Source organism: Erinaceus europaeus, chromosome X (assembly GCF_950295315.1).
Source record: "Erinaceus europaeus chromosome X, mEriEur2.1, whole genome shotgun sequence".
NCBI lineage: Eukaryota > Metazoa > Chordata > Mammalia > Eulipotyphla > Erinaceidae > Erinaceus > Erinaceus europaeus.
This window is the reverse complement of record NC_080185.1, coordinates 118,733,227-119,008,726: the sequence shown is the minus strand read 5'-3', so window position 1 is coordinate 119,008,726 and position 275,500 is coordinate 118,733,227. Positions and strand designations below refer to the sequence as shown.

Genomic DNA, 275,500 nt, shown 5'->3' with positions numbered 1-275,500 from the left:
GCTGGAGTTGAGGCAAAGGAAGGGAAAGAAGAGTGGGTTTGCGCCAGGAAACCCAGCAGAATGGTTCTGCAAAAAGATTTTCATGCGTGAGGCTCCGACGTTCCAGGTTCAAGTCCCAGTGCCACCGTTAGTCAGAGCTGAGCAGTGCTCTGGTCTCACTCTTTCTTCCTGTGTCTCTTATTTAAATAATAATAAAAGAGATGCATTTGGAACCAGGAGTCAACAAATTAGCTTAAACTTGGAGGATGGAGAAGAAGGAAGCTTGACAAGGAACCGGTACACTTGGAATTACCAGTAGGAAGCACTGATTGCCAGTAGGAAGCACCAACCCAAGCTGGAGAGGGCAGTACAGTGAGGCGGTAGAGCATAGTACTCACATCAAAGAAGATCCAGGTTCTGTCCTTGGCACCACCAGGAGCCAGAGCTGAGTCAAGCTCTATACTAAACGAAAATAGAGGAAGGATGGGGGACAAAGCTGGGGAGACCCATAATGGTTCTGCAAATATCTTTCTTGCCTGAGTCTCTGAAGTCCCAGGTTCAATCCCGACCACCCTCATAAATCAGCGCTAAGCAGTGCTCTGGTAAAGAAAGAAAGAAAGACAGAGAGAGAGAGAGAGAGAGAGAGAGAGAGAGAAAGAAAGAAAGAAAGAAAGAAAGAAAGAAAGAAAGAAAGAAAAAGGGAGAGAGAGAGAGAGAATGGAAAAAAATAGAACTGGGGCCGAGTGGTAGTACACATGGTTGAGCGCACATGTTACAGTAAGCAAGGACCCAGGCCCAAGGCCCCCGTCCCTACCTGCAGGGGGGAAGCTTTGCAAGTAGAGAAGCAGGGCTGCAGGTGTCTCCCTGTCTCTCTCCCTTTCTATCTCCCCCCTTCCCTCTCGATTTCTGTCTCTATCCAATAAGTAAATAAAGATAATACAAAACAATTTTTTTAATTAAAAGGAAATGGAAAGAGGTTGTCAGAGCTATATGGATGTTGTCCTTTTCAGTTTTTTTATGTCAGCAATTGAACCCTGGGCCTTACATACTCAAGGCATGTACTCTACTGCTGAAGTGTACCCCAGCCCTTTCGTACATTTTTGAAGTGAAATGGATCTGCAGTTGTAGCACTGGATATAACAGCCGCCCATGAAAGATGAGATTCTGACTGCGGACAGCAGAGGGGCTGGGGTGTCGGAAGGCCCTCTGTTTGTATCTAGGTGTAAACATAGGCAAGAATGAACCAAGGGGAGCTGGTGATGGTGCAGCCAGTAGAGCACACATGTTACTATGTGCAAGGACATAGGTTCGAGCCCCCATTCCCTGTCTGCAAGGGGGAAGCTTCACAAGTGGTGAAACACGTCTCCAGGTGTCTGTCTTTCTCTCTCCCTCTCAATTTCCCTCTACCCTCTCAAATTCCCTCTGTCCTATCAAATTAAAAAAAAAAAACAATAAACAGAAAAGAGAGGGAATAGTTGCCAGGAGCGGTGGATTCATAGTGCTGGCACCGAGCCTCTGCAATAACCCTCATGGCAATAAAAAATAAAAAATTAAAAGAATGAAAAAAATTAAAAAGAATGAACCAAGTTGTGCATTTAAGACTTCAAATAGCATTTGTTTCAAAAAATAAGAAGATAATTACACACACACATACACACACACACCTACCTCTGGCTTGAACCCAGGTCTTTGTGCACTGTAGCGTGCGCTCAACCAGGTGTACTACCACCACCACCACCACCCCTCTCCCTCCTGTCTCTTTTTCATCTGAACAAGATTGGCTCAGAACAGTGAAGTCCTGGAGATAATTGGAAAAAAAAAAAAAAAAAACTTCACAAAAGCCTCGAGGAAAATCTGACAAGATTGCAAGAACGGGATGAACAAGTAAGAAGATGATTAAGCAGATAAGTAAGAGAAATCAAGAAGCTGGGGCCAGGCGGTGCAAACCTGGTTGAGCGCTCACAATACAGTGCACAAGGTCCCAGCGTCAAGCCCCCGGTCCCCACCTGCAGGAGGGAAGCTTCACGAGTGGTGAAGCAGGGCTGCAGGTGTCTCTGTTTCTCTCCCTCTTTATCTCCCTCTCTCCTCTCAATTTCTCTCTGTCTCTATCCAATAATAAATAAATAAATAAATTTTAAAAAGAAATCAAGAAGCCATCAAGGTCACCAAGTCTCATTTTGCTGCTTTTGCCCTGAGAGCGTTCAGAGAATCCATCCCTAAACTAAGTTTCAAAAATACTTTGGGTTTGCAAACTCATGAGAAGGTCGTGGCTTCATTAAACTAGGATGAGTGGGAGGGACAGGGCTCAGCAGGGAGAGCGCAGGACGTGTGTGTGTGTCACCCTTGATCTAACAACAAATTATCAGCCAGGAGCAGTGGAACTATGCAGGCACAATGCTCTAGCAATAACCCTGGTGGTGAAGGAAGAAGGAAGAGAAGGGAGGAAAGGAAGGAGGAAGAGAGAGAAGAAGGGAAGGGGGAGAGAGAAAGATTGGGAGGGCGGTGGCGCATGGGATAAGTGCACACAGTACAAAGCACAGGCGGTGAAGCAGGTTTGCAGGTGTCTATCTTTCTCTCCCCCTCTCTATCTTGCCCTCCTCTTGCAATTTCTCTCTGAAAAAAGAAAGAAAGAAAGAAAGAAAGAAAGAAAGAAAGAAAGAAAGAAAGAAAGAAAGACTGCTAAAGATTGTTCCACCAGCTGTCTCTCCAAACCCCAATCTAGGAGAACGGTTACTTCCACACTCCCAGAAGGCCCCACCCCCATCCATGTGCACCTCAGGCTGACTGAAAGCAAATCCTCACAGGGGCCAGTTGCCTTCACCTGAGACCATGAGGAAGTCAGCACACTGTCCTGGGCAATGGCCAGTGGGCAGGCAAACTGATCAAGCAGACATGGAAGCAGGGCCCAGGAACAAGAACAGAAGGCACTGACTCTGCTGTGGTTGCCTGGCTTATATGATACTTGTTTTTGTTTTGCCTTGTTTTGTTTCTAAAGTTGTACTCATTTTCTTTAACCAAGTAAAAAATAAGTTCATGGGGCCAGGTGGTGGTGTACCTGGTTAAGCGTACACATAACAGTGTGCAAGGGCCCGGGTTTAAGCCTCTGGTCCCCACCTATAGGCAGAAAGCTTCCCGAGTGGTGAAACACGGCTGCAGGTGTCTGTGCTCTTTCACTCTCTACCTTCCCCTTCCTCCCTGCTCTATTTCTCTCTGTCTCTATCCAATAATAAGTAAATAAATTTTAAAAATTAAAAAATATAAGTTCACAATGATTTCTGAGAACAGGGAAATCATTGTCTTATGATTGCAACAGTGTATAGCACTAGGAAGTGTCATGGATCGAGCGTCACACTTCTGAAAGCACATAAGACACACTGGACCACCAGCAAGGTTCTCAGGTCCTCTTATGATCAGAAAGACCCCTTCTGGAGCCGGAAGGATAGCTCACCTGTAAGGGTGCCTGCTTTGATGCCATTGGTGTGTGTGGTGTGTGTGTGTGTGTGTGTGTGTGTGTGTGTGTGTGTGTGTGTGTGTGTGTCTGAACAAGTCACTGGAGTGGTGAGGCCCCCTCCCTATCCATTTCTCCCACCCCCTTCCCTTTTACCAGAGACACTTATTTTTTATGACACAGAAGACTATTAAACAATATCTAAAATGGGGGGCAGGCCCTAGCGCACCAAGTTAAGCACACATGGCGCAAAGCGCAAGGACTGGCATAAGAATCTGAGTTCGAGCCCCTGGCTCCCCACCTGCAGGGGGTGTCACTTCACAAGCGGTGAAGCAGGTCTGCAGGTGTCTATCTTTCTCTCCCCATCTCTGTCTTCCCCTCCTCTCTCTGTTTCTCTCTGTCCTCTCCAACAACAATAGCAGTAACAAGGGCAACAAAATGGAAAAAATGGCCTCCAGGAGCAGTGGATTCATAGTGCAGGCACAGAGCCCCAGCAATAACCCTGGAGGCAAAAAAAAAAAAAAAAAGAAAAAAGAAAAGAAAAAGAAAAAAAGAATCTCTAAAATGAAAAGTATAGTAACTAAGATTTAAAAGCTCAGGGGCTAGGCTATGATGCACTTGGTAGAGCAGAGATGTTACCATGCACAAGGACCCAGGTTCAAGCCTCTGTTCTCTACCTCCAGGAAGGAAAGCTTCGCAAATGGTGAAAAAGTGTTGCAAGTATCTCTCTCTCTCTCTCTCTCTCTCTTTCCATCTCTAGCTCCCTCCCCCCTCTCAGATTTCTCTCTGTCTTTATCTAGAAATAAATTTTTAAAAAATTATTTATCTATCTAGAAAAAAAATTTTTTTGAATAAATATTTTTTGAAATATTTATTTTCCCTTTTGTTGCCCTTGTTTTTCATTGTTGTTGTAGTTATTATTGTTGTTGTTATTGATGTCATCGTCATTGTTGGATAGGACAGAGAGAAATGGAGAGAGGAGGGGAAAACAGACGGGGAGAGAAAGATAGACACCTGCAAACCTGCTTCACTGCCTGTGAAGTGACTCCCCTGCAGGTGGGGATCCGGGGGCTCGAACCGGGATCCTTATGCCGGTCTTTGCACTTTGCACCACGTGTGCTTAAAAATAAATAATTTTTTTAAAATGTTCAAACTGGAGAATGATCGGACAGAGCAAAAGAAAGATTTATGAGACCAGAACAGGGGTTCTCAAACTCAGGCCTGCAAGCCAAACTCAGACCCTGCATTTCCTGTAAATACTATTTCATTGGGACGCAGCCATGCCCATCAGTTTATTTACAATCTGTGGCTGTGGCTGCCTTTGTCCTAGAGCAGGAGAATCGAGAAGTTATGAGAGATACTGTATGGACCATAAAACCTAAAATATTTACTATATCACCTTCTACCAAAAACAAAAAAAACTTTCTAACTCCTAAGTTATGATAAACATAAGAAAAATTTCCCCAGAATCTAACACAGAGACACAAAAGGGTGGAAAAATGGAAGGGAGTGTAAGAGAGGTGGAGGGCAGAGAAAGACAACTCAACAGATATCTAGTGATAGCTGTAGAAGGAAAGGAGAGAGAATGACACAAGAGTGTTTAGATAGTGGCTGAAAATCTTCCAGACCCGTTGAAAGATAACAATCCACATATTCCAAAAGCTCAGTGAATGCTAAGCAGGATAAATGAAAAGAAATGCAAAACAGTCGCATTACAGGAAAAAAAAATTTTTTTTTAAACTCCAGAAGACCAAAGGCAAAGAGGAAATCAGAAAAGTAGCTAAAGAGAAGATGGTGGCAGAACTGACAGATGGCATTTCAGCAAACAGAAACCTGGAAGGCAGGCAGGCAGCCAAAAAATGTTATACCCACTGAAAAGCTTCTTCAAGACTGAAGACAGACAGCAGCTGAGAGGAGTTCCCTGGAGATCTTCCTCAGAGTTCAGTATTAACTGATACTCAAGTGAGTCTTTTAGGCAGAAGGAAAGTGATACCAAAGGAAAGACTAGAAATGCAAAAGGACTGAAGCTGGAGACAAGGTAAATACATGGGAAAATTCTAAGTGAACCTTGACTGCTCAAGATACTGGAAGAGGGCCTTGGGGGAGCTTGCTTTGCAGCCTGTACGCTGTCAAGACAAGCTTCTCAGCTTGAGTTGGTTTTCAAGTCAACAAACCTGCTCTTTAATATCAAAGACAATACTAACGTCTTACAGGATATATTTATTTATATATCTGTCTTAGTCAGCTCAAGCTCCCATGGCAAGATCCCATCATCTTGGTAGGTAAAGTGAGAGAGAGTTTAAAAAAAAAAAAAAATGATGTGTTTCTCCCAGCTGTGGAGGCCGGAAGCCCTAGATCAGGGTACCAGCATAGTGGGCTCCAGGGCGAGCCGTCATCTGGTCTGCAGTGGCTGTCTTGTCATTGTACCCTCACACAGAACGGACATTGTGGGAAGGCTGTCTCTTATCCCTCTCTAATGTCCTAATCCTAGCATCAGATTCCAGCCATCACATGGACTGTCATGTATGAATTTTTTTTTTTTTTTGCCTCCAGGGTTATTACTGGTGCTCGGTGCCTGCACTATGAATCCACTGCTCCTGTAGGTTATTTTTTCCCTTTTGTTGCCCTTGTTGTTTAACGTTGTTGTTATTATTGTTGTGGTGGTGGTTATTGCTGTCATTGTTGTTAGATAGAACAGAGAGAAATTGAGAGAGGAGGGGAAGACAGAGAGGGGGAGAGAAAGATAGACACCTGCAGACCTGCTTCACCACTTGTGAAATGACCCCCCCTGCAGGTGGGGAGTGGAGGTGGGCGGGGGCTCGAACAGGGATCTTTATGCCGCTGGTTCTTGTGCTTGGCGCCATGTGCACTCAACCCGCTGCGCTACTGCTTGGCCCCCCATGTATGAATTTTGAAAGGACATAAGCATTCACTATATCTACCTCTCCACATCTGTTTATCTGTCTGCACATATAGGAAGAGAGACAGAGGGTGGGGATAAATAGCATAATGGTTATGCAAAGAGATTCTCATGCCTGAGGTTCCAAAGTCCCAGGTTCAATCCCCTGTACCACCATAAGCCAGAGATGATCAGAGCTCTGGTAAGAAAGAAAGAAAGAAAGAAAGAAAGAAAGAAAGAAAGAAAGAAAGAAAGAAAGAAAGAAAGAAAGAAAGAAAGAAAGAGAGAGGAGAGAGAAGGGAGGTAGGAAGGAAGGGAGGAAGGAAGGAAGGAAGGAGAGAAAGAGAGACAGACATATACAGAGAATAATAATCTATAGAGCGGTAGCACAGCGGGTTAAGCGCACATGGGGCAAAGCACAAAGCCTAAGGATCCCAGTTTGAACCCCCGGCTCCCCACCTGCGGGGAGGGGGGTCACTTCACAAGAGGTGAAGCAGGTCTGCAAGTGTCTATCTTTCTCTCCCACTCTCTGTCCTCCCCTCCTCTATTGATTTCTCTCTGTCCTATCCAACAACAACATCAGTAGCAACAGTAACAATAACAACAACAAGGGCAACACAATGGGAAAAATGGCCTCCAGGAGCAGTGGATTCATAGTGCAAGCACCGAGCCCCAGCAATATCCCTGGAGGCACACACACACAAAATCTACAGAGCATGGTCTGGGAGAAGGCACAGTGGATAAAGCATTGGATTTTCAAGCATGAGTTTTCAAGTTCCAAGCCCAGCAGTGCGTGTACAGAGCGATCCTCTGGCTTTTTTTGTCTTTCTCCTCTCTCTCTCTCTCAGTAATAAAAAAATAACTTTAAAAAATCTATGATGCATCATATATTTCCTTTTTTTTTCCTAGATCACTGCTCAACTCTGGTTTATAGTGGTGCGGGGGATTGAACCTGGGCCTCTGGAACCTCAGGCATGAAAGTCTCTTTGCATAACCATTATGCTATCTACCCCTGCCCATAAATATATTTCTTTATGTACAATTCAGGGCATTTTGGGAAGTGGGAGGCAGACCCAGAGACAGTAGAAAGAAACCAGAACTTTGCCAACCAAACTGGGGTATTTAATCCCCCTGAACAGAAATGGGAGCCAGGCAAGTGGAATGAAGGTCCTCTAAGGTCTATATATACTTCCTAGGAAAAAGGAAAAAGGCTGTCATATTTCTGTTGGTACTGCAAATGCTGTACTGACTGAAATTTCACGTGCTGTTTTGTTTTCTAATATGAAGATATCAAACCATCATTAGCCTCATTAGCAATCAGGGAAATGCAAATCAAGGCCTCAGTGGGGTACCACTACAAACCCAGCAGATTGGCAAAAAAAAAAAAAATTAATTAGCAGCCTTTTAAAGGATGCCAACTACAGAGCAATCAAAAGGTGTGAAAGAAAAGACTGAAGGCAGCAAGTTTTGAAAGGAAGATAGAGAGCAGGAACTCTCAAATGCTAATGGTGGAAAACCAAGTCAGGACAACTGCTTTGAAATCTGCTTGGCATGATGGGTTAAAGTTGAAGCAAAACAGCCTAGCGCGCCCCCCCCCTCCCCCCCGCAGTCGTCTTTCTATACAAATAGTCAGGAAAGACTATAGGAATAAAGTAGACAGGGTCAACATGTAAGAATGTTCATGGCCACATAACCTGTGATCGGCCCCAAAATGAATAGCTCCATGCCATCAGGACTGTCAAGGGAAATTTTAATTTTGTGGCATGCATAAGCTACCACAATAAAAAAAAATGCACAGCTGCACACTAGGACCTGGAGGAAATGCCAAAAACACTAAGTACAAGAAGAAAGAGAGCATAGCGGTTATGCAAAATGACTCTCATGCCTGAAGCTCCAAAGTCCCAGGTTCAATCCCCCACACCACCATAAAAATAAATAAATAAATAAATAAAACCCAAAGGTATGATTTTACTTGGACAGTACTCAAATCCAGATGCATACCTAGGGCTCCAACAGAAGTGAAGACACTTCAAAAGCAAGAACTGAAGTCAGCTCTGGGAAAGAGGCTTGGGTGACCGCTGCATGCTATTTGTTCTTATTTGGGACTTTAAAATCAAAAGTACAGATATCTGATATACATTTTTTACCTGTGCGCTATGTTTTGCAATTTTTTTTTAAAAAGTAAGCATGGGAAAGCACAAAAACAGGGATAGCATCGGGAGTCCAGAGGTAGCGCAGCAGGTTAAGCGCACATGGCGCAGAGCGCAAGGGCCAGCTTAAGGATCCCAGTTCCAGGCGCCCGGCTCCCCACCTGCAGGGGAATCGCTTCGCGAGCGGTGAAGCCGGTCTGCAGGTGTCTATCTTTCTCTCCCCCTCTCTGCCTTTCCCTCCTCTCTCCATTTCTCTCTGTTCTATCCAACAACAACAGCTATGACAACAATAACAACTACAGCAAGCACAACAACAAGGGCAACAGAATGGGAAAAATAGCCTTCAGAAGCAATGGATTTGTAGTGCAGGTACTGAGCCCCAGCAATAACCCTGGAGGCAAATAATAATAATAATAATAATAAATTTTTTAAAAAGAGGAATAGCATTGATAATCCTCCACTGGAGAATAGGCACAGTTCACATTTGAAAGGATTTCCTGCCTGTTCTGTTTCTCTTGGGTTAATAAGAATATCCTTTTGGTTTGATGGGTTTTTGTTGTTGTTGTTGTTGTTGATTTTTTTTTGAGACTGTACTACAAAGCATATAAAAATCCACTTACTATTTTGCCTTGATTCTTGCCAGGGTTATTATTACTGAGACTCAGGGCTTGTTCCCTGCACAACCCCACCACTCCTGGAGGCCAATTCCCCCCCCCTTTTTTCCCCTTTCTTTCAAATAAAGATAAAGAAATAGAGAAGGACAGGCAGATAGAGAGAGAGACAGACAGACAGACAGACAAGCAGCACTGCTCCGCCACCCATAAAGCATCCCTCCTACCGGGGTCTCATGGATGGTAATGTATGTGCTCAACCAGGTGCACCACCCCCCAGCCCCTTTTGCTCTGATCTTACTGGAATTCTTCAGGACACCAATGTCGTATATTAGTGAAGGCAGAAGACTTCACATGACAGGCTGTCTAGATGATATTCAAGGTATTGGAGAAGTCAGTCTGCTTTGCTCTTTCTTTCTTTCTTTCTTTTTGAAAGATTTTATTTATTTACTTATTAATGAGAAAGATAAGAGGAGAGAGAGAAAGAACCAGACATCACTCTGGTACATGTGCTGCCCAGGATTGAACTCAGGACCTCATGCTTGAGAGTCTAGTGCCTTAGCCACTGTGCCACTTACTGGACCACTGCTTTGCTCTTTCAAGAAATGTAGATATGCGGTGGTGATAGACATGGCTCAGTGGGTAGGTTCCTTGCCTTGCCAGCACATGACCCAAGCCTAAGCTCTAGTACATGGAACTGGGAGAAACTCATGCTATCTATCTATCTAAATGAAAAGGTAGCACAAAAAGGGTGAAACAGTGCAGGTCCAAAGCCCTAGCGCCACATGAATCAAAAAGAAAGAAAGAGAGAAAGAGAGAGAGAGAGAGAGAGAGAGAAAGAAAGAAAGAAAGAAAGAAAGAAAAAGAAAGAAAAAGCCTGTGCAGCCCTCAGTGCTTGCTCACCACTCTGCAGCTCTACTAGGGGTGCAGCAGCCATGTCGGGTCAATGACTGAGCCTGTGCACAGAATCCAACTCAGCCCACGTCCACCTGTTAAGTGCTCCTCCCCTGCCAATGCTAACCTGTGTCTGCTTCTCCTCTTTTTCTTTTCTGTTCTTTCCTTCCTTCCTCCCTTCCTTCCTTCCTTCCTTCCTTCCTTCCTTCCTTCCTTCCTTCCTTTCTTTCTGTTTGATGTGGAGCTAGGGCCTTGGACCTGCACTGTTTCACCTTTTCTGTCAATAACAACAACAATAATAACTACAACAATAAAACAACAAGGGCAACAAAAAGGAAAAATAAATAAATATATACAAAAATTTAGGGGAGTCGGGCGGTAGCGCAGCTGGTTGAGCACACGTGGTGCAAAGCACAAGGACCGGTGTAAGGATCCCGGTTTGAGCCCCGGCTCCCCACCTGCAGGGGGTCGCTTCACAGGAGGTGAAGCAGGTCTGCAGGTGTCTTTCTCTCCCAATCTCTGTCTTCTCCTTCTCTCTCCATTTCTCTCTGTCCTAACAACAACGACATCAATAACAACAATAACTACAAAAACAACAAGGGTAACAAAAGGGAAAATAAATAAATAACATAAAATTTTAAAAAAATTTAGGGAGTCGGGCGGTAGTGCAGCAAGTTAAGTGCATGTGGCACCAAGCGCAAGGACCGGCTTAAGGATCCTGGTTCAAGCCCTTGGCTCCCCACCTGCAGGGGGGGGGTCGCTTCACAAGCAGCGAAGCAGATCCGCAATTGTCTATCTTTCTCTCCCCCTCTCTGTCTTCCTCTCCTCTCTCCATTTCTCTCTTATCCAACAACAATGATAACAACAACAAGAATAAACAACAAGGGCAACAAAAAAGGGGAAAAAATAGCCTCCAGGAGCAGTGAATTTGTAGTGCAGGCACCAAGCCCCAGCAATAACTTTGGAGGCAAAAAAAAAGAAAGAAAAAGAAAAGAAAAGAAACCCTGAGAATATGAATTACGTGGAAATTATCCACACCAAGTTCCCAAGCAGGAGATAAATGATTTTGGAACGTCCACGCATTCACCTGCACTAGTTCCAGAATTGACTAATAATCAGGAAAACCTTTGGGTGCCGCTTTCTCTCTCTGTACGACTTGGAAAACTTTGTGCTTGAACGTTGCAGAGACACAGCTCATCCCAAAGCATCATTTTTGTATGTATTTTAGAGTGCCCATTAAAAAAAAAATCAGGCTTGTTTTTCAGATTAAAATAAATACTTGTGTCTAGAGCAGGAATTAAAGAAAATACAGAGTCAGAGGTTTAAAAGTAGTTGGCAAGCGGATGATCTCACTCATATGTGGGATTTAAGAAACAAAGCAAGGGAAATGACAGGGTGAAAAGCAAATAAACTCTTGGTCTATTTCAGTTGGTCTGAGGATGCCCACGGGAGGTGAGCTTGGAGGGGGTGGGGGACCCCGTATAATATAGAGGGAGATAGTACTTTGCAGATACACTTTGCATCACACAGTTAAGGGGTGATGTGAAGTTGTATCCCTGAGCCAACAAGTCTTCTACAAGTCTTATAAAACAAGCGTTCCTCGGTCAAATAAATTTAAAATGTTAGGAAGAAAGGGAAGACACAGAGAAAAACTTTGATTGGGTGTGTGGTATTGCACAGAAGCAAAGGACTCTGGGGAAGGAGTGCAGGAAGGAAGTGGAAAGGGCATTGGGGTCCTGGCACATGATGGTAGAGGGGGACCTAGGCTGGGAGTGAGGGTGTTGTGCAGACACCTATCAAAGGGAGATGAGAAACTGCACCCATGTGTCAGTTGTATTATAAGCATTAACCCCCAATAAAGTGATTTGGAAAATAAGAAAAGTAGAAAGAAAGGACTTTACTTTTTGAGCTATTCTTTTAACAAATGTGGCTGGGTGGTGGCGCACCTGGTTGAGCGCACATGTCGCAGCGCATAAGGACCCAGGTTCGAGCCCCTGGTCCTCACCTGCAAGGGGAAAACTTTGTGAGTGGTGAAGCAGGGCTGTAGGTGTCTCTCTATGTCTCTTCCTCTCTATCACCTCTTCCCTCTCGATTTCTAACTGTTTCTATCCAATAATGAAATAAAGCTAATTAAAAAAATATATATGGCTGGGTGGAGGGTTTGGGGAGGTGGGCTGTTGAATGAACCCAGAATTTCATACATGACCCTACCCCTGGATCACATCCTCAGCCTTTTTATTTTTCTTTTCTTTTTTTTTAATATTTATTTATTCCCTTTTGTTGCCCTTGTTGCTTTATTGTTGTAGTTATTATTATTGTTGTTATTGCTGTCATCGTTGTTGGATAGGACAGAGAGGAATGGAGAGAGGAGGGGAAGACAGAGAGGGGGAGAGACAGACACCTGCAGACCTGCTTCACCGCCTGTGAAGTGACTCCCCTGCAGGTGGGGAGCCGGGGGCTCGAACCAGGATCCTTAAGCCGGTCCTTGCGTTTTGCGCCACGTGCGCTTAACATGCTGCGCTACCACCCGACTCCCTTTTATTTTCTTTTTTTAATATTTATTTATTTATTCATTCCCTTTTGTTGGTTTTGTTTTATTGTTGTTGTTATTGATGTCATGTCATCGTTGTTAGGACAGAGAGAAATGGAGAGAGGAGAGAAAGACAGAGAGGGGAGAGAAAGACAGACACCTGCAGACCTGCTTCACCGCCTGTGAAGCGACTCCCCTGCAGGTGGGGAGCCGGGGGGCTCGAACTGGGATCTTTAAGCAGGTCCTTGCGCTTGGTGCCACGTGCGCTTAACCCGCTGCACTACCGCCGACTCCCTTATTTTTATTTTCTACCAAAGCACTGTTCAGCTCTGGCTTATGCGGGTGAGGAGGCTGAACCTGGGACGTCAGAGCTTCAGTTGTGAAAGTCTTTCGTGAGACCATTATGCTACTTTCCCTGATATCCAGTCTCTCTTTTTTATATTTTAATAACTTTATTTTTTATTTTCTTCATTTATTTATTTTATTATCTTCATTCATTTTATTATCTTCATTTATTTATAGAGACAGCCAGAAATCCAGAGGGAAGGTAGAGATAGAGAGGGAGAGAGACAGAGACACACCTGCAGCACTGCTCCACCACTCCTGAAGCTTTCCTCCTGCAGGTGGGGACCAGGGGCTTGAACCTGGGTCCTTGTGCACTATAACAAGTGTGCTCAACTACATGCACGGCCACCTGGCACCCCAACCTCTTTTAATAAAGGTTAGATTGTACAATATTTACATTCAAGAATGATGGCTTAGAAGTGGTTTAAGAATGGTCTTTTTGGGAGTCGGGCTGTAGCGCAGTGGGTTAAGCGCAGGTGGCACAAAGCACAAGGACCGGCATAAGGATCCCGGTTCGAACCCTGGCTCCCCACCTGCAGGGGAGTCGCTTCACAGGCGGTGAAGCAGGTCCGCAGGTGTCTATCTTTCTCTCCCCCTCTCTGTCTTCCCCTCCTCTCTCCATTTCTCTCTGTCCTATCCAACAACGACAACAACAATAATAACTACAACAATAAAACAACAAGGGCAACAAAAGGGAATAAATAAATAAAATAAATATTAAAAAAAGATTATTGGAATCTAATTTAAAAAAAAAAAAGAATGGTCTTTTTTTTTTTTTTGGCTTTTCCCTCACTCAAAAAAGTTTTCAAAGCTTCACATTAGCCTGCTGTTTGCTTTTAATTTGTCTTTGTAGTTTAATTCTATTAACTCTCTGGAGAATAAAAGATTGTAGACGGGAGTCGGGCGGTAGCGCAGCGGGTTAAGCGCACGTGGTGCAAAGCACAAGGACCGGATAAGGATCCCAGTTCGAGCCCCCGGCTCCCCACCTGCAGGGGAGTCACTTCACAGGCGGTGAAGCAGGTCTGCAGGTGTCTGTCTTTCTCTCCCCTTCTCTGTCTTCCCCTCCTCTCTCCATTTCCCTCTGTCGTATTTAACAATGACAACAATAACTACAACAATAAAACAAGGGCAACTAAAGGGAATAAATAAATAAATAAATTTTTAAAAAGATTGTAGACAACAAGCATAAAGGGGTATGTAAACCATCTGTCAGAAAACCCAGAGGCAGTGCTGATTCTCTTGTTAATGAAGTGATCTGACTACTCCTGGGTAAGGGGGGGCCGGTGGATGAGGGCAGAAGGGACTCTGTCTGTCCATCAAATGATATTTGAAGGTTTAAAAGAAAGAGAGAGAGAGAGAGAGAGAGAAACCAGGGAAGCCTCCTGAACAATTTTAAGTCAGAAGACTGATGACTAGTCACAGATGTTAAATGCTGTTAAAATAACTAACAGAGCCAAGATAGGGTGGGGGTGACAATATAGTGGTTATGCAAAAAGGCTTTCATGCCTGAGGCTCTGAAAGTCCCAAGTTAACTCCCCCTGCCCCCATACCCTGCACTATGCTCACAACCCAGAGCTGAGCAGTGCTCTGGTCTCTGTGTATCTTTCTCATTGAAATAAAATAGATTTTAAAAAAATTTTAATCCAGAGACTTCTTCAAAATAAAACAAAATAGCCGATATGGAAAGGATATATTACTCTGTGAACCCTCTCTATATACAGTTTTTCTCACTGATCCTATTTTGTTCTGATCACTAAACTTTTTTTATTTTAATTTAATTTTTTTATTATTTATTTTCCTTTTGTTGCCCTTGTTGTTTTATTGTTGTTATTGTTGTTGTTGTTGGATAGGACAGAGAGAAATGGAGAGAGGAGGGGAAGACAGAGGGGGAGAGAAAGATAGACACCTGCAGACCTGCTTCACTACCTGTGAAGGGACTCCCCTGCAGGTAGGGAGCCGGGGACTCAAACCGGGATCCTTACGCTGGTCCTTGTGCTTCACACCATGTTAGGTTGAACTATAAAAAGAAAATAATAATCAATTGAAAAAAATTGGGGCTCAGTGCTGGCACTACAAATCCACCACTCTCAGTGGCCTTTTTCTTTTTTACTTCCTTTCTATTTTTATTTGATAGGACAGAGAGAAAATGGGAGGGGAGAGGAGGAGAGAGAGGGAGAGAGAGAGATACCTGCAGACCTGCTTTACTACTCCTGAAACTTTCCCCCTGAAGGTGGGGAGCAAGGGCTCCAACCCAGGTCCTTGAGCATGGTTACACTGAATCCTCATTAATTACTTCATAATCATAATAGATCACTTTCTGCTCTAGAAACAAAGTATAATCACTGAAAAATCCGGAGTCGATTAATGCAAAGCTAAGGACTACTATATCATCAAGAAGAGAAAGGTAAGGACCTTTCACTGTTTAGTGTCCTTTCCTTTCATTCCATTCACTGAGCACAGCTCTCTCTCATGGAAGAAGACTGCCAGGGACCTTTACACAGATAAGAGCAGGTCTGCTAGGAGGAAGTTGGCTCGCTCTGGCTGGGCAGAGAGAAAACAAAATCTTGTTTGTTTGTTTGTTTGTTTTTATTTTTTTAATTATCTTTATTTATTAATTGAATAGAGACAGTCAGATATCGAGAGGGAAGGGAGAGATAGAGAAGGTGAGAGACAGAGAGACACCTGCAGCACTGCTTCTCCACTTGTGAAGCTTTCCCCCTGCAGTGGGGACTGGGGCTTGAACCTGGGTCCTTGCGCACTGTAACATGTGCATTCAACCAGTTGCGCCACCACCTGGTCTCAGAAAACAGAATCTTGACTGCAGAATGGAGCTTTACTGGAGGAAGACAAAGAAGTTCCAATAGCCCAGATAAATGTGGACTGGAGGGGCAAGAAAGAGGACACATATACAAATGCATTGTAGGGTTTTGTGAAGGACAGCTAGGTGAGTTGGTCAGGCATCCAATAAACATGCAAATGTTTGTCTCATTAGTATGTAAATGAGCACTTTCTTCTTTCATTTTGGTAAAAGAAGTGACATCCAATCAGTTTCAAAACTCTGTACATGTGGCAGACTGCAGGCTTGAAGCAGTTCTGACCAAGCCTATTTTTATGACCAGTTTGCTTCGCATTTTTCTTTTCTTTTTCTTTTTCTTTCTTTTTTTTTTTCTTGCCTCCAGGGTTATCACTGGGGAGGGTACCTGCACTATGAATCCACTCCTCCTGGAGGCCAGCTTTTTTTCCTCACATTGTTGTAGTTATTGTTGTTGGATAAGACAGAGAGAAATGGAGAGAGGAGGGGAAGACAGAGAGGGAGAGAGACAGACAGACACCTGCAGACCTGCTTCACCGCTTGTGAAGCGACCCCCCTGCAGGTGGGGAGCCAGAGGCTCAAACCGGGATCGGTACCTTGATCCTTGTGCTTCGTGCCATGTGCGCTTAACCCACTGCACTACAGCCCGGCCCCCCGCATTTTTTCTTTACCTGAAATAGCCACATTTTAAAAGCTCCTTATAATACTTCCAATGGTAAGGGTTTTGATGAAAGGTAAATACTTAAAATAACCACATCTTGAACAGACTAGGTATCATGTAGATATTGTCATGTCCAGAGGTATTCTATGAATATAACTTTTTCTAGTGTAACAAACAAAAAAAGTAAGAAGCAAGTCATAGGAGCCAAGCCACTCCCCTTGTCCTAGCTACAAAGTTAGCTTCACTGAAAGATGTCACTCAGACAGACAACTTAAGGCTCTGGGGACACTGACAAATAGCTTTTGTTGTTGCTGAAGCTTCATTGCTCCAAGTCAACTTTTTCAGCTAGAGAGACAGGAGACCGGAGATAGCATAAAGGTTATGCCCAGTAACTTTAATTCCTGAGGCTCCAAGATCCCAGGTACAGTGCCCTGTACCACCAGCTGAGCAGTGCTCTGGTTAAAAGAAAAAGAGGGGGTTAAGTTAAGTGCACGTATTACCAAAAGCAAGGACTGGGATTCGAGCCACTACTTCCCACTTGCGGAGGGTCTGCTTCAAGCAGTAAAACAGGTCTGCAGGTGTCTATCTGTCTCTCCCTCTCTCCATCTCTCTCAATTTCTCTCTGTCCTAATAAAAATTAGGGGGAAAAATTGTAAGTGGCCATAGGAGCCATGGACTCGAACTGGGTTCAAGCCCTCCCTCAGTATTCACTTGAAGCAAGGGGTAAGCTTCACAAGTGGCAAAGCAGGTCTGCAGGTCTCTTTGTCTCTCTCCCCTCCTCTCTCAATTTCTCTCTGTCCTATCAAATTTTGTAAAAAAAAAAAAAAAAAAAAAAAAAAAAGAAGAAAAAAAAAAAAGGAAGAGAGGTCCCCTGGGAACAGTGGATTTGTTGTGTGCAGGCACCAGGCTCCAGCAATAACCCTGGAGACAATAAAAAAGAGAAAGAAAAAAGAAAAGAAGGGGGGGATCAGATCAGCCTGTGTTAAGGATAATTCTGTTTCAGTATTGCTGAGCAATCCTAGCTGATGTGAGGTCAGGGGAAGAGTGTGTATATATTTTTCCAGACACTCATGCATGTACAACATCACCATCCCTGAGCCAATGTTTCACTTAAAGAGACAAAGAGAGGGAGAGCAATCACAGTACTGGAGCTTCTCCATGTGGTGCCAGGTCTCAGACCTATGCCATGAGCATGACAAGGCACCCACCCTACTCACTGAACTGGTTCTCCCTCTTTCTCTCTCTCTCTACTCTCCGCACCCCAGTGGAAAAAGTTCTTTACAGAAGACTCCCAACTAATAAGCACAAGAGGGATGGTGAGATCATAAAATCACCCCTTTCAACACTCCAGATGAAATAATAGAATAAGCCAAAAGGGATGCTAAAGCCATTAGAAGAAGGACAACCGGAGAACTCATTATTGGGGCACCAAGGGACCACCCCATTGATTACTTTGCTTGTAACAGACAAATGTCTTGGCACTGGGCACTGTCATCAGCCACTAGACTGCTGTCCTCCAAACCCAGCAGTCAGTCTTAAAGGGGATAGCAGGCCTTATGGCAAAAGCAGCACCAGATGTGATGTGGTGCTTCCGTGGAGCTGAGAGCCACTAAGCCTTTAACTCAAGGAAGCATGGGGCGCGAGGACCAGGTTAGCCTGTGTCACGTGCAAGCATCCAGACTAATTCAGAAGGTGGGAAGTCCCATAAGACCACAGACCCAGGGAAAAAATCATGACATCAAGTGAGCTTTCCTTCAACACTGAGTCAAACCCATTTTTGACTGAGGGTGTTTTTCAGATCATTGGGGAAGTCAAATAGGGGGCAGTGTGATGATGGCTGTGTTATTTATTCAATATGCAGACTGAAGGTTTGGGAGGTTAAATAGCAGAGAGTCTGGAATTGTTTCCCAAATTTCCATTTTGGAAAGAAAGAAAACACAAAAACATTTGGGTGGCTGTGAATTGGGGCGGGGGTGTGACTCTTATACTGATTCTCTTTATGTTTGAGTATGCTGACATTTTCTTTGTATTTAAAAAGGGTTTCGGGGCCAGGTGGTGGTGCACCTGGTTAAGTGCTCACACTACAGTGTGCAAGAACCCGGGTTCAAGCCCCTGGTACCCACCTGTAGGGGGAAGGCTTCACAAATGGTGAAGCAGGGCTGCAGGTGTCTCTCTGTCTCTCTCCATCTCTATCTCCTCCTCCCCTCAATTTCTCACTCTGTCTCTATCCAATAATAAATAAATAAATAAAAATTTTTAAAAGGGGTTTATTGTTGTTTTTGTTGTTGTTGTTGTTGTTTTTCTCCCAGTGGTCAGGGGTGGGGATAGTTCAGTGAGTTGAATATAGGACTTGTGAGGCCCTGGGTTCTATGTCTGCCACTGCATATGTCAGACGTGAGAAGCATTCTGGTCTCTCTTTCTCCCTCTCTCTCTGAATACATAAATTCTTTAAAGTTTTTTGTTTGGTTGGTTGATTTTTGTTGTTGTTTGTTTGTTTGTTTCAAGACCCTAGAGGTGCTAAAAAAATGTGGATAAGGTATTGAACTCGCAAGCAGGAGGTTCCAAGTTCTATACATAGCGTTGCATGTGCCAGAGTGATGTTCTGATTCTCTCTCACACATAAATAAATGAGTGAATGAGTTAATAAATCTTGTGTTAAAGGTTGTTTTTTTTTTAATATGTGAAAAGTTCATGCCTGTTTCCTCAAATTCCCTATCCAGAAAACTCCATGGCAGCCCACTGTCCTCAAATAAAGATGAAAGCCCCAGACTGTGCCTCACTTGCTCCTCCATGAACTGAGCCCTCCCGCCCCCTCCAGAGTCAGTTCCCTCTAAAAGAAGCCTTGCTTTGGAGATATTCAAAAGTGAGGGCAGTATTTGGTAGGGCAGCAAGGGCTCCATTTTGTAAGGCAGCCCTACGAGAATGCATTGAGTGTTCTGCAGCTGCATGCCTTCATCTCAGCAATTTTGGCAGAGCCTATACACGGTGCCACACCAACGTGGCCAAGTCAGAGGTGTCGCAAGGCCCGTATTTTCACTCACAAGAACTGAGCTGCAAATTCAATTTTTGAAAGATGGTACCAAGACATATCTTAAAAATCCCTCTTTGGAAGTTTCCATTGCCATCTGCCACTGGCCTGATCTAGGTCATTGCTGTCTCTTCCCTGGCCTACAGAGACAGCCTCCCAGCTGGTCTCTCAACCTCCGGTTCCCTTCCTGGCGATCCCTTTTCCATATGGCAGCCCGGGTGGATTTCCACGGTGCAAATGTAATCATGCCGCTGCTCGCTTAAGGGGACTTGCAGAGCCCCCTTCAAGGCTCCCTTCTCTTCCTCCAATCTCGTCTTTCTCCGCCTCCCCTCCCTCCCACCCCTCCCATTCAGAGGCTCTGGAGAGACTGAACTTTGTAATTCTTCAAAGAAGTTGTCCTACCCTTTCACTCCTAAGGCTTTCTCGTTGTTGTTTTAAGTATATATTTCTTTTTTTAATATTTATTTATTCCCTTTTGCTGCCCTTGTTGTTTTTTATTATTGTAGTTATTATTGATGCTATCGTTGTTGGATAGGAAAGACAGAAATGGAGAGAGGAGGGGAAGACAGAGAGGGGGAAAGAAAGACACCTGCAGACCTGCTTCATCGCTTGTGAAGCGACTCCCCTGCAGGTGGAGAGGCAGGGGCTCGAACCAGGATCCTTACTCCGGTCCTTGCACTTTGCACCACCTGTGCTTAACCCGCTGCACTACCGCCCGACTCCCCTTAAGTATATATTTTTATATCTCTTTCTGTTGTTTGATGTGCTATTGGTTTTTAAGAGTATGTGAGTCTTAGGAGTACAGTCAGCATCTCTGTAAATGCATGTTCCACACTACTTCGGCCACCCTTCCTGTTTTGTTTTGTTTTGTTTTGTTTTAACCAGAGCACCAGTCAGTTCTGATGGTGCCAGGGATCGAACCTGGGACCTCTCGCATGCAGGGCCTGTGTGTCACCACTGTGCTAGCCCCCTGGCACTTACCTCTGAGCCTTTGAACACACTCTTCATCCTGCCCAGATGGCTCTTCCCACCACTTCCACGGGATGACTCCTAGCTCAGCACTCGGTTGTCAGCTTGTGCGTGGCCTTCTCTCTGTGTCCCTGTGGCCTGGCTGTGTGGTGCCCTCCGATCGCCAGTTCTCACTTGGTTACTGAAGCTTCAAGAAGGCAGGGGCCATCTTGCTGGAGAAGAGTAACAACTGGTGAGAATGTGCCCGATGAGAACAGCCTCCAACTTAGCAGACCTGACCCTACCTTCTTTTCTTGCTAGACTTCTTCATCTAAAACGCCACTGCCATTGGACAGGAAAATATTTTGCCCTGTGAGTGCCCCAGATTCGAGCCTCGCTCCCACTGCATTGAAGAAGGCATCAGTGCTGTGGTGTCTTTCCTCTCTGTCTGCCTCTCTCTGCTTCTATCTGAAAAGCTGGCCCAGAACACTAATGCTCCAGCAACTACTAAAAAAAAAAAAAAAAGATATATAGCATCTATAATTGGACTAGTAACACATGGTTCAGGAAACCAATTTTAGCAAGCAGATAGAAAATGATGCCATTGGCATGCTGATGTAGTGCTTATTATATTTAGCAAACCGAGGGTTTGCTTGTCGTCTATAAATGGTTGCCTCGGAAGAAATTGAAAACAACTGCTCTGCTCAACGGTCTTGTCAACACAATTAATTGAACAGACTTTCATTATCGAAACACAAAGATATGCGTCAGCTCCACCACAAAGTCAACGTTATTGGCATAGTCATTAAGTCACTGATGAACATTTGAGAAATATACATGTCACTGTAACTGACAATCTGTTTCCTTGTGTGGCTTCAAAGTTTCCTAGTGAATAATAGGTGACATGAAAGAATCCGTGCCCCATCTCTTAGGTAGACAGTGGGACTTAACGGAAGGGTCTGGATGGCCTTAAGGGCCTCCATTAACCCTACGGACCAACTCACAATGAGTCTGTGACATTAAGTAATTGTCTTGAAATGGAATTTTATTTTCAGTTTAGAAGAGTCAGTCACTCAGGAGGAATGCATACACTTGCCCACAGAGACAATTAAGCCTCCGTGTCCAACAGGAAAGGGCAGCTGAACTCAGCTCAGCCACGGGGCAAGCTAGAAGACAGCTCAGTGGGTAGAGCACATTCTCTATGATGCGCCAGGCCTTGGCTTCCATGCCCAGCACCACATGGGAGTCCTATGGGTGGTGGAGCCACGCTGTGGTGTCTCTCCCTCTCGTCTCTCCCACCTTCTCTCTCCTTTCACTGTCTTTGTCTCTAAAGATATAGAATGGGAGAAAAATTGAGATGTTCCCAACACAAACAATGCCAGTGTCCATTTGATGTTTGAAAAGATGGCACACAGGACTGGGTGTTGGTGCACCTGGCTGAGTGCACATGCTACAATGCACAAGGCCCCAGGTTCAAGTCCCCAGTCCCCACTTGCAGGGGGAAAGCTTTGCGAGTGGTGAAGCAGGGCTGCCGGTGTCTCTCTATCTCCTCCTTCCCTCTTGATTTCTGGTTGTTTCTATCCAGCAAATAAAAATAATTTTTAAATTATTAGAATATGAGGTGGCTAAAGATGCTATAAAGAAAAAAAAATTAATGATGTATAAAAAAAGAAAAAAAAACGAAAAGTTGGCTCACTCAAGCCTTGGTCTGAACCCCTAGTACACATTGGACATATGAGTGCAGATTCTCTCTCTGCCTGCTGCCACTCTGCTAGGCCTGGGCCTCTCACAGCCTCCTCCTTTGTCACTGTCACCACACAGTCGTGACAATCCCAAAGAAGCTCGGTGACTGAAATCTGCATTTTTGAAGCTCTGGCAGTTCTGACATTTGCTCCATCATTATGTTGTTAGCAGGAAACCAGGGAAGAAGAGGTAGAGTCTGCAGCTACTTCTGGTAGGCGCGCACACACACACGCACGCACACACACACACACACACACACACACACACACACACACACTGTGTAGTCAGTGAGGAGCAAGAGCTCTTGTCTCTCTGGCTGAACCATCTGTTTGGACTGTCTTCCCCCCCCCCCCCAGCATCTGCGTCGTATAGTTTGAACATACTTTGCCCCAGCATCCAGGAGAGGGGGGTTGGAAGGTGCCCTGGGGGAAGCCACAGAGCCCCCCAGTAATGGGGAGGTGTGACAGTTTTTGGAAATGGCATCCAGAATACATAGTTTTGTGGGGTTTTTTTTGAAATTTGGAACTAAGGCATTTTCTTTTTCTTTTTTTTTAAAAAAAGACTATTAGTGATTTAATATTGATTTACAAAATGATAAGGTAACAGGGGTATAATCCCACACCTTTCCCACCACCAGACTTCTGTCCCTATTCCCTCCACTGGAAACAGCAGTAGTTTTCCCAAGATCACAGATACAGGTTGACTATTATACCTATAAATATATAGATAGAGATAGATAGATATAAATAGTCATTTTTTCTTTTTTAAAAGGTTTTTTTAAATGTTTATTTATTCCCTTTTGTTGCCCTTATAGTTTTATCATTGTTGTAGCTATTACTGTTGTTGTTATTGATGTTGCTGTTGGATAGGACAGAGAGAAATGGAAAGAGGGAGGGAAGACAGAGAGGGGGAGAGAAAGATAGACACCTGCAGATCTGTTTCACTGCTTGTGAAGTGACCCCCCTGCAGGTGGGTAGCTGAGGGCTCGAACCTGGATCCTTATGCCAGTCCTTGCACTTGGTGCCACGTGAGCTTAACCCGCTGCACTACCACCCGACTCCCTGTCTTTCTAAGTCATGCCTACTACTTCTTCTTTCTTAAAGATTTTATTTATTTATTTTAATATTTATTTATTCCCTTTTGTTGCCCTTATTGTTATACTGTTGTAGTTATTATTGCTGTTGTTGTTATTGGATAGGACAGAGAGAAATGGAGATAGGAGGGGAAGACAGAGGGAGAGGAAGACAGACATCTGGAGACCTGTTTCACTGCTTGTGAAGCAAACCCCCCTCCTGCAGGTGGGGAGCCGGGGGCTCGAACCAGGATCCTTACTCCAGTCCTTGTGCTTTGTGCCACCTGTGCTTAACCCACTGTGTTACCACCTGACACCCTTGCCTACTACTTCTGAATGCCCTCCGTCCCCCCTTCTCTCTCTCTCTCTGAAAATATATCAGTAACCTAAAAAGGAGGAGGAGAAGGAGATCAAGGACAGGGGACTTAGCACAGTGGTTACTCAAGAGTACTTACATGTGAGAAGTCCCGGGCTCGATCCTCAGCGTCCCCAGTAACCAGAGTGTCCCCAGTAACCAGAGCAGCGTCCCCAGTAAGCAGAGCAGAGTTTTTGAACTCTGTTCAAAAAAGAAAAGAAGAATTTCAAAAGCATAAGGGGAGGAGGACCACAAAGGAGGAATTTCAATTAGAAGAAACTTGTGATTAATGGATAATTGAAATGGAATCTACAAAAGAGATTGGCCAACGGAGATTAGATCCTGTGAGAATTCAAGCTGCCGTCTCGATTGTAATTACATTCCCGAAATAGAAGCCTGCAAACAGGCTTTGGATTGACGGTTTAGATAAGTCTTTGCTCCAGTGACAAATTTTACCCGCAATTTTCTCAGACAGCCAAAATTTGCAGATGATTACAAGCTGGTAAAAAAAAAAAAAAAAGTAATTCTGAAAAGGATTGTTGGCAAAGAGAGCCCAAAGCAGTGCAGGAATGCAAGTCAGAGTAGGGGTTTTTTAAGTGCAGATGTTACAGAAATGTATGCCGTGGGCAGTCAGGAAGATTGAAGGAACATTTTCATTTTTTTTTCCCCTCTTGATAATTTTTGGGTCAATTTTTCTCCCAACTTCTTCTCATCTCTGGTTTGCCAAGTAGAAGTGAATAGCTGCATTTATATCATATGGGATATTTTGGTATATTTTGCAGGAAATACCAGGAGCAGTGCAGAAGTCTAATTCCTTTCTCTATCACCCTGGTTTCCACGTAGTGCCTGCTGTGAACTGGATGGCTGCAGGTGACTGTTTAGATAACATTACTCTGAGTAGCATAGTGGTTATGCTAAAAGACTTTCATGGCTTGGGAGTCTGGCAGTAGCACAGTGGGTTAAGTGCATGTGGCGCAAAGCGCAAGGACCGGAGTAAGGATCCTGGTTCGAGCCCTGGCTCCCCACCTGCAGGGGAGTCGCTTCACAGGCAGTGAAGCACATCTGCAGGTGTCTGTCTTTCTCTCCCCCTCTCTGTCTTCCCCTCTTCTCTCCATTTCTCTCTGTCCTATCCAACGACGACATTAATAACAACAACAACAATAACTACAACAATGAAAAGAAAAAAGACTTTCATGGCTGAGGTTCCAAAGTCTTGGGTTCAATTCCCTGCATCATCATAAACCAGAGCTGAGTGGTGCCCTAGTTAAAATAAATAGATAAATGAATTTTTAAAAATAAATAAGTAAATAAACAACACTACCCAGTTAGATTTCTTAGGGTTATAGTGACAAATCACCACAAAGTTGATCATGTGAAAAAACAGATATTCTTTATTCTTTTTTTTTAAGATCTTATTTATTTATGAGAAATATAGGAGGAGAGAGAGAACCAGACATCACTCTGGCACATGTGCTGCCGGGGATCGAACTTGGGACCTCATGTTTGAGAGTCCAAAGCTTTATCACTGCTCCACCTCCCGGACCACGATATTCTTTATTCTTTTACAGTTTGGGAAGCTAAGGCATCTTTTTGTTTCAATAACTTTTATTGTTATTAATAGTATGTTACAAGATCATAAGATTACGTTGTATAGTTCCACAACACACCCACCACCAAAATTCTGTATCCCCACCCTGGGAAGGGTAAGGCATTGGAAATCAGTCTCCTGGGCTGAAATCAAGAGCTCAGCAGGATGGTGCTAGCATCCTGAGACCCTTTCCTTGCCTCTTCTACTCTCTGGTGACCACTGGCATGCCTTGGCTTATGGCAGCACCTCTCCCCCTTTCTGTCCCTGTGACCACACTGCCTCCTCCTCTCCTCTCTGTGTGTAATCTCTTTCTGTCGCCCTTGTGATTGCATCTAGGACCAACCCAGAAAGCCCAGGAAAATCTACCCATCTCGGGTTCCCTATTTTAATTCTCTCAGCAAATATCTAAGGGGCATTCATTAGTTCACTGCAGATATAACACCAGCAGCAACACTCATTGGGGTTCATCACATGAGAAGTATTGGGATAAGCATAAACGTTTATTTAATCCTCATCATACACACACACACACACACACACACACACACACACAAGAGGTGGATACAACTGTTACTCCATTTAATAGATGAGGAGGCTTAGCTGGGTGGCCCTGGCTCAGGTCAGCTCAGGCAGTGCTACAATCAACTGAAGGCTTGACTGGGTCTGGAGGCTCTGCGCCCAGGTTCACTCAGCTGGCTGCTGGCAGAAGGCCACTGGCCTCACTCCCCACCAAGGGAGCCTCTTCCTGGGATGTGTACCCCGCTCTTGCCAGAGGGCATGAGCCAAGAGGAAGACCAAGCAGAAGCTGTGGGGCCTTTCATGGCCTGACTCCAAAGTCACCTACCCTCACATCTACCTCATTCTAGTGTCACACAGACCGGCCTGTTGCAGCCAGTGTCATTTCAATGAACTGAGGAGGGGCCAGTGAAATAGCTCACTTGGACAGTGCACTTCTTTGCCATGTGCATGACCAAGGTTCAAGCCTGGCTCCCAGCACACTGAAGGAAGCTTTGATGCTGTGGTCTTTAATGAATGAATAAATAAGTAAAGGGGGGGGGGCCTCAATCTTCAGTCTTTCATTTCCACACTCAGCTTTCATGCTGACTGTTCCTTGCAGAGCACTTCCTGCCAGCTGACAGTGACTACCTTTGTCTAGGTCCACCCACCCATCCACGTCAAGCCACTGTGTCCCGCTAGGGCTACGTCAGGGAGCCTTGTCTCTAAGGGGCCAAGGTGTCAAGACCTCCATCTCCAGCCCTGGTGCCCCACTGCGAGCCCCAACCTACAGAGCTCTCCTGACATGCTTCAGAAATACTGATGGGGAGAATGTTTTAATGAAGAGCAGAATATACTGCTGCCCCTAAATATACCTCTGTGGAATAAAGATTATTTGGGGCTGGCTCTTCTCTCTCTCTCTCTCTCTCTCTCTCTCTGTCTCTCTCTCTCTCTCTCTCTCTCTTGCCACCAGGGTTATCAACTAGGGCTAAGTGTCTAACACAATTCCACTGTCCCTGGTTACCATTTCTTTTTTATGGTGGTAGTGATAGAGAAATATGACTAAAGTCATTCAATGGGGAAAAGAAGGCCTCTTCAATAAATGGTGCTGGAACAACTGGACAGCCACATGGAGAAACAAAACTAGATCATCATCTAACACCATTCACCAAAATAATATCAAAATGGATCAAAAATCTAGACATTACACCAAAAACTCTAAAATGTACAGAAGAAAATACTGGTGAAACATTGCAGGATCTTAACATTAAGGACACAGTTGGAGACTCGAGTCCATGGACACGTGAAACGAAAAAGTGATTATGCTTAGTGAAATAAGTAAAGAGATGTAGGACAACTACCGGCTGGTTTCCCTCATATGTGGAGTCTAGGCAACTAATACATAGGAACTGCAAAAAAAAAACAAACAAACAAAAAAAAAAAAAGTAAAAGCAAGCAAGAAATAGTTCTGCGACTGGTGAGAACTCTGGTGGTTACCTTTGGGAAGTGAGAGGGTGGGGTCACAGACTTTGGTGCTGAGTGATTCTAATCCTACAATCTTGTAACCTAATTTGTGTTTTAATTAAAAAAAAAAAAAGTGACTTGCAGGTACCTGCCAGCTTTAGGCAGTAGATGGCACTGTGGGACAGCTAGAAGCCCTTGTTTTCCACGCGTCTGAAGGAAGTCAAGGAGACACAAAATCCAACACTGAGAGCTGGTGCTCCACCCAGACCTTTCTAAAATCAACCTCACCGAGGAGGGCTGTCTAGTAGAGTCTCCCCTGAGGGTGCCGGTGTCACTCTGGTTTGTCGTTTCGCTATTAGACGTGGTCCCCTGAGAACTTACCAGAATTGCATCATCGCAAACCCAGACCCCACCTGGGCCACAGTCCGCCATTCTGCAGCGTCTTCCCAGCCTACCTCACGCGACTGAAACGTTCTTGGCTACGTAGAAGCGCAGGCAGGCGTTCACGTTACAAAGCAAAGCTAAGTGAGGCAAGAAATCGTGTTTGTTCCCTTTAAGGGGGGTGGGGGGAGCCGCTCTTGTTAAAAAAAAAAAAAAAAAAAAAAAAAACTAAAGAAAACACTGAATGAGCTTGCAGGGCCACTTGCAGACAGCAGATGGCACTGTGGGATAACGATAAAGGGACTTTTTCCTGAAGCTGCGGGGAAGCCGCAGAAAATACACAGGATCCCCACCAGCTCTTTTCTGTGGCATTGGACCAGTTTTAAAAATCTCTGTCTCCGTGGTCCGGGAGGTGGCACAGTGATAAAGCTTTGGACTCTCAAGATTGAGGTACTGAGTTTGATCCCTGGCAGCACATGTGCCAGAGTGATGTCTGGTTCTTTCTCCTTCTGTCTTTCTTATTAATAAATAAATAAAATCTTTAAAAAAAAAAAAAAAACCTCTGTCTCCAAGGTCAGATGATGGGCCACTCTTCTGGGCAGTGGCAAATGAGTTTGTGGAAGTAGTTTCAAACGGAAGAAAAGACTTGCCTCTGGCAGGGGCCTTCTGTGTGTGTGTGTGTGTGTGTGTGTGTGTGTGTGTGTGTGTGTGTGTGTGTGTGTTAAGAATGGGGGGTGGGGAAGACAATCTAATAATGATGCAAAAAACTTTCATGCCTGAGGCTGTAAATCCCAGGTTCAACCCCCAGCACCACCATAAACCAGAGCTGAGAAGTGCTCTGGGAAAAAAAAGAGAAAAAAAGTATTAGTAAGGCTCTCTGAAATGTTTTTCCTAAAACCCCTTTAGTTAGTATCCAGCTCCTTGGGGGTACTTCTTAACACCCAAAAGCTCCTGGGAGGCAGCAGTTTCCTGAGGAGAAAGCCTTCCTGGCATCATCTTGCTGTGTAATTGAAGTCACTCCTTGGCAGCAAATTTACCCAGGAGGGAAGACTTGCCAGGGAGAAGCTTACTCAGGATGCTTGGCGCTGTGAGTCTGGGTGGGACCCCAGCCTCTCTTTTCTGGGTCCTGGGCTCTGGGGAAGGGACTCTGGAAAGGAAGGGGACTAACCTCCAAATGTGACAGCCTGCCACGCCCACCTGTTCAGAGGCATTTATTTGCTGGTGGAGGGGGTCAGGGAGCAAGTGAGCTCAGACACCCAGGCTCAGTCGCTTGGGACACAGTCTTCCTATGTCATCTCACCCTTTTTCTACTTTGTCAAGATGAGGACATGACCTCTCCCCACCCCAAGTCCTGTTAAAGGAGTAGCTAATGTCTGAAACGTGCAGCCCACTCATCACATGTAACTTTTAGAACCAAAGTCACATCAGAGACCTTCTTTTAGGAAATCCCACTTGTGGGCTCTCCCAGGCAGAACTACCAGATTTAACTAATGGAACAGGGCTTCTGGTTACATCTGACTGTTGGGTGTACAATGACTGAGGTTTCTAGCAGAAATATGCCTCGTACAATATTTGGGACACACTGTCTTAAAAAAAATTACTTGTGTGGTCCGAGAGGTGGTGCAGTAGAAAAAGCATTGGAGTCTCAACCATGAGGTCCTGAGTTCGATCCCCGGCAGCACATGTACCAGAGTGATGTCTGGTTCTTTCTCTCCACCTACCTTTCACATGAATAAATAAATAAATTCTATTTTTTAAAATTACTTGGTGCTTCCGTGAAATACAGCCAGTTGGGCAAACCTGCCGTAGCAGAATTACTCCCACTTGGGTAAGGACTTGCCCAAAGAGGCTCTGCTACTTGAAGGATATATGCTGAGGCCTGACCCCCTACTCTCATGAGAAGAGGGAAGAACTTATCTTGCTGAAACAGACTGGAGGTGATGTACTGAGAATAAGCAGACCCCTCACCCACACAGGAAGATTGATTTACCCCTGCCTGTACCAGACATCTCCAACCAGAAATGGATCATAAATCCTTTGACCCAGGCCATGACCCTTCCCATGCCAGACAAAGTAATAGGACTCTATATAAGGACTAACAGCAGGTCTCACTTCGGGCTTTCCATCCCAACTGGGGCTCCCTTGCCCCCTGCTTTGGCTGTTACATTAAACTTTCCTTTGTCTGCACTCCTGACTGTACTTGATTTACTTTGAGCCTCAAAATTCTAATATTTTGGTGCTAAAACCTGATAGGGGCTAAGAATCTAGCCTCTCCCTTTGGGCCTTTAATGGCACACTATCCTAACATTACATAATAAAGAGACGCTGAAGCTTCCCCAGCCAGACCAGAGCCTGTTAGGGAGGGAGAGGCTGAGGGATGGCGGGCCTCTCTCAGGGTCCCCAAGGGAGCCCAGCTGACAGCCAGAGGGCAAGAGGGCCTGGAGGAGAGTCTTCAGAGGCCAGCCCCCTGCTATGCTGGCTTCCAGCTCCCCAGGAAACTGGCAGTGGGAATGTTTACACTACAAGAAGCAGGAGGCAGGCACTAGGAACCTGGGTCACCCAACTCCCCCAGTACCTCAGTGTGGGTTCCCCAGGCATAGCAGGAAGAAGGGTAGAGGGGAAATGGAGGCAACCCAGCACAACTCCATTGTGTGACAACCCCTTTTCCCAGCAGCACCAGTGACCGTGCCCTCCCTGGGCCCTGTGTGTCAGCCTGGAACCAAGCAGGAGTCCCAGCAGAGACAGTTTAATATCTTGAAGGGATTGGCTAGTGGAAAGTGTGTGTGTGTGTGTGTGTGTGTGTGTGTAGAGGGGAGAGATAGCTCGACAGGTAGGCTGAGTGTCTTGCCATGAGCACAATGCAGGTTCAAGCCCTGGCATCACATCTGAGGTGCTATGGCAACAGAGGACGCTTCAGTGCTGTGGTGCCTCTCTCTGTGTGTCTTTCTCTCTGAATTAAAAAAAAAAAAAAAACAATCGACATCAATAACAACAACAATAATAACTACAATAAAACAACAAGGGCAACAAAAGGGAATAAATAAATAAATTTTTTTTTAAAAAGTCTAATGGAGCCGGGTGGTAGCACACTGGGTTAAGCGCACATACTGCAAACCACAAGGATCCTGGTTCGAGCCCCGGGCTCCCCACCTGCAGGGGGCGTCGCTTCACAAGCAGGTCTGCAGGTGTCTATCTTTCTCTCCCCCTCTCTGTCTTCCCCTCCTCTTTCAATTTCTCTCTGTCCTACCCAATAGCAACAGCAACAACAACAACGGGAAAAAGGATGGCCACCAGGAGCAGTGGGTTCATAGCGCAGGCACCGAGCCCCAGTGATAACTCTAGAGGCAAAAAAAAAAAAAAAGTAGTCCAACGTGGTGAAAAGGCACATGCTTGAAGCCTCTAGTTGCACCAAAAAGAAAGGAAGAGAGAGAGAGAGAAAAAACAAAAACTCTGGAAATTATAGGAATAGCCTATATGGAGGGCACTCTTGCCCCCTTGGCTACCTGACAGCATCTGAGGAAGAGCCTTCCCTCTACCCTTCCATCTCCGAGAGGGCATGTAACAGAAGTGGTAACTGTGCTGCTACACTGTGCAAATTACTGGAAATCCGGGCTGTGGAACTTGCTGGTAATCATCTCCTCAGGGTTTTCTCAGAAATGTGCCTCACCAGCCCGGAGTCCCCACAGAGCCTGGGCCGTTCTTGGTAGAGTGTGGGCAGGCCTGGCCTGGCCTTCCCAGACAAGCTGTGGCAGGATCCAGGTTGTGCTTCAGGCCAATTGGCCTGTCAGCTCTGCACAGGCCAGACTGGAGTGGGCGAGAGACTCAGAGACAGAGAGAGTGTTCAGAAGGTCAAAGTCATTGGCAAAAGACAGGTGGAGGTAAAGGTCTGAACTAGGATCAGGGCCCCTGGGATGAAGCTAGAGAAGAAATGAAAAGAAATTGAGAAATCCTTAGAGGTAGGTAAATAAATACACCATTCATATGCATGTTGTGCCTGAAGTGATATTTAAGTGGACAGTCTCTGTAATAGGCCACTTGAGACTGGGGGACAGAAGGGGGCTCAGAGGCAAATCACAGTGGCAGATTCAGATCCAGGTGTTAACTTAGAAGCCACGGGATGCTCCATGCCTTTTGAGATGAGTTATTGAGAAGGAAAAGGGTCACAAGAGACCTGTCTTGGAAAATAGAGAGTGGGAGGTAGAGCAAGTGTCTTCCAGGTTTGAGGTCCTGGGTTCAACCCCTAATACCACATAAGAGCACCAAGGACAAAAGATGGAAGGAATTCCATGGAGGATGGAACAGTCCTCTGTTCTCTCTTTCTCCCAAAAAAATCAATAGGGAATCGGGCGGTAGTGCAGCAGATCAAGTACACTTGGCGCAAAGCGCAAGGACCAGCGTAAGGATCCCGGTTTGAGCCCCTGGCTCCCCACCTGCAGGGGAGTCACTTCACAAGCGGTGAAGCAGATCTACAGGTGTCTGTCTTTCTCTCCCCCTCTCTGTCTTCCTCTCCTCTCTCCATTTCTCTCTGTCCTGTCCAACAACAACAATAATAACTCCAACAATAAAACAAGGGCAACAAGAGGGAATAAATATTTTTTTAAAAAAAATCAATAACTTGGTCTGTGGAGGAGTTCAGGGGTGTTCATGAGTTCCTAAGGTCCTGGGTTCAATCCCTGGCACCAAAGTAAAGAAAAATGGGGGTGGAGTGGGAGATAGCTTATTAGATAGAAGCTGAGCTTTGCTAAGCCCCCAGGCCCTGGGTTTGAACCCTGGCACCACATGAGAGTGTCATGGATGACGGAGCACTGCAGTGGGGCCTGTCTCCTCTGTCTTCTCCACCCTTCCTATTCTAAAATAAAAAGAATGGGGTAGAGGTGGGGGAAAATGTCCCAGGGAAACAGTTTTGCTCATGTGTGAGATCCCAATTCTGCATTATTAAACAAAAAAAAAAAAAAAAAGGAGGGGGCTGGGAAGGCAGCATAATGGTTCTGCAAAAGACTCTCATGACTGAAGCAGCAAGGGTCCCAGGTTCAATCCCTAGCACCACCACAAGCCAGAGCTGAGCAGTGCCCTCCTTTATCTCTCTCCCTCTCTCTTTCTCTCTCTATCTAATCTATCTATCTCTGTATCTGTCTATCTATCTATTTGTCTATCTATCTGTCTGTCTCTTTACCTATCTCTATATCCTTTTCATTTGAAAATAGATGGAAGGTTGGGCAGTGGCACACCTGGTTAAGCACACACATTACTTTGCCCAAGGAACTGCATTCAAGCCCCCAGTCCCCACCTGCAGGGGGCAAGCTTCATGAGCAATAAAACAGGTCAGCAGGTATCTTTCTCTTTCCCTCTCTATTTCCCCCTTCCAATTTCTCTCTATGCTATTAAATAAATAAATAGTTAAAAATAAATAAACAAATGAAAATGCAAGGAGGCAGGGACAGATGGAGGAAAAATTGCCTCAGTGACCAAGGAAATGGTGCCAAGTGCGGCCCGAAGGCCATGCTGTGGGCTTTGACAGCGGCTGGACCACCAGGCATCCTTGGGCAGAACAAGACCAAGTTCAAAAGCGTCTCCAATCACAAGCATTTCTGATGGGCTGCCACTTCCTCTCCCCACCAATAGCCAGAGCTGAGCCATCAGGGCTCCATTGATCACTATCAACACCCCTGAGCCTGTCTGCCTGTCTGACTGGGGTGGGGGGGCTAACCCAGTGGCTAAGGCTGTTCGCACTTACTGAGGTGGATCGGACTGCGCTAAGCCAGGGGCTGCACGGTCACTCTGGCTTGGTGTCCCGGCTTTCGTTCAGTCCACACCATGCTGTTGTCAGCTGGAAAGCAGGGATTGCTGGCCGGGTGTGGGGAGAACCATAGAGGAGCGGTGGTAGGAAGACAGGGCAATAAACGACTTTTCCTGGAAGAAATTGAGGCAGCTTCCAGAGGCGAAAGGGTAAGAAAGCACCTTGGGCAGATGGAAAGGCTTTAAATCCTGAGCTCCAAGAGAAACACTTTGCCTTTAGTTTTTCTAAAAAATAAATAATTAATTAAATAAATAATAGTCAGGGAGGTGGTGCAGTGATAAAGCTTTGGACTCTCAGGCATGAGGTCCTGAGGTCGATCCCCGGAAGCACATGTGCCATAGTCATGTCTGGTTGTTTCTCTCTTTCCTCCTATCTTCTCATTAATAAATAAATAAAATCTTTAAAAATCAATCAATCAATCAATAATATATGCAAGTGATAAAAATCTTAGATAACAATCAACAGTGATAGCCAAGAAAGCCAGTACTATTTTTTCCACTTTTCTATTAGTAATTTAATAGTGATTTACAAAATTTTATGATAATAGGGATATAATCCCACACCATTCCCACCGCCAGAGTTCTGTGTCCCCAGCCTCTTCCAATGGAAACTGCATTAGTTCTCCCAGGATCACAGACAAGGGTTGACTTTATATCTGTCTCTCTATGTTCTATATCTGTATATTTGCCCATTTTTTCCCTATGGTCCTGCCTTTAGTTCCTTTGTAAATCACACCTGCACCTGTCCCTACTTCCCCATGTCCACCCCTTTTCCTCTCTTCTCTCAGATAAATGAAACGGTGCCTGACTTACTCTGGTGTTTTCCAGATTTACTTCATTTTTAGTGATGGTATAAAAACAAAGATTTCTGGTGACAAACATTTCTGGTCCTGGTGGAATTGGAGTCTAGAACCCTCTGGTCATCTTCCTCTATTGTTTCCCCTCCTTGGGGAGTATGGACGAAGATTCTTTTTGGGGTGCAGAAGGAAGGAGTTCTGGCTTCAGCAATTGCTTCTCTGCTGGGCAAGGACACTGGCATGTCAATCCATCTGCCTAGCCTGTTTCCATCTTTCCCTAGTGGGGTAGGGCTCTGGAGAGGCCATCACCATATGTTATTACTTAAATGGATCCTTCACTGAATCCGTGAAGTTTGCATGCATGTGCTGATAAGGGAGTATTGAATCCTGTGTCCAAGCGGGACTTAACAAAAGCATTCAGCCTGAGGGATTCTGTCTGAAAAGTCTATTCAAGTGACTTGGGGGTGGGGGTGGGGATGGGGGAACAGAAGGGGTGGCCCAGTGGTAGAGCGCAGGACCCGCATGCTTGAGGTGCCAGGTTTGATCACCTGCAGCAGAGCAGTGCTCTGGTCTCCTTGAAAGGAGTTGGCATCTTGAGCCACATGAGAAGTGGTTCAGGCTCCAGGGCAGCCAGTGTGTCACCCTTGTTGAAGGACTGTGGTGGCACCTTGATGGTGGGGAAGTGGGGGTTTCCAATGCTGTGGTCACATGCCTATTGCTCTCACCAGTGCCCGCCTGTCCATCTTTATTTACCTGAGCCTTTGTCACAATATCAGCTGACACTTGGCTCAGGCACTGCTCTAAATCCTTCACAGGTGCTCATTCGCTTAATCCTCTCACCACCACCCCAGAGCTAAGTAGGATTAGTATGCTCTGATATTTCTTTTCTGCCATGCTGGGGATCGAACCTAGGACTTCACACACGTGTGATGCCAGTCATCCCTCCCAACTCAAATTTTAATTTTGTACTTGAAAGGGGAGAGGGGGTGCTGGGCTGTGGCACACTCGGTTAATCGCACATAGTACTATGTGCAAGGACCCACACAAGAACCTGCATTCAAGCCCCGGCTCCCCACCAGCGGTGGCGAAACAGGTCTGCTTCTCTCTCCCTCCCTATCTCCACCTCCCCTCTCAATTTCTCTCTGTCCTATCAAAGAAAAGGAAAGGAAAGGAAAAGGAAGGTAAGGGAAGAAAAGGAAAGGAAAGGAAAGGAAAGGAAAGGAAAGGAAAGGAAAGGAAAGGAAAGGAAAGGAAAGGAAAGGAAAGGAAAGGAAAGGAAAAGAAAGGAAAGGGGAGAGAGAATGGGTGAGGAAGAGAGATACTGCTCCATCACCCATGGAATTCCACCCATTTCTGTCCATGGTACTCTTGTGTGGTGTCAGAGGTCTAGCCCAGGGCTTCACACATGGAAGGAATGTACACACATTACCTGAAACTCAAATTTTCTGAAAATTGTAAGGGCTGTGACCTTCAATTAATACCTGATATGGATGCATGTGTGTAGGAAAGGAAGACAAGGTTGGGGAGAAGAGATAGAGAAGGAGGGAGAAAAAAGGGAGGGTGGGGGAGGACAAAGAGAGGTTGCAACTTACAAAAAAGGTTTGGTTCCAAAAGTGTATTTTCCAATCAATGGCTTTGTTTTTCCAGACTCAGGGTTAGGAAGCTTGATTAAGGGCTCAGGTTAATCAAGAAAAGTAAATTCAACCACTGGCCCAGGAGCAGAGTGACTACACAGAGCTCAGATAATGGCTTTTGTTTTGCCACCTGGGTTATTCCTGGGGCTCTGTGCCAGCACTACAAATCCACTGCTCCTGGAGGCTATTTTTTTCTCTTTTGTTGCCCTTGTTGTTTATCGTCGTTGTTATGATTACTGCTGTTGGATAGGACAGAGAGAAATGGAGAGAGGAGGGGAAGACAGAGAGGGAGAGAGAAAGATACACATCTCAGACCTGCTTCACCGCTTATGATGCAACCCCCCTGCAGGCGGTGAGCCGGGGGCTCGAACCTGGCTCCTTAAGCTGATCCTTGTGCTCCACGCCATGTGCACTTAACCTACTGCACTACCGCCCGACTCCCCCTTTTTAAAAAAGATTTTATGTATTTATTAATGAGAAACATAAGAGGAGACAGAAAGAGCCAGACATCACTCTGGTACATGGCTGCCAGGGATTGAACTCAGGACCTCATGTTTGAGAGTCCAGTGCTTTATCCACTGCGCCACCTACTGGACCCCTCCCTCTTTTTTTTTTTTTTTTTTTTTAACAGAAGGTGCAGGAAGTTTTTTTTCCATTTGCAGATTCCTGAGAGAGGTGATACTTTAGATATTATCTTTGTGCCAGCTGCCTGGTAAAAATGGAGCTTTTGTAGCTAATGGAAAAGTTAGCTCCCTCTCCTGCTACTTTGCTAAATTTTAAAATGCCCTTCCGTTCCTCCTCCCCTCCAATAATGTTCCATTTTCTCTACCTAATATGAGATGAATTTGAAATGTCCAAAAAAATCTTAAAATTGAAACTTGTCTCAGTCCGACTTCCCTGGGAAATAGACTCAGATGGACTCAGGGCGTAGGGGTGGAGGGTAGTTTGTCAGTCCCTGGGGTCTGGAGGAGCAGGCAGCAGAGCTAGACAGAGGGAGGAGTCTGTTCGTCCTGGAGGCCCTTCTGGAGATGGCTAGGGCCGCATAACCTCCGCATCAGGTCACTGGATGCAGGCCTCCTGGGCAGGTGGTTCTCTGCAGCTGAAGCATCTCCTTAAATGACAGATGGCTTGACATGCTCCACCCCACCAGGACTTCTGGCTGTGGGGACAACCAGCCCTTCCTTGAAGGGGACTTCCTGTGGTATGCTGAGGTGTCTCTTGCAGTACTCAGAAGAAAAGTGGGGCCTGGGAGGCAGCTCACTCAGTAAAGTACAAACATAACCATGAGCAAGGCCCTGGTGTGAAACCCAGTTCCACATGGCAGGACCATGGGTGGCACTGAGGAAGCACCATGGATAATGGAGCAGTATTTGGGGTATCTCCATCCCTTTCTAAAAATAAGAAGAATGTGGGACCAGAGGAATAGCTCATTGGGCAGGGTGTGTGCTAGGCCATGCTAGCAGTCCAAGTTTGACCCCCAGCACACTAAGAGGAAGCTCTGATGATGTGATCTCTCTCTATGAGTGAAAAAACTCTTTGTGGGAACAGTAAAATCATATATGCACAGTGCTCCAGTTTAGCAAATAAGATAATAATAATACAAAAATGTTTAAAAGAAAAATAAATGAACTTTTAAAAGAAAAAGAATGGGGGTGAGGAGATAGCATATGGTTTTGCAAAAAACTTTTATGTCTGAGGTTCTGAGGTCCAAGGTTCAAGCTCCAGCACCACCAGAAGCCAGAGCTGAACAGTGCTCTGGTCTTGGTCTCTCTCTCTCATTAAAAAATTAATAAAGATCAGAGGCCGAGTGGTAGTGCACCTGGGTAAGCATACATGGCTCGAAGTGCAAAGACTGACTTAAGGATCCTGGTTCAAGCCCCTGGCTCCCCACCTGCAGGGGGGTCGCTTCACAAGCGGCGAAGCAGGTCTGCAGGTGTCTATCTTTCTCTCCCCTTCTGTCTTCTCCTCCTCTCTTGATTTCTTTCTGTCCTATCCAACAACAACAACAACAAAATAGAAAGAGTGGCTGCCAGGAGCAGTGGATTTGTGGTACAGGCACCAAGCCCCAGCACTAACCCTAGAGGCAAAATAACAATAATAATAATAATAATAATAATAATAATAATAATAATAATAATAAATATCGTAAACAACTTAGATATATAAGAAGATTCAAAAGCTTGGCCACAGTGGTGGTATTGTGCATGTATGAGACTCTGACATTGCATAAAATTATTTTTTAAATTAAAAAATAGCTATCTGGGAGTGGATTCTGATGGAGCTTTGACCATGCACAGAGGGCAGAACTGCTCAGGTCTTATGCCACCTACAGCATTCACCGGGTGGCAGGCACAGCAGACTGCCATCCCCAGAGAAGGGCCAAGACCAGACTGTTCCGTTTCTTCAACCCAAGTGTCCACTTCACGGCACTCAGGAGAGAGAATCCCCTGTCTTCTGCACTGGTTTCAAAGATAGATGATACATTCATGTGTTCATTTATTCTGACCAGAAAGCAATTCATGCTTATGGGAGGTCACAGAAAGATGGAAGAGCAGGAGGAAAAACACCAGCCAGAAGCCCGCCCACCAGATTTCTCTCCACTCTAGTTGAGCTCATATTGAATTTATCGATGACAATAGTATATTGTGAATAAGGACATGAACTGTGAAGGTAGAAAAACCTGGTTTGAATTCTGTCTCTGCCACTAACTTTCATTCATTCATTCATTCATTCATTCATTCATTCATTCATTCATTCAAAGGGAATTATTGGGGCCCAGGTGGTGGTGCACCAGGTTAAGCACACATAGTGCGAAGTGCAAGGTTCAAGCCCCCGGCTCCCCACCTACAGGGGAGTTGCTTCACAAGTGGTGAAGCAGATCTACAGGTGTCTATCTTTCTCCCCCCCTCTCTATCTTCCCCTCCTCTCTCAATTTCCTTTTTTTTAAAAACTTTTTAAAATTACTTTTATATTGGATAGAGACAAAGAGAAATCAAGAGGGGGAGATAAAGAGGGAGAGAGACAGAGAGACACCCGCAGCCCTGCTTCACCACTTATGAAGCTTCCCCCCTTACAGGTGGGGAAAAAGGGCTTGAACCTGGGTCCTTACACTCTGTAACGTGAGCACTTAACCAGGTGTGCCACCCCCAGCCCCTCTCTCTCAATTTCTTTCTGTCCTATCCAACAACAACAGTAAAAGTGGCTGCCAGGAGCAGTGGATTTGTAGCGCAGGCACTAAGCCTCAGCAATAACCCTGGGGCAAAAAAACAACAACAAAAAAAACAACTATTAAGAAGACTGGAAAGTGGCAGGTGGAAGAATAAAGGTCTTGAAGGCATGAGCTTCCCAGTCCAAGTTCCAGCACCACATATACCAGTGATGTTTTGGCTCTCTATTTCTCTCACAAATAAGTATTTTTTAAAAAATGACTATTAAGTCGCCCTAGTGGAAAAGAGGCAAGGGTTGGGAGGTGGCTTAGTGGCTACATGAGGCCCCGGAGTGGTCCCCTGCAGACAACCTGGTTCAGATATAATTCCAGATCCATCCATTTCACCCACCTCAGATGTTTATCTCAATAGTGTTTAGTATATCACCCCAAGAAGAAATCTAACCATTACCAACCACTCCCATGTCCCTCCAGCATCATCACCCCCAATCCTAGGCAATTACTGGAATGCTTTCTGTCTTGGCAGCTTTGCCTATTCTGGACACCTCCTATCAGTAGGGTCGCACACCATGTCACCTTTTGAATCAGGAGTCTTCAATGTCTCAGTGCTGTGTTCCTCTTTGTGGCCTAGTAATATTCCATTGTATGGATGTACCACATTTTGTTTATCCACACACCAGTTACCAGACAATTGGGCTGTTTCCGTTGTGTGACTCTTACGAACAGTGGTGGCAGTCTCACTGAACCTTGGATTTTTTTTCTTTTTTTTTTCTCTTTCTTTTTTTGCCTCCAGGGTTATTGCTGGGGCTCTGTGCCTGCACTACGAATCCACTGCTCCTGGAGGGTATTTTTTTTCCCTTTTGTTGCCCTTGTTGTTTATTGTTGTTATTATTGCTGTCGTTGTTGTTGGATAGAACAGAGAGAAATCGAGAGAGGAGAGGAAGATAGAGATGGGGAGAGAGAGAGAGACACCTGCAGACCTGCTTCACTGCCTGTGAAGCGACCCCCCTGCAAGTGGGGAGCCGGGGGCTTGAACCAGGATCCTTACACAGGGCCTTGCTCTTTGTGCCAAGTGCGCTTAACTCGCTGTGCTACCTCCCAGCCCCTGGACCTTGGACTTTTATAGGGAGAGATTTTGAATCTATATGATTGATTAGTTAACTGATTATGCCACCATAAAATTAAACTGCCAGGAAAGGTTGTAAATATTTAGCAGTCATGTATAGGTTGGTTTTAATGAATTTAAGGTGTTACTCTCAGAGTGCTGGGGAAACAGCATAATGGTTCTGCAAAAGACTTTCATGCCTGAGGCTATGAAGTCCCAGGTTCAATCCCCAGCACCACCATAAGGCAGAGCTGAGCAGTGCTCTGGTCTTTCTCCCTCTCTGTATCCTTCTCTCCGCATGTCTCTCTCATTGAAATAAAGTGAATACAAGATCTAAAAAAGGGAGTCGGGCAGTAGCACAATGGGTTAAGTGCACGTGGCACAAAGCACAAGGACCTTGTAAGGATCCCGGTTCGAACCCCCGGCTCCCCACCTGCAGGGGTGATCACTTCACAAGCGGTGAAGCAGGTCTGCAGGTGTCTCTCTCTCTCTCCCCCTCTCTGTCTTCCCCTCCTCTCTCCATTTCTCGCTGTCCTATCCAACAACAACTACCGCAATAACAACAACAATGATAATAACTACAACAATGATAAACAACAAGGGCAACAAAAGGGAAAAATAGCCTCCAGGAGCAGTGGATTCGTAGTACAGGCACCGAGCCTGAGCACTACCCTGGAGGCAAAACAAACAAACAAACAAACAAATAAATAAATAAATAGTGTTATTCACATTCAAATTACTTTCTCACAAGGGAGAGAATGAAAGAGCTCCAGGAGGCATTAAATCTGAGATGTTATGGAGACCGGAAAAGGAGCAGAAATGCATGCGATGGTTGGGGCCCCTCCAATGGATACGATTTCTTGATCTTGTTCTGTGTAAATGCATTCATCCTGGAGGAAGTTTCCAAAGGAGATTACTATTACAGCCATGTGATTGTTAAGTCTAGTTAGATACTCCTTTGCTCAGAAATTGGCAAATAGACAAGACACTGAAATCTACCCACAGAGTCTTGACATTCTATCTTTTACACTGGTGAAGCTGATTAGTGAGGAAATTAACTTCAGTTTTGTTTTTATTTGCTTCATCTGCAGTGTTTCCAGGAGTTGATTGCCTTATTTATGAATCAGTAAAGTAAGAGCCTTTTCATTTATTTTTTTTTCCCCATGATTACTTTATGTCCGTGTTTATTAGCAGTTTGGAGAAGAAATAATAAGGAAAATATAGCTTATGGTGATTGGTTGCTCCATTTCTGCTTGTCCCCACTGTGATAAGTACAGGGTTTTCCATATCCTAGACTCTCATTAATCTTTGTAGGGTGGATGAACTCAAGCCAACCTGGCCACTTGCTAGTAACTCACATCTAAAAAAATAAAAATTAAAAGGTTACACATATGAGACCTAGCACAATCGGTCTAAGTGAAAGAGGTAGGTTATTGATGGGTGTCAACTGGTTGCAAGATGGCGGTCTCTAAGTAGAAGAGTGAGATAACTGGTCTCTTGGTTGTGGGAGCTGGCGTGTGTATATTCATGCTGTTTGGTCTTAGGTGTTGTGTCGGTTTAGCTGTCTATTGCTCGGTAATAAATGGTCTCTACACACTTCAGCTTCCAATGACTCACTCTGATGGTGAATCTCAGTTTGAGCAGGCATTGGTGTGGACTGGCTGTCTCTACTCCAAGCAGAGTCAGCTGTGGTGGTAGCTCTTCTTTTTTTAAAAAAATATTTATTTATTTATTCCCTTTTTGTTGCCCTTGTTTTTATTGTAGTTATTATTGTTGTTATTGCTGGCGATGTTGCTGGATAGGACAGAGAGAAATGAAGAGAGATGGGGAAGACAGAGAGGAAGAGAGAAAGATAGACACCTGCACACCTGCCTCACTGCTTGTGAAGTGACTCCCCTGCAGGTGGGGACCCGGGGGCTCAAACCAGGATCCTTATGCCGGCCCTTGCGCTTTGGCATGTGAACTTAAGCCGCTGCACTACTGCCTGACTCCCTCTTTTTTTTTTTAAACATGCATATTCTCCAGATAATTGCTTGGATCCTCAGATGTCTGTCCTCCATTGTTTATCAACATGATGTGGGTGCTCACCAGTCAGCTTATTGATTGGCTGATTCATTCCTTAAAAGTTCTTTAAAGGGCGGGGGAGACAGCATAATGGTTATGCAAACAGACTCTCATACCTGAGGCTCCTAAATCCCAGATTCGATCCCCCGCACCACCATAAGCCAGAACTGAGCAGTGCTCTGGTGTTTCTTTCTCTCTCTGTGTGTGTCTCTCTCTACATCTCTTTCAAAAAATAAAATAAATAAAAATTTTTTTGAAGTTTTTTAAGCAGCAGCTATATAGTTCGCCACTAGGGAAACAAAAATGAGTAAGACATGATATTTACTTTTCTAAATATATTTTTTAGTTTTTATTTATTTTATTTTTGAGAGAGATGAAGAGAGAGAGAAACACACACAGAGAGAAACACCAGAGCACTGCTCAGCTCTGGCTTATGGTGGTGCGGGGGATTGAACCTGGGACTTGGGAGCCTCAGGCATGAGAGTCTGTTTGCATAACCATTATGCTGTGTCCCCCCTCCTGATATTTACTTTTAATGCAAAGCAACTACTATTACCACTCATCAATATCGCCAACAGAACTGGAAATGTGAGGCCCATCAGAAGACTTCACCTTTCCAGTGACAGCCACTATTGCTCGTAACTTAGCTTAGCCACGGCTCTGTGTAGTATAGATAGCAAGTAGAAGGAGACACGGAAGACCAGTGTTATGCTAATGACTCACTTTTAGGATATTTATAAAAGAGGATGGGTGGTGGCATGCCTGGTCAAGTACACACATCACAGTCCAAGAGGACCAGAGTTCAAGCCCTTGGTCCCCACCTGTAGGGCGGTAACTTCATGAGCTGTGAAACGATATTGCAGGTCTCTCTCTCTCTGGATTTTATTTATCAGTGAGAGGGACATAGGTGGATTGAAAGAAAGAACCAGACATCACTCTGGTACATACAGGTACTGCTGGGGATTGAACTCAGAACCTCATGCTTGAGAGTCTAATGCTTTATCTACTGTGCCACCTCACCCCCCCCATCACCCCTTCTTTCTCAATTTCTCTCTGTTTCTATCCAAAGCAAATAAAAATATAAAAATATAGAAATAAAAAGTAAATAAATAAAAATATTAAAATAGGTATAAGGTTGGGCTAGGGAGACAATTCAGCTCATTCGAATATTTTAAAAGAGCGAGATTGCCTTATGCATCCGAGAAGAAGCAAGGTCAAGGAGTTCTCCACTGTGTGTGTATGTGTGTGTGTGTGTGTGTGTGTGTGTGTGTGTGTGTGTGTGTTTCACTTAACCACCTCAAAATTCCAAAGTGCCTTGAAAACAGTCGGTAAAACCACATTGAATTAGATCTGATATTAAAGCTAGAAAATGAAAGACCCAGCCATTTTATTACATTTCAGTAGTTAGGCTCTATGAACTCATTTGTTTTCTTTACAAATTAAATGCTGTACATGTGGCTTTTTTTTTCTAATTTTCCCACTTTTAATTAAAATAGTTAGATAAGATAACATATATTCTGCTACATCTCAGCCTATATCCAAGGGAAAGGTATCATTTGGGCCCATTTTAACATTACAAAACCCTTTGAAGGAGGGGTGTTATTATGATGCTTATCAAGTCGCTTCAAGCTTGAGCTAAGCAAACAGGCAAAGGACAGAAATGAAATGGACAACAGAGCATAACTTCCTGTGCATAACTTCCTGTGCCTCATTATCGTCTGATTCCCATAAGAAGATAGTAACTTTGCTTTGATGCCTCGGGAAGGCAGGGAGAAAAATCTTCAGAGCTGTTGTGGGGGTGGAAGACAGCGTAAGAAGAGTTCCTGGTACATAGTCCCATTACATAAATGGCTTGTGCGGAAAGGGCACAGTTTAGTGGGTAAGGATTGGGTTCCTGGAGTCAGTCCACCCGGCTAGCCACAGCTTGCTGTCTGGGTCAGTTACTAAGAACACGTCTTCTGTCCTGTCCAGGTAAATGGCTCTAAGGCTTGCAGCACTGCTTCACCACTTATGAAGCTTTCCCCCTGCAAGTGGGGACCGGGGGCTCTAACCTGGGTCCTTGTACACTGTAATATGTGCACTCCTATCAACCAGGTGTGCCACCCTCCACCCCCCCAAAGAATCTTTATAAAGAAATAAAACATTATGTAAAGTGGAGATTAGGGGGCCAGGTGGTGGCTCTTCAGGGTAAGCAAGGACCTGCACAAGGAATCCAGGTTCGGGCCCACAGCTCCCCACCTGCAGGGAGGTTGCTTCACAAATGGTGAAGCATGTCTGCGGGTGTGTCTCTGTCTCTCTCCCTCGCTATCTCCCACTCCCTTCTCAATTTATCTCTGTCCTGTCCAAAGAAGCCACAGGAGCAGTGGATTGTAGTGCAGGCACCTAGCCCCAGCAACAACCCTGGAGGCAAAAAATAGAATAGAATAGAATAGAATAGAATAGAATAGAATAGAATAGAATAGAATAGAATAGAATAGAATAGAATAGAATAGAATAGAGATTAGATTAACTTGTCTTATTTATCCACTGCTGCATAATAAAATGCCCCTAACTTACCTCCGAGTTGGGGGGGATCAGGCATTCAAGAGGTAGGTGATTCTGACTCAGAAATTTTCCTTTTTCTGTATTTATTATTGGATAGAGTCAGAGAGTAATTGAGAAGGTGGGGAAGATAGAAAGGAAGGGAGACAGAGAGACACCTGCAGCCCTGCTTCACAACTCATGAAGCTTTCCCCCTGCAGGTGGAGGCCAGGGGCTTGAACCTGTGTCCTTGTGCACTGTAATGTGTCCACTTAACCAGATGTGCCACTGTCTGGCCCCTCTGGCTCAGCAACTTTAATGAGGTTGCATTCAGGATGTCAGCCAGGGCTGTGGTCAGGTGAAAACTCAACTGGGGCTGTAGGATCTGTTTCCAAGGTGGCACCCTCACGTAGCTGTTGGCAGTTCTTTGATGGCAGTTGATGGGAGGCTTTGGTTGCTTATCTCAAACTCTCTCCATAGTAATTTTTCCCCCATTTTGTTGCACTTGTTGTAGTTGTTATTGTTGCCATAGCTGTTGTTGTTGTTTGATAGGACAGAGAGAAATCAAGAGAGGAGGGGAAGACAGACAGGAGGAGAGAAAGACACCTGAAGACCTGCTTCACCGCTTGCGAAGCAACCCCCCTGCTGGTGGGGAGCTGGGGGCTCAAACCCGGATCCTTACTCCAACCCTTGCGCATTGCGCCATGTGAACTTAACCTACTGTGCTACCGCCCAGCTCCCTAGGGTAGTAATTTTAAGTGTCCTCATGACACATAACTGGCTTCCCCCATAGTGAGTGCACCGAGAGAGAATGTAAGGAGGCAGTTACAACACCTTTTATGAGTGTCTATCACCATCATCACTCTTGTCACTGTGTATTCATTGGAAAGGAGTCCTTAAGTGGACTCAAGAGGGAGGGAATTCAATTCTACCTCTTGAAAGGAGACATAGGGAGGAAAGTTTGTAGGGCAACTGGAAAAATCACGGCACGACTTCACAGGAGCACGGCAAAGATCAGAGGATACACTCCACACAACATGTTCAGCACATCTCCTGGCACACAATAAGCTCTCCCCAAGTGTCACTTAATATGTATCACCCTTAAAGAAAGATCAGAGGGAGTCGGGCAGTAGCTCAGCGGGTAAAGCGCACGTGGCACAGAGTACAAGGATCAGCATAAGGATTCCAGTTCGAGCCCCCGGCTCCCCACCTGCAGGGGAAATCGCTTCACAGGTGGTGAAGCAGGTCTGTAGGTGTCTGTCTTTCTCTCTCCCTCTCTGTCTTTCCCTCCTCTCTCCATTTCTCTCTGTCCTATCTAACAATGAGAACATCAATAACAACAACAGTAATAACTACAACAATAAAACAAGGGCAACAAAAGGGAAAATAAATGAATAGTTTTTTTTTAAAAAAAAGAAAGATCAGGGAGTCGGACAGTAGCACAGCGAGTTAAGCGCAGGTGGCACAAAGTGCAAGGACAGGCACAAGGATCCTGGTTCGAGCCCCCGGCTCCCCACATGCAGAGGAGTCGTTTCACAAGTGGAGAAGCAGGTCTGCAGGTATCTGTCTTTCTCTCCCCCTCTCTGTCCTTCCCTCCTCTCTACTTCTCCTGTCCTATCAAACAAAGGGAATATGTGTGTGTGTGTGTGTGTGTGTGTGTGTGTGATCAATAACAGCTTTGGAGGCAGGGACATTTGGTTTCACCCACATGAGGATATCAACATATGAAAAATTCCCTTGCGGATATTTAAAATTTCCATGCAGAGGAAGCATGTATCTGAGGCAGCAAGTATCTCTGACACACTTCTCTCTTCCATAAGTGTCTTCCATAATTGACTGTGCCCTGTGTGGGGGAGCAAGGTGAACTGGATGATGAGGACTGCTTCTATACCTAGAATCAGCAGGTCAGGGATGGCCAGAACTCTTCCATTATTTAGGCCAGATGGAATGATGCTAGCATTACTCTCCACTGTGTGCCCCAGTTCTCACTGTTATTTTCCTGCTGCTGTCTACAAAATTAGCAGGCTTGCTTCCTACAGAGCCAGCCAGTACATCCCCACTATCTCATTAGACATTCCTCTTGAAATAAAAAGCTCTCTACTGCAGCAATGTCATCTCTCAGCACTGTCACATTCCAGCTCTCCGGTGGATGGCAGATGAGGTGGGCACACTAGACCAAGGCAGACTAGGGAATCCACACTCAGCCAAGGGGATTGAAAACGGGACCATGAGGCCCGGGAGGTGGCACAGTGGGTAGAGAGCTAAACTTGCAAGCAGGAGGTCCTGAGTTCACGCCCCAGCACTGCAAATGCCAGAATGATGCTCTGGTTCTTTCTTTCTCTCATTAATCAATCAATAAATCTTTGTTTTATTTTTATTTATTTTTTAAAGAGTAAATAAATCTTTAAAAGCAAACACATGTGGAGTTCATATGATTCTCTGCTGTTTTTTTTTTTTTTTTGTTTTGTTTTTTTGCCAGCCTATGGTTGGAGGACATTTTCCCACAGCTGCAGTTCTTTTCTTTTCTTAAATATTGTGTGTATTTATTAATGAAAAACAGAAGAGAGAGAGAGAGAGAGAGAACCAAAGCATTACTCTGGCACATGGGATGCTGGGGATCAAACTTGGGACCTCATGCCTCAGAATCCAACACTTTATCCTCTGCACCACTTCTCAAGTCAGGGCTACAGTTCTAATAAGATGGGCACAGCAGCATTCTTGGTTTGGGTACTTATGACCACCCCACCCACTGTCTTCATAGCACTCCATCCAGGCTTCTTTTGTAGGCTGTGAGAGCACACTGCACCAGAGAAAAACTGGGAATGCTGGGGAGGCAAAACCCAGAAGGCCTTTCAATATGGTGGAGGTACACCCCAGCTTCCTCCCCTGCTGGAAGGAAGAAGGTTCTGCATCATCTCCCAGCGCTCCAGTCGCCCACAGCAATAACTGACTTGATAACACACCTATTATTGGCTCCCTTCTCTTCCCTGTCTCACTCACCCACTCATCTTCTGGTGTTTCTTGGGATCAACTCTCAAATAAGACTCCTAAAGCTTGAATCCTTGTCTCAGAAACTACTTTGGGGCACACCCAGACAGAGCCATCACTCACAGGCTCGGCATGCGTATTAGGAGAGGATGTTTGCACAATGCCTGGCAAACGATAACAAAGGCTGGTTTTTGTCGATCAGTTTCTTTGTGCTGGCACTGCCTGAAACATCTGATGTGAAATCACTGTGTTACTCTCAGAGCCTGCTAGCATTCCCCTTCCAGAAACCAGGAGACTGAGACACACAGAGTATAACTTGCCCAAGACCCCACACTGTTCGAACCACAGAAGCCATTATTCTGACCCCTGCAGTTAGTGTTGGAAACAGTTTCTCAGGATGTTGGTTCTTTGAGTTAGTGGTGCTCTCACATATCGACTTGACCTTGGAGACTCTGGCTTGTTTTCGGTGTGTTGTTAACACACGAGGAACAGCACTGGTAGTCTCTCACTTCAGAGGATAGCTTCTGTTGGGGAAATGACTCTAGAGGCTAGAGACTGTAGGTGGGGACTCTGATAGGCATTTGTTATTCTGATGCCCTCTATACAGAGGTCAACTAGTCAAGACAGGAGTGGGGGTGAGAGAAGTGGCTGGGGATAGGGTGAAGGAGCCACTCATGGACTCCTGTGGCCAGAGGAGTCAGGTGTGGAGAAAGATCTAACTAAGCACCCAGCCAGCCCCCGGAAGGAACTAAAAAGGAAGTGACGGGAGTCAGGCGGTGGCACAGCAGGTTAAGTGCACGTGGCACAAAGCACAAGGAATGGCTTAAGGAAACCGGTTTGAGCCCCAGGCTCCCCACCTGCAGGGGGGGTCACTTCACAAGCAGTGAAGCAGGTCTGCAGGTGTCTGTCTTTCTCCCCCCTCTGACTTCCCCTCCTCTCTCCATTTCTCTCTGTCCTATCCAACAACAACGACATCAATAACAACAACAATAATAACCACAACAATGTTAAATAACAAGGGCAACAAAAGGGGAAAAAAAAAGGAAGTGACAGCCCACCACAGCCCCTGGTCTTGAACCACAAGCTGGGCAGATGATGATGGTGGGAAGAGAGGACGGGCCACAGGATTAAAATCAAACACAGCACTCAAGGGTTTAAAGTGACTCGCTTTTCCGTTGAATTGTGTTGGCTTACAAACTCGTATGTGTCGTAGGGGTACGATTTCACACCTCTTCAAAACATGCGATGCCTCACCATACTCACCCCCAAAATGCCAGTCTCCCTCTACCACCAGGCACTGGGGCCCTTCCCCCTTTGGAGACCCCAGCTCTGCAGTCAGAGTCTAAGGGTGTGTTTCTCTTTGTCCTCTTGCTTTGTTCCTGCATCCACACAGGAGTAAAAGCATCTGGTCTTCATCCTTCTCTTTCCTGCTGACTTCATTAAGCTCACGCTCCTCCAGCACCACCTGTCCGAACAAGAGGCAAGAGCTCCTCTGTTCCTCTAGTGGAGTAGTGTGCACAGAGAGACCACACCACCAACAACGTCGCTGTTCGTTAGCCCCTCGCCTGTGCCTGTGCTAGACCACCGGGGTTGTTTCCAGATCTTGGCTACTGTGAGCAGCACTGCAGTGGGGATACAGATATCTTTTCAAATTAGTTAAACTGGACTGATTTTGTTTTCCACCAGGGTTTTCTATCACTGGAGCTCAGTGGCTGCACAGAATACACTCCTTCCAGCAGCCATTCTTCTCTTTTCTTTTCTCTTCTCTCCTTTCCTACTCCTTTTTAAAAATTTATATATATATATATATATATGTGTGTGTGTGTGTGTGTGTGTGTGTGTGTGTGTGTGTGTGTGTATGTAGTTATTTATTTTCCCTTTTGCGGCCTTTGTTTTTTTTTAATTGTTGTTGTAGTTATTATTGTTAGATAGGACAGAGAGAAATGGAGAGAGGAGGGGAAGACTGAGAGGGGGAGAGAAAGATAGACACCTGCAGACCTGCTTCACTGCCTGTGAAGTGACTCTCCTGCAGGTGAGGAGCTAGCAGCTCGAACCGAGATCCTTATGCCAGTCCTTGCACTTTGTGTCACCTACGCTTAACCCCCTGTGCTATTGCCCGCCACCCCCCTTCTTTTCTTTAAATATTTATTTATTTATTTATTCCCTTTTGTTGCTCTTGTTTTATTGTTGTTGATATCGTCATTGTTGGATAGGACAGAGAGAAATGGAGAGAGGAGAGGAAGACAGAGAGGGGGAGAGAAAGATAGACACCTGCAGACCTGCTTCACCACCTGTGAAGCAACTCCCTTGCAGGTGGGGAGCCGTCTCCTTCTTCTTTTAATATGAAAGGACAGAGAGAAATTGAGGGGGGATAGAGAGGAAGAGAGAATAGAGCCTGCAGCACTACTTCACTGCTCATGAAGCTTCCACCCCTGCAGGCAGGGAGTGTGGGCTTGCACCTGGGTCCTTGTCCATGGTGATGTGTACCCTCACCCCACTACAACACTTCCCAGGCCTTTGGATTGATTATAAATAAATGTAAAAGACAGAGAAACTTTCCATTGAGTGAAGGAACAGGAAAAGCAAAATGGCCATAAAATATGGTTCCAAGTAGTGATTAGAGATAAATTAGCTACTTCTAGTTATTTCATGGACTTGAACCTGCTCAACAACACTGAATTCTTTTTTAGTTAACTAATTTGTGTATTATTGGATAGAAACAGAGAGAAATTAAGAGAGAAGGGGAGAAAGAGGGAGAGAGACAGAGAGACACCTGGAGTACTACTTCACCACTTCTGAAGCTTCCTGCCTGCATGTGGGGACCAGGGACTAGAGCCTGGGTCCTTGTGCTCTGTAATGAGTGCACTTAACCAGGTGTGCCGCCACCCGACCGACCCCCACTGAATTCCTAAAATGCCTTACCATGGTGATAGCTCATCTAGTAAAGCACACATTTTACTAACAGGCCAAGGCCTAGGTCTGAACCTGTGGCCACCACACGGGAGCACTATGCAAAGGGGAAGCTTCACGAGCCGTGGAGCAGTGTTGTGGTATCTCTCTTCCCACTATCTCTGTTTCCTTTTCTATCTCTTACCCACTACTAAGAAGAAGAAAAAGAAGAAAAGTCAGAGGCAGGGAGAAAACAGTGGGTGTGCAAAAAGACTGTCATGCCTGAGGCTCCAGGGTATAAGATTCCATCAGGCTTCGATTCTTCTCATGGTGCTCCTGGTTAAACTTGGCACTTTCACGGGAGGGGTAGAGGTTTCGTGCTCACCAGCTCCTACGAACTTGGCCACTTCACAGCGTGGACTGGCTTCTTCAGCTCTTCTCCCAGCTCCTGACTCCATTAGGAGCTACAGGCCTAGATGGGAATCTCACAAATGCTTCTTCTTTTTTTTTTTCCAGATATTTTAAACTTTGTTTTTAAAAATGTCTTTACTGGGAGATTAATGTTTTACAGTCAGCAGTAAATACAATAGTTTGTACATGCATAACATTTTCCAGTTTTCCACATAACAATACAACCCCCACTAAGCCCTCTGCCATCATGTTCCAGAACCTGAACCCCCACGCCACCTCAGAGTCTTTTATTTTGGTGCGATATCACAAATGCTTTTTTGTGTGTGTGCCTCTAGGGTTATTGCTGCACTGCAAATCCACTGTTTCTGGAGGCCATTTTTCCCATTTTGTTGCCTTTGTTGTTGTCATTGCTGTTATTGTTGAATAGGACAGAGAGGAATCTAGAGAGGAGGGGAGACAGAGAGGGGGAGAGAAAGATAAGACACCTGCAGACCTGATTCACTGCCCGTGAAGCAACCTTCCTGCAGGTGGGGAACCGGGGTGCTTGAATGGGGGGGGGGAGCTCGAACCGGAATCCTTACTGGTCCTTGCACTTTGCACCATGTGCGCTTAACCTATTGCAGTACCACCTGACCCACCTGACCCTTAACAAATGCTTTTTGACAATGATTAGAAGGCTTCTTGAGTCTTAAGGACTTGTCCCACATGTAGTCAGGATTTAAAATCTTACATCTTTTTTTTTTAAAAAAAGGTTTATTTATATTTTATTTGATAGTGGGAAAGTGAGAGGGAAGGGAAGATAGAGAGGGAGAGAGACACCTGCAGCCCTGCTTAGCCTTTTGTGAAACTTCGCCCATGCTAGAGGGGTGGGCACCACCCAGTTACTTCTTATGTTTGGCACCCATAATGAGTAGTGTCCACGGGCACTGACATCTCTAGCAGAATGCTTCCTAAGCATCAGATAGAAACTTCAACTCCAAGTGTTTTAAATGCAAGGACAAGTCAGCATTTGCTAAGTAAAGCCACTCTACTTTTATTCTTGCTTTCTACTTTCTGACTCTGCCTTATTTATTGTACAGGCTTGGCCCAGCGACTACTTGTTTTCCTCCTAGTCACAAAAAGGCCACCAGTGACAACAAGTGTACTTGTTTCATTGTTTATCCAACAAGTGTGAGAGAGAACACTTCTCTTTCAAACCATGACACATTTGGTATCTTCCTTTAGCCTAATTGGGCAACACTCGGAGTGACTAAAACTAATGGGCACACACCAGCTTGGGAGTATGGATGGGGTGGGGAGTGGGACGTAGTTGAGATTTCTGTTTGTTTTTATGGGTGGGGGATCAAACCATTTTATTGAAGAGATTTGGGGGTTGGAAGGACAAGATTCATTGTTCTTTATTGAGCAGGGATCTTCCCAGTTTTACAGTCCAAGAAGTCACAGCTAGGCTTCTGTTAGGAGGAGGAAAGGAGACAGAGAGAGAGAGAGAGAGAGAGAGCGAGAGAGAGAGAGAGAAAGAGAGAGAGAGAGAGACTGTTATTTCATCTGGAAAATGTTGACCTAACAGAGAACCACACTAATATTGAAATTTAATTTGTACTTAAAACACCAAATAATTAAAAATCCATTTATTTATTTATTTGATAGAAACAGAGAAATTGAGAGGGGAGGGGAAGATAGAGAGGGAGAAAGACACCTGCAGATCAACTTCACTGTTTGTGAAGTGACCTCCCTGCAGGTGGGGAGCCGGGGACTCCTTGCGCAGGTCCTTGAGCTTCATGCTAGGTGTGCTTAACCAGGTGCAACACCATCCAGCCCCCAGTGATCTGGTTTTTAAGTTTTTCTCCCAGATGCTGATTGTCCTGAGATCTGAGTCCAGAGGAACATTTCAAAGATTTTTTTCTTTAGTTTTTGAGAATAACCAACTTATTAAGTCTTCTATCCTTGTCCCCAGGTAAAAAGACATACTTCCAAAAGATGATTTGTTTATCTGAAATTCAAATGTAACTGGCCTCCGATATTCTCTCTGGCAACTCTAGCGGTATGGAAGGTTGTTGGCACAGAGCAGGCATTCACTCAGTGGCATTAGTGTTCTTTCTGCACAAGACAAGAGCTCAATTAAATGGAGGCAAGGTACTTTCTTTCTTTTTTCTTTCTTTCCTTCTTTCTTTCTTTCTTTCTTTCTTTCTCTCTCTCTCTTTTTTACCTCTTACTAACCTTCTAGAAAATACATGCTTTTGGTCAGAATCTCAATGAACTGAACAGGTTCCAAGAAACCCTTCTGCACTACTCAGAGCCAGGTCAAAGCAAACATCCCCAAATGGAAGGCCATATTTGTATATATGCATGATGTTACATTATAAAGCATCTACCATCACAACTTTAACTGCCATCAGACCCATCTATATCATGGGATAGTCAGTTATCAGTTTCCCTTCTATAGCTCTGAATCAACACAGATGAACTGTTCTTCCCTTGCTTCAAAGACAAGGCTGCTGCAATTCCTGGGACAAAGGCACTGACACACAGGGATAAAAATGGAGCGATTGCCCTAGGAATTCGGGCTCCACGTGGGTGAATCCCGAGTTCACAGCACAGTCACTTTGCATTGGAGGAGGCAGGGGACTCTGCAAAGCTTTCTGCTGTCGCCTCTGACTCCATTTTCCCCTCACTGCTCCAGAGCTGGAAAAATTTCTCACATGCTCTCTGAAAAGCTGATGGAGAATGTGGGCACCTTCAGTTCCTCAGCAAATACTCACCACGGGCTGAGAAAGAAAACCCCACTGGTTTGGCACCTGGTGGCCAAAGCCAGCTTATTGCTACATATTGTCACCACATTCCCCGACAGGAATAGGCGATGTGGATTTTATCCAAGAAATCTATTTCCCACTACAGTCCTGCACATTTCTAATTTGGTGGATGCTATGACCTCATACACAGTCTATTTTATGTGCTTTTCCTAAAATCTGGGGCCCGGGGGGGGGGACCCAAACCCACTCTTCCTCTTTACTTCATCCCCTCCACCCAGTGGAAGTTATTATTGATTTACATAGATTGGTCCACGATGGCTTTTCACGCGATCTTTATTCTTAATTCTCAGGAAAGAAAAAGTAGTACTGGAAACATAACGTCTTCCATTCCATTACCTTTCCATCCTCCACGGAAACCTGCATCGGTGGTGGGTATTAAGATCTTTACATTTCTACTGGTTGGGGATGACTTCATTGCTTGCATGCCAGCTGGGGAATCTGGTGTGGCAGAGCATCGGACCAAAGCCGAGCTGTGGGTAGCTGCGACCGCTGCTCTCTGCATGGCTCCAGCTGCTGTGTAAGGAATCCTTGGGCTACTAGTCCACCCAAGGGATCAGGCTGACGGATGAGTGAGTGTACGTGTGTGTGTGTGTGTTCACACTCAGCTGCAACAGTTGGGGCAGCCGCCGCCGCAGCAGTGAACTTGGATATTATTTTTACCAACCAGCGCTAAACCGTCGCCCTTCATCCTTTTATTTCCAAGCAGTACCTGGGCTCCCGCCCCAAATGTGCTCTCCCTCATTTTCCCAACACCTCCCTGCTACCTCCCCCCTGCACGTGTCCCTCCGGAGGGAGGCCAGGATTGCTGTGCAGCAGGCAGGAATCCCCCCTTTTTTTCCGCAGTGACAGGCGGATTCCCGGGCCTCCACGGGCCCCCACCCCGGCAGCCTCCCCTTTCCCAGTCACGATCTCCCCACCCCCTGCTCTCCCCCGACAGCTAGAGTCGCGGCCCCGCCCCTCCCAGCCACCCAGCCCAGGTCGCCGGGGCCTGGCGGGGCAACCAAACGTGGAGCGCGAGGAGGCGCGGAGCGCGTGCGCGCGCCGGCGAGCTTACACAAGGGACCGGGGGTTTTTGATTTCGGGGACCCGCGCACGAGCGGCGCGGGCGGGGCGCGCGAGCCCGGGCCCGAGCACGAGCGCTCTCTCCTCATTGGCTCCTCCCCGGAGTGGGGTGAAGGCGGGACCCTGCGGAGTCTGAGGAGCATCTTCATTGGCCCGGGCGGGCCGGCCGGGGCGGGACAGTTAGCAAATTAGGCTGCGCGTTTGCCCCAGTGAGAGGGCGGGGCCGGAGCTTTCGATTAGTTGTCGCCGCCGCTGGGGAAGGGACGGCGGTAACGGCGGTGGCTTCGGGAGCTGTGGGGTCCCCGGCTGGAGGTGGGGGACTCGGCGGGGTGAGTAGTCGCGCCGCCACCTTCCCTCCCTCCAGACTCACTTGCCCTCGCGTTGGTCCCGTGCCACCCGACTTCTCTTTCTTTGAAGAGGGGACCCACCTGGTCCCCCCAGGCAGAGAAGGGGCTGCGGCGCCCGTCCCCCAGAACGACGGGGCGTAGCGGCTAGGGCGCCCCACCCCGGAGTGGCCCTTCTCAGCTCCCCATCGCGCCTCTGGCAAGACTCCCTAGAGAAGGGCTGGTGCTGCATTTAGGGAGTGGGAGACTGGTGGGTGCAAGGAGGGGCGGCGGAGCGGGGCCGCCCCGCGGGGCTCCCCTAATGCTGGGGGCTGCGGCGTTCCCGCCCCGCCGCCCCCGCCGCCCCCGCCGCCCCCGCCGCGCGAGCTCCCCAGAGCGTGCGGCAGAGGGAAGCCCCTGGCCGCCGGCGCTGCGGAGGAGCCTGCGCGAGCAAGCCCCCAGCCCGAGTTCCAGGGGTGCCCGGGACCCCGGCACCCGCCGCGGGCTGCGAGCCGCGGCCCCGGCCCGGCTGACCTTGGCTGCCCACGAGGGTGGGCGAGCGACTAGCGCCCACCCGGCGCCACCTCCAGCCTCCCCCAAACAAGTTTTAGGCGTGGTGATGAAGTTGACGACCGCATCAGTGGGGAGCAGCGGAAATTGGCCCCTCCCCGGCCCCTCATACCCTTTGGGTCCTCTTAGGACATTCCGGGCTTCGGCACCGTCTCCCAGAACGAACAGGTCCCGCTCCCTGGCACACGGCTTGAGCCCACGTTGGGGGGAAAAATAAACCTGCACATGTTTCTGTGTGAAGGCAGACAGATCTTCCTGGAGGGGGTTTTCTGCTTCGCTTGAGTGTTAAAAAGAACGGATGCCCCTATCGGAGAAGCCTGACTGACCCGAGTCCCTCCGCGGTGAGATTACACGGGTGCTGTGATAGTTAAGTAGTTGCAGATCAGTGTTCTGTTAACACAATCGATTTTAATGGGCTGAAATTTAAACTGATTTGTAGGAAGTATTACTGACACCGACTCGTCTCTCGTCGCGCATCTGAATTAGGATCATTTGGACGTAATGGCTATGTAGTTAAATGTGAAAGATTACACGAATTAATATTGCCAGAGAGCCTCGGACTGAAACCGGAGACAGGCATTTGTAAGAGAATAGGATTATTGTTTTAGGTAACATCTGCTGGAACATTGCCAGCTAGTTGCTGTGGGGCTACAGAAAAGACATCTTTCTTTACCGAGGCGATTCGGAATTTCATGTGAGTGCCGTTTACATGTAAATTTGTTTTGAATTCCTTTAAGTATTTAAACATGTTTTATTCATAAAATGCTAAGAGACCTATGCTTACTTGCCTCTGTGTGTTTACTGTTGAATGGGGGGTTGTTTTAGTGTGATCTTGCGTTTTAGTGGCCCCATTAGGGTTCACTAATACAGCATTTTCTCAGAAAGGTGTGCCTCTTTTTGAGAATGCGATAGTTGAGTCCCTTAGCAAGCCCTTTTCATTGTTTTTATTAAAGGTCCTATTTTAGGTTTGAGCATTTTTGGCGTTGACAGTGGAACAGGAGTAAGGGAGCCTGCAGCAGTATTACCAGTTTGACACCACCAGTGGGTGTTTCTGTTGACAAATGCAGAGAAGGGAACATTTGGGAAGGAAATCTCCCCCCCTCCCTTGGGGCGAGGGGGGTGGGTGAAGGTGGGGGGAAGGAGCCAGAAGAAAGAAGTGTAGAACTAAAGCTTCCAGCACAGTGTATACTGAGCATTTCACAAGTACACTGAAACCTAATTAGGAAAACAAAAATCACTTTGGCTGCATTAGATGATAGAGCTCCAAAAGGGCCAGGCTAAATAAAGTTATTCCTTCCAGGATTGTTCAATAATCTTAACATTTCAGAGCAACTGGAAGGTCTTCAGTTGGAGAATATGTCAAGTCCCTTTGAATTGTCTTGGGCTTTTTTTTTTTTTTTTAACACAATCACCACATTGATTAGTTTGATGCAGTGCAAATTTGTAAAGACAGTTTTGTATTCAGATGTTATTTGACATATTTTCAAAGCCTGCTTTAAAAAAAAATCAACTTGATATCTTAAGAAATAGTTAAGCATTATTTCTCCAGAGAGTATTTTTTTTTGGGGGGGGTTTGCCCAGATATATAATTTATTCATGATTTAAATGGCCTGTGGTAGAGATGTTTTGACTCTGTCTGATTTTTCACTTATGCAAGTTCCCTGGATGAAATCTGCCATTATTTTCACTGTAATTTCCATGGAGTCATTTAAATCAGAGCGTGGCATCTACAGCATTCCCTGGGGTTTTAAGACGAAAAGGCTCCCATTGAGGGAAATTGCAGGGCCATCTCGAACAGATGAGTAATAGGAGGTTGACTGATTGCGAATTAGATGGATTCTGTTCCAAACATGCTGCATGGGCTTAAGGCTCTCATTTAACCAGATCCAGATTCTTCACGCTGTTTCTTCCTTGAAGGTGCAATATTGAGACATTCTAAGCTGAGATACAGAGATGGAGAGATTCCTTTAAGCGTGCTCCCCTCCTCCCCATCTCCTTGCTTTTGCCCACTGCATCCATGAATCTGAGAGACTCAACAGTAGTTGCATTGTTGGAAATGACAGTGGCTCCCGCTGCAGAATTTTGACCTTTCAGTACGATTTGCGTTTCATTTTACTTTGTGAAAGAACATTCAGCTGGTATCTGAGGATGTGGCTGGAGGAGATTCATCAGGAAGTGAGCAGGGAAAAATAAGCTGCCTTCAGCCTGTCACAGTCCACCTTTTCCACTTGGGTGATTGTCTGTCTCTTTGATTTCTTCTCTACTAGATATATGAAGGTATGTTAAAACAAGTAGTGCTTTATGTTGGGCAGTTTAATGTGTGAGGATGTGACTTTTTCATGTCACAAGTCAGTGACATTAAAATAGCAGAAGGCATGTAAGAAAAACAAATCCCAGGCATGTAAGGGAAATCCTCTAGGTAACCTGTAACTCCATACATGGAAAGCAGAATTTGAAGTGTTAATCTAAGTAGAAAAGGGCATGAATGTATGTGTGTGCATGACCATGTACATCTCGGTGAGCTTTAGAATTTGATAATTTTAGATCCCAAAGTTTTAGTTTTGGGCAACGTCAAATTCCCTGCTAGAGGAGGAAATAAGGTCTCTAAGGTTCTTCTGCATCTGTGGTGATGTCAGCTGGATGACGTATTTCAATGTATGGAAATAATGCCACTGTAAAAGACTACATTTAAACTTTCTGCTTGGGAGGCTTTTTCAGTTTGCTGTCCGTCTTGTACTCAATGTCTAGTCTTTTGTTGCTGATATATGACGTTAGTGTTTGGAATGAAATTTTTGATAGTTTCTAGAATGTTTCCTGCATTTATTTATTTATTTGTTTGTTTGTTTATTTTACCAGAGCACTGCTCAGCTCTGGCTTATTATGGTGGTGCTGGGGATTGATCCTGGGACTTTTGATGCCTCAGACATGAAAATCATTTTGTTATCTCCCCAGCCCAAACATTTCCTTTATAACATCTCCTTTATATAGAACAGCTTATGGATAGCTGGATTACTCAGAGACCTTGCCCCTCATTTCTCATGTGTTTGCATACTTGCTTTTTCTTACTAAGATATGAACTTGAGTGCGGTTCTGTCAGTGAGAGGTCCTTCTGTCTAATAGCCTGGTGGCACTTAGATAATTCAGGTTTGAGAATGGGCAGATAACTATTTGCTAGGTTACAAGGACCTCTTAACTCTTGAGGTCCTTGAAATTGCGCTGCCAATACATTTATTTATTTTTTTTTGCCTCCAGTTAACTCTGGGGCTTGGTGCCTGCACTATGAATCCACTGCTCCTGTGGCCATTTAAAAATTTTTTTTGATAAGACAGAGAGAAATTGAGAGGGGAGGGGAGATAGAAAGGGAGAGAGAAAGATAGACACCTGCAGACCTGCTTCACTGCTTGTGAAGTGACGACCCCCCCCCCCCCCCGCAGGTGGGGAGCCAGGGGCTTGAACCAGGATCCTTGCATGGGTCCTTGCACTTTGTACTATATGCCACTGCCTGACCCCCCAATACACTTTGCATTACACTTTTTACCTTGGAGCATTTGTGTTTGTGCTAGTTCCAATTAGGTTCACATTTTGGGTTTGATCTCTTTTAGGGGCAGTCATATTTAGGACAATTAAAACAGAATTTTTGATTTTTAAAAAAATATTTATTCATTTATTTATTACCTTTTTGTTGCCCTTGTTTTAGAGTTGTAATTATTATTGTTGTCGTCATTGTTGGATAGGGCAGAAAGAAATGGAGAGAGGAAGGAAGGACAGAGAGGGGGAGAGAAAGATAGACACCTGCAGACCTGCTTCACCGCTCGTGAAGTGACTCCCCTGCAGGTGAGGGGCCGGGGCTCGAACTGGGATCCTTACGCCGGTCCTTGCGCAGAAATTTTGATTTATTGAGCCATACCATGGCAATAATTTATTCACATGGATATATGTGTATACATGTGTTCTCACATGTCTGTGAGGGAGTTGTTTATTTTTTCATAGTCTTTTTAAAAATTTTATTTATTTATTTTCCCTTTTGTTGCCCTTGTTTTTCATTGTTGTTACAGTTATTATTGTTGTTGTTATCGATGTTGTCGTTGTTAGATAGGACAGAGAGAAATGGAGAGAAGAGGGGAAGACAGAGAGGGGGAGAGAAAGAAAGACACCTGTAGACCTACTTCACCGCTTATGAAGCAACTCCCCTGCAGGTGGGGAGCCGGGGGCTCGAACCGGGATCCTTAAACCTGTCCTTTCACTGCCACTTCCGCTTAACCCACTGCGCTACCACATGACTCCCAAGGGAGGTGGCTTTTAAAATCGTTTTTCAGATGCACTTGACCAGATGGGCTGGAGAGAGAAAATAGTTTGCCCAGCAGTGTCTGTGGGGGCAGACTTCCATCCAAACCGGTCTGACTTGAACCTGTGCTCTCGGAGAAGCATTCTTTCTGCTTCTCTTTAGGAACCTGATTCCCAAGCATATTTTGAGCTCCTATTGTGCTTCACTCCCGGGTGGTATTAGTAGGCCAAGGGAGCCCCCGGGAGTCCCTGGGCTCTGTTGGCAAGGCCACCGGGTCTTCAGGCCTGTGGGGGGCTGGACTCAGACCCATCTGCACTGCTGGGTAGGACAGCTGGCAGGCAGCACAGATGCTCCTACCAGGGTCATTAGTTCGGTTTCTTCATAAATAAAGGTTGTACATAATTATTAGCACCCAAAAGGCGGTAGCTGTCTCTAATTAACCAGTGGGTATTTCATGTCCCTGCATGTTCCATTATAACTTTTGACTGACTTTGATTAGATTCGCTACACTACTAAAGGCTGTGAAGACACTCCTTGAATTCGATTTAGTGGTCTAGATACACTCCTGGAGTCAAGTGACAGCCAGTGCAGTTTGCAAACAGGTCTGTTATCTGTAATAGCAACGATGCCTGTGAAACTAAATCAATAAAAAAATTTGGCCTACGGTGAAAAAAAAGAAAAAGGTCTTGAGTCTGGGAGATAGCTCAGCCTGCTAGAGCACAGAACTTGCATGCCCCAGAGCTGAGGAGGTTCAGCTCCATATGCCAGAACTGAGCTGTGCTCTGGTCTCTCCCTCTCTCTCTCTCTCTCTCTCTCTCTCTCTCTCGTAAATAAATAAATAAACAAATACATACATAAATAAATAAACTTAAAAAATGTGCTTCTGGGGGCCGGGCAGTAGTGCAGCGAGTTAAGCGCACATGGCTGAAAGGCAAGGGCTGGCATAAGGATTCCGGTTCGATCCCCCCCCCCCCCCCCCGCTCCCCACCTGTTCCCCACCTGCAGGGGGGTCGCTTCAAAGGCAGTGAAGCAGGTCTGCAGGTGTCTGTCTTTCTCTCCCCCTCCCTGTCTTCCCCTCCTCTCTCCATTTCTCTCTGTCTTATCCAACAACGACATCAATAAGAACAATAATAATAACCACAACAACGATAAAACAAGGGCAACAAAAGGGGAAAAAAAATAGCTTCCAGGAGCAGTGGATTTGTGGTGCAGGCACTGGGCCCCACCAATAACCCTGGAGGCAAAAAAATGTGCTTCTTTGGGGCTGGGTGTTGGCGCACCTGGTTGAGTACACATGATACAGTGCACAAGCACCCAAAGCCAAGTCCCTGGTCCCCACCTGCAGTGGAAAGTTTCATGAGTGGTGAAGCAGGCTGCGGCTCGCTCCCCCCCCTTCACCCTATCCCTCTCTCCCTCTCTCTCTCTGTCCCCTCCTTGTCTACCCTTCCCTCTAGATTTCTGTCTCCAATTCAATAAATAATTTAAAAGGTTCTTCTAGAAAGTGTCTTGTGATTGTTTGTGTATGTGTAAACAAGACCCATCACTAAGCAAGCTTAGTGCAGAGGAATACTCAGGCCCATGTTGGAGAGGAAAAGGACTGAACCTTTTAGCCTGTGGTTGGTGAGAAACACCTGTCACTCGCTAAAGGGAGAAAAGGTTGATGGTTGTTAGAGACTGTCAGGACCAGAAGTCATCTTGGCCAAAGCAGGATGGTTCTACATAGATGGGGGCCTATGTACAGGTGCTTTCTGTTTTTTTTTTCCCCCCAGTACCAACTTTGAATATACATGTTTAACAGTTTTATTGAGATGTACTTTGCAGACCATAAAAATACACCAGTTTTAAGCATGCCGCCCAGTGATTCCTGGGTAAATTTATGGAGTTGTGTAACCATCACTACAGTCCAATTTTAGAACATCTTTATCACCTCCAAAAGATCCTTCCTGTCGGTATGCATTTTTTCTTCATATTTATTTGCTTCCACCTAGATCTCTTTAGCATCAGACATTGATAAATGAAATCACATACATCTCAAGGAGATATTGGCAAAATATTGTGCATATTGCAACTTTTGAGTGCTTTTCGTATTTGCAAGCTTTTTGCCTTCACTAAACTAAAGCACAGTAGCGTATAAGGGCCAGCGCTGCAGATGGTATAAATTACCATCTTTGTGGTCTTGATTTGATTCTGCTTTGAGCCGTTTTAAACCAACACCTACAATAGACTGCTCTTAGTTTTATGTTGGAAAAGCAGGAGAAAGAAATCATGCTTAAAGCAATATCATTATTGGACAAGAGGAAAATTAACCTGCAGATGCAGGACCATGGGCAAGATCATTGGCTTTCTGGATTTTTAAGCCAATAACTTGGTGCGTTTTCTTTGAGCCCTAATCCCTCTGGGGAGATTCATGTCTCCCGAGCATGCCACCGAGCAGGCTTCATTAAATTCAGGTATTGTCTGCTTTCTGCTTTGCTTCAGACTGGACTGTCGTGGGATTTCCAAAACAGCTTAACCTTCAAAGGTGCGGGAGCTGCTTTTTTTCCTGCATGCATCATTTTCTTTGCTGTTACCCTCCAGGATGGGGAGGAGGTGAAGCCAACTGGAACCTTGTGCCCCATAGGCTGATCTCCCTCAAGTTCAAAGGGACTCCTGCACAGTGTGTGGATGGACTCTGCTGGGCGGGCCACATTAGTGTGTTAGTTTGGGGGTTCAAATCATAGAGCGTGACACTGGTTTGGCTCTGGACACTGTGCCTACCTTTGTTTTTAGATGGGCATTTCTCTATGGCAAGTGACCCTTGACAAGTACCGGGTGGGTAAATCAGTAACTCCTAGGGGCTGGATTTTTAATACCAGATAGGCTTTCTACAGCCCTGCTCTGATAATAAAGTTCACTGTAAATTCAGTTATAACCAGTTCAGAACTGGTCCTTTCTTTCTTTCTTTCTTTCTTTCTTTCTTTCTTTCTTTCTTTCCTTCTGTTAAATAACCACGGGCATGATTCTGTTGACATTTTGCATCCTTCCTAAGAGAAAGGCTAACACAAGTTGTAGCATTACTGGCTGCTGACAAGGGGGGCTTTTTTCTTGACTGAGAGGGAAAGAGTGGTTTTGGAAGTGACAACTTGGGTTTCTGGGAGTAAACCAAACATATGGATGAGTACATTATGTTGTTTTAAATCTTTCAAGACTGCCTGAGATTATTTTAGGCGAATTACAATTTTAGATCCCAGCCTTTAAGATTTTTATCTTATGCTGAAAGACTGGGTTCTTGGCAGTGTGAAGTTACATTATAATACTCAGATTAAGAGCACACACACTATTGTGTATGGAAGACATGCAGATAAAACATGGGGAAGAGTCATCATTGAAAGACATCCTGCCCAGTCACTCTGATAGAGACCAAGAGTGGAGACTAGTTTTTTGATGACAGGAACCCCAGAGACAGCCGGCACTGGCAGCTCAGGTGTGCTGTGGCCCAGGATTCACTCCCAGACCCACTCACTAACCCCACCCAGGCTTGCCAGCCTCTCATGCTTTAATTGCTAGTCATTTTTTAAAAAAAATTTTTAATATTTATTTTCCCTTTTGTTGCCCTTGTTGTTTAACATTGTTGTGGTAATTGATGTCGTTGTTGGATAGGACAGAGAGAAATGGAGAGAGGAGGGGAAGACAGGGGGAGAGAAAGACAGACACCTGCAGACCTGCTTCACCGCCTGTGAAGCGACTCCCCTGCAGGTGGGGAACTGGGGGCTCGAACTGGGATCCTTCTGCTGGTCCTTGCGCTTTGCGCCATGTGTGCTTAACCCACTGCGCCACCGCCCAACTCCCAAATTGCTAGCCATTATGACTGGTGATATTGTCACTAATGTTTAAGATAAGTGGTGTACACAGAAAGGTTTTAGTCTTAATTAAAAAAAAATATATCCATTTTATTTTATTTTTATTGCCACCAGGATTGTTGCTGGGGTTCAGTGCTAGCACTATGAATCTACCACTCCCAGGGGCATTTTTCCTACCCCCCCTTTCCCCTTTTTATTTTACTTGAAAGAACAGAGAGAAATCGAGGAGGGGGGAATTAGAGAGGGAGAAAGACACCTGCAGACCTGCCTCACTGCCTGTGAAGCATCCCCCCTGTAGGTGGGGAGTAGGAACTTGAACCTGGGTGGGTCCTTGTGCATGGTAATGTGTGCACTTAATTGGGTGAGCACCACCCAACCCCCATATTTTTACTATTTAATTGTTAATAATTGTGAATACTTGAGATAAAACCATGTGAACTAATTTTGTGCAGATTGGTGATTAAAAAATTATTGGTTTAGCTCACATGTTACACTGTGTTAAGGACTGCAAGGAGAAAGCGTCACAGCAGTGAAACAGTGCTGCGGGTGTCTCTCCTCTTGATCTTCCTTCCATATCATTATCTCTGTCTCTAGCCAAAAAGAAAGACTCCTTAAATAAGTAATAATTTATTTTATTTTATTTATTTATTTTTAGTATTTTTCTTTTCTTTTTTTTTTCCCTCCAGGCTTATTGCTGGGGCTTGGTGCCTGCACTATGAATCCACTGCGCCTGGAGGTTATTTATTCCCCTTTTGTTGCCCTTGTTTTGTTTTTTTTTAATTTTTTATTTATAAAAAGGAAACATTGACTAAACCATAGGATAAGAGGGGTACAAATCCACACAATTCCCACCACCAGAACTCTGTATCTCATCCCTCCCCTGATAGCTTTCTTATTCTTTAACCCTCTGGGAGTATGGACCCAAGGTCATTGTGGGATGCAGAAGGTGGAAGGTCTGGCTTCTATAATTACTTCCCTGCTGAACATGGGCATTGACAGGTTGATCCATACTCCCAGTCTGCCTCTCTCTTTCCCTAGTGGGGAAGGGCTATGGGGAAGCAGAACTCCAGGACACATTGGTGGGGTTGTCTGTCCAGGGAAGTCTGGTCGGCATCATGCTAGCATCTGGAACCTGGTGGTTGAAAAGAGAGTTAACATACAAAGCCAAACAAATTGTTGGACCTAAAGGCTGGAATAGTGCAGATGAAGGGGGTGTGTGTGTGTGTGTCTCCATTTTGTAGATAGCTAGTAGGCATATTTTAGTTATATTCCAAAGGTCGTGTGGCTATACTAGTTTTTTTTTTTTCTTTTTTCCCCTGAGCCTGAAATCTGATACGCAGGTAGATCCAAGTTATTTTCTGGGGAGATGATGTCATGGCTGGCAGAAGGACCAGAAAGCTGCATCCGGGCAGAGATTCACTCCCTAATATGGGAAAGGGGTAAATATTGTTGACTGTAAACCCTATCGATTTGATATGATCTGGGGCCCATATTCAGCTTAGGAGCCTATGTAACCTCTGCATCCCTGTAGATCTGAGCTCACATTCTGTGGTCATGAGAAGGAACATTCCAAGATGCCCCAATATCGACCCATCTTCCTCAGGTGTAGCATAGAGTATGTTACCCAGCCTCCCTTCGTAGGATGGAACATTCTCTACTGTTGTTGATCCAAGTTGAAGGCAAGGTCCTATGGGAGGCCTTTGTTGTTTTATTGTTGTTATTATTATTGTTGTTACTGATGTCGTCATTGTTGGATAGGACAGAGAGAAATGGAGAGAGGAGATAGAAAGACACTTGCAGACCTGCTTCACCACTCATGAAACGACCCCCTCTGCAGGTGGGAAGCCTGGGGCTCGAACCAGGATCCTTAGGCCGGTCCTTGCGCTTTGCGTCATCTGCACTTAATCCGCTGCACTACTGCCCGACTGCCAAAAGTAAGAATTTTTTAACCGAAGGAGAAGGAGAGGGAGGGAGAGGGAGAGGGAGAGAGAGAGAGAACCAAAGCATTGCACTGCCATATGTGGTGCTGGGGATCAAACTCAGGACCCTATGTTTGCAAGCCCTGTGCTTTGCCACTGAGCCACCTCCTGGACTGCTATAAATAATTTCTTTGTGAAATAACCTGTTGGTATGCTTCTAAAAACCCCTTCTGTTTCATTAGTTTAATCCCCCCTGCTTAACACTATTCTATTTACATAAGCACTTCATTCTATTTACATAACCGCTGTTAACAAGCACCACCCTCCCTCCAGGGCATTGGTGGTTCAGTGGTAGAATTCTCACCTGCTCTGCCCCCTCTCCTTGTCATACCCTGATTTTCACCAGTCACTTTTCTCTCCACCCTCTCTGCGTTGCATCCTGTTCCCACCCTACTGGGCTAGTATATTTATAAAGACAAGATTGTTTGTAGTTAGCTAGTTTAGTTTAGCTTAGCTTGGTATAGATTGCGCTGCGTCCTGCATGAATAAAGAGATACTGCGTACAACCCAGCCATGAGTCCCGGGTCATCTGTTACCCGCCGGTGAAGCCAGCCCGGGAAAACAACATAGCCTGGTGAAAACAATAATAACCTGCTCTGTATCCTGAGGGGCTGCTCTTCACTTAGCACATACTGGCTACCTCCCAGTGGGTGCTGGAGGCTGGGTGAGTGCTAATGAAAGGGAAGTGGCCTTGCCCTCCCAGAGGGCAGAGGGCATAGGGCATAGGGCATAGGGCAGGTACAGGCCTGGAAGAGTTCCTATCTAGATGGGGAGAGGAAAGCTTAGCCTGGAGAGGACAGAACATCAGAAGGACCTGCTTTTGTCGGACAAACCAAGCTCCCCTGGAGAAGGTTCACATGCGTTCAGGCAAGGTGAGGGAGCTGGAGCTAGAGGCAGTTGAAAAGCTGAAGGTTTGAAGAACAGAAAGAAATCCAAATGGTTGGAGAAATGGGTGATGAAGCCAAAATAGGCAGGGCCCAGGTCTTGAAAAGGCTTGGAAAGCCAGCTGCTGGGTTTTTGAACTTGTCCTGAGGCTTTAACCGAGGGGCGGGGTGGGGGCGATGACATGAAATGAAATGCTACCCCCAAACAAGAGTTTATCTCAATGTAAGGAGAAGGTTACAGTCCGCCATTAGCATTTTTGCCACCACCTCCTGCCTCCTTGATTGATTGTCATCTCTGGAACTCTTCTCCCCCCTACCCCCCAGCTTTTTTTCCCCTTTTGTTGCCCTTGTTGTTTTATCGTAGTGGTTATTATTATTGTTGTTATTGATGTTGTTGTTGGATAGGACAGAGAGAAATGGAGAGAGGAGGGGAAGACAGAGAGGGGGGAGAGAAAGACACCTGCACACCTGCTTCACCACCTGTGAAGCGACTCCCCCGCAGGTGGGGAGCCGTGGGCTTGAACTGGGATCCTTGTGCCTGTTTTTGCGCTTTGCGCCTTGTACATTTAACCTGCTGCGCTACCGCCCAGCCCCCCCCAGCTTTTAGAGAAGTTGCCTTTATTTTTCTGAAGACTCCTTCTTTCCTTTTATCCTTCACCACTCTGTTAACCTTATATAGGAATGCCATTGCTATTTATAACTGAGTCAAAAAAAAATTTTTTTTTCTGATATTTTTCCTTCTCCTCTGTATTTTAACTTAAAACCCTTTGCTGTCAGCCACCCCCCACCGCCACCGTGTTTAATCTGCTCTGGGCATTTAATGTTGGAATGAAACCTTGCATAAAATGTAAACATTCAGTCTGCCTCATTATCTCTCCCCCAGCACCCCCACCCCAATCCAATGCCCCTCAGTCTAGCTTAATAGTTTTCATCATTTAATGCCATTTCCTACTTTGTGAAATCCCATCTGAGCACCTGTAATGTTTTTAGGGAAGTATGGTAATACGATCCAGGAGTCTTTCAGAGTTGGTTCACATTCTGTGACCTTATCATCTCTTACAGTAACCTGGTTGCTGTCAACTTTTCGTGTTGAAGTGGGCCTGTGTATGCCCGAGCGCTGTAGCGGTGTTAGGCCATAGATGCTGATTTGTTTCTTCCTCCTGCACACTCATTTCTTTTTTGTAACTCTCCAGCCAGGCCGCTGTCTTTTTCACCTGCCTCAGTGTTTGTGCATTAATTTAGGCTTTGCGTCTGGACAAGACATGGTTGCTGCGTTTTCTTTGCTCTGAGCATGGAGGCATGCGCATAACAAGGCTGAGTCTACCTTGACTTCTTGGGCGTTTCTGAGCCCTTCGTTGCCTGTTCGGTCTTCTTTCCTCATTGTTTTCATCAGTTTCTCCCTCCCTGGGGCTGGTAAGCTAGAGTTTACAATGGGTTGTGCCATCACTGTTGACATTTCTTTTTTCTTTTCTTTTTAAATGTTTATTTATTTATTATAATAGAGATAGAGAGAAACTGAGATAAAGGGAGGGAGAGACACCTACAGACCTGCTTCACCACTTGTGAAGCTTCCTCCCTACAGGTAAGGACTGGGGGCTTGAACCCGGGTCCTTGTGTATGATAACATGTGCTCTTTACCAGGTGTGCCACCACTGAGCCCTCCCCCCCCCCGACATTTCTACAGGCGTCAGTCAGCTCGTTTCAGATTTTGGGGCTTGAAACTGCTCACTTTGCCTCCAGCACCTTAAGCTTTCAGCTGTGCCTTCGCTCCGTGCATTGCTGGCCTTCCTCTGGCTGCCCTTCTGCTACGGTCATTATTTGGGTGTCCTGGTGGCATTGTTGTTCCAGCTGAAAGGGAGTCGGCCTCATGGTAAGTGATGGAGCTACAAGCCAAGCTGTGCCCTCGCGAAGTGGTGATTAATGTCCAGGGCGAGCCGTGCCTTCAGATGCAAGTGAGGGCCAGTGGAGGCGCACTGAAGCCTGCCGGCGGGCCATACGGAAACACGGGAAGGGAAAGGCCGTGATTCCTGAGTGTTTCAGAAGAGTCTTGAAGGTTTCCTTCCTTCCTTCCTTCCTTCCTTCCTTCCTTCCTTCCTTCCTTCCTTCCTTCCCTCCTTCCTTCCTTTCTCTCCCTCCCTCCCTTTCTCTCTCTTCCCTTCCTTCCCCTTTCTTTCTTTCTTTATTTCTTTCTTTCTTTCTTTCTTTCTTTCTTTCTTTCTTTCTTTCTTTCTTTCTTTCTTTCTCCTTCCTTCCCCCTCTCCCTTCCTTCCATTCTCTTCTTCCCTCCCCTTCCTTTCCTTCCTTCCTTCCTTCCTTCTTCTTCCTCCCTCTTCCTTCTTTTCTCTCTCTCTCTCTGGCAGTTTATTCAGAGACATAGATCTAAGAATGGGCATTTCCAGCTGGGTGTCTGCATCACCGGGCTTTCTGTCTGCTTCGACTCCAAGGCTGCCAGGGTCTTGATTTTTCTCTTTTATGGCTACCACTGGCTGTTTTTGGTCCTCCCCCCCCCCCCCCCCCGTCCACTGTCATGTTTGCCTGTGAGTGTGTGAAGCAAGTCCTACAAGGAGGGGTCTTAGTTGGGGTGGGCCTTTGGGGGGGGTAGATAAGCAGGTGTACCTGTCATCTACCCTGAGCTTCCTGGGGCATGGCCTATGCCCGCGCTGACTGCTGGTGCCTCAGCTCTGGTGTGATGTTTGGCACATGGTAAATGCTCAACAAGTCAGTCAGGATTTCTTCTGAAAGGTGTCCCTTGGGCTGGCAAAATAGCTCACCTGGATAGTGCCCTGCTTTGGCATTAGATAACCCAGATTTGAGTTCAGCCCCATTGCATTGAAAGGAGCTTTGGTCTCTTTCACTTCCTTCTCACTCTTGCTCTGTTGCTTGCCTGCCTGCCTGCTTGCCTGCTTGCCTGCCTGCCTTCCTTCCTTCCTTCCTTCCTTCCATCTACCCAGCCAGCCAGCCTGCCTTCCTTCCTTCCTTCCTTCCTTTCCACCAGAGTTATTGCTCGGGCTCATTAACTCTGTGATGAATCCACGGCTCCTGGTTGCCTTTTTTTTTTTTTTTAATTTGATAGGATAGAGAGAAATTGAGAGCTGAAGGGGAGATAGAGAGGGAAAGAAAGAGACACCTGCAGACCTGCTTCACTGCTCGTGAAACTTCCCCACCCTATATGGGGAGCAGGGGGTTGAACCCAAGACCTTGTGCATGATAACGTGTGTTCAACCAGGCGCACCACCACCAAGCCCCATTCTCTTGCCTTTCTGTCTCTACTTAAAACAAAAAAACAAAAAAACGGACAAACAGTCAAACAAACAAAAATGTGCCTCCTTTCTGTGCTGTTCAGTCCCTTCTCTTCTTTTTTCAAGTATTTCTTTATTCCCTTTTGTTGCCTTTGTTTTTTATTGTTGTAGTTATTGTTATTGATGTCGTCGTTGTTGGACAGGACAGAGAGAAATGGAGAGAGGAGGGGAAGACAGAGAGGGGGAGAGAAAGATAGACACCTGCAGACCTGCTTCACCACCTGTGAAGTGATGCCCCTGCAGGTGGGGAGCCAGGGGTTCCAAACCGGATTCTTACGCCGGTCTGTGCGCTTTGTGCCACGTGCGTTTAACCTGCTGCGCCACCACCTGACTCCCAGTCCCTTCTCTTCTATGTCAGGTTCCCATCAAGAGGCCTTAGGGACATGCTTGTCCTGTGTTTAGTCACCTGTGTTGGACATAGCTGTGCTTTAACTAGACCCACACCTATGTGTGACTGATGGTGGGTGCTGATGGCCCCTCTGGAACTCCCAAAGCTTCTTTGCCAGAGTTTGCAGATTGGCAGATGGAGAGGCCAAAGCTGGCAGACTTCATTCCCTCCTCCCAGATTTCTGCCTCTGTCCCTGAGATCAGGCAGCTGGTTTTAAATGTATATTATGTCTGTGTTAATGTGTTAAATGTAAACTGTATTTTACCACACTGAGGTGAAATATTTGCCTTCCAAAAAGACTCTCAGCTGGGCGGTGGTGCACCTGGTTAAGCACACACATTACCAAAAAGACTCTCTGGGGATGCCAGAGGACCTACCTTTTATTAGCTGGCTAGTTAGTGGGGAGGGTTTTCATTTTAGCAAACTGTAGTAGACTTTTAAGTTAAATCCTTAACATTTTGGTAATTGCTCATATAATGGCCCACACGTGTCCAGAAAACTCACGCTGTCTCTTATAGGTAGGTTTGACAGTTGCTTCTGGAGAGAGCCTTGCTGCTGAGGTGAGCCCTTTGAAATTGTGTCATGTATCCTCGATGATCTGGATTTTTCCCATTTTTCTGTTGCCCTTGTTATTATTGTTACTGTTGTTGCTGTTGTTGGATAGGACAGAGAGATATCGAGAGAGGATGGGAAGACAGAGTGGGGGAGAGATAGACACCTGCAGACCTGCTTTACTGCCTGTGAAGCGACCCCCCTGCAGGTGGGGAGCCGGGGGCTCGAACCTGGAACCGGGATCTTAATGCTGCTCCTTGTGTTTTGTGCCATGTGCGCTTAACCCGCTGCGCTACTGCCTGGCCCCCTAGCTCTAGGTTTTAAGGAGAAGCCTGCAATGTTTTTTGGAATTCCATTCTGAGTGCTGTCGGGGCTCAGTGGCAGCAAGTCATTTCATTTTTGTAATGCTTATCTTCTTTCCTATTCATTAGCACCTGGGATTTGTGGTTAGATACGGGGTGGCAAGAAACCATCCTGTCCCCGACTCCCTTGTTCAGAGGCTGCACAAACAAGCAAGTGAGCGTGAGGCAGACAGATCAAGTGAGAAGTGAAGAGAAACTGACTAAGGGTACGTCCACCTCTTATACACATGGTAAGATGCAGAGTTTCTGAGTCACTCTCTGCGTAATCTTAGACAGTTTAGCTACTGCAGAGGACTTGGGGAAAAAAAAAAAAAGAAAGGCCAGGAAGGCACGGAGGCACAAGGGGAGGGTGTTAGGTCCCCCAAAAAAAGTAAAGAAGAGAAAAGAAAAGGAAGGAAAAGAAAAGAAAAGAAAAAGGCATGGTGGAGAGCAAAGGCATATAGGTGAAGTTCTGCCCTCCCACGGAGCAGACCCTTCGTAGGAGAAGCCATTCTCCCAAAGCTAGTCTTCATTCCGTCTCCAGTGCCCTCCCGGGAAATTAACCTTTTGCCAAAGACATATTGGGGATGGCAGACTTGTGTAACCCCAACTGTGTCTTATATTAATTTTGAAATATTTTCAGACTTACCTCTCTTATTTTTCTGTGATTCCAGTTACCGGTATATTAGAACCTTTGATATTGTCCCATAGTTGAATTTTTTCCCCCACTATTTTTTTTTTCTCAGTGTATGTCTGGAGTGATTTCTATTGTCCTATCTTCACGTTCACAGATTCTTTCCTTGGCCAAGCTGAGTTTACGCATAAAAGGCATTCTTCATCATTCTTCATTTCTCTTCACTGTTTTCTTCATTTTTTGATATTTTCACTTTCTTCTTCTTCTTCTTCTTCTTTTTTTTTTTTTTATAGTTTCCATCTTCTTGTTGAATTATCCATCTGGTTTTGCATGCATTCTCATTTTCAGTTAAAACTCTCAACATGTAACTCAGTATTTGAAGATTCATCCTGGGTATTTGGATATTTCTAGCATCTTGCTCATGATCTGTTTTTTCGGTACTAGATCCTCATGTTTGCGTAGTCCCAGTGCTCCTCAGCCAACTTTTCCCGCCTCAGATAGAGAGTGGCAGGGAGAGGGAGAGGGAGAGCTAGGGAGAGATGCTCCCCCACCTATGTGGAACTTGACCTTGGGGCCTTGCACGTAGTAGCACATGTGTTCTGCCATGCGTTCTGTCGCCCAGCCCCTGACTTTTAAAAATTCATTTTTGGGAGTTGGGCGGTAGCGCAGCGGGTTAAGCGCATGTGGCACAAAGCGCAAGGACTGGAGTAAGGATCCCGGTTTGAGCCCCCGGCTCCCCACCTGCAGGGGAGTCGCTTCACAGGCGGTGAAGCAGGTCTGCAGGTGTCTATCTTCCTCTCCCCCTCTCTGTCTTCCTCTCCTCTCTCCATTTCTCTCTGTCCTATCCAACAGTGATGACATCAATAACTACAATAATAAAACAACAAGGGCAACAAAAGGGAACAGATAAATAAATGGATATTTTTTAAAAAATTCATTTTTATGGGAGTCGGGCGGTAGCACAGCAGGTTAAGTGCAGGTGGCGCGAGGACCAGCTTAAGGATCCTGGTTCAAGCCCCCGGCTCTCCACTTGCAGGGGAGTCACTTCACAGGCAGTGAAGTAGGTCTGCAGGTGTCTCTCTTTGTCTTCCTCTCCTCTCTCCATTTCTCTCTGTCCTATCCAACAATGACGACATCAATAATAACTACAACAATAACACAACAAGGGCAACAAAAGGGAATAAATAAATATTTTAAAAAATTCATTTTTACTTTTCTGAGTGTGATTTTTTCCTTTGCCTTTTATACTGTGTGTATGTGTGTGTGTTTTAAAGATTTTATTTATTTATTTATTAGTGAGAAAGAGGAGGAGAGAGAGAGAGAAAGAACTAGACATCACTCTGGTACATGTGCTGCCGGGGATCGAATTCAGGACCTCATACTTGAGATTCCATTGCTTTATCCACTGCGCCACTTCCCGGACGTGTGTGTGTGTGTGTGTGTTTAATGGAAACTTGATTACTTTGTAGAACAATAGAGACTGAAGTAGGTTTTTTTATGTGTAAATGTTTTTCCTTGTGCTATGCCTTGAGTGCAGGGAGCAGAATTAATCTATCTCGAAAATCTACTGGGTCCCAGTTTGACCATGGTTGTAGTACTCCTCAGTGTTCCTCAGACTTCAGAGGCTTATAGAGATACTATGCAGTTGGGCTGGGAGTTGCTGACTTTGTGTTGTGTTTCAGGATGTCCTTTTGAACTGTGGCTTTCAGAAAGTCTCTGTAGTCATTCTTCTGTCTCCCATTAGTCTGTTTACTGGTGGTGGGGAGTGTAAGTGACTAAGCTTGGTTTAGGCCTGCATGGGTGTCCAAGGTTGTGTCCTTTCCTGGCTCTTGTGTGGAATTCTGCCCCTTACTGAGAAAAGGATGCCTACCCCCTTCCCTCAGCCTCAATGAGCTTTCACCTGTGCTGTAAAGGGTACAAGTGCTTACTGTTCTCTCTGTCACAGACGAAGGCTTTGATTCTGCTGTAGAGAGGTAAGAAGACAAAGATCTGGTGTGTTTCTTGCCCCAGAGGCAGAGTTGCAGTGTTCTTTCCCCATTCTGTCACTTTGGGCACCATTCAGAGCTCTCTCTCATGCTCTCTCTCTCTTTGCATCCAGGGTTATCTCTGGGGCTTGGTTCTTGCATTATGAATCCTCTGCTCCTGGAGGCCACCCCCCCCCCCCCAGTTGGATAGGACAGAGAAATTGAGAGAGGAGAAGACAGAGAGGGGAAGAGAAAGAGAGACACCTGCAGACCTGTTTCACTGCCTGTGAAGCGACCCCTGCAGGTGGGGAGCCGGGGGCTCGAACCAGGATCTTCCTGTGGGTCCTTGTGCTTTGCACTATGTGTGCTTAACCTGGTACACCACAGCCCTGCCCCCTAGAGCTCTCTACCTCTCAGTGCCCAGTGGTCTCAGGACTGTAGATCTTTACACTTCTTGGTTCCTGACTTTATCTACTTTCTTCTAGAACAAAGCCAAAGATTACAGGTGGTCTTAACCATTTTTCAGTGTTTCAGAAGGGCAAGGCCAGGAGGAAGCATATGGGTCTCTGGTGCTTTCCTTTTATTTTCCAAATTCAGTTTTGACATACTAACTGCTATAGAGTGCTGATAAAGGTTAACTTAATTATCAGTTTCACACACCTCCCTCCCCAAAGCCATATCGCACAGCCCTATCCTTTTGGGGCCTAGGTTTCAATCACATTTAACTAAGTCTAAAGGTACTTACTCCTTTTCTCTTGAACAAGACAAAGATTTCAGAATGATTTACTTTTGATCCCTCCACCCCAGTTCTGTGTTGTTTTTCTTAGTTTTGTCCTTTTTAAGACATCTTAAGCCTATAAATGTAGTATATTTTAATCAACATTTTTTAAAAAGGTTTTTTTAAAGTTATTTATTTATTTATTTATTCATGAGAAATGATAGGAGAAAGGGAAAGAACCAGACATCACTCTGGTTCATGTGCTGCCGGGGATTGAACTTGGCACCTCATGCTTGAGAGTCCAAAGCCTTATCTACTGTGCCACTTCCCGGATCACTTTAATCAACATTTTTGAAATTTCCTTCCCCACTAGTCTTTATTTAAAAAACAACAACAACTTTTTTTTTTTTCTTTATTCCAAGAGTGGGTGAAGGGGGAATGGTGGATGGAGCGCCACTGGCATGTGTGGTACTGAGGTTTGATTTCGGGTCCCAGGCAAGCAAGTCCTGTGTTCTCCCTCCCTGCTGAGGTTTCTTCCTGACTACATTCACCATTCTCTATTCACTCCATTTCTTCATTAGTAAAGCAGGGGTTTATTGGCTAGAAAACTACTTAAGATGGGAAGTGTGTTCCCATAGCAGAGGCTAAAGAACAGGTTTCAAAAGGAGGAGGTGGGAGTCTAGCTTTGTGCTAAGTAGAGTTAGAATAATATAGTGATCTGTACAGATTGAGGAGTTTTCCAGTGAAATCACACATATTTATGAGGGGAAAGGTGAGCACACACAGTTGGAGATCAGACATGATGTGTGTGGAAGATGGAAGAGAAGTGCATGGGGGTGTTTTTCAGTGTAGTAACCAGGATTAAGGAGACTGACTAGGTGAAGGACTTCACTGAACAGCCGGTCCAGTTCTGATCAGTCCATGTCTGGGCTCCATCGCAGTTCAAAAGTATTTGTAAAACTCTTTCTCACCCAGTCAGAGTCATAGAGAATAGTAATGGCTGCTTCCAGAGAGGAGTTGTCACTTCCTCCAACCATAAGCCTCAGGCCAGTTTGCTTTAACCTTTTTTTTTTTTTTTTTTTTTTAAGTTTTTGGCTTCCTTTATTTTTTATTTATTTATTTTTTTGAGAGAGGAGGGAAGACAGAGAGGGGGAGAGAAGGATGGACACCTGCAGACCTGCTTCACCGCTTGTGAAGTGACTCCCCTGCAGGTGGGGAGCCGGGGTCTTGAACCGGGATCCTTGTGCTTCTTGCCATGTGCAGTTAACCCACTGTGCTACCGCCCGGCCCCTGCTTTAACCTTCTTTTTTTTTACTTATTTTTTAAATTTTTTTCCCCCCTTTTGTTGCCCTTGTTGTAGCTTCGTTGTGGTTATTATTATTGCCCTTGTTGACGCAATTCGTTGTTGGATAGGACAGAGAGAAATGGAGAGAGGAGGGGAAGACAGAGATAGGGGAGAGAAAGATAGACACCTGCAGACCTGCTTCACCGCCTGTGAAGCGACTCCCCTGCAGGTGGGGAGCTGGGGGCTCGAACCGGGATCCTTATGCCGGTCCCTGCGCTTTGTGCCACATGCGCTTAACCCACTGCGCCACCGCCCGACCCCCTGCTTTAACCTTCTTAAACCTCAGAGTCCATTTAAGTTTTGTTGGATAAAAGAAGGGACACAGAGTTGCAAAAATTTTTGATTATTTGATTACGTACACACCCCATTTCTTCCTTTTGGGTTTAGTTTTCTTCTTATAAAAAATGTTCTTAAGTAGTTCTTTCACTATAGACCTGTTAGTCATCTTGGTCTCAGCATTTCTCAACATATCTTCATTTCACTTTTGTTGTGAAATGTTTGCTGAGCGGGGTATAGAATTTTGTTTTTCTTTATTGGGGGGATTAGTTGTTTACTGTCAACAGTAAAATACAGCAGTTGGTACATGTGTAACATTTCTCAGTCGTCCACAGAACACTAACCCTCCCACCTAGGTCCTCCTCTGCCATTATGTTCCAGAACCTGAACACTCTCCCCTGCCCCGGAGTCCTTTACTTTGGTGCAATGCATCAAATGCAATTCAAGTTTTGCTTTGCGTTTTCCCTTCTGTTCTTATTTTTCAATTTCTGTCTATGAGTGAGGTAGAGTATAAATTTTTATGTTGACAGTTATTTTCCCTCAGCACTTTGATAATGTTAGTCTCTTATGCATTTATTTATTTATTTAACCAGAGCACCGCTCAGTTCTGGCTTATGGTGGTATTGGGGGTTAAAGCTGGAACCCCAGAGGTTCTTAGGCATGAAAGTCTATTGTATAACCATTATGATATCTCCCCTGCTCAGTTATAATTTCTTTGTAGGTAAGATCTTAAAGATCTTTTCCGTACTTTTGATCTGCAGTTTCTCTGTGATCACTCTCTAGATATAGATTGTTTATTCTACTTTTTATTTGGTTTACTCTCTTGGTGTGAAGACTCAGTTCCTTCAGTTATGGCAAAAGACTTAACCATTATCTTTTTTTAAAAAAATTTAAAAAATATATTTATTTTCCCTTTTGTTGCCCTTGTTGTTTTATATTGTTGTAGTTGTTATTGTTGTTATTGATATTGTTGTTGTTAGATAGGACAGAGAGAAATGGAAAGAGGAGGGGAAGACAGAGTGGGGAGAGAAAGATAGACACCTACAGACCTGCTCCACTGCCTGTGAAGCGACTCCCCTGCAGGTGGGGAGCCGTTAACCATTACCTTTTAAGATAGTCTTCCTGGGAGTCGGGCTGTAGCATAGTGGGTTAAGCGCAGGTGGCGCAAAGCACAAGGACCGGCATAAGGATCCCGGTTCGAACCCCGGCTCCCCACCTGCAGGGGAGTCGCTTCACAGGCGGTGAAGCAGGTCTGCAGGTGTCTATCTTTCTTTCCCCCTCTCTGTCTTCCCCTCCTCTCTCCGTTTCTCTCTGTCCTATCCAACAACGACGACAACAACAATAATAACTACAACAATAAAACAACAAGGGCAACAAAAGGGAATAAATAAATAAAATAAAATATTAAAAAAATTAAAAAAAAAGATAGTCTTCCTATTTTCTGTTCTGGAATTGTTTATATATATTGGTGTTTTTTATTGTATCCTCCATATTACATTAATGTTGATAGTTCCATTTTCACTTTTGGGTGATTTCCCGACACTAGTCTTAACAATTCACTAATTTTCTCTTTGTTATGTCTGATCTGCTGGCTAATCCATTTATTTACTAGTCACATTTGACTATATTAGAGAGCTAGAGCATTGCTCTAGAACATGCAGTGCTGTGGATTGAATTGGGGGGGGGGCCTTGCTTATGCAAGTCCTGTACTCTATCTACTGTGCCACCTCCCCCTGGTACACTGACTATATTTTAAAACATAAAAAAAATTTGCTTTTTCTTTCAGATATGCTTTGTAATTTTCTTTTTTTTTTAAAGAAAATTTTTATTTATCCCCTTTTATTGCCCTTGCTGTTTTATTGTTGTAGTTATTGTTGTTATTGATGTCGCCGTTGTTGGATAGGACAGAGAGAAATGGAGAGAGGAGGGGAAGACAGAGAGGGGAGAGAAAAACACCTGCAGACCTGCCTCACTGCCTGTGAAGTGACCCCTTGCAGGTGGGGAGCCGGGGGCTCGAACTGGGATCTTTGTGCTGGTTTTTGCGCTTTGCGCCACGTGCGCTTAATCCGCTGCGCTACCACCCGACTCCCTTGTAATTTTCATAATGGCATTTTCTTGGCCTTTTCTATGAAAATTGGTTGTCTCTTCTGGATTAATTTCTTAGCTGTAGGTCTTGAATAAGGCCTTCTGCTTGTCTTCCCATTTCTCCTCCCTCCAGGTTTCATTTTGTTCCTTGCGTGGTTTGCGATATTTGACAATCTGGGAACTTTTGCTCTGTGCCTGGATTGTGGGATGCTTCTTGGGATGATTTTGCATTTGTCTCTGAGCGACCCTTTGGGTTCACTTGTTTCTGGAAAGTTTTTTAAAAAATATTTATTTATTTAGTTTCTCTTTTGTTGCCATTGTTGTAGTTGTTATTGATGTCATCATTGTTAGATAGAACAGAGAGAAATGAAGAGAGGAGGGGAAGACAGAGAGGGGAGAGAAAAACACCTGCAGACCTGCCTCACTGCCTGTGAAGCGACTCTCCTGCAGGTGGCTGGAACCAGGATCCTTACGCGGGTCCTTGCGCTTTGCGCCACCTGAGCTTAACCCGCTGCGCTACCACCCGACTCCCTCTGGAAAGTTTTTAATCTTTTCTTAGTGGGTTACTGAAATCCAGAACGTGGTGTGAATTTGGACTCTGTATTTGTGTTAGAGAAAAGATTTGGCTTTCCCCTTTGCTTTGTCACTCATTCTGTGCATGGCCTGGGCTGCTATGAATAGCTTTTTCGTTTTCCTTGTTCACCTAAAGAGAACCCAACATGTCTTGGTTCTTTTCAGTGTAAGGATTCAAGGCAGCATCACTCCACTGTAATTTGAGTTTGCTGCCCTTGTTGAAAGGACAGGAGTGAGCAGGTTATTGTCACACCCAGACTCTCATTTAATGTTTCTTGTCTTTGCATTCACTCCTTTTCCATTCTAGTCTTCCTGACTGTTGGTCAGGAAATAGTTTACCCAGTTAAGTACTAGAATGGTGCATCATGTAATTTGAACAGACTGCTCACCAAAAGTTCATTGAGGCATTGCTAATGGAGAGCACAATTCCTGTTAACTGACAGGAACTATCTCATTAGAAAAGTCTCAGTTTCCCAGGTAACCCTTGGGGATCATTTTTTCCCATGATGCATTGGAATTTATGTAAATTCATGAGTGTTTTGAATCTGTAGTCACTATGCAGAGGTGAATCTTCTTCCCCTTTTTCCCTCTCTTCCCCCTTCCTCCTCCTCTTTTTTTTTGGCTAGAGACAGAGAGAGTGAAAGACCACGGTGCCAAACCTTCCTTCAATATAGTGGGAACCACCCTTGACCCTAGGCCATCCACATGACAAAGCAGCTCACTAAGTAAGCTATTTCTTTGGCCCACTGGAGTGACTTTTTTTTTCCTTTTTAATATTTACTTATTTATTTCATTTGTTGCCCTCTTTTTTTAAATTGTTGTAGTTATTATTATGTCATCATTGTTGGATAGGACTGAGAGAAATGGAGAGGGGAAGACGGGGAAGACAGAGAGGGAGAGAGAAAGACAGACACCTGCAGACCTGCTTCACCGCTTGTGAAGTGGCTCCCCTGCAGGTGGGGAGCTGTGGGCTTGAACTGAGATCCTTACTTCCGGTCCTTGCGCTTTGTGCCACGTGCGCTTAACCTGCTGCGCTATCGCCCGACTCCCCTGAAGTGACTTCTGTGGTGTGGGGCATATGATCATTTTTAGTGAGTGAAGAGAGTATGGTTTCCAGCGTCTTATGGTCTTCTCTGCTATGATCTGCCAGCCACCAGTCCCTGTTGACTTTGCTAAACTCTAGTCACTGTCACCAGACTTGCTGCTAAACCAGTGCACATTTCCAATACTCAATCTGGCCTCCACTCCACTCCACTCTACTCTACTCCACTCCACTCCACTTCACTCCACTCCACTTCACTTCACTTCACTCCACCGAGAGCATAAAGGGCCTGGTGGTCAACTGTCTGTGGCTCCACCTTCAGAGTAGCAGTCCCTGCCGCCGCGCCCCCCCCCCCCCAGTGTAGCCCTCTCCTCCAGTTTCAGGAGAGGAGGTGCTTCTGCTTGTTGGCCCATCCTTTGCCTGTATTGCTGCGCCGGCTGGCTGGCAGTCATTTTTCATCAGTTACTCCTCTTCCTCCCTTGTGTGTGTGTGTGTGTGTGTTTGACATCTGACCAGCCCACAGTGCACAGCACAGCAACCCCCCCCCCCAACACACATAAGGTACATCCTGGCCCCTCTGTTGGCACCTTGCTGTGTCCTCACAGCCCTGATTTGGACTCCTTTTCTCATGCCTATCATGTTCCTTGCAGGCCCTTGTCCTGACAACCCTCCCTGAGCCACTCACCTGGCGCTCTCCTGCCCACCCAGCCCACCCAGCCTTCTCCCTTCCCCAGTGGAGTGCTCTGGCCTCTTTCATCCATTTCCCATCAGACCTCCGCCCTGGCTCTTTAGCCGCCCCCCCACTCCTATACTCCCTTTGCCGAGCTCACTGGACTTCTTGTGTGTGTGTGCTGCATTTAGTGGGTTCATCTAGTCCTGATTTACTTGACATTTCTGGTGCACTTGACATTGTTAATCAGTCTCTCCTTGAAGCAGTGTGTTCCTGGTTGTCCTTGTCTCTGTGTCATGCAGCAGGGTCATGCAGTCTCTTTGTAGGCTGCTGTCACTGGGGCTTGGCTAACTGGCTAGTACCATAGTAGTCCCATCCTGAATTCATAAGCTAGTGTTCTGTAAATTTGAATTCTTCCTGACTTGCCCTATAGGCTTCGGACTCAGTCATCTGCTGGAAATCAGCATTTGGGTGCATCTGGGTAGCTCAGTGTCCTCCCTACAGACTTTCCTCCTTGCTAATTAAAAAGAAAGTTCTGGGAGTCTGGCAGTGGCACAGCGGGTTAAGCGCATGTGGCGCAAAGCGCAAGAACTGGCGTAAGGATCCCGGTTCGAGCCCCCGGCTCCCTACCTGCAGGGGAGTCGCTTCACAGGCGGTGAAGCAGGTCTGCAGGTGTCTGTCTTTCTCTCCCCCTCTCTGTCTTCCCCTCCTCTCTCCATTTCTCTCTGTCCTATCCAACAACAAGGACATCAGTAACCACAACAATGTTAAACAACAAGGGCAACAAAAGGGAAAAATAAATAAATATTGAAAAAAAAAAAAGAAAGTTCCACTGATGGCTCACCATCCAGGGCAGCTCTTGAGGCCCGTGACGGGGTCTTGTCCAACTCACACACTACCGCCACAGCCACAGCTTGGAGGAAGTCTGACCTCTCTCCGTTGTACTGACACACTCGCCTTAGTGTGGTCTCTGCCTACACAGCTCTCCAGCCTCACAGCCTCTCCCCACCCGCGCTGGCATGCAGTGCTCCCCATAAGCCCCTTGGTGCCTTGCTCCCCTTTGCTGGAATGTAGTGTGATTCTGCAACGTGTGTGGGTGCTGTGGTTACTTGGCCCCCTTCTCCCTCTTTTCTGGCCTCAACCTTTCCTTTTGGGGTGAATTTGCCTTGTTCTGGGTGGGCTTAGTGCTGGTATCAGTTCTGCTAGAAGAGGGTGTGGGTTGAGGGCAGAGGGCACTTTGGAGCTCTCTTGCCAGCCTACTCAGCCACTTCTCTCTAGCTCCTGTTCCCTAGCATTTTATTACCCCCTCACAGGTCCTTCTGGAAAATGTATCTTTGGGGGGAGACCTTGTTTTATCCGCCCACCTGAAGGTGTTGGATTTTGCCGTCCATTGGCTCTCAACCTGCTTTCGAGCAGCTTGGCTTTCCCTGCAGCTGCCCCGTGGGGCGCATCCCCTCCTTCTCTAGGCTGCTCTGGATTGCCTTTCTGTCTATTTTGCTCCTGTCAGTGGACTTTAGTGGGGGAAAGGTAACGAGTGTGTTTGACCAGCCACTTCAAGTAGAACTTGGGTGCCCTGTGTCTCACAAGGTCTCTCCTTTGTCTCTACTAGAGACGTCATGGGTGGATGCCTTCTGAAGTCAGTCCTCATGGAGATCTTTGATCATTTCCTTAGTCCACATGTCTCACCCCCTCCCCTCTGTGTCCTGGGGGGTGACACTGGATGATGACACCTGTGGGGTACATACCGGCAAAGGGTGCTGAGGCAGCCTTGGCGGTTCATTTGAAGGAAGGGTTGTCAGTTAAAAAAAAAAAGTTGCTTATTTTGGCCAGTCTGTTCAAATGGTCTCTTATTATTTTTCCTTATTGGATTTGAACACTTACACACTTTACTTTTGGGCCATGTCTAGTTTTCTTTTCATGTTAAGAAAGGATTTTGAAAGACCTTTTGTAAGGTTTGCTGGATTCCTTTTAGCATGCAGTTAGCAAATGCTGCCACATAGAAGCTCTGTTGCTCTTTTTTTTTTTTTAAGTTGAGATTATGATATAATTTTCAGAAAATGACCATCCACTCTTGGTTTTGTGCTTATTAATACAAACCTCCTCCAGTGATTACAGAAATGAAACTAAATAACAGGTGATATGTCCCAAACAGCACTTGGCACATAACAGGCAGCAGTGAATATCATTCAGTATTAATTGCAGTTAATATTGTGCGCACTTTTCTTTTTGAGTAGATTATTAAATAACTACAGCATTGCATGTAAGTGAGAGAGAGAAAAAATCATCTGTATTTACTGAACCCTACTTAAATGAGGGAGACACATATTTAAGGTTGGTTCTTTTTTTTTTTTTAAGGTTGGTTCTTATCCAGAGCTTATTATTACACTCACTTTTTTTTTTTTGGCCAGAACACACCTCTGGCTTATGATGATGCAGGGATTGAACCTGGGACCTTGAAGCCTCAGGTATGAGAGTCTTTTTGCACAGCTATTGTGCTGTCTCCCCTGCCCCAAACTAGTTTTCTATATTTATATTTACCTTCCTAGACTCCCGGCCCTCACCCCTTCTCAACAAGCTGTTCTGAAAAGCCGGTCTTTAAACTGTGATTGTATTTGAGCACAGAGCCCTAGAAAGGTGAGCATACCACATTCAACCCATTACCTTTCTTGGAGGGTAGTTACTAGCCCCATATTACAGACGGGCTCTGGAGGGTGATCTTTGCAGTGCCTGCGGTGGGAGGGAGGAGAGTGCTCTCCATTGTGCTTCCTGCCTCAGTAGAGGTTGAAGAAATATTTGTTGAAAGAGCAAATCATCTTTACTGGATGGTACATTCAATGAGCCCACTCCTGAATTTCACGTCTATTGCTTACTCCCCCTTACACTTTATGCTGCGTAAGCCGTTCAAATAAGCTTTTCAACTCAGTGGTTGGGGGGGAAGACATTGGAACTTGGAAGACAGATGCTCTACTGCTTTTGTAATCATGAAACCAGGTAATGACCCCAGGGCCATGTGCATGTGTGGTGCTGCGGAGCTACCCCCGTCCCTGTCCGTGGAGATTTCCCCCATGTGGCACTGGGGCTCTAACCCCTGGCCTCATGCTTTACCATGAGACTTGTGTGTTGATACTGGTTACATTTGCCAGTATACTGGTTAATTCTTTGCCCTGGTGCTGATTGTTTGGGAGACCTCCATTCTGGTGCCTGAAACAGCTGTAGGGGACTTCCCAAGTTTAAGGCCAGAGGAAAAGGCCCAGTTTGTTCCACTCGATGGAAGACTGACTTGGCTGTTTTTGGTCAAGCTTTTCACTTAGTCTCTAGTAAGGTAGGAAAAATTAGCAATGGTAATTAGGCTCTGGAGATTTGAGGGTAAACTTTCAAATGGACAAACCATATCAGCTTGAATAAAATAAATGATTTGTAAATCGGTGTCTGCTCTGCCTTGAGCTTTTTTTTTCTTCCCTTAACTTGTTTTTTTAATTTATTTTTATTTTTTTATTTAAAATTTTTATTTATAAAAAGGAAACATTGACTAAACCACAGGATAAGAGGAGTACAACTCCACACAGTTCCCACCACCGGAACTCCCGTATCTCATCCCCTCCCCTGATAGCTTTCCTATTCTTTAACCCTCTGGGAGTATGGACCCAGGGTCATTGTGGGATGCAGAAGGTAGAAGGTCTGGCTTCTGTAATTGCTTCCCCACTGAATATGGGTGTTGACAGGTCTATCCATACTCCCAGCCTGCCTCTCTCTTTCCCTAGTGGGGAAGGGCTCTGGGGAGCAGAGCTCCAGGACACATTGGTGGGGTTGTCTGCCCAGGGAAGTCTGGTCGGCATCATCTGGAACCTGGTGGTTGAAAAGAGAGTTAACATACAAACAAATTGTTGACCAATCATGGACCTAAAGGCTGGAATAGTGCAGATGAAGAGTTGGGGGGGGGGGGAGTCCCTCCATTTTGTAGATAGCTAGTAGGCATATTTTATTTATATTCCAAAGGTCCTGTGGCTATACTAGTGTTTTTATTATTTTTTTTTTTCCCCTGAGCCTGACATCTTATATGCCAATGGATCCAAGTTATTTTCTGGGGAGATGATGTCATGGCTGGCAGAAGGACCAGAAAGCTGGATCTGGGCAGAGATTCACTCCCTAATATGGGAAAGGGGTATAAATATTGTTGCCTTGAGCTTTTTAAAGTTGTTTGACTTGGTAGTGAGATAGTAAGGCCTTGGGTGGCAACACTGATAAGGCATCAGGAGTATTGGTGGTGGAACATCACCTAGGGCTTATTGATAAGAGTAGTATTAACACGCCTTCACTCCACATTTGATGGCACTTACATCACTCCATAGATGTAAGCTTGCTAAATTCTTCCTTTCTTCCTTCCCCTCCCCTCCCCTCTCCTCCCTTCCCCTTCCTTTCCTCTCCTCCTATTCTCTTTCTTTCTTCCTATTTTTTAAACCCAGTTTTAATGAAATATATTTGCTCGTGACATTTTTGGTTTATTCAGTTCATCCGGTGGCACTTAGAGACAACAAAGTGCTATGTATTGTTGCTGTTATTATCTATCACATTTGAAAAACAAGTTTGTCACTAGATTTCATATTGGAAGTATTTCGTTCTGCTGAATTTTTAATGTTATTATTATCATTATCAGTATTATTTGTATCTTCTGATCTTAAATTCCATGAGGGCAAGGTCTGGGATGCTTTTGTTCACTATTGCTAACAGCGGGCATAATGACTGGCTTGGAGTACTGATTTAGTAAACATTTCTGTTTGACAACATTCTGACTTAAGTAGTTTTTTCATGGTTATGCCACTGTAAAAACCAAAACCCAAAGAACACCTGTAAAAAAATTTGTGAGTTTCCAATGTCAACCTTTAGAGGTTGACATCCAAGTGTCTTAGTTTTGCATTAAGAACTGTATGGGGGTGTTGGGTGGTAGCACAGCGGATTAAGCTCATGTGGTGTGAAGCGCAAGGACTGGCATAAGGATACTGGTTCGAGCCCCCAGCTCCCCACCTGCAGGGGAGTCGCTTCAGGGGCAGTGAAGCAGGTCTGCAGGCGTCTATCTTTTTCTCCCCTCTCTGTCTTTCCCTCCTGTCTCCATTTCTCTCTGTCCTATCCAACGATAACAATAGTAACTACAACAATAAAACAAGGACAACAAAAGGGAATAAATAAATAAATATTTTAAAAAATGAACTGTATGGAAGGGTGAGGGTAGATAGCATAATGATTATGCAAAGAGACTCTCATGTCTGAGGCTCCAAAGTCTCAGGCTCAAACCCCCCACACCACCATACGCCAGAGCTGAGCAATGCGCTAATTAAAAAAAAAAAAAAAAGATTAAATGAACTGTGGAATCTTGCCATACCTGGGCTTCTTCTGATGTCTCTCTCATTTCGAGTGTGTGTGATCCTCAGGGTTGTAGTCACTGGGATGTTTCAAAGCCTAGTCAGTGAAATGGACTCTGCACTCTGCAAATCATATGTCATTATCACCCTTTGTAATATCCTCAAGTGCTTTTAGCCCGTTCTGGCCAGAATGTGCCCGCTTCTTTTCGCTTACATGCTATCCCTACCCATTCTCCCATATGTACTTCTTGTCCATTATCCTGTGGAAGATAGAACCTTCCTTCTCTCAAAACAAGCCCTTCTTTCTTTGAATGTGGTTTCTCAGAACCACTGTGATCCAAATAGGCCCCCCCACACTCGGATTTTCACTGGGGCTCGCTGCCTGCACAGTGAGAACTCTGATGATAACTCTACTGCTCCCAGTGCCCCTCCCACACTTTTCTCTCCTGATAGAGAGAAATGTGGTGGGAGAAGGAGAGAGACAGACAGACACCTGCAGCACTATTTGATTGCTTGGGAAGCTTCCCTTCTACTGGTGGAGGGACAAGGGGCTTGAGTCCAAGTCTTTGTGTGTGCTGACATATGGCTCAGCCGCACTCACCCACCCCCACCCAGTGCCAGGAATCCCAGTAGCCAGGAATCCGACACCAGCGCCCTTTGAACTCAACATGCAACCCAGCCGTTATCACACACCTGTAACACCTCAACCTCTGGGTGCAGTGTTTTCATGTATTCCAGTTTTCACTGACCTGTTGTAGAGTGCCATTACAGGAGGAGCGGTGGCATGTTAACATTTGGGGGAGTTATTTAATGGGTTGGGACAGGTCAGCACCAGCCTGTGTGTGAGTGGTTAGGCACACATGCCTGACGGGCTCGGACAGCCTTCTAGAGAAGGAGCTTGAACAGAGAAAGGAAATGATTCCATCGGTTCCGGTAAAAAGATGCTTGGCTGGGGGCCAGACGGTGGCACACTTGGTTGAGTGCACACGTCACGGTGCATAAGGACCTGGGTTCAAGCCCCTGGTCCCCATCTGCAGGGGGAAAGCTTCACGAGTGGTGAAGCAGTGTTGTAGGTGACTCTCTGTCTCTCTCCCTCTCTGTCTCCCCCTTCCTCTCAATTTCTGACTGTCTCTATCCAAAAAATAAGGATAGTAAAAAACAAATAAAAAGACTGCTTGACTGTGATGGGCTATCACAGATTTTTGTGACTGTGAACTATGGGTGTGTTTGTGTGTGTGTGTGTGTGTGTGTGTGTGTGTGTGTGTGTGCGCGCGCACACACACGCGCGTGCAGAGGACTTAAGAGTTTGAGTCTCTGGAGGAGAGCATCAGGGCATTTAGAGCTGCCTCTAATGTCCTGTTTGGTTAAGTTCACAGCACTTAGAGCAAAGACTAGGATGTGTGCTTCCTGGCTTCACAAATGGTTCTCTTCCACACAGTCAGGTGTTAGTCAATGCTTAATTAACGTTAGAGCAGACTTGGAGACATCATTTTCTTTCAACAAAACCAGTGGCATTTGTCGGAGGATAACTGGAGTTTTTCCAGTACTGGCTCATACCTGTGTTTTCTTCTTTAGTTTGTTTTCAGGAGTGTTGACTTAGTTCCTACTTATTCATCCCCCAGCAAGGGAGAAGTACTATCTTTCCTTAAATCCTTTGGTATTGTAAATCCTTTTGAACCACTCCTTTTCCTTTCACATGCTATCTTTGTAAGAGCTATGTATTAAGATCAGTTTTGCTTTTTTTTTTTTTTTGTACCTCAGGATCAAAAATAAGAAAATTCTAATAGCATTGTTATTATCCATAATGAATTTCAAAAGATGCTTTGAGGGTAAAACCAGTCACAGTTAGCTGTTTAGCACTAGTTGTGGTTATTTTGAAGGAGCAGTTAACACGTTTTCAGCTTTTGAAAGATGGTCTTTTTTCCCCCTCTTTTCCTTCTATCATCTCACAATTGTGAAAACGATTTTTTCTTTGTCCTTCCAATTTCAGTATTGCTCTATAGGGGGACATTGATGTGCAGCCCCCCCCCCCCAAAAGCAGGTGGGGAGTCACTGAGTGTCTTCCCAGCCCTGGGCCAAGGCCTTTTTTCTGGGTCTGGATCAGCTGAGAGAAGTTGTGTCATCTTTTTGGTAAGGCTCATACTCAGCTATGCAGTGGGTCCTTCTTTGACTTTTTTTTTTTAATAGACTAGTCATTCAGACAGCCTGCATGTCTAAGCTATGGATTCCATCTTTTCCTCCTGCTTTTAGCACACATACCGGATTTGACAGGCACAGTTTTCAGGTGACTCATCACTTTTACCAAGTCAGCTGGAGCAGCAGCCACCATTTGAGCCACCATTTTCACAGCAGCTGAGATTCGCTTTGAATTGGTTTGTATGTTATTTTGCTGACAGCCATGTGGTAGTTTGAGAAGAAATGCCACTGACATTTTGCATGTTAAGGATAAAGCTCCATCCATTTTCAGGAGCACAAGTGTAAAGTTGAACTGAACCTCTGAGCCAACAAGCCTTTGTACTGTTGGCATCAGCCAGTAAGTTTCAGAGAGCCAGCGGGGAGGAGCTAGCTGATGGTGACTGATGGCCAGCAAGAGAGACACACGCTGGAGGCTGTGGGGCTTGGGTGCACAGTGCAAGTGGGTGCTCATGATGCATTTTGTTCTTTTCAGAAAGTACACTTTCCGTGACTAACAAGTCCTTTTTACAGAATAGAGATAACTGAGTTATTCAGAGCGCCTGGGCAAAGTTCCTGTGCTCCAGATGGCTCTGAAGCCTTCCCCCAGGTCTTCCTCTTTTTCCCCTCTTCCTTCACTCTTCTCCACTTGTAAAACTCCTGGCAGGCACCTCTTTGCCCTTCTGTTAACTCACCTGTTCACCTCTTCCATGGGCTTTTCCTCTGAGGACCTTTTTTTTTCCCTCCCCCCCCCCTTCCTTTCCTATATGACTGTTCTTTGGTTGGAGCCCAGAAAATTGCATGGAAGAGACAACACAGGCCAGTCTTGCTGAGATGGGGCCTCTATCTCCATGTGCCCAAGAAAATCCATTATCCTTGTTGGTTCAGTCCCGAAAATGGTTTAGTATAAAGAGTCCATTGAGTAGATTGTATTCCCCATGTCCAGGAGCCTGTGTTCAAGTCAGTCTGCAGAGTCTTTTTTTTAAATAAAAATTTTTTTTACTTAAAAAATTTTTTTTATTATCTTTATTTATTGGGTAGAGATAGCCATAAATCAAGAGGGAGGGGGTGATAGAGAGGGAGAGAGACAGAGAGACACCTGCAGCCCTGCTTCACCACTCATAAAGCTTTCCTCCTGCAGGTGGGGATGGGGGGCTTGAACCCGGCTCCTTATGCATTGTAATACATGTGCTCAACCGGGTGCACCACCACCTGACCCAATAAAATTTTTTAGTTATTTTTTAAATATTATTTCCATTTGTTACCCTTGTTGTTTTTTATTAGTTATTTGTGTTAGTCGTTGTTAGGACAGAGAGAAATGGAGAGAGGAGGGGAAGACAGAGAGGGGGAGAGAAAGACAGACACCTGCAGACCTGCTTCACCGCTTGTGAAGTGACTCTCCTGCAGGTGGGGAACCGGGGTCTCGAACCGGGATCCTTATGCCGGTCCTTGTGCTTTGTGCCACATGCGCTTACCTGTTGCACTACCGTTGGACTCCCCCAATTTTTTTATTATCAAGAAGAACTAATACCTCTACTTTTAGAAGTCTTCCAGAAGATTGAAGACACTGGAATACTCCCTTTCAGCTTCTATGAAGCCAACATCACTCTGATACCAAAAGCAGACAGGACACAACCAAAAAAGAAAACTACAGACCAATATCTCTGATAAGCATAGATGCTAAATATTGAACAAAATTGTAGCCAACCGTATATAGCAGTATATTAAAAAGATTGTTCATCATGACCAAATGGGGTTTATCCCAGGCATGCAAGGTTGGTTTAATATATGTAAATCAATCAATGTGATCCACCACATCAATAAAAGCAAGACCAAACACCACATGGTCATATCAGTAGATGCAGAGAAAGCTTTTGACAAAATCCAACATCCCTTTATGACCAAAACACTACAAAAAATGGGAATAGATGGAAAATTCCTGAAGATAGATATAGCAGACCTACAGCCAACATCATACTCAATGGTGAAAAACCGGAAGCATTTTCCCTCAGATCAGGTACTAGATAGGGATACCTACTATCACATTACTATTCAACATAGTGTTGGAAGTTCTTGCCATAGCAATCAGGCAGGAGCAAGGAATTAACAGCATACAGATTGGAAGAGAAGAAGTCAAATTCTCCCTATTTGCAGATGACATGATAGTATACACAGAAAAACCTAAGGAATCCAGCAAGTAGCGTTTAGAAATCATCAGGCAATACAGTAAGGTGTCAGGCTACAAAATTAGTATTCAAAAGTCAGTGGCATTCCTCTATGCAAACACTAAGTTAGAAGAAGTTGAAATCCAGAAGTCAGCTTCTTTTACAATAGCAACAAAAACAATAAAATATCTAGGAATAAACCTAACTAAAGAAGTGAAAGACTTGTATACTGAAAATTATGAGCCACTACTCAAGGAAATAGAAAAAGACCCAAAGAAGTGGAAAGATATTCCATGTTCATGGGTTGGAAGAATTAACATCATCAAAATTAATATACTACCCAGAGCCATCTACAAATTTAATGCTATCCCCATCAAGATCCCAACCACATTTTTTTAGGAGAATAGAACGAATGCTACAAATGTTTATCTGGAACCAGAAGAGACCTAGAATTGCCAAAACAATCTTGAGAAGAAAGAACAGAACTGGAGGTATCACACTCCCAGATCTCAAATCAAAACTGCTTGGTACTGGAACATGAATAGACACAGTGACCAGTAGAATAGAATTGAGAGCCTGGAAATAAGCCCCCACACCTATGGACATCTAATCTTTGACAAAGGTGCCCAGACATGGGGAAATGCCAAAAATGGGGAAAGTCAAAAATGGGGAAAGCAGAGTCTCTTCAACAAATGGTGTTGAAAGAAATGGGTTGAAACATGCAGAAGAATGAAACTGAACCACTATATTTCATCAAATACAAAAGTAAATTCCAGGTGGATCAAGGACTTGGATGTTAGACCAGAAACTATCAGATATTTAGAGGAAAATATTGGTAGAACTCTTTTCCGCATAAATTTTAAAGACATCTTCAATGAGATGAATCCAATTACAAAGAAGACTAAGGCAAGCATAAACCCATGGGGCTACATCAAATTAAAAAGCTTCTGCACAGCAAAAGAAACCACTACCCAAACCAAGAGACCCCTCACAGAATGGGAGAAGATCTTTACATGCCATATATCAGACAAGAGGCTAATAACCAAAATACATAAAGAGCTTGCCAAACTGAACAACAAGATAACAAATAACCCATCCAAAAATGGGGAGAGGACATGGACAGAATATTCACCATAGAAGAGATCAAAAAGGCTGAGAAACACCTGAAAAAAATGCTCCAAGTCTCTGATTGTCAGAGAAATGCAAATAAAGACAACAATGAGATATCACTTCACTCCTGTGAGAATGTCATATATCAGAAAAGGTAACAGCAGCAAATGCTGGGGAGGTTGTGGGGTCAGAGGAGCCCTCCTATACTGCTGGTGGGAATGTCAGTTGGTCCAACCTCTGTGGAGAACTGTCTGGAGAACTCTCAGAAATGGACCTACCCTATGATCCTGCAATTCCTCTCCTGGGGACATAGCCTAAGGAACCCAACATACCCATCCAAAAAGATCTGTGTACACATATGTTCTTGGCAGCACAATTTGTAATGGCCAAAACCTGGAAGCAACCCAGGTGTCCAACAACAGATGAGTGACTGAGTAAGTTGTGGTATATATACACAATGGAATACTACTCAGCTATATATGACTTCACCGTTTTCAGCTGACCTTGGATGGGCCTTGAAAATTTCATGTTAAGTGAAATCAGTCAGAAACAGAAGGATGAATATGGGATGATCTCACTCTCAGGCAGAAGTTGAAAAACAAGAGAAAACACATGTAGAACCTGAACTGGCTTTGGCAGCTTGCACCAAAGTAAAAGACCCTGGCATGGGTGGGGGGGAGAATACAGGTCCAAAAAGGATGACAGAGGACCTAGTGGGGGTTGTATTGTTATATGGAAAACTGAGACATGTTAAGCAGGTACAAACTATTGTATTTACTGTTGAATGTAAAACATTAATACCCAAATAAAGAAATTAAAAAAAATTATTATATTTATTTATTTATTGGCTAGAGACAGCCAGAAGTCGAGAGGAAGGGGGAGACAGGGAGAAAGACAGAGAGACACCTGCAGCCCTGCTTCACCACTTGCAAAGTTTTCCCCCTGCAGGTGGGGACTGGGGGTTCAAACCTGGGTCCTTGAGCATGGTAACATGTGCGCTCAACTAGGAGCACTGCCACCCAGCCCCCCAGTCTGCAGAGTTTTGAGCTTAGTAATACACAGCTCTTAAGGTGGGGAAGGCACCCTATTGGCGGAGTGCTGGACATTATACACAGGAGTTTGCTGCCTCAGTCCCCTGCACCACATGGCCTGGAGTGGTACTCTGGCTCTCCTCCCCCCCCCCATTTCTCCCTCCTCAATAAAACAAATACTTCAGGAATGATAATAACACATGTCACTGATCTGTGGATTTGCGCTTTAGCAGGTAGGCAGTGGGGAAGTGGCGCTGACTGGAGCCTGGTGGAATCAGGGAACGGGTTTTCACAACCTCCAGGGCCTGCTTTCCAGCATTGGCTGCTCTGGCCCCCCTTGCAGCTCCCTTCTTTTCTTACTGGCACTGCCAGCTTTCATTCCTTGCATTCTTCCCCTGCAGTATCTTGTTTTTTTTTTTTTTTTTTAAGCAATCTGCCTTTGCCCATCTTCCTCCCCTTTCTGTCCTCATTGTAATGCTTTATTGTTTTAACCCTTCCTCTGAGCTTCTGGAATCTGTTTTTGTTTCTTCTGCACTCCCACAGCATGCCATCAGTGGCCCTCCTAGACACTTATACTTTCCCACTATAGTCACACACTTAACACACCCTCTGTGGGCCTGCTTTGCCAGGCCTGCAACCTAGGGTTGAGTCCCTGGGACTCACAGCACTATGGGAAGTTTTGGTGTTAGAGCCCTTCTCTCTCTCTCCCTTTCCCTCTCTCCCTCTCTCCCTCTCCCTCTCCCTCTCCCTCTCCCTCTCCCTCTCTCTCTCCCTCCCTCTCTCCCTCCCTCTCTCCCTCTCCCTGTATCTGGCTCTCCCTCCCTCCCTCTTCTCTCCCCCTCCCTTACTCTCTTCTCTTCTTCCCCCCTCCCCCTTCCTTCCTCCAGGCAGTCATTTTTCTTCCCCTTATTTATCAGATAGAAGCAGAGAAATTAAAAAAAGAAAAGAAGGGAAGCAGAGAGGGAGAGAAAAAAGAGACACCTGCAGCACTAACTGCTTCCCCACTGTGCAGTTCCTCCTAAGGGTGGGGACTGTGGGCTTGAACCCAGGTCCTTGTGCATGGTGCTATGTGTGCTCCACCAGGTGCACAGCCACTTGGCCTCTCCCTTTCTATCTGAAAAACTTAGTCAACCCGGAACAGTGAAGCCCTAATGATGACAAGGAGCAAGCAAACAAAGGACAATTTTTAAAAATTCATTTTCTTTCTTTTTTTAAATTTTACCTTTTGTTGCCCACATCACTATTGTTATTGCTGTTGTTGTTGTTGGATAGGACAGAGAGATATTGAGAGAGGAGGGGAAGGCAGAGAGGGGAGAGAAAGACAGATAGACACCTGCAGACCTGCTTCACCACTTGTGAAGCGACCCCCCCTGCAAGTGGGGGGACCGGGGATCTTTACATGGGTCCTTGCGCTTAGTGCCATGTGCGTTTAACCAGCTGCGCTCCTACCCAGACTCCACAAAGGACAATTTTTAAGGATTTTTAAACATTGCTTAATTTTATGAAAGAGAAACCAGAGCACTGCTCACCTTTGGATTATGGTGGTGCTGGGGATTGAACCTGGACTGCTGGTGTCTCAGGCTTGCAAATCCTGTGCTGCAGTGCATTGAGTCGTCTCCCTGGCCTTTGTATTTGGTATTCACCATATACCATTGTCTTATATTCAGCTTCTTTCCCCACACTCAGTACCTCTTCTAGACCTTGCTTTTCCTGTTCATGGCAAGCTCTCCTTTGAAGTTCACACTCTGCTCAGTGAGTTCTGCTCCTATTTTCCACAGCACTGTGAGAGCCTTGCTCTTCATCTTGGTGTCCCATTAAAAAAAAAAAATCAAATGCTGGGTGCATACTGTGCATACTGTGTTATGCAGCACCCCGCGGAAAGAAATTAGCAAATCTGGGCACAGAGGAAATTACCTGCTGAGGGTTTGGTTTATACAAATGAAGCACCCCGTGGTTCTTACCCCCTGCCTGAAGAAGCTTGAGAAAAGCCACATTCTTTAGGCTCTCCGCCTAAGAGGCTGGCCAGCAAGCACGCACACTATCAGGTATTATCTGGGAAATGCACACCAGACCTCAGTAAGCCACTACCACCACCCAAACCTGCTGGACCTGTGAGGATGGCCTGCCTCAAAGCACAGAAACTAGTACTGGCCAGAGGAGGCAGCGGAGAAGGAAACCCGCGCCCTGTTGCTGGGATGCACTTTGGCCCAACCTCGGTGCAAAACAGTGTGGAGCTTCCAGCAGTTCCACTCCTAGGTATATTGGGGGAACCCCCACTAATTAATTGAACAAGGTTGCACTGTAGTGTTGCTTCCAGTAGCCAAGATAGGGAGATGACTTAAGGGCTCAGTGATGGATGACTACATCAAGAAGGTGTGTGTGTGTGTGTGTGTGTGTGTGTGTGTGTGTGTGTATACACACACATTCAAATCCTACTCATCTATGGCAAAGAGCGTAATCTTATCTTTTGCTTTAACCCCAGGGGAACCTGAAAGGGGGTCATGCTAAGTGAAATAAGTTAGAAAGGGCAAGACAGACATGGGAGACTTTCACTTGTATTTGGGAGATAAAGTGAAGGGACAGGGGAAACCAAATAAACCCGTGGATTCAGGCTAGACCACAGAACTGACAAGGAGGGTGAGGTATTAAGAAAGGCTGGAGTGGAGGGCTGCAGTGGACAGTGGTAGGAGGCATTGGTATTCGGGGCCGGGCCGTGGGTGTGGTGTGGCGTGCCGAGTTGTGAACTCTACTCCTCAAACCTGTTGAAATCCAGCTTTACTGTGTCAGGAAATCAGGCATTCCTTACAGCCGAGTTTATTTCTTAGCTGCTATTCCTTACACATAGACTGCTTCTCTGTGGACAGAGATGTTTGAACACTGTTCGTTTGCCCAGCAAATGCATTGTTACCTTGATGCGCCCCCCCCGAACCCCCCACCCCCTTTAGTCAAGCTGGTCCCTTGCAAAGCTAAGGTAAGATGGACCCCCCTTCTGGGAACAGGAAAAGCAGCTGGCCGGGGCTCCTCTGGGCCAGTCTCTCTCCAGGCTAGTCTACACCTTTGGCTCTGAAAACAACACTCTTCTCCTCCCTACAGCAGTGACAATATTTTCAAGTTGACAGCGGCATGGGTGCTGGGGATAGAAATACTACGGATCCAGTTCATTGATCTTCACATATACTTGGGTGTGGAAGCGGGGCTTGTTGGGCACCTGGTTGAGCGCTGTTTGCCGCGCGCCTTCTCTGCTGACTAGGCTGCAGGCACATGCTCTGTGGAGCCTTCTTCTACAGACTGTTGCCCTCCAAGGCTACTGGGCCTAGAAAACATAGCTATTGGATTGCCTCTGTTGTAAAGTTCACTTTTAGTGTTTCTGATCCCTAGGTGAGTCTTCTGCCTTGCATGTTTCTTTTTCTTTTCTTTTCTTTTTTTTTTTACCAGAGCACTGCTCAGCTCTGGCTTATGGTGGTGTGGGGATTGAACCTGAGACTTTCAAGTCTCAAGTCTCTTTGCGTAATCATTATGCTACCTATTCTTGCCCTGTTTCATGTTTTTCATTCTTCCTTCAAGAGCGATGAAACTGACAAGACTTCTAGCCTGTGGTAGAGCCTTGTGACTGGGGAGCCATGGTTTCCACCAGTGGTACCATGATGGAAGTGTGTGTAGAATTGCACTGCTAAGTATGGTAGCTTCTAGACACATAAACATATTAGTGACTACTTATGTAAAATTTAATCCATTAGACATTGGAGTGATTATGTTTACTGTTAAGTTAGTTGACAGGAAAGGTTCAGCCCCCTAGCTGCACTTCCCACCATCACAGACCCAGTAATCTGGTTAGTGACTACTGCGTTGGACGGCACAGGGCAAGGAAGTCCTCCTCCTGCAGTGCTCTGGTGGACAGTGCTGGTGTCCAGTGTGCTTCCACGGCTGTACCTGCTCTTACTCATGTGACAGAGCTGCTCTCAGAAGTTCTTATTCATTTGTTTGTTTGTTTATTTATTTATCTACCTATCATTTATTGGATAGACAGAATTCAAGACCGAAGGGAGAGACAGAAGTGTGTGTGGGGGGTGGGGGGGTGGGGAGGGAGACAGACCTTCAACACTGCTTGTGAAGTTTTCTCTCTGAAGGTAGGGACCAGGGGTTTGAACCCGGGTCCTTGCGCATGGTAACGTGCACTCAGCAGATCTCAAGCATTCAGTTTGATGTTAATTATAGTCTCGTTGTGCTGTAAGTTTAACTGGTATTTTTTTTTTGTTGTTGTTGTTGTTATCTCTAGTTCTTCACTATCCTGGCCTGAGTTTTACACACACACACACACACACACACACACACACACACACACACACACAAATACAAATTTATATGCACATATATATATTGAGAGAGAGGAAGACATCACAGCAGCCATGCTTCTCACAGGGCACTGGGGCTAGACTAGAACATGAGTTGTGCACATGAAAAGCAGGCAACCCCCCCCCCCCCTTTTTTTTGGCCTACAAGGTTATTGCTGGGGCTCGGTGCCTGCAACACGAGACCACTACTCCTAGGGGCTATTTTTTTTTCCCTTTTGTTGCCCTTGTTGTTTTATCATCATGGTTATTACTCATGTTGTTATTGATGTCATTGTTGTTGGATAGGACGGAGAAATGGAGAGAAGAGGGGAAGACAGAGAGGGGGAGAGGAAGACAGACACCTGCAGACCTGCTTCACCGCCTGTGAAGCGACTCTCCTTCAGGTGGGGAGCCGGGGGCTCGAACCTTGTGCTGGTCCTTGGGTTTTGTGCCATGTGCGCTTAACCAGCTACGCTACCACCCGACCCCCAGCAGGCACCCTTTCAGGGGAGCTAACTTGCTGACCCTGTGAATTCAACCTTTCCTTCTTTTCTTTTCTTTTCTTTTTTTTCTTTTCTTTTTCCTTCCTTCCTTCCTTCCTTCCTTCCTTCCTTCCTTCCTTCCTTCCTTCCTTCCTTCCTTCCTTTTAAATATTTATTCCCTTTGTCGCCCTTGTTTTATTGTTGTAGTTATTGTTGTTGTTATCAGTGTCATCATTGTTGGATAGGACAGAGAGAAATGGAGAGAGGAGGGGAAGACAGAGGGGGAGAGAAAGATAGACACCTGCAGACCTGCTTCACCGCCTGTGAAGCGACTCCCCTGCAGGTGGGGGGCCGGGGGGCTCGAACCGGGATCCTTATGCCGGTCCTTGTGCTTTACGCCACCTGCGCTTAACTCACTGCACTACTGCCCGACTCCCCCTTCTCTCTCTCTTTCTTTCTTTCTTTCTTTCTTTCTTTCTTTCTTTCTTTCTTTCTTTCTTTCTTTCTTTCTCTCTTTTCTTTCTTTCTTCTCTCTTTTTCTGTCTCTTGTTCTTTTTTTCTTTTCGTTCTTTCTCTTTTCCCACATGTAAGTGATATCACAGAGGATTGCACTTAGCATAATGCTCTCTAGGGTCATCCATATATATTGATACAAACTAGAGAATTTCCTCCCCACCCCTTTTCTTTTTTGTCTTTTTTTCCCCTTAGTATGTGAAAAAAAATTTTTTGGTACATCTATCTAGTGCTGAATGTAGGTTATTTCCATACCTCGATCTATGTAAACTAATGCTGCATGTTTATCTCTTTGGGACATTTGCTTCCTTTTCTTTGGACATGTACGTAGAGTGGGGGTCCTGAGTCATCAATCACAGTAGTCTTTTTAAAGATTTTCTGAGAGGGGTAGGGATGGCCCACCTGGTTAAGTGCACGTATTACCATGCACAGGGACCCAGGTTCAAGCCCCCTGGTCCCCACTTGCAGGGGGAAAGCTTCATGAGTGGTGAAGCAGGGCTGCCAAGCGTCTCTGTTTCTCCCCCCCCCTCAATTTCTCCCTGCTCTATCAAATAAGATAAAGTTAAAAAAATTTCTTTGGCACTAGAAAGGAGGATTAAAACACACACACACACACACACACACACACACACACACACACACACACACACACACACACATTTCACCTCATTGAAAATTTAAGAACTTTCACTTAGGTTATTGTCACTTAACAAGTGGAAGATAGAAGTTGGCCCATTATGTTAGAGTGCTGTGGTTTGGTGGTGGTGTCAAACAAAAAAAAAAATCACAGGAACTGTTGGACAAAAAGGAAAAAAGGAAGGGCTTTAATGGGTTGAAAACAACTTCAGTTGGGGAACATGTCTGGACAGTGTAAGTTATCCTATTTATTTATCTATCTATCTATCTATCTATCTATTTATTTATTAGCAGAGCACTGCTCAGCTCTGGCTGATGGTGGTGCTGAATTAATCTGGGACCTGGAGCCTCAGGCATGAAAGTCTTTTTGTACAACCATTATGCTGTTACCCCAGCATGGCTATTGAGCAAACTTCAAAAAGGAATTGCCTAGGCATTTATCAAAAGAGAAAGGATGTGAAAACACGAATTCAAAGTGACATGTGAGTGATCTCGGAGGTGACGCAGTGGATAAAGCATTGGATTCTTAAGCATGAGGTCTGGAGTTTGATCCTGGCGTTGTATATGCGAGAATGATGCTGTGGTTCTCTTTCTCTCACTTTTTCTTTCAAATAAATATTGTTTTACAAAGATATGTGCACCCAAATGTTCATAGCTTACACTATATTCATAATAGTCAAAATACAGAATCAAAATAACGATGACCAAACTGATTCTTAGACTCCGTGGAAACTATGCGCTTAACCCACTGAGCTACCACCTGGCCCTCTTACTTATTTTTTTAAAATATTTAAAAATTTTATTTTGGATTGAGAGGGAAGGAGGAGACAGAGAAAGAGAGGAGAGTAAGGCACCTACAACACATTGTGAACCTCCTTCACTGCAGGTGGGCTTGAACCCAGGTCCTTGCACACTGTAATGTGTGCACTCAACCAGGTGCAGCTCCCTAGTTGTAGAGAATCTCAATTTTGGCAAGAAAGGGCAAAGTTGCACAAAATTTTGATGATTTGATTACAGTAGGAAGCATCACAACGAAATTTCACAAGTTTCCAAATTGGCTATTTGCAGCGCTACATGCGCTTTCACAGGGAGCATATAATTGGACATGATGGAAATATTTATGTGAGCCATTCACTCCCATGGAGTGCTCATTCAGTGAGTGTGGCTTTGCATTCTATTTCTGTTTTATTGTCTGCAAACCACAACCATCCGGATGTCCTCTCATTAATGGGTATTGAAATTGTTCCTTGTTTTTTTGGCCAATAGAAACACAGTGACTTTGTAGGCATCTTTTGTTGGGCAGAGGCTTTCCCTTATCTTGGGCAGAAACCTAGGTGGAGAATTTCTAGATTACAGCATCCATACATGATACCAATACCAGCAGTGCCCCCAATCTTCCTTTCTTTCTTTCTTTCTTTCTTTCTTTCTTTCTTTCTTTCTTTCTTTCTTTCTTTCAAATATTTAGTTATTTCTTCCCTTTTGTTGCCCTTGTTTTATTGTTGTAGTTATTGATGTCATCATTGTTGGATAGGACAGAGAGAAATTGAGAGAGGAGGGGAAGACAGAGAGGGGGGAGAGAAAGAGAGACACCTGCAGACCTGCTTCACTGCCTGTGAAGCGACTCCCCTGCAGGTGGGGAGTCCGGGGGCTCGAACTGGGATCTTTATGTAGGTCCTTGAGCTTTACACCACGTGTGCTTAACCCTCTGTGCTACCACCTAACTCCTGTGTTGCTTTCTTTCTGACCCCATAAAAGATTGCAGTTTGTCATCTATGTTTTTTTTTTTTTTTTTTTTTTTTTGCTGAGGATTTTCCCCAAAACTCTGCAAGTTGTTAGTCATAGACCTTTGGGATCACTTTTAAATAAATCTGAAATACTACTGATCTGGACCTCACAGAACACTCAGACGGCCTGAAAAGCATACAGGGGTTGGGGAGTGGGAGAGGCACACTTTCTCTTTTCTTTCTCCTTGGGCTCTCCTGATTAGCTTTCAGGAAACATGGGTCTTTGAGGAAACTGGTTTCTTCCTTTGTGAATGGACTGTTTGGAGTGCTGGGCTTCCATTGGCTTTTGCTGTGGCTACTAGTGCACTCGGCCATTGATATCACTAGTCGTGTTTGAGGGCTTTCTGTGTGAAGAGTGTAGCAGAATAAAGAGCAAGACCCTTCAGAAATGCTGCTGGGTTAACCCAGCACGTCTCAAACTCAGTTCCTGATACTTGCACAGGTCCTTGTTTCTGTCTGAGGCACGTCTGTGTCCAGAGAGCACTAAGGATGAGTTCCTGATCGTATCGCCCCAGTCTGAAGCTATGAAAGACACACATAATGATAGAAGACCAGGTAGATTGTCACTATGATGACAAACTAAGTGCTGTGGGGCTAGCACGTCACAGCAGATGGCATTTATTTGGGTCGCAGGGAGAAGGCACTTGTATATAGCTTCATGGAGGGCTGTTGGTATTGGTCCCATTCCGTCCCACCCCAAGTTTTATTGTGGCTTATTTATATATTTATTATTTTTAAATTTTTATTATCTTTATTTATTTGATAGAGACAGCCAGATATTGAGAGGGGAGGTGGGGGAAACAGAGAGACAGAGAGACACTTATAACACTGCTTCACCACTCATGAAGCTTTTCCCTTGCAGGTGGGGACTGGGGACTAGAACCCTGGTCCGTGTGCATTGCAACCTGTGCACTCATCCAGGTATATCACCACTTGGCCCCGTTTATTTATTTATTTATTTATTTATTTATTTATTTATTTATTTAATGTGGGTTCTGAGGAATGCACACATGGCCTTGTGTTAAGTATGGCAGTAAAGTTACCGCCCTGGCCTCCGTTTTTATTCTGGGTCCTTTGAGAGACGCAGGTCGAGTGATGGGCTCAGAGAGGAGACAACACAGCTGCAGCCTGCCAGCCATAGCAATCCCTTGGTGCACCGTGCAGTGCTGGGCACCAAGCCTAGGGCGTGTTGTGCACGCAGGGGTGTGCGCTCTAATAGGCGGGTGAGTTTCTACTGGCCCCTTGAAAAGACTTCACTTTTGGCAGCTATGTATGCCAGGGCAAGGAACTTGCTTGATGGAATCTTTTTATTTTATTTTATTTTTAAATTTTTTATTTAAGAAAGGAGACATTAACAAAACCATAGGATAGGAGGGGTACCACTCCACACAATTCCCACCACCCAATCTCCATATCCCATCCCATCCCCTCCCCAATACCTTTCCCATTCTCTATCCCTCTGGGAGCATGGACCCAGGGTCATTGTGGGTTGCAGAAGGTAGAAGGTCTGGCTTCTGTAATTGCTTCCCCGCTGAACATGGGCGTTGACTGGTCGATCCATACTCCCAGTCTGCCTCTCTCTTTCCCTAGTAGGGTGGGTCTCTGGGGAAGCGGAGCTCCAGGACATGTTGGTGGGGTTTTCTGTCCAGGGAAGTCTGGCTGGCATCCTGATGGCATCTGGAACCTGGTGGCTGAAAAGAGAGTTAACATACAAAGCCAAACAAATTGTAGAGCAATCATGGACCCAAAGCTTGGAATAGTGGAGAGGAAGTGTTAGGGGGGTACTAACTGCAAACTCTAGTGTACTTCTGCTTTCAGGTATATTTTTTGCAGTAGTTTATGGATACGTGTGAACATATGCTCTATCTCACAGAACCTGGTCTATATTTAGGTTTTTGGGACTTTGTTAGAAAGTGAACCACCTGGGATGGAATTAGAGAATACTATGAAAGGAAAGGTCTCACCCGAGTGATGAAGCTGAAGAGTTGTCATTCCACACCTGAAGTCTCTGGACACAGTCTCAGCTGAAGCATGTTGAGGTGGCAGTCGTTGCGTTGACTAGGTTGCGATCGGCAGATGCAATATTATTTGATATGGATTGGGAGAGGCATGCGGGAAAGTGGGCCCTACCCTAAGGTTCCAGGACTGGGGGAGATACAGGTTCTATAGTGGAAATGTGAGGTTCCTGCTGTCTTAGGGTTCAAGAAGACAATGGATATTTATTGTTATCATCACATTATTTGGTAATTGGGTTAACTTTGAAAAGTCCCTTTGTTAGGGTTTGCTGTATAATACCCAGTATCTTGTATATAGCTGTGCCACCGGTTGCTTCTGATCTGCTTGGTCTAGGCTTTTGAGAGAGTCCGCATATCAAAGACCCAGCCTATATATTAAAAGACTCAGTCTGTGTTTTAAAAATTTCGAAACATACAATTAGTTTTCCCCCTCTCATATTAATTAACTAGTGATTTATATGACTATACTTTAATAGGAATGTACATAAACACCATTCCTACCACCAAAAGACTGTCCCATCCCGGGAGTCGGGCGGTGGCGCAGTGGGTTAAGTGCACGTGGCGCAAAGCGCAGGGACTGGCGTAAGGATCCCGGTTCGAGCCCCGGCTCCCCACCTGCAGGGGAGTCGCTTCACGGGTGGTGAAGCAGGTCTGCAGGTGTCTATCTTTCTCTCCCCTCTCTCTCTGTCTTCCCCTCCTCTCTCCATTTCTCTCTGTCCTATCCAACAACAAAAGCAACGTCAACAATGGCAATAATAACCGCAACGAGGCTGCAACAACTAGGGCAACAAAAAGGGGAAAAAATGGCCTCCAGGAGCGGTGGATTCATGGTGCAGGCACCGAGCCCAGCAATAACCCTGGAGGAAAAAAAAAAAAAAAAAAAGACTGTCCCATCCCACCCCCCCACCTGCCTAGGAAGCCGCATGTCTACCCTCCCCCTCACTACAGGGTTTTTACTTTGGTGCCCTACTCTCAATTTAGTCAGATCCTGCTTTTAGTTTCCCTTTTGATCTTCTTTCTCAACTTCTGTTGATGAGTGGGATCATCCCACACTCATCTTTCGTCTTTCTGACTTAGCTCACTTAACATAATTCCTTCTAGCTCTGTCCAAGATGGGTCAGAGAAGGTGGGTTCATTGTTCTTAATAGCTGCATAGGATGGAGTCTTTATTATGTGTCTCAAAGTGTTGTCCCTAACCCAGTATAAGTGTCGCCTGGGTATGCCCACAGCACCCCCCACACACACACACCTCCCCACTTTACACACCGGGAATCTGCTGCACACTTGCAGGGCTGAGAAGATTCTGTTGGAGTTAGGCTTCAACAAGGCAGGGCCACAGCAGGATAACAGTCTTTAGGGACCCAAGAGCCCTTGCCTTTAAGAAAGGGGCGACCTTGAGCTTACAGACTTCGCAGGTGTGTTAAAAGGAAGCTGCTGGAAGTGGCAAGGTGAATTATTGGAGGAGGAGCCACTCAGTTTGGCTGGGTAAGGATGGAGGCACTGCCTCAGGTCAGGCCTAGGGCAGGGGACACGGGTATTGGTTATGCAAAAAGACTTTTTATGGGAGTTGGGCGGTGGCACAGTGGGTTAAGGTTAAGCGCAGGTGGCGCAAAGTGCAAGGACCAGAGTAAGCATCCCGGTTCGAGCCCCTGGCTCTCCACCTGCAGGGGTGTTGCTTCACAAGTGGTGAAGCAGGTCTGCAGGTGTCTATCTTTCTCTCCCGCTCTCTGTCTTCCTCCCCTGTCTCCATTTCTCTCTGTCCTGTCCAACAATGACAACAATAATAACTAAAACAATAAAAAACAACAAGGGCAACTAAAGGGAAGAAATAAAATAAATTAAAAAAAAAGACTTTTTATGCCTAAAGCTCTGAGGTTCCAGCACCGCCATATCTCAGAAAAGACAAGAAAGAAGATGAGGCATAGTGATGCCTCCTGCCACATTGGGGGTGTGTGTGTGTTCTAGTGTGGGGTATCAGAAGGCCCAGGGAGTGAGATGGTCATTTTCCTCTGAAAAGAATGATACAACTAGGAGATGGGTTAGAGCATGCCTGGGCTTGAGCCCCTGCCCCACATGGGAGCGCCATGGACAGCAAGCACCGTGGGGGCTCTATGCTTGGGGGGTGATCTCTCTCTTGCTCTAATATAGAATAAAAACTGGGCCCAGGAGGTTACTCAGCAGTATCTTTCCCAGAATGCTATAAGCTTCTTGCAGGAGATTTGACTTGAGGGACCCACTTCAGTACTTATGGATACCCTACTTGCTTGTTCGGCTGCATTTTGTATACATGGAATCCTGAAATGGGGAAAATAAAATTCTCTGGGCAAATTGACCACTGGCACTGCCTCACATATAAAAGTAAACCCAGGTCATTGTGGGTTTGGGTTAGGGACACTGGGTTTTTTATTTGGGAAACAACATTTACACAAGCTGCTGATCGGTAAAGATTGCAATTGCATTTCATGTGGTCAGTGAAACATCCTGTCCTTATCAGATGTTACGGAGGAAATCTGGGACAAAACAGCCTGAACTGCCTGGTGTGTGCTAACCTTGGTCTGGGGAGAGGAACAACTGTGTTTAAGACAAGCAAGATGAAGACTGGTTTTCATTAGAATAGCAAGGTTACTCTGGCATCTCTTGGCCCTGGAATTGTGGGCAGGAAATAATCTCCACAGGCCAGGATCAGGTTACAAAACGATTCTTTTACCAGGCAGTGAATGTCTCAGGCTGTGACCAAAGATTTTTTCCTCAGTTTTACGAAGCAATGTGTTCATCAACAGAAGATACTGTGTTCACGATTTCTGAAGGTATGACCATTTTTTCTTTGTTCATAGTTAAGCAATTTCCCAGTGGCATTATTTTCCACTGGCATCAATGCGACATTGTTCAGTGTTCTCAATCTTCCTTTGACTGCTAAGTCTTTTAGTACGATTGTTAGAGACAGCACTGCGGCACTCATGTTTGTTCACTTGTCTGATGATCTTCTCAGCATCAATCTTCAAAAGGAGGGTGGAGTTTTGAATCTGATGCTGCACACTGATTTAAAATGTGTTCCATGCACACTAAAAATTCATATTCCCCTCCTTTGGCAGTACTTACTTCCTACCTGCTGTCAGTGAGTTCACATTTTCCTATACCTATGAGCGAGCTTTAAGTATTTTATCAGTTACTTAATCACTAATAGTCTGATTGATAGGTTGTATGTAATTTCTTATTCTTTTGTAGATTTAAGTAATTACCAGTGGATGTGAACATTTTTTCGTAAGTTTATTTAAAAAAATTTTTTTTGTTTTCTCTTCTTTTTATTTTATTTTATTTTATTTTAATTTAAGAAAGGATTAATTAACAAAACCATAGGGTAGGAGGGGTACAATTCCATACAATTCCCACCACCCAATCTCCATTTCCCACCCCCTCCCCTGATAGCTTTCCCATTCTCTATCCCTCTGGGAGCATGGACCCAGGGTCATTGTGGGTTGCAGAAGGTAGAAGGTCTGGCTTCTGTAATTGCTTCCCCGTTGAACATGGGCATTGACTGGTCGGTCCATACTCCCAGTCTGCCTCTCTCTTTCCCTAGTAGGGTGGGTCTCTGGGGAAGCGGAGCTCCAGGACACATTGGTGGGGTCTTCAGTCTAGGGAAGCCTGGCCGGCATCCTGGAACCTGGTGACTGAAAAGAGAGTAAACATATTGTTGAGCAATCATGGACCCAAAGCTTGGAATAGTGGAGAGGAAATGTTGGGGGGGTACTCACTGCAAACTCTAGTGCACTTCTGCTTTCAGGCATATATTTTGCAGTAGTTTACGGATACGTGTGAACATATGCTCTCTCTCACAGAAACTGGTGTATTATCTAGGTTTTTCGTAAGTTTATTAGCTACTCACTTTTCTTTTATGAAAGGCCTGTTTATATTTTTTTCCTGCTTTTGAGAATTTACTTCATGCCAGTTTATAAGCTGCTAGCACACTAAGGATATTTAATCTTTGTGTCATTATTGTAAATTAGGAGGCATATATATAGTCACCTATTGTAATTTTTTGGCCACCAGGGTTATCAATGGGGCTTGGTGCCTGCGTGAGGAATCCACTGCCCCTGTGGATTCGTAGCCATCTTTTCCTTTTTCATAGAGAAATTGAGAAGCAAGGGGGAGGGGGAAGAGAGGGAGAGAGACCAAGACCTGCAGTACTGTTCTACTGCTCGTGACTTGAACCCTGGTCTTTGTGTATGGTACTGTGGCAGTTGACATTAACAGGGTATGCCACCACCTGACCCTTCTTCACCTATTGACTTTTTTTAAAAATTGTTTTTGTAGTTATTATTGTTGTAGTTATTAATGTTGTCATTGTTAGATAGGACAGAGAGAAATGGAGAGAGGGGGAAAAAAAGATAAACACCTGCAGACCTGCTTCACTGCCTGTGAAGCGACTCCCCTGCAGGTGGGGAACCGAGATCCTTACGCTGGTCCTTGCACTTTGCACCATGTGTGCTTAACTCGCTGCACTACCGCCCAACCTCCCTTGACTTTTTTTTTAATTTAATTTTTATTGGTGACAATGTTGACTTTTAAAATTGTAAGATAATAGGGGTATAATTCCATATAGTTCTCACTACCTGAGTTCTGTGCCTCCATCCCCTCCACTGGAAACATCAGTAGTTCTCCCAAGGTCACAGATAGGGGCTGATTCTATAACTAACTATATCTATATATCTCTATCTCTATCTCTCTATATCTATTTTCCCCCAATTTTTTTGAACTGTCCTTCCTTCACTTCCTTTCTAAGTTACCTCTCCCCCTATTGCTACTTCTGGATGTCTTTCCTTTTTTCGTCTTCTCTCTCAGATAAGAGAAACTGTGCCTGGCTTCCTCTGGTGTTTTCCAGCGTCGCTTTCAGTGATGCTATAAAGACAAGATTCCTGGGGACAGACGCCTCAGGTCCTGGTGGAATGGGGTCCAGAGCCCTCTGGTTACTTCCCCTATCGTATACCCCTCTGGGAGTATGGACAAAATTCTTTTTAGGGTCACCCATTGACTTTTTTTTTTAAGATTTCATTTAATTATTATGAGAAAGAAGGAGAGAGAGAAGGAACTAGACATCACTCTGGTACATGCACTGTCAGAGATTGGATTCAGGACCTCATCTTGAGAGTCTAATTCTTTATCCACCCCCATTGACTTTTTAAACTGTTTTTATAGTGAAGCAAGATAAGCATTTAGTAAGATATACAAGACATCAGCAAACAGGCTAGAGCACTGTCATAAAGCCAACACTTACATAACTTGGCCCAAATGAAGACCAAAACATTGCAAAACCTCCAAAGTTAGGGGTGTATCAAGGCCTAGAATTGATGGGTGTGGTCTACCCGAGGCCCAGACATTAGTAGTGCATTTTTTCTTTCCATTTAAAAATTTTTATTAGTGATTTAATATTGCTTTGCAAAATTATAAGATAACAGAGGGATAATTCCACACTTTTCCTATCACCAGAGTCCTGTGTCCCTGTTCCCTTCATTGGGAACTGCAATAGTTCTCCCAGGATCACAGATAAGGGCTGACTATTATTTTCTCTCCCTCTCCCTCTCCCTCTCCCTCTCCCTCTCCCTCTCCCTCTCCCTCTCCCTCTCCCTCTCCCTCCCCCCTCTCCCTCTACCCCCCCTCTCCCTCTACACCCCCCCCCTTCTCTTCCTCTCTCTCTTAATAGTGCATTTTTCCCCTCCAGGGTTATTGCTGGGGCTTGGTGCCTGCACTGTGAACCTACTGCACCTGGAGGCTATTTTTTTCCCATTTTATTGCCCTCGTTATTATTGCCATTGTTGCTGTTGTTGGATAGGACAGAGAGAAATGGAGAGAGGAGGGGAAGACAGAGGGGGGAGAGAAAGATAAACACCTGCAGACCTGCTTCACCACTTGTGAAGCAACCTCCTGCAGGTGGGGAGCCAGGGGCCCAAACTGGGATCTTTGCGTGGATTCTTGCGCTTGGTGCCATGTGCACTTAACCCACTGCAATACCACCTGGCCCCCTGTAGTGCATTTTTTTAATAAAGGTTTACAGTCAATAAAGTTGAAAACTAAAGTCAAATATACTTTTATAAGAGGAGTGAGACTTTGTATAAGCTCTACTTTAGTCTTTTTAAAAAAGATATTATTTGTTGTAGAGACAGAAATTGAGAGAAGAGGGATAGACAGACAGACAGACAGACAACCCTTTGGCACTGCTTCACCACTTGTGAAGCTTTCCCCCTGCAGGTGGGGATCTGGGGCTTGAACCCAGGTCCTAGCAAGTGGTAACATGCACTCAACCTGGTGAGCTACTGCCCGCCCCTTTGCTACCACAGTTATCACTGGAACTCAGTGCTTGCACAGCCTGGCAGCCATTCTTCTTTCTTTTAGATAGGGAGTGAGAGACCAGTAGAGAAGAGACACTGAAGCACAGCGTCTGCTTGTGAAGACTGCTTGTGCGGTCTCTCTTCCCCCACTCAGGTGTTTGCATGTGGTGGCGCAGAGTTCCGACCCTGGTCCCTGCACACGGCAACGTGTACACTCTACTGGGTGGGTGAGCCACCTCTGACCACCGACTCTTTTTTAAAATAAAATATTTGTTTGCATATTATGGGAACAAGAAAAGAGGGAGGGCGAAGGAACCAGAGCACTGCTGAGCTCTGGCAGGTGGTGCCAGGGATTAAACCTGTGACTTTGGGGGCATTAAACATGCAAGGTGGTAAACAGTCTTCTGGGCATCTACTTTTTATTCTGTGGGTTGCCTGTTCACTCGATGCCACATTAAAAAAAATAATTTTTGTCGTGAGAGACTGACCACTGAAGCACCACTGCAGAATTCATGGTGACTGGGATGGTGTCTGGGGACCTGCCCCTTGTATACCTTGCACCCCAAGCCACCTCCCCATGGCTACATACTCTCGATTTTGATAGAGTCCAGTGGACCTCTTTGATGACAGCTGTTTCCTAAGAGAGCCTCTTCTGTGTTATCTCCTAGGTGCACTGCTGTTCTGTGTTTTCACTTTGAAGCCTATAATCCTCCTGAAGTTAATGTTTTTGTATGGCCTGCATTAGAGGTCAAGTTTAATTTCACGCTCCTTCGTGCATATGGAGCACCGCAGCACAGCTGGTGGTGGTCTGCGGTCTGCTGTACCACAATCAGCACTTTCATTGGCGGTCTACTTACTGTGCTTGCCATGCCTTCATTTCATCTGTCTGAAGTGCTGGCTTAGTGACTCTGTTGTGAGCACTGTTACCTGGAGAGAAAATCTTTTATCCTTCAAGGGAGTCTTGTTTTTCTTGTCTGCTTGCATCTCTGTATACATTTTTGAATTACCTTGTAAATTCCCATTAAAAACTTGTTAGGACTGATTGGAATTGTATTAGGCCTCTACATCATTTCAAATAGAACTGACATCTTTACAGCATTAAATCTTCACATGGAGTAGTTCTTCGCAAATTAATTTTCCTTTACTTTCTTTTGTGTCACCACCAGGATTATTGCTGGGACTTGATGCTGGCACTATGAATCCACTGCTTCTGGTGGCCATTTCCCTCCCCCCTTCCATTATACTTGATAGGACAGAGAGGAATTGAGAAGAGAGAGGAGATAGAGAAGCAAAAGACACCTCCAGGCCTGCTTCACCACTCGTGAAGTGTCCCCCTGCAGGTGGGGAGTAGGGACCCCAGCAAAGGTCCTTGTGCATGGTGACATGTGAGCTTAACTGGGTCCACCAGTTTCTGGCCTCCTTCCTTTAATTTTTGTAGAGATTGATTGATTTTCATGATTTTCATGAGGGACACAGAGACATGAGAGCTAAATACTGTTTTTCTATAACTTCCTATGTAGGAATTTTCTACCTTTTATTTATTTTCAGCAACATGATCTTTTTGATGGTATTGTAAATGGTACTAAAATTTCTTTTCTAACTTTATTGCTGCTATATAGAAATATAGTGTATATTTGAATATTAGTTTTGTACCTCTCAGCTTTAATCAACTTACCCTGGCAGCATATTTGTAGATTACTTTGGATTTTCTGTGTGCATAAAATCTGTGAAAGATGAAAATTTTCCCCTTCATTCCAGTCCTCTATCTTTGCTCAGCTTCCTGTTTATTCATAGGGGAAGAGTCTGCCTGAATTACCCACTCAGCTTTATTGGAAGGTCCCACAAGGCGTGCCAGAGTCCAGCCCTCTGCACACTGGCGGCTGCTGTCTTCATCCACCTCTGGTTATATACATGAAAACTGTATAAATGCAATGAAAATATAAACGAAAAGTTAAATATATAATTTAAAAATTAAATATATAAATGAAAAATTAAAACATCCCATTCTCATTTCTGAGTTACCTTTGATTTTTAACCAAAGTCTTGCACTGCCAACGCCAGGTCTAGATGTTATAAGCGTGCCTAAAGGTAGTATAATCCGCATTTTGTGAAATCTTGTTTTTAAATAAATCTTAAAAAAAAATTTTTTTTTTTTATTTATCAATGAGAGGGATAGGAAGAGAGAGAGAAAGAACCAGACATCACTCTGGTACATGTGCTGCCGGGGATTGAACTTAGGACCTCATGCTTGAGAGTCCAATACTTTATCCACCGCGCCACCTCCCAGACCACTAAATAAATCTTTTTTAAAAGTAGAAAAAAAAAGTCTCTTTAATGAGAGCAAGAGAAGCAGCGCATGACTCTGGCATATGCCATGCTGGGCATTGAACCTGAAACCTCACGTATGCGGATCCTGCTCTCTACCACTGTCACTGTGTAGTCTCCCCGGGTGCTGAGCTGCTGAGAAGCCCCCCCATTCCCCCCCAGCTCTGGCTTATTATTTTGAAATTTATTTATTTATTTATCCTTTTGTCGCTCTTGTTTTTTATTGTTGTTGTAGTTATTGTTGTTGTTATTGATGTTGTCGTTGTTGGATAGGACAGAGAGAAATGGAGAGAGGAGGGGAAAACGGGGAGAGAAAGACACCTGCAGACCTGCTTCACCGCTTGTGAAGCGACTCCCCTGCAGGTGGGGAGCTGGGGGCTCAAACCGGTATCCTTGCGCTTTGTGCCACCCACTGCACTACCGCCCGACTCCCAGCTCTGGCTTATGATGGGGTGCCAGGGTTTGAACTTGGGACCTTTGATGCCTCATGCATGAAAGTCTTTTTGTATAGCCATCATGCTATTTCCCCAGCTCCTCTAAAGTCTTCCATTTTCAAGCTTATTAGAAGTCTGAAAAGGTCCTCTGAGGAGCAGTCACTGGGGAAGCCGCTGGGCACTTCTAATGACTTCATTTTCCTGACACACCTTTCTGGCATCTTCCTGCCAGAGGTGAATGACTGTAGCGGCCGTCAGTGTGCAGAGGGCTGGACTCTGCCACACCGTGCGGGATCCTTAGAGACCAGCTCTGGCTAGTGTGTGGAGAGAGAAGGGGCATGTGCGTATCAGTGTGGGCAAGCACTGAGCAGAATCTGCAGAAAGAGGAAAATTCCCAGTTCACCCTGAACTCGGTGGGTGGAAGCAGAGGGCTGAGTCTTGCCGCAGCCGCTCAGCCTGGGAGCCAGAGGAGCGTGGGCTGCTGTCATTGAGGCCGCCACCAGATACTGAGTGGTTTCAGGGAAGCGAGGGCGACTCATACCCCAACAACAGGCTGCTCTGCAGGGTCCTCTCCATGGGGGAGGCTGCGCCAGCTTGGCTGTGGGTCCCAGCCATAACACCCCTGAGCCCTGGAGATGGGCCCGGGAGAGGCAGTTCTAATGAGCCAGGGCTGGGTGGATGTGGGGAATCCTTGGCGTGGACCAAGGAAAACTGCACCTGGAATCAGTGCTGTGGAGTGAAGATGGTTTTTCTCCCCCAGTTTTTGGTCTCTCACAGTGTTTCAGACACAGTAGGATTAGATTAGGAATGTGTGAGGGGCTGGGGGAATATTGGGCTGTTGGAAAAGTCACGATGTATTTTTCTCTGTGTTTCTATACAGAAATGCATCATGACTTTTCTGACAACCCAGTAGCTCAGCCGTGATTGAATGCGGGACTCTCATGCCCAGTGCCTGGGCTTCCCAGTTTGATCCCTGGCACTGAAATTTGCAACTTTTAAGCTTGAAAAACATATTGTTATAGCTGTAGTTATGAACAGCACGCAGACAGAATGGAGACTGATTTATGTCTGCAAAATTGTGAGGTTAATTGTTTCCAAAATTTTCTCTATTCTTTTCAAAAAGTATGGATACTGTAAGTACAATTTATCCTTGTGGCTAATACTTTTATATTCCATGGGAAGTCACATACAGTAAATGCTACCTAGTTCCTGCCCCAGTGGTGTTTTGTTGACTCATCTTATTAATTGTGTGCACTTTTCCTGATTTGGGGATTTATGCAGGGGACTGGAGAAATCCGTTCCACCCCAATTATATTATGCACTCTAGCATTTTGTGTGAGAGACCAATGGTTGCTCCTTAGTGGACACAAAGGCTGACTTTTCCAGTGGTATGGGCAGTTAGTTACACAGGAGTTTTATGGAAGAACACTATCTTATAAAACATTTTCAGAGTTCTTTCTAAATGGAACACCTTTTAAAAATATATCTTTAGGGAGTCAGGCGGTAGTGTAATGGGTTAAGCGCATGTGGCGTAAAGCACAAGGACCGGCATAAGGATCCCAGTTCGATCCCAGGGGGCTCCCCACCTGCAGGGGAGTCACTTCACAGGCGGTGAAGCAGGTCTGCAGGTGTCTGTCTTTCTCTCCCCCTCTCTGTCTTCCCCTCCTCTCTCCATTTCTCTCTGTCCTATCCAACAACGACAGCAATAACAACAATAATAACTACAACAATAAAACAAGGGCAACAAAAGGGAATAAATAACTATTTTTAAAAATACATATCTTTATTAGTAGATGAAATTAGGGGGTCTTTGAGTGGGATGAAGCTAAGAAGTCTATTTTAGGTATGTTCCAAGGGGGCCCATGACTTTAGTATTTTTTGCCTGAGTCTGATAGTTAACATGCAGGTGGACTAAAACTGTTGTCTGGGAAGGTGGTGTCAGAGCTGAGAGTAGGGCTAGAAAGGTGGATTAGGGCAGAGAGTGGTTCCCAAACATGAGGAAATATATAAATACCATTAACTGTTTACCCCGTCGGTATGATGTAGGGCCCATGTCTATTCATATTTACCATAGGAGCCTGTGTGATCTCTGAGTCTCTGTCAGTCTGAGCTCACAGTCTGTGGTCACAGCTGGGAATATTATAGACTGCACTCATTTCAGGACCCGTCTTCCTTGAGTGGCAGAGTAGGCTGACCCAGCCTCCCTTCAGAGTAGTGGGGCTATCCCTGCCATTGCTGCTCTGCAGTGAGGGCAAGGTCCTGAAGAGGCTCACAGGAAGGTTTCTGATGAACATTCCAGATTGAAGTGACCAGTGATGGTAGAGAGAAGGACTGTTAGAGGTCTAGGCCCATCGTATCTATGTAGAAATCCAAGGATTTCCTGATTAGAGCCCCCAAAGATGGGGTGGCCTGGTAGTGACCAAAAAGGCCATCATTAAAGTGAGCCAGTCTCTTGCCCATATCCAGCTTTTGTGGTCCTTTATCTGACACAGTTAGGCTTTCTCTCAGTTGTTAAATCATTGTCATTTGTTGTATCCAAACCAGGATTGAGTTTGTGGGATCTGGCCTCAAGTTAGGGAGGGAATAGACCTAGCGTTTATGTGGGATCTAAGTGAACCTTAAGTTTGACTGCATTTTACTTGCTTGGTGATTATAATAGAGGTTGTCATAGGGAACAGTAATTGTCCTTTAGTTGATACATACACACACACACACACACACACACACACATCACATTGTTCTTATTAAAGGGGCTCCAAGTATGCTCTGATTTGGGTTATTTAATATGGAATTCACACATTTATGACACATGCATAGTTTTGCATGTGGTATGTGTGGGGAATTAATTAAAGGTGAAAGTGTAGGAACAGCTTGTTGGTAATCCCGTGATAGATAGCAGTGAGCTTTTTCTCACATGTAGAATAGGTGAAGCGAACTTAGTTGTCTCAGGAAGAACTCACCTTAGTATTAAAAGGGAAATAGCTTTCTGCAGGTACACTCATTCTGTCGGATCCGTCAGAGTGTCACTGCATACTGTGAACCAGGATTCAGTCTGAAGACTAGCACCGGCCTAGTGTTTTGGGAAGAGAGACTTAACATAATGCTATGTACACAATTGGAGCTAGAGGTGAGACAGTCAGGAAGGAGATTGACTGGAGAAATAGTGACTGAGAAAGCGCCGGTATAGGTGGATTAGTGGGTCTAGCGGGGACATTGGACAAGGTGGAATTTCCAGAGAGGGTGACTGCTGAGTGTCTGGAGGGAGGGAGGCCACAGCTGGTGTGCAGTGATAGGGCTTGGGCCTGGGGGGAAGAAGGGCCTGATCTGCAGGGGACAGGAGAGGCAGGGCAGGCTGAAACCTGCCAGGTGCCTCTGCATCTGTCTTCACCATGTCTAAGCTGGGAGACCTTCTATGAGTTTGGCTCTTGCCAACTCACTGACCAAAGCAGAGAGAAGGGAGTTTTGGGGAAGTAGGTTCCCAGTTAAAAGTTCCAGTACCTGGTGATTGAAAAGAGAGTTAACATACAAAGCCAAACAATTTGTTGAGCAATCATGGATCCCAAGCTTGGAATAGTGGAGAGGAAGTGTTAGGGAGGTACTCACTGCAAACTCTAGTGTAATCCTGCTTTCAGGTATATATTTTGCAGTAGTTTATGGATACGTGTGCACATATGCTCTCTCTCACACTACCCCTCCTACCTTATGCTTTTGTTCACTTATCCTTTCTTAAATAAAAAATTAAAAAAAAAAAAAGTTCCAGTACATTGAGTGTTTTTTTTGGGGGGGGGCACTTCTTTTGATCTCATCAGGAGTCAGTGGGACTCAACATTTTGAGTCTCAAGATTTCCATTTCCTCATGAGGCCTGAGCTGCATTTGGGGGTGAAGAGTAGTGCCCCAGGCCTTTGTGCTGACTTCCTGATAGGCTGATACTTCAGAGAGAGAAGAGAAAGAGAGCTCATGCTCAAAGGAGCATCTGCTGATCTTCCCAGCTTTCTAGTCCCTTCAGAGGAAGGGTGGGACCTGCAGGGGATGTGCTCCTGCCATTGTCTTTATCACATCTGCCTCCACCTGCATGTTGTGGCCTTTGCAGTCAGGTTGGGAGGGAGCTGGGGCAGAGTATGCAGACACACTGGGCTTCTGGGCCTGCCTCTGGCCCCTTCTCCTGGTTTCCTGTAGGCTGCCGGGGAAGGGTGCTGCTTTCCCCAAACCACTCTCCAACAAAAGTTGAAGCAGATCTCTGGTCTGTGGGATAGAATCCACTAGAACACTTACTAGACTTTTACATGAGAAAGAAAGAAATTTAGGGTAACTGCATTTTTTTTTTGCTTTTGAATTTATTTGATAGGACAGAGAATTTGAGAAGGGAGGAGAAGGGAGAAAGAGATACCTGCAGACCTGCTTCGTCCCCTTGCAGATGGGGAGGGGGCTCATATCTGGGTTTTGCATGTATGCTTAACCTTTGAAATAAACTTCTGTGTAAAACCTCTACTATTTTGGGCGTATCTGCTAGCGCAGCCAAATGAACCACCTCTTAGCGTATTAATGTGATAAACTTTGTGTTATAATTAGGTACTGTCTTAAGGAATAAAATCTTGTTTAGCAAAACATGGAAGGAGACTTTACTGTAAGAATGGAGGGTAACTAACTCCTGGACTCAATTACAAGGAATAATCATACTGTTGCTTCTCTTGCCTTCCTTCCCTCAGGACAGTTCCTGGCTGCTTCAGAATAGCGGCAGAAAGCTCCTGAATGTACCGGGCCCTCTAATCTAGTCTGCTCTAGTGTAATCTAATCTCCAGAGCTAATTACTGCCTAGGCCTCTGAGTTTGAATTTCCATCTCCCAGGAAGAGGATGCGATAGGGCCTGTCTAGCCAAGGCCCCCCCAACCCCCACTCCCATCCCCATCCACTAAGCCATGGACGAGGAGCAGCATCCATGATAGTGTGGGACTGCCTTCCAGAACCACGGGAAGGAAGCCCTTTCCTTTTTCCTTCTTCCTTCTTGCCTGTCTGCCCGCCTGCTTCCCTCCCTCTCTTGTGGTGAGACTGATTGACATATAAACAAAACCCTTGACAATCAAGGTTTTGGGAAATGTATTGTAAAGTGTTTCCTTAATTTTTGCAACATTTGAAAAGGTTTGAAATATTGCAGGAATTCTCTTAGTCTAACCTAGGCCATAATCCCTGAAATTACGTGCTAACACTGCTCAGGAGAGCGCACTAGAATGCCACAGGAGGCCACGAATCATGATATATACCAGGTAGTTTGAAAAATATCATTTCTCTTATTTGACAAGATGGGAAAAGTAAAAGGTAAAAGGTTTTTCTTTTGTGTTGTTTATCTCATTAGACACCCTGATAGCTTAATCTGTTTCAATTTGGTTAAAATTGGCAATGACTTTTGGAATGCTGCTTGGGCTTTGTCCTCCTGGGTGTCTAAGACTGCGACTTATATGTGATGTACAGAATTCTTTTTGTTTATGTAAGATTTTAGGTTTTTATTTCTCTAATATGCTCCTAAAAGAAGCAAGATTACTGTATCTGAATCCAATATGGCATTACCGAAGGAGAGGGAAGGGGTGGCAAGAAGAGAGCTTTGAGGAGCTCGTTTTGACAGTATGTTGGCACTGGAATTTTGATGGTGGGTACAGTGAAGCCTATACGCACATAGAGGTGTGCAGTTGGACTTCCAAGATGTCATAGTATTGTGAGCAAGCGGTAAACCAGTCAGATTTGTCTTAAAAAGTGTGTAGTTATGTTTGTTCATATAACAGATTTTCAATTTTGCTCCTGCAATGTATCCATAAAGGAAGACATTACTGTTCCTTACTAACTCACCCAACTTAAATTCATGTAACAGGCAAAGCGTGAAGGCAGAGTAATGTATTGATGCATGAACAAAGGACCATGTTCAGATTTTTTTGGTGCTTTCTTCATGGTTGATTTCTTAATGTCTATCTTTGGCTTGAGCTCATCCGTATTTCTTCTTTCTTTAGGTCATTTTTCATGTAATCTGGGGCTTTGTTGTAAGGTGTGGATATGTTTATGATTTTTTATATCTTGATGAATTGACCCTTTCGTCAGCATGAAATGTCCCTTTCTGTTTTTTAAGTACGGATTATGGGATTGCTGATGTTGATTATGACCAATTTCAGACGTTATTCAGACTTCCTTGGCTTGTCCCCCCTTTTTTTGTCTTAACATCTACTTACTCTGAACACGGGACCCAACATCTACTTACTCTGAACACGGGACCCAACATCTACTTACTCTGAACACGGGACCCTTGGGCTTGGCCCCACCCCTCTGGAGTAGAGCTGGGTACTGGTGGAGTAGAGAAATAGGTTTTGGCTCAAATGCTACTGATTTGCTATTTTGTAGAGGTTTAGTAGCTTTTTTTCCCCCCTTGAGTAAATGATTCTGCACTTGCCACCTACACTTACGGCAAACGAAATACATAATTTTGGAGCTCCTCACAGCAAGGCTTGGGAAGTGATTTTCCTCAGGGAAAGGTATTTCACATATTTGAAATAAGAATATTTATCATCTTTGACATGGCTTCTTTATCCTTTGATAGTAACTAATCGATAGCACACTGCTTTAGTGTGCAGAACTCTGTAACTCATCTGATCTGTATTTGAGCTTTTGGGAATGAAATCTCATTAATTTCCATTGCTCAGGAACACTTCAATTTGCAGGCCCTCTCCCTCTCCCTGGTGTGAGTGTATGATTTCTGTGGCTTCTTCCACGAAACCTTTTAGGGCTAAAGATAATAGAAACGCATTTGCTTTTCTTCCAAATGAAATGCTTTGCAAATAACTTCAGCAATTCTGCTTGCAGATGCACTTTGATTTGTCAATTCCTGTTTTTGTCTTGGCGAAACAGAAGATGTTTTACTTTACACAGTTAGTTGACGGCGTCTTCACGTATGGCTCTATAAATTCTCAGTAAATTGATAGCAGAATGCGTTTTCAGAAGTGGCTCTGGAGTCAGCAAAGTTTTAACTTGTTTATGCTGAGCAGACACATTTCCAGTGACATTTCCAACATATCAAATTAAATAACATGTCTTTGCACATGATCTGAGTGCTGCCAGAACTGGCAAGGCTAAAATATTGATTGCCTTAAAAATGTTTTACTTACTTTAATAAAAATATTGCTCTTAAAAAATGCTAACACCTTTTCAGGACTCTTATTATTCCTTTTTGGTCTTGACATAAATCATTTGTCTCCTTTGGGGAATCTTTTAAGTTCAGGCTCCTAACGATAAATCCCACTCCATAAGAGGTATTAACTTTCTCACTGCCATCATTGATTGTGTTAGATTAGTGCTATTATTTAATGACTAATGATGGTTGTTTTTTTGTTTTGTTTTGTTATGAGGCTCCTATACATCAGAAACTATAATCTCGAATTCTCACAGTTATCCTGTAACTGGGTAGTACCAGTCCCTCTCAGTGAAGGAAAAAATAGACTTAAAAAAAGATAAAATGGGGGCCAGGCGGTGGCACACCTGGTTAAGCACACACATTACAGTGGGCAAGGATCCAGGTTCAAGCCCCTGGTCCCCACCTGCAGGGGGAAAGCTTCATGAGTGGTGAAGCAGGTCTGCAGGTCTCTCTCTCTCTCTCTCCCATATCATTTCCCCCTCCCCTCGCAATTTCTCTGTCTCTATTCAAAATAAATAAAGATTAAAAAATTATTTTTTAAAGAAAAAGGTAAAATGACTTGTTTCTGGTCATGTGATTCACAGGGTGAAAGTCAGCCCAGATATTTCAGTGTGGGCAGAGTAAGAGAGATTCAGGTAGAGGGAGAGTTTGCCAACAAACTCAGCAGCCATGGCCGACATATTATTATCTTCTCAGTGTCTCCATCTCTCACCTATTTGCTGGTTTTTCAGTTGCCACTGTGCCCTTGAATGCATGTAAATGTCTCAGTTCTGTGTGCCTTTCTCAGGCTTCACTGTTGCTGTGTTGGTAGAGACAGCCAGCCCTTAGCTCTCTCAGTAGCTTCCTGGCCTCTCTCAGTAGCTTCCTGATCCACGTCTCTGCTCCAACCCTCTTGCCTTCACGGTGTTTTATAAAAACTTTGATCTAAACACTGGTTACTGCCCACCTACAAACTTTCTCTTGATTTAGCTTCATCTGTGGCAGTAGCCTTAACTTTTTGTAAAGTAGTTGAACCCTGTCTTTAGATATCAGGGAATCAAACTTTGGGATGCATTGGATCCACCTTCCGGTGGTGCATCCCGTGAGTACCCATTCATTGGGGAAACTGACGATCCTTCCTAGCCGACTGAATCCACATGGATCCCAGTCACTTTCAAAGCCATTAACTGGCTATGGAAGAAGGGCAAACGCTAGAAGAAGAAGGGAATCATACCTGTGACACTGCAAACAAGGACTTTCATGGATTAGTCCCTGCCTCCTTCCTTGCCACCCCTGGACTTTTGCCCTGGATTTCAGATAAGCAGAATGACTTGAGTTATACAAACACTTGGTGTGTGTGTGTGTGTGTGTGTGTGTGTGTGTGTGTGTGTGTGTGTCTCCTGCCTCTTTTGGCCTGTACCATGAATACCCTGAATAGCTTTACCTGTTTCATCTATCTAATCTATTCTTGTCACAAGAATGTCACCTGAGTCTCTTGGGTTTGTTTTGCTAGCTAACAAGATGACTTCTGGCTGAGGCTAACTTCAAGATGGGGCCTGGTCACCAGATGGACCAAGCCAAGAATAGGGGGTTAGAACATGTACCCCCATCTCTGGGGATGGGGTGGGCACTGGAGATTGAGTTCAGCCACCAATGGCCAACTGTTGGTTAGTTGTGTGCCTGTGTGAGGAAACAAGCATAAAGGACCCCAAAATGTCAGGGCTTGAGGGGAGCTTCTTGGCTGGTGAGCTGGAAGATAATGAGAAGGCGGTACACCCTGTAGGGGGAACTTGGAAGCCCTGTAGACCCCCATCTGCCACCCTGTGCATTTCTCCCATTTGACTGTCCCTAGGTCGCATCCTTTGATGCACTGGTAATGGTGTAAAGCATCTTCCTGTATTCTGAAATTCATTCTAGGGAATCATAAAACCTGAGGAAGGAGTGATGGGAACCCTGAAATTTATAGCTAGATCAGAAAGTGACTTGGGGACCTCAGTGTGACTGGCCTTTAAAGTGAGAGAAGTTTGAGGGACTGAGGCCATAAAAGTGTGGAAACTAAGGGGCTGGGTGGTGGCACAACCTGGATAAGTGCATATGTTACAGTGTTCCAGGACCTGGGTTTGAGACCCCAGTCCCCACCTGCAGGGGGAAAGCTTTGCGTGTGGTGAAGCAGGGCTGCAGGTGTCTCTCTTTCTCCCTCTCTCTCTATCACCCCATTCCCTCTCAATTTCTGGCTGTCTCTATCCAATAAATAAAGATTTAAAAAAAAAAGTGTGGGAACTACCTCTGGATATGCAGTGTTAGAATGAATTGTAAGACATGCCATTGGTTTCAGTGTGACTTGACCTCAGTTTATAAATGGAAGCCAAGGCTTTAAGAGACCACTCAGTAGAGTATTTGGTATGAGAAAAAACTATAACTCAGACATTTTCTTAGCCACATTGTGGATTTATTTATTTTCAGATATGGAGGGAGGGGGAGGGAGAGATAGATTGATTCAGAGAGATAAAGAAACCATAGCACTGAATCTTCTTTCATTGTGGCAGAGGCCAGGCTTAACCCTGGGTCTTGAATATGGCAAAGTCACACACTATCTAGTTGAGCTATTTTGCCACTCTGGGTATATTCACTTTTTAAAGCTGTAGATTTCCTAGAGGATGGAACCTATTTCTCTTTCAACATGAACATTTCTTTATTATTAGTCATGTGTACACATCTCTTTTGAAATCGGTTGAATGCTGTCATTAGTTAATAGCCTTGGTGAAATTGCTTGTAATTTTGACTGCTGTTTGTTTGAGCAAAGTAATATTGCTCATCCAGCTAAAGTTAGTAGAGCAGCTGAGGGAAGTACAGGACCTTTAGCTTGATTTTCTTCAGTTTCTTCTATATTTTAAATAGGACTCAAATATCTATGTAAATAAAAATAACTCCTCCCAACCTATTTGGAAAATATCCCAGACTTCTTTATGCCTTGCTGCTGTCTAGTCATTATTACCAATTTTCTTCCCCTTTAACATGAGAGACCCTCCCAGGAATAACTTAACTACCAGATGTTTGGCCAGCAGCAGAGCAGTTATTCTTGTTTTGCAACTTCCCTTCCATCCCCCCCAAATTGGTTGAGCGGTAGTCACTTCATTCCTTCTCTTGCTCTCGAATGATTCATCTCAGTTGCTCTAGGAACTTAGCTTGGTAAGTGACTTGGAGCCATAATGAAAAGAGAGAGGGTAAAAATATATGTATTTTATACTAGTCCCCTTTGAGTTGACATTTTTGAACTGAGTTTTTTGATACTCATTTTCAGTCTGAGAGCTTCCGAGTCTTTAGCAATGAATTATGAGACTTGAACGATAGATGCAGCCTCAGAGATCATCCAACAGAGGAGCCTTACTTTTTAACTGAGGAAATGAAAGCTGTTGAGGTCAACTGTAAATCAGATATTTTGACCCAGCGGCTACAACACAAGGCTGGCGATGTGGTAGAAGATCCATTTGTGACAGCCACAACACCGTCTGGCCTGGAAGCTGCCTTTGAGAATTTTCCAGATTTATTGACAGTGCTTGAAGTTGAACTGACGTCTTGGGTACCAAGACATACTACCTGGGAGGTGGTACAGTGGATAAAGTGTTGATCTCTCAACTATGAAGTCCTGAGTTCAGTTCCTGGCATTGTATGCGCCAGAGTGACACACACTGTCTCTCCTTCTCGTAAATGCATCTTTCTGAAAACACAAACAACTGACACATGCAACGGCAGGAATCAAACTCAGGTGTGCAAGTCCAACACTTTCTCAACTGCACTAACCTCTTGGGCTGCTAAGTAAAAACACACTACCATGTCTTTGTATGCCTTTTGATTCATGGATTTTTAAAACTTCTAAAACAGCGCTAAACCTCTTCCAAATACAAGCCTCTGGTGGGGCCACAGTGTACAAAACCGGTATGAGTGGTATTGAGTTAGATTATAACTTGTATGAATTTGACTTAATGGGAAAATAGAGCAGAAAATGAAAATTGGTAAAATGTTGGGAGCTGGGCAGTAGCGCAGCGGGTTAAGCGCAGGTGGCGCAAAGCACAGAGACCGGTGGAAGGATCCCAGTTTGAGCCCCCGGCTCCCCACCCACAGGGGAATCACTTCACAGGCAGTGAAGCAGGTCTGCAAGTGTCTATCTTTCTCTCCCCCTCTCTGTCTTCCCTCCTCTCTCCATTTCTCTGTCCTATCCAACAGTAATAACTACAACAATAAAAAAACAACAAAGGCAACAAAAGGGAATAAAAAAGAAATACATATTAAAAAAAAAGAAAATCGGTAAAATGTTGTCTTAGAGAAAGTATGTATTTTACATTCATGTCTGGCTTAAAAAGAAAACTGGACGAACACACCATGATTCATTTAGTCAGGCCCCACCAGGGAGGCATGTTTCTGCATGTTTGGGTTGCTTCCATTGTTTTTTTTTATTTTATAATTTTTATTTATAAAAAGGAAACCCTGACAAAAACCGTAGGATAAGAGGGGTACAACTCCACACAATTCCCACCACCAGAACTCTGTATCCCCTCTCCTCCCCTGATAGCTTCCCTATTCTTTATCCCTCTGGGAGCTTCCATTCTTTTATGGCCAGTCCTGCAGCAAGTAATGTATGTTCACTCCGTGTGCGCTTCTGAGGAGGACTTCTTGGCAATAGAGTCAGAAGATGTCTGTTTTCACGTTTAAAGGATGGTCAAAGTGGTGTTCAAAAGGACGTATCTCCACCAGCAGTATTGGAGCAAACTAAACACCTTCGTGCTTTCATTAGCATGGCATGTTATGTTTGGATGGTCCAAATCTGAAATGTGTCTCTGTGTGACTTTAATCTGGTATGTAAGGTTGAGCGACTATGTCTATGTGCCAGGTGTTTCTTTTCCTAGGAACTACTTGTTTATCTGTCACCTTGTCCAGTCTGTCCTAGTGAGCTTTCCTGCCTCAGGATGTTAAGTCTTTGTGATGGGCGTTGGATTCTTGTTCCCTATGGCTCTTCCCCTTTGGGTTTGGTCCTTTGTGCTTGGATGGCGCTCTAAACCCAAGCCCTGTACTTTCTCCCCTCCCTTCTTAACCTGCTCCTTTCCTAGTCTTCCTGGAAGTCCCAAAGGGCAAGCTCCGGAGCAGGAAGTTACCCCTGATTCTTCTCTCCTCCCTCCCCGCCTTGAATCCATCCACAGTGGTATTCGTTTTCTCTCTAGCTGTAGTCCAAATCCAGCTGTGCTACTGCATGCCCACACCTGCCTTTTGTCCTCTTGGGTGACTGCAGTGGCTTCCTGCACCTCCCCCTTCAGGCACTTAGCCATTGCCTGCCCTGAGGCTTCTGTGCTCCCTTCAAGGTGCAGATCATCTGGTAGTCATACCACCCCTTTAACCCACCCCTCCGGGTGTTATTCAGAGCCCTCCAGTGGCTCCTTCCTCTCAGGTGAAGAGAAAACTACTGCAACTGCCCTGTTATGCTGGGTTAGTCACCATCGCACCCAGTCCCCCTGAGTCTCTTGTGTCTGACTCAGATTATTCTCTCCTGGGGCAGCCCACCATGTTGTCCACCACAGATGGACGCCACTGTTGTCCAGCAGATCTCAGCTCACTCGCTCCTTTTTCTGTTAGGCGGGAAACCTCCGCTGCAGGTCCTTGAAGCACCTTATATCTCTTTTTCATAGCACTTTGTATGCATGACTTCCTACTTAAAATGCGTGATGCTTTGCTAAACTCCACGGGCTAAGGGGGCTTGTCTGTTTCCTTTGCTGACAGGCGGGGTCTGCCACCCTGCCTGCTTCTCAGCACACAGAGCATGATCCCTGGATTTTAAGCTTCTAGCTAGAGTTGACAGAATATGCTGTTTCCCCCTTTCTGAAAAATGTGACCGCATCTGCTCTTGACCAGTGTATTATCATCATCATCATCATCATCATCATCATCATCATCATCATCATCTACTTACTAACATGAGAGAGAAAGAACCAGAGTGCCAGTCTGGCAAATGGAATGCTCCCATACCCACTGTGCCACCTTGTGGGCCGCTAGACTAGTGTTGCGCCCCCCCCCCCCCATATCTTCTTTCTTCTTTGATTTCCTCAGAGTAACAGCAGCAGTTCAGCAATCCCATCTCCTATGTCTGAAAGCATTTCAGGGCTGGATAGATCTAGATTGATGGTCTTAATTTCATCGAAAACCTGTAAGTGTTCTTCAGTGCTACTTGACTATGGTTCCTTCCACCCTTTCTCATCAGAAGGTAATTTTTTTTTTGAAGTAGAGGAAAGTAACTCAGACATTTCTGACTTACATCAACCCAACAAAGTCTGTGGTTCCCTAACCTCTATTAAGCTTAACTTAAATTATGCTGTTTAAATGCGGAAATCAGAGCAAATCAATTCCATCAGGAATTGATAGCTGCATGACCATAATGAATGTCAAATAGTATATTCCTAATCTGACCCCTAAGTTTCTTTGATCCCCTTCAGTTTCCCACTTCTTTTTCAGTCAGAACCCTGAGGACCCCAGAGTCTCCAGAACTGAGAGCTTTGCAGGGCTGGCAATTCTTGAGTAGGAAATACATTGAGTTGGTACTGAATTTCCTGCCTTATGGAAGGATTCTTTGTTGTCCTTTCACTGCTCCAGGATTACTTTTTAGATGGGGGTGGGGGGTGGGGGGGGTAGGGGTGGAATGGGGAGGAACAGGACCATAGCACTGAAACTTCCTCCACTATGGTTGAAGTTGGGCTTGAACCTGGGTCTCACACACAGAGTAGCAGTGCACTATCCAAGTGAGCTGTCTTACCACCCCCTTGTGGAAGTATTCTAAAAGCATTAAAGAAATACTAGAGAGGCAAGCTGTCCATTTGAGAGTTGGAGGAAATTTATGCTCTTAAACTGTGTGTATGTTAAATACCTGATTTAATAAAGGGAGCTGGATTGCAGAGGAAGGCTTGATAAATCAGACCATTCTACTGAAGGATTAAAGCAAAATGAAGATGCAATTAGTCATATGGTTCTAGGAAGAAAACTAAGCAGGAGTGTATATATGATCTCCTTACTTATCATAGCCAACCTGGAGAATTCTTTACAAGAGAGTACTTAGGGTGGTTGTTTTATAAGGCCGGTACTTTCCATGGAAATGGTTTCTTTCTGTACAGGGATCACAAGTTTTAAGATGCTTTCAAACCATTTGAATTATTTTATTATAACAGAAGTTTTGTCGTGTACCAGATTCATTCCTGTGCAATTTTCAGTGACAAAATGGTTCTCTCATTTGTATGTATAAAAACAGTACCAGAAATGGAAACAAAACTCATGATTCAACTGATTTTGTACTCTTTGGGAAGAAGCGAAGACCTGTTGAGATGAAAATTATAATTTCAGCAACAAAGGGAACATTCAAGGCCCAGGCAGCTGCTAAATTCAATAGCACTAATATCTGAACTAAATTATAAGCCTTATGCTTCTGTCAGTTCTCGTAGGTTCTGTCAGTTTTGTCACTTCTGCTTCTTGCCAGTGCAGAGAGAAAATTACTTACATTGTGTTTCTTAGTGTAAGACAAGTCCGCTTTCAAATGCATTTTGTTATTTGTTTACAAACCCCTCTGCTTATTAATCAAAAACTCAGATGAGTGTGTTAGAACTGTTTAAATAATGTTTAATTTTAAGGGGTGGGGATATTGCATAATGGTTATGCAAGAAAACCTCGTGCCTGAGGTTCTCAGGGCCCAGGGTCGGTCCCCTTCTCCACCAAAAGCTGGAGCTGAGCAGTGCTCTCTAGTAAAATCACTCAATAAATACACAAATCAATAAATTTTAATTTTAAGCTAGAGCACTGCTCAGCTCTGGCTTGTGGTGGGAAGGGTTGAACCTGGGGTTTTGGAGCCTCAGGACTGAGCATCTCTGCATAACCATTAGAATCTTGCTGTTGGAGGACATTCTTGTTTGATTAGTGCAAGGATCTTTCCTGCTGCCAGATTTCCAGGGACTTCTTCCTGGCCCCTGCTGGCCCCTGCTCCCTGCTCCCTCCTCCCGCCTAGATTCCAAGCCTCCTCCATTCCCTGAGTTGCTCCAGCTCTCCCAGTCTTTGCACCGCCACGAATGCTTTTACAGTCCCTGTTCTCATGGATCTTATAGGAAACAGATCTCACTTCCCTAGACAGGTTTTCCCCAGAGCATCCCAGTGACAGGACCCTTGCTGTCAGTTGCCTCAGCTCTGTGACTCAGGACTGTTTTCTAATGTATGGTCAGCTTTGTTTGCAGTCTCCTCCCCAGGCTCTGTGTGTCCCTGATGCTCACTGCTTAGCCCCTGGGTTTGCTGTGGGCTGGCGCTCTGTAGGTATCTCATAGATATTTACAGAATGAATGAGTAACCACTGATGGGTCATTGGTGACCATTTACCGCTAAGCTGAAATCATTTTTCTTTTCACTTCTCCCACCGATCACAGTTCTTCCCCCAGAAGCTCTCAATCACCTCTTTTTCAGTTTTCACTCCCTCCCGTCCAGAGTCTTCTGACATTGGGTGTCAGCCATTTCCCTTCAAGACCAGACCTACCTGGTTTCCTGGGCAGCTTCTCACCTGTCTGGCTTTGAGGCTTTGAGAGTGCAGTCCTCACCCAGCTTGTCCACTACTGGAGTGTCTGTTTCCTTGTTACTGCTGCGATCTGGACACAGAACAAACAGTATGTGGGATCTGAATGAATGAATGAGAGAGAGAGAGAGAGAGAGAGAGAGAAGAGGAGAGGGAGATCAGCTACATTTTGTTGTTGTTAATGTAACATAAAATTGCTTTATCTTTGATAAAAGTCACTTATTTGCCCAAGGAAGTCTTTATGTATGATGTCATCAATAGACTTGTTTGTTGTTTAAAAATATGAGGCTGGAGGAAGCACTCATCAGGTTGGTCTTGCCATGTCCCCACCCCCACCCCCAGAGAGAGATTAGGGGCTTGAACCAAAGGTCCCAGGTTCAATCCCCCAGCAACACCATATACCAGAGCTGAATAGTATTTTGGTTTAGAAAAGAGAAGAAAAGAGACGCCACTGTTGTATGTGTTTTCTGTTGCTGTGTGATGAATCACCAGTCAGCAGCTGTACACCAGCTCTCTGCTCTTTGAAGAAGCCTGCCTTGGTGTGGCTGGATTCTGCTGAGACTCTCACAAGCCTAAACCAGCATGTTTCCTGGCCCCTGGCCCCTATTCCCTGCCCCCCACCCCCCAACTCCAGTTGATTTCTAGCATCCAGCTCTTTGTTCTTTTGAGCTCTCTGTTGTTTGTACACTTTCTAACCTGTGAGCTTCTGATCTTCCTTGGTATTTTCTTTGCATTTATTTTGCTGTTTTTTTTTTAAGCCTCTTGAGAATACTGATCCTTAGTTCATTAATTTTCCCTGAAAAATGTGATAAACATATCTGAACCTCCTACCCTCATACCCCAGCATGGCATCAATTTGTATTTTTTGCTACCTTAATGTTTACTGTGATTTCTTCTTTGATTTATGGAATATTTTTGATAAGATATTTCTTTCCAGACACATGAATATCTCCTGCTTATTTTCTGATTTTTTTGGTCTGCTTCTATTGTGGAATGATAACATCCTTGGCCTTCACTTCTTGCAATTGGTTCTGAATTGTGTTATTATCCAGTACATTATCAGTTCTCGTAAATGGCCTGTTTGTGTTTGGGGGAAAAGGTATTCTGAAGTTCTTTGCTACAGTTTATTTGGTCAGGCTTCAAAAACATGTTCAAAATGTTCTGTCCTGAAATTATCATCTTTAGACTGTCCATTATTTGTTGTTCCCTTTTGTTGTTATTCTTTCAGTTCTAGAGTTACAAATTTTTAAATGTGGTCTTTTCACCTTTTGCACCTTCAAGTTCTGTCAAAATGGCCAACCTTCGGGCTTTTATCCTCCAGGCTATTCCTGATGGTTCTAATATTATAACTCTTTCTGGGTCATTCTGCTTCTGTTGTTTCCTGTTTATGGTGTCTTACTGCTTTGTGTGCCTGGCTTTCTATATGTACTGCACAGCATCAGTGAGCACTTACCCAGCAGTTTGGGGAGACCTAGGTTGTTATCCTCCCGCAAAGCCCCCCGCCCTCGTTCAGCAAGGGGACTGGTGGCACCACCAAATGGAATGTGGAGCCACCTCGACCCATTTCTACCACCCAGATGACATCTAGTATAATTCAGGCCTGTCCAAGGACTGATTTTGTCTGGTTTCCTTTGGCCTGGGAGTATTGGTTTTAAATAAGCAGTGGCTTAGCACACTTCCTTCTTCTTCTTTTTATTTATTTCTTTTCTTTTCTTTTCTTTTCTTTTTGCCTCCAGGGTTATTGCTGGGGCTTGGTGCCTGCACCACAAATCCACTGTGCCTAGAGACTATTTTCTTCCCTTTTTATTGCCCTTGTTGTTTTATCATTGTTGTGGTTATTATTATTATTATTGATGTCGTTATTCTTGGCTAGGACAGAGAAATGGAGAGAGGAGGGGAAGACAGAGAGGGGGAGAGAAAGATAGACACCTGCAGACCTGCTTCACGCCTGTGAAGCGACTCCCCTGCAGGTGGGGAGATGGAGGCTCTAACCTGGATCCTTGCGCTTTGCACCACGTGCGCTTAACTCGATGCACTACCGCCTTTGACTTTTTTTGCCCCAGGATTTAGAAGGGTTTCTTCTAGAGCAAGTTGGCTTTCCTTACCCACTTTTGTTGCTCTTTAAATACCTGTGGGCTAAACCAGTTTTGAGTAGTTCAGATGACGTTTCTTGGCCCCTCCCTAAGGGGGACAGGACCGTCTTGATTTCAGCTAGGTAATCTTTCACAATTTTGTCAAGTCTTTGAGGGATTTTTAGATTTAAAGAATTCCCTCCAGCGTTTGTATTTGTCCAAAAGGGATGTTTCATCCAATTTATTTAGTTATTAGTTTTAGTTAGAAATTAGAGTGCCTGAGGCTTTATGTCTTCAAAAAAATCTGATAATCAGCATTATCCATAAGAAGATGCAGTGAAATCAATTTGACGTATAGTTTTTTTTTAATCTCAGATTTCCTTTGAAATGAGCCATAACGTTATTGGCAAAGAGTGGAATCTCGTAAGTGTATCTTGGGTGTTCTTCCAAATCAGCCATAGAAAAATCAAAGAATGATTCATTCTTAGATGCATTCTGAGCAGCTCTTACCTGGAATGCTGCTCACGTAGAAAGAACTTTGTGCAGATGGCTCCTCCTTGCTGGTGGTATTTCACTTCCAATGTCACCTTTTTGGAGAAGCCTTTCTGTCTGGGTTGCTACTCATTTCCCCCTCCTTATAAACCTGTGGCAGTGTCTGCAAATAGTGTGCTGTGTGTTCCTCATACCAGCATGAGAGCAAGGGCCTTGCCTCTCTGTTCCCCAGCCGTGCTAGGCACTCAGAAATTGTCAGTAACTGAGCAAAGGAAGAGAATAAAACCTTATTGGCATCCTCTTCTCTAAATGTCATGACGATCTTTTAACAAAGGATTTAAATCCTATTAATTTTCCCTTTACATTTCTACTTTCTCTTGCCTTCCTTTTTTGGGGGTGGGATGGGATATGAAATGGAAGATGAGATGATAAGGATCTGACCTAAAGTAAATGTTCAAGCAACAGAGGTATATTTGGCATTAGGAGCAGCTGTGACTTTCTTCTTACAGGTTGACTTGAAAGATCCCAGCATGGCTGGAGGGAGAGACTAGGCAGAGATGATACCAGCCCAAGAGAGGGAAGGGAAAGGCCTGGTGGCGCCCCTGGATTTAGCCATTAGAGGGCGCTGGTGTGACCTGGCTTCTTCTGAAGGCTGCGGTGGGGGGGAGGGGGGGTGAGCATGGAGCTGGAGGGATGAAGCTGTCTGCTTCTGGGCTCATATCAGTTCCCCAGTTAATTTGTCACTCTCTGTGCCCAAGTCTCCCCGTTTAATCTCTAAAACACCATCCAGACCTCAGGCATGTGGTAAAGCTTTACAGCATTCAGCTAGAGCCTGCTCTCAAGGTTGAGCCTTGTCATTTATTTCTCCTCCTCCTCCTCCTCCTCCTCCTCTCCTTTTCTTTTCCTTAAAATTCAGGAAGTTGTCATGTATATCTGGAACTCTGCATATATGTATATGTGTACATGGCTGTTGGAAAAGTCATGCCTTTTTTTCTATGCAAAAAAGGTGTCCTGACTTTTCTGACAAATATATAATATCAGCTTGTCTTAATTCTTCAAGAAACCTTGTTGGGATTTCGATGGGAATTGCATGGACTCTGGATTCACATTGGGAGAGAATTGTTATTTTTATAGCATTATTGAATATTCTGGCCTTAAAACTGGAAGAGTTCCATCCACTCAGCTCTCCTTTAATGCTTTTGAATAAAGTTATATAGACATGTAATAGAAAAAAAGATATAATAGAAGTATCTTTTATTCCCTTTAAAAATATATTTTAAGTTAATTTTGGTTAGAGACAGAAAGAATTTGAGAGCTAGGAGGGACGTGGAGTTCGAGAGAAACACCTGTAGACCTGCTTCACCACTCGTGAAGCTTCCCCCCTGTAGGTGGCGACTGGGCCTTGAACCTCGGTCCCTGCACATTGTAACATGTGTGCTCTGCTAGGGCCACCACCACTGGCCCCCAGTGCTAAATCCTCTTCTTTTAAAAAATATTTATTTATTTATTCCCTTTTGTTGCCCTTGTTGTTTTATTGTTGTAATAATGCTAAATCTTCTAAGCATTTTCAAAATACATTTTTGGTTTCATACTGTTTACAAAAGCAGTCAATAGTTGTGTGTCAAGTTGTATATTTAGCTACCTTGCTAAATATTATACTTTTAATAATTCTTTTGTATTTTCTATGTAAAGGGAAATCTCTATACATTCTATTTTACTTTTCACTTTCTAAGCCTAGGTAATTTATTCATTTCCCCCCCCCCCACATTTTCCTAAACTGGCTAGAACTTACCAGGATAATGTTTAATAATAACGTTGACAATGTTTAATAATAATGTTGTCATGTTCTTAATTTTTCAAGGGATTAAGTCTAAAGATTATAACATTTAAAATAATTTATTGTAGGTTATTGTTATGCATTTTAATCAGAATATAAGCATTACAGAAGTATATAGTTATAGACATCCTACTTAAACTTTTTAAACAGTTTTTTAGAATAGCTATGTAGTTCATATTCCTACTCCGTGTACAAAAAGGGCACATTTCACTGTGGCAATATATATTGATACCATGTACAGTACTCTTATTTTTAAAGCATTCCAAGTTTCGTAGACAACAAATAATTTTTTAATTGGTTCTGATGTAATTTCTTTTAAACCAGTACTTTATGTTGGTGCAACTGTTATTCTTTAGTTCCGGATAGGTTTTTGAAACAAAATAGCGTACTTTGAAAGAGTTACAGATTTCCTGTTTTATAGATCCTTGACCCAGATCTCCCACATGCCAGCACGCACCACATCTGCGCTATCATTCTCTTCTTCCCTTTTCTTCTGTACACAGAAGCAATTTTTTTTTTTCCTTGAACACTTTGTTGCAAACTTTCTCAAAACCTTGGTCTCCTTTCCTTGTTTTTTTGTGTTCTAGTTTTTTTGTTTGTTTGTTTATCTTATTAGACTTTTATTCTAGAGCTTCTGGGTTATTTATTTATTTTTTAATTTTTAATATTCATTTATATTAATTTTTCTCTTTTGTTGCCCTTATTTTTTATTGTTGTAGTAGTTATTGTTGTTGTAGTTGATGTCGTTGTTGTTGGATAGGACAGAGAGAAATGGAGAGAGGAGGGGAAGACAGAGAGGAGGAGAGAAAGATAGACACCTGCAGACCTGTTTCACTGCCTGTGAAGTGACTCCCCTGCAGGTGGGGAGCCGGGGGCTCAAACCGGGATCCTTATGCTGGTCTTTGCTTCGCACCACATGTGCTTAACCCACTGCGCTACCACCTGACTCCTCATTTATTTGTTTTTAATAAAATACAGTAATCATAATAGTTACTCATCTCAAGTTGACATGAGTACTTGACATGTACTCTAATGGTCATCACACTTAAGTCCAGTCAACATGTAGCACTGCATATAGCTACAATTTTGTCCTGTGAGCACTTTTAGGATCTATTCTCTTAACAGCTTTTAAATAAACACATGATACTGTCTTACTAATTGTGGCCATCATGCTGTATATCATATCTCCAAGATGTTTCTTTCCAGAAGTTAAACCTTTTGACTGCCTCGACCCATTTTACCATTTAGAACAGGAACATAGTTTTATATAAGCATGATACTTTTACCCAAATAAAAAATATATATCATTGACACACAAATATTTGTTTAATATGTAGATATTTAAATTTTATCAGTCACTATGAATAGCAAAGACATCTTTTTTTTTTTTGCTTAGGTTCCAATCCAGTGTCACACACTACATTTAGGCAGTGTGGCTCTTGGTCATCTTTTCTGGGACAGTTGTTGGGTTGTTCCTTATCGTTGAAGACCTAGCCATTTTAAACAACACAGACCAACCATTTAGTGGACCACCTCCCAGTTTGGTTAGAAGGAGGCTTTTCTTTCTCAGAAGGAATGTCCTGGAGTGATCCTGGTGAGCATTTTGTCAGCAGGCTTGGGACGCTGGCTTGTTCTATTTTGACAATGTTGACTTTAATTTATGTGATGCCTGGCAGGACTCTTACTACGCAATGAGATTGCTGTTTTCACCTTCGTAATTAATAAGTGTCTTGTAGGAAACCGATTCGAGGCTGGATAGCATCCTGTTTTCCAACAGACTTTCTGCCACTAGTTTTAGCATGTGCTGACGGTACTTGCCTGAAATTGTTATTACCTGGGCGGTTGCAGCTGTGCATTGTCTAATCCCATCACTGTATTTATTCTTTGAGGTTGCACCTCAAGTAAGGCTTTTCATTCTCTGTTAATCATGCCACTAAGTGCTGGTGCATCTTAACTTACCTGTATCGATTATAATCTGCTACCCGCCCCCCCCCCCCTTTGGGTGCTGAGATGTTCCTCATATAACTAGTGGGAATCTCTTCAAGCTGACTGGTGAAATTTTAGATATGTCCTCACCATTCTTTGAGCACTTCCTTACTTTCTGGCACCACAAAAATAGATCTTGGGTTCATACTGTGTTAGGTTGTTGGAAAAGTCATGATGCATTTTTGCATAGAAAGTCAAAAAAATATGTCATGAGTTTTTTTAACATCCTAAATTATTTTTCCTGACATAGCATAGGAATTATCCATTTTTCTAAGGAACCCTTGGAAATATATATATATATATTATATTTTATAATTTAAATATATATATTGTAATGTACCAGCTGTTCTTAAGGCTATTGGAGTGCCATTTCCTCTGGAACTAGGGAATGTCTATACATTTATGTGTGTCAGAATTTGCACATATGTTTCTCTTTCTACCTGTCTGCATTAAGAACCAAGCTGTTTGCTAAACACTACTTGCTAAAGTTACATGGGGTTAGGTTTCCCCTTTCTCCTCAGTGTGCTACTCATCCCAGGTACAGTTAGATAGATGTTCCTTTGGGTGCCAATTTCCCTCCTCCCTCCCTTCCTCCCAATATGGAACAGGCAGGAGAAATAATTCACCTGATAGGACAGCTGCCTTGTCCTGCGTCCAGCAGAGTTCGAGGCCCAGCACCACATGAGGAGGCCTACAGTGACACTAGGGGCAGCTCTGGTGCTATCATGTCTCTCTCTCTCTCTGAAAAATTTGACCTAGAGTAGTCATGAAATTTGCATACACCAGGCCCCAGTGACAGAAAAAAAGTTGAAATATTAATATGGTTTTAAAGGGCCTGTACAGGAAAAGTAGGCTATGCTGTTAAAGTACTGAGCTATGGAACTGAATGTCTCTCACTGTGTTTGTTCCTACAGGGAAATCACTGACTGTTTCACCTCAGAACAAATATGTGAAGTTCCTGTAAAAGTTGCTGCTTTTGGACATTTTTTCTTCTCCTTACAACACAGCTTTCTCAGAAGTTCTCTTTGGATGCCATGTTTTGTGGCTTGCATCAAAAGAGGAGTTTGTCTTCATGAAGATTCCTAACATTGGTAATGTGATGAATAAATTTGAGATCCTTGGGGTTGTAGGTGAAGGTAAGTGTAGTGTTTCTTCCCTTTCTGAGCCATATATAGTTACAGCTCCCACTGAGATGGCACTAATTCAGTGTTACTGATGCAGTGATTCTGTGTACTTGTAACAGTAGTTACTGTTGCTTATTTAACATACACATACATATACATGCATGCATCTCAATTCAAATATATGCTTAAGAGTGAAATGTAAAAATAAAACTGGGCAGGTGGAATAGAGCATTTGGATGGTACGCTAGAGAACTGCTAGGCGCGTGACCTTGGTTGGAGTGCTCCCTACCCATTGAAGAAAACTTCGGTGTTGTGTGGTCTCTCTCTCTCTCTCTACCACTCTCTGGCTCTTTGCCACTATTAAAAAAAAATCTTAAACTATCTGGGTTACTTTTCAATTGAACAATTAATGGCATTTGCATCCCCCCCGATGTATTTATTAACGAGAAAGAGAGAGACCCAGAGCATCACTCTGGCACATGCAGTGTTGGGTATTGAACTCAGGACTTCATGTTTGAGAGTTTAATGTTCTATCCACTGTGTCACCTCCTGGGCCTCTGAAAACCTTTTAAAGTTCAACACTTGAGGAAATTCCTAAGGTTGCCTTCTATTCATTCTTTTCATATATGTATGTATGTATGTGTGTGTGTGTGTGTGTGTGTGTGTGTGTGTATATATATATATGGAGGGCTACACATCTTTATGTCAACTAGGCTTATTTCAAATAACAACAAAACTTATTTGCATAAGTTCACTTTTACTTGATAATATGGTAAATGAGTGAATAAATAATTTCCCTGTGTCTTTTGAGAATGACAAAACCCAGTTTCATAAATTCCAAGGCACACAATTTTATGATTTTATAAATATTTTAACATTTTATAAATCTTTTAACACTTTTAAAATCAGAATGTGTGTTATAATATGTAGAATGTCATGGTTAACTGGCAGTGTCCCTTTCTTTGTGGTACACAAAATAATCTTTATAATCAGTGACACTGATGCAATGAAATACAGTCTTTGATTTTTTTGTAGGACAGAGAGAAATTGAGAGGGGAGGAGCAGAGAGAGAGAGACTTCATTGCTCATGAAATGTCCCACTTTCAGGTGGGGAGCGGGGTTTCAAACCTGGGTCCTTGTGCCTGGTACTATGTCTGCTCAGCTGGGTACACCACCACCTAGCTCCCGGTCTTCCTGATTTTTTCTTTTTAATTTTTTTTTCTTATCTTGATGCAAGGATACTTTTTGAAGATTTTGATAAATGATTCTGTCCACAGAGGATAAGTGATCATAGCTATTGATTTCTCGGCATTTACAGCTTTTGGTCAAATTTTGTAAACGTTTCATAGCTCAGAAAATTCAAATGAATTCTGAATTTCAAAAGAAATTTAAGTGGCCCAAGAGGTAGTGTGGTGGCTGAAGTGCTAGACTTAACAAGAATGAGGTCCTGAGTTCAGTCCCTGGCACTGTCTGTAACAGAATATTTGGGGCTGTTTTCCCTCTCTTTTCCTCTCCCTCTCCCTCTCCCTCTCCCTCTCCCTCTCCCTCCCCCCATCTTCTCCCCTCTCCCACTAATAAACAAATGAATCTGTAAAAAAAAAATGAAAATAGAAGTTCAAACATTTATGTGAATAGCAAAGGTGTGCTAGACTTTAATAGTAAGTTGTGAAATCCTTTCAGATAAATAGAAACAATTAAAATATGCACTAATGATGTGGTACTTGCTTCAAAGTCTGAAGTTGAAGTCAAATAGAATCTTCATCAGTCAATTCTTCTTCTCTGTCTTCATTGGCATTCTATAAACATACATTCCCATGTTTCAGTTACTGTTCTATAATAGCTCCCTTTTAGTTTATGAAAGCATTGCCAGTAGAAATGAACACAGTCAAACTACTGACTAGAGAAGGTCAGCACATAAGGGTACGATAGCATTAAAATGCTTAAAAAATTTAGTATTTTCATTTATTTATTTATTATTGGATAGAGACAGAGAGAAATTGGGGGGGGGAGATAGAGAGGGAGAGAAACAGAGATACCTACAGGTGGGGACCAGGGGCTTGAACCCAGGTCCTTGTGCATTGTAATGTGTGCAATTACCCAGGTGAGCCACCACCTGGTCCCTGATGCTTCAAATTTTGAACCTAAGTTTTTCTGGACCATTGCCTTGCCTTAGTGATCAACTCAGATCAACACTATCAGACTCTTGTAAGTCAGAATATGTTAGTTTAAGTTGTCAGAACTATCATTACCATGTAGATTTTCTTCATAAACTACTATGTGGAGAGAGAGACAGAGACAGAGACAGAAAGAGAGAGAGAGAGAGTCAGGACACTCGAAACTGTCAACCAAGCTACATTTCTGTCACTTACTGTGCATTTTCACCCCTATTAAAGAGAAGAAAAACTGGCCCAGCCGTTAGGTGAAGATTGCCTGGTGATTGTTGAGTTTATGTGGAAGTGATTCCATTCTAACTATGATAATAAGATTCACCCATCTCCACCAGAGTGAGGGAAACTTGTTGGTGTTCCTTAGTCTCAGTTGGAGACAGATTTCCCACATCATCTTCCTCAAGTCCCCTTCTCCCTTTTCATAAGTATATGCAGTCTTTGCCTGTCTGTTAACATCAGTGTTCTCGACAGTTCTCCAAACCTCAGTGATCATGGTACATTTTGGTCATCCTAATTAGGTTTTTCACAACATAACTTTAACTTCAGTTAAGTAGATGCCTGTCAACTCTGTCTTGGAGTAAATAGTTTAATGTCTAGGTAATAGGATAAGCTAACCAAAAGGTAACGATTAATCTCATCAAAATACCTTAAAAACAAAAAAAGTGGGAGTGTTTTTCTGTAAATGGCCAGAGAGCCTTGAGTTGCTGTGCCCGTGAATTGAGTGTTTATGGCCAAAATATTTATGGTGCCTGCTAGTTATTAATTGGAATGCTGGAGCCTGTATGGTTTTGCCAGCTAGGAAAACATTCCAGTGTTCTAGAAGAGGGTTTAATTGTCTCATAGGGACTGAGAACATAGTAGGCTCTGTGCTTCAGCTTGTTAGTGAGGAATCCTTACCTCCTAATTTTTTATGTTTCTTAGAATATTTTGAATTAATTTTTAGTTACTCTTAAAGTGTTTTTTTTTTTAATTTACTCATGAGAGAAAAGAACCAGACATCATTCTGGTACATGTGCTGCCGGGGATTGAACTCAGAACCTCACACTTGAGAGTCCAATGTTTTATCCACTGCGCCACCTCCCGGACTGCCACTCTTAAAGTTCTTAAGTCTAGATCTTCAGAAATTTTAGACTTCAATAAAAAAAAAAAGTCTCAAGTGAAATTTTCTTTAAAAAGAGAAATATTTTAAAATATTCATTGGAGGAAAATAAGATAAAAATATTTGTTGGGGGAAATGGGTTGCTTATATTCTTGGTTTATAAAATGTATATGATAAAAAACCATGTTGAACTTGGATATGGCTCTTTGCATTATCACTGCAGAATCGTGGCCCTTTAAGAACAATCAGTGTAGCATGCTGTTAGTCAATGGAACTTTATCTGACCTTTGACTTCTCCAATAGCTATAGTTGGTATACATACATGCTTCTGATTGTTTACTTCTTTTTATTATAGGAGCCTATGGAGTTGTACTTAAATGCAGACACAAAGTAAGTGCATGGCTTTGAAAAATTATATCATTTGTATTTCTGAGTGTTTTGAATGTTTGGAAGCTAATATAGTCTTCTGTGCATGTGGGCATCTGGCTAAAACTGGTTATGATGATGCTTAATGAGGTAGAATTAATATGTGAACCTGGAAGGCAGAGACTGCTTTATTCTGATTTGGTAGAGACTAGCTCTCGGCAGCCACAGCCACATGCTAGTCTCCCTCCCCCCCCCCCCCCAACCCACTTATATACTGGTGAGAAGCTGCCTAGTGGCGGCAGGGGAGAAATCAAGGTAGTGACACATTTAATTCATGTTCAAGTACTTATGAGCAAGGAGTAATCATTCAGTCAGCATTTTCCAAATAGACCCAGTAACATAGATTGCTTGATGGATTTCAGTTCAGATTTGGAAGAATAGTGGTAGGTGTTTGTTTGGTTAGGAAGTAAGGCTTGGGATAATAATGTTTGGTTATGATTTTTGATTATAGCTGACCACCTTTGGACAGTCTTGAAATGCATCTTATTATGAGGTGTTGGCTTTTTTTTCTTTTCTTTTTCTTTTCTTCTTCTTTGACCATCAGAGAAGTTTCCAGTTCAATGGAGTGCTTGCTTTACTCAGTCTTGGCTTTAGAATGGCAAATATGGAAACTATAACCATATCGGACATCAGGTTAACTTTTTCTGTACAGCACGCCTCATCTGGATATTAATACCTGACCTCATGCTATTTTAGATATAACTTGTTTATATATTTTTTAAGTTTTGTGATATTTTGTAATATGATTTAGAATATCTGAGTTTAGTAATTTAATCCCCAGCATTTAAAATTCTGTATGTTTGTCTATATGCATTTGTATATCTATTTACATTTGTATATCTATTTGTAACATCCATCTATATGTATATATTTAAATAAAGATGATAGAATTTTCATGTCTGTTCTTTTCTATTGTGCAAAATAATGCAAATGTTTTGGGCTGAAGGCTTTATGACAGTGGATTTTAGATCACATGTCTCTAATTCAAAATTTCTGTTCTTAAAATTGAATACCTGAAGTATTTTATTTTGGTTAACAGTTATATCTAAAGATATCTGCTAATCCTCAAAAACTAGTTTGAATACTATTAGTTCTTGATTCTGGGTGATTAGGAATTTCAAATTTCAAAGATAAGTTTAACACTTTAAATAAACGAAAGCTCTCAAATGAAAGGCTGTGTTTTTAATGAGCTGCCTTGGGTTACAATACATCCTGAAGCTTTAAAGTGATCGAACTGCTAAGTGGCTACTACTCAGGGGACATGAGATGTTGGTGTTCCAAGTTAAACTCCAATCTTCTCGAACATAATACCTCCTTTTGTACTGTGGCTCGATTTGTGCAACATTGTAATGGAAGCCTCAGTTCATCACCTTAACCTTTGAGTTGAAGCTCTAAGCATTTCAGATACATAATGCAGATCTCCCAACAATGTTATTTTCTTTCTTTCTGTCTTTAACACACTTCCTTCTCTCTCTCTCCTCCCTCCCTCCTTCCCTCCCTCCCTCCCTCTCTCTCTCTCTCCCTCTCCCTCTCTCTCTCTCTTTCTTTCTTTCTTTCTTTCTTTCTTTCTTTCTTTCTTTCTTTCTTTCTTTCTTTCTTTCTTTCTTTCTTTCTTTCACCAGAGCACTGCTCAGCTCTGGCTTATGGTGGTGGTGGGGGGATTGAACCTGGGACTTTGGAGCCTCATGAGGCTCTTAAAAAAAGAGGCATGAGAGTCTCTTTGCATAACCATTATGCTGTCTCCCCCGCCCCTAAACCGTGTTTTTCTTTCCCCTGTATGGCTTTATGATCTGTCTGAAGAGATAGAAAAATAATTACCTTAAAAAATAACCAGTGGAGGGGGGCAGTGATGTTGCTGTAAATGAAATTGCATTTAAAAATTCACTTTTTACTGCATTCCACTAAAGGAGGGCCTCATCGATCAGCGTTCCTAAGTATTGTTGCTTTTCCCTTTCTTGCATCTAAAACATCAAACTGCTTGGAAAATTTAAAGCCCAAGTTAGGAGCTCATCCAGAGAAACATAGAACTCCTTTTGGAATCTGCAGCTGTTTAGGCACTAGACTGGTTAGAATATATCCCTTTCTCATCTGGAATCAGATCTTCAAATCTTTACCCTGTTATTCTAAGTAGAGAAGAAGTTCATGCTTCTGGTAAGATCTACCCTTTAGAATCAAACAGATGTATTGCTATGAAATCTTACAGCTAAAATGGATATAAGACTCCCTGTTGTACCCATTATGTGTAAAATAGCCATACTCACATATTTTGTATACACTTTAAAAATGTAATGAAATGCTTATAAAATGTGAAAATCTGGGTCTGTGTGACTACTTGTGCAGAGGTCTGTATGGGCTCTTGAGCAGAATTTTGATTGCTTTCTGTGAAGGTTGGCTGTGGGTGTATATATAATTAAATAATTCCCAGCATATTCTATATTTGAATCAGCCTGAAAGGAAGCCACTGTTTTAATCTGTGTGCTCTTGCAAGAACTGTAGAGGTCATGTTTATAAACAGATGTATCTTGTGTTTTGTGAATACAATACACTATCAGGCTGCTGTAGGCCAAAGACCATGTGTCTTAATTTACAGAAATAAATGCAGCCCAATTGAAAAAGAAAAATGTAACTGTACTCTTCTCGACAGCTTCTGTTTATCGTTATAAGCTCAGGCTGGCCTGTCTATGACAGCTCTAAGTGGTGGCATTAGAGCTGTTTGGGGCTGCCCATGACCACTCACCTTTGGGAGCAGTTCTCTCTTGGACTTCTGCCCTGTAGTAGCGCTGCTCATTTTCTTTGTGTGTCTGCTTTGAAGTGCTTGTGTGTGTGTGTGTGTGGGGGGCATGATTTGCAGGACACTTTGCTTCCTAGAAGCCCAGAGAGGTCATGCCCTCAACAAAGAGGGGAGAATGGGAGGGGGCTTAAAATAGGGAGCTGCAGTTTGAACTTGAGCAGGCAGGAGCCTGTGCTCCCTCCCCAGTTGAGAGAGGTTGGAGGAGTCCAAGACAGGGAAGTGCTGAGTCATGTGTTCCTCCCCTGTTGCTGGGGTTGACATATGAGAAGTTTGGATTTGTAGCTGTAGGTAACATATACTCTTTGAGATAGCTAATTATTCAAAGCTGTGAATGATCTGATAACGGGGTATATCTTGTAAGTGTTCAGGAAACAATAAGGTGACTAAAAAAGGTGTCGTAAGATTGGGGGAGGGTGGGTGGGAGGGTGGGTGGGAGACTGACTTTTATAATAAAGAACAAAATGGCAGCGGGACAGCAAGCCTGTGTCTAATAAATACAACCTGTGGGGCACCTGCTGTGACCTAGGTGTCCAGGTGTTCTACATCTCCTCTCCACAGCGCTACTACCTGTACCCCGTTTTTTAAAATTTTATTTATATAAAGGAAACATTGACAAAACCATAGGATAAGAGGGGTACAACCCCACACAATTCCCGCCACCAGAACTCCGTATCCCATCCCCTCCCCTGATAGCTTTCCTATTCTTTAACCCTCTGGGAGTATGGACCCAAGGTCATTGTGGGATGCAGAAGGTGGAAGGTCTGGCTTCTGTAATTGCTTCCCTGCTGAACATGGGCGTTGACAGGTCTATCCATACTCCCAGTCTGCCTCTCTCTTTCCCTAGTGGGGCAGGGCTCTGGGGAAGCAGAGCTCCAGGACACATTGGTGGGGTTGTCTGTCCAGGGAAGTCTGGTCAGCGTCATGCTAGCATCTGGAACCTGGTGGCTGAAAAGAGAGTTAACATACAAAGACAAACAAATTGTTGACCAATCATGGACCTAAAGGCTGGAATAGTTCAGATGAAGAGTTGGGGGGTCCTCCATTTTGTAGATAGCTAGTAGGCATATTTTAGTTATATTCCAAAGGTCCTGTGGCTATACTAGTTTTTTTTTTCTTTTTCTTTTTTCCCCTGAGCCTGAAATCTGATATGCAGGTGGATCCAAGTTATTGTCTGGGGAGATGATGTCATGGCTGGAAAAAGGACCAGAAAGCTGCATCAGGGAAGAGAGTAGCTCCCTAATATGGGAAAGGAGTATAGATATTGTTGACTGTAAACCCTATCGATTTGGTGTGATCTGGGGCCCATATTCAGCTTATAAGCCTATGTGACCTCTGCATCCCTGTAGATCTGAGCTCACATTCTATGGTCAATAGTAGGAACATTCCAAGCTGCCCCAGTATCAATCCATCTTCCCCTGGTTTCTCTTCAGTTCACATAAATCTTTGACCTTTTACCTTTAGCCCATTTTACAAATGAGGAAACACAACCATGGAAAGGTTATGTAAGAGGGCCAAGACTACGCAGCTAGTAACTGGTAGGGCTGGCTTCGATCTACCTCCAAAAAATAGCTAGGTTGAGCAACAGATGGAGTTATGAAATGCTGTTCACTGCCCTAGAGTGCAGAGCAAATGGAAGGGTATTTTTAACTGATCAGACTGAGCACTGGGGGGACAGTGCAGAGGTCACACACAGAATTTGTATGCAAGAGGTTCAAGGTTCAAACCCCAGCACCACTAATAGGCAGACTTGAGCAGTGCTCTGGTAAATAGCGAACCAAACCAAATAAATGGTCAGACTGAAAAGAGAAGGAGGCAGATCTCTTGAGAGCAGGGAAGAAAGATTTAAAAAGAAAGAAAGACAAAAGTTATCCTCCAGCAGTAAAAATCCACAGAGAATCAAGATAATGAGGATTGAAGTGTGGGGAAATTCATTTCATTTATACCAGCAGCATTCATTAGTGACGTCTTCTGGTGAAGCAGGACATTGAATGCCAAATTGCAAGGAGGGAGTAGATAGCGGAAATGTGGATTGTGTCATTTTTCTCTTTTGAGAGTTGAGAAATTGAGAGTAGCAGGAAGACTGGGTCTGACTAAATGTTCATTCATTAAGAATATTCATATTTCTGGCTATTTGCTATGACTTTAATACCCACAATTTGTCTTTTGCACTCGACTTCATTTTCAGTAAGCATTATACATGTTGACTTCGTGATTCCTTTTCCTACTTAAGTTTGATTTTTTTTTTTTCTCTCCCAACAAAAAAGGCTGAGTGATAATTTGGTTACTGTAAAAAAATACCTGTTCTGTAGTTGGGGAGGTGGAGCAGTGGATAAAGCATTGGACTCTCAAGCATGAGCTCCCAGGTTCAATCCCTGGCAGCACATGTACCAGAGTGATGTCTGGCTCTTTCTCTTCTCTATTTCTCATTATAAATAAATAAAGTCTTTAAATTTTTTTATATTTATTTTCCTTTTGTTGCCCTTTTTGTTTTTCATTGTTGTTGTTATTGTTGTTATTGATGTTATTGTTGTAAGATAGGACAGAGAGAAATGGAGAGAGGAGGGGAAAACAGAGAGGGGGAGAGAAAGATAGACACCTGCAGACCTGCTTCACCGCCTGTGAAGCAACTCCCCTGCAGGTGAGGATCCGGGGGCTCGAACCGGGATCCTTACGCCGGTCCTTGCTCTTGCGCCACCTGCGCTTAACCCGCTGTGCTACCGCCTGACTCCCAATAAATTCTTTAAAAAAAAAAAAAACCTGTTCTAAGAAGATACTTGAGGGAAAGTGGATGAACCAATTTAACAGATTCTATATAGTCTTACATCTAGGCCGCAAAGTTATTTCCTAGTAGAACAAAATAAACATATATTGTTTCTGTTCTTTTCCACTTTCAAAGAAACAAAGATTTTTCTCTAGTTTTCAGGTTTTATTATTATTTTTTTTTACACGTGAATTGAGTTTTAAAAATGAAACTCAGATCAGTCAACAATGAAAAACTGATTATATGGGATTAGTTATGTTTACTTCACCATTACTTTCCCTCTTATTTAGGTAAAAATAAAATGTGGGCTGTTGTCTTTCTCTGTGCAGAATTTCTAGCATTTAAATACAATTATAGACAAACTTGGGACTTATAATAAAGATAGGATGAAGCTGGGAATGTTTTCAGGTTGATGGATTATTTTGCCGTAATCCCTTTAAAGTAATTACCCCCTCTTAAATGACACTCACTCACCACAGGTTTTAGAGAGTAAGGAGATGCCGTTTGAAAATGGACTTTAGGCTGAGAGTAAAGATAGCAGACATCATCGCTGGGGAAAACAGCTGCAGGGCTCATTATATAGAATTGTTAGTTCTGTGTGTTTGCCTTTCCAGAGCCAGCTTTTCGTTGCTGATCCAGTTAATTGTACAACAGTCTGAAAATACTACAAAGGCTTCACCAAAGTCATAATTGTTTGTATTATCAAGATTTTGCACTTCAGATGTTGCTCGTTTGCTGGTGTAGGGAACGCCACCCAGATTTCTGTTGGCCTGTTGTCAATAAAAGAAATCGTGGTTTTAGTGTGAGTTTCCATGTGAGTTAGATTTCTTTAGGGGACAGTCAGAATTTGGGGGCTTTTGCAGGCTTCCTGGTTGCCTTTGGTCTTCATCCTCTTAATTTGGATTTGGTCTGTGCTTTGTAGGGAATGGCTATATTCAAACCAGTTCTTACTAGCTCTGCCTGCAGTAGAGACACATTTATCTTTCCTGTAGTGACTCAGTTCCTAAATGATCACATTCTTTCTCTTAGCCTTCCAGTGACCCCCATCTAGAGGATGAGTTGGCTGGGCCACTAAGTGGACTTTAACATCCACTTTATGCTAATCATAAATAACATCATTAGTTCAAAGGAGATAGCAGCCTTTTTATACCGTCAGATGAGTAATTTCATTAGTCTCTGATGAATGCCTAATTTTAAGGGGTTTATACTCTCTTGGACATAGCATTTCTCTAATACTCAAAGATGAGTATGAATCATTTTTCTAAATAAACCTAAAAGATATAGTCACTGGAAATACAAGGAAAGGGGCTGATCAACAGTGTTCAGATAGTCAACACTTGTAAACGATCAGGCATAACTCCATACCAGCTGCTGAAATTTGATGGCTACGCTAAGGAGCATAGAGGTCTATTTCTATATAAAAAGTTACGCAACCCCTAAGTTAGAAATGATAGTTTATAGTCTATAGCGTTTTTGCATAACACCCTTTCTTAATTTGAAGGTTTATTTTACTCGTTGCTGCATTTTTACTTAAAAACTTCCTTGTCTCTTGTATTTAAAACACTGTGTTCTGGGATAGCATTATAAACTTCAATTGGATCAAAGATATCTAAGGAAAAATCTATTGAGTGTCTGTGAAATGCCAGGCACTCTTGTTGGTCACTGATTCTGCTAGAGTCTGTCAGCTGAAATCCCTATTTCTGAGGCATTTAGTCTGGCATGTATAAATGAACAAGTATGAGGCCATGTTTTGTCAGGGAGCTTAAAATATAGTTTGGGAGAACGAGATGTGAGTGATTGTAATTGGGATGATAGTGTGAAACCTTTCCTTATTTTTTTGACAAAATTTTCCATTAAAACTTGCTTAGGAGCAAACCCATGTCAGTAATAAAACAGAAATAAAAACAAAGAAAGAAAAGCATTTTCTATAGCCCCATAAGAGGACTGGGAACTGGAACGAGGAAGTAGTACTATTGACTAATGGCAAAAATCTTGAAATGTCTTCGTAATATATATCAAGTAAAATTACGAAAAATAGTACTAATCTTTGTTAAAGTACCGATAACTGCTAGGTATTGTGCTAAATTATTTATTTATTTTTGCTCTTATTATAATCAACTATCAGTCCGCTTTTTGTCTCAAGAAATGATCTATTCTGGATATTTTTTATAAATTGAAGTACACACACCACTATGTGACCTTTTGAGTCTGACTTTTTTCGCTTAGCATAGTGTTGAGGTTCACTGTATGTACCAACTCCAGGCCATTTTGTGACTAATACTCCACTGTATGGATATACCATATTTTGTTTATCCATTCATTTGCCCGTGGACATTTAGCTTTTAACTCTTGTGAAAAACATTGCTGTGACTTTGATGTGTAAGTTCTGTTAGAGTCCCTGTTGTCAGCTCATTCAGGTGTAAACTTAGAAAATATGGGAATCCTACTTTTAACATTTTTGAAACAACATCTGCTAGTTTTCCACAGTGGCTATATCACTTTGTAGTCCCACCAGCAGTCTTCCATTTTCTCTAGATCTTTGCCAACACATTCCCCTTACTTTATTACTGTAGTCATCCTCCTTGCTGTAGAGTGCTAATCACATTGTGGTTTTTATTTTTATTCTCCAAATGATTAGTAATGTTGAACATCTTTTCATGTGCTTATTGGCCATTTGTTTTTCTTCTTTGAAGGAGTGTCTATTTCAGGTCCTTTACCTATTTTTAGTAGAGCTGAAACTTTGCTGAATGTGTTCATTAGCTTTGATTTTCTTTTTTTTTATTTTTATTATCTTTATTCATTTGAGACAGAAATCAAGAGGGAAAGGGGAGATAGAGTGAGAGACAAAGAGACATCTGCTGCACTGCTTCACCACTTGTGAAGCTTTCCCCCTGCAGGTTGGGACTGGGGGCTCGAACCTGGGTCCTTGTGCATTGTAACATGTGCGCTCAACCAGGTGCACCACCACCCAGCCCCAGCTCTACTTTTCCTTTTGCCTGTGGATGCTTTAGAATACTCTATATCTGCAGCAATAGCTCCTGTGGATAAGAATGATTGTATTTCTTTTTCATCATGGAAGGCTTTTTTTTTTCTTTTTCTTTCCTGGTGTATGTAATCACTCATCATCAAAGTCACCTGGTTTTCTAGGTTATCTTGGAGAAACGATACTTTTTCATTTTGCATTTAGGCCTCTGATCGACTTTGAGTAATTTTGTGAAGAGATGTTAGCTTTGTGTCTAGATTCACTCTTTTGCATACAGATAGATGCCCATCACCACTAGCTGAAAAGACTTCTTTCTCCACTGGATTGGGTTTTCTCCTTTGTCAGAGATGGGCTATGTTTATGCTGAGTCTATATTTTGAGTCTCAATTCTGTTCTCTTGATCTTTGTGACTATTCTTCACCAATACTGCACTATCTTATTGACGATGGCTTGAGGACTTTATAGTAAATGTCAGTTCTCCAGCGTTGTTAATTGTTAGTGTTTTGTTGGCTGTTCTGGATCATTTGCTTTTTTGTATCAGCCTATGAATTTAGTTTGTTGATATCTACAAAATAACTTACTGGCATTGTGATTGTATTGGATGTGTAGTTCAAGTTGAAAATAGTTGACAGCTTAACAGCATTGAGTCTTCCAATTCATATGCACAGAATAACTTCATACATTTGGATTTTTAAATTTCTTTCCCCCCTTATTTATTTATTTGTTTGTTTATTTAAGAAAGGAGACATTAACAAAATCATAGGATGGGGGGTACAACGCCACACAATTCCCACCACCCAATCTCCATATCCCATCCCCTCCCCAATAGCTTTCCCATTCTCTATCCCTCTGGGAGCATGGACCCAGGGTCCTTCTGGGTTGCAGAAGGTGGGAGGTCTGGCTTCTGTAATTGCTTCCCCGCTGAACATGGGTGTTGACTGGTCGATCCATACTCCCAGTCTGCCTCTCTCTTTCCCTAGTAGGGTGGGGCTCTGGGGAAGCGGAGCTCTAGGACATGTTGGTGGGGTCTTCAGTCCAGGGAAGCCTGACCAGGCATCCTGATGGCATCTGGAACCTGGTGGCTGAAAAGAGAGTTAACATACAAAGCCAAACAAATTGTAGAGCAATCATGGACCTAAAGGTTGGAATAGTGGAGAGGAAGTGTTGGGGGGTACTCACTGCAAACTCTATAGTGTATTACTGCTTTCAGGTGTATATTTGCCCTAGTTTATGGGTATGTGTGGACATATGCTCTATCTCCTGGAACCTGGTCTATATCTAGGTTTTGGGACTTTGTTAGGAAGTGAACTACCTGGGATGGAATTAGAGAATACTATGAAAGGAAAGGTCTCACCCGAGTGACGAAGCTGAAGGGTTGTCGTTCCACACCTGAAGTCTCTGGACACAGTCTGAAGTGAAGCATGTTGAGGTGGCAGTTGTTGCGTTGATTAGGTTGCAATCAGCAGATGCAATATTATTTGATAAGAATTGGGAGAAGCATACGGGAAAGTGGGCCCTACCCTAGGGTCCCAGGACTGGGGGAAGTTTAGGTTCTATAGTGGAAATGTGAGGTTCTTGCTGTCTTAGGGTTCAAGAAGACAATGGATAGTTACTGTTATCATCACATTATTTGGTAATTGGGTTAACTTTGAAAAGTCCCTTTGTTAGACATACAATCAATTTCCCCTCGTCTCATATTAATTAGTGATTTATATGACTACAATTTAATAGGTGTGTACATAAACACCACCCATCACCAAAAGATTGTGTCCCATCCCACCCCACCCCCCACCACTGCCAGCCCAGGAAGCCGCATGTCCACTGTCCCCCTCACCACAGGGTTTTTACTTTGGTGCCCTATTTCCCCCTCCCTTTTTATTGGGGGATTAACAGTTTACTCTCAACAATAAAATACAGTAACAAAAAATAAAATACAACAGTTTATACATGTATAACATTTCTGTGTTCTGGGATAGCATTATAAACTTCAGTTGGATCAAAGATATCTAAGGAAAATCTATTGAGTATTATGTGGAAAATTTTCCACATAACAGTTCACCCCCCACCCCACATCATGTTCTAGGGCCTGAACCCTTTCCCCCACCACAGAATTCTTTACTTTGGTCCAAGTTCTGCTTTGTGTCTTCTTATTTTTTAACTTCTTTTTTAAAATTTATTTATTTATTTATTTATTTATTTATTACCAGAATACTGCTCTGGCTTATGGTGGTGCATTGGATTGAACCTGGGACTTTGGAGCCTCAGGCACGAGAATCTCTTTGCATAACCATTATGCTATCTACCCGTGCCCTTTTTTTTTTTAATTTATTATTGGTGATTTAATAATGATTGACAAGACTGTGGTATTAGAGGGGTACAATTCATACAGTTCCCACCACCAGTGTGCCATATCCCATCCCCTCCATTGGAAGGTTCCCTGTTTCATAGACAAGAGATCTCTAAGGGGCATAGAAGTTCAGAGGTCTGGCTTCTGGAATTGCTTCTCTGCTGGACATGGGCGTTGGCAGGTCGATCCATACCCCCAGCCTGTCTCTACATTTCCCTAGTGGGTTAGGGCTCTGGGGCAGTGGAGTTCCAGGACAGATTAGTGAGGTCATCTTCCCAGGAAAGGCAGGCTGGCGTCATGGTAGTATTTTTTCAGCTTGTGTCTATGCGTGAGATTATTCCATATTCATCCTTCTTTTTCTGACTTATCTCATTTAACATGATTCCTTCAAGCTCCATCCAAGATGAAGTGAAGGTGAAGTCACCATTTTTAGTAGCTGAGTAGCATTTCATTGTGTGTATATAAACCACAACTTGTGGTTTCTTCTTTGACCTATTGTGATTTAGAAGCATAGAGTTTAATTTCTAAATATTTTGAGATGCTCTATTTATCCTTTCATTACTAGGACATTTGAGTTATCTTTTTGTTGTCGATTTCTAGCTTATTCCCATTATGGCATGAGATAATAGTTTGTATGACTTTTGTTCTTTAAAATTTGTGTGTCTTATGATACTAGTTCAGTCTATATTAGCAAAGGTTTAGTGAGAGTTTGAGAAGAAGATGTATTCTTTTGTTAGGTGAAACATTATATAACTGTCAAGGCAATGCCATTGATTGATGATATTGTTCAATTTGTCACTGTCCTTACACCCCCCACCCACTACACAAATGTTGGATCTGTTAATGAAAGGGAGCTGTTGAAATCTCCAACTGTAGTATTAGCTCGGTCTGTTTCCTCGCTCTTGTATCTGCATTCAACTCATGTGCTTTGATGCTTTTTTGTTTGGTACATCCATATTAAAGACTGTTGTTTCTTACCAGAAAAGTATCATTTTTAATGCCCCTACTTATTCCTCATTATTTTCCTTGTTCTGAAATTTGCTTTGTCTAAAATTGACTTAGCTGCTCCAGCTTCATTTGGATTAACATTAACATGGTATATCTTGCACTGTTGCCTTGCTTGTGACTTATTTTTGCCTTTATACTTAAAGCAGGTTTTGAAAGTCCACTCTGCCAATCTCCTTTGATTGGTGTAGTTTTGTTATTTACAGTTAAAGAGATTATTAATATAGTTGGATTATTATGTGTCATATTTGAAACTTTTAACAAAAACACTCTTGTTTTCTGCCTTCACTGAGTTTTCATTGGTCATTTTATTTAATTTTACTTGTTGACTTTTTAAAGTTATGTAAGTCCATTACTGGTAACTCTACAGATGATCTCCAACTTAATGATATTTTGGCTCTACTGTGGTAGAAGCCTGACTTTGGATGTGTGTTTTGTTTGTTCCTGATGCTGGGTATTGAACCTGGGGCCTCAAATATATGAAGCACGTATGTTTCCTAAAAAACACCCTGTTTCTTCCATCTCTTTCAATATGTACATCACCATTATTGTACTGGTGCCTGGGGGCATGGTGCTGGAGTGTGGAGAACAGAAGGATTCTATAATTGTAGGACTCAGTCTCAATCTTCTGGTGAAGCTGGGGGCCTAGGCTCCAGCTTTCAGAAATATTTTTTACTTTGTGAAACCCTCTCTTCTCTCCCCCCCCCCATTCCTTTTAGGTAGAATAAAAAGACTAGAGAGAATTCTTTTTCTTTTCCCCCAAGGACACAGAAAGTTGTGGTAAATTTCCCATAGTCAAGAAGGACATTCAGAGCTTATTGTGAAACTGTTACTTTTCTATTTTCCCCCCAAAGAGGAGATTTTCATTGGCTCTTCATCAATGCTGGATTTAAACCTTGTTACTTTTCTCTTATCTGTAATGGGGGAAAGTAGGGGGGGGGACGGAAGGGGCTGGGACCTTCCCTGGATCTGGTGAGGCTCCTTAGAGATAAAGCCAGGAGTGCTGGGAGGCCCTCTGAAGACTCAGCCGCCCCAGGAATTCTTGCTGGCAGACCTTTGTCGAGATCAGTCACTGAAGTGGAGCTTGCTGCTCCAGGTAAGCTCATCTTGGGTGTGATCCTCTTGGGTGTTACTTTTCTCTCCCAATTTCAGAAGTTGAGTTTGTCCTATCCATCCTCTCCATTCTGATAAGACCAAGAGAAGTTATTGATTTAAGTGTGTCCAAGTAATGATGTCCAGGCACTTGACATGCTGGAACTGAAAAAGCTGAAGCCTTACATTTATGTTTGAAACTTAGAAATCTCTTGTCCAGTTTAAAAATAATGTTCAGGAAGAGGCTATTAACTCTCCCATGAGCCATTTGCTAGGCTGCAATGACTCATTCTCGGTTATTTTCATACTTTGAGTTTCAGATTGCTATATTTTCTAAGTGCTAAGTAAGAACTTTTTTTTAGAGCAAAATCTTGAAAAGAACTTCACAGCACTTTAAAAGTTGCTAATAAGTTTACACTAAGCTAGCTATCATTTTCAATTTTCCTTTTCTTCCCACAGCACAGTTTATCTTCTATAAATCGTGCTAAAGTAGTTTTGCGATATTATTGTCTTTAACCTTCTCTTATTATTTTAACCCACTTGATTTTGAAGAAGGAACTCAATTTTCTAAGGCACTTTGAAATCTCTGGAGCCTAAGCTCTGTTTAGATTTGAAAGACTAATGAGAATAAATGTCTAATGCTTATGCTTCCAATGGTTTATTTTCAATTAACCTTGAAAAATGTATTAATTATAAGCAATAGATCTTGGTGACTTTAGCTTAATAGGATTACTTTCAAAATCTGTGTGATAGAGAACAATTTGGCTAAAATGTATTATTTAAGCAGCTGGGAGAATACTCTGTATACTTTTAAGTCTTGTAATTTGATTATTTGCTTAAAAACTGCATTTTGGGAGACTGCAGTTATTATTCTTAGAAAACATTTCTAATCGTCCTTGGATGGTAGAGTCATTATAAATCACATTAACCTCAATCCTTTAAGGTTCAAAGTTTTGGGGTTTTTTTCTCACTGAATCTACTGCGAGGAACAGCTATTAAATTATAGAGCAAAATTAGCTGTGTGATATTTAAGACTGCTTATTAGTTGGCAACTTCATATCATGTTATTTGAAGAAAGAGTTTTCTCTTTTGGTTACCCTCATTGTTTAAAATCTGTCTTTGGGGACTTGAGATTTTTATTCTGAAGAGGGAGAATGAAAATATTAATGTTAAGAATATCCTCTTACTATACTAAATGGAATTTTTTAAAAGATCCATTTTAATGATTACATATGGGAGAGTTTCACATGAGACAGAGGAGAGAGAGAAGGCAGAGCACACTCTGACACATGTGGTGTTGGGAATTGAACCAAGAACCTCAGGCATGGGATCCCAGTGTTCTCCCAGTTAAGTCATTTCTTCAGTAGCGTAAAACCTTTTTTTCTTTTCTCTCTTTTTCTTTCTTTTTTTTTTTTAATTGCCATTAATCAGGGTTAATGCTGGTGCCAGTACTATGAATCTACTGATCCTGGCGGCCATTATTTCTTTTTCCTTTTCCCCTCCCCCCATTCTCTGTTTTATTTGATAGAACAAAGAGAATTGGAGCCAGGAAGGTTAGAGAAAGACACCTGCAGACCTGCTTCACTGCTCATGAAACATTTCCCTGAGGGTGAGGGACAGGGGCTCAAACCTAGGTCCTTGCACATGTTAATGTGTGTACTCGACTGGGTGTGCCATCACCTGGCCCCCCAAAACTTGTTTTTAAAATGATGAGCTGGTACTGTTTTGAAAGAATATTGCTAAAAATAATGTTGCCATGTAGTAGTCAATTAGCAGCAATCCATTATCAGGTAAGAGCCATTTTTGTTTGGTTTGCTCTAAATCAGAGGCAGAAATCTCCCCATAGTCTTTGACTTCCGGACTTAAAAAAAATTCCATTTATTTACTCATTTATTATTGGATAGAGACAGGGAGAAATTGAGAGGGGAGGAGGAGATAGAGAGGGAGAGAGACAGAGAGACTCCTACAACCCTGCTTCACCACTTGTGAAGCTTTTCCCCTGCAGGTGGGGACCAGGGGCTTGAACCCAGGTCCTTGCACATTGTAATGTGTGTGCCTAACCGCCTGGCCCCGACTTAAAAAATAAAAAAGGAAATTGGATCTTGAATAGTTGCAGTTATGTTTTATGCCCCCTCCAGTTGTTACCCAGCCTCAATAGATCAGTAGGTATTGTTACTGTTAGTCCTCCTGAAATTTAAGGAAACAAAGAAGAGAGACAGAGGCGAAGGAAGGAAGGTCGGGCTTGATATACTCATGACTGTCATAGAAGAAAACATATGGGGTGGTAGCGCAGTGGGTTAAGCACACGTGGCACAAAGCACAAGGACCAGTGTAAGGATCCTGGTTCGAGTTCCCGGCTCCCCACCTGCAGGGGAGTCACTTCACAGGCGGTGAAGCAGGTCTGCAGGTGTCTATCTTTTTCTCCCCCTCTCTGTCTTCCTCTCTTCTCTCCATTTCTCTCTGTCCTACCCAACAACAATGACATCAGTAACAACAATAAAACAGCAAAAGGGAATAATTAAATAAATATTTTTTAAAAAAAGAAGATGTATAGGAATGAGCATAGCCTCCTATATCAGTATTTTAGTCTGAATAAAAACATTCCCCTGAACTGTATTGCAGGTGAAGATGATGGTCCACAGTCAGTATATAAATATTGAAACTGAGAACCCTTTTGCCAGGGGAGGGAGCAGCAGGCCTTCCTTCAGCGGGAATGGCAGGTCCTCCATCCCCACAGAATGTTCCTTCATTCCCCCACTCTACCAGGATTGAGCACTTGCCCCTCTCTCTAGAGATGCTCAAGGCCAGCCCTGTGGTGCCTGGCACTTACTTGCCATCACCTTTTGTCACCCCAGAGCACACAGGACATAGAACCCATATCCTTGTACTGCTCCATCCCTAGAGCCCCTGCACAACCGTGAGTAATGTGTCCCGTGGCTGGACTCTGCCTCCTCCAGCACGGCTGTCATGCTGCCCTGCTTCTACCTGCCGCCCGCCCGGTGACTGTGCAGACTGCCTCCCTGTGAGCTCCCTGTGAGCTCCCTGGGTGCAGCCAGTTTTTCTGCCTTCACTTCTTTGCACATCCTGTGTCCCTCACACCCAAGAGTTTCCCCAGTCTCTGCCTGGTTGAGCCTATCCATCTGGTCCTGGCTGTTCCGCTCCTTTATCTCTGCCACTGCCTATTTATTCCCTCTTAGGACTTAACTTAAATTTGCTCTTATACATTCCTTTGCTCATTTAGCCTTTCTCATTGATCCTAAAATATACCTCCCCTCACTTCTGAAATTGGGATGTTATCTCATACTGTATGCCTTGCTCACTCTCTGAATGGTAAGACAACAGTCAGCTTTACTGCTAGGTTGTATCTTTGATTTAGGTAAATACTGTACTTTTTAATGATCTGATTGCCGCAGTTGATCGGGAGCTCTAGCAGTATAGGAATTCTGCTTAGCTCACCCACAGGATCTGGCACCCAGTGCCGTAGCTGGCACCTAATGGGCACTGAATAAACATCATTGTCAATTTGGGAGACAGTGGTCCTGCTACTTGAGAAGAATCAGTCAGAACAGGCGTGTGTGTGGGTTTCTAAGTCAGTTTCTGGCTTGAGTCTTTCTCTTGGGAGACACCTTTACTCTGGAATCGCAGGCCACCTTTCAGTGTGGCTGTCTTCCTCCCCTGTTCAAGTAACTTGTCCCATTATTACCATGCACACACATCCTTGTTTGTTATTCAAAAGTAAAAGTATTTACTTGGGGTTGGGAAGATAGTATGCCTGAGGCACCAAGGGTTCAAACCCCCTGCACCACTTGAAGCCTGACCAGTGCTCTGGTTAAAAACAAAAAACAAAACAAAATGTATTTACTCACCATGATTGAAAAGGCTCACACACACTTGTACCAGCTATCAGCATTGCCTTCCTTAGGAGGGGAAGGAGTGAGGAAGGTAGCAGGGGGTAGCGGACTTTCACATTCCAGGTATCTTGAGTGCTTGCACTTAACCTTTTCATTTTACTTCACCCTCCAAGGAGTGCACTTGCTTGATCTACTGCCCTTCCTTTAAGCAAAGGGACTGCGTGCAAGCAACATGGGTGACTGGCGCCCCCTCACCGAGCTCCTCGACCAGGTGCAAGCCTACTCCATGGCCGGAGGGAAGGTGTGGATCTCAGTCCTGTTCATTTTCCGCATCCTGTTGCTGGGGACCGCGGTGGAGTCGGTCTGGGCTGACGAGCAGTCAGCCTTCCATTGCAACACGCGGCAGCCGGGCTGTGAAAACTCCTGCTACGACAGGTCCTTCCCGATCTCGCACGTGCGCTTCTGGGTCTTGCAGATCATATTCGTGTCTGTCCCCACTCTCCTGTACCTGGTGCACGTGTTCTATGTGAAGCGGAAGGAAGAGAAGCAGCAGGAGCAGCTCAGAGTGTCCGAGACGAGTGGCCTGGGTGCGGAGCAGCGGCCGCATGCGCTGGAAGGTGAGCAGCTCGGCCACGGCCAAGTGCAGGTGCGGGGGAACCTGCTGCGCGTCTACACCATCTGCATCTTCTTCAAGGCACTCCTCGAGGTCGTCTTCCTGCTCCTCCAGTGGTACATGTACGGCTTCAGCCTGAACGCGGTTTATACTTGCAACCAAGATCCCTGCCCGCACCAGGTGGACTGCTTCATCTCACGCCCCACAGAGAAGAGCATCTTTATCCGCTTCATGCTGGGCGTGTCCTTGGTGTCTCTTGCCTTGAACATCATGGAGCTCTGCTATGTCCTTTTCAAGCACATAAAGAACCATCCGAACGGTCAGCAGAGTGGTGCTTACCAAGACACAGCAGGTCTGCTGAACGAGGGTTTCTCCTCAACTGACTCTCTCTCCATCCCTGCCATCGCTTGCAGGGACAGGCTGGTTCCTGGAGACAGAAATAGTAATTTCATTCCCACTTTCAATAACCAAGGAAGTGGACCAAGCATTCGTTTTAATGCTGGCTCTCATGGCCTCAACTCAGCTGAGTCTGTCTCCATCCTGATGCCCTCCAGGGAGAGGCTGGTTTCTGTAGACAGAAACAGTCCTTCTCTCTGCTATTCCCCCCAAAAAAGAAATGTGCAAAGCCATTCTAGTTCCAGTGCTAACACTGGTGGCTCCTCCATAGGCAAATCTCTCTCCCCCTGGTCTTCTTCCAGGGACCGGCTCATTCCTAGTGACAGAAACAGTTCTTCCTTCTGCAGTTCCAGCAATCAAGGAAGTGGGTAAAGCCAGCTGAGGCATGTAGCAAAATCCAGTGGGCCAGGCAGCAAGTGCCACCTCTAACTCACATGCACAGCCTTTCGATTTCCCAAATGACAAGCCAGATTCTAATAAGCTTAGCCACTGGGCACTAGCAGTTGTAGCTAGCAGCTGCTCTGCAGGAGTTAGAAGTCACACCACCAAGTGACCTAGGAGTCTAGACATGGGCAGGAAAGCACCCTAACTCTGTCCAAATGGTAAAGAAAAGGAACCTGTGGTCGAAAGTTTTAGTGGAGGTGGTACTCAACAACCTCAGTCACCAAGCTTAGCAGACACAGACCTTAGACAACTACAGTTCTGGAATTGGAAGATGGGTTATGGGTGGGGGAGAGCTTAACTGTTGGGTGTTTCAAACGGTTGACTCAAAGAACTTGCATTCTAAAATTATAATTGTGCTAGGCGATAAGATATCTGCTCTATGTTGGTATAAACAGATGCAGTTATAAACTTATGAGTGTAGATTTTTAAGTAAGGTGCACACAGTGTTCAAATTTGAGCCTTTCTCATGGATTGTGTCCTGCGGGGGCGCCAATATGACGTGTATGTCACATAAGTGCCAGTGTGAAAAAAAGGGCTTTTACCCCTTTAGAAAATGTGATTGTTTTTCCTCACATATTTTGTTAGGATAATATTATTCATTATCTTTTCTCTTTTGTAGAAAGAGTTCCTGTCTCTGAAATGCAATAATTAATACTTGAATAATGGAACTTTAGAGCTACAGCTGACATAAGCTAATGTGAGAAACTTAAATGCTAAGCCGGACTAGTAAATGTTTTTCTCTGAATTTTGCAGAAACTGACTGCTCTCTGCTTTCCCCTTCTTAATAAACCTTGCTTTGAAGACATGACTTCTGATCTTGTATTCTGTGGTTTTGGCAGTCTGTTTTTTCAGGGTGACCAGCATCTTTGATGTTTATACTAAATTTTATTTGGAAAACAGGAGAGGTTGAAAGAAGGCTGCATATGCCCCATGTAACTAATTTGTTCAGAATTCAATTGTTAGAGAAATCTAACCGTTTTTCAGATACCTTTATTTTATTAATATATTTCACCATCTTAAGATTTCAGGGATATAGTTTGGGGTATAGTTTCATACTACACTGACCACCAGTGTCCCGCGCCCCTCCCCCCCACCACCATAGTTCTCACAAAGTCTGACAGGTGATTTCTTTTGTTAATTTAAAATTTTTAAATTTATTTATAAAATAAAAAATAGAAAATTTCAACAAAACTATAGGACAAGAGGGGTAAAATTCCACATATTTCCCACCACTAGAATTCCGTATCCCACCGCCACACCACTGGAAGCTTTCCTATTCTTTATCTCTCTGAGAGTATGGATCCAGGGTCATTATGGAATGCGGAAAATATGACAGTTTTGTCACTTTCTTCCCCAAGATTATATGCTTTAATTATCTTTTGGGTTTTTGGAAAAGTCATGACACATTTTTGCATAGAAAAACATAGGAAAAAAGTCCCTACTTTTCCAATAGCCCAATAGATTCCACATATTAGTGAACAGTCCAGTGTGTTTCATCCCCTTACTTATTTCTAAACTAAACATAATCACCTCCAGTAACAACTATTTTGATCCAAAAGCTACAAGACCTTTTTAAATTTTTTATTTTATTTATTTATTTGTTATTGGACAGAGACAGAGAGAAGTTGAGAGGGGCGGGGGAGATAGAGAGGGAAAGATACAGAGAGACACCTGCAGCTCTGCTTCACCACTCATGAAGCTTTTCCCCCGGCAGGTGGGGACCAAGGGCTTGAACCTGGGTCCTTATGCACTTAACCAGGTGTATGACCGCCTGGCCCCTAAAAGACCTTTTTTAAATTGCAGAGTAGTATTCCATTGAATATATATCCATAGCTTCTTTAGCTAGTCATCTGTCAATGGACATTTAGATTCCTTTCATACCTTGCTATTATGAATACTACAGCTATGAAATGAGGGTGCATATATTCTTTCCAATCCATGTTTTTATTTATTTGACTCTTCATAATGTTTTCCATAGGGACTGCACCAGCTTGCAGTCCTACCCCCTGTGTAACGAGAGTTCCTTTTCCTCTACTTCCTCACCAACTCTTGACATTTCCTGCTGTATTGATGTGGGTCAATTTCACAGGTGTGAGGTGACATTTCAGTGTGGTTGTAATTCACATTTCTCTAGTGGTACGTGATGTGGAACATTTTTTTCTTTGGGCCATCTGTATTCTTTGCCCTCCCTCTCTCCCTCCCTCCTCCCTTTCAAAATATGCTTCTTATATTTATTTATTTATTTATTTATTTAAGCTAGAGACAGAGAAATTGAGAGGGAAGAGGAAGATAAAAAGGAAGAGAGACTTCTGCAGCACTATTTCAACACTTATGAAGCTTTCCCTGCAAGCAGGAACCCGTATCTTGAACCTGGGCTCTTGTGCACTGGAATGTGTGTGTTCAGCCAGTTGTGCCATGACCCAGTCACTGTATATCTTCTTAAAGAAACTTATCTATTCAGATATTTCTCCCATTTTTATTGTTTTTTTTAACTATGACTTCTTTATAAATATGTTAAATATTTTATTAGTGATGTAATAATGACTGACAAGATTATAAGATAACAGGAGTATGATTTCCTATAGTCCCTACCACCAGAGTTCTGTGTCCCATGCCTTCCATTGGAAACTTCTCTATTTTTATCCCTCTGGGAGTATGGACCAAAATTCTTTATAGGGTGTAGAAGGTGGAAGGTCTGGCTTCTGTAATTGTTTCTCCACTGGACATGGACGTTGGCAGGTCGATCCATACTCCCAGTCTATTTCTATCTTTCTCTAGTGGGGTAGGGCTCTGGAGAGGTGAGGTTCCAGGACACATTGGTGAGTCAGGGTGGAACCATAGTGTCTGCAACTTGGTAGCTAAAAGTTGGTAAGATATAAAGCAGGACAAAGTGTTTAATAAAAGGGAACCCAAAGGTAGGAATAGAAATGCAATTAGGGGTCTTTGGGTGGGAAAGAAACTAGGAAGTCTATTTCAGGTATGTTCCAAGGGACCCATGGCTTTAGTAATTTTTTTTTCCCCGAACCAGTGTGCTGTCTCACTGACCCTTCTCCCTTCCTTCCTTCCTTCCTTCCTTCCTTCCTTCCTTCCTTCCTTCCTTCCTTCCTTCCTCCCTCCCTCCCTCCCTCCCTCCCTTCCTTCCTTTCTCTCTTTCTTTCTTTTTCCTTTTTAAATTTCTTTATTGGGGGATTAATGTCTTACATTTGACAGTAAATACAGTAGTTTGTACATGCATAACATTTCTCAAGTTTTCCACATAACAGTACAACCCCCACTAGGTCCTCTGTCATCCTGTTCCAGGACCTGTACTCCCCTCCACCCCACCCCACCCCCAGTCTTCTACTTTGGTGCAGTACACCAACTCCAGTCCAGGTTCTGCTTAAGTGTTTTCTCTTCTTTAGTGATTTTTTGCCTGAGCCTGATAGCTAACATGCAAGTGGACTAAATATTGTCTGAAGGGGAGCACAGTGAGTTAAGAGCACATGGTGCGAAGTGCAGAGACCGGCATAAGAATCCCAGTTCGAGCCTCCAGCTCCCCATCTGCGGGGGGGGGGGGGTCACTTCAGAAGCTGTGAAGCAAGAATGCAGGTGTCTATCTTTCTCTCCCCCTCTCTGTCTTCCCTTCCTCTTTCCATTTCTCTCTGTCCTATCCAACAGCAATAACAACTACAACAAGGGCAACAAAAATGGGGAAAATGGCCTCCAGGAACAGTGGATTTCTAGTGCAGGCACTGAGCCCCAGCGATAACCCTGGAAGCATATATATATTATCTGGGAAGATGGTGTCAGAGTTTAGATTTAGAATAGGGCTAGAAAGCTGGATTAGGGCAAAGAGTGGCTCCCAAGGATGAGGAAAGTATGTAAATACCATTAACTGTAAACCCCATCGATCTGATCTATGGCCCACATATATTCATATTTAGCATAAGAGCCTGCGTAACCTTTTCAACCCTGTCAGTCTGAGCTCTCAGTCCATGGTCACAGCTGGGAACATTCTAGGCTGCACTCATTTCAGGACCAGCCTTCCTTGAGTGCCAGAGGTTGACCCAGCCTCCCTTCAGGGAGTGGGGCAGTCCCTGCCATTGCTGCTCTGCAGTGAGGGCAGAGTCCTAGACTGGCCCACAAGGAGACAAATTTTTGATACCAATCCCTTGTCAGATGTATGAGGTGCAAATATTTTCTCCAGTTCCTCTTTAATCTGCTGTATTCCCATTTGTTTATTCTTGTTTTAGTTTCCTTTGCCCATGGGGTTGAGGTTCCAAATATATCTTTGACGTTAAGGTTCTGAAGTGTTTCACCTGTTTTCTCCTATATATTGTGTAATTCCAGGTCTTACATCTAAGTTGTTAATCCATTTTGAATTACTTTTGGTGTATGGTGTTAAGTGACGGTCTAGTTTCATTTTTCTGTATATGGTTGACCAGTTTCCCCAACACTGTTGAAGAAGCTTTCTTTTCTCCACTGACTGGTTTTGGTTCCTTTGTCATATATCAGGTGTTTCTATATGCATGGTTTTATTTCTGGGTTCTCAGTTCTGTTCTTTTGGTCTTAATGCCTATTTTCGTTTGAATACCATTTAAAATTTTTTTTAAAATATTTTTTCCCTTTTGTTGCCCTTGTTGTTTTATTGTTGTAGTTATTGTTGTTGTTATTGATGTTGTCGTTGTTGGATAGGACAGAGAGAAATGGAGAGAGGAGGGGAGGACAGAGGGGAGAGAGAAAGATAGACACTTGCAGACCTGCTTCACTGCCTGTGAAGCGACTCCCCCTGCAGGTGGGGAGCCGGGGCTTGAACTGGGATCTTTTTTTTTTAAACTTTTTTTTCTTTTTTAAAAAAAATTTATATTTATTTATTTATTTTCTCTTTTGTTGCCCTTGTTGTTTTTTATTGTTGTAGTTATTATTGCTGTTGTTGTTGTCATTGTTGATGGTTAGGACAGAGAGAAATGGAGAGAGGAGGGGAAGACAGAGGGGGAGAGAAAGACAGACACCTGCAGACCTGCTTCACCACTTGTGAAGCGACTCCCCTGCAGGTGGGGAGCCGGGGGCTCGAACCGGGATCCTTACGCCGGTCCTTGCGCTTTGCGCCATGTGTGCTTAACCCACTGGGCTACCGCCTGACTCCCAAATACCATTTTTTAAAAATACCTGTTGCCTTGTAATATAAACTGAAATTGGGGAAAATTTAAAAAAATACCCTCCTTTTTCCTTTTTCTCAGCATTGCTTTGTTCATGATTCTACATGAATTTTTGAATTGTTCAATTTCCATGAAAAATTTCATTGTGATTTTGATAGGGACTCCATTAAATCTATAGATTGCTATGGGTGGGATGGCCATTTCAGTAATAATCTTGTAATCCATCAACAAGGGACATTTCTTTCTTTCCTTCTATTTCTTTCATGTTCTTCTACAGTTTTCATTGTAAAGGTTGTTCACATCCTTTGTTAGAGTCCTGGGTGTTATATATCTCTTTGTGTTTAATTATACATGGAGTTGCTTCCTTCATTACCCTTTCCTCTGAATCATCATGTGTATAGAAATGCCACAGACCGGGAGTCGGGCGGTAGCGCAGAGGGTTAAGCGCACGTGGCGCTAAGTGCAAGGACCGGCGTAAGGATCCCAGTTCAAGCCCCCGGCTCCCCACCTACAGGGGAGTCGCTTCACAAGTGGTGAAGCAGGTCTGCAAGTGTCTATCTTTCTCTCCCCATCTCTGTCTTCCCCTACTCTCTCCATTTCTCTCTGTCCTATCCAACAACGAACGACATTAACAACAACAATAACCACAACAAGGGTACAACAACAAGGGCAACAAAAGGGAATAAATAAATATTTTTTTAAAAAAAAGAAATGCCACAGACCTATGTGTATTGGTTTTGTATCCTGCTACTTTACTGAATTTTATTGATGTTTCTAATAGTATTTTGCTGGAGTCTTTAGCATTTACTATATATGTATGATCATTCAAATTCTTTTAAAAAGATCATCTTTGATGATCAGTGAAAATGTTGAGTTTAGTTCTTTGTTCTTGCCAGAAAGCTACATAAACAACTTTATACAAAGAGAAATACTAATTTCCTTGACATTTCACAAATCCTGTCATGTTCAGCTGTATTGCATGCTATGTTGACCTGGTTCATCATATATTCTATATTTTTCTTTATTTATAAACCTAATAACCTCTGAGAGCTGTGACTAAGTAAGTACACAGTTCCTTCCTAGTCTTTTGAATTCATTGGTACATCTTAATCTAGGCTAAATATACTAGAGCCAGGTCTTTAGAAATGGAATTATGGTGATGACATTACAGGAGGTTTTAGTATTGGAGGAACATATATATATATATATATATATACACACACACACACACACACACACATACATATACAGACAGATATACCCAGTGTTGTCAAGTGTGCAAAAAATTTAGCTGCTCCTCATCCTTTTTTTTTTTTTTTTGGAATTTATTTATTTATTCATGACAAAGATAGGAGAGAAAGAACCAGCCATCACTTTGGTACATGTGCTGCTGGGGATCGAACTCAGGACCTCATGCTTGAGAGTCTATTGCCTTAGTCACTACGCCACCTCCCAGACCACCCTCCTTTTTTTTTTTAATTATCTTTATTGGATAGAGACAGCCAGTAATAGAGAGAAGAGGGGGTGACAGAGAGGGAGAGAAACCGAGACACCTGCAGCACTGCTTTACCACTTGCAAAGCTTTCCCCTGCAGGTGGACCGGGAGTTTGAGCCTGGGTCTTTGTGCATTGTAACATGTGCTCTCCGACATATGTGCCACCACTGGGCCTCTGCTGCTTCCCTCCCCTCCCCTCCCCTCCCCTCCCCTCCCCTCCCCTCCCCTCCCCTCCCTTTTCTATTTTTTAAAATATTTATTTATTTATTCCCTTTTGTTGCCCTTGTTGTTTTATTGTTTTAGTTATTATTGTTGTTGTTATTGATGTCGTCATTGGATAGGACAGAGAGAAATGGAAAGAGGCAGGGGAGACAGAGAGGGAGAGAGAAAGACAGACACCTGCAGACCTGCTTCACCACCTGTGAAGCGGCTCCCCTGCAGGTGAGGAGCCGGGTGCTTGAACCGGGATCCTTGTGCGGGTCCTGTGCTTTGTGCCACCTGTGCTTAACCCGCTGCACTACCGCTCAACTCCCTTTTCTTTTATTTTCTACCTGTCTGCTTTTCACCAGTGGCTCCCTTCCATGCCACAGACCCCTGGGAGAATATAACCTTTTCAGATATGACCAAATACAGTTTTTTCCCTTTTTTTTGCTGAGTTGTATTCCATTGTGTAGAGGTAACCTGTTGAAGTACATTTAGATTCTTTCCAGTTTTCATCTAGTACAAATGTATAAATCTGCCATCCGCGTTCGTATTCGTGTTTGTGTGTTTATTTTCCTAAGATGAAGGCCCCATAGTATAATTACAGAATTGTTTGTTAATTTTTGTAAGAAACCACTGTACTCTTTTCCAGAGTAGTTTACATTCTCAGCAGCAATGCATGAGTAATTTTGTTTTTCCCTACCATCAGCAGCATTTGATATCATTACTATACTTCATTTTAACTATCCTAACAAATGTATATGTGTCGCATTGTCATTCAAATTTGCAAAGAAAGCTGAGCATCCTCTTTTGTGCTTATTTTAGTGGCATGCCTGTTTATATCTATTGTTCATTTTCTAATTGGATTGCTTATTTCTGGTGAGTTTAAAAAGTGTATATTCTGGGTTAAAATCTTTTATTGGATATATCTAAAATATTTTCTTCCAGCTTGTAAAGAGTAACATGTCTTTTCCATCATCCAATTAGTAGGGTCTTTCTTTTTTTTTAAAAAAATATTTATTCCCTTTTGTTGCCCTTGTTGTTTTATTGTTGTAGTCATCATTATTATTGATGTCATCGTTGTTGTTGGATAGGACAGAGAGAAATAGAGAGAGGAGGGGAAGACAGAGAGGGGGAGAGAAAGATAGACACCTGCAGACCTGCAGACCTGTTTCACCTCTTGTGAAGTGACTCCCCTCCAGGTGGGGAGCCGGGATCCTTATACCGATCCTTGTGCTTTGCACCATGTGTGCTACCACCCGACTCCCTAATAGGGTCTTTCACAGAGCATATGATTTTGGCTTTGATAAGGTCATGGATCTGTGTCTCTGTTTATGGTTTCACTTTGGTAGCAAATCTAAGAACTCTTTGTCTGGCTTTACATTCTAAAAGTTATCTTCTTCAAGTTTTGTCGAATTATTTTACACTTAAGCACATGGTCTATTTTGAGTTATTGTTTCTATAAGTTGTGGGATTTTAGGCTGGAAAGTCTGCCCTTCCTTGATTTGCCTTTGCTGGAAATATCAGCATATTTGTGGAGCTCTGTTTCTGGGTTCTGTTATCCCATCTATTTGTGTATTAATCCTTGTCCAATATCATTCTGTCTTGATTACAGCTCTGAGGTAAGCCCTTTTTTAAAAAAATGTTTGTTTATTTATTCCCTTTTGTTGTCCTTGTTGTTTTTACTGTTGTAGTTATTATTGTTGTTATTGATATTGTCGTTGTTGGATAGGACAGAGAGAAATGGAGAGAGGAGGCTAAGACAGAGAGGGGGAGAGAAAGACAGACACCTGCAGATCTGCTTCACTGCCTGTGAAGCGACTCCTCTGCAGGTGGGGAGCCGGGGACTCGAACCGGGATCCTTGCTCCGGACCTTGCGCTTTGTGTCATGTGCGCGTAACCCACTGTGCTACCCACCCTCTGCCCCCCCCACTTTAAGATTTCTTTAGCTTTTGTAGGTCATGTGGCTTTCCGTTTCAGCTTTTAGAATAAGCTCACCTATATCTAGCAAACACTTGCTGGGATTTGGATAGGAGTTACATTAAAGCTACCTATCAGTCTGGGAAGAATTAACATTTTGTTGAGCTTCCTTACATGTGAGTGAGTATACTAGGTTCCTTGACTTATTTAGGTCTTCAGTTGTTTTTTGCCTAACATTTTATTACCTTTATGATGCAGTTCTTACACATTTCAAGAGTTTCATACATGGCTATATCATTTCCTTAGCGTGATTATAAATGGGACTTTTGGTAGTGCAAGGGATTGAACCTGGGACCTCAGAGCATCAGGCATGAAAGTCTTTTGTAGAACCATTATGCTGTCACCCCCGCTCATCATCTCAAACTTTTTAAATGATACATATTTTTATATATAATTATGCAGTTATTTAAGTTGTTTATTTCATCCTGGTTTGGTTTTTGGTAGCTTGCTACTTTCTAGGCACTAATCCATTTCTTCTGACCTGTAAAACTTGTAACTGTAATGTCTGTAATATTCCCTTTCTGTCCCATTAATGGCTACAGGGTCTTGAGGACCTCCCCAGGTTTGATCCTAATTTTTGTCTTCTCTTTTTTTTTTTTTTTATCATCTTTGTCAGTCTTGCTAAATTCATCAGTTGTTATAGTCTTTTTGAGAAACGTGCTTTTGCTTCATTCATTTTTCCTGAAATTTTCTGTTTTTCAATATCAGTGACTTCTACTTTTATCTGTGTTATTTCCTCCCTACCTCTCTCTTTTCTTTCCTTCTTGTTTTGGGTTTATCTTCTTTTCCTGGTATTTACCTAAAAAAAAAAAAAAAAAAAACCTTTCCCCTTTTGTACTGCTTGCATCTAAGTGTTCAAAATGTCTCAGTTCTCCTTCACCTTGATCTCACATATTTTGCTGTTTTTGAAGTGAACATTTCACTTGACTTCTTTATGCATGAATCATTTAAATTCTTTGTTTGATTTTCACAATGTTGGACATTTTTCTTGTTTTCTGTTTCTTTTTTTTTTTTTACAGTTTTAATTATTTTAATTTTAACCAGAGCACTACTCAGCTCTGGCCTATGGTGGTGTGGGCGGTTGACCCTGGGACTTGAGTACCTCAGGCATGAAAGTCTCTTTGTATAACCATTATGTTGTACCTCCACCCTGTTTTCTGTTTCTTTTTTTTAAATTATTATTATTTAAAGATATTATTTATTTCTGAGAAATATAGGAGGAGAGAGAAAGAACCACACATCACTCTGGCACATGTGCTGTTGGGGATCGAACTCAGGACCTCATGCTTGAGAGTCCAAAGCTCTATCACTGTGCCACCTCCCAGACCACTGTTTTCTGTTCCTTTTTTTTTTAATTTAATTTTATTATATTTATTTATTTTGCCTTTTGTTGCCCTTGTTGTTTTTTATTGTTGTTGTAGTTATTGTTGTCGTCGCTGTTGGATAGGACAGACAGAAAAGGAGAGAGGAGGGGAAGACAGGGGGAGAGAAAGACAGACACCTGCAGACCTGCTTCACCGCCTGTGAAGCGACTCCCCCTGCAGGTGGGGAGCTGGGGGCTCGAACCGGGATTCTTCCACTGCTCCTTGCACTTCGCGCCGCCTGCGCTTAACCCACTGCGCTACTGCCTGACTCCCCTGTTTTCTGTTTCTTAATGACATTTAGTTTGATTCCACTATAGGAAGAGATAATGTTCATAATTTCAGTTGTCTGTTTTTTGTTTTTTGTTTTTCATCATCTTCTTCTTCTTCTTCTTCTTCTTTCCCTCCCATTAAAAATAACCATTCTGGGAGGGAGAAATGGTAATGGTTCTGCAAAAGACTTTCCTGCCTGAAGCTCTGAGGTATCAAGTTCAGTCCCCCACAATACCATCAGCCAGAGCTGAGCAGGCTCTGGTCTCGCTCTCTTTCTCTCTTCACTTTCTTTTCTCTGGCATTTAAAAAAAAATTTTTTTTTAAGAAAACACAATTTTAAAACATCATTTTGTTGGGGGTTTAATGGTTAACAGAACAGTTGTTTGCCCATGGTTGTATGCTTTTCTCATCTCCCCCAGGTAGGTATCTTCAAACCACTCACCCCCAACCCAACCTAGGTCCATTTCTACCATCGTGCACCAGGACCCCAACACCCTCTCTGCCCCTCCTCTGCCCCTCTTTTCCCAAAGTCTTTTGCTTTGGTGCAAAATACCACACCCAGTCCAAGTTTCACTTTCGTGTTTTCCCTTTCTGTCCTTGATTCTTCTGTTCCACCTATAAGTGAGATCACCTGGTATTTGTCCTTTTCTTTTTTCTTTTTCAGGGGGCGGCTTATCTCACTTAATATGATTCATTATCTGTTGTTTGTTTTGTGGCCCAGGATGTGGTGTATCGTGGCATAGCGAATATTTTGTGGACACTTAAAGAAATGGTTTCCTTTTGCTTTTATGTGTGTCAGTGAAATCCTGTTGATTTTAGTTTCTTTTTCTAGTCTGCAGGGTTATTAGGTTCCACCTTGATTTATTTGTATTTTCTAGTAGATGAATTTGCATTGTGTACTTACTTATCAATGCAGACATTACTATATAGACACCATGTGTCACAGTCTGCTATCAGTTTTACCACTTCAGTGATGTGTAGCCAGTTTGAAATCCACATGCTTTAAATGTTTCTTCTACGCAGATGATATGGTGTAACAGTTTAGATTTCTTCTTTTTTGTTATATTTTATTTTGGTAGGACAGAGAAAAACTAAGAGGAGAGGTGGAGATAGATAGGTAGAGAGAGAGAGAGACCTGCATGTCTTTTCCACTACTTGTGAAGCTTTCCCCACTCAGGTGGGTTAGATTTTTTCTTTAACTACCAGCTATGATTTAGGAAATCAATAAGACAAAGGATAATTGTATATTCTTTCCTCCTCTTTCTCTCTTTCTTTCTTCCTTCCTTCCTTCCTTCCTTCCTTCCTTCCTTCCTTCCTCCTTCCCTTCTTCCCTCCCTCCCTTTCTTTTCTTTCAGCACTAGAAAAATAAGGCACCACTTTATTGGATGATAGGAGCCTCCGGTGGTTTATGAGGTAGCAAGGCAAAGGGGAGGGATTTGTGCTCTGTGCATTGTCGTCACCATGCCTTTGGCCAGGAGCTGCCAGTCACTGGACATTGTCTCTGTGGGCCCAGCTCTCTGGACTATGCTTCTTAGAGATTGTATTGGGTAACTCTCTTAAGTGCCACCCCCTGTCAAAAGTGCTGGGCATCCCTTTGCACGACGCAGGACTCACAGCCCCCAGGCCTTTGATGATAGTGTATGGATGGGAGGTCCAACTGGCCTGTGTCAGTGAGTCTGGGCCTTACTTAGCCAGGTTATTTTTCATTTTACGCAGCTCATAGATCACACTGCTTTGTAGACACGTGTTGTTTTCTATTGCTTGAGTTGCATTTTTGCTCCAAATGCAGGTAGCAGATTTAAGTCAAAGGACATTATTCCCAAGTCATTCCGTCATTGTTATCCCTGCCGTTCAATTTAAGCTCAACTTCAGCTGGCTGTTCTAAAGCGGTTATGACAGAAGCAAGTTCCTCTGGTCAGGAAAGAGTCATGCTGTCCACAGAGTAATGTAAGAATTCCTTCTAAAGTCATCCATTAATTTGCATTTGTTCTTACCATCGGCTCTTCAGTCTTTACAGCCACTTAGCCACTGATTTATCTGAAGCAGGGATTTTTTTTTTTCCTTTCCTAATTCCCATTGATTTCTCACCCATGTCATTTTTTTAATCTGTCAAGACTCTTTCTTAGTTTTTTTTTTTTTTTTTTTTTGCTTCCAGTGTTATTGCTGGGGCTCAGTGCCTGCACCGTGAATCTACTGCTCCTGGAGGCCATCCCCCCCTTTTGTTGCCCTTGTGGTTATTATTGTTGTTGATGTCATTCGTTGTTGGATAGGACAGAGAGAAATTGAGAGGGGGCGAGAAAGATAGACACCTGCGGACCTGTTTCACTGCCTGTGAAGCGACGCCCCTACAGGTGGGGAGCCGGGGGCTGGAACCCGGATCCTTATGCCGGTCCCTGCGCTTTGCGCCACCTGTGCTTAACCTGCTGCACTACTGCCCCTGACCCCTACTCTTTCTTAGTTCTAACTCAAGATGAGTCACAGGAGAAAGCATTAAAACTGGGAATTGATTCATTAAGCACCTACCAGCAGGAGTCTGGGATGAAGGCTGGGCAGAGAGGGACTGAGGTGTGCTCCCTGCTCTGGAGGGGCCAACAGGCAAAACCACGCCAGTCATTTCGAAGCTCAGGTGGTTGGTCCTTTAATAAGATAACGTTTCAGTCTATTTTCCGTTGTAGCCACACCCACCCACCTGATTGCCAGCCCACAGAGCCCACATGTCCGTCGTCCCTTTGCTTCCTGCTCATTATAAGCTTCAGCAGAGGTCTGTGGAGCAGCTGAGCTGCCTAACTCCTGGTTCACCCCACCCTTTGAGACAGTTTTACCCCGAGGTCTTAGGTCTGCAGGGTTTGAGGCCCCTGAACTTTTATGGAACTTAAGGAGGGTCCTAGCTATGGAATGAGACTGAGAGGCAAATCATTCCAGCGCATTTATAGCAAGAGCTTGGCTGCAAGTGTGGAGACCACAAAAGAGGATCCCATAGAACATACTAGGGATGGTGGTGGTCCCGCAGTGCTTGCCTAAGGAGATCAGATGAACTAACTGGAAGTAGCAGGGCTAGCTTGTTGTCTGCTTGTTGTTCTCTTTGGCTATTGCAGCATCGAAACACAGAACTCTGTTGAATTGCCCTGTCTTGTTTCCTTGATAGCAGTCACCATCTTTACTTGTCAGTGTCTCTTCTTGCAGAAGGCCATAGCCGTAAAGATGGACACCCCCTTGTCCCTTTACCTACATATCCCCAGTGCTTAGCATGATGCCTGCCCCATGGCAGAACTTTGGAAAGAGTTTGTTGCTTGAATAAATGAGTGAACAAAGAAAGGATAAATACTGGAGGCATAGAGTATGAAGAGATAAAAGCAAGTGAGTTTAGAGGTGCTGTTGAAGAACTGCAAATAATTAGATGTGGCGGAAGTATTGTGCCTTTTCTTAAAAGTTAGGGGTTAAAGTTTGGAATGAACACTCTACTGTTGCATGACTGGGGAGGTGGCTAGTTGTTAGAGTGCATGCTTAAGACCTTAGGTTGGCTCCCTGGCATCACATGATATGAAACTGTGCTCTGGTCTCTCTCTCTCTCTCTCTCTCTCTCTCTCTCTCTCTCTCTTTTATCTGATAGAACAGAGAGAAATTGAGAGGGAGGGGGTATAGAGAGGGAGAGAAAGACAGAGAGACACCTGCAGCACTGCTTCACCACTCGTGAAGCTTTCCTCCTGCAGGCGGGGACTGGTGGCTTCAACCTGGGACCTTGTGCATGCACTTAACCAGGTGTGCCACCACCTGGCCCCGTCTGGCTTGTCTCTCATATGAAATAAATAAATGAACATTTATTTTAAAAAAATTATCTTGGAAGCCTTGGAAAGTTGCCAGACTGCCTGTTATGCAACCTGTCTTTCTGTTCCTGAATCTGATGATTAACAGCAGAATGTGTTTGAAACACCTAATGTGTACAAAACTGGCAACCTCATAGAGACCCCTGGGAAAGACTGCTAGGAGACAGGTCAACTAGAATGCCTCAGGGATACTCTGATTTTCTTGGGCAACATGAAATCAGGACACAGTATGCTCCATAAATTAAGAATCGTGTATTTTTTTTCCGTTTTGATGAAATTAGTTTGACATGTAATGTGTAGATTTAGGGTATAGAGCATATTACTTTAATAAATGTACAGCTTATGATGTGGTTGCCAGTTAGATTTTAGACACATACAGGCCTGCTTATTGATGACTATAACTCAAGTGGGATCGATCTGAGCTCCTTAGGCACTGTTTTTAGCTCCACTGTCTGCCTTCAGCAGAAGGTGTGAACAGAATAGTAGGTGTACACGCTCTGGTTCTGTTAGGGCTCCCCGAGAGCAGTGAACACGTCGCCTCTAGACTAGCCCACCAGTGTGTGCAGAATGCATGTGTGCTGTGACTTTGCTGCTGCTGACTCGACTTACTGGGCAAAGTTGGTCATGAGCAAGTTAGGCACATTGAGACTTTCACAGTAGAGGAGTCTGTAGCAAGCAAGCCCTTTCTCTTGCACTAGTCAAGCAGAACCAGCAATTTTCCCTCTTTACTTGAACCATGTATTTTTATGTGGACCACCACTCCAGAATGCAACACCTTTGTGCTTTAGCATCGCAGTTGATTGTTTACATATTTAACAGGGGTAATATTGCTGGAGTAGCTGGTGATGCATTTTTGACCAATGAATTTATTTTCCCCCCTCAGCTTTTCTTCCATCTTGGCTCCAGATAAGAGAGTAGGGGTTACCTCTTCGTAGAGGAAACACCTTTGAGACTTAGAGGGGTGAAAGAAGGCCCTTCATGGTGCCAAAGGAATGTGAATAGAAGGGGCAGAGAGATAGGGCCGGCAAGCCTGCACGTTCCCCTCCCCCTGTACTGCCCCACTTCAGGGAATTGGCATTCGGGGGGATAGGGCGCAGTGTGTTGATGGTAAGAGGAAAAGGGGAAGGGGAAAGGGGAAAGGACTGCCTGCACCACCTCCCCTCTAGGAACCTCGCAGAGTTGCCTCATCTCACAGTGGGCACCCTGGATCTTCTCAGGGATTCCACAGTTACCACATGCTTCAGGTAGTCAGGCTGGCACCGGGAAAGGGGGCAAAGGAGATACCGTTACTACAGCTGGTGGCCAGGTCTTGGGTATAAATGGGATTGTGGCATCTAGATGTTTTCTGCACCAACTGGGCCATCTCCCCACGCTGAGATGGGGCACATATGTGAGCCCTCAGCCCCATGGGGTCCAGGCAGGTTCAGGCCAATGTCTAGGGTCTAGCCTTCAAGGTCACTTTGTCTTGGAGACCAGAAACCCTAGGGGACAGCCTTTTTTTTTTTTTTTTAACTTTTTACTTGGAACAATTTTTTTCTTTTTTCATTTATAAAATGGAAATATTGACAAGACCGTAGGATAAGCGGGGTACAATTCCACACAGATCTCACCACAAGAGCTCCATATCCCATCCCCTCCCTTGAAAGCTTCCCTATTCTTTATCCCTCTGGGAGTATGGACCCAGGATCATTATGGGGTGCAGAAGGTGGAAGGTCTGGCTTCTATAATTACTTTCTCCCTGGACATGGGCATTGGTAGGTTGATCCATACTTCCAGCCTGTTTCTGTCTTTCCCTAGTGGGGCGGGGTTCTGGGAAGGTGGGGCTCTAGGACACATTGATGAGATCATCTGCCCAGGGAAGTCAGGCTGGCATCATGATAGTAACTGCAACTTGGCTGCTGAAAGCATTACGATATAAAGTAGAACAAATTGTTTAACAATCAGGAACCTAAATATAAGAATATACTAGATGAGATTTGGGGTCTCTATTTTGGAAACAACTAGGTAGTCTATTTTAGGTATATTCCAAGGGGCTCATGACTTCACTAAATTTTGCCTGAGCCAGACAGCTAACATGCAGGTGGGCTGAAGTTATTGTCTGGGGAGATGGTATCAGAGTTGGAAATAGGACTAGAAAGCTGGATCAGACAGCTCCCAGACATAGGAAAAGTATATAAATACCATTAACTGTAAACCCCATTGATCTGATCTGGGGCTTATATTAAGCATAGGAGTCTGTATAACCTCTGCATCCCTGTAAGTCTGAGCTCGCTTTCTGTGGTCATAGCTAGGAACATTCTAGGCTGCATTCAGCTCAGGACCCACCTTCCTCAAGTGGCAGAGCCCCTTGACCCAGCCTCCCTTTGGAGAGTGGGGCAGTCCCCACCATTGTTATTCCACATTGAGGGCAAGGTCCTGTAGAGGCCCACAAGAGGGTTTATGATGTTGTTCCTGATGGAGATGACCAGTGATGGTGGAGAGAGGGGTCTGTTAGAGGTCCAGGCCCATCAGATCTATGTGGGAATCCCAGGATTTCCTGACTAGGGCCCCAGATGATGGGGTGGCCTGGTAGTGACCAAAAAAGTCATAATTAAACTGTGCCAGTCTCTTGCCCGTATCCAGCTTTTATAGCCCTTGCTTTATTAGATGGAGTCTTTACGGAGTTATCTCCAGCACAAAAATATGAATTGTGTACCCACCGCCCACTGGTGAACACACCTCAAGTCTCGCCATTGCCTGACTGAGGTTGTCCATTGCTTGCATTTGGCATGCCTAATTAATGCTATCTTTGTCTCAATTACTTGGCCACTCCCAAGTGAGATTCTCATTTTCTCATTATCTCCTCATTGTTATGAAATAAGAGTGAAATGAAATAAAATTGGAACACAGTTGCACAATCCGTGATGGTTCATCCTGCGAACTGAAATGCTAGCTGGCAGGAGTCACATGCTGTGTGCCCTGGGTTTCCCCCTTTCAGTGGATGACAGGCCACCTCCAGAGTTTGTTGGACACGCTGTGCTTTGGAAGCCACTGCAGATAGTGTGTGCTAGTATATGAAAAGCAGGAGCTGGTTGAGCACATACAGTACAGTGCACAAAGACCCAGGTTTGAGCCCCCGGTCCCCACCTGCAGGGGGAAAGCTTTGCAAGTGGTGAAGCAGGGTTGCAGGTGTCTCTCTGTCTCTCTCCCTCTCTGTCACACCCTTCCCTCTTGATTTCTGGCTGTCTCTATCCAATGAATAAATAAAGATAATTAAAAAATAGTTATTAAAAAAGCCAATGTATCTTGGATTTTGTATGATCCATACACAGATATCTGACTTATTCAGGGAACTCGCCTGCTATTGACAAGAGTTGCTACTTGCTCTGCCAGACAAATCAGTGAAAATGGGTCTCAAGATGCCTCATTTTTCACCTTGAGAACATCTTATTGTTTTGAACATTTTAGTAAGTACCCACTCTGTAATGTTGGCTTGTAACTGTGAGGTAAATAATTTTCGTAGAGATTTGTCTAAAATAAGTTTTTTCCCTTTTTTTAAGGCATGATTTGAATATAAGAATGTACACACACCATTATCCCCTTATCTGGGGAAGATGTTCTAAGACCCCAGTAGATGCCCAAAACCTGGGAAGGTGTTCAATACATAACCTCCAGCCTGCTGTTTCATTCTGAGTATACCACAGCTGGTGAAGCTGAGGACAAGGAGTCTGTCTCCTCCACTGACATACAGTGCCACACATCTTCCAGGTCATATCTGAAATCCATCCTAAGGCTTTGCTTACATTCATCAACTGAGTTGGGTCCTACACTTGTGCTTTCTCTTCTCCTATTTGTGGCATAGAAATGTCAGCCATCTGGTCCTTAGTTTCACAGCCCTGCTGGACTGTATACATGAACATTGAGAGTTCAAATGCAGAAAAGTAGTTCAAGGCCACTCTGGGAAGTCCAGTGGCCTCCTTTTAGGAATATGGCTTTACATGTTCTTTTTAGAGATTGTCTTTTAAACATAGACTATTCTATTCTATTTAATTTATTTTTTTTAATGAGAAAGCCAGAACATCCCTCGGGCACGTACAATGCCAGGGATTAGACTCGCAACCACACTCTTTAAGAGTCCGACACTTTTATCCATGGCGCTACCACCCAGCTTACCCTTTCTAGAGAGCCTCTTCCTTTGACAGAGTTGAGTTCTTGCTTCCCCCACACCTGTATTCCCCTCTGGAGGCCTTTTCCCTCTTTCTGTTCACTTTCCCTCCGTTTCTCTAGAGCTCACTACCAGAATGAAGGGCTGTGAATTGGGCATCCTTACTTACTACACAGCGCTGTGAGGAGCCGCAGTCTTAGCCAAGCAATAGGCCTGCCACTCTCTCACCACAAATGGCAGATTTTACTAGTTACCGATGGCTCTGTTTTCATCTTCTGCTTTGCTAAGCTACAGGAGATTGTACTAGTTTTCTCACCAAGTGGAAGAGAGGCGACACTGGGGAAAAGCAGTCCTTGCTTTCTTATGGTCTTCCATGGGGAGATTGAATAATAAATAGCAATAATTCTTCACATTTTAGTAGGTCTTCTGGTGTAGCTTCATAGAGAATGGCAGCCTGATAAGCCCTGCCATTTCACAGACTGCTATGGGGAAAGTTTTGCCGGAAGGAAGCAATATTGGTTTGTGAAGTGCATTTTTTCTCTCTCTCTGTGTGTGTGTGTGTGTGTGTGTGTGTGTGTGTGTGTGTTTTGACACCTGCAGACCTGCTTCACCGCCTGTGAAGCGACTCCCCCTGCAGGTGGGGAGCCGGGGGCTCGAACCGGGATCCTTACACCGATCCTTGTGCTTTGCGCCACGTGCGCTTAACCGCTGTGCTACTGCCTGACTCCCTGTGCAGTGCATTTTTAAGATCTGCAGGAGGCCAGAGGAGCCAAGAAGCAAAAGAGGTTTTTAATCAAGACAGAATCAGCTGTCTGAACTTCAAGAACTACTTACTAAAGGATGTCCAGAGAGGGCCAGAAGAAGCTTCCTTTCATTATCATAATTTTGAAAAACTTTTCTTTTCTTTTTTGCCTCCAGAGTTATTGCTGGGGCTCGGTGCCTGCACTACAAATCCATTACTCCTGGAGGCTATTTTTGAAGTTTTGTTGCCCTTGTTGGTTTATCGTTGTTGTGGTTATTATTATTGTTATTGCTGTCATTGTTGTTGGATAGGACAGAGAAATGGAGAGAGGAGGGGAAGACAGAGAGGGGGAGAGAAAGGTAGACACCTGCAGACCTGCTTCACCACTTGTGAAGCAACATCCCCCCCCCCGCAAGTGGGGAGCCTGAGGTTCGAACCAGGATTCTTAATTTTTTATATTTATTTATTTATTTTCTCTTTTGTTGCCCTTGTTGATTTTTATTGTTATTGTTGTTATTGTTGTTGTTTATGTCGTTGACTTTAGATAGACACCTGCAGACCTGCTTCACCGCCTGTGAAGCGACTTCCCTGCACGTGGGGACCGGGGGCTCGAACCCGGGTCCTTGCGCATTGTAATACATGCATTCAACCAGGTGCACCACCACCCAGCCCCCTCTTTCTTTTTCTTTTCCCTTCTGTGATTCTGGGGTATGAGTGAGTTCTGCCCACAGAGAAGGATGGCCCGGGCCAGCAGGGTGTTCACTTTGAGATATCTGCACTTCCTCTTTTGTTCAGCACCCTTCTGGACCAGTCACACATTTATTTCTCAGTCGCACGTTTGCACTCTAGTGGCCTGAAGTTAGGCCTTCATTAACTGGTCAGAGAACCACCATACAGAGGTGGAATGGAAGTATACAGTCGTGAAGAGGCGTTTGCCAAGAGAGCATATGGGCCTCAGTCAAGAGGCTGTGGGAGGGCTTCTGTGGGGATGGGACCAAAATCTGAGTGTTCAGTGGGACTCTGGAGGGTGAAACTCTGAGGAGCCAAGGGAACAGACCCTAGAGTGAGCCTCACTGAGGCTTAGCAAACAATGGAGACCCATGGAGGGGACTGGGTAGGCCTTGCTCACCATGGGAAGAGGCTTTGGCAGAGATGTTAGGGTAGGGGAGTTTAGGGAGCTGGATAAGGGGCGTGGTGCAGCCATGAAATCAAATTTTCACTTCCAAATGAAGAGTTTGGGTGCAGAGTGGTGGACATATTGGGGAGTCAGCAAGACTCCTGGAGCTGGAGGAAGTTGAACCGGAAGGGAGTGTTTAGGAAGAGAACAGTGGATCTATTTGAAAAGGATTTAGGAGGCAAGCAGCAGCACTTCTTAGTGACAGACTGCATTGATTTGGAGGCACAGACAAGGGAGAGATCAAGAGTGACCCTGAGTGTTGGCTGGCCTTCTTTTGAGGTATGGTCAGGTTTGGGGGTAAGGGAAGGGGTGACTAGGCATTCTGCCTACACATTCAGCACTCATTCTCATTGTACATAGCAAAGATTTGTGGAGGGTGGATCAACTCTACTGAAAGTAGAAGAGAATTAACGTTTTAATGGAAACAAGAGAGGAAATAGATTTAGTTACATAGCAGTTTGATTCTTGGTTTGGCTGGAAGGCAGCCCCCCCCCCAAGATCTCACCTCTTCCTCTTTGTATGCTGTCTCATGTTCTTGATAGCGAATTGATCATGAAGTAGACTCCTTGAGTCTCCCTTATAATGCTTTTTGCACAGTGGCCATTTGGGGTTCTCTTCACATACAGACTGGGAGCCAGCAGTGCAGCACTTACACCAGTATCCCCTGTGACAGCACCCCCAGCATGTGAGCCTCTGCAGCAGAGGTGCGATCCTGGTACAGACTCTGTGTGGTTGCTAACATGTTGTTGACTGAGTGAGGAGCATACTGGAATTTTCCGCACAAGCCGTCAATAACGGGTTTTATCTGTATCTTTTGCCATATATGCTTTAGTGGAACAGAAACTACTTACTATAAAAGTAATTGTGTTAGGAAAAGGAGGCAAGAGTAGACATTTCAGTGCCGTCTAAAATACTTTTTGGAGAGTTCATCTTTTAATCACCTTTCAGTTAAAATTTCTTCTCACAGTGTGTTAAGTCCTTTTGAAAGTTTCACATGGGGGCCCCCGTGGTGGCACACCCAGTTGAACTCATGCATTGCCGTGCAGAAAGATGCAGGGTTCAAGCCTCCTACAGGAGGGAAGCTTCATAGGAGCAGTGAAGTAGGGCTACAGGTTTCTCTGTATCTCCCCTCCCCTCTGTTTCTCTGTGTCCTATTAAGTAAAATGAAAGGGCGGGGGCTGGGGGGGGCGAGGAGGAAACAATGGCTGCCAGGAGCAGTGGAATCATAATAACCCTGGCGGCAATAAAAATTCAAAGAAAATGAAAGCTTCACATGGTCTCCCCAACAAGTGGTCTGCCTCTCTCTTAAGGGGAAGTGTTTACAGTTGCTAAGTGAGCCAACTCCAGCAGGACTTCTCAACCCAACCGCAGTCCTTCTGAGGTTGGAGACTTCAGTGTATGTGTGTGTGGTGGGGGGCGGGGCTGCATTCAGCAGCATCAGGGCCTCTACCCAGGAGGTGTCATGATGAAAATTGCCAAATGTTCCCTGAGGGAGACAGGCACAGTCATCCCAGCCGCGCACTCCTGAACTAGACGGAAAGATTGAAGTCTCCGGTATACAATGCCGTGAGGGGATGAAAAGCTCATGGACAAGATGTTTATAACATGCCTGTCACATGATTTTCCATTTACAGATCAATTCATTTGTAGCAGCAAGAATGTGCCTGGGAAAGGCATAGACCAACTTTAGGATAGAAGGCAGCAGCCGAGAGAGAGAGAGAGAGAGAGAGAGAAGAAATGAAGATGAATGATGATCTATTTATGGCATTTTACATTTCAGGAAGAGAGGAGAAGCCAATCAGTCAACCTGGTACCAGCTGTGAAATCTGAAAGGGGTGTGCGCTTCTCTGTGTATTTACATAACCAATCTGATTTGAACTGCTGTGGTGTCTCATATAATATCTGTTGCACTTTTTTTTTAACTTGCCATGGATTTTAATTTACTGTCATACATTGTTTTACACCAGAGTACGAGCTTCTGTATGTATGAGACAATTTATTTACTCAGTCATGCCAAACTGAGAATGGCACGGAAAGCCTCACAGGAAGCAGGGGCCCCAAGCTGCTTCTTAGCTAATGGACTGAAATGACTAAAAATTGAAGGGCCCCCCTCTTCTTTGCTAAAGACTGTGCTGTCTGATTTGGTCAGAAGCACTTAAATTTAGCAGTTGATCTCTTTTTTTCTATATTGGTAAGCTATGACATCTTATAAGTAATCAGCAAAATAAGCCAAGTAAAAGTGTCTTTATGGGGTTTCTTGGGGAAACAGTCTAGTTTTTCTCACTGCATAACCTGGATGATGTTCTGCTTTTTAAAAAATATTTTATTTATTCATTTATTGGATAGAAACAGAAAAACTGAGATGGAAGGAGATAGAGAGGAAGAAAGCAAGAGAGACCCACCCATAGCCCTGCTTCACCACTCGTGAAGCTTTCCCCCTGCAAGTAGGAACTAGGGGCTAGAGTCCGGGTCATTATGCACGGTACTGTGTGCTCAGCCGAGTGTGTCACCACTGGGTCCCTGATTTTCTATGGTACTTGGTGAATTATATTAGCTCCATCCTATCCTTCTGTCATATAGTGTGTATCCTGTGCACGAACGATTCCCATTTTTGAGTTTTTCTCATAGTGTAAAAATAAACAATTAGAGTCTAAATTATTTTATAAACTGTTTTTTTTGGGGGGGGCAGAATAAAAGAAGATGGAATAATGAGATTTGCTTATACTTTAGGTATAGGGATATTTTAACACACACTAGAAATGTATTGGAAAACTTATTGTTGGTGCTGGTACGCATGTCTGATAAACAGCGAAAAGAAACAATGGAGGCTCCCTGGTGATTGTTATGTGTGTTTCAGAACATTCTCTTCAACAACAAAACTCACAACCATTGAGCATGCAAAGATTGTAGAGCATGGCTACGGGTGAAAAGTGGCCTCCAGAATCAGTTTCCCTGGCTTGAGAATCTCAGCTTCTATTAACTACTTTGCTACATGATCTTGGGTCAAATTTGGGAACACTGTAAATGACTCAGTATCCTCATCTATAAAATGAGCCTTGAGTGTTATTTGAGGGATTAGATGTGGTGATTTATGGGAAGCACTTAGCTTGGGCCTGGCACAGAAGCACTTAGAACAGCGTCTTAAGAGTGAAGTTTACCTTTTCGGCTGCCATATTGGCATATCGAGGTAATATGTCAATTTGCTCCACTGAAGATTTGCTCCTACTTAAAACAGCTGGAGTATTTGCATATAAAATGTAGAATGAAATATTTAAGATCCCATTATTTGTTGAACTGTATTACTGGCTGCTTGGATGAAGAAATTAATTTCTCCCAAAGAAAGACTGCCATGGGGAATAATTAAAGAAGGAATTGTAGAGTATAACCTTTGGAATGGTCTAATCCGTGAATAGTAGGCTAAAGTAAAAATCAATATATTTTTTTTCCTGTTTCGTGATGCATGTTGAATCTTTCCAACCACAGAACAAAACACTTAAAACAATTACGCCTCTTGGTTTAGAGACCTCATTGTTCCAGAGCATAATCAAATCAAGTTATGTAACTCCAGTTAAAATAACTTAGTAAATTTTATGATTGTTAATACCAATTGGATGCCTCACTGAAATCTCAAGTAAAGGACATTTAGTTCTTGGAAGAAACCAATTACTCAACAGCTTTAGACAGCCAGTAGTAGCAAGATCTAATTTTTTTCAGTTTGAAGAAACTGATTATGGGAAATGTTAAATGTCTTGATATAGCTTGTCCATTCTTAGCGATGAGAGCACACTTCAGGAACGTTTTATGATTAATAATCTTTTCATTATTATTTTTATTGCCACCAGGGTTATTCCTGGTGCTTGATGCCTGTACAATGAATCCACTGCTCCCGGAGGCCATTTTCTTCTTCCTCCTCTTCCTCTTCTTCCATCTCTTCCTCCTCTGCCTCTTCTTTTTAATTTTTTTTTTATGGAGACAGTGAAGTTGAGGGAAGGGGGGACAGAGGGACAGAGAGACACCTGCAGTACTGTTTTACCCTTTGTGAAGTTGCCTCCCTTGTGGATGGCAAAGTATCCTCTGCTGGGTGCACCACTGCCCAGATCCCTTATCATTTTACGTGCCAAAGTAATGTCATTGGAATTTAGAGGTAGAATTCCGGGTGAGATATGGAATGATCATTGGTGGATTGCTTTTTACTTTATCATTTCCTTAGTCTATTGTTTCAAATGTCAGCTTTTAAGTAGCTGATTGTTTAAACAAAGGAAGACACTGAAACAAGTGGCAAATCCTGCCTTTCATTCTAACTACAGCTGGTGACATTCGGTTGCAGACGTTGTGGGGGCAATGGCATGCTTTTGTGAATAAATTGAATTGAAACCACAGTTTCAAAGTCATCTTTCATTTATCTTCCTTCTTTGTTTCTTCTTCTTCTAGCGTTTGCCCTTCTTCCGTAGCCAGTCAACAGCATCAGGTTGAGCCTGATGTAAAGTTTAGAGACCTCCTTTGAATCTGGAGAGGTGGCAGTCGTTGACTATGTGGGTCATAGTCTGTTTGTAGCCGCAGGGGCAGTACACTGATAAGCAGCATCTCAAGGTGGCAGTGGTACAGGAATTAAAGCTTGTTGTGTCCCCTCCACCCCTCCATTAAATACCCATGAAGGTATTTAAAAGCAGAAATGCTTCTAACAGTTCTGTAAATGAAAAAGCCAAATGACATCAGGGGTGGCTGGCAGAGTCCAGAGAGATGGATTGAACACTACAAACAGCCTTGAACATTGTGTTGTCTATTTGAGCTTTCCAAAGGGAGCAGGAAGAGACTTGGACTTGTGCCCCTGGGGCTGGAACCGGCAGCCACCTCCTGAGTTCTGTGGCCCCACCAGCCCTCATGGGCACCTGTATTGGCAGATCTCTTCAGAAAAAGACTTGGAGATGGTGTGCCGCCTTCTAGGATTTGCAGACTGTGCGAGGAAGTGTGAGCGAACATCTTCCTTAGAGACCCCTGCCTAGGTGACCCAGATTTTCAGCCAAGACTCCTCCATCCCATCAGTCTGCCTTTCTGTCAGGCCCAAGTAGCTGAAACCCCAAGCTCCTCATTTACTCCCAGGCTCCAAGCTGGCAGCCGTTCTCTGCTAACTCAGTAAGAATGAGTGAGTTCAGAGGGGAAACGGGAAGAAGATTTGCAGCGCAAGTCCCAGCGGGATTTAGAAGCGACCCGGAGTGCGGCAAGGGGGTTTGTAACAGACAGATGGAATGAAGATGTCGCTCAGCTGCCAGCGGGAGAACCTGGAGGGCTGATGCCAGAAGGCAGGTGTGCAGAAAGAAGCAGGCCGAACTGAGGGAGAAGCTCTCGCGCTTCCTCCAGGAAAAGGTCCCAGCAGCATCCACGTTGGAACAGAACCCAAACGGACCGCAGGCTTGCTCTGTACTGCCTTTTCCCTTTAACACGGACATGAAAGCTAATGTTTTCTCCCTCACCTGTGCTCTTTTCTTTCCATACCTCACCCCCCCACACACACACACACAAACACCCCTCTCAGCCATCCACCCCCACCGCCCACAGGTGAGAAACAAAGGGTTCGCTTTCCAGGCAGCTACAGCTCAGGCCTTGAGTATCACCACTGTTTTCTTATTTCTCGTTTTCACTTTCACCTTCCCCCTTGCTTTTGTAAACAGTACAGGAGAAAAGCATGCATCTTTACCGAGTTGCTGGGTTTGTAGCCCATTGTTTCCTGCCTGGTGTTGTGTACATTTCTAAAGGTCTTTGTTTTGATGTGTGCACAGTGTTTGATTAAATGATTTGCTCCCACAAATTCAAATGAGTACCCACTTGAAGAGCTGGATGAAGCCCTCCAGAAGGCCTTTCTAGATGGCACGCTGACTCTAGATTAGTTGTCTTGCCAAAGGTTTCCAGATCCTTTTTGTAGGCTAGAACGAAACCTGAGTCATTCAGCTTTTGCTCTTGGCAGTTGCATCTCCTCTGCAGCCCTTATTTTCTGCTCTTCTAACCAAAAAACAAAACCGAAACGGAGCTGCTATGTGTTAGTTGAAAGTAGACTTGTGCTCAGAGACTACTGCCATTAGTTTAGGAGATCTAAATATAAGGGTCAGTGGAAGCTGGGGAGCAATTCAGGGTGGCAAATATGCATCCCACTTTGGATTCAAAGTGACGGTCAGTCTAGAGGAGAGCAGATAAGCAACTAGAGCTGCTTATTAGGAGAAGACAGATGCAAGCAGTGCCTCTGAAAAGGCATTCTGCTACCAGCAACTACCCAGTAAAGCCCTTTTCCTGGTCTTCCAGAAGCTCAGCTACAGTGGGCCCAGAGTTTCAGAGGGCAGAACAGATGGTCTGTGGACAGTTATGGGGCGTTTTCCTGTAGCCTCAAGACATGGATTCCTCATTTCACTTCTATGCTGTCTCCACCTCCAGTTTCTCCTTGTTCTCCACCACTGTCTGCAGGGTAATAATAAAGAGAACTTGGTAACCAGCAGACAAGAGGCTGGGGTGGAGGTTGGTCTGTTTGCTTTAGTCTCTAGCTTCTTGCTGTCCTGTCCCAGACCATATCCCTAGACAAGTGGGACTCCCAGTTTGAAGACCACTGATGAATGACACTCCCTTCTGCCTCTTTTCTTTTGCAGGAAACGCATGAAATTGTGGCGATCAAGAAATTCAAGGACAGCGAAGGTATATATATGCATATATGTATGTATGTATGTATGTGTATATATATATATATATGTATATATATATACACACACACACACACACACACACACACATTTTTTCCCTTTGTTTTTGTGAAGAGACTGGAAGGAAAAGATGGGATCTAGCTGATCAGTGTCTATCTTGCCTGAGATTTCTAGTCACTTTCTCAGAAAACAGAGCGTATTATGTTTTGCATCATTCAGTTCCTTTTGCTTTTCACATCTCATGATATTTAAAAATTTTTTTTTTTCATCTGGTACTTAATGGTATAGTCTGTATTAGAAATCTTGAAGAAGGGGGCTGGGCAGTAGCGCAGTGGGTTAAGTGCACATGGCGCAAAGCGCAAGGACCGGCATAAGGATCCCGGTTCGAACCCCCGGCTCCCACCTGCAGGGGAATCGCTTCACAAGCGGTGAAGCAGGTCTGCATGTGTCTATCTTTCTCTCCTCTGTCTTCCACTCTTCTGTCGATTTCTCTCTGTCCTATCCAACAACAACAATAACAACCACAACAAGGGCAACAACAAGGACAACAAAAAATGGGAAAAATAGGCTTCAGGAGCAGTGGATTTGTAGTGCTGGCACTGAGCCCCAGCAATAACCCTGGAGGCAAAAAAGAAAAAAAAAAGAAAGAAAAAAATCTTTTTTTTTTTTAATTTAAAAAAAATATTATTTATTCCCTTTTGTTGCCCTTGTTGTTTTTTATTGTTGTAGTTATTATTGTTGTTTTCGTTGTTGGATAGGACAGAGAGAAATGGAGAGAGGAGGGGAAGACAGAGAGGAGGAGAGAAAGATAGAAACCTGCAGACCTGCTTCACTGCCTGTGAAGCGACTCCCCTGCAGGTGGGGAGCCGGAGCTCGAACCGGGATCCTTATGCCGGTCCTTGTGCTTTGCGCCACCTGCGCTTAACCCGCTGCGCTACAGCCCGACTCCCAAAAAAAGAAATCTTGAAGAAGCTCGAGGCGGTACTTTTCTCCATCCTAGCCCAGTCTCCACACGTATGTGTATCACATGTATGTATGTACTGGAAGCGAAACTGTTTCCCTAAGGTGAGGCTCTCCCTATTCAGTTTTTCTTCTCCTTATAAATTGGTATAAGTAACTGTGGTGTCCAGTACATTGATTGACCCACTAATGAGTCCCAGCCTGTCATTTGAAAACCAGTACTCCCGGGGGTGAAAGATGCCAGCATGGCATCTACCTCAGTATCTAATCAGAGGTGTGAAAATAGCAATCCCAGGATACTTTCATCGGAACGTAAGTATACCAAGTGCTTTAAGACCCCAGCCTCTATATCTGTGGACACTTTCCTCATCCTTAACCTCCACGATCTAGCAGACATCAGACCACAAGTAGGGTTTGCTCACAAAGTCTAGGGGTGGATTTCAGAGGGGCTTGGTGCAAGCCAGCCGAAGCACTGTGGAAATAAGATCTTCAACCGGGAACTTGGGTAGCTTTAAAGGCAAGTCAAAAATGAAAAATTGCTTTTAGCTTCTTCTTAAAAGAATAGGAAAAAAGAAAAGCTCATAAAGTGTTATGGGGGAGAAGCAACACCCTCAGGCTACACTGGAAACGAGGTCTCTGAGCAGTGAGCTGAGTATTTTTTTCCGTAATAATACTATGGTAGTAAAATCAGGAAGATAGTGATTACAGTAGGTAATTTTGCATATAATCTTCAGCATAATGAACAAAAGTTCTTTATTTCCTGGGAGGAGGTGTCACAGCGGGTTAAGCGCAGGTGGTGCAAAGCCCAAGGACCAGTGTAAGGACCCCGACTCCCCACCTGCAGGAGAATCGCTTCACAGGCCATGAAGCAGGTCTGCAAGTATCTTTCTCTCCCCCTCTCTGTCTTCCCCTCCTCTCTCCATTTCTCTCTATCCTACCCAACAATGATGACATCAATAACAATAATAACTACAACAATAAAAAGACAACAAGGGCAGCGAAAGGGAATAAATAAATTAATAAATATTAAAAATAATAATAATAAAGCACTGGCCCATAAAGCGATTCCCTCTCCAGAACTGACACTTCTGGTCCAGTGGGCTGCATTTACAGGAGAGCAGTGTCTCTTCCTTCCTCTCCCAAGAAGCAAAACCCCTGTGCTAACTCCCCAGCTTCGTCTTAACTCTTTCTTCCTGACAGAACAATATCTTGCTAAATGGAAGGAGTAAAGGGGTATGGAGACAGGCCTCTTGGGAGTGGGAGGTGCAACCCGTGTACATCACTTATTTTGGAATCAGCTCATCAACTTGAATTTCAGTCAGTTATAATAAAACATTTGTGTGATAAGAGTGCCCTTATTTTTGTGTCACTCTCATTAATGCCCCCCTTTTTTAGTTACCCTGAAAAATTTCTTGTGAGAGTGGTTTTCCTAAATCCAATGTTAAAAATATTTGTGACGGTAATGAAAAAATACTATTTAAAAAATATTTATTTATTTATTCCCTTTTGTTGCCCTTGTTGTTTTATTGCTGTAGATATTATTGATGTCATCGTTACTGGATAGGCCAGAGAGAAATGAAGAGAAGAGGGGAAGACAGAGAGGCGGAGAGAAAGAGACACTTGCAGACCTGCTTCACCACCTGTGAAGAGACTCCCCTGCAGGTGGGGAGCCGGGGGTTCGAACCCGGATCCTTATGCCGGTCCTTGCGCTTTGCGCCACCTGTACTTAACCCGCTGCGCTACCGCCCGACTCCCGAAAAAAAAAATACTATTTTAACATTTTATTTGTTTATTGGGTAGAGACAGAAATTGAAATGGAGGGGGAAGATAAGAGAGGGAGAGAGAAAGAAAGCCGTCTGCAACACTGCCTCACTGCTCATAAAGCCTTCCCCCTGCAGGTGGGGAGTAGGGGCTCGAACCTGGGTGCTGGCACTTTGTAACTTGGGCTTTACCAGGTTTGCCACTGCCCAGTCTCTGTAAAAATCATTTTTTAAAAAAAAGCTTCAGTTGGGGCCAGGCAGTGGCACACCTGGTTAAGCACTCACATTACAGTGTACAAGGACCTAGGTTCAAGCCCCTGGTCCCCACCTGCAAGGGGGAAGCTTCACAAGTGGTGAGGCAGGGCTGCAGGTGTCTCTCTGTCTCTTCCCTGCTCTCTATCTCTCCCTCCCCTCTCAGTTTCTCTCTTTCTCTATCCAGTAATAAAAATAAAGAAAATGGGAGTCGGGCTGTAGCACAGCGGGTTAAGCGCAGGTGGCGCAAAGCACAAGGACCGGCATAAGGATCCCGGTTCGAACCCCGGCTCCCCACCTGCAGGGGAGTTGCTTCACAGGCGGTGAAGCAGGTCTGCAGGTTTCTATCTTTCTCTCCTCCTCTCTGTCTTCCCCTCCTCTCTCCATTTCTCTCTGTCCTATCCAACAACGATGACAACAATAATAACTACAACAATAAAACAACAACAAGGGCAACAAAAGGGGATAAATAAATAAATAATAAATAAATAAAAATAAAGAAAATGTTAAAAAAAAAAAAAAGCTAGTTAAGCTAAAATAGGATTTGAACTTGGTCTGATCCACATTCAGGCTTTTCAAGTTCTCTCTCTCTGGGTACCCAGTGATAGTTTATAATTACTGCCTTCTGTTGGTGTCAAGAGATTATGGTAATGTTCTGCTTTCTCTTGGATTCATTTGTAGCCACAAATTTGTATGAAATGCTTTTGAAACTACATTTTATGGCACACCACTTATTTAACTCAAGAAAGTCTTTTTCCTCTCAGGATAATTGACTATAATTGAGATAAAAACCAAAATTTCATAGTAAATTGAATATTTGGACTTTAGTTGGGAAAATAAGACTAAAATTATGCAAGTGAATTTACCTTGTAGTCAGCACAACTTAGATTATAGTAATAGCTGTGCCGCGTCATACGAGAATCCCGTGTTCATCTCTGAGGGACAGCCACAGTGTTTACAAGGTTGTAAACTCTTGTCAGTGAATGAGTTTTACACTAACCACACGACGCAACTGGAGGGAATCGTGTTAAGTGGAACACTCGAGGGAGAAGGATGAGTACTGGATAGTCGTACTCACAGGCGAGAAATACAGGAAAAATGCAGGCAAGACTTAAACTCTTTACTACAACAGATTTAAGGACTCAAAAAGGGGCAAATGTGAGGGGATAGAAAGGGGCTGGGGACCCCAGTCCCCTATGGTGGAAGATGGTCATTTTGTGGAGGGTGAGTTTTACTGACACCTTTCTTCGGGAGATGAGAGTATGCACCCCTGTGACAACAACAGTCTTACAAATCAACATTTCCTTAGCAAAATGATATTTTTATTATTTTATATTATTATTATTATTATTATTACCAAAGCACTAATCAGCTCTGGCTTGTAGCAGTATGGGGGGTTGAACCTGGGACTTTGGAGCCTCAGGAATGAGAGTCTTTTTCTATAACCATTATGTTATCTACCCCCACCCTAAAGTGGTATTTTTAAAAGGCTGAATAAAAATGAAACTATGAGTTTCTTTAAAAATAAAAAGAGGGCAGAGTGCTGATGTAGTGTAGCGGTTCTGCACATGGGCTCTGGCAGAAGGGCTTTAGATTCAAACCCTGTTCTCACCAGAAGCCAGAGGTTCACCCCTCTGGGAAAACAAACAAACAAACAAATAAATAAATAAAAAGAGGATCTTTTATCTTCATCTTTATGATCCTGTACAGGCATGATTTTGCTGCTTCAGGCACTTTTTCAGACAGAGAGAAGGGACATCACACACCAGAACTTTCTCTGGTGCCATCACTCCCACTGTGGTACCAGTACCTGAACCTGGGCTGTGTGCATGGCAAGACACATGTTTAACCTAAGTGGGTCATTTAAAAAACACATCACTGGGAGTCGGGCGGTAGTGCAGCGGGTTAAGCGCACGTGGTGCGAAGCTCAGGGACCGGCGTAAGGATCCCAGTTCGAGCCCCCGGCTTCCCACCTGCAGGGGAGTCGCTTCACAGGCGGTGAAGCAGGTCTGCAGGTGTCTGTCTTTCTCTCCCCCCTCTCTGTCTTCCCCTCCTCTTTCCATTTCTCTCTGTCCTATCTAACAACAACGACATCAGTAACAACAGTAATAACTACAACAATAAAACAAGGGCAACAAAAGGGAATAAATATAAAAAAATAAATAATTTTTTTTTAAAAACCACATCATTGACTGCAGAGACAGATCACCAAGTAAGTGATGTGGCATGCATGTGGCCCATATTCAAGCTCTGGGACCACGTGGGAGTGCCACAGCCCCAGGGGAAGCTTCTGCACTGTGGTGTTTCTCCCTCTCTTCCTCTTTCCCGCTGTATCTCAATGAAAAAGTTGGCCCATCAGCAGTGAAATATCACATGCACAGGGCCCCAGCTACACCCACAAAAGACTGGTTCACTTTTCCTTTTTGTATGTTCCCAGCTTTCTGCCTCCATCCTTATGAAAATTGTATTTTCTAAGTCGTTAGCATATAAAGCTCTTATTGGATTTTTTATCAGTGTCTTGAATTCACCATGGAAGATTCTGACACATGGCGGGGGATACTCCTATTAAAAAGTGAAGAATATTTGAATGATGACATTTTTGTTTAAAAATCACTTCATTGGTTAATATTTCCTTGCTTCGATGACTTTTGCTTCTCTTCATATTATCATAAATGTGGTTGTGCTCAGTAGCTGGATTTCTTAAAAAACACAATCACCGACTAAAAGGATACTACAGATTAGTTAGATGCTGCTTTCCACACTACATATAATTAGCAGTTTATCCAAACTCTCCTACCCTTCTTGCCATTCCAGTCTTACTCAATGAAGTTTGACATTCAGGTGACAACCTGTCGTTTCTGGGTCATATTTTGGTACATGTGTTCTCTCTCCCTCTCCCTCTTTCGCCCCCCTCTCCCCCTCCCTCCCTCCTACCCTCTCTGTCTCTTCCATTTGTTTAGTAATCCCAGGTCATGGATACAGGCTAGATACCTCTGTCTAGCCAGTTAAAGACACTGTGTGTTCAGCCTGTACTTTAGGAGTGTCTGTGGGCTAGAGTTTTTCTAGACATACATTTCCCAAATGTAGAGGCGGCGGGGATGAGGGGGCAGTTTGAGCAGGAGTCCTTCATCCCTCGTCTCAGTACATGGTGAAGAGCTTAGTACATGGTGAGGGATTAAGATGTTACTTAGGTTGATCACGTTTCTTACCCTTCTGCTAACCTTTTCTGTAGATAATTATTTTTTTCCTTTTGAAACAGGCATATTTATTCTTCTTAACCTGCTAAAATGTTTAATTTATCATTCTTTCTTCCAATTTATCTCCTCTCATTTATCTAGACCCTAGAAAGCTCTATGCTAGTCTCCAGAACAGGGGGGGGGGCTCTGGCCCCTCATTTTGTACAATAATACAAAGCAAAAAGTTACCTTTTAAAAATAAAATTTTTTTGGCCTCTAAATTCAGTGTTCTCTATAAGACCTTGAAACAAACTTTTCAACTCTTATTTGAACACAGACTTCAATGAACTGAGCTAGAACATTCTTGCCTTCATGATCTGACCACTTCCTTCTGGTGTCCAAAAATAGATCTTTGTCATACTGCACAAATTCTAGGATTTAGTGAACATTTTGCACCTGGCACAGTTTATAATTTATTTTCATTGTACAGAAAGAAGCACAGTGGCCTGGCACAATTTTCCGGTCTTCAAAAAAAGAAGATACCATCTTTTTTGGTATACGTAACAGGAGGACAGGAACACCATTGTCTACCCCTACCCACTTCCCCATGCTTAGTGGCCTCCTGTTGATTTTCCTTCTTGAGTCTGCAGTACGACAGGTTCAAACATGGCAGCTCCCTGGCTTGTACAAGAAGGAATTAGCTTCCACAGGCCTGTTTCAAGGCCCATTTGGGGGCCTTCTTTGGCTATGTAAGAATGTCAGGTTTGTTATTTCATAAAGTAGGTTACAGCTATTTCTAGATTTCTTTTCCTAGCCCACAGTCCTTTAAAAATAGTGTCACAATAGAGTCTCTGCACATCTTTAGATTTTAGATTCCCTTCATCAATTTAGCTTTGCTTTTTTCTTTCTTTCTTTCTTTCTTTTCTTCCTCTGATCTTCCTTCTCAAAAGCTGTTTGTTGTCTTTTTACTTTAGTCAGTCTCCTCCTTGATTCTCAGGTGTATTATCTTGCCCTGCTGGCAAGCTTAAAGATAATTCTACTCTTTGATTTTCTTTTCTTTCCTGGCTCCTGCTGTGTCGTTTACATGGAATTTTATTGATTACTAGTAATAGTACAGTTCATCTGACAATACCAAACTGACCACTGACAACAATACTTGTAGCTCAGTACTTCCACTACAAAGTGAATCTGAAGTAACTTCTATTCTTTTTTTTCTTTTTTTTAAATATTTATTTTATTTATTTATTCCCTTTTGTTGCCCTTGTTGTTTTATTGTTGTAGTTATTATTGTTGTTGTCGTTGTTGAATAGGACAGAGAGAAATGGAGAGAGGAGAGGAAGACAGAGAGGAGGAGAGAAAGATAGAAACCTGCAGACCTGCTTCACGGCCTGTGAAGAGACTCCCCTGCAGGTGGGGAGCCGGGGTTCGAACCAGGATCCTTATGCCGGTCCTTGTGCTTTGCGCCACCTACGCTTAACCCGCTGCGCTACAGCCCGACTCCCTCTTTTTTTTCTTTTTTTAAATATTTATTTATTCCCTTTTGTTGCCCTTGTTTTTTTTCTTTTTTAAAAGATTTCACTTTATTTATTTATTTATTTAATTTTTAAAAAATATTTATTTTATTTATTTATTCCCTTTTGTTGCCCTTGTTGCACTTTATTTATTTTTTAATGAAAGAGAGGTAAAGAGAGAGAGAGACACCAGAGCACTGCTCAGCTCTGGCTTATGGTGGTGCTGGGGATTGAACCTGGGAACTCAGAGCCTCAGGCATGAAAGTCTTGCAGAGCCATCATGCGGTATCCCCAGCCACTTTGCAAGTTTTTTTTTAAAGTCCTTTTCAATGCTCCCATTTAGTCATCACTCATTAGAATTTGTATAACTTTGTAAGAGTTGCTGCTTGTGCTAAGCAAAACACCCTCAGTGGAACCAGTTCTGTCAACACGTCTATCAACAAGGCACCACAGATAAGAAATACAGGCTTTTAGAGAAGCAACTTGTAGAATACAAACTTCACTTGGCAACTGAGGCTGATAATATGCAGAAATTTAGGGCCAGGTAGCGGCATGAATGGTTAAGCGCACACATTATAGTGCTCAAGGCCATAGGTTCAGGCCCTGGTTCCCATCTACAGGAGGAAAGCTTCTGGAGTGGTACAGCAGTACTACAAGTGCCTCTGCCCCTCTCTCTCTCTCTCTCCCCTCTCTCTGTCTCTTCCTCTCTCAATATCTTTCTTCATCCAAAAATAAAGAAAAAAATAATCTTAAAAGCTACGTAAAATTCCAGATCTTCAAAAACTGCCTCTCCAGAGGGCTTTGCTGCTTTCTGAGGAGCATGTTCGAGTGGCACAGGCATTTGTTTCCCCGTATGCGTTTAGTGCCCCAGTTTCCACCCGAGGTATAGGTAGACCAGGACCTTTGACAGTCCTTAGAGAAACAAAGATGATAGGACATGTCAACTAAGGAGAAATGTGCATCCAGCTGGTACTTAATGGAATTAAGAAATCCACATTCCACCATTCCCATGTGGGGAACAGTCCAGGTGCTTACATCAGATTTCAGTATCAGTACCATGACTGGCAAAAACTCCTTCCCTAAAGACAGATAAACTCAAATGGGGCAGTTTTTGGTGTTAAGTTAACATGCTACGTGATCTTGTGAACTGCTTTTTGAAGATTGGGGTTTCCTTTTTCTAGCCATTCTTAAGTAGAGCTAGCATACATTTGGGTGGTGGTATCTATCATGAAGAACCAAAATTCAACAAAGTGTAGGCTCATAATCCATGACATTTTAATGAAAAGAGTTCAGATGTTATCAGATTGGAACAAGACTAAAGAGTGTTTTAGGGGGTGTGTGTGTATGTATGTGTGTGTGGGTGTGTGTGCGTGCGCCCTTTCATGTGCGTATTTTATGAATGGCTTTTGCAAAGCTGTATGTTACAGTGTAGCTGGTGTAAAGGACCCAAGATCTAGATCTAGTAAATCCTACTCCAGTGTTCCTTCTACTGAGGCCACTATGCTTTAGCTATTCTAGGGGACTTAACTTTCTATCAAGGTGACATTGCCATAAGCTGCTAATGATATAAAGCTTCTTTGTGGGTATCAAGCATTCACCAAGTATAGTAGGAAGTTGAACTCCTCCAAATTTTTAGCATTGTAAACTAGTGGCAAACTCAGAAAACTTATTTTAAAAGATAAAAAATTTAAAAAGAATCCACCAAACATTTGATCAGAAAACACACTAGCTGGTGTGATGGCGCACCTGGTTGAGCACGTCACAGTGTGCAAGGACCCAGGTTTGAGTCCCCAGTTCCCATGTGGAAGAGGAAAGCTTTTTGAGTGGTGAAGCAGGGCTACAGGTGTTCTCTGTCTCTCTCTCTCTCTCTCTCTCTCTCTCTCTCTCTCTATATATATATATATATATATATATATCACTCCCTTCTGTCTTGATTTCTGGCTGTCTTTAGTCAATAAATAAGTATAATTTCAAAAAAAGAAAGAAAACACACCAGCTGTATTTATTCTCAACTTAATTACATGATTTTTCCCTTCCTAGTGTTTTTAATATTTATTTGTATTTATTTTTCCCTTTCGTTGCCCTAGTTTTAGTTGTTGTTGTATTTGATGTTGTCGTTGTTAGATAGGACAGAGAGAAATGGAGAGAGGAGAGGAAGACAGAGAGGGGGAGAGAAAGACAGACACCTGCAGAGCTGCTTCATCGCCTGTGAAGCGACTCCCCTGCCTGTGAAGCGACTCCCCTGCATGTGGGGAACCGGGATCCTCATGCCTTATGCCCGTCCTTGCTTCGCACCACATGCGCTTAACCCGCTGCACTACCGCCCGACTCCCCACTTCCTAGTGTTTATGGAGATATAATTAACATGCTGGATTGTTGGGAAAGTCATGTCACATTTTTTTTTGCATAGAAAAACGGGAAAATAATGGAGTCGAGCGGTAGTGCAGCAGGTTAAACACGCATGTGGCGTGAAGCACAAGGACCAGCGTAAGGATCCCGGTTCGAGCCACTGGCTCCCCACCTGCAGGGCGTCACTTCACAGGCGGTGAAGCAGGTCCGCAGGTGTCTATCTTCTCTCCCTCTCTGTCTTCCCCATCTCTCTCCATTTCTCTGTCCTATCCAACAATGATGACATCAATAACAATAACTACAACAATAAGACACAAGGGCAGCAAAAGGGGAAATAAATATTTTTTAAAAAATTAAAAAACGGGAAAATATGTCATTACTTTTCCAACAACCCAGTATCATTGAGCTTATGGTACACAGCATAGTGATTTGGCTTGGATTGTCAGATGACGACCTCAGTAAGTTTGCGGAGGAGCCATTATTTTATATAGATACAATTAAAAAAAGGAAAAATAGTTTCCCCTTGGGATGAGCTCTTTTAGTGTCTTGGGTCTAAGCTCTTAGTGACAGTCTTCTGTGTCACTCAGCATGGACTCCATTCACTGTGCTGTTCACATTAGTCTTCTGACTGGACATTTGTACCTTTTAACCACCTTTCTCAAATTCCCCCTCCTCCCACTCCTACTTCTTGTAACCATGGGTCTGACCTCTGGACTGCTCTTTAAATAATTGATTCCACATATAGATGAGATCATCATCATTTATCTCTGGCTGTCTGACTGTACTTAGCATACTTAATGCCTTCAGTCCCTTCTATGTTGTCAAAGTGTGTATTTGTACCCAGCTCCAGGGTAGCTCACAGGTGCTCTTAGTGAGCAAATATGTGTGTGTTCTTGACCCTTCGTGCTATCAGTTTCCTGGAGCCTCCACTTTCCTAATCACATGTTGTAGAAGACAGTGGCAGAACTGAACAGGGGGTCATAAATTGATTGCCTGCAACACCACCCTTTCAAAATGTCCTAGGAAAGTTCAAAGGCACAGTCCTCAAAACTGAGAGTAGAGTACCACTTAACCCTCAGGGCGCCCATGGCTCTTCAGGGAATTAGTGAGGATCCCAGCTGCGGCCAGTGAAAGCACCCCTGGAGAGAGCTTTAATGGATTCCCTCTTCCTGCCAGGCACAGTCCTAGGCGGCTGGATGTAAGTTGGGAAGCAGACTAGACCTGTTTTCCTTAAACTGGTTTTGCCAGGATGGCTTTGTAGACAATGAGCCAGAAAGGAAGCGAATAAGGGGATAAACGTGGTGAGGGGCCTGCCAGAGGGCATTTCAGAGGACTGAGTTGGAACTCAGTGGGCATGGAGGCCTACTTTGGTCTAGTGACCTGGGAAGACCTTTCAAAAAGTGGAGTTAAACTTACATGGAAGGAGCCAACCCTGTAAAGATTCTCAGCAGCCGAGTGAGGATTCTGGGCAGCGGGAACAAGTGCAAAGGCCTGAGGTTGAAAAAGAAGCTTGGGTCTCCTTGAGGGAACTGAAAAACTGGGCTGAGATGTGGATGGAAACACAGGCAGGGCCCGTGTCGTGAGTAGCCAGCGTGTTTGTCTCTTGCTGGTTCACTTCCTAGTTAGAGCCTTTCTTTGTTTCTCATGGAGATCTGAATGTACCCTCCGTATTTGAGATAGGTGAGTTTTTAGTTTTCAGTTACTCTAACCTTGACAGTAAGGCAGCTGGAGGAGCGGGAAAGTGGGACAGCTTGGAGCCCTAGCAGTTCTGACCTTTGCAAGTCAGCCCTTCTCTGGCTCAGCCCCAACATACAGAATGACTGGACCTTTGTCCCCTTCACAGTCCTCCAGGCTGCTTTGGGAAGCCCCCGATCACGTGACACATTTGCCCCTCACTGCCCGGTGGCACCCAATGTGTCCTGCTCTCTCGCCTGGAGGTGTGGCTGCGAATACCCAGCTCACCACTCCCTGGGGGCTGGGCGGGGCCCTCCCTGCCTCCTCATTGACAGCACTGCGGGCGGGGCCCTCCTTGCCTCCTCATTGACAGCACTGCGTCTCCATTCATAGTCTCTGCTCCAGCATCCTCCAGCCGTTTTCTTGCTGAAGTTGGGAGAATATTTCATTGTGTGATCAAATTCAGGAAGGAGTGTTGAGTCTGTGTCTTCTGTTAACAACACACACTAGCTCTACCAGGCCACTGCTTTGCTTCCTCTTTTTTTTTTTCTCTTTAAACTCAATGTGAATGGGGGTTTAGAGCAGGGACCTCAGGTTAGAAAAGAGCCCAAGGAGTGCTCCTGACACTGCCTTGAGAATGTCCGCTCCTTCTTGGATCCCATTCAGGCCTTATCCTCTTGTGTATTATGTCTAGGAAGCATTTCATCTTCATCTTTCTTGTCTCTATCTTCAAACTCTGTTTTCATCTTCAACTTTCTTGACGACATGCCTGAATGAATCTGAGGGCCATATACCTTTGACCTTAAGCTAAGATTCTGACGCTTACCTAGAAGTATGGAGCCAGCTAGGTTTTAAGATTCAGAGCCCATGGGTATAATGGAAATAGGCCATGTTACTATGGCACCCTGAATATCAGGGCATCTGCTAAAGCACACTTCTGAATAGTCTTACTAAGGATACACTGAAGACTCTTAAGTGGTCTTTTGCTAGTTCAGGTTTTATCTCTAAAGGAGTTTGTCATGGGGCCAGTCAGTGGCACACCTGATTAAGTGCTCACATTACAGTGCACAAGGACCCAGGTTCAAGCCCCTGGTCCCCCACCTGCAGGGGGAAAGCTTCACAAGTGGTGAAGCAGGGCTGCAGGTTATCTCTCTGTCTCTCTCCCTCTCCCCTCTGAATTTCTGTCTTTATCTAGTAATAAATAAATTAATTTTAAAAATTGGGGGGGGGTTGAGTGGTAGCGCAGTGTGTTAAGCGCACATGCCACATAGCGCAAGGACTGGTGCAAGGATCCCAGTTCGAGCCCCCGGCTCCCCACCTGCAGGGGAGTCACTCCACAGGCGGTGAAGCAGGTCTGCAGGTGTCTGTCTTTCTCTCCCCCTCTGCCTTCCCCTCCTCTCTCCATTTCTCTCTGTCCTATCTAACAACAACGACATAAATTACAACAACAATAATAACTACAACAACAATAATAATAATAATAAAAGAATGACAGGTGGTGAAGCAGGTCTGCTGGTGTCTATCCATTTTTCTCTGTCCTATTTAACAACAATGACATAAATAACAATAATAATAACTACAACAACAGTAAAAAACAAGGGCAACAAAAGGGAAAATAAATATTACATTTTTTTTTTAATTTGTGGGACTGGGTGGTGGTGCACCTGGTTGAGAACACATGTTACAGTGCACAAGGACCCAGATTTGAGCCCCTAGTCCCCACCTGCAGGGGAAAGCTTTGTGAGTGGTGAAGCAGGGCTGCAGGTGTCTCTGTCTCTCTATCTCCTGCTTCCCTCTCTATTTCTGTCTCTATCCAGTAAATAAAGATGGTTAAGAAATTTGTCAAAAGTTTAGAAAACTTAAGCTTTTAGACTACCTTTTGGGGTTTTGAATTCCACACAATGGATCATGGCCCCATATTCTTTTTTTTTTAAAGATAGGCTGCCCAGTTTTAGCCTATTCTTTTTTAAAAATATCTATTTATTTATTTATTCCCTTTTGTTGCCCTTGTTTTATTGTTGTAGTTATTGATGTCATCGTTGTTGGATAGGACAGAGAGAAAAATGGAGAGAAGAGGGAAAGACAGAGGGGGAGAGAAAGATAGACACCTGCAGACCTGCTACACCACCTGTGAAGCGACTCCCCTGCAGGTGGGGAGCCGGGGCCTCGAACCAGGATCCTTACTCTAGTCCTTGCGCTTTGTGCCACGTGCACTTAACCCGCTGTGCTACCGCCCAACTCCCTTGGCCCCATATTCTTATACAGACATGTAAACATGGTGCCGGGCTAGTTTCGCAGGCGGGAGAGACCAGGAACTCGTGGCGGCGTGCTAATACAATTCTTTATTCATGCGGGCGCCCCAGAGTCAGGTGTGAGTGCAGCAGATTAAGCCATGTGGACCGCAATGGCTGCATGCCTGCCCTTCTCCGGGTCAGGATGCAGGAGAGGAAAGAGAGGGAATCCAGGAACAGAAGTGGGTTTTATGGGATAATACCGGAAGTGGCAAGTCGGAAACGGAAATGGCTAGGAAAGGGGGTGGAGAGAGGCAAAAGGCATGCTGGAGGTGGAAGTGTTAGCAACTGTTGCGATGGTTTTAACTGGCGGGAATTAGCAAGTGGGGAGACCTTTAGTCATTTCTAAGACAAAGCAGAAGATTGGTATGTAAATAATAATACTTGCATGGAAATATGGTGGTTTGTGGGCCCTGCCAATGTTCAACCACATCTGCACAATTTCCCAACACATGATTGGCTGCTAGAATGCCCCAGTTAGATCCAAAGCTATTTTAGAAACTCGTTTATAAGTGAAATATTCCCTTCCCTGCTCCCTGCCAATAAAGCCACTAGCATTAATGTGACTTCCGTCCTTCCTCCACGTCTGTGGAGGTTGTCACAGCGAGCCTGCCAGTATGGAAGAGTGCATTGGTTCATCCCAGTCAAGTGCTCCATCCCAGTTAAGCCACACCATCTGGTATGGACAGATGGACGTGCCATAGGAGGACAGCAGGAACCCAACAGCAGCTGGTGTTCAGAGGTCAGGCTCTTGGAATTCCCTGCAGTGTGACTGTGAGCTGCATTGTGGTTCATGCCCTCTGCTCGCTGAGTCACTCACTGAGGCCACACTTGAAAAATAGTCCTGCCACCAACACTGCACAGAAGCTTCTTTGGACATAGATACACTTTGGACACTCCTGCCTCCTCAGCAGGTAGTGTTATGGCCAAACGGAGAGTAGAGTCCTGTGTTGCTTCTCTACATCTGGGTTTTATAGACGCACTGCAGTGAGGAATACTGTGAGACCTCACAGAACATCCTGTCCAGAGATTCTCATAAAGTGTCAACTTTAGCAAAGCCACACAGAGCAAAATCAGGTACTTGACTAACACCTTTTTCTTCAGTGTCTGGAGTCTTTTTTTTTTTTTTAGATTTTATTTATTTATTCATGAGAAAGATAAGAAGTGAGACAGAGCCAGACATTACTCTGGTATATGTGCTGCCAGTGATTGAACTCGGGACCTCATGCTTGAGAGTCCAATGCTTTATCCATTGCACCACCTCCTAGACCAGTGGAGTCTTTTTTTTTTTTTTATCCCCTTGTTGGCGTTGGAACAAAATGACTTATTCAAGGACCAGCCCCACACATTAAAATAAAAGCAGGAAATGAAGTTCATGGTGGTCAGGTAATGAAGTTCATGGTGGTCAAGTAAGGCTATTTTTTTTCTTTTTAAGTTTCTTGGTCCTTTCAACAGAAAAATCTGATATTTAGTGGTCTCTCCTTGGAGTTCTTATGCAGAAATACTTAGTGAAAATTGAGATGGGTCTGTTTTCAATGCACTAGGAATTTTCTGAGCTAGGCATTGAAAGCTTCAAGTTTACCTTATTCACTGTTGTTTACATTCTAGAAAATGAAGAAGTCAAGGAAACGACTTTACGAGAGCTTAAGATGCTCCGCACCCTCAAGCAAGAAAACATTGTGGAACTGAAAGAAGCCTTTCGTCGCAGGGGGAAACTGTACTTGGTGTTCGAATATGTTGAAAAGGTAAGTCGCTGGTTGATGCTGTGAAAAGTTGGCTGATTGTTTCGTTTCGGGCTACTTCTCACTTTACTAAGAGAATTATTGTTAATTGGTGTGACCTGACAGTGCTCTTATGATCTGAGGACTTTAAAAATGAAAATGTTAGCCATAATCTTTAGAAGTTCTTAATCTTTTTTTTTAAATATTTATTTATTTCCTTTTGTTCCCCTTGTTTTCTTGTTGTTGTTATTGATGTCGTTGTTGGACAGGACAGAGAGAAATGGAGAGAGAAGGGGAAGACAGAGAGGGGGAGAGAAAAATAGACACCTGCAGACCTGTATCACCGCTTGTGAAGAGACCCCCCCCTGCAGGTGGGGAGCCGGGGCCTCGAACCAGGATCCTTAACGCCAGTCCTTTCTCTTTGCACCACCTGCGCTTAACCCGCTGCCTGACTCCCTTTAATCTTCTTTTTTAAAATCTGGCACTTGGGAGTGGATAGAGGGCCTCATGCATTCTCTGTGCAACTGTTCAACCTCATCTGCCCAGTTCCTTTTAATCTATAGAGAAGCAAGGACAGGACAGGGAGAGGCAGACAGAGGGAGGAGTGAACACCATAGCATGACTCCACCAACCAGTGCTGTCCTTGGTGTGCCCACGTGGTGGCTGAACCCAGAACTTCATGCACTGTGTGGTATGCTGTCCACCTTCTGAGTTCTCTCCCAATCCAATCCTGAAATTTTTTTTTTCAAGATTTTGCAGTTTGACTGTGCAGAGATCATCGTTAGCTTAAACAATCTACCAATTTGATTTCTGAAGTCTTCGGATCTAGACACTACAAGTAAGATTTAGACCTGGCTTACTTTAACTGAACGAAGCAAGGCCTCTGAGGGAGAGACAGTTGGCAGTGATGGGCAGTGCAGGCTGCTCCAGGGTTGTGTCGGCAAACCGAAGGAACACAGGATGGGCTGTGGGTGTCAGAGCTAGGGTGGGGAGGGAGTGGGTTCCCGTAGCAGCTGTCCTGCACTGCCAGGGCTCTGTCTTTGGGGGGAGGAGAACGTGCAGAGGAGGAGACCACTAGGAAGGGCTGGGTGCACTGGCAGAAGCAGAGACGCATGCATTGTTCCATGTTCCACTTGTTCCTGTCCTTACTTTGTGTTTTTTTGTTTTTGCTTGCTGGTTTTGCTTTTGCGTTTGTCTAATGTCAACTTGTTAGTGACCTGTGTGACCGAAGGGCAGATGGTGTGCCCCTGACTTCCTTGGAGAGCAGCTGACTAACAGTGTTGTCTCTGCCCGGGGCCATGGAGAGAGCTCAGCGGACTTGAGGCCTCAGAGGCTGCAGGTTCCCTTTCAGTGCCACCTTGTGCCAGAGCTGAACAGTGCTCTGAGGATGTTTCTCTCTCCCCTCTCCCTCTCCCTCCCCCCCCCTCTAATAAATAAATGATAATTTAAAAAAACACCACCCTCAAGTGCCTTAACAAGTAAGCTGGAGCCAGATAGCTCTTTTAGAGGCTCCTTTGGTGAATTAAGCAAGTGGTTCCTGCTGAGTTCCTGTGTTGTTATCTAAAGAAGATTAACACTGAGAAAGAAAGTCATACCCAGGGTCTTTGGATGACATAAATGACAGTATGTCACACCACACACCAGCACCACCATCATCACCAAATGGAGGTAGTATTGTCAAGACAAATGATCAGTAATGTGACTTACTCTCTTTTCTGCTTCTGTCCTCTCCTTCTCTCCCCCCTTCCCCCCTCCCTGCCTTCCTTCACCCTCACACTTAAACAATCTCACCACTCTCTTAGGCTGCTTTTTTCAGACAGAAAGCAAGGGAGAGATACCATAGTACCAGAGCTTCCCATGGTGCCAGTGCCAGGGTTCAAACCTAGGCCACATGCATATAAGACACATATCTTATCCAGTGAGCTACTTCTTCAACCCCTAACATGGCTGCTAAATGAACTCAGCCTTTACAAATTCTTTTTCTAATTAAAATAAAATATATATAGTAATAATGTCATAACAAGCAAAACTTGAAAAATCTAACAAGGCTCTTTGTCATTTTAAAACACCATTTTATTTTATGTCTCTTACAAAATCTGCTGTAAGATTTCTTCTTCTTTGTCAATTTAGGCATTCCCCTAAGGGACCTTCCCCACCAAAATAAAACTAAAATTTGGTAGTTAAAAAAAAATCATTAAAAAATGGAATTGCTATAAAATCAGATGCTCTTTATAGTCCTCAGTTGTCAAAAATAATTATGCATTTTTCAGAGAGAAATAGAGAGAGGAGAGGAAGACAGAGAGGGGGAGAGAAAGATAGACACCTGCAAACCTGCTTCACTGCCTGTGAAGCGACCCCCCTGCAGGTAGGGAGCCTGGGACTCGAACGGGGATCCTGATGCTGGTCCGTGCACTTTTCGCCATGTGTGCTTAGCCCGCTGCACCATCGCCCGGCTCCCTTTCAAAAGTATTTTATTGGGATATAGAACATTCCCTTGTATAAAAGTAGCAAGTACATCTAGTACATAAGTACAGCCTTCATATGATTATTAAATGGAATATTTATATGTTTACAACTTGAGTTGAAAGAGCAATTGTGAGGCTGTACTTGAGTTGTGGCTTTCTAGTTTTTCGGTTTTAGGACTATGTACTCTTAGAATTTGGGGGGAAATCTTTGCTTTTTATTTATGTAGGTTTTTCTTACTAGCATTTTTCCATATTAGAAGTCCAAACTGAGAAGTATTAGTGCTTGTTTGTTTTTAAGATAACTGTGTTAACCTCATTGCATGTGAAAATGAATGTACTTGTATGTCATTATTTCAAGTAGAAGATAAGATCTCACAGGAAAGTTGCTGATTTAGCTTATAATTTGACACCTAAGTCCTGTTTATCAAGGAAACCATCATACTTGGACATGCAGCCAAAGTGCTTTCTGCTCAACCCTATTGTAGCACGATAAAAGATATATTCAAGAGTGGAAATCTAGGGAGTCGGGCGGTGGCGCAGAGGGTTAAGCGCAGATGGCACAAAGCATAAGGATCCCGGTTCGAGCCCCTGGCTCCCCACCTGCAGGGGAGTCGCTTCACAAGCGGTGAAGCAGGTCTGCAAGTGTCTGTCTTTCTCTCCCCCTCTCTGTCTTCCCCTCCTCTCTCCATTTCTCTCTGTACTATCCAGCAACAACAACAACAATAATAACTACAACAAGGGCAACAAAAGGGAATAAATAAATAAATATTTTTTAAAAAATGGAAATCTAGTCAAAGAGTGTTGACCACTTCATCAAAGATGTCCTTAAATGAAACTACCATTTAAAAAATCTGTGAACACATGGCATGGAAAAATGCATCACTGTTTTGTGCCCTTAGTGTATAGACACAGTGAAACAGACAGCTGAGTGTTAGCGTGAGCAGAAATTTGACTTCGTGGACTCTCTGTGAGGCCCAAGAGCCCTCTCTGCTCCAGACAGCCCTAGATCACACTGAGCTGCTCAGTTCCAGCTGATCCTCTGGTCCATTACAATGAGCTGTAACTGTGCCATGCACCTTAGTTTTTGGGCTTTGCAGAGGGAACGGAGAGTGCTCGGTTAACTGGAGATCAGTGCACACTGATTAAATGGAGGTTCTAATTTGTAAAAACATTTGCGTCCATTTTAGAGCTGTCTTTGACTGCAGACTGTAGTCTAGACTACTGATTTATTTGGTGGGGGGAGAGGGGGCTGGGCTATTTTTTTATTAAACAGATTTGGGATTTTATTTAATTTTATTCTTACTAAAGAAAGCAGTACATAAATCTGCAGATACATGTGTATGCATGTGCATAATTTATAAAACCTGTATAGAGACAGGAGGGATGGACAGCAAAAGCTTTATTGATGAGAATGCTAACTAGAGAACAAGTCTGTGATACTGATGGTTTATACTGTCTCTGGCTGCCATGGAAACCTGTGTGCACGTCTCACTTCCACAACCAAATCATTCAATGTTAGCTCCTCAATGACACTGTCTCTGTTTTAGGTGCCTATGTTTTTAAACTCTGCCTGCTTTTGTGAATTTAAAGGTTGAGAAAATATTGAAAGATATATGTTTTTTAATTGAGTCAGCACTGTAAAGTTTAATTTCAGCAGTGTTTTCTAGCCAGTTTTCATTTTCCTGTTGAATATATTGAGCTCTTCTTAAGGATTGTTTCATTTCAAGAATATTTTCCTGCTATTTCAGAAATAGTTTGAAGGTTTGACTTTATTGCAGGGTTTTATTAAAGATGACTGTGCACTATATTAAAATGACATTTCGCCTCCTCCCTCCTCATCCATTGTGGTGTCTTATCTATACTTTTCATTGCGCTTCCCTTGAAATTATTCAAAAAATGACAACTGAAAGGTTTTAGGGAAAATGTAAAGTGCACAGGGTTATTATTTGGAATAGCATTAGAGAGCAGTGAAAATGGAATTTCTCTTGAAAGAAAATCTCGATTTAATTATCCTGCCTCAGTATGAAAAAGGTTGTGAGTTGAAAGCAAAACATTAAAAAAACAACAAAAACATGCTGCTGATTAGTTGATTTATCATCAAAGATGTTTTGTAAAGTTGTTAACACATGGTTTAGGGGCCTACCTAATTTTGAGAACTAATGGCTCCCTAATTAATTTTTAGAATATGCTTGAATTATTGGAAGAAATGCCAAATGGAGTTCCACCTGATAAAGTGAAAAGTTATATCTACCAATTAATCAAAGCTATTCACTGGTGCCATAAGAACGATATCGTACACCGGGGTGAGTACGGGTTTTCGCAATGCAAACTAGTAAATTATCCAATAAAGCTGACAACAAAAGTTTTCACAGATCTCGGTCTTAGGAATATCTCCACAGGTACTGACATTCCATTTACACTATACGTATTTGAAAAGTACAAGATTGAGACGGTTTTTGCCTTCTAAGTCTCCTTTTGTATTGTCAATAGGAGGATGAACTTCAATTGATTTTAATTATGATTCAATCTCTGTATGTAGAAATAGATCCACCTTTAACTGTACAGACACCCAGTAAGGTAAAAAGCTCAGTAGGCAATAATTTTAAAGCTTCTTTTGGGCCAAGAAGATCAATAAGGACAGTCTCCATTGTCGTTTGGTCCTTCAGGTAAACCAGACATAGCAGAACAACCCAGAATCAGGCTTTAGAGGTAGTCCTCGGTCACTGATATCCTTGACAATAGCCTCCCATCTTCTCTTAGGCCCGGATCTCCTGATTTTCTGTACTTTTTAGTGAAATGTGATCATTGTTTGCAGGTTACAGGTGTGATCCGTTAGTTTTGTGTCCAGTATTGTTATAAAAGGTGTTGTCATTGAGTCACCATTTAAGTGAATACTGCGTTTTAGCTTACCCTATATACAAACACTCAAAGTTATTGCTTGAGAAATTGTCTCACTTTAAGAATAGCTTTAAAACAAATAGCTTAGACGTCATGTGAATAATGCCAACTCCTATTGTTTCTAGAGACAGTTTGTACTTCTCTCTAGAATTTGACTTTTATAGCAGTTATCTTCCTGGGACAGATAGATTTTCATGTCAACTGGTCATCTAGTACATAAGGTGGTGATTTTAATAGCAGTCTGTACTGTAGTTTGGGGCTATTAATAAGAAACCAATTTGTGTCTGAGATAAGCCAAAAAGAGTAGGATGAATACCAGATGATCTCACTCATACTTGGAACTTCTTCTTCTAGCGTTTGCCCTTCTTCCGTAGCCAGTCAACAGTATCAGGTTGAGCCTGATGTAAAGTTTCGAGACCTCCTTTGAATCTGGAGAGGTGGCAGTCGTTGACTATGTGGGTCATAGTCTGGAGCCGCAGGGGCAGTTCGCAGGGGCAGTTCGGGTCATCTCTGGCTCCCCAGCGATGGAACTTAAGAAACAAAAAGAGAAAGGGAAAACTCAAAGTAAAACCTGGACTGGATTTGATGTATTGCACCAAAGCAAAGGACTATAAGTGTGGTCTGGGAGGTGGCGCAATGGATAAAGCATTGGATTCTCAAGCATGAGGTCCCAAGTTCAATCCCTGGCAACACATGTACCAGAGTGATATCTTGTTCTTTCCCTCTCTCCTCCTATCTTTCTCACTAATAAATAAATAAATAATATATTTATTTTAAAAAAGCAAAGAACTATAGGGAAGGAGGGCAGAGTACTTTGGGGTCCTGGTGCAAAGTAGATGGTAGAAAAGGACCTAAGTTTGGGGTGAGAGTGTTTTGCTGATACCTATCACAAGAGGTGAGAGGTTGTACCCATGTGCCAACAACTGTACACCATCCCGAAAAAAATGATAAATAAAAATAAATAGAACAGGAAAAAAAAAACCACCTGTGTTGTTGCATTTCTATAGTGATATTATGGTCTGGTTAAATATTCAGTAAATCTCAGTGGTTGTGAACTAGCAATAGAAACCATGATAGGGTTGGGGAGATAGTGTAATGGTTATTCAAAGAGACCCTCATGCCAGAGGCTCCAAAGTCCCAGGTTCATCCCCTGCAGCACCGTAAGCCAGAGTTCAATAGTGCTCTGGCCAAAAAAGAAAAAAAGAAACCATGATAACTGAAATCTGTAAATCTTGCTCATATCTCTTCCTTTGTTCATTTTCACCTCTGCCCTATCTTAGAGATGGGCAGAGAGATGATAGGTACTCTTAAAATGGAATTGTGAGGTACCTGGGTGAGGGGGCATTAAACTGTGCTTTCTGTGTATTTCTATTTTTTTCTCAACTCCCACTACAACTTCAAAATGATGCATGGGAAAAACGAGAAGTCTTGGGAGTTGGGCATTAGCGCAGCGGGTTAAGCGCTCATGGCGCAAAGCACAAGGACTAGCCGGCGTAAGGATCCAACAGGGAATAAATAAATATAAAAAAAGCAAAGAAAAATGAGAAGTCTTATCTTGACTCACCCAGTTTATTTATAATTGTGAACCACACAACAAACAAAGTTAAAGAAATAAGTAACTTAGTGGGTTATGCTGAAAATCATAACAGAAAGTATCTTGTATGTGGAGCCAGTGGTAGCGCACCAGGTTAAGCGCAGTTAGTGTGAAGCGAAAGGATCAGTCTAAGGATCCTGGTTTGAGCCCTTGGCTCCCCACCTGCAGGGGGTTGCTTCTCAAGCAGTGAAGCAGGTCTGCAGGTGTCTTATCTTTCTCCCTCTCTATCTTCCCCCCTCAATTTTTCTGTATCCTATCCAACAACAACAATAGCAACAACAATGGGAAAAATATATCTTGTTTTCATTTCTCTAGTATATATAGTTTTAGCTACTTAACTCTCATGTGTTTTTAAGGTATTTTGTGGGTGTGAACATTTTATAGTCTATGTTCAAAAATGGGTATTAGTATTTGGGGAAGTAAAAAGAGTTTTTTGAAATGTGTTGGTTAGACTCATTTATTTTTAAATTCCTTCCAGAGAGCTAGTTGATCCTTTGAGAAATCATTTTTGTATTTATTTTTGTGGTCTTGGGCAGCCAGGGCCGGGTCTCAGGGCCTCACATGTGCAAAATTTGAACTTTACCCCTGAGCAGAATCCCTAGCCCCTCCTTTTCAGGCTTAAAGAGAAAAAGCATTTCTGAAATTGTGATCTGCGTATTTCTCGAGAAGAAATGAAGTCAAAGTTTCATGCACTAGCATAAGTGTTCTGACTTGAGTTACTGTGGTTATTTCTAATTAGGCATGTTCACAGTAATCTAATGATGTCAATCAGCAGTGTATGGAATGTTTTCTAATAACTGTTTTTCAATCTTAATACTCCAGATATAAAACCAGAAAATCTCTTAATCAGCCACAATGATGTTTTGAAACTGTGTGACTTTGGTAAGTTAAAAAGAAATTGAGCCTGTAAGTACAGAATTAACATAACATTATAGGTAACTTTTATAGACATGAGAAAGATTTTTTTACATTTTGACTTCAATTAGCAAGGAATCTTTCCATTAAGTCATGCTGAAAAATTCATTACTGGAAGATGATTCCTCTCTTTGCTCTGCATGGTATTGCCTGTTGCTTGAACAATTCTTATAGCATTTGTTAAATGGGAATTCAGAGTAAATGTGTGGATATGCATATCTTCATGATTCTAGTACTTAGTGACCCCAGAAAAAGAATTTTCTAAGAAATATCACTATGACTTTTTGGTTTGAGTAGGACACAAAGAAGAATCTTATGTAGATTGAAATTGCTCTGGGTGTGATCATAATGCCTACGTAAAAATCCATATATGTACTATATCTACATGCAGAATAGTTAATATCTGTGTATATAAAACATCAAAAGACATTTTCTGAACACTTCCATTTCTTTCCTTTAAAATGTTTGGTGAATGAGATTAGTACTATATAGTAACCTAGCTCCTGGTTAAGTGAGTCAAAAGTTTTGGGGTTGTACTCTGTCCTAGTAGAAAATTGTATACTGTTATATATATATATATATATATATATATATATATATATATATATATATATATATATATTGCTTTAAACATTATTAGTAAAATAGTTAAAGCAGTTTTCAAATCCTGAATTATGGTACTCTAGTCATAGGTCACTTTTTTTTAAATTATACTTTGACTTAATCCATATGTGGAAAAATAGTGTGACTTTTTAAAAATGTTCTATTTTAAAATTTGAGTATAATCACTCATACAGTGTAAACCTCCACATACAGATGAAAAGGTCTGTCTTTATCATAAGCAGGAGTTTGATTGTCCTTGGAAGACGAAACAGACAGTGAGAAATGGAAATTTTAACAATTCACTTGGTGCAATGACGGGTTTTGTCCAGTGAGCGTATAGCCATCAGAAGCATATGTAACTGCACTCAGTATGCTCAGAGACTTGGGTCCTATTAGGAATCTGCTGCCTGAGACTTCATGTTTGTTGTGTATCATGATAAGGAGCATTGTAAAGAAGAGTCTGGGGTGGGGGTGGGTGGAGGCACACCTGGTTGAGAGCACACATTACAGGCACATGGACCTAAGTTTGAGCCCCAGTCCCCACCTGCAGGGGGGATGCTTCATGAGTGGTGAAGCAGTACTGCAGGCCTATCTCTCTCTCTCTTTCTCTTCCCTCTCTTTCCCCTCTCCCCCTATACCTCTTCTCTCTCCATTTCTGGCTGTCTATCCAATAAATAAATAAAGATAATTAAAAAAAAAGAAAAAAGGCTTGTGGCCTAAACAGCAGCAGCGCTCAGGAGGATAAAAAGCAAATGCTGAACACTGTATTTACAAGATTTTGATCTTGGCACTGTGATTTTCAGGAATGCCCACCCTTTTTTTTTTTTTTTTTTTGGCTACTTGGGTCATTGCCGGGACCCCATGCCAGCATGATTTCTACTTCCCAGGCAGGCTTTTTTTTTTTTCCTCACCTCTCTCTTATACACAGAAGGGACACCACAGCACTGTTTGGTCACTCATGAAGCTTCCCCATGCAAGTACACCCATGTGGTAGCCGGGATTCAAACCCAGGTCCTTGCCTATGTTAAAATGTGTGCTCGATCGGGTGAGCTATCTCCCAACCCCCAGGAGTGCTCTGTATCTCAGATTCCTTATCCTTACTTGTGACTGCCGTCCATACACACTTTTTTTTTAACTTTTTTTAAATTCCCTTTTGTTGCCCTTGTTTTTTATTGTTGTAGTTATTAATGTCATTGTTGGATAAGACAGAGAGAAATGGAGAGAGGAGGATAAGACAGAGAAGGGGAGAGAGACACCCGCAGACCTGCTTCACCGCCTGTGAAGCGACTCCCCTGCAGGTGGGGAGCCCGGGGCCCGAACAGGGATCCTTACCCGGGGTCCTTGCACTTTGTGCCACCTCAGCTTAACCCTCTGCGCTACTGCCCAGACTCCCCATACACACTTTCTGTGGCATCCAGGATTCCATGGGTGGGAGAGCTGCTTGAGCTCCAGAGTTGCTGAGATTTGTACGTCAAACCAGATATCCAGAAAAGATGCCAGTACAATGACTAATCACAGGAGAATGCAGCCAGCCCCCTGGCCTAGCATCTTTTCTCCTCCAAGTAGCCATTGTTAAACATACAGGAAGTTTCCTGTGGCAGCACCACAGGTGGCAGCGTGCCCTGGCAGCCCAGAGAGTTCTTCCTGTGTTCTCCCTCCCAGAGCCTGAGACTCTTTTGTTTAGCTTGAAGAGGCCCATTCACAAATGCAAACACTTCTTCGAAACGTCTTGCAAAGAAATACTGATTCACTAAAACTAATGATTTTCTGCCATGGTTTTATTTTTTTAATGTTCCATTTTTTAAGAATTCTGCCTTTCGAATCACACACTTAAATCCCCTCCCAACCCGTCCCTCACCACCGCCACCCCCGTTTTCACATTCTGGTTCCTTGTAACACAATGGACCCCTTGCTACCTACAGGCTTGTTTAGTAGCCCCCATTGCCTTTTGAAAGGAAGTAATGATTGAAGTTGTAAAATAATAAAATATAACCCTGGTGTGCTTCTCAGTCACATTTGGAGATAAAGAATCATTTTAGGGACTGGCAAGATAGCTCAGCTGGAAGCGTGCGTGCTTTGCCATGTGTGACCCAGGTTTGAGCCCAGTGTCTCTCCCCAACCCCCCCCCCCACACACACACACTGGGAGGAGCTTTAGTGCTGTAGCATTTTTCTGTCTCTCTGTCCTGTTTTCTTCTTTAAATTTTTTTTTAATATTTACTTATTTATTTTCCCTTTTGTTGCTCTTGTTGCTTTTTTATTGTTGTTGTATTATTGTTGTTGTTACTGATGTCATTGTTGTTAGATAGGACAGAGAGAAATGGAGAGAAATGGGGAAGACTGAGAAGGGAAGAGAAAGCATTCTACCACTGTGCCACTTCCTAAGCTGCAAAGGAAAAACATTGATTTTAAACTTTTGTTTCAGTCATTTCTAAGTATTAGTTGTTCACATACTGGCCAGAGCTGATCAGAAACAGTAGATAGTATTGTATAATGTATGTAAATCCCACATAGCACAGGAGAGATACTAGTTCTGTTGTGAACACATTATATGTTTTAATTGACATGTATACAATGGACTTTAAAAAACAAGGACGGGGGTGGTGGGTGGTGGGCAGTAGCGAACCCAGGTTAAGCACACATGGTGCTAGGTGCAGGACCGCCGTAAGGATCCTGGTTCGAGCCTCTGGCTCCCCACATATCTGTAAGTGTCTTATCTTTCTCTTCCCTTCTCTGTCTTACCCTCCTCTCTCGATTTCTTTCTATCCTATCCCCAGAATTTATAGAAAGAGGGCAGGCAGGCCAGCTTTGCAGAAGGTGTGGGCCTAGGTGCCTAGGGGTGGCGGCCATGATAGGCCGCCGCGGCCCTGCCCCATGGCCCTGCCATGTCTGCTGCCCTGTTCGCAGTGGCCGAGCAGTGTGGAGGGATCACACGTCCAGTGCCCTGCGCCACGCGGTGGAGAGCCGGCTCCTGTGGGCTGGCCTCGGGCTCTTGCGTGTTGGCCTCGGGCTCTTGCGTGTTGGCTTCAGGCTCCAGGGGCTCTTGTGTGCTGGCTTCGGCCTCCTGCAGGCTGCGGGGCTGCGGGCGCGGTGCGCGGGGTTGTCTGGGCGCAGCCGGCTGGCTGGCTGTTTAACCAGGTGGAAACAGCAGCTCCGCGCCTCGCCTCCCGCCCGCTGGCTCTTCCCGCTGGCTGTTCTGAGTTCGCCCGAGCGAGTGGAAACCACAGAGTGGTCCAGAGATAAATGTTCCAGAAACAGCAAAACAGTCTCGTGAAGAAAGAGCAGAGGCCTTTGGAGATCTCTTCACAAGCAGAAGAGAAGGCCATAGTGCATAGGTAGCCAAATTGTCCTTACTTATCTGAGAGATGCGCAGGTCAGGTCCACGTGGGTGCCATTTGTTGTTAAAATTTCTTTCTATCCTAGCCCGGCTAGCTCAGTCGGTAGAGCATGAGACTCTTAATCTCAGGGTCGTGGGTTCGAGCCCCACATTGGGCGCCATTTGTTGTTAAAATTTTCGGAGGCTCTTGCCAGCGGGTCTAGCTTCACGGGCGGGTAACAGAGACGCGGAGACAACGGCTGGGTAGGGAAACTGTATTTCTTTATTCAGGAACAACGATTCATAAACTAAGACAAACTAATCACCAAACAGAACTCTGCTGTCTCTTTGCGGTGGCACAAGCACTCTCTCTTACTCTGGAACTCAAGAACTCTCTGAAACTCTGGCACTCTCAAACTCAGGAACCCTCTCTCACTCTGTCACTCTCGAACTCTGGCGGGTTTCCTAGGGGCGGGGCCAAGCGGGCCCGCGAAATTAACAGGACTGATGCAATTCTCTTGACGGGGGAGAACTAGAACCCAATGTAAAGCATACAACAAACAACAATAACAGCAGTAACAACAACAAAATGGAAAAAGTGGCCGCCAGGAGCAGTGGACTTGTAGTGCAGGCACCACCGAGCCCCCAGTGATAAATCTAGAGGGGGGAAAAAAACCCACCAAGGATGACCTATTCAGTATCAGTCATTATATTCTCTTGATGCGCCTTTAAAATATTATTATTACTGAAATAGTTTGCCAACATGAAATTATTTTTCGAAGTTACAGTTTTGGGCTTTCTGCTGCCTTTCAGGTTTTGCTCGGAATCTATCAGAAGGCAATAATGCTAATTATACAGAGTATGTGGCCACGAGGTGGTATCGTTCCCCAGAACTCTTACTTGGGTGAGTTCCATTCAAAGTAGAATTTCGTCTCCATATACCTGTCAGCTTCTAGATTGTTAGCTTTAGGATCCTCTGGAAGAGGAGAAGTTCGGTTAATTAAGTGCCAGGGTTCATTTTGATTGTAATAGTTGGTTCTCCCAGTATCTACCAACCATCTACTGGTAACTCTTAATTCATTCATTGTTGATCTAGGGGCTATACGAATTGTGAGTGTCAACTATTGAAACTTGTACTGGTTTTGAAATCAAACACTTGCTTTGTCCTAGGAAATAGATGCTCATAGGTTATGTTATTTCTCTTAGTGTGGACAGATGATATCATTTCTATGCTCATTTTACACCTGATTTAGGATTTTCTTTCATATTTGTGCTGCCTGTTCTGTTTCCCTCTATCCAGACTCAACTGGGGCATATAGACCACTTTCCTTTGGGAGGGATTAGAATTTGAATAAGAACTGAGTATGAAGTGGATAAGTTTTAGAATCCTATTCAGTGATTTAAGTATGGCAGTATATGCCTTTGGTTGGAAAATGGCCCCGAGGAGTTCATTCCCATGACAGCCTATTTGTAAAACCTGGGACCCTGTGTGTTATTTGAAAACTGAGGCTATGATTAGAGACGTGCGGGTACTGCAACTAATTTAAACTAAATTGAATATTGCTAATTCAATGATTGCCAGATACCCCCTTGAGGAACTGTATTATTTGTAGAAAAATCCCATTGAAATCAGTTTATATTTGGTTAACATTAGGAACTGACATTTTTGAAAGCATAACTATTTACATTCTTGTACATTCTCAAAACTCTGTCCTTGGCATTCACAGCTGTTCCAGCTGCAGAAATCATTCAGATCAGTTGACAGAGGAAAACTAGTACATTGGGCTAGGTAGATAGTTTCTGAGAATGTAGAGATTTCCCAGAGGATTCTCGCCTAGCATGTTTTCTCTTCCTCTCACAGGTGTTGAAGAAAGATTAGTATCCTCCACTCCCCACATCACCGCCCCCCTAAAAAAAAAAATCTATACAGTGTTTCTTAGGTTTTTATGGGAAAGAAGTGAGATAAATGATTGACTTATTGTTGCAATGATTTAGTATCCTAGAAATACATTCTGTAGTATGCTAACTTTTTTTTTTTTTTTTGGTTTACAAGTATTTGTTTAACTATTTTATCATTATGGCAGTCTCAAATTTTATCCTTTTTTTTTTTCTCAAGATACTATATTTTGCTTTTCATTCTTAAAATTTGAGTCATTTGTATTTGAAACTAAATCCACCATTTGTAATTTAACAAGCTATAGGGGCTAGGGTATACATATTTTGGGGCTACCTAGATTTTCATGTCTAGCCTCTGTTTGCTGATAATAGTTACACTCTTGAAATCGTCTCTCTGGTAAACTCAGATCCTATAAGGGAGATAATATGCCCCCAAGCAAGTAAAGAAAAAAAAAAATAGCCCTCAGAAAATCCTCGTACACAGGGTACAAATAGATTCTAGGAGGTCCAGCAGAACTTAGTGTAATCTCAGTTATTAGAAATTGTGATTTTATGCAATCAAAGGTTAGTTAATACTCTCTGTCTTTAAGAAGACGCATAAATCAGTAGTACATTTTTGTTATTATCCTATCCTGGAGTGCTATGGTTACTCCTCCCCCTTCCCATTCTCGCCAGATGTTGTTTTGCGCTGTGGAGAAGAGAGAGAGGAGCGAAGAGGGAACACAAATCTTTATTTGTACTGTACTACAAATCCACAGCTCCTGGTGGCCATTTTTTTTGTTTTATTATCTTTATTTCTTCATTGGATAGAGACAGCCAGAAATTGAAATGGATAGGGCTGATACAGAGGGAAAGAGACTGAGATACCTGCAGCACTACTTCACCACTCCAGACAACTCAAATCACAGTACCTTTTTGACAGTTCGAGAGCTAAGGACAATTACCTAGAAAACACCTTTCCTGGGAACATTTCATTCCCAAGTGAAGAATTAACTCATCAGATGTTTGTGCTGGGTTCAGGTTTATTAAGCCATTCATGTTCCAAATCTACGTGGATGTGAATAGATTTCAACTTCTTGTGGTACTGTGTTGTTAGATTGATGCCTTTATTAGCATAGATTTATTCACTTGAGTTCTGCATTTTTCTTGAATATCCATTATTCTTTATTTTCAGACTCATTTTCCCCCCACACTGTACTTTTTCCTTTCTTAAATGCCCAAATGTACTTGAAATCATGTGTTTGTTCCAAATTATTTGGGAATTCTTAAAAATGTTTTCATTTGCCGAGATAATCTCTCCCTTTGTTTTTCAGCGCTCCCTATGGCAAGTCTGTAGATATGTGGTCCGTGGGCTGTATTCTTGGGGAGCTAAGCGATGGGCAGCCTTTGTTTCCTGGAGAAAGTGAAATTGATCAACTTTTTACCATTCAGAAGGTGCTAGGACCTCTCCCGTCTGAGCAGATGAAGCTCTTCTACAGTAATCCTCGATTCCATGGGCTCCGGGTAAGAGGCTTTGCAAAAACTCAAAGTGGAGTCAATGCGGCAGTATAGAATGCCAAGCTTGCCACTAAATACACTTCCCTTCCCCATTACAATGTGCATAATTCTCATTATAATGTTTGATTTTCGAAGCTTCTATACTACTCATGATTAAAAAAAAAAAAAAAGTAATGGTCTGAATATGAAAGAGGGAACTACTAATGTTTTTCCTAATTTCCAAGTTTTTCCAAGTTTTTTTTCCCCCCAGCACATGCATCATGTTCTGAGCTTGGGTTATCTCAGGAGGTTTCTTTATCTCAAATAGCAACCATTCCCTAACCACACAACCAATGTATATAAAGGGCTGCAGCAATTTGAGGCCGGCTGGGAATACTTGCACCCCACAGGTGTAAAGGTGCTATCCTAGCCAGGTGTTTCTTGTCTGTTCTCAGATCTTCTTTTCAAATTAGTTTAATGCTTTGTCTTGGGCTGCCATTCCTAGACTTGTTGACTTTCTACAAAACCAGTTTTGTGGTTTCTTAAAATAAAATCCTTTCTCAAGCAGATTTGCCAAACTGCTACTTCATTTTCTTTCTTTCTTTCTTTCTTTCTTTCTTTCTTTCTTTCTTTCTTTCTTTCTTTCTTTCTTTCCTTTCTTTCTTTCTCTGAAACACATGATTCTCAAGCCATGTTTTCATGACATTTCAAAACATCCCCCCTCCCAGTCTTACTGGACAGAAATGCATATTTCTTTCTTTCTTTCTTTCTTTCTTTCTTTCTTTCTTTCTTTCTTTCTTTCTTTCTTCCTTTTGTCCTTTCTCTTTTTTTTTGTCAAATAAATATTGATTGAAATAACATGACAGTAAAAAATTACTTAAGCTTCAGGTATGCATCATTATAAATCAACATCTATATATGTTAAGTTCACCACTGAAAGTCTAGTCCTGTTTTTCACCATATAGTTGATCCCTTTTACCCGATACCCCTCACCTTACACCCTGTGTTCTTTCACTAGCTACTAGTTTGGTATTGCAGTCTAAAAGTTTATTTTTATCCGATTCTGTTCATCCTTTTCTTTGGTTTCTCTATATACTACATTTGCTGCTATATATATCAAATTATATATACATATATAATTATAATATACAATTATAATTTGATATGTCAAATAATACGGTATTTATTTTTCTCTTAATTATGGGATAGAGACAGAGAAATTGAGAAGGGAGGGGGGATAGAGAGGGAGAGACACAGAGAGATGCCTGCAACCCTACTTCACCACTTGTGAAACTTTCCCCTGCAGATGGGGGGACCAGGAGTTTGAAGTTGGGTTCTTGCTCACGGTAGCATGTACACTCAAACAGGTGTGCCACCAATTGACCCCTGTTTTTCTTTCTCTGTCTGACTTAATTCACTAAGCACAATCCCTCCACATCCATCCACAAGTGGCAGAGATCCATCTGTTTTTATAACTGAGTAATATGCCACTGTTTAAATATGCCACGATTTTATCCAGTCATCTGTCATTGGGTCCTTAGGTTCTTTTTAACTTTTACCTATTATAAGTAACACATGAGGGTACATCTATCTCTTCAAAGGAATGTGTGTGTATTATTTTGTTAAATATCCAGAAATGGGACAGTTGGATTCTATGGAATTTCTGTTTTTAATTTCACGAGTGATCTCCATACTGGCCTCCTTCCTGAGTGGCTGCACCAGTTTGCATTCCCACCAACAATGTGTAGTGCTCATTTCTCTCCACATCCTCTTCAATGCTTGTTTCTTAACTTTTGACAAATAACTATTCACAGGGCTGTAAGGTGATGTCATGGATATTGTGACATCATTGCTATTTGGATTTTCATTTTCCTCACAGTAAGAGATGAACATCTTTTTATGTGCCTGTCTTCTCTGGGGGGAAAATGTCTATTTGGATCTTCCTTTTTTTTTTTTAAATCAGTTATTTTGTTTTTGCTGTTGAGTTCTATGCATTCTTTATATTTTTGGATATTAACCCTTTGGCATGTATATGATGCACAGATAATTTCTCCTAAGTTTTTTCCTCAGGTCTGGAAAGTCTTCAGCTATTATTTCTTTGAATAAGATTTCTGTTCCCTTTCTTTACCTTTTTGGGTGGTAGAACCACGGCTTGATAGGGCTCTCTCTTTGGGGGCCAGTATTAAATGCTCCAACATCCAAAGTATTGAATGATATGCACCTTTTTCTGGAGAGGTACCTAGGTTTAGAAACAGTGTGGGTTTAGATCACGGACCTGAGGTACAAATACTAATTCTCCTGCTTTTTTAATTATGTAACTTGCCTTGAACCAGTTATGTGAGCATTCAGATCATCTTTCCTCATCTCTAAAATAAGAATTGCTGAAATGCCTTGCATTGCATCACTTCCCTCAGAAGTCAGTTTTAGGTTATTACCTGTATGTCTGGTCTAAGTAAGTTCTTGTTATCCCCTCTGCTTCCTCTCTCTGGAAGGCGTTGCCCCATTTTTTTCTGTGTGCTTACATTTTTCTTATCTTTCAAAACTCACTTCAGATCTTGCCTCTGAGTTTTCTTCTATAGCTGCAAACGAGCCTTAGTTTCTCCTTTCTCTGAATTTTATGTAGAATTTACAGCTGCACAGTGTAGCGCTGTTTACTCTCCAACCAGATTCTGGATTGCGCACGCGCAACATTTAGGTCTCAACCATATTCTGTATCTTCCGCTGGTCTTAGTTAGCCCAGTGTGGCCATGCTGTCATAGTCACACCTTAATGACCTAGTCCTCCCATCCATTTATTTAGTCTATTCAGGTACTGCAGTACTTGAAATCCTCTCATATTTGTATAAAGATAAAACTAAAACCAACTAGCTTTCCCATTTGGTCCCTGGCAGGGGGCTCTTTACCATCCACTTAGGTGTTGTGAAATGTAAGTTAGTAGAGGGAAGGACAGAGTATCGACATTAATTCCACCATCCCACTCCCATTTTATTTAAAAAAACGCATTTGCTCAGCTAGAAGCCTATATCATTTGCCTTCTATTGCAATTTACCTCAAGCACAAAATTGAAAGCAGTTCATTAAAAAGTATTTAAAACAACTATATAATATGTCCTGAATTTACTATTTCTATATCTGTAATCTTTTTTAGTAGTGACTAATACATTGTGCAAAAGGCGTAAGAACTCTCTTATACCCCTTCTGCTAGCACCCCAGTTAACTGTCAGCAATTAAGAATTGTTTGTACATGCAAAGACTATACAAATTATATTATGATCAGATGGTATATAAGCAGGCAATGCCGAATCTATTATGTGCTCTTCATTTTTTGATATTCTGGTTTGTCTTCCATGTTTCAGTATTGTCTGACAAGACTTAAAGAATCACCTTCATCTCAGAATTTTCCTGTTTAACACCCATTCCTACTAACTCTGACCTTGGATACATAGATAGCAAAATTAATAGGCTCGTGAAATGAACTTGACCCTGATTGACATGGGCAGTATCGTCTACTCGTCTGCTACCTTCAGCTGCACTCACAGCACATATATACAAGCATCCCTCCCCTCAAGCTTGCTAATGCCCTTGTGTTGTTTTTACAGTTTCCAGCCGTGAACCATCCTCAATCACTGGAGAGACGATACCTTGGAATTTTAAATAGTGTATTACTTGATCTAATGAAGGTAGGACAAGTTGATGTTTTCTGTATAGTTGATATTTCATAGGTTCTCTTAAGTCTGCATGTGACTGTGTCTTGCTTTTAACTTTTTGCAAAGAAAGGCTTTCTTTTTTTTTCTCTTTTTAAAGATTTTTTTTAATGCTTTTACTTTTGTAACTATTTATTGTATTTATTTATTTTTATTATTACCAGAGCACTGCTCTTCTCTGGCTTATGCTGGTGCAGGGGATTGAACCTGGGACTTTGGAGCCTCAGGCATGAGAGTCTGTTTGCATAACCATTATGCTATCTACCCCTGCCCAATGCTTTTATTTTTTTTGTATTTGATTGGGCAGAGAGAAATTAGGAGGGGAGAACGAGAGAAAAAGAGTGACACCTGCAGTACTGTTTCACTCTTGTGAAGCTTGCCGCTTGCAGGTGAGCGCCAGGGACTTGAACCACCATCTTTGTACATGGTGATTGATGTGTGTGTCCAACCAGGTACATCACTGCCTGACCCCAATAATGAAATTATATATATAGTGGGGGGTATGGGTGGTGGTACACATGCTCTCACACACAAGGACCTAGGTTCAAGTCCCCATTCCCCACCTGCAAGAGGGAAGCTTCATGAGTGTTGAAAAAAGTACTAGAGGTATATCTGAATCTCTCTCCTCCATCTTCTCCTCCCCTCTCAATTTCTGTCTGTTCTATCAAATAAAGAAAAAAAAATTCCACTAGAAGCAATGGATTCGTAGTGCAGGCACCAACCCCCAGTGATAAACTTGGTGGTAATAAAAAAAGAACATATAAAATAGTGAATAACTGGGGACCATATCATGTTAAAAGGTGTGTGATTTCTTTAAAATTGTCGTAGTATATATCGAGGATTGTAACTTTCCATCTAGATAAAACCTTGAGTACTTAAATTATATTCCCCAAATGGACAAAATAACAGTATAAATAGATAGTGTATTATGTAATATAACTATAATAGAATATTATAACAGTGTTTATTCAGCACTCAAGGGCTATTCAAGCCATAGGATCTTAAAACAAAACTTTAATGCAGTAATGAAAGAAAAGAGATTATAGTGGTCCAGGAGGTGGCACAGTGAATAAAGCATTGGACTCTCAAGCATGAGGCCCCGAGTTCAATCCCCGGCAGCACATGTATAGACTTGGCCTCTTCTCTCCGAATGTGTTAACTCTCCTGGGCTCCTCTTTGAAGTAGCAGGGTCTCTGCTGCTACCAGACTTGAACCTTCATCCTCATGATAGTGGCCTGTCCAGAAGAGCGTCCTGCGCTGGACTCTGTTACAGAGAGTTTTTTTCCCCAGTCAACAGCCAGTCTGCCTCATCACAAGTGCTGGGTGTCTCATAGTAGACTTCCCCAAAACACTTGTTAGTAGATTGATTTTATTTTATGCCCATCAAAATCAGGGGTGGTTACACTATGCACAAAGTCTTTAAAAGGATATTTAGCACAGTAGGAAATTGCTGAGCAGCACTGTGAGAATTGTGCTAAGCTTTAAACTCTGTTAATCTGTGTTCCAAGGAACACAGTGTAAATAGGTTTGGGGGGGTGGAGGAGGGGGCGGGGAGGCGTGGCCTTTGGGAAAGGCCAAGTATCTTCTAACCTTTCTTAGAGATTTACAATATTCATTAACTTATAAAGGTTTTCAGAAACCCCACAGTCGAGCAGTGTTTCTGTCTCACCTAACATTTCCCAAATTTAATTACAGAATACGTTTACTTTCATGAAACCCCATAGCATAGTTCTTTTGAACACAGATTGAAAGGTGTTATTAAAAAAAAACAAAAACAAACAAAAAAAAAACCCTCAAGGTTCATGCAGGTTAATTAAGCATAAATTATCTCTTAAATCACTTGGGTTTTGTCAATATGTTCCTTCACGCAATCAATATTTATTTACCAGAGCCTTTATTATCTGATAACTCTTGAAATCTAAATAGAACAAAGTAGGAGCACTGAATAAAATGTGATTTCATGATTTCTGCCTTTTATTGTTTTTTAATTAAAAACAATTTAACTTTTTTGTTAAATCATTACCAGATGTAATTACCAAGCAGCAGCATGGTACCTGGTAAAAGCCAGCACAGAGAAAGTTCAACGCTACTGTGACTATTTCTGCCTTTGTGCCAATTTAGACATTAAACAGACGAGTTCCTATTTATTTGACACATTTACTCTCACAATTCCTTATTATTAAATAAACATCTTGTTGAAGTGTGTATTCTGAAGGTGCACGGTTTATCAGCATTGATTTTTAAGATATAGTGGTATCTGTGCACCCCCACCTAAACTGAGAGGAAATGATTAACACCCCAGAAGCCTCCTTCTGACCCTACTCCTGGGGATCACAGTGCTGACTTCAAGCGCTGTGGGTGAATACTGCCATGTCACTACTAGATGTTACAGAAAGCACCGTCAGTATTTCAAAAAAAATAAAAGTACTGTAACACCCTTTCGTGGAAATTATATTCTTTTCTTTTCTTTTATGTTATTTGATAGTGGCAGAAATTAAGAGGGGGGAGGGAGATAGAGAGGGAAAGAGACAGACCTCTGCAGCCCTGCTTTACCACTCATGAAGCTTCCCCCACTGCAGGTGGGGACCAGGGTTTTGAACCAGGGTCCTTGGTTGATGTGAGGCATGCACTTAACCAGGTGCGCCACTGTCTGGCCCCTGAAACTATATTCTCTATGACATTCTGTCCATATATCAGTCCTAAAATGGCCGTCTTATCCTGCATCTCAGGATCAGCCTATGTAGTGGGGATATGAGTCACCAGCGCTGATCCAAGCTCCTCATAACTTAAGAGAACAGCTATAATAGCTCCATGGGCTCAGCTTTAAAAGAAGGAAAATAATTGCTGTTTTTACTCAAATGATGAATTTTGAAACAATTTACAGGGTACTTTTTTTTTTTAGATATGTTGCTCATAAAGACTTCATCTTTTGAAGTGATTTAAAAAACAAACATCTGTATTCATAAATGTAGGAGTTTCTTTGTGTGTTTGTATAGCAATTTCTACTGTCGATAATCTTAAATCAAAGTGGTGCTTTTTGAAGATTTATTCCTTTTTTAAAAAAAATTTTTTTAAATTTTATTTTCCCTTTTGTTGCCCTTTTTTATTGTTGTAGTTGATGTTGTCATTGTTAGGTAGGACAGAGAGAAATGGAGAGAGGAGGTGATGACAGAGAAGGGGAGAGAAAGACAGATACCTGCAGACCTGCTTCGCTGCTTGTGAAGCGACTCCCCTGCAGGTGGGGAGCCGGGGGCTCGAACCGGGATCCTTACGCTGGTCCCTGCGCTTTGCGCCACATGCGCTTAACCTACTGCGCCACCGCCCAACCCCCAGATATTTGACTCCTAAAAGGTGATAAGCATTTCTGACTAGAAAGACTACTGAGAACTGACTCTCCTTTGGTTTTAGCTAGTCTCATACAGTTGAAACTATTTTTGTGCTCACTGTTTCAATTGCCAATGAAGCCGAAACCATTTTACACACATCCAATTTGTATTCCCTAATAAGGAAAAAAGAAAGAATGAGGATCATTTTAGAGTTGTGTCCAAGTCAACATGAATGTTAAATCCACTTCCATGTAAGCAGTGATTTGGGTTGCCAGAATCTTTTGACGCATTGTGTATGTTTTAGTATATGATCAGGATTCCATTTTTCTGTGGTGCCAGGCTGGAGTCTGGCATAAAGTCATCCATATTGGGACCAAGTCTAATCAACTCTCAGTAGTCAGCAGGGATCCTAAATGTGGGCAGAATCAATGGAAAGGAGCCAGAGGTAGATTTGGAACTGCTGGAATTCCACCCTCCTTCCTTTCTTTCAGGGAGAATGCTTCTCAAAGAGCAAATTCCCACGGGCTCTTTTGAGTTGTGCCAGTCTGTGTAGGTTATTTCTCTTTAGATGATTACTTAATTTACTGGTAAAAATTGCCTAGCTTTAGGAACCTGTTAAAACCATGTCCAGTTACTAATAAATAATATTAGAAGAAAGCATTTGGCTTGTTAAAACATGCACCTTAATGAATACAGAACACATGTATTAGGACAGATATACAGGAAAATATGAAAAGAAGTGTAAGTAGCCATAAATGCAAAACATTCAACCTTACTAGTGATCAAATTGAATCTGCTGATTCAAGATCTCTGTGAGATAATCTTTAAAAATATCAAGTTTGCAAGTATTACAAGGAACCATAGTGCCTGTTGTTGATGAGGGTGCCAGGAACTTAGCAGACCCCTGCAGTTCTAAAAGGAGTGTTATTTGAGACAAATTTCCTGGGTGGGTGAGGGGGCAACTTTATCACCCCACAGAAAACGATCCATAAAAAGCTGTGTCATTTAGCCTATGAAGCAAGTCATGAGCTCTCATCGGCTTTTAGGTGTACATCATGGGGTTTGTTCCAGATCATAGTGAAAAGTGCAACTATTCACATACCCAACAGGAGGAGACTGGTTAGCCATGCCAGGATATAGCCACGCCACAAACGGCTGTTTGGTTGTTCAGTTATTTTGTAAAAGTATCTGTTGTTGCATTATTCATAAGGCTTCAACCCAAATGTTCACCACTGAAGAATCACTAAAATTAGCCTGAGGAACATCTATAGAGTTGAAGCTTTTACCCTCATGGAATGTCCTTTTATATTCAGATGTCCAGTGGAAAGCAAGCCAAGTTCAGACACTCGTGTAGTTACTACTCGCTGGCTATAATCAGAACAGATAAGAGATGTGTATACATTATTTGTGGAAGGATGCCCAAGAAACTGGTTATGTGGGCTGCCTCCAGATAATTTTCTGTGAGAATATACACTTACACAAAGATACTTAAATATTTATGATGGAAGAAATAATTTTTGTTAGTGACAAGTGCAGAATATAGAACTGCTGTCGGGGAGTCAGGCGGTAGCACAGCAGGTTAAGCGCACACGGTGCAAAATGCAAGGATCAGCGTAAGGATCCTGGTTCAAGCCCCCAGCTCCCCACCGGCAGGGGAGTTGTTCCACAAGCAGTGAAGCTAGTCTGCAGGTGTCTCTCTTTCTCTCCCCCTCCTCTCTCCATTTCTCTCTGCCTATCCGACAACGACATCAGTAATAACCACAACAATAAGACAACAAGGGCAACAAAAGGGAATAAATAAATATTTTAATAAATAAATAAATAAAACTGCTGTGGATAATAGAACCAGGTTGTGTACAAGACAACTTGTACCGATGATATTCAAGCATAGTATAGGAAGGCAAAGCTCCAGAGGACAACATGGCAGTATAATTGGGAGGGGAGATACTGTGAGGTGTTTGCTAGCTATTTTGCAATGACTATGTCTTTTTAGAAGAAATGTTGTTTTTTTTCCAATGAGAATTTACATTTGACTTTGTAATGTTCTTTCCTGTCTTAAACTTTATTTCCTTAGAATTTACTGAAGTTGGACCCAGCTGACAGATACTTGACAGAGCAATGTTTGAATCACCCTTCATTCCAGTCTCAGAGGCTCTTGGATCGCTCACCTTCAAGGTCAACGAAAAGAAAACCTTACCACGTGGAAAGCAGCACATTGTCTAATAGGTAAATATTCCCTTTAAAGGAAATACAGATGCAGTGCTGGTCTTACTTACAAGTAGGTGGAGGAGGTGGATGCTTAAAATGATGCAATTAGAGAAAAGAAGGAAAGCCCTCTTTATTCAAAAATATCTTCCTTATGCTTATTACATGATTCAGAACCGCAGTTAAAGGGTTGTGTGGGTCTTAAAGATTTGATCTTTAACAAATCTTTGGTGGAAACCTGTGTATTCTCTGTGGAAGGTAGCAAGGATTAGCAACCTTGAAGGGGATTTCTCACCTCATGAGCTAGAAGGTTCTAGGCTAAGGGCCCACATAGGGGATGCCTGGAGGACAGAGGATAGGTGCAGGTAAGGGGATTCCTGGAGGGAGAAAAAGAGGCCACAGTTGGGTGGCATCACACCCAAGACCACAGCTGGTAGAAATAGGTCAGGCTCTATAGAAGGGTCTTATGTTGTTGCTCCTCTTCAAAGTGAGCTGGGTATTTTTTTTTTTTTTGTAATAACACTACAGTAGTAAAACCAGGTAGATAGTGATTACAGTAGGTAATTTTGCATATACTCTTCAGCATAATGAGTAAAAGTCCTTTATTTCCTGGGAGGAGGTGTCACCTCATAAAGCATTGGCCCATAAAGCGATTCCCTCTCCAGAACTGACACTTCTAGTCCAGTGGGCTGCATTTACAGGAGAGCAGTGTCTCTTCCTTCCTCTCCCAAGAAGCAGGTAGTGTCACCTAGCTCTACTTATATTGGCCTAGAGAGAAAATAGCATTGCTTCTATGCTATTAAAAGAAAAGCAGAAAATAATAGTTCTTACCCTGAAGCTTGTTGAATATACATTTTTCTCCCATTTCCCTTCTAACTTTCTCCCCACAAAGAACAAATGTTGTTATCTGAGTGGAATTTTTTGAAAACTTGAGACCTGGCGTTTTAATTCTGTGGGTGCATCCATAAACAGGTAATCGGCACTTGTCCAAGCTTCCCCTTCTTAATGGCTCTGTACTCAGAAAAATAGCAGGCTTAGGTTATTGTTGCCCTCACATGTTATAAATCATTCTTACCTTTTTTTTTTTTTAATCCTCAAGGAGGCCTGGGAGCAGAATCAAATTCTGTTTAACCAAGTTTGTCTTCAGTTTATGGTGTGTTTCTTGGAGCTCTTAGTGCCTGAAGTCGAGAAGGCCTATATTCACCACTGAACTGCTTCCTTACATCTTGTCTCATCTGAGATTCCTCCCAATTCAGTCCTTCCCCCCCCCCCCTTTACATTGCAAAGAAAAAGGCTTCCAGTGATGGAAAATTCATTAGGTAGTGAGAACTTTAGGGTATATGCTGTAAGGATGAGGGGTTTGACCCATATCCCCAAAGGAGGCCTTGAGGACAGATTCCCAGTGGAAGCTGAAGCTCTCCTGGGCGCTTCTCTGTGGGATCTGCCAAGGAGGATATGTGTGATGATGAGGATATGGTTTCTGTTAGTCTTTGAGGAGTTCCTGCCAAATTGTGAAGTAGACAGAAGTAGGAACTATAAGTAAAAAAAAAAAAAAAAAAAAAAAACAAAAACCCTGGGGAGTCAGATTGTGATATACCAGTTGAGTACATATGTCATCATGCAAAAGGACCTGGGTTCAAGCCCCACTTCCCACCTGCAGGGTGGAACCTTCACGAGCAGTGGAGCAGGGCTACAGATATCTCCACTGTCTGTAAATCTCTCTTTCACCTTCTGTCAAAAAAAAGGTAAGGGATGCTGCTAGGAGTGGCGGAGTGTAGGCACTGAGCCCAGTGATAACCCTACTGGCAAAAAATTTCAAAATGGGTGGGGGTAGATAGCATAATGGTTATGGAGACAGACTCATGCTTCAGGCTCTGAAGTCTCAGGTTCAATTTCCCGTACCACTATAAGCCAGAGACAATAAATAAATAAATAAATAAATAAACCTAGTAGAATTCATTTTCAGATATTGAATACTACATTGAACGGACCAAAGAAAGTACTAACTGGTTTCTATAAGAATGACCTTAGCTCAGTTTGCATGATTCTGAAGAAATCCTTTCCACACTTATCTATGCTGGTTTTTTTCTGGAAGTCCTTCTGGGGGGAGTGTTGTGTGTGTGGTGGTAGTGGGGCTAATTTAACACAGTGGGCCTTCACAGTGACATTGTAGGGCTGTTCACAGCACCACCTTGCATTGGCTGCCTTACACACTGCCTGCCTTACCCCTCAGACAGAGCTGTCAACACACACACACACACACACACACCTCCCCAACCATACCCCCATCCCCAGCTTAGCCTGTCTTCTGTAGTACAAGTTCATGTCCCTGTAGGAAAGGCAGTAGACTGTAGCATGGCCTTGCCCCTGCTCGAACCCCCTTCAGCCTCTCTTGAGATTCTAACACTTGCTCTGGACGTGGTGGGAGTCTTGGGCCTGCCCTGTACACACCTCCCCACCTGACCTGCTTTGGCAAACTTCACCCAAAACACTCTGCTTTGCTTCTTTTTTTTTTTAATTTAATTTATTTTTTCTCCTTTTGTTGCCCTTGTTGTTTATTATTGTTATTGCTGTTGTCGTTGTTGGATAGGAAAAAGAGAAATCAAGAGAGGAGGGGGAGAGAAAGATAGACACCTGCAGACCTCCTTCACCGCCAGTGAAGCGATCCCCCTGCAGGTGGGGAGCCGGGGGCTCGAACCAGGATCCTTATGCCGGTCCTTGTGCTTTGCGCCATGTACACTTAACCCGCCGCTGCGCCACTGCCCGGCTCCCTGCTTTGCTTCTTTGATGTTTGCTTTGGAAAGGTTTTTTTTTTTAATTTTAATTTTAATTATTTATTTATTTATTCCCTTTTGTTGCCCTTGTTGTTTTATTGTTGTAGTTATTATTGTTGTTGTTGTCGTTGTAGGATAGGACAGAGAGAAATGGAGAGGGGAGGGGGAAGACAGAGAGAGAGGGAGAGAAAGATAGACACCTGCAGACCTGCTTCACCACTTGTGAAGCGACACCCCTGCAGGTGGGGAGCCAGGGCTTGAACCAGGATCCTTATGCGGGTCCTTGTGCTTAGCGCCACCTGCGCTTAACCTGCTGCGCTACAGCCCGACTCCCTGGAAAGGTTTTTTTAACTAAGCTTAATCATCTATCTGCTTATCCTACCAACCGTTAAAGAAGGGTTTATATATGAAACCCTCTTAAATGGTAGGCAGTTTGACCCAGATTCCTTATAGTTGTGTATCAAAAGAGATCCATGGAATTTTTGAAATGTTTTTCTTTTTTTATTGCTGTTCTTTGGCAGTGCTCTAATTTGAAGACAATATCTTGCCCTGTCTACATAGGGGCTATGTGCAGAGTTCTGTGACTTCTGATGAAACCAAGACAAGAACATTCAGAAGAGCTTTTTAGGCTCTGTGAATTTCTGAAACCTAGCTCTTTAAATAAACATTTCTACCTTAATCGTGTGTGTGTGTGTGTGTGCACATGCATGCGTGTACATGTGTGTGCACACGCCCTTTTCAAGGTAAAAATTGCCTCTTACATTGCTGTGAATGTGTTCCTCCTAATGTGTAGGTTTATGCTCTGCGTGGAGAGCAGTGTTTTCAAGAACTTCAAAAGCTCTGGCTTCGCTTTTCTATTTTGGAGAGTGAGACACTTCCCAGAATTTGTATGTGCTATCTCAACTCTCACTGTCTCTAATCCGGGTGTGAAAGAAAATGAGATAGGAGGAGGGTTATGAGAGCCCTGGGGAGCCAGGCGGGAGGAAGATCTGGAGGACTATGGCAAGATCTGAGTGAGGACAGGTGCCGTGAAGGAGCAAGTGAGCCGGCTCCTGGCCCAGTGCACTGCCCAAGGCCAGCAGGAGAGTCTAGGAAATAGATGCTTTCTGTGCAGGATCAGCTGCTCCTGAGGCCTGGGGCCAGGGAGAGGTGGAGAACGGATTGGGAGCTACCCAAGCGGAGAGTATCCAGCTCACTTAGTCTAGCTTGTTTATGGGTGAAATTACGTATCTGTCTGTCTTTGGAGTTTTGAAAAGTCACTGAGCTATTTTAGTTCTCAAGTATAAAATGACAACCAACTAAGGCTTGCTCTTCATCGATCCGGAATAGAGTCTGTTGACATCACTTAATAGAAAGTGGAACCTTCCTTTCTGTGTCACTTCGTTCTGAGTCTGGGATCTGCCATTTAGTTACCTCAGTTGTGAGTGACCTTACTTAATGTTGCAATTCCTGTGGCCCAATTGAGAGAGCATTAGGAGAGGAGGCTGTCTATACTATTAGAAGCCTGCTGGCTATCGTGATGTTCTGAGTGGTGAGGGGAGAGGAAAGAGTGCTCTTACATTTGATGCTGAGCATCTCAACTCTTCAGGAAAGTGGAAGGCAGTTTCATGGCCTAGCATTCTGCAGAAAAAAACCTGAGACTTTGCCTTCACTTAGACACAGACAAAAACTCTCCCACATCTTTACCAATAGGATTAAAGAATAGGAAGCTATTAGAGGAGGGGATAGGATATGGAGTTCTGGTGGTGGGAATTGTGTGGAGTTGTACCCTTCTTATCCTATGGCTCTTGTCAGTGTTTCTTTTTTATAAATAAATTAAATTAAAATAAAAAATGTGTAGTAAATACTGTTGGCTTCAGTAGTAAACAAGGAATCATGTGAGTTATTTTTCTACTTAAGAGCATTCTCACCTATCTCAAACTATCACTTGGTCCTTTAAATAGTTGCAGGAGAGCACACACACACTTCACTGTGACATCACTTTCAGCTTTCAAACAGAGGACAGGGTTTCCCTCTGGATTTATAGATTTTATTTATGCCCAATTTGGAAATGGGGCTTTAAGTCCTAAGAAAGACCCCAGCCAGTTTGGAATAATTAAGCATGAGATGAAGATGAGAATGAATTATGTCTGAAGAGAAGGTATCCTATGGAGCCCCGGGACCCCGTTAGAGTGCACACCCTGTAATGGACAAGGAGGTATCTCACCGTCGCTCTAAAATGGAAACATTGCTCATTGTTTTCCCCAGCAAACCCCACCAGGCACTTTTCTTTCTTTCTTGTCTTCTTATTCTCTTGAGTACACTGCTGGTATTCTCACTCTGTGGCTGTCTAGGTTAACCCTAGACACTGGTATTGCTGCTGTAAGGACAGGCTGCTGAGGTGGGCTACGACTTTTGTGAATGAAAACATGGTCCCAGGCACACAGAGAGCCTCAAGTCTCGGTGTTGCCGAGACTTGCAAGCAGACAGGGGTTGTAGTTTGTCTAGAATGCAGCTTCCCTCATGGCAAGGGCTCCATTACCAGCCCATACATGAGTAGCAGTATGGCAAGCGCTCAGCTTCGCAGCTCCTGCTCAAACCTGCACTGGCAGCAAGGTTGCTGAGCAGACATGAAGGGGGCCAGAGTTGCTTCCTACAAACTAGGGCTTGGTTGCCACGAAGTGTTCTGAGGATATTTCTTGGTAGCAACAGAGAACTACTTACTTGTTGGCATGCGCATCTGAGAGTTTCCCTTTGCAGTCTCTGAGGTGTTTGGGGGCATGTTCTTTCTGTGCATGTATATGCTGCTTTTAGCATGTCTGCTAGAGAAGGAAACTGATCTGCTCTTCTTTTCTTCTTGACACAGAAGCCAGGCCAGCAAAAGCACTGCTCTGCAGTCTCACCATAGATCCAACAGCAAGGACATCCAGAACATGAGTGTGGGCCTACCTCGCACTGACGAAGGGCTGCCTGCCAACGAAAGCTTCCTCAATGGCAACCTGGCTGGGGCCACTCTGAGCCCTATGCACACCAAGACCTACCAAGCCAGCAGCCAGCCCGGGGCCGGCAGCAAGGACCTCACCAACAACAACATACCGCACCTTCTCAGCCCCAAAGAAGCCAAGTCTAAGACAGAGTTCGACTTCAATATCGACCCCAAGCCGGCAGAGGGCCCGGGCACGAAGTACCTCAAGTCTAGCAGCAGGTCACAGCAGAACCGGCACTCATTCATGGAAAGCTCGCAGAGCAAGGCCGGCACGCTGCAGCCCAGCGAGAAGCAGAGCCGCCATAGCTACATCGACACCATCCCCCAGTCCTCCCGGAGCCCCTCCTACAGGACCAAGGCCAAGAGCCACGGTGCGCTGAGTGACTCCAAGTCTGTGAGCAACCTCTCTGAAGCCCGGGCCCAGATCACTGACACCAGCACGAGCCGCTACTTCCCATCCAGCTGCCTGGACTTGAACTCACCCACCAGTCCTACCCCAGCCCGACACGGTGACACACGAACTCTGCTCAGCCCTTCGGGCAGAACCAACCGCAGCGAGGGCACGCTGGACTCCCGCCGCACAGCCACCAGGCACTCCAAGACCATGGAGGAGCTGAAGCTGCCCGAGCACATAGAAGGCAGCCATTCCCACTCGCTGTCTGCACCCCACGAGTCCTTCTCGTATGGGCTGGGCTACACGAGCCCCTTCTCTTCCCAGCAGCGTCCGCATAGGCATTCCATGTACGTGACCCGGGACAAAGTGAGAGCCAAAGGCCTGGATGGAAGCCTGAGCGTAGGGCAGGGGATGGCAGCCAGAGCCAACAGCCTGCAGCTCCTGTCACCTCAGGTATGGTGTGTGGGAGCAAGGAGAGTAGGGTCATCAGCAGTGGTCCCTGCTTCCTGACAAGGTGCACTGAGGGAAGCAGCCCACAGAGGACTACTGCTGGAAACTGTGTGTGTGTGTGTGTGTGTGTGTGTGTGTGTGTGTGTGTGTGTGTTGATTTTTGTTTATTTTATCATCACTAGGGTTATCTCTGGAGCTTGGTGCCACTACTGCCAGTGGCCAATTTTTTTCTTCTGTTTTATTTTGATAGGACAGAGAGAAATGGGGTGGGGGGCTGGGTGGTGGTGCACCTGGTTAAGTGTGTGTTTTACCATGAACAAGGACCCAGGTTGAAGCCCCCAGTCCCCACCTGGGCACCAGCCAAATATTAAGTACTCAGGGCTTATCTTTTTTTTTAAATTTTTTAAAAATTTATTTACCTATTTTCCCTTTTGTTGCCCTTGTTGTTGTTGTTTTTGTTGTTGTAGTTATCATTGTAGTTGTTATTGATGTTGCCGTTGGTAGATAGGACAGAGAGAAATGGAGAGAGGAGGGGAAGACAGGGGGAGAGAAAGGTAGGCACCTGCAGACCTGCTTCACCCCCTGTGAAGCGACTCCCCTGCAGATGGGGAACCGGGGGCTCGAACCCGGATTCTTATGCCGGTCCCTGCGCTTAGCGTAACCCGCTGCACTACCGCCAGACTCCCAGGGCTTATCTTTAGAGATCTGTTGGCTTTCTTAAATATTCCTTCCTCACATATTTCTTTGAGGGAATGTTAGTTTGATTTATTACAGAATTCATCTGCTATAAATAGGTTTGTTTTTAATTTTCTCAAAATTCAGTATGAATTTATGGGGATTTTTTTCCCCTCTAATCTTTCTAAACCACATTTGTTTAAATCAAGCTTTGTTGTTAATACCTTACTGAATATCTCGACTGGATTGAAAAGTTGAATTTATGACCAGAACTATAGCTAAGTGTTTCTTCAGGCCAGGATAAATGTTAGTTTTCAGTCTTAGAGACTGTATTGAAACCTCATGGCAGTGCTGTGGGCATAAGATTTCCTCACCCTCTGATTCTCCAAGCTCTAGAACTGACACTAGCCTATTTTAAAGAAGGAGCATGCCCACACGGAATTTTTTTAAAGTTCTGTTTTCTCTATTTTTTCTTTCTATTTTATGTGATAGAACAGAGAGAAATTGAGAGGGGCGGGGGGAGATGGAGAGGGAGAGAGAAAGACACCCATAGATCCACTTCATCACTCGTGAAGCATTGCCCCTGCAGGTGGGGAGTGGGGGCTCGAACCCGGGTCATTGTATGTGGCAATGTATGTGCTCAGGCGTATGTGCCATCACCTGGCCCTCCTAATTCTGTTTTCCTAATGGAGCATTTACCTGCTTCAAAGAAATGATAGTGAAGAAAAGCCAGTATCAGGAGCAGCGTTTCCTGTAGGAACAGCTCTTCCCTTTGAGAGGCCAGGAGAATGCGTTCTTGAGTACATCAGGACTTCAGAAAAGATGACTAGAAAATGTAAAGGGAGACTCAGTAGCATGGGAGCTGGGGAAGGGGCTGGCCAGTCCCCAGGCAGTCTGGATGGCCAGGCAGAGCCTGGATCTGCACCCACTTCCGTATCATGTGAGAGGGTGACGGTCTCTGTGCTGGGCACTTATCATCTTCTGGCTCTGAGGTCTGGACCCAGTGATTTGAACATGGGACCTGGTCACAGGGACTATCTTGGGCCAATCTCAGTTGTACTGCTGCTTCTGGGGCAGTGGGGGCTAGGCTGGGGACCTTCAGCACCATCTGCTGGGTTTTCTCAGGCACCCACAAAGGTGCTTGCCCTAAAGAAACTTGTCTTGCTTCCCTCAGGAAAGATCCAGTTATACATGATGGCAATGAAATCATTAAGAACCAAATTCCTATGGCACTGACTATAAATAGGAGTTGGGAACAGAGGGAGATGTCATGAGCAGAATATGGTGCCAGGGGCAGCCTTCCCAAGTCAGGTTGCTGAGCAGGCCTCTGGATGATTAAGGACAGACACTCAGTGAGCCTCTGATAAGGAAGGCCAGTGGCCTTAAAGTGAAGGGGTGACTGGAGGTGTGTTCATACGTGTCACAGAGGCATGGCGCAGACACCAATGGCTGCGTGCCTGCACTGTGTCACAGGTGTGCCAGCTGAGGGAACGGGTGGGGGGTGGCAAATGGTACTGGCATTTGGAGGAAGCCTCCAGAGGAAGTGACTGCTGAGTGGAGACCACCTTGAAGGGCAAAGTGGGGAATCATCCATCAGGAGAGAAACTGGAAGCAAGGACAAACAAGCAGTCAGATGCCAAGGATAATTGGCCTGTGAGTTGCAGCCAGGTCCGTGTGCTGAAGGGGAGGGAAGATGCAGCAGAATTTGGGGTGGCTTCTTCAGGGATCCAACTTGAGAGGAGAGGAAGGGAGAGAATGTTCTGAATTATGTCAGTGCCAGGAAGGAAACAGACAAGGTCCTTTATCCTATTTTCTTTTGTTCAGTAAGTTTTATTTTTATTTTTTGAAGATTTACTTATCACACAAAGTAAATAAGGATTTTGCACAAGATAGAGCCAAGCTAGAGCTGCATTATGATACGTGCAATGCCAGCAATCGAACTGGGAGCCTCAGGCATGCAAGTCAGGTACTCTACCAGTTGAACTAATTCTCCAGTTTCTAGAGTGGGTCTTAGACTACTCAAAAGTAGATTTATTTATTTATTTATTTATTTTATCAGAACACTGCTCAGCTCTGGCTTATGGTAGTGCAGGGGATTAAACTTGGCAATTAGCGGGAGTTGGGCGGTAGTGCAGCGGGTTAAGCTCATGTGGCGCAAAGCACAAGGACCAGCACAAGGATCCTGGTTCAAGCCCCCGGCTCCCCACCTGCAGGGGGGTCGCTTCACAAGTGGTGAAGCAAGTCTGCAGGTGTCTATCTTTCTCTCCCCCTCTCTGTCTTCCCCTCCTCTCTCCATTTCTCTCTGTACTAGCCAACAACGACGACATTAATAACAACAACAATAATTACAACAATAAAAACAAGGGCAACGAAAAGGGAAAATGAATAAATAAATATATTTTCTTAAAAAACTTGGGTATTTGGAGCCTCATGCATGAGAGTCCCTTTGCATAACCATTATGCTATCTACCCCTGCCCAGTAGATTTATTTTTATTTATTTGTGTATTTACTTATTTTTTAAAAAAATATTTGTTCTTTATTATTGGGTAGAGACAGAGAGAAATTGAGAAGGGAGGGGGAGGTAGAGAGGGAGAGAGACAGAGAGACACCTGCAGCCCTGCTTTACCACTTGTGAAGCTTTCCCCCTACAGGTGGAGACCTGCCTTGAACCCAGATCCTTGTGCACTATAATGTGAGTGCTTAACCAGGTGCACCACCACCTGGCCCCAGTAGATTTATTTTTATATGAGACTAGGGAAGCACCCAATTTCTGGCATGTGCTGGTGCCAGGGATTGAACCCTGGGCCGTGGGCCTTGGGCATACAAGTCTTGTGTCCTATGGCTGAGCCCTAAATTCCTCAGAAGTAGACTGGGCAGAACTTGTGGATCACAGGAGTGAGCAAAGGAAGAAACAAGCCTTCCAGGTTTCTTTCATGTCACTATAATGCAACCTCATCCTTTCTCAGACATGCCTGGGGAGGCCTCAGGTGTTTGGGTGTGTCACCCAGCTTTGCCCAGGAGTGAGGACAGAGCTGGGCTCCTGAGACAGTGTCTGTTGCTTAAACCATGTTGCTCTGGGCCATGCTCTCATGTTAGGGGTTGTCCAGGTACCTAAACCCTGGCCTGGTACCCAGGTGAAAGGAGGGCCAGAGATGCATAAGGTTGTGACTCGAGTCAGTTCCTAGGAGGCCCTGCAGAGAGGGGTCTTGTACAGGCCAGCAGGCTGCCCAAGGATGGCAGATAGGAGTCACAAGCAGTTAGAGGATACTACCATTAAGTATAGTATAAAAGGGATTGGAAAAGGGACAAATGGCTTGGCTCCCTGAAAGCTCCAGGATAAAGGTTTTGTGAACACAGTGGAAATACACTAATTATCAACAATTACTATGTAAGCACAGATCTGACTGCGACTGAATTGGAAGTCCAGTTAAAGAGGTTCAGTGCCAAGCTGCAGGGCCAAGTGAGTTGAAAGGCACAAGGATGGCAGATAGCCACTGTCCTGAGAATTGAGGCTAGAGGTAAGTCATTTTGTTCTCTAGAATGCTTTTCCAGAGGCCTTTGTCAACAATGTAAATAATGTAGCTTGAATGAGATCTTGTCACGAAGGAGAAAGCAGGAAGGTCCCACTGGATGACTCCTGTCCAGAACTTCTCATAATACATTGGGGGGTGGAGGGGTAGAGACAGAGTCCTGTTTCATGTTTTAACTGTTTTTGATGAGCCGGGTAGGCTAGAGATACTACCCTTCCTATGTCCACTGTACACGCACCAAAATGCAGTCCACTCCGCCTACAGGCTTGGCAGTTTGGCTCCCTAATCTCTCTCTTTTTTTTCCAGTGGTAGGAAATGCTACTTTCTCTCTCAATGAGTGCCACTGTGGACCTAGGCTGCTCTTAGCCTGTGACTCACCTTCTTGGAGAAATAGTTAGCATCGCCAGAGATGAGCTCTGTTATGATTATGGTTAATTATGAAATAGAAGGGCTATTAGCCTAAATAAGATTAAGGGGGAACTTAACTACAAAAAAGTCCAGCAGTTGGGGGATTCCAAGACAGAAATGATTAAGAGTACTTAGCCTACTCCTTGGTATAGTCAAAAGACATTTGTTTTCATTTGAGTCTGCCATGTAAATTCATTATGAAAAATGAGTTTGGATCTGCATGGGTCTTGTTGTTGTTGTTGTTGTGTGTGTGTGTGTGTGTGTGTGTGTGTGTGTGTGTGTGTGTGTGTGTTGTTTTGGTTAGGAGAATTCAGTCCAAAATCTGCTAGAAAATCTTTGGATTAGCTGGTAGAATCTCAAATTAGAGTGCTATGTAGAACCCGGCTATCTAGGTATTTGGAAGATCGTTTTCTTTGTTTTTAATAATTAATTGAACTATTTCCAGCGCAATGTATGCCCTGTTTTCCTTAACTTTTAGGGGAATTTCACTTTCCATCCATGTGACTTTTGTTTGACTTTCTTGTATTCAGCAAATGATTCGTTCAGTCTGTGTTTAGGCCAGCTAGTGGTTTCTAACTTGAGTGGGTGAAGGTACCAGTTACACCTCAGGGAGCCCATGACAGTGTAGGTGCTTTTCATTCTGAGAACAGGACCCTCTTTTAAGTCCTTTTCCATTTTTTTTTGCAGCCTGGAGAGCAGCTGCCTCCAGAGATGACTGTGGCCCGATCTTCTGTGAAGGAGCCTTCCAGAGAAGGCACCTCATCATTCCACGCCCGGCAGAAGTCTGAGGTCTGACTTCTTCAAACTTGCTACCTTTTCCTATTAAATGTGTCTAAACTTGGTAAATCACTGACATACAACCTGTCTTTTAAGATGCATTCATACTCCTTGTCCCAATGATCATTTGACCCAGTGTGTTAAGTCATTTCCTTCAAACTGTAGTTCTGAGTTTTCTCTTTCAAGGATCGGTGAGTCCGTTGGTCATCAGCCAGGCACTGTCCTAAGCTTGCAGGCAGCCTGCTCATAGCCCTGTTGTTTACTCTGTATGAACCTGTCTCCTGTCTCAGGGTGGAGCGTATCATGACCCCCACTCTGATGATGGCACTGCCCCCAAAGAAAACAGACATCTGTACAACGACCCTGTTCCCAGAAGAGTTGGCAGCTTCTACCGAGGTAAGTTGGGCCCTAGACTGGAAGATCTGCTGCCACCGTGCCCCTTCCTCCTCTCCCCCTCAGCACACCTCCAGTCTGCACCCTCCACCACATCTCACTGCCCTGAATTCAAGCCAGTATCTCATGTGTCTGTGTTGTAGGCTTCCCACACTTCTCTTGCCTTGCGTCCTGGCTTCTGCCTTGAATTCTCTGCACAACCTCCCAACTGGCCTCCCTGGCTCCAAGGTTGCCATCCAAATAGTCCCTTGTGGCTAGGGCAGGTGACTTAGTGGCAAGAGTGCAGGACAGGAAGGCATGTCTGAAAGCCTGGCTTTGATCCCTGGCGCTGTAGAGCTGAGCAGCACTTTGGCCTTTCTGTCTCACTCATAAAACATAAAATGAATGTTTTTATTTTCCAAAAAGCAGTCCCACAATCATTTAATCAAATTATACAATATTTTATCAGTGTCACCTGTGAGCCTGGCCCACTGACTTTGAGGGAGATAGCCTTAAGGCCCCACCCTGTGGGGCTGACATTATATAAGGGGAGTCAAGTGTGAGCTGGAGATGTAGATGGCACTGGTTCTGAGAACTTAGTGGGGCAACCTACTTTCCTCACTGCTCTGCCAGGCCCTCTGCCTCCTGCCCGCTGAGAGTTCCCTGGGGCTATCCACTGGCACTAGTACAAAAGTGGAATCTGTGGCAGATTCCCAGACCCTGGGCCTCACACAGGGCTTGCATGTGCCTTTCTTCTGCTTGCTTCTGTAGCATGTTTCTGTCACCATTAACACACACACACACACACACACACACACACACACACACACGGCTAGGAACTTAAAATAAGTGATATTTTTTGCATTTTAAATCGATTTGTTTTGAGGTAACCGTGGCTTACAAGTCTATAAATGTTTTAGAGTTCAATTTCACACCTCTTCAAAATGTGTTACCACACTTCACTCACCTCCAAAGCACCAACATCCTTCCACCTTGGTCCACTCGACCCCCTCCACCCTGACGGCTCACAGCCTCCCTCCCCAGCACCCCTTTCAGTGACCTCAGTTCTGCAGTCCGAGTTCAAAGGTTTGTCTTCGTTTGGCTTTGCTTGTTTTCCTGTGCTTAGCATCTTTATTTGCTCATGTGAGTGAGATAATACAAGGCCCTTTAGCATTCTGCCTGGTGGCCTTCTGCAATCACTGTCCTCGTGGTCACCAAGGAAGAAACGTGTCTCCTCCTCTGTCCAGTCCTGCTTCCTCTGTGTGGCAGTTTTATGAATATTTGATTGAAAGAAAGACAGTCTCCAAGTGTACTTGCACAGCCTTAAGGGATAGCTCTGACATTTGACAGGTGACCAAAACAGACGCTTAGAGGCTCTGTGAATTTAGGAGACGCTGACAGAGAAGGGTATTTGGGGGAAGAGCTAAGTAAGTAGTGCCAGAGTGGGAGCCCTGGTGCATCTGGCCCCTAGTGGGCAGACTGACAGCAGGCCCACTAAGGCAGAGGCCAGAGGTCTTGAGGTCGGGAGGCTGCCCTTCTCAAAGCCTTCTGGACTTGCTGACCTTCTCCAGCCACCCACATCCGTTCTCCCTGGCTTGCTGTGCTTTCTATTAATTTGGAGAGACAGCTGGAAAGGGGCTGGATTAGGAGGGCCAAAGGGCAGCCATACACAACTGTTCAATCATTTTATTCGTTTTTTGTTTGTTTGTTTTGTTTTTTGTTTTTAAGTTTTGTTGATGAGGAAGAGACCAGAGCGCCACTCTGGCATATCCAGTGCTGGGGAATCAAACCTTAGGATCCTATACTTGCTAGTCTGTGCTCTCCCCACTGAGCCATCTTCCTGGCCACTATTATTATTATTTGTTTATTTGTACTATGGGAAAAAAAGGATCGGAGCACGGACATCCATTTCTGACTTTCTATTTTGTTTCTGTCTTTTGTATTTGTATATGGTGCTAAGGATCTAATCCGGGGCCTTAAAACAGACAAGGCATGCCCTCCACTGTTGAGCCACCTCCCTAGCCCTGCTTTTTATTTTAGTTTAAAATATGCATTTATGAGAAGGAACCAGAGCATCATTCTGGCACGTGTGGTATTGGGAATTGAACTTAGGACCTCATGCTTGAGAGTCTAACATTTTATCCATTTTGCTACTTCCTGGGCCACTAGCCTTCCTTTTTAATTAGGAGTCCTGGCAAAAACAGATACATGCAGGTTATTATTTATAACTAAATATATATTGACTACTCTGTACTGTTTCCTCTCAGCCCCACCTTTGAAGAAAAGCTTTTAATATGGCTTCTAATACATTAGTAGTTTGGTTGTTGTTATTTCCTCCAGGGTTATCACTGAAGCTCAGTGCCTGTACTGAATGAATCCACTGCTCCTGATAGCCATATTTTTTTCCATGTTTATAGGATAGAACAGAGAGAAACTGAGATAGAAGGGGAGAAAGAGAGAAAGATAGATACCTGCAGACCTGTTTCACTGCTCCTGAAGCATCCTCCCTGGAGTGGGGAGTGGGGGTGTGTGTGCTTGAACCCGATTCCTTGTGTGGGTCCTTGCGCTTAGTACTATGTGTGCTTAACCAGGTGCACCACCACCCAGCCCCCTTAATAGTTTTGTTTGTTTCTTTGTTTGTTTTTGCATCCAGGGTTATCACTGGGGCTCCATACCTGCACTACAAATCCACTGCTCCAGTGGCCATCTTTTTTCCATTGTTGCTGTTCAGAGGGAAATTGAGAGAAATGGGGAAGACAGAGTGGGAAAGCAAGATAGACACCTGCAGACCTGCTTCACTGCTTGTGAAGCAACCTCCCTGCAGGTGGGGGCTTGAACCGGGATCCTTACTTCGATCCTTGCACTACACACTATGTGCACTTAACCTGGTATGCTACTACCTGGCCCCTTCCCTTATTAGTATTTCTAATGCCATAATTACTTTAGAATTTGGGGGGGGGGGCCTAAAATTTTAATTCAGGTTAAAGTTAACACAAACAAAATTATGTAGTTTTGTTTTGTGATTTTTAAATGGAGTTTTTAATTTTTCTTTGATCTCTAAATATGGTTTTATTTTGATTTCAAATGAATTAAATTGGTTGATAATAGGAAAGCCCCTCATTTAATGTTCTCACCTCGGGGTTTGTCAGGTAGAATGTTTTTATTTTAGAAAGTCCAGAAATAGAAGGAGAAGATTTAACGAGGTAAAACATCTGGAGACATCTATCATTTCAATGATACTATTAAATCTAACTGGATGGAAATTTAGTGGTGTCATTGAGATGACAGATCTTTCCAGAATACTTCCCGTTTTTAGTTTCACTGGTCAAGAGTCAAGTGACATAGTGTCATTTATCTTGATATACAGCCTATATATTCTTTTTGTGATGAAATTTGTAGTATATTTTGACTTATGTCCAAGCTAAGAAACTGACAGAAAGAAATAGTTACCCCTCCAAACCCCTAGAAAAACTAAAAAAAAAAAAAAAAAAAAAAAATAGTTTGTCTTAATTCCTAGATTGAAAATGAAAAATCACATTTTTATAATAATAACTGAATTTCTGGGGCCAGGTGGTGGTTGAGAACCACCTGGCTGAGAACACATGTTACAGTGTACAAGGACCCAGGTTCGAGCCCCTGATCCCCACCTGCAGGGAGAAAGCTTCACGAGTGGTGGAAAAGTGCTTCAGGTGTGTCTCTGTCTCTCTCTCCCTCTCTATCACACCCTTCCCTCTCAATTTCTGGCTGTCTCTATCAAATAAATAAATAAAGATAACAAAAAATTTTTTAAAAGAAGTGAATTTCTTTGGACTTCAGTTTAAAAATATATGAAATTGACATTGCCTCCCGAGTGTTACCCCTTGTAGCTATTTCGTGTCTTCCAGCACACATAGTGTGAAGAAGCATGTCGGGATCACACAGTGGCACACTGGGTAGAGCGCACACAGTACCATGTGCAAGGACATGGATTCAAGCTTCTTGTTGTAGAAGGAAAGTTTCATGAGCAGTGAAGCAGTACTGCAGGTGTTTCTGTCTCTTTCCCTGTCAATCTCTCCCATCCCTCTCAATTTCTCTTTCCCTGTTCAAAAGGAAAGAAAGGAAAGGGCTGGAGAAGGTTGCCACAAGCAGTGGGTTCATCATGTAGGCAGCAAGCCCCAGCAATAATCCTGGTGGCACTTCAAAATGAGACTAGTCTTTTTACATTGTTGTGTCTGTGATGTAAGAAGCCTCAGCTTCAAAGAATGTCAAAGCAGTGTGTGTGTGTTGGGGGGGGGGGGAGGTGACTGTCATATTCATATTTTTAAATATCCTACAATGTTCTTCCGTTTACCAGCTGGCAGGTTTATGTTTTGTATAACTAATGCCCAAAGCTAACAGACCCTTGCAAGTTAATGTTGTATGTAGTGGGGAGAGGTAGACACTAAAGTGACATGAGGAGCACCTAAGGATTCTGACCTACTGCCTCTTCATTTGCTTTATTCATGTGGGATAAACTATGATAGAATATGTGGTCCAGGAGGTGGCACAGTGGATAAAGCATTGGACTCTCAAGCATGAGGTCCTGAGTTCAGTCCCCAGCGGCACATGCACATGTACCAGAGTGATGTCTGGTTCTTTCTCTCTCTCCTATCATTTCTCATGAATCAATAACTAAAACTTAAAAAACAAACAAACCCTATGATAGAATACCATGAGCATTACTTTGACTACAAATATACCTCAGTGACTGAATTTTCTTTACTTAGTGCCATCTCCACGTCCTGACAATTCTTTCCATGAAAATAATGTGTCAACCCGAGTTTCTTCCTTACCATCTGAAAACAGTTCTGGAAGTAACCATTCAAAAAGACAGTCAGCATTTGATCCATGGTGAGTATGCTGGTTTGTCTTAACTTTTATTTCGTCTTAATTGTGGATTTGAGATAGATGGCAAACATAGAAGGAACATAAAGACAGGGTCAATTTTCTTAGCATTCTTCTTCCTGCCAGGCCCTTCTTGCTATAGAGTGATTGTTTAACTAATATGTGTATTGGCATTACTTGTTGTTGTTGAGGCGGTCTGGTGTCGGGCTGCACCACGGAGAAGAGAGCGGACGTCCAGAGCAAAGGGGTACACAGATCTTTATTATAGGATGGGGGGGGAGGTTTGGTTCAGACCACGTGGAGCCAGCCGACCATGGCCGACCACAGGGGGGGGGAGAGCAGGGAGCGAGACCTCAGAGAGGGAGAGCCGAGAGCCCAGAGAGAGAGAGGGGAGGGGTGAGGGGGCTTTTTATTGGGCGACAACCAGGGGTGACGTGTAGGGCCAGGATTGGTTGAAAGGGGGCACTCTAGGATTTAGCGGGGCATAGAAAAACCTGGGGGCGGAGCCAGGATTGGTTGAAAGGGGGCACTCTAGGATTTAGCAGAGCATAGAAAAACCTGGGGGCGGAGCCAGGATTGGTTGAAAGGGGGCACTCTAGGATTTAGCGGGGCATAGAAAAACCTGGGGGCGGAGACTGCATCAGAATAAGTCCTCAGCAACATCTCCTCCTATCCCTTTATATCTAAATGGACACAGTAAAGAAAAATGGAGCAGGCTTCAATGTTTTAGAGGAATGCCATGCTCAGGTGGGAAGATGTAGGACTTTCTGTGGAGGAGGGAAGGCTTAAATGGCTGCCAACCTTGTGAGATTTAAACGTCCTCCTGTGCTCAACCCCTCTTTAGAGAGAGAGACTTACCTGGAGAGACTCATCTCATAGGTTTAAGCGCAGCCTGCTCAACCATCTCTTCACAGTATCTCTACATCTTTTCTATCTTTCTATCTAGTAATTTCATAAGATGTACAAAGTCTATAAAAGACTATCATGGGGCAGAAACCTTTTGGGCATAAGCCTAAATGACATAACAAAATAGGAAGGGACACAAAGGGGAGAAGTAAAAGTCAGTGTGGTGTGAAGGGAAGGATTGCTGTGTAAAGGAGCATTCCCTGTTTGGGTGGGGAAAGGGGCAAGGGTACATAATGAGGGGGAGGCGGGAGGCATGACCCACCAAACAGAGGGGCTATTTGGCATTGTATAGTCCTCAAGGCAACAGTCTGTAAAGTCTATGAATTACTCAGGATCAGTCTATGAAAAACCAGCAACGTGAAGGGAAGGAAGCTGCTGTAAAATTGTCTAAAGTGTCCAAAGGGTATACCAGCAAGTCCGATAGAAGTCTCAGTCCAAAGTAGGCGACTAGGGGGAGAAATGGCAGGGGATGAAATGCTGCATGAGGAAGGTCAGCCTCTGGAATTCTGCTTTTCTGTAGATTGTGAGCTGGAACCGCCAAAACGTGACAGGTCAAAGCAAAAGCAGGAAAGGCAGACAGGCAGTAAAAAGGTTCTGTCCTTGGAGTCTGCGAATCAGATTCTTCAGATCGCGTTGAGTGACATCTAGGGTTTCGGGGGGTGTGCCACGGTAGTCGTGCCATCTAGTGAGTGACGTCAGGGTGTGCAGGGGTTCAGATGGCTTTTCCGGGATTCCTGTGAAAGAAACACAAACAATCTGCTTCTCGTGGTTAGCAGGGCATCTGATTTGAATGCTTTATAGAAGAAGAGGTTTGGTGCCTTGACCAACTGAGTATTGGGGGATGTATCTTTCCTATTCATTTATGATTATATTTTATATTATTTGTCATGGTAGTCAGCCGTTTATCTGGAAGGTCCTGGGTGATTCATGGGGAAAAAGACCTTATCTTTTAACAAAGACTCTAAGGTGTAGGGAAGCGGGAACTATCTTATCCCCTTTTTTTTTTTTTGTATCTTGTATCTTGCCTTTTGTTGCCCTAGTTGTTCTTGTTGTAATTATACTGTTGTTATTGCTGATATTGTGGTTGTTGGATAGAACAGAGAGAAATGGAGAGAGGAGGGAAAGACAGAGGGAGATAAAGATACCTGTAGACCTGCTTCACCGCCTGTGAAGTGATTCCCCTGCAGGTGAGGAGCCGGGGGCTCAAACTGGGATCCTCAAGCCAGTTCTTGCTAAACCCGCTGCGCCACCACCCGATTCCCAGGAACTATCTTTTAACATAAACTCTATGGCCATGCCAATAGCAACCTTGAGGGCACATGTGGCTCCCCACATGTCCCCCTGTCTTATATCATGTTTTGATGTTTGGCGGACTTTGTTTTGTGGCACGGTGGACTGTGCCTGTCTTAGGTTGGGGATCAGCCTTCCGTTTTACCCGTCATTGGAACACCTGGTCATTTTTGCCCAGTAGTACCAGATGCCCTGTCTTAGGTTGACTGGATAGCGCTAGTTTCCTCTTACCCGTCATTGGCTAGCCAGCCCTCTACATGGTGGACGTTCTGATGGAGGGGGGCAAATCCTCCACAGCAACTCAATATTCTGCCATGTCCAGCCTATGATAGTGACTTTGTATAGGTTGCATCTTTATGGCATCAGTCTGTTGCTGCAAAAGGCCATGAGCTTGTTAAGAATTATAGGACTGGGAGTCGGGCGGTGGCGCAGTGGGTTAAGCGCACGTGGCGCAAAGCGCAGGGGCCGGCATAAGGATCCCGGTTCAAGCCCCCGGCTCCCCACCTGCAGGGGAGTCGCTTCACGGGCGGTGAAGTAGGTCTGCAGGTGTCTATCTTTCTCTCCCCTCTCTCTCTGTCTTCCCCTCCTCTCTCCATTTCTCTCTGTCCTATCCAACAACAAAACAACGTCAACAATGGCAATAATAACTGCAACGAGGCTGCAACAACTAGGGCAACAAAAAGGGGGAAAAATGGCCTCCAGGAGCGCTGGATTCATGGTGCAGGCACCAAGCCCAGCAATAACCCTGGAGGGAAAAAAAAAAAAAAAAAAGAATTATAGGACTGTGGTCCGGGAGGTGATGCAGTGACTAAAGCCTTGGACTCTTAAGCATGAGGTCCTGAGTTCGATCCCTGGCAGCACATGTACCAGAGTGAGTCTGGTTCTTTCTCTCTTTCTCATTAATAAATAAATTTAAAATGTTGAAAAAAAGAATTATAGGACCTATTGTGAGCAGAAGAAGTAAAACAAGCTAGGGTCCCACAACTAAGGGTATACAGGTAAGGAAGGGGGAATGTATCCATTGATATGAAGAGGTAGGAGCATATCTCAAGTCTAAGGGAAGCAGTCAGTGAATGTGATGTCCAGGGGAACAGCCATTTGTCTTTGGGGGTAGTAAAGGATGTCCGTGGCATGGGTGATGTTATAAAGAGAAACATCTTTAAATTGTTGGCTGACAAAGGCAGGCCTATGGTGGCAAGACAAGATACACCAGTTAAGTTTACAAGAATATGTGAATGTTGCTAATTCACATAGGTTGGATATGGAGGAACTTCTTACAGTTTAATACCTTACCGTATGAACAGATGATTCCTCATATGAAGGCTTGATAGCTGTAATCACTTACTTGTGAAAAACAATAAAACTTGTAACAAGTTAGAGGTTTACTATAATTGACTTTGGTCTATAAGCAGACTCAGGTTACTTAGAGAGTTAATGCATGTTAGTAACAATGGTTTTAACATTTAGAGTACTTCTGAGCAGATGGGTCATACAAAAAATTTTTGGTCATTCAGCACACTCACTCACAAAACACAACTGGCCATTCATAACATAAGACATTCAGGGAAGGGGTAGGAGAGAGGGCTCTGTGAGCCAACTTTTGTAGGTTCTGCCATGCCATATTATGGATCCTGGGATGTATCCTGCAACTTGTAGTGGTTTCTTTCTTTCATTCTTTTTTAGTTGTTCTTTAATGTAGATTATAGGTCTTTATAAGGTCTCATTTTCCAAATGAAAGCTGACGCTCAAACCAAGCTCCCCATACCTCTAGGGTCTTGTAAGCTGACTTGATGTATGAGGAAGGTAAGGTATCAAAAGTGGGGGACATTTATAGCATTTAATGAGCCTTCCTGTGTGGTTTCAAGCAACCAGGACACAGCCTTCCCCAACCCCTTTAATCTCCTCAGCTCTTCTGAAAAATTTGGCCTTCACAATGATGGGCTACTTTGGGAGCTTTCCTTCCCCAGAACTTCATGGTACTCCAACAGCACCACACCACATCAGTGATAGGAGCAGGTCTGGTTCTGGTTTTGGCAGCACTTACCCATGTCTGCTCACTGACCAGGGTCTGCGGTTCATCCAGGTTCATCCAGGTTGACGGGTGGAAGCTCCGATTCCTCTTGAAGTGATAATGCCTCATACCAGTTTTCCCAAAGTAACCTGGGTGATATTTGTTGAAGTTGATCCAGTGGTGTTGCATTCCACCAGCATTACCTCAGCCTCCTGGATGCTTCCGTTGATGGCCATGACTCGAAGTTTCTGGGTCTTCCTCAGTCAAGATGGCATGTTGGCTGCCGAAAGGAAAGGCTTTGTAGTGATTTTTTTCAAGCTCAACATTTATATTAAACCACCACATAAGAGAACAAAGTAAAAATAAAAAATCTGGTCAATATCCAGGAGAATACAGTCTCCCACTGCATTCTTCCTTGGTGGCAGATGTATGTCTACTGCCATCCAATCTTGTCATAGACATTTTGTTTTTCGTTTGTGTGCTCTGTCACTCTCATTCCTCATGATCAGCCAGCCCTTGAAGAAAGGGCAACTCTGACCTCACAACTGTGGGAGCTGCAGCTTCAAACAGTGAAGGAGCTGGTCTGGTGTTGGACAGCTAGCAACACAGAGGGGTTGACCTAAATGAGTTCTGACACCCAAGAGCATGTTTTCTACTCTGTACTGTCCAACTTTAACTCAGAGTGCAATGATAGAAGCAGGGGAACAACCCTTTCATGGGGAAAACCAGTTAATCCAGTCAGACCACCATCTCTACTAAAAGAAAGATACTTCTACCCTCTGTAGGAAACCCTCTGTGTGAAATAATTTATTCTTCTTGTATGCACAGGGCTAGCACTAGCCCTGAGCTTGTTGGGAGAGATATAATCCCAGAGAACTAGAGAGAGAGCAAGAAGAGACAGACCACGCACCAGAGCTGTGAGCGGAGTGTTCTGCCTATCCTCGGGCTGCCAGTATGAAAATCACTCTCATCTTTATGGTGCCATGCATGCTGTCATAGATACCCATGGAGAGTACATATTTATAAGACAGGCTGCTCTTGCTTTGCTTAAAAAGATGACGTGTATAAATATGTTTAGAAAGACTGCTGTCAAAATTGGGTTAAAAACTGACACTTAAAACAGTAAACCAAATTCATTAGAACTCCCTGTGGTTCAGGTAAGTGAAGAATGACTGTCACTCACTAGCACAACCCCAGGCTTTTTTTCTTCTTGTAAAATTGTGACTACCTCCGTCTGTGATACGGCTTGCCGGCAGAACTCACAGAATTCTTCACGGCCTTTCTCTTCTCTGACACCCTAGTCAGCGACGCCAGGGAGAAGGAATGGTGGCGGGGAGTTAAGTGCCAGGTGGCTAGCCAGTAGGCCTTCACAAAGCTCCTCGGCTTGAGAGTCCATGATTTCCCCCTTCTCTACACTGCCGTGTCTCCCTGTGGCCTCTCCTGGCCTTTTCTCCCTTCTGTCTCTCTGCTAGTTCTTCATGTACTAGCATTGTGGTGTGGTCTCTCCCTGTCTCTTCTACTCTCTGCCTCACTGTCTCACACACACACACACACACACACACACATACACACACTTGCATTCTTTTTCTGACTTCCTTCTCTGATGCATGGACTCACACTACACTCTGATGGCAATTTCCTGTCTGGCTTTGGCCTCTCGGTCCTTTCCCTGCCACCTCGTCTCAGCTTTACTTGGGAAATGATTTCCTCCTCATCCCCGGGCTCTGGTTTATCCAGAGCCTCTGAAAGGGCCTTGCAGTGGTTCTTTGATTCACCTTCCCCTGTACTGGGGGTGACGCAGAATCGCACGTTAAAGACTGCTCCTTCTGTACCCTGCCCCCCTCCTCAGCCCTGCCACAGTCCTCTTGATTTCCTTCACTTCCTGCCCTGAATCCTGTTCCTCCGTGGACTGGCATCTCAGCCTCTTGTGCCTGGTGCATTAGCACCTGTCCCCATTCTGGGCTTCCAATGGCGGTGACCCTGGTCCCCTTAGAGATATCCCAGGCCGACAAACCACTTTCCCTACTGCCATGGGCAAACCTGTGATAATTTGTTGGAAGTTCATTCTGATCGACTGGAAACTTCTACCCATTAATCTGAACATCCTGTGTTTCTAGGATGTGTGCAGACCCCATGAGGGCAGGGCCTCAGCCGTATCATTAGGAAGTACTTCCTCATGTAGCTTCTGGAAGTCACGGAACATTAATACTTTTAGAAATATTAATTAACTAGATGCTGTTCTCTGAGGCTTCTTTCCCTCCTGAAATTCATGCTTTTGTGACTCCGGCAAACTATACCATTCTCCCAGGTTCTCAAGGACCTACACATGACTAACTTCTAAGACCAAGGATTTGTCTTTAGACCCCAATGCCAGGCAGGGTTTTGTGTCCTTACCTCAGAAGTATATGTCATAAGAAACTGGCAGAATTCCCAGAGACTGGGTCCCTCTGGCACTGGGCTGAGCAGTACAACACTGGCCTGAAAAGAATCTTTTCTCCATTCCATCCTCCCCCTTTCTATTATGTCTGAAAGGTTTGGCTTTCAGAATTTTCAGTGGCATTGTTTTGAGGTCCAATACTCAGTATTTTATTGGCCGTGCTGTATTTCATAGCACTTGATGCTCTCGACGTTGTTTGCAACTGCAGGCCTTAATGTGTTTCAGAAACACTGAGGCCTCCAGTACATGTTTCCACTTCCTTGGAATTCCTACCAAGGTTATGCTAAATACGTAGGAAATGAGCATTGCTCCATTCAGAGGTCATCATTTTTAACTTCCTTTAGTCTTTGTTCTTGAGTTCTTAGTTTTTCAAATACATTCTTTTTGTTCTTTTGAAATATTTATTTTTATGGCCACCAGAGTTATCGTTGGGGCTCAGTGCCTAGGTGATGATTCCATAGCTCCTGGCCACCAATTTTCCCTTTTATATCTATTTAATTTGACAGGACAGAGAGAAATTGAGAGGGAAGAGGGAGATGGGGGTGGGGGAAGAGAGAGGTACCTGGAGACCTGCTTCCCCATTTGTGAAGCTTCTTCCCTGCAGGTGGGAAGCAAGGGCTTAAACCAGGTCCTTGCACATTGTAATGTGTGTGTTCACTGAGTGTGCCACCACCCAGGTGTGCCCCCCCCCCCAGCCATTTGTAAAACCTTCATCACGTCTGTAATGCCTGTTTGTTGTCAAAATGCAAAGGAAGAAATAATAGTCACCAATAGTCCTGCTTCTCAGAGATGGTTGCTTTTAGGATTTTATTTTACTTTCTTCCCACCTTTTAAAGAAAAGCATGTGTGTGTGTGTGTATATATATATATATATATATATATATACACACACACATATATATATATATATATATATACACATATATATATGGCTTTTTTATGCACTTGGGTTTTGTATTATGTAGAGAGATTTGAATCCTCCTGTTTTCATGGTATTGTAGCTTGAATACTTTCTCATGTTAGTGAAAATTCTTTGAAGCTGTGATTTATTTTTTAATAGCTTCCTGGTATTTTCTATCGTGTGGATCTGTAATAAATATAGATGTGTTCTGCCTTCACATAGATTTAATCAAATTAAAGGCGCTGCCTTGTTCATATTTTCTTAGAAGGTCTAATAACTTCATCACTGCTAAAATGTTCAAAAAGCATAAACATGAGTGATCTCTGTCACCTTTAATGGCTCCACTTCTAATTTTAGGGAATAGCTAAGGAACTCAGTCATCTAAGAAAATGATGTGGGGGCTGGGTGGTGGCGCTCCTGGTTGAGCGCACATGTTACAGTGCACAAGGACCCAGGTTCGAGCTCCCGGTCCCCACCTGCAGGGGGAAAGCTTTGCAAGTGGTGAAGCAGGGCTGCAGGTCTCTCTTTGTCTTTCTTTTTATCTATCACCCTTTTCCCTGTCTCTATTCAATAAATAAATAAAGATTAAAAAATTTTTAAAAAAAGTAAATGTCTACAGTCATATATATATTCACATTTAAAATAGAGACCATATGAATGTTCATTTTTTTCAAGAATAACACCTTTTTTAAGAGTAGTCTTTTTAAAAATATGTTTTAATTATTTTTATTTATTTGTTGGATAGAGATAGCCAGAAATTAGGAGGGAATGAGGAGATAGAGAGACAGAGAGACACCTGCAGCCTTGTTTCACCACTCGTGAAGCTTTCACCCTGCAGGTGGGGACCGGGGACTCGAACCCAGGTCCTTGTGCACTGTTATGTGTGCTCAGCCAGGTGCGCTACTGCATGGCCCACCAAAAGTAGCTTTTGAAAGACTGTAATTTAGTTAAATAATATACAGTGGTCTCTGGTCATATGCAAGTATCCAATTTCTTGGGGCTAAGCTGTCTATTATCTTAATAGCTCCTATTTGCATAACAAAATAGCTCCTGGTGTTAGTGGAATGGGGCATTGTACTCAGACTCATTCTTTCCATATGAGTACTTTGTATTAAGGCATCCATTCATGTTTGTCTACATTTTGTTCTTAACCTTCTGTTTTTCAATGTAATTTTCATAAATAGATACTGGATTTTTATAAAGGAATTTTTCAGTTTCAAGTGACATTTATTTATAATGCTGCTTCTTTTTTTATCAGTTTATTTTAAATTTATATTTTACCAGAGCACTGCTTTGCCCTGGCTTATGGTGGTGCTGGGGCTTGAACCTAGGACCTCAGAGCCTCAGGCATGAAAGTTTTTCTGCATAACCGTTAAGCTATCTCCCTATCCCTATGGTGTTTCTGTGGTAGCTGTGGAGTGAGTGTGTGCGCGCGCGCTCACTAATGAACTAGTTGAGCTGTTTTTCAAAGGTAAAAGAAAAATAAAGGTGTTGAAAGAAATCTCTGTTGTTTTCCTTGGAAGGTTACAGAAAAGGCATCCTTCAAACCATGTGCTTCTCAGACTCTAATTCTGAGGTTTTCCACAGCATGAAAATGGTCCTGCAGCACAGTTCAAGATCATTTACAATAATGCTCAAATTGCTAGTTGGAGTGAGCCAGTGCCAAAGGCTAATCATTAACCATGGCTGATTAGATTCAGTTCCTCCTGTGCTTTTTAGAGGCTCTTTACCTGTGTACTTGATTCTTCATGGCTATTTGAGCCTGGTGTCATGCATTTTTAGTCTTCGTTGTATTTGTTATATAATGGCAGGAGAGTGATTGCAAAATCAATATGATAAAATGTCTCCCCATTTAGGAAAAGTCCTGAAAACATTAGTCATTCCGAACAACTCAAGGAAAAGGAAAAACAAGGTTTTTTCAGGTCAATGAAAAAGAAGAAGAAGAAATCTCAAACAGTAAGTAGATGGCTGACAGTGGGGTGGGAGCAGAGTGTACACTTGTCTGTGGGTTCTTGACACATTACATATGGCAATCCAAGTGAGTTCTTTTCTTCTTAAGACTTGACATGCAGACACTCTGTCTCTCTTTCCCAAATTCTGTACAGTTCTCCTCTCACCAAGCCATCTCTAGATTCATCCGAATCTCTAAGAATAGACAAAATTTAATTCAGATGAGAGCGAATACCTTAAGCCTCTCTCAATAAGTGTCTTATCCTTGTGGATTTATAGTCATGTAGCTATGAAACTGCAGGGTTTCTTTCTCTGTGGGGGTTAAGGAAATGTGAAACTTAGGAGATGGGCTTTGTCTAAGATTAAAGTTTGAAATTTGTAACTAGCCATCACTCGTTGTACTCCTCCCCCACCACCACCACCCCACTCCTGGCTCATTCTCACCTTCCCATGTTGCCAAGCACATTTCTGGATCACACAGTCTCAGAGAGGAGAAACTATTAACATTTCTGGACCCTGTGATAGGAGGGAGGTATGTTTATCTTGTGATTGAACTGTGAAATGGAATGAGCCTTATCTCCTGGCACTCTCTGCCTGAGCCAAACACTGGCACACCACTGAGCCATCCTAGCAAGACCCCAGGCACAAGGGAGCTAGGCCCCCCAGGCCAGCAGTCCCCCTTTGCTGTCTGCCACCTTCAAGACTAGACAGGTTGAGTTAGCCGGTTTCACTGATTCCATTTCTAGTTGCACTTCACCCATAATTGACTTTCAGGTTTTTTTTTTTTTATTATTTTTATTTATGAAATGGAAACACTTGACAAGACCATAAGATAAGAGGGGTACAATTCCACACAGTTCCTACCACCAGAACTCCGTATCCCATCCCCTTTCCTGATAGCTTTCCTATTCTTTATCGATCTGGGAGTATGGAGCCAGGATCACTGTGGGGTGCAGAAGGTGGAAGGTCTGGCTTCTGTCATTGCTTCCCTGCTGAACATGGGTGTTGGCAGGTTGATCCATACTCCCAGCCTGTCTCTCTCTTTCCCTAGTGGAGCAGAGCTCTGGGGAAGCAGGGCTCCAGGACACATTGATGGGGTTGTCTGCCCAGGGAAGTTCGCTTGGCATCATGGTAGCATCTGGAACCTGGTGGCTGAGAAAGAGTTAACATATAAAGCCATACATTGACTGATTAGTGTTGATTAATCATGAACCTAAAGGCTGGAATATTGCTGATGAAGATTTGGGGTCTCCGTTTTGGAAATAGCTAGTAGGTCTCTTTTAGGTATATTCCAAAGGGCCCATGACTATACTAGTTTTGACTTTCAATTCATTAAGAAGGAAAAAAGACATGATCCAAATGGCCTATCCCAACAGACTTCTTTAAATTCACCTGTAAGATGAGTAGATTAGACTCAATATTTCAGATTCCTTTCCATGGTGAAAATTCTAGGACGGTGACTGAATGGTAAGTAAAGATGAGACAGATAGATGGTAGTAGCAGAATATATGATACCTGAAGGATTTTTAATGACAAATTTTCCTGGAAATATTACTAAAGGCCTTCCTAGATTATTTGTCTAGGCTATTGTTTCACTTTCTGGTTTGTTAAGTATATTTCATTAGAAGATGTATATGAGCTCATTACTGAAGAAACTGAGGGGAGGGGATGATCATTTCTAATCTTACTGCCCTACAACAGGTGTCAGGATTTTGGTAGGTTGCCCTCTGTTTTTTTAGCCTGAGCGTACATATATTTTGGGGGGAGGGGGGTTGTTAAATAATATTAAATAATAAATGCTGTATTCTAGCTTCTAGTATCTATCACACATATAAACATGCACTGTGCTACTACACAAATTTTATTTTCACTTTAACAGCTGCATAGTATTCATGAAATATTCATTTAAAAAGAAAATACACTATCTGTAATTGAAACTCACTTTAAAGAGAATGTCAAGTCAAAATGCCACTCACAAAACTACACTTGTTAGATTAGATGAACAAAATAGACGATTAAAAGTAAGTATCATTAAGTATAAAATACATTCATCATTAAGTATAGAATTTAATTCTTTTTTTAATTTTTTAAATATTTATTCCCTTTTGTTGCCTTTGTTGTTTTATTATTGTAGTTATGATTGATGTCATTGTTGTTGGATAAGACAGATAGAAATGGAGAGAGGAGGGGAAGACAGAGGTGGGGAGAGAAAGATAGACACCTGCAGACCTGCTTCACCGCCTGTGATGCGACTCCCCTGCAGGTGGGGAGCTGGAGGCTCGAACCGGGATCCTTGAGCCGGTTCTTGCACTTTGTGCCACCTGTGCTTAACCTGCTGCGCTACCGCCTGACTCCCAGAATACAATTCTTGATTGTGAAATTAAGCTTAGACTACCTCCTCCTAATTACCATCATGTCTATTTCAAGGGTTTTTTGTTCATAGCCTCGAGTCTTTAGCCATTGTGAACTGACTGGAAGAACATAGCAGGAGCCAAGGAGTTGGAGGTGTTTTTGTGTACAGATTTAGCTTGTGACATCTGCCATTCCACCTAAACCTTTGTTGGCTCACTGTGACCTGAATGGAGATCATACATTGACTCTTACTAAGAATTTGATTCAGATTCTAGATGCTTAAATATAAGTAAGGAAAAATAAGAAAATTACCATTTCCTAACACTCTCTCCTCTTCGCCTTACTATTTTTACCGTTTTCAGATATTTCATTCTGACATGTAAAGTCAGTGCAAAAAAAAAAAAGACTATATATAGCACAATGCCTCAGGCCTTCCAAACCAAAGACTCCTTGCATCTCTGTTTTTTTTGTGTTTTTTTTTTTAATTAAAAGGAAAAATCATTGTAAGGACTTCAGTACCTAGAGTCTGATTCCAAAAGATATCCTGACACCAGGCCTCAGGCACTTGATCCCAACATTGCTTGAACTCTGCCTTCTTCGGATGAGCATTTAGCAGAAATTCTCCCAGAGAGATAAAGAATAGGAAAGATTTTAAGGGAGGAGATGGGATACGGAACTCTGGTAGTGGGAATTGTATGGGATTGTACCCCTCATCCTATGCCTTTGTTGATATTTTTTATTTTATAAATAAATTTAAAAAGAAAGAAATAAGTCTGGCAGCAGAATACTTTTAAAGGCTTGGTGGGTCCTAAATCGACTCTTTTTTTAAATAATAAATTTTTTTAATATTTATTTTTTTCCCTTCTGTTGACTTTGTTGTTTTATTGTTGTAATTATTGATGTTGTTGTTGTTGGATAAAACAGAGAGAAATGGAGAGAGATGGGGAAGACAGAGAAGGGGAGAGAAGGATAGACACCTGCAGACCTGCTTCACCGCTTGTGAAGTGAAGCGACTCCCCTGCAGGTGGGGAGCCTGGGTCTCGAACCGGGGTCCTTGTGCCAGCCCTTGTACTTCGTACCACCCGTGCGCTTAACCCACTGCGCCACAGCCTGACTTCCCTAAATCAGTTCTTAACTGCTTTTTTCGGTGATAACAGTGAGTTGTAGCTCTCCCAAGTCACAGTCTGTTGGGAAAACTAGAGGGAAGTCCTCCCAGAGAGCAGGCAAGACTCACTCCTTTCCACTTTCAGCCACTGTTTCCTGGAAACTTGTCCCTGGCCTCGTTACCAATCCCAGCTAGACTCTTTGTGAGCCTCCCACCACAGGAAACCCTACAGGACACTTTATACCGATGTCTTCACGCTCACACCATAAGAGACATCCTGAACAGTGCCAGATCTCCAAAGTGGGGGGGAGGGGGGGAGGTGCCACCGCCACCTCCCACATGATTTTGTATTGTAAAGGTGCCGGCTTCAACTCAAGCAAGCTTGGAAGCTGCCCTGGGAAATCTGGCTTCAGTTGCACATCCAAAGAGTTAAATAAACCCTCAGAGCACACAGTAACCTTGCCAACTTGGTAATTGTACCCTAGTTAGTCAGCTGGTCATGATCCTCTGTTTATAGACTGAACTTTCTGTTTCTTCACTTTGAAAACCCCTATTCTGAATTGTGCCAGATGGACACAAGAGATCGAAATTTCTAACTGCCCAGAACTCAGCCTCTGACTTGATGGTAGTGTACTGCAGTATGAGATCGCTTTTCCAAGTGAGGTTTGTAGTGCCCTTTCCCCCCTCCCTGATAGTAACACTAAGTGGTGGCTTGTTTGGCTAGTGAAATTCTCTAGCATTAGGAAGAGATTCAAGTTCACCAATAGCTATTTAAACACAGTTCACTACAACAGTGTAGTCCGGATAGTAACTAAACCAGAAAAATTTGCAAGCTGAACGTGAATGGATGTGTGTAGATATTCCTACTGTAGTATGGACCCTGACCACATACATGTTCTTTGTATTTGGAGAAGTTTGGGCATGTCTTGAATTTACATGGTTTGCATCTTCCTGTCCAGGTGAGAAATGGAACAGAATCTCTCTAGAGGCACACACAGCACAGAGATTCTTTCAGTGACTACTGTAAAGAGTGAATGGTCTAGGGAGTCAGGTGGTAGCGCAGCGGGTTAAGTGCACGTGGCGCAAAGCACAAGGACCCAAAGGATCCCGGTTCAAGCCCCTGGCTCCCCACCTGCAGGGGAGTCGCTTCACAGGCGGTGAAGCAGGTCTGCAGGTGTCTATCTTTCTCTCCCCCTCTCTGTCTTCCCCTCCCTCTCTCCACTTCTCTCTTTCCTATCTAACAACAATGACATCAACTACAACAACAATAAAAAGACAACAAAGGCAACAAAAGGGAAAATAAATAAAAATTAAAAAAAAAAAAAGATTGAATGGTCTGAAGGCTTTCAAAGGAGTACAAGAAAAACACTTTTTCTCTTACTTTTTTTTTTCAATTAGCTTATTTGTATCTTATGTTGCAGACAGAGTCCACCAACGGGGAGAATCCAAGCATCAAGAAATCCCTCTTTCCTCTTTTTAATTCAAAGAATCATTTAAAGCATAGTTCTTCTTTGAAAAAGCTTCCTGTAGTCACTCCACCCATGGTACCCACTTTTACATCTAGTAGCCCTGAAAACCGCTCCAGTAAACTTGTTTTACTGATGACAACAGCATGTCTTTTATTTTCATGGGGTCATATTCTCTTTATGCTAGTTAAGTGCCTGAGCCAGTTCCATAAATTCACTGAAATATAAATTCTTTACCATCCTGGATTTTTCAAATAACTCGAGGTCGAAGCATAAAAGGCTATGAAACAAACTGGTGAAAGGCTAGTTTGGATTGTCTGAGTAGCCAGTTCTTGGCAGAAAGCATTCACAAAGTCCCTTATATCCTGTAAAGAATCCGACTAGCATTTACAGTTAACAAATGCCATTTCGTTTGGCTCACAAAGTTTGTTACCACTTGGTTTGGCAGTTTGTCTCTTGAAAACCAAGTTGAATTGATCAAATTGAGCGAGCTTGCAGGCTCCATGAAAAAACCGCTTCTGCTAGTTGGTAATTTGCTCTTTCCTTGCCTGGCTCTAGCTTTTGCCAATCACTTAATTTAAAGCCAAAGCTCTTGCCTGGCATTTGACATTGCCTTCCTGTGGTTACCAAGATCAAATGAGTCGATCGTTTGCATTCACCTAGTTTGTGGTACAAATTCCTAGCATTTCCAAAGTGCCTGAATTTACTGGGCCATCCCTTAGGACTATGAGTCAAGCCAGGCTTTCCCACTTGGCTATCCTTGAAAGCCTGCTAGACTTGTTTGACTCTACCAAATACAGTGTTTGGATCATTCTCCCAGCAGGAACAAATTTTTGTTTTATTGAACTGGTTCATAACCTAACTGCAATATGGAATGAGGATACGACGGCACTTCCTGGTACAGCCCACTTTAACTGCTCTCTCTTACAGCGACTGAAACTAACAGCATGGGAATGCTTGAAGGGTTGAGGTTTTAACCATGCTGCATGACACCTGCCAATTTTTCCTAATGCAGGGAAAATTATAAGAGGGCAGCGGAATTTAACTAGCATTACTTGCATCCTGAACATGGGGAAAGTTTTGGTTTCTTTATTTTCTTTCTTTCTTTCTTTCTTTTTTAATTGGGCCCTTTTGGGGAAGGGGAGGGTGAGTTTGGGTTTGGTTTGATTTAATTTGCTTTTGTTCTGTTGGGTGTGGTTGCCTCTCTCAGTCAGGCTTCTTGGTGGGCTTACTGAGCCTGTGTTCATGTTCTGCTCTAGGTGCCCAATTCTGATGGCCCTGACCTCCTGACATTACAGAAAGCCATTCACACAGCGAGCACCCCCAGCAGCCGACCCAAGGAGTGGCGTCCTGAGAAGATCCCTGATCTGCAAACCCAGGTGAGTGGTGCCTGTGTCTCTCCAGGAATCACGGAGGGAGGGCAGGGTGAGGCCAAGGCCAAGAGCCTATCCAGAATATACTCTCACCAATAACCAGAAGCTTCTTAGCAGTCCAGAAGAATGATCTTGTTTCAGTGGCCCATGTCCTGGGGTGGGGCTAGAGGGGTGGGCTGGAGTGAGCTCCCATTAGCTTTCACTGACCATTAGCTTTCACTGGCCAGGGGGAGGGGGGCTGATCAAGATTTGGCTCCAGCCCACAAATAACTGCAGCCAAGGAGAGAAAGAAAACTCATCTGTAGCTCCTGGTGAAAACTGAGGTGTGGGGAGTCGGACGGTAGCACAGCAGGTTAAGCGCACTTGGCGCAAAGCGCAAGGACCGACCAGCGTAAGGATCCCGGTTCGAGCCCCCGGCTTCCCACCTGCAGGGGAGTCGCTTTACAGGCGGTGAAGCAGGTCTGCAGGTGTCTGTCTTTCTCTCCCCCTCTCTGTCTTCCCCTCCTCTCTCCATTTCTCTCTGTCCTATCCAACAACGACGACATCAATAACTACAACAATAATAACTACAACAACAAAAAAACAACAAGGGCAACAAAAGGGGAAATAAATAAATATAAAATTTTTTTTAAAAAAATGAGGTGTGCCTAAAACGTAGGGGAAGGTGAGACCAGGTAGCTTGAAGACTAAAGTTTCATCTGAAAGGCAGAGATCATTAGCTTTCTCGAAACAGTATGTGAGCTTCAGGAATCTACTATGTTTGATAGAAGACTGACTAGCAGTGTATCAGTTGCTACTCATGATTCAACAGTATTGTTGGTTTGTATTTTGATTTGGTTTTTGGTATTTTTATTCTTTCTTTCCCCCATCACTGAAGCCTCACAGCTCTAGATAGGAAGAGTGAAGGAGAGAGAAAGCCACCACAGCACCACAGCTTTCTCCAGTGGAGGCACAAGGGAGCGGGGTCCGAGCTATCTTTCCAACCCTTGTTTTGTTTTGTTTTTTAAAGAGACTCTAGGGAATGAAGTGAGAGTCTGCACGCAATCCTCCAATCAATCTTCCCCACCTAATACTTTTACTCTATATACTTAAGAAACAGGAAGAGATACCAAAGCACAACCCACCATCCATGGGGCTTCCCTATGGGGACGGGGATCAAACTCAGCCCCCCCCCCCCCCCACAGGAAGGCATGTGCTCTAGCTACTGAGCCATCCTGGCCCCTCACCTGACACATTTACGCATCTGCCACCATGGGGGAATGAGCAGAAACTCAGTCAGGAAATGTGCAGTACCCCAGGTTTATCTCCTTTAAAGCAAGTGCCCTTTAGTGTGATTAGAAGTTAGTATTGAATCTTTAAAGTCCCAGAAGCAGCATAGTAAATAATGTAACCAAGCTCAGGTTTTGATCAAATCCACTGTTTTATAGAGCTGTTATTTCTCTGTACTGTAATTTCTGACAACCTTTGAAACCTTCTGAGGCTGTGGGGTTACTAGAGTCTCTAAATGGCCACAGTCCTGTGATTGGGGGGGGGGTGGGTCTATTTTTATAGGTTTGTTTATTCTCATAACTGCTGCTGAGAGAAGCTGACAGCGATTCCCCAAATTCCAGTTGACTTTCTCCAACCATTTATAGTTTCTGCTTCTAGCATAATAAAGCCTACATGGAGAAGAGGTGAAGGGGATTAGGTGTGCAGGTTATTGGACAGGTGTGGGAACTGAGCTCAAAGCTTAGAGGACCTGATGTGCTGTCCTGATCTAAACAAACAAACAAAAACCTTTGTGTGACCATTTCTCTTTGTAGCTAGTGCTGCCCCCTCCAGCTATGCCCAGATTAACTCTCATTGCTCACTGGTTCCATGAGGCCTAGGCTGTTCATATCATTGGGAATCTCATGGTTTTATCGTACAAATTTCATTAAAAAATAAAGCACTCTTGAGCCTCTGTGCAGTGTGCCATGGGGGCCACAAGGCTTCTTGGACAGGCTTTGAATGGCATGGTAGGAGCTCCCCAGGAGTCACTAAGTAAGAAGTTTCTCTTGGCCCCTTCAAATCGTAGTGTTCCTCGTGGCCATCACCATTTTTTAAGTTTCTCTGATCCCTTTAAATGTCTGGCCATTGTACCATGACATTTGGAGTAAAGCCACTCTGACGATTAGCAGCCACATCACCCCAAGCCTAGGGCTGTAGCCCACAGGCCTGGTCCATGTGAATTCTCTGAATTTCAGTGTTTTGATGGGCCTCTTGATGGTAACCCTCACACCCGATTTAGAGGTGAGGGACTCAGGCCATCTGAGGCCAAATGCTTTCTTTGTCTTCTTCCTGCTGACAGAATCGTGAGGTCCCACAGCAAAGTTGCTCGAGAGCGACCTTGCCTCAGATCAGCCCCACCAGCCTGCCATTTATTAGAGCTTTCTAGGCTTTTACAGTAGAGGAAAAAAACTTGCGGTTGTGTGAGAAAGAACCAAAGTGCAGCTGGACTGGCTGGGCCTCTCCCCAGCCACTCTCCCTCCCGCTCGTTCCCCCCCCCCCCCCCCGCTATTCTGCCCATGTGCCCATGTGTGCCCTCCTCCTGCCTTGCAGAGCCAGCCGTTAAAATCCCTGCGCAAGCTGTTACATCTCTCATCAACCTCCAGTCACCCAGCCGGGGCCGCAGACCCCCGCTTCCAGCCCTTACCAACTCAGCAAGCCAAAAACTCCTTCTCGGAAATTCGGATCCACCCCCTGAGCCAGGCGGCGGGTGGTGGCAGCAACATCCGACAGGATCCTCCGCCCAAGAACAGGCCAGCCCTCCAGCTGCCAGGTCAGATAGAGCCTGGCTGGCATGTGTCCTCCGTGACCCGCGGTGCCACTGAGGGCCCTTCCTACTCTGAACAGCTGGGCGCCAAGAGCGGGCCAAACGGGCACCCTTATAACAGAACAAATCGGTCCCGAATGCCAAATCTGAATGATTTGAAAGAGACAGCCTTGTAATGTGTGCTGGGGGTGGGGGTGGGTGGGTGGAGGGACTCAAGGGGGAGGGGGAGGGGCTGCTGGGGGCAGGGCCAGGGAGGGGAAGGGGAGCCAGTCTTTTCAGCTTTATGAAGGTGTGTGCAATATTGTATGTGGGGAGGGGGGGCCTTGGGCCTCCTCACAGCCGCAAATGCCAGTCAGGGATCTTAGAGCCACAGGAGTTCTTTAGGGGCACTGTCCCCACAGGTCTTGCATGACAATGGCTAGAGTGCCCTTGAGGAAGATGAAGTTCTTGCCAGTTTCTCCACCCCACAACCCCCCATTCCAGCTTTAGTGCAGTCCCGCGGAAGTCAGGAACACTGGCACTTACAAGGGATAGAGAAAAAAAAAATATATATATATATATATATATCCGTGTTGACCGATGCCCTTACTCCAGCTTTTTGTCTGCCTAGACTAAAACGTGGGGTGGACTGTAATCCAAGAGTATCCCTCTGAAGGGTTAGCAGATGAACTAACTGTATGTCTTAAATTGTTTTCTAAACTTCCATATTTGATAGGATTTGTAACATTTATTTATAATTAATTAATATTGTACTGTTCGGATCATACCTTTCTGTTCAATGTAAAATTATTTTGAGCTGTTTGGAACATTGTGAAGCAGTGGGACAGCTACAGTAGTTTCTATAAAAACTAAACAGTAACATTTATATATTGCATCAGGAGTATTTTATTCTATATACAAATATATATATATATATATGGTAAATATCTGTCTGTTTTATAAATATAATCATTTAAAGAAAGTATTGTTCTGACACTATCTGCCATATTTTTATACATTTGTGATATGAAGTGAGTATTATACTTCGAGTCAAGGGAGAGTCATGGCTAAATGTGACTGGAATGATAGGAACCTTGCTCAACCAGTAGGCCCCGGCAGTAGCCTCAAGGCATGATCCTTGGTAGTGAGAAGCAGCAGCGCCTCCCAGACCCCCGGGGGAAGCAAGTGGGCTGGGCCAATGACCGCCCCAATGGCCTTGACCCTGCCCCACATGGCCGGCTGCCATTCACAGCCAGGGCCATTCCTGGTACCTGGTACCCGAGGGGAGAACAGACCCAGAATGGCCCGTGGGTCTTCAGGGAGAGGGAGCATGTGCTCTTCACCTCTGTGTGAATGAAGAGTGTAGACCAAAGATTTGCCAGCAAATATTCCTAGTTTCAGGGTCACACGGGGCCCCTGTCTGCAGATCTTGCATACCAGCTCAAGGTTCCTGAATCCTGAGTCCCGGTCCAGAGACTCTTGGCTGGTGGAACGTGAGATGCACGTATGGCACTTGTAGTTTCTAGATGCTTTTTTGTTATCGCGCTTTCCAGTTGTTGGAAAGGCTCCTGCAGCAATTCCAGACCCAGAGCAAATTGCTGTGCCCGTGTTTTCCTTCCTGGGACTGTCCATTTAGAATAGGGTCCTCATATACTGCTCGCCACACACAATCAGAAGAGTACTTCCCTTGCCCTCATTTGATCACCTGCAACCCCCAAGTGTCTCCCAAATGTCATCAAGGACATTGGCCACGGGGTCTCTAGGCCACTCTTGACAGAGAGCACTGCTATACCATCATCCATCAAGGGTAGCATTCGATTTTTAGAAATAGTTTCTTAGCAATAACACTTGTCAAGCTCCCCACCCACCCGTCCAAGAAGAAGCTCCTCGCATTTCATACCTGTCCCAGGATGCTGCCAACCCTGCACCAAGTCAGCTGTGGCTGAAATGTGCTGCGTCATGTCCCCCTCCTGCCCCCAAGATTTTGAGAATCATAGCTCTGATGATTATAAACATTATACAGAAGAAGAAGGAAAAAAAAAAGAAAACCTCTTAGTTTCTTTGAAGCTTAAACTGTGTGCGTACTGCATTTTTATATAACTGCTATAATGATGTGTATTGATTCTATATATAGAGGTCATTTTAAGGTGCTTTTTATTTAATTTCAAGTGTAATAGGCACTAAAATGAAACTCAACTGGGTACTATCATTGAGACAGTTTGATTCAAACCACTAGTTTGCATGCTCTTCGGTTCCTTTTCTATCTTCTCTCTTTCCCCCTTTCTGTACTGTTGGAGTGGCTCTGGATTCCGGCTTTTCTCAGAAGCTGCTCAGTTACATCAATGACGTGGACCTTTAGCAGTTTTTGCCTGGATACTAATGACTCTACAAGGGTGTGTAACTCTTCTTTTTCATACTGGATCTGTACCTTGTATTCCCCCTTGCAAACCAGAAACTACGTATTTTTTTCCTCGGGAAAGACTTCTCACTGTGCTGTGCGCTTAGGAACTGCGCAGTCACATTGCCGTGCTATGGCATTTGAGGCTCGTTGTCACCTAGGGGCTGATGTCCCATGTTTTCCTCCTTGCTAACACTGGGATCTCAGATGTTTGCAGAACATTTCTATCCATGATGGTTCTTCAAAAGAAGGGCTAGCATAAATTGCCTTCTACCTAAAGCAAAGTAAACCTAACATGATGAAGAGTCCACAGGGACTTTTTGTACATTCCCAGATTTGAGCCAGAAAATACCTACAACATTTTCAAGTAATGTTTTCGAGGTAGCTCTTTTCTCAGCGTTCATCCATGCTGACTTTATTGCCCTCTGTAAGGTATACGTGAACTACAATCCGCATTTCTAGCATGTGATGTTTTTCTGCTCACAGAGGCGAACGAATGTTCTAGGGTTCTCAAATCAGATGGGCCCTCTCTTAGCTTTCAACTGTTGTTTTCCTCGGGCTGATAAATTGTTGGCTTCACTAAGGTCACCACCTGTAACAGGAACTTGTTTTAAAGGCACAAAAGGCTGTCTTTTTCTTTAGGAAGTGGAATTCATGACAGCCGCAATCTATCTTCCTAAAAGATAGATAGAAGAAAAGAACTTGTTTTAAAGGCACAAAGGGCTGCCTTTTTCTTTAGGAAGTGAAATTCATGACACCCGCGATCTACCTTCCTAAAAGATAGAAAGGTCGAGGCAGAAAGAAAGGAAGGTCGGCTTATGGTGTACTTTGCTTTAAGGCAGTACCACTGCTCTCCTTTGGAAAAGAAACTCTTGACTAATTTTCTGCTTTCACTTGACCACCATCCTCCGTTTTCTTCTCAGTAGGAGTTCTAAGTGAACTGTTACTAAACTTTGTGTGGTCTTGAGCTGAGATCTTAGCCTCTCTCCAGAGCCCAAGCCCAAGTGTTTCTCGCTCGGGGGCTGGGGAGCTGTCTCTGTCACAAAGAGAATGTTAGCAATGTCACAATGGGGGGCGGGAGCAGGCAAGGCTTCTGGTGGGCAGAGACATCTGCCCAGAAGACACTCCCCACCCTAAGTAAAGACCAACGCAGCCCCACAGAGCTCGCCAAGCTCTTTTCTTTCCAGGCTACCGAACGGCAACTGGCAGTTCTTCCTCACTGCATGCTCTAAAAGAATCTGCTCCAGTGCTGCTTGAATCTCTGCCGTCCTGTTTTGCGTTCCCATTGTCTTGGACCTGCTAAAAGGTGAATCCTTTGGGAGGAGACCAGGGTTACTTTCTAAGTGTTTTGGAAAGATTTCGATTCTAGGTCAGCATCCTTAGGAAATCTCACATAGAGCCATGAGGCTTATATTTCAAATCAAGCAGCAGCCTAGCCTGGCAGATTGTGATGCTTATTCCCAACTGCTCTGAGGCACCCATGGCTTTCAGCTGTGCCTCCCCCCCCCAAAAAAAAAACAAATGTTTTTATTCAAGTCATCTAACAGCTCTTTAAGAATATTGGCATATGACAGACCAATTATAAGCAAAAAAAAAACAAAAAACCACATCTCCTTATTGGTAGTTATGATTGTGGCTGTTTTGAGATTATTTGTGCTGTATGCTTTGGGTATAAATCTGTTTTCAAACCTGCTTTAAGATTCACCATATGCAGTCACGCTCTCATTCTCAGCTCCGAGCTGTGCTGATTAGTTCCTAGCCACGTCCTGTATTATAAAGTATGTTGTGATTGTAGAGTTAGCCAGTTTAGCATGTTCCTAATCTGAAAACTAGTGGACTTCACTAGGAAACACTACCCCTGCCTCCTCCCTTCCCAGCACCTCGTAGTTCACATCTTAGTATCCTCACTTCTTAAACTAGTTATTAGAGTAAATGGGGGGGGGGGAGCCATTTATTTTTCTTCTAGCTCTGTAATGAGAAAAACTCATAAGTGTACAATTCTTTCAAAGAGGCCAGACAATTGCCTTTCAAGTGCATAGAAGGCTCTAGTTCCTGGTGGTCACCCAACTTGTCGAGCAAGGGCAGTGGCTCATTGGGATTTATTCCTAGAGCTCAGCCGAGACTCTGAAGTCTGCATACTCTCTCCTGGTCAGACCACAGTGTCTGAAGAACACTGCTTTCCTACCTAGAAGGTCCTCACCTCCTGCGTTAGTTAAGAGTGGGAGGGTGAACTCCATAGGAGCTCGGAGGTCCACACAACTCAAACTTTTGTGAACTGGGGGTGGGGCGTGAGACACTGAACCAAGTCAGAGAACTGTGTATTGCTTCACCTCCTGGCTCATCACTAATAAAGAGTGTAGGCAGATAAGACTTATTTATAGTTTAAATTAAAAAAAAAGATTTCTTTCAAAGGGGCCGCAGACAGAGTCCTGATAGAACCCCCAGGGCCAGAACCTCGCAAGCAGTTTCGGTCAGAGACACCGAGGACCACCTTGCAAAACAAAACCTCGTAAGTGGTTCTAATTTCTTACTTTTGCACCTTGACCCACTGAGATAGAGACAATCCTGAGATCTCCTTCAGCTGGGCCAAGCATTGTATCTTAGAAGCCATGAGTAAAATGCAATGCAAGATGACAAAGTCATGACTGACGAGTTCCCCGTCTGTCTGTATAATACACACCCTGTGGCAAAAGTGAGGTGGCTGGAAAGCTCTGGCCTGTTGCCCTATCCTATTCTTTCTTCTTTTTTAATTGAACGTACTATAAATGATCGTAGACTTTCGTGCCAAATCAATGACTGTGAATCCTCATCTCTTATCGTGCTGTGTTCGTTCACCGCTCAGCGTTAGGCCTGGTCCTGACTCTAACTTTATCCTCTCCAGGCACCTCTGTGTTTGCCCCGTAGAGATTCGATGTGTATTTTCACTCATTGACTGTTCACTCCCAACTTTGAGGGAGCTATGTCTTTTTTTTTTTTCCCAGGGGAAAAAAAAAAGAAAGTTTTAACAGTCTGCACGTCAATTTTCTAGGGTCAGCAGAATTGTGGCGGTGCAACTGGTTTCATTTATTTCTAAGGCCCTTCAGTACCCATGAGGTTTAGTGAGCTCTCAGAACCCCATCTGATCCTTGGGTCTTATTTTGATCCTCGGTTCCTATTTTGATCCTCCTTTGGAATCTTAACAAAAAAAAAAAAAAAAAAAAAATTGGTCTCCATGTTGTATGCAGATTAGAAGTTGCCTTGTTCGCTACTCTTCCAGCACAGAGTGTCAGGGAGAAAGAGGCCTTATCTGTTCTTCTATCCCTTCTGTGTTTGACAGACTGCTAAGAATTCCTCAGGACTTCTTTTGGTTTGGGATTTTACTTTCCCAAAAGCCTATCCCAGTTTGTTTCAGGCGTAGACAAGCTTGTCCTAGTGCTCTGTTTCAGGGTAAATCGGACAAAACCCAGGAATAGCAAAGGTAGATGCCTTGACTTTTGTCCCTGTTGGGGCATGAAAATGTTTATCGCTTGAGTTTTGTCGAAAGTCCTAGTTACCAAACACTCAAGAGTTTCCAGGAGAGAAAGCCAGAATGATGCTTTCCCCTCTGGAGAACTTCAAAGTCCTCCACCACGGCTTAGATTTTCCAAAATGGAAAGCATTAACAAAAAAAAAAAAAAAGCCTGTGTGAAATCCATTTTCACCAGAGCGAAACACTCAATTCCAGTCATCCCACAGTCTACTTCCTTCTCTGTGTTTCCTCTTTGGTCACTGAGTCAGGCTGGAGGGGTGATGCTGTGATTGCAAACCAGTCAGTTCTCATTGTTAACTCTTGGATTGACTAACAAACAGTTAAACCAAACAAAATAGTTACCCCTACCTAACTCCTATCTCCAAGAATTACTTTGTGCCATTTTGAATTCAGGTAGTTGTTATTCTGTATATACTTAGAAAACCTATTCTGATCTTCTTCAATCTCTAGTAAGTTTGAAGGGGATGTTTGGAAAGACACGGAGCAGGGTGACTTTGAGACCGTGCTTATGCACGAAAACAAAACTATGATAAGCCAGAGTGCTGTAACATCCAAATTTGTGGTAGTTGAAGAGTCAGTAGACATTCTTAATTTCACAGACTTTATAATCCATAATACCAAGTGTAATTCCATACTTTTTACTGTGGCAAGGATGTGACATAGTGTTAACCTTTTTAATTTTTGAATCCAAACTAACTTTAAAGTGTTGAATATTCAAATTCTTCACAAGCTAATTATGAACCATTTGTAAAGTGTTTATATAACTTTGTATCATGTGTTGGTACATCTTAATCAAGTTTTTTCTGGCATGTATTCCATTCTAAACTTCTGTACAAATTTCTATCGTTGCTGTAAATACTATACAAAATATCTATTCCGTGTAACCTTAATTATCAGCATGAAATGGTTAATTTTTACTGAGCACAATGTATTTTTGAATGGATCTTCCCAGATGTCTTTAATAAAATGCAGATTTTGCACTGACTGATGTGATTGCCAGGCCCACCCCACCTGGAGCACTGCGGTCCCCCTGTGATTGAAAGCAAGCAGCTCCCTGGTAGTTCCTTCTTTGTTAAGCTCTGGGTTGAATGCAGATGAGGGATAAATGGGCCTTTGAAGTTGGAATCAGTGTAAGGAACAAGAATTGATGTAAAGCAGGTCAAATCCTGTTGTTTAATGATGTTGATCTTTTTTTTTTTCTTTTCTATTTATAAAGCTTTTTTCTCCTTCTGGCATTTTGAAAACATTATTATTTTTCCCTCCCCTCTTGAGTGGTGTCTCTTTTGCTTGGTGTTTTGGGGAGGGTGGTGGGAGTGATATCTGACTCCTGCTGGTTGCCATGGAGAAAGCAAAGATGGGCAGCTTCATGTTTTTAGAGCAAGGGGTTGGCACCTAGAGAGGAAATATTTGGCGCTCTGTGGGGCATAGCGTCTCTGTTAACAACCACTGAGTGCTGCCGCTATGTGAGTCTGCCTTCGGCGTGCAAAAGCAGCACTGATGGTACGCGGGTGAATGGCTGTGGCTGTGATCCAGTAAAACCTCAAGTTTTACTTAAATGAACTTATTTATTTATTTAAATTTATTTAAGTTTTACTTAAATCTGGTAGGGGGCCAGATGTCCCAAACCATTTTATTCTCTCACTTTTGTCTCTTAAGAATAAGAAGGTCATTCAGGAGATAAGGAACTTAAAATTTCCCCCACAAAAGAAATGTCTCTGCAAACATAGTGTATTTGTTTATTAGCAAAATTCTGTGGGGCTTCAGATGTCCCCCAATAAAACTTTCGCTTTTCACATTTTTGTCATGAATTAAATAATTTGTATGCTGTCCCAAACAAATGACCTGCTGATAAGTGTTCTGTGGACCTCAGTATCTCATTGTCTTTAAATTCTGTAATACTGAGGGAGTCGGGCTATAGCGCAGCGGCTTAAGCGCAGGCGGCGCAAAGCACAAGGACCGGCATAAGGATCCCGGTTCGAACCCCGGCTCCCCACCTGCAGGGGAGTCGCTTCACAGGCGGTGAAGCAGGTCTGCAGGTGTCTATCTTTCTCTCCCCCTCTCTGTCTTCCCCTCCTCTCTCCATTTCTCTCTGTCCTATCCAACAACGACGACAACAACAATAATAACTACAACAATAAAACAATAAGGGCAACAAAAGGGAATAAATAAATAAAATAAAATATTTTTAAAAATTAAAAAAAAAATTCTGTAATACTGAAAAGGTTCCAATGTGAAATCTCAAGTGACTTCTTTGCAGAGACTGGCAAATTGATTCTACAGTTCATATGATAGTTCAAGGGAGTCAAAATAACCAAAACAGTATTGAAGAACAAAGTAGGAAGACCCGCACAATTTACCTTCAAAGCTTATTACAAATCTACCATTATCAAAACAGTGTGGTACTGGCATAAAGGCAGTCATATATCCCAGTGGAGTAGAGTTGAGAATCCAGAAATTAACCCTCACCCTTATGATCAGTTGACTTTTTTTTTTTTTTTTTTTGGCATAGGGACAGTGAGGGAGAGAGAGAGAGAGAGAGAGAGAGGCAGGCAGACCAAACACAGAACCAAAACTTTCTTCAGTGCTACAGGGTCAAGCTCAAATCTGGACTGCACACACACGACAAAGTAGCATACTATCCAAGTGGGCCATTGGTCAACTGATTTTTGATAAGGATGTAAGGATCATTTACTGGGGGGAAAAAATAACATTTTGACAAATGGTACAGGGGCAACTGGATAGCCACATACAAAAAAATGAAATTGCATCCTCATAGGACATTCAAAAATGAATTAAAAACAGATTAAAGGGGCCGGGCAGTAGTGCAGCGGTTAACCACACATGGCACGAAGCACAAGGACAGGCGCAAAGATCCCGGCTTGAGTCTCCAGCTCCCCACCTGCAGGGGGGTCAATTTACAAGCAGTGAAGCTGGGCTGCAGGTGCCTTTCTTTCTCAGCCCCCTCCGTCTTCCCTTCCTCTCTTGATTTCTCTCTGTTCTATCCAACAACAACAATAACAAGGACCTCCAGGAGCAGTGGATTCGTAGTGTAGGCACCCAGCCTTATCAATAATCCTGGAGGCAAAAAAAAAAAAACAGATTAAAGATGTAAATGTAAGCGATAAGATTATAAATCCCTCAGAAGAAAACAGAAATAAATTCTTGTGATCTGAGTTTGACAGTGGTTCTCGGATAAGACATCAAAAATGGAAGCAACAAAAGGGAAAAATAGGGGAGTCGGGTTGTAGCGCAGCGGGTTAAGCGCAGGTGGCGCAAAGCACAAGGACCGGCATAAGGATCCCGGTTCGAACCCCGGCTCCCCACCTGCAGGGGAGTCGCTTCACAGGCGGTGAAGCAGGTCTGCAGGTGTCTATCTTTCTCTCCCCCTCTCTGTCTTCCCCTCCTCTCTCCATTTCTCTCTGTCCTATCCAACAACGACAACAACAATAATAACTACAACAATAAAACAACAAGGGCAACAAAAGGGAATAAATAAATAAAATAAATATTTTTAAAAAATGAAAAACAAAAGGGAAAAATAAATTGAACTTCATCAAAATTCAAGGGTGTGTTTGAAATGATTTCACCAAACCAGAGACAACCCGCAGAATGGGAGGAAATATTTGTAAATTGTGCATCTGATAAATGAATTGTATACAGGATGCATGAAGAATTATTACAGCTCAGTAGTAAAAGTAGAGCCTAATTTTTAAGTGGGCAAAGAATTTTAATAGGCATTTCTTCAAAGAAGGTATACAAATGGTCCCTTTCTACATGAGACGATGCTTAAGATCATTTTGTTAGGGAAACAAAATAAACTCACAATGAGATACTACTTCATACATACTAGGGTGGCTATAACCAAAAAAAAAACCAACATAATCTGTGTGGAGAAGATGGAACCTTCATACATTGCAAGTGGGAATGTATGGTGCAGCCACTTTGGGTAACACAACTAACTACCTTATGGCCCAGCAATGCCAGCACCAGCTATATACGCAAGATAAAAGAAAATACACGTCCACACAAAAACCTATACACGGTTGTTCATAGCAGTATTATTTATAATAGTCAAAAGAAGGAAGGAACCAAATTTTCATCAATGGATCAATACAATGTGGTATATCAATACAATGGAATGACATCCAGCCATGAAAAGAAACAAAAGACTGATAAAAGCTATACCATGGCTGAACCTTGAAGACACTATGCTTAGGATATATGTTTCTTTTTCTTTATTGCCACCAGGATTGTTGCTAGGGCTTGGTGCCAGCAGTATGAATCCACTGCTCCCGGCAGCATTTTTTTTTTTTCCTATTATACTTGATAGGACAGAGAGAAACTGAGAGAAGAGAGAGAGACAGAGAAGGAGAGAGAAAGATAGACACCTGCAGACACTTTACCACCTGTGAAATGTCCCCCTGCAGGTGGGGAGCTGGGGCTCGAACCCAGGTCCTTGGGCATGGTAGTATGTGCGCTTAACTGGTGTGGCACCACGCAACCACCTTGAAGACACTATGCTAAGCAAAAGCAGCCAGACAGAAAAAGCCTCATTTTTAAAATTCTTATTATTAGGTTTATATGAAACGTACAGCGGGCACATTCACAGTGATAAAGAGCCTGCGGTGGGTGAATAGATTGGAGGGCCTATAGGAGAGGGAGGACAACCCAGTTTCCAAAATTGAGATATGATTATTAGTCAAGTCTGAATATATGAAGTCACTGAATTAGCTGCTGTTTCCAGTGAGTGAACATTTGTATAGTATGTGAACTTTTACCAATAAAACCATTAGAAAACAAACACTTCTAACATGAAGCCATCTGGAGAAATGTTACACCTGCCTCACACTGCTGCTTTCTTTTCTGACCCCTATCTCTGCTGCCCTCCTGTGTCTGGAGTGCCAGCTGTAGGGCCCCGAATGCTTAGGCTACCACCATCTTGCCTGATTCCCTGACGATTCGTGTCATAACAGTTCATTCCGTTTCCCCAGTAAGCATCTTCAATCAGGTATTCTCAAAATGGATTTGTCCCTGTGTCCTAAGGCAGCATTAGATTTCCCCCTCTGGCCTGAGTTGATGTTTATTTGTGAGAAGATTGAGCAGAGAAAAGGCATTCTTCCAGGCATTCATGTTGACTTAAACAGCAAGATGGTGGGTTAAAAATGAAGCCAAACACCAGGAAAATGATGAGGACTCTTAGGAGGCTGCCCACTCACAGAGACATGAATGCGACATTCCTGTTAGTGTGAGCCAGCTCATCTGGCTTGGCCTTTCAGTGCTATAACCCGAAGCCTTCAACTGCTGGCAAAGGCTGCACTGTGTGCCAGGGCCCCTCTCGTTGGAGGGTTCTTATCCTCTGCTTTCATGTACCTCACGTGTCCTCCACCCCCCCACCCCCCACCCCCCCACCCCCCACCCCCCAACCCCCTATCATCAGCCTCTCCCACAGACGAGTCTCAAAATTCAGAATGAAAAAAAAAAAATGAAAAAAAAAATTCAGAATGAGTTAGAAACTGCAGAAGAAACTGGCTGCTTCCTATTTTGTGAGCTCCGGGGGTGGAGGGAAGGCCCTTTGCCTGTGTCCTCCCAAGAGAGCACTTAAGCGTGTCTGCGCTGCAGGGTGGCAGCCGGAAAGGTTGGCCTCAGCAGGCCGCATCGCACCTTCCTCAGGACTTCCTGTAGAGCTGGTGGTCAGCTGTGCTGTGGCCGGAGACTTTGCTCCTGGGCCAGTAATTTTCAGAATGCACTGAGTTCATTGAAAAACACCAGTCCCAAGGATCAGGAGATGGCTCAGTGGGTAGAATGAATGCCATACCATGCTTGAGGCCCTGGGTTAGATTCCCAGGGGAAGCACCAGGGGAGCTTCATGGGTGGTGGTGTGGTATTTTGGTGTCTCTCTCTTCTGCCGCTCTTTCTCACTAAGCATATAGAATGTTTTAAAGGTGGACTGGGAAAGCTACTCAGTGGCATTGTACACACACCATGTAATAGAGAGAGGAAAATGTGCTAGCTGGAAGAAGGATGTTCCGATGAGTTCTGATCACGTGGGGTTCCTGAACAGAGGCAGACCTGGCCACCTACACATGTGGCCTGTCCGGTGTATTCACCTGTGATCCCACAGTGGGCTGCAGGTGAGCTGTACACAAGGAGAGCTCTGGAACCCCAACCCCCGTGTACATGGGGGTGCCAGGCTGAGGGACACTCACCAGGCCACACGGGCTCCCATCCACCACCCAGTCACCCCAAAACCTTTCACTGTGTACCGGGTGAAGGCCGTGCTGTAATGGAAATGGAGCTGGTGGAACCACCGGCTTGCTCTCCCTTCACATTGAAAGCGAGGCTTCTCTGTGGAATGCTGCTTCTGCTTTGAGTGTGGTGAACAAAGGAATTACCATGTTATCAGGGCTGTTTTGTGTTCCCTGGAGACTGCACCTTTCACTCAATGTCACTGAGACAGAAATAAAGTACCCAAACTCAAAAAGCTAAACCAAACCCTGAGAGCCGCGAAACACGCCTGCCACTGAGGCATTTGTGTGAAGAGGGGTTTTAGGGACTTCTTCTCTTTGCCTCTGAGAAGGATGATTTCATCTTTCTCTTGTTGAAATGGGAAACTAGCTTTAAGAAAAGGAAAGAAATATTCTCTGTGTAATTCTGCATTTAGAAGAGCTTGTGTTGCCCACCCCCCACAAGTTGCTCTGTGCCCCCTAACCCCATCAGGGGCACTTGCCCACACACTCCAATAACTCCATCCGGATGGCAATGCGGACGTGCCAGCCCAGCGGGATCAGCCGGATGAAGCGGGAGATAATGGGCGGCCGCAGAAGGTTCTGCACTGTGGAGGTTCGGTCAGAGTTTCCGTAGAAGACCTGGGGAAGGGGAAGAAATCTGATTATCCTCATCAGGGGAGAAAAATGGCTGAGCGACTCTTGATCCCAGCTGTGAGCTGGAGAATCTCAAAGGGAAGGGCGGTTGAAGCACAGACGGACACACACCCCCAAATCTGACCCAGAGTGATTGTCAGCATGTAGCCAGCCACACATGGTTATTGACTTGTAGGCGAATCACAGCCCACTAGCTGTGGACCCAGGGTGCCGTAATGCATGTGAGTCGTGGCTGCTACCCTGGAAATTGCAGGCATTAGCATTTCCATCACAGACAGAAAGTTCTATTGGATGGTGTGAATGGGAAATGCCTTTTTTATCGCCTACTTTGTGTTTCAGTCTTTTGCATTTTGATACGAAATTCTGAGAAGGGCCTCGTGGCACTTATTAAGGGAATGATCTTTTGTTCCAAAGTGGGACGGAAGCGAAGCCGGTCCTTGGGAGTTGAGGCAAAGTTGAAGTGTACATTTTTATGTGGGGGGAAAAAACATTTTTGAAAAAAGATATTTCATCTATCTAGAGGGCAGATTCTAGAAGAGGGAGGGCAGTGCCCAGAGTAGAGAAAAAAGCATGTATTTTGTGGTTTTTTTGGGTGTCACATGGCATGACGCAGCAGAGCACATAGCATCAGAAGCTAGGTGTTTGTGTTTCCAAAGAGATTATTCTTTGCCCACTTTCCAGAATCCAGATGCTTTGCCCAATGGCATGGGGTCATTTATTTCATTGCCTTCAGGGATTCTGTCCCGCTCGGCCCTCACCCGTCCACTAATCCGCCACGCCCTTGCTGTCTTCCCAGCAGGCATCCCCTTGTCTACTTTGTTTGTCCTTGAACCTACCCCTTCTCTAAGCTGTTTGCCCTTGAGAGTATTCCAGTCACAAGCCTGGTGAAGAGGAAGGCTGGAACAAACTCCAGCTAGACTGTACAAGTGCCTGAGTGGAGTGCCTCTTTGCAAAGAGCCATCAAGACCTTCCAAAACAGACAGGGCTTGAAAAAGAATTCACAGATCTTTTTGAAAAGCCATAATAAGGAAAATGAAATGAAATGTCCATGTATCAAGAGGATTTTTTTCCTATTGTGTTCAAACTCCTTGAGCTCTCAACCCACGAATGCCTTGCTGTATAAATTGCTATCTGAAAGTACAAAGCCTTCTGATTTTCAGCCACACTTGTCTGCTTAACCTGACTGAATGTCCCAATTAGCAGGGACAAGTCCTCACAGATGACAGTGAACTTTTCCAGATAGCTAGTAAACTTTTTTAATTCACTGCAAATATGCACTGGCTCTATATAAAAATAATGATCATACCTATTTGTATAAGTTTGTGTTTGCATATACATTTAAAAGTCTACTATGTTTCATCTATGGTGCGCAAATTTGAGTCTTACTTCTCGAAAGTTAGAAGGATGAAGTTGTTCCAGGGACTAGTAATTAGCTCACCTAGTAGAGTGCATGCCTTGCTATGTGTGAAGTCTTGGACTCAGGCCCTAGAGCCACACATGGGAGCTCCATGGATGGTGGAGTTATACTATGCTATCTCTCTCTCTCTCTTAAAAGAATTAAAATTTTGTAGTATCTGTATTTATTGATTGATTGGATAGAGATAGCCAGAAATCTAGCGACAAGGGGTTGATAGGGAGGGAGAGAGACAAACACCTGCAACACTGCTTCACCATTGGCAATGCTTTCCCCGTACAGTGTGCACTGTAACGTGCACTCAACCAGGTGTGCCCCCTCCTCTCTCTGCTTCTTTCTCTCAAAAAGGAATAAATCATGAAGAAGTTGGGTCAGGGAGAGCTCACCGGTGGCACTTCATATGCATGAGGCCTGGGGCTCATTTCCTAGCAGGACATTAAAAAAAAAAGTCGCAGGGCTGGGTAGTAACGTACCCATTTGAGTGCATGTATTGCCATGCACAAAGACCTGGGTTCAAGCCCCCAGTTCCCATCTGCAGAGGGGAAAACTTCACAAGTAGTGAAGCAGTGCTGCAGAGGTCTCTCTCCTCCTCCTCCTCCTCCTCTGCTCTCAGTTTTTCTCCGTCCCTTCAAATAAATAAATAAGTAAATCTTCTTTAATAAAAGTTGTTCAAAGGTCGGAGGGCCTCTGTCTACACTACTGGGGCTGCAATCATTTATATATAGTTAGTGGCTAACTTGTTTGGCTATCATAAGCTCCCAAGCAGTCGGTCTCTGTCAGCACATCAGGCCCAAGGGTTGAGGCTAGGAGAGGGATCCCAGAGAGAGCTGAAGACAGATTGGGGTAGGCCCAGCTCACCCGGTTGTTCCCAGTCTGGTCCTTGTAGTAAATCCAGTTCAGGCTCTCATCAGTCCTGTACTGAACACTGTATTTGGTCATCCACTCATCGATGTCGCAACGCCCCTGAGTGAGGATCCCTGAGATCACTTTGACCTCCTTCAGATCTATCTGTAACCACTGGCTGCTGTCTTGGAACTTGGAGAGCCAGGCACACCTGTGGAGGACACAGCACGTCACCAGGCACCTTTCGCCAGGGTCCCTCCCCACAAAGCTTGGACAGTCTGGGCCCCAGTCTGCTGAACACCCAGAGCCTTGTCTCCAAGAAGTGCCAGCCTCTGTTACACTTGTGTCTCCTGATGGCCCCTCTCCATCTTTCCCTTCCCCCTTTCACGTCACTCTCTGCGTATATGAATTTCCTCCAGGTGCTGTCATCTGTGACTTTCAGGGACTCTGCCATGTTCAGAATGCTGAACCAAGTGGATCTGAAGAGGCCCTTGCCCCTTGCCAAGCATCTAGCCATTGAAGGAACTGATCTGGTTCCTCGCTATACCCCTTACAAACCTTGAGGAAACTGTCATCTGCCCTTTGTGTATGTTTGTTTGGAGGAGGTTTTGCATATTAATTGGTGTCTTTGGAGTCAGTCCTTGGCTGTCATCTTCTCTACAACTCCTCAGGTAACTCCTGACTTGCTATTTGTCTGAATGCCAAATCCTGAGACTCAAGCTTTCACCTCTTTCTGAACGGTGCCACATGCCCCCAGGTATTCATACTGCCATATGTGAGCCAGTCTTGGCGCCCTCTCTGTCACCTCGGTGTGCCCGTCTGTTGGCTTCATCTCCCAGCATTTCTCAAATTCATCAGCTTCATTTCACTACTGCCACCATGGGTCTGCATCACTTTCCATCCTTGCCTGGGCCCAGGCAGTGCCAGTTTCCTTAACTAGTAATTACCAGGCTATTCCTGCCCCCCACCACACAGCTGTCCCCACAGGAGCAAGAAAGCGTGTCTTAAAACACAGATTGGAGGGGCGGGGTGGGGTGGGGTGGGGCGGGGCGGGGCAGTGGCACACCTCGTTGAGTGCACGTACTGCAATGCTGCCACAAGAACCCCAGGTTTCAGCCCCCGGTCCCCACGTGCAGGATAGGAAGCTTTGCGAATGGCTCTCTGTCTCTGTCCCGCTCTATCTCCCCCTTCCATCTCAACATCTGACTGTCTCTATCCAATAAATAAATAAATAAAGATAGTACAAAAATTAAAAACACACACACAC

At 43.8% G+C, this 275,500-nt stretch overlaps 3 protein-coding genes, 1 non-coding gene and 1 pseudogene across 7 annotated transcripts in view; 3 read left to right on the top strand and 2 right to left on the bottom strand.

Moving 5' to 3' along the window:
* The first annotated feature begins 54,873 nt into the window (after positions 1 to 54,873).
* Positions 54,874 to 266,079, top strand: CDKL5 (cyclin dependent kinase like 5). Of its 4 annotated transcripts, XM_060182954.1 has the most exons (21): positions 104,573 to 104,815; positions 134,124 to 134,345; positions 137,956 to 137,990; positions 183,277 to 183,322; positions 198,909 to 199,045; positions 203,669 to 203,789; positions 206,801 to 206,860; positions 211,625 to 211,715; positions 214,021 to 214,210; positions 217,781 to 217,861; positions 223,286 to 223,437; positions 229,036 to 230,002; positions 235,301 to 235,402; positions 235,681 to 235,786; positions 240,508 to 240,631; positions 250,027 to 250,126; positions 254,999 to 255,121; positions 256,303 to 256,422; positions 258,997 to 259,216; positions 262,775 to 262,893; positions 264,000 to 266,079. In XM_060182954.1, exons 2-20 carry the CDS (start codon positions 134,282 to 134,284, stop codon positions 262,888 to 262,890), a joined length of 2,955 nt encoding a protein of 984 aa, XP_060038937.1. In that variant the 5' UTR covers positions 104,573 to 104,815; positions 134,124 to 134,281; the 3' UTR covers positions 262,891 to 262,893; positions 264,000 to 266,079. The 4 variants fall into 4 exon arrangements, 1 of the variants encoding a protein (XP_060038937.1); XR_009547501.1 differs by lacking the exon at positions 104,573 to 104,815 and adding an exon at positions 54,874 to 54,974 and having other exon boundaries at positions 258,997 to 262,893; XR_009547502.1 differs by lacking the exon at positions 254,999 to 255,121 and having other exon boundaries at positions 104,576 to 104,815; positions 258,997 to 262,893.
* On the top strand, positions 150,927 to 156,904 carry LOC132535791 (gap junction alpha-6 protein-like). Its single transcript, XM_060182955.1, has 2 exons — positions 150,927 to 151,009; positions 155,066 to 156,904. The coding sequence occupies exon 2, from the start codon at positions 155,089 to 155,091 to the stop codon at positions 156,235 to 156,237; it is 1,149 nt and encodes a 382-aa protein (XP_060038938.1). The 5' UTR covers positions 150,927 to 151,009; positions 155,066 to 155,088; the 3' UTR covers positions 156,238 to 156,904.
* TRNAK-CUU (transfer RNA lysine (anticodon CUU)) lies at positions 210,918 to 210,990 on the top strand. The gene has a single exon. It is a non-coding gene; the product is annotated as a tRNA-Lys (tRNA).
* LOC103127840 (large ribosomal subunit protein uL15-like) lies at positions 244,682 to 245,107 on the bottom strand (annotated as a pseudogene).
* A 5,729-nt stretch (positions 266,080 to 271,808) lies between the features above and the next one.
* RS1 (retinoschisin 1) overlaps positions 271,809 to 275,500 on the bottom strand; it is a 25,722-nt gene continuing 22,030 nt past the window's right edge. Inside the window, exons 5-6 of the mRNA XM_060182686.1 lie at positions 274,249 to 274,444; positions 271,809 to 271,961 (exon numbers count right to left, since the gene is read on the bottom strand). Of these exons, the coding sequence (XP_060038669.1) occupies positions 271,809 to 271,961; positions 274,249 to 274,444 (349 nt within the window). The remainder of the gene's footprint in view (positions 271,962 to 274,248; positions 274,445 to 275,500) is intronic.

What these genes read in the sequence shown, in the direction of transcription:
- CDKL5 (XM_060182954.1), top strand. Translation starts at nt 134,282, where the DNA reads ATGAAGATTCCTAACATTGGTAATGTGATGAATAAATTTGAGATCCTT. An exon ending in TCCCCAGAACTCTTACTTGG is followed by an intron (nt 211,716 to 214,020) that starts GTGAGTTCCATT and finishes TTTGTTTTTCAG; the next exon opens with CGCTCCCTATGGCAAGTCTG. An exon ending in GCCAGCCCTCCAGCTGCCAG is followed by an intron (nt 259,217 to 262,774) that starts GTCAGATAGAGC and finishes TTTTCTTTCCAG; the next exon opens with GCTACCGAACGGCAACTGGC.
- LOC132535791 (XM_060182955.1), top strand. Translation starts at nt 155,089, where the DNA reads ATGGGTGACTGGCGCCCCCTCACCGAGCTCCTCGACCAGGTGCAAGCC.